Genomic DNA, 288,358 nt, shown 5'->3' with positions numbered 1-288,358 from the left:
TATTTTTTTTCTGAAGTTACCCCACTATGTTACCTTTAATATGAGGAAAATCAAACCTGTTGGAAGAAATATCTAATGAGTTTTGTTATTTTAAGAGCTCTCAAAAGATTTTTATTAAATTGTAAATAATAAAGAAAAAATTGTTCATATATGTAAAGATTTGCCTAAAATCACAATTGAAGTCAGATGGCTACAGTTAGCTGAAAGCCACAGGAGTTCAATTCCTTTTTATTTTATTCTACCCTTTAAAAGAGAACAGAATTGACAGCAGGGACAGCTTGCCAGTAGTTTCAAACATCTGATTTATTTCAATTGATCAACTATTAGAAACTGAGAAAGTCAGTGAAAATAAATTTAAATAAAAATATAGAAATTTAGAAATATAAGGTTACTTTTAATCTTCTTTAATCTAGGTTCAGCACATTTGAAAACAAAAATGATCATGCTGATATTCAAATGAAATACATTTTGGCATATTTTGAAAGGATTCACTGCTCTATAGTTAATATTAATGCCCTAAAGTTTAGTTCCATTTTGATGAAGAGTAGTCATTTCTTATCACTGAGGTATTCATAAATTGAGAACCAAGAGTTGTGTCATGAAACTTAAAATTAAATTTCGGCTTATTTTAAAATACATATTTTAAAAAGTTCTGGCTAAGGTCATCACAGACTCTTAGGGGTGAGAGAATTATTAGAGCATATTAATAATCAGTTTACCACCTTATGAAGGATAATTTGACAACATAAGAGAAGCAGAAGTTAAAGAAGCTAGAGGGAAAGTAAAATTGGAGCCTAGAACAATGCAGAAAGTCTTAGGAATATAAAATATGTCCTCAGTCAAACACTAACTTTATTAACATAGGATTCAAAAAACCCTGAAGAATATAAAAATACTAATTCAAAGGGATGCATATACCTCAATGTTCATAGCAGCATTACCTACAATAGCCAAATTATGGATACAGCCCAACTGCCCGTCGACTGATGAGTATATAAAGAAGATGTGATATATATAGATATAGATATATATATATAACAAAATATTACTCAAGTATTATAAGAATGGAATTTTGACATTTGCAATGATGTGGATGGAGTGAGAGAATATAATTATATGGAAATAAGTCAGTCAGAGAAAGACAAATGCCGTACGATTTCATTCATATGTGGAATTTAAGAAACAAAACAAATGAACAAAGGGGGGATAAAGAGAGTGAAGAAACCAAGAAAAGAAGACTGTTTCTTTTTAAAAGACATTGATTTATTTGAAAGGACTTTTTTTTTTTTTTTTTTAAGATTTTATTTGAGAGAGAGAGCACACAGAGGGAGAAGGAGAAGGAGAGGGAAAAACAGACTCTTCACTGAGCAGGGAGTCCAACTCTAGACTCAATCCCAGGACCCTGGGATAATGATCTGAGTCAAAGGCAGATGTTTAACTGACTGAGTCATCCATGGCTCCCCCCACCTCCACTGCCCCCTCTGCAAAAGACTCTTAACTACAGACAACAAACTGATGATTACCAGAGGGGAGGTGGTAAAGGAATGGGTTAAATAGGGGACAGGTATTAAGGAGGGCACTTTTTGAGATAAGCACTGGGTGGTGTATGAAACTGTACATAACTATATTGTACACCTGAAACTAATATTACGCTGCATGTTAACTAACTGGAATTTAAATAAAAACTAAAAAAATAATAATCAAATGAAACCTTTCTATTTCCATTTTTTTTTTGGAAACCTTTCTATTTCAGAGTGATTAATAGCTGGCTTAAAATGATTATTTCATCAGATCCAATGAGGACACATATTTCCTTCCCTTCCCAAGTGCAAATATTCACCAACTGGTGTGGTCTTGATGTCAATGAGAATAAGAGGAATGAGAAATCCACCTGCATCTCCAGTTTCCTTGAGAGCATTCACCACAACCAAAATAGTTCAGCAATTCACAGAGCAGAGTTGATTTCATGAAAAGGAACTCCATCTCACTATAGGATAACTGTATTTGAGAGAAATATTTTCTTACACTGAGGCAAAATTAAACTTCATGAATTCTAATTCTAACTAGTTTGTTGAGTATAAATAATTTTATTTTCATCTTGTCACTTAACTATATTTCTATGTAACTTTACTTCCCTGCTTTCTGCATCTCACTATATTAATGCACAACTGGAAAGCATATTTAATAAGTAAAGCCAAAAATCAATTATCATAGAATAAGAACTGCTTTTAATATGGTCCAGATATTAGCTACATGATAATCTTTTTAAGCTTCTAGTGAAATACTTTTGAAAGTAAACTTATAATATATAATAAATTCACAATAAAATTACTAAAACAAGTGATCCAATAAACCAATAAAAAACTAGTTTAAAAACATTATCCCAAATAGAAAAGAAAGGAGAGGAAAAGAAAGATAAGTATGACAATTGTCAAGAAGAAAATAAGGCTGTAGCTTTAAACCTAGATTTATCAAAATCATGCAAAATGTTAATAGAATAAATGCTTCTGTTGAAAAAGGAATATTGAGCTAAACTAAAAAGTAAAACCAACAAGAACCTGCCAACAGGAAGCAAAGCTAAAAACAAAGCACAATAAAACCAATTCACAATAAAAAATGAGCAAAATTAAATGACAGAAACACTACCAAAGAGGAAATTGGTATAGCTATATTAATATTAAATAGTACCTACAGGTCACTTCTTGATGATATATTGTTCAATTCACCAATATAACTTCATTATATAAACCATAAAAGTTGACAGATTATAATGCAAAAAGGCAAATCCACAATGGTGTGAATATTTTCAATACATCCTTGCCAGTGATTGATAGATCAGACAGTAAAAACAAAGCATAGAAAAGTTGGTGTAGCATAATTACAAACTTTACGTAACACACATATATAAATACTATCAGCAAGAACCACAAACACTACATTCTTTTCAAGTACATATGGGTTTGTGTCATAGCTGAGAAACTGCAAACTTAGAAATCCCCAATCCTAAATGGGACTAGTAGAACACTTACACATTTCTTTGTAAGGAGTCATTAGTTTTATTATCTAAGATAGCAAAGCATTTATCCTATGTCCAAGCAGAAGACACTTACTTTATCTATCTTACAAGTTTGATCAATATCCAGACACCCTTAAGAAGATAGTTCACAACAAAATCAATCAATGTCTCTGCTAAGAAGATATACAACTATGTGAGAAACCTAAGAGAAGTGTCTCCCAACAGCAAGGTGGCTAGGTTTAGATTCATGTATGAAAAATGATTGCATGTTTCATAAGAGAAACCAATTGTTCGAACATATTTTCATAAAAATAAAGGATCTGAAAGCAGCTAAAAACAAATATATGTGGGAATATAAACATTTGAAAATACTACTAAAGAGATGCCCTATGTTTCTGGATGAAAAGATTAAATGCCATATTTTTTTTCAACTTAGCTCTGTACATATTTAATGAAATTCAATTAAGGTTTTAATGAAACATAATAACATTCTTTCTAAAATTTATAAAAAAAGAAATGGCCCATTAATAATCAAGATACTTCTATCAAACAGAAAAAAGAGGAAAGAGCCCTAGTAGATATCAAAAGTTACCATAAAAATATAATTGAAATGGCTTGGATTTCACAGTAATAAAGAAATATATTGAGGCACCTGGGGGGCTGAGTGATTGAGTGTCTGCCTTTAGCTCAGGTTGTGATCCCAGAGTCCTGGATGGAGTCCTGCATCCAGCTCCCCGCAGGGAGCCTGCTTCTCTCTCTGCCTATGTCTCTGCCTCTCTCTGTCTGTCTCTCATGAATAAATAAAAAAAATCTTAAAAAAAGAGAAATATATCAGTAGTATAGAATATCAACCCTGCAAATCAATACATACCATTAAACTCTAACATGAAAGTAGCTTCATTAACAATAATAATAATTAATAATAATAATAAACTATGCTGAATGGATTAGACATATAAAATTAACCATCACTCTGGATGTGATGAAAACTGAGCTCCCACATAAACAGGCCTGTATGGCATAAATGCAAAATTTGTTTTATTAGAGAGAAAATCCTACACAGAGAAGTAGCTCATCACATCCATTCCCATGCTTGTATTATCCACAGATAGATGCTTAGGTGAGAAATCTCTGTTGGTGTCCAGGAAAGAGGTCTTTTTACCATGGATAGTTAGAGCTCCAAAACATGAGCCATGCCCATACAATGTGGCATAGTTTTAAGACTAAGGTAAGAGGTCACCTAAGAGCCTATGTAGTTGTAGGAACTTTCTGATTGACAAAGATTTTGTTAGTAAATGGAAGGCTGCAGAATGCCATCTGCAAAAGGAACACTAGGACCTTAGTTAAATGTCATTGTGTAACAAATTCCCCAACACTTAGCAGCTTAAGTTTCTTAGGGCAAGAACTAGAATATGCATTTAGTCAAGTTCTCTGCTTCAAGGTCTCTCATAGGATTTACAAAAGGGGTCCACTGAGCTGCTGTCACCCCAGGTTTCAAGTGGGAAAAAATCAGCTTCTAGGCTCACTCAACTGATTGTCAGCAGAGTTGCTGCTCCTAGGGTGTTTGTTTTGTTTTGTTTTGTTCATTCATGAGAGACACAGAGAGAGAGGGAGAGACACAGGCAGTAGGAGAAGCAGGCTCCCTACAGGGACCCCAAAGCAGGACTTGAGCCCAGGACCCCGGGATCACGATGTGAGCCAAAGGCAGATGCTCAACCACTGAGCCACCCAGGGGCCCCTGCTCCCAGTTTGAACTAAGTTACTTCCTTGCTTATGACCCTGGGCTTCCCTGAGATTCTTGCTACCCTAGGGATCTCCACTGTACAGGTCACAGCACATCTTCCTTAGTAGAGTGAGGAAGGAGGAATCGCACCATGGAAAGACAGGGGAGATTACCTTGCTCAGATCTTGCTTCTCATTTGTTCAGGTTCATCCCACAGGGGGACTAACTTGCTCACCCTTGTGGAAGAATCAATAGCCCATCAGTAACCTCTCAAGCAGGAGTTGCGTGTTTCATCCAAATCTGAAAGTTGGGGGCAACCCACACAACAAGCATGTCAAACAAGGAGAAAAAAGGAGAAAAGAGCAAGAAGAAGTCAAAATAAACACATAAACTTTGTGTTCCAGCATAAATGCTCAAATGTAGTATTGTACAATGTTTTATAATCTTCACACATACTTTCTCAAGTGAGTTATTACTAAGTGGAAAATAAATTATACACTTCTATTCATAACTCATGAAACAAAATCAAAGAAGTACATCATGATTACATTTGGTTTACCCTGTCACTTCAGGCTCTGACAAACATAGAAGTTCATTGCCTACAAAATCTACAAAAGAATATGGGATTGGCCTTAAAAATGGAATAATAATGGCCTCTTAAATGGCATTATGGCAATGTAAATAAACATTATGCAAAACAGCTGCTTCCCTTGCACAACAGCTGCTTTACAAAATTAAATAAGTGTGCTGCTTCAATGAACAGAATAAGGCAAAAATGCTGCCACACTGCCGAATTGCTCTATGAGTTCTAGCAATCTTGGGGTGGAGTCTTGGGTTTTCTATATACAGTATCATTTGCTTCGACGTGGATGGACCTGGAGGGTATTATGCTGAGTGAAATAAGTCAACTGGAAAAGGACAAACATTATATGGTCTCATTCATTTGGGGAATATAAAAATTAGTGAAAGGGAATAAAGGGAAAGGAGAGAAAATGAGTGAAAATACCAGTGAGGGTGACAAAACATGAGAGACACCTAACTCTGGGAAATGAACAAAGGGTGGTTAAGGGGAGGTGCGCAGGGGGTTGGGGTGACTGGGTGATGGGCACTGAGAGGGGCACTTGGGATGAGCACTGGGTGTTATGCTATATGTTGGCAAATTGAACTCCAATAAAACATTTTTTTAAAATTAAAAAAAAGAATAAGGCAAAAATGTAGCAACAACAGAAGTCAGCATTAAGGACACTATGGTGCATCTACATATTTAGTTTTGAAAATGTAAGTAGTCATTAATAACTTCCAACAATCTGTTAATACTATCATCCTGTGTGATTGTGACCTAAATTCAGACCATTGTAACTGCAAAATCAAAAAAGAAAGTACAAATGGACCGAAAAATCAGATCAAATACATTAGCACTTGATTTTTTTGGGGAATATTCGACACCCTCTTTCTGCTGGAACAAGAGACATTAAGGCATCATCTCTCAAACATATATGGACCTCAATGTGCAACTCAATGATTGTTGGAGGAAATAGGAAAAAATAGTTAAACACAGGAAGGTGCCTATTTTCTCTCATATTTTTATTTGAATGTTTATATTTTATTCACCACATTGGTCGCTCTCATCTTCACTCTGAAGAGCTTTTCAATGAACGAAAGAGATTTGCTGCTGTAGTAAATTAAAAATAAGATTGGATGTGGATTTTGCAAAAATCCAATACATAAATTCACATAGTAACCTGTGTTTCTTTCATTTTTGCACAGAATTGTTTTATAGCTAATTATTTGTTGCGGCATAAAACAGCTCACAGATGACCAGTATACAGATGAAGTCATTTAAACCTCATCCAGAAGCCATGTAAAGATTTAAAAAATTGTCAATATATACCAGAAGGACCAAGGATTATAAAGCATATTTAATATCAGGAGATTTTTCTTGTGCCATAAGTACAATTTCAATGAGCACCATGTAGTTTAAATGATATAATCAGGTGAATGAGGAAATTCATATTGTTAGCTTTTTATTGTTTAGGGTTAGGACTAAAAGAAACTACCATTCTAGATACCTAGCTAGCTACATATTTACCTAAAATGTCATTAAAAGGGAGAATTGAGTTTGGAGAGCCATAGGTTCTTGATATCATAAAAGTTACTTTTATTTAACTTCTTCATTTCCATTCTACTTCCTATTTTTTTATTCAAGTTAATCAATGGAATTGTTTTTTCAAGAAAAAAAGATTAGTTTTTTATTAAGTTATAATTGACATATAGCATTGTGTAAATTTAAGGTGTACAATTCTTTGATTTGATACATTCATATATTGCAATATCATTACCACTAAAGTATTAGCTAATGTCTCTATCACATCACATAATTACTATTTCTTTTATCTGATGAGAACACTTAAAATCTAATTTCTTAGCAACTTTGAAGTATATAATATAGTATCATTGATGTAATCACTATGCTGTATATTAGATCTCCAGACCTTATCCATTCTCTAGTTAAAGTTTATATCCTTTCACAATGTCTCCCCAAACTTCTCATCACCCAGCCCCTGGTAAACAACTTTCTCTTCTGTTTCTATGAGTTTGGCTTTTTCGGATTGCATTTATAAGTGATATAATACAGAATTTACCTTTCTCTGTCTTATTTCACTTACCATAATGCTCTCAAGATCCATCCATTTTGTTGCAAATGGCAAGATTTTCATTTTTCTCATGGCTGAATAATATTTCATTTTGTGTGAAAATAGATATAGATAAATAAATGTAGATATAGATTATATATTTATTCTTTCACTGACAGATACGTAGGCATTTCTATATCTTGGCTCTTGTGAGTAATTCTGCATAAGATCAGAATGCAGATATCTTTTCAATATCTTGTTTTCATTTGCTTTAGATATATACCCTGAAGTGGGACTGCTGGATTCAATTTTTAATTTTTGGAGGAGTCTCTATACTATTTTCCATAGCTGCTGAATTCATTTACATTCCCAGTAACAGTGCACAATTGTTTCTTTTTCTCTGGATCCTTGCCAACACTTATTATCTCCTAGCAGAAAGCACAGGGAAGGAGCTCCATGGCCTTGGTCTTGGCAATGACTTTTGGTTATGACTCCCAAAGCACAACCACCAAAGCAAAAATAAAGAAGTGGGACAATATCCAACTAAAAAGCTTCACAGCCAAAGAAATAATCAACAAAATGCAAAGACAACCTATAGAATGAGAGATAATATGTGGGAATCATATACTGGATAAGGGATTAATAGCTAAAATATGTAAAGAACTCATACAGCTCAATAACAAAAAATAAACAATCCGATTGAAATATTTGCAGAGGAACTGAATAGACATTTTCCCAAAGGCATCTAACTGACCAAAAGGTACACAAAAAGATGCTTCAACATTACTAATCATCAGGGCAATGCAAATCAAAACCACAATGAGATATCATTTCACACTTATTAGAATAACTATCATCAGGAAAAAATGATTATTCTTTTAAAAATATTTTATCTATTTATTTGAGAGAGAGAGAGCACAAACAGAGGGAAAAGAAGAGCAAATCTCAAGCAGGCTCCACTCTGAGCACAGAGCCTGACCCAGGCTCAATCTCAGAACCATTAGACCATGACCTGAGCCAAAACCAAGAGTGGGACACTTAACCAACTGCACCATCGAGCTGTCCCCCAAAATGATTATTTTTAATGTGCACATAGTAAAAGAGGAATAGCTTAACCAAGTATAAGAATTTTTAAATCTATTTTGGAAATCTCCTAACTCATTATTAACCTCTATAGACTTTCTAATTAAAATATCCCTTTTGACTTATAATTGAGAAAGCAATTTGTAGAAAATCTCTGCCTCTGAATTTCCACCTACATATGTGAAAATATGGTTTTCATCAAAGTAGAGTTTGTTTGAAATAACAAGACTGATTTACAGATTTGCATTAAATATTTTAGCACACAAAAATACCATTTTCCTTAACTGCATAAATCTTTGTGACTATAAAATAAAGAAGTGCATTTATAGTCTAAAATTTAGAATGGACTCAGGAAATTTACACAATTTCCTAAATACAGCTCCTAATAAAAAACAAAATGATCCTATTATAAAATAATAAGGTTTTCAAATACATAAAAATAAATTTTAGTTAATTTTTATGAAGTTTTATTTATTCTTCATCTAACCCCAAGAATGCATATTCCTTCAAAATGTACATAAAATATCAGGTGTTTTAAGAACCCTGGCTGCAGTAAAGGGTTTAACTTTAATAATTCAAAATTGAAGAATTTAATACTCCGAGCTCAAATAAAATAGATTTAAATAAAATAAAATGAATTCAATAAAATGTAATAAAGGAAAAGAAAACAAAACATGTCCTCTTGATTCTACCTCATTTCATTTTATCAAAATAGTATCACTATTATTTACCAATTATTAGTAAAAATGATGTGGTTGCAGGCACTGATTTATGCCTTCTACTAGGAATAGTTCTGCTAAATGGTTTAGAAGTTCATCTCAATTGATCTCCATAACATTCTCTATTAGGTAAGTAATTTTATTTTCCCCACCTTACAAATAAGAAATCTGAGGTTTATTTTTTCAGCCATTTACAGCCAGGAAGTGGTGAAGGCTGGATTTAAATCACTCACCAGATGCTAGAGCCTCTCACATAATCACCACCCTGCAGGGACCACAGGCAGTACATGTACACATGTATGTTTGTGTGTGTGTGTGCACACATGAGTATACATACACGTACATGGTGTAAAATACAGAGAAGCACTGCTGCCTTCCTTTCTCTTTTCAGAGTTACTAATTTAGGCAATTAAGCATGTTAATTATTCCTGAAGGACCTCAATTCTAAGCCCCATCTGCCTCTAAGAATCTGAGTAAAAGACAAATACTTCCTACTCTCAAAAACTTTTTTTCATTTACTTGCAACATAAAGTGTTCCATCAGTGTCCTGAGAAGAAAAATATGTGTCACTCAAATTGGGATAACGTGAGGAGAATTTAACCAAAGGATTACATGGATTATATGGATTAGTCATGGTGAGGTGTAAGAAAACCACATGGTATAGAGCAGTATCCCAAGCTTAATGTAAGGGGAAAGCAGTGGCCTTCCCCTGGCCTGAAGAGGGTAGTGCAGGGAACATTTACTTGAAGTTGAAGAAAGAAAGAGCCATGTATAGGGAATTGCCTAACAATATCTATAACCTCATAACAAGGGTTGAAATCATCCAGTGACAACTTGAGAGGAATATATACTGCAACCTCTTCTAACCCTTTCCTCTGATCTTCTGGTCAGTGATTGGATAAGGGATCTGGTTAATATGGTCCACACTGATTCATCTGTGTTAGCACCTAGTGGTAGGTGGGGGGGAGATGGGAGGAGAATCATTTGGGACAATAAAGAGCCTAGCCAGAACAAAGAGCTTTTTTTTTTTTTTTTTTTTTAGATTATTTTTTTAAATTTTTATTTATTTATGATAGTCTCACAAAGAGAGAGAGAGAGAGGCAGAGACACAGGCAGAGAGAGAGGCAGGTTCCATGCACCGGGAGCCCGACGTGGGATTCGATCCCGGGTCTCCAGGATCGCGCCCTGGGCCAAAGGCAGGCGCCAAACCGCTACGCCACCAAGGGATCCCACAAAGAGCTTTGCAATAGATGATACAACTCTTTCTCTCCGTAGTTTATGATTAAATAGAAATTTAAAAGCTACTTCAGCAGCACAACAAATATATACAATGTACGGATAAATCCAGCATTCTCTTATAATTGTAAACAGATTGAATTTTCCACTAATAGAGTTTGAGACTCTAGGTTTTATCTTTCATTGTATCATTTTGAAGAAGATAATAGCAATTAAAAACTACTTAAGTGGAACTTTAAGGCTATTATAGTATCACAGTAAATAATTTGAGAAGAAAAAAACAGTATTTTATATTGAAGAGGAATAGATTCAGGATTCCTTTATAATTCTCATCAAGTAGAAATAAATTTACCATTACCACAATAAGAGTCCAAATGTGCTGTTGTTTTCTTAGTTTTAGACATTATCTTGTATATAAATTAATCTATATTGGGTTAAAACACCATGAGACGTACTGCGCATTAATTTAATTTTATTTACTTAAAATATAATTGTAGTTTGTTAATAGTAATGGTTGATTGTTGCTGAGGGGACAGAATGGACACTACTGAGAGTGCTTTGTAAGTATTATCTCATTCAATCCTCACAAGAACCCTTTGAAATAAGTTTATTTATGATGACCACTGTTACCTCTAAACAAAGATACAGAGCCCCATCTACATGTTCATTTTTCTTTTCTCAATTGGTTGAGAACTCTAGCAAAGAAGAGATGCACTTATGAGACCCCTAACCCTTCACTAGAAATCCAAACCCTCTGCAACAGTGGCTAGCTGAGGACACAATAATAAACAAAACAAAAGTGACTGCCCTTCCTGAGCTGACATCATAAAAGAGATAAGAAGCAATGCAGGTTAAAAATTAAAGGTAAAATCTTACACTCAAAACATAATGTCAAGCACTTAGTAAATTTTTGACTTCAAAAGAGTAACAAATACAAATACCCTCTCACCTGTATGCTTCTTAAATCCTATTTCAAAACAAGCAAAATGAATTTGCCTTTCAAAACTCATCTTGCGGCACCCCTCGGATCCCTTGCTAGGACACAACACACAAGTCTGCATGTCACTCCCATCACATTTGCTATTCTTAGAGAAGTAATTTTGATATCTTTAACTTGACACTGAGATCACAGATTGCCATATTGTATGCACCCAGGCAGTGCCTGACACATAGTATGCATTCGGCTTGCCTTCTAGAAGAGCAAGAATGCTAAAAACAGCAATGACTATCATCGAGCCAAGTACTTCTGAAGCTTTTGTTTCAGGGACCCAGTAATAAGCTATATCATCTTTCTACAGCTTGGTTTAGGAAACTACAACCTCCTCAGCCAAATCAGCTACTGACTATAAATACAGTTGTACTGGAAAACAGACTTACACGTTTATTTATTTATTGTCTTCAGCTGTTTTCATATTGCAACAAAGTTGAGGACATGTAACAGACTGGACCACAAAGTCAAACACATTTCCACATTGACATTTTATAGAAAAAGTTTGCTGACTCCTGTTCTAGAGTAAAACAAAGAATGATTCATTCCTGTTTGGCATTGGTGAACCTGTTACAGACTTTTATGATCACAAGAAAATCATACAAAACTGCAATAAAAAAAAAAAAACAGCAATCCATTTGCTTGAACAATTCTGGATATAAATCCTCAGGCTTTCTGCCAATCCATCTATAATTATTTCAATGATAATAATATTCAAAAATTTAAAAATTAATTATATTGCAATGTCATTACACTTAATTCACACTCAAAGAGATTAAGTAACTCAGAAGTTATTTATTTTTTCAGTCATATGACTGACAAATTTTATGTCAATATCTTATTTTTATTATAAAATATCTGGCCCATGAGAATATTGGGGGAAAAAAAGAAATTTTCGAGAACACTTTTAAAGTGAATGTATATTTTGTATTTCACTCAATTTAAAAACAGCAACAACAAATACTTGAATTGTTTTGATATTTAGAATATAGCTAGATTAATGAGCAAATTAAAGTCTTAACTAGTGGGAATATTGACTTAGTGTTAAAATAATTCTTATAAACTGCTCATTTTTCAATACACGCTCAGATATATATTTACGATTTTTACAGAATCCATCCATATGCTTGTGATTGTAATAAACATAAAACCAAACACATAAACACCCACACACACTTTTGCAAATAAATTTACAGTGACTGAAAATTAAACTAAGTATAATTATATGAGCTGTTAACCAACCACTAGACATTGTATAATTATCTATATAATTATATGAATATGTATTATAAAATAAATTATGTTGATTTTATAGATATATGTCTATTTTACTGATTATAGATATATATGTATCTATACAAATGCAGAACTGCCTGGAAGACTCCAATATTTCACTAAATCAAAACATACTTCAGAGAAAAGAATGAAGTAAGGAGTGGTTAAACAGTGTATAAATTAATATTTTTTAAAATTAATACTTTTAAATTTATACACATCAAATTGAAAGCATATCACATAACAGCATATTAAAACTTCAGATTATGTATTTTGAATGCTATACCAAGTCTCTTGACAAATGGTACTTTTAAGAAATATTGGTTGCATGTGGAATCTAAAACCCTATCAAAAAAGCATTTTGTATTTTGTTACACTAAAATTCATTGGTTTTTCTCACTTGTGAAAAGCTTCTTTTTTTTTTTTTTTTTTTTTTTTTTTTTTACCATGTTTGATTTTCTGACATAATGTTCTGGTCATTTGGAAAATATTGGTTTGGTATATTTTTCATATCTTCCAAATGTTGACAGACTTCATTATACAATACCAAAAAAACACATTTTTAAATATCATCACTCTTCTCATCAGAAAAGTGTTAGGTACAAATAAACTAACAGTGGCAAATCCAATTTTTCCAAAATCTGATTTTCTTTAAAATCTCAAATTCTACAATTGGCAACAAATACTGTCAGTTATTATCTTGACATGACAGACTCACTTCATTCAAAAATCAAGAAAATGTCTGCTATATAACTAAATAAGAAAAATCATAGTTTGTCATTTATTTAAGTTAGATTGTGTTCTATGCAAACATCAGTTGGTTTTATAAACAAACAACTGCAGAAGTGCCTTTCCTTGAAACAAATATTGCATTTCATTATGCAGAAAAAATGTGATATGCCTACTTCCTCTTCCATCATACAGAATGTTAAAAAGGCATGTACTTGAGGTTAAATACGTTAAAGTATAATTTGAATTGCTTCAGAATCGCCATTTTTCAGTGAAACTAGCATTACCTTTACTGTGAATACATGGTGGTCAAGAATAGCATGACTAGCATAGTTTGATGCCATTACCTTGATTCATGCTGAGGAGCTATTGCTCTTGTACCATTGCACCAATGTCAATGTGCTGGAGAAATCAAACAACATCTTAGTTTTTAAGAAAATATTTTTGTGGCAAAATTATCATAGTTTACTATGAAAATAATTTTGGACCTCATGGATTTGTTTTGTCCCAAGATCTTCACTGTTCCACATATTATATACTTTGAGGACAAATGCTTAAGAAGATTTAAAGCAATGAGTATATTCTATGCATATTAATAAATATTTTGATGCATACAAATATGTATTATTTTGTTGCTTTGAAGAAAGAAAATACTAATATATTTGAAAATATGACATGATTGTAAAGCAACTACATTGTATTTTTTCATTAGGAAATATAAAAATGAAATTTTCGTCATGTAATGGACCTTGGCATTAATTTTATTTTGTTTTGTTTTATTTTATTATTTTATTTTATTTTATTGTAAATTTTATTTATTTATTCATGAGAGACACAGAGAGAGAGAGAGGCAGAGACATAGGCAGAAGGAGAAGCAGACTCCCTGCGGGATCACGAGCTGAGCCCAAGACAGATGTTCAATGACTGAGCCACCCAGGCACCACGGCATTCCTTTCAAATTTCAAATTGAATTCCTTTCAATTCCTTCTCGAAGGGGTTCCATGTACTACAATTACTAGCATCATTTACATTATAAACTAAAAATGGCAGGCCCTACTTCAGGACTACCAAAGAGATAATGAATGCATTTTACCTAGATAACTGGGTGATTCAAATGAGTATTTGTTTCAGAAGTTATGTGGTAAGCTACTCTGTGACAGAGAGAAAAAAAAAATTTAAATCCCCTCCAATTCATTCATTCTTTCACCCATCTATTCTAAGAATAACTATTCTGTGACTCTATCTTGTGATAGGCATTCTGATTGACTTTAAATATATTATAATGAGGGGATCCCTAGGTGGCTCGGCGGTTTAGCGCCTGTCTTTGGTCCAGGGAGCGATCCTGAGTCCCAGGATCGAGTCCCAGGATCGAGTCCCAGGATCCAGTCCCAGGATCGAGGCCCGCGTCGCGCTCCCTGCATGGAGCCTGCTTCTCCCTCTGCCCGTGTCTCTGCCTCTCTCTGTCTCTGGGTCTCTCATGAATAAATAAAAAAAAATTCTTAAAAAAAAGGAAATGTTTAAAAAATATTAAATAAATGTATTATAATGAACAAAATGTAGCCCTTTTCCTTAAGTGGAAATGACAAGAAAGCAAGCATTTTTAGTAAGTAGTATAGAAAAGTTCTTTTTCTTTACGGAAGAGCAAAAAATCTCCCACAACAACCTCTACATAGAAAAGGTGCACTTTGTTTATTATCAAGCTGATAATAATCCTAGCCTCATTCTTTCCAGGGTAAGACATGTAATAAATAGGTAAAAGTGTCACTGGACATAAGGGAAAGTAAAATAATACTACTCAGCCAAGTAACATCATGTAACTATGTTAGTAAAAATCTTCTCCCCCACATATTGTTCAGGAGAATTGAGTACTGTATTTACAGCTTAGTTTTACAGAATTTAAGACATAAGGCATTTATATGCAGGATTTTGTGAAAATCATGATTCTTTTCTTTATAGCTTTTACTTAGAAATATCCCCAAGTTGTAAAAGACAACCAGAGACAAAATAGAAAATTACAGGCTCAGACAATAAATACTAACTATGCAAACATTTCTTATTGTGACTATAGCTGCCATTTGATAGAAGCAACCTATTTAATGGAGAAAACTGGCAATCTTCTATGTAGTTGCTGAAATTTCCAAAGAGCCTGATGTGATAGTATCCAAAGTCATTCTTCTAAACCACAGGAATACTGAAAAAACTTGCCATTTATAACCAGAAATATCTAACACAGAGAGCTAAATAATATTATTAATTCACATCTGCTGGATACTAACAAGTCACTACATCTCAAAATTGTTTTAAAAGATTCTTTTTTATAGAATAAGTTGCCCAGGTAGATAGCATCATCTCTAACAATGAAGGAATACCCTACTTCCTTAACTTCTCTCCCTCTTTACTCTCTCAGTCTTTTTCACTCTTTCTCTCGCCTTTCATAGGCAAACCTAAACCAATAAACATTCTAAGTTCATAATCCATCCCTCACCTCACCTGACAAAGAAAGCAGTCCAAGTAATCTTTTTTAAGGTTTTTTGGTAGTAGGTTCTCTAGTGAAATTATTACCAACTCTAGCTACCTCAGACTCTTAGGCAAAGGTAACAGGACACAAGGAAGGCCTGAGCTCTGCAGTGGTCTGATAGAGATATCTTTCCATGAATTGGTTTTTATATTGACTAAAACCAAACTCATCCATCCAGGTATAAAGTCTGAGGTGCCTGTAAAATGCAGGGTAGCAATAGAGGCAGAGACAGAAGCAGATAAGGCAAATTTAGAAAGTGAAAATGAAATAATATTCTTAAATCTCTGGAGCAGGAAACAGGTGTCCCTCTGCTTGCCAGTTGCTTCATAATAGTGGGGTAGCTAAAGAAAATTGAATCCCTAAAGTTGCTGTTGGGTTATCAGAGTTGCTGGTACAATGAACATGTTTTATGCAGAAAGATGAGGAGCATTGTTCTAATTTCATGAGATGTGGCTGTATGGCTAATAATAATATAAAATATATATAAATATGTTTGTAAATTCCAATAATCTGTAGTTTTCTGTTCCTTTCAAACTGAAAGCCAAGCTAAAGTAAAAATAATCAAGAGGATCCAATTAAGTTTGTCCCTTATAAAACTGGATAGGACCCATGTTTTCCCCATGTTTTCCAAATAGAACTGCCATAGCCCTCCATGCTTCCCTTTATTCTGTAGTAAATACAATATATTAAGAGGAGGAGAAAGGCCTGGGCATTATTTCCTTCAATAGCAAAATCACAACTGCTTTAATAATAGAAAATATTTTCTTTTAATTTAAGTTAGGCCTGTAGATAGAGAATCCTATTAAGCAACAATTTAATCAAACTCTTTTCTGCAGGTGACCATCTGGCCTGTATCATGCAAATAATGGTTCTCAAATTCCCTGGGGCCTTAGAGTCAACCATTATGCTTAAGTGTAAAGAATTCTGTACTCCAATCTATTGAGTTGCACTCAATACTCAAAGAGATTTTGGTTCTCTGGGTCTGGGATGGGCCTAGGAATCTTCATTTTAATAAGCCTCCAAGGTTATGATGTTATAAGTGATTGAGGGGATACTATTGAAATATCACACTGAGTTATTTAAGGTTCATCTTTATCAAAATAAAAAGAGAAGCTAGGGTTTGAGCTATATAGTATGAGGAGAATTTGTATCCTTGAGAAGATGATTTGCAATGTGCTGGCTGGTAACAGAAAAGATAATTATAGCTTTGCACTCTTCTAAATAATTCCCTACTTTTTAACATATGGACTCAATATGTCATTAAACAACTTGCTAGCTTGGGGCAGTTCAATATGTTTTGAAGAAACAACCTCAGCAGCAGCACTCTTTAGTAGTACATCTCTGCAATATGTAGCAATGGTGTCTTCTAGTTATGCCAAGCTGCTGAGAGCCGGCTGCAAGCAAAAGTGTTACTTTTTAGTGATACATGTTTCCCTCTTTTATCCTGAGGTAGTCTAGTCTTTGAAAATATGCATAAAAATGTTAAGATCTTTTTACTTAGGGAATTCTATGTGTGTGTGTGTGTGTGCACATGCATGTGTGTGTGTGTAAAAATATGTAGCATAAATAATTTAGATGTAGTGCTGCTTGTATGAAATGCTCTTATTTTTTTTTTTTTTTTGCAAATTATTTCTCCTTAATACTATTTTTTCTCAAGGAGTTTTCTTCCCTGTTTTATTTTTTAAAAAAGAGGAAGAAGAAGATACTTGGGGACAACTGGGTGGCTCAGTCATTTAAGCATCTGCCTTTGGCTCAGGTCATGATCTTAGGGTCCTGGGATCAAGCCCTGCACTGGGCTCCCTGCTCACCAGGGAGTCTGCTTCTCCCTCTATCTCTGGCCCATCCACCCCTCACTCGCACCCTCTCTAGTGTTCTCTCTCTCTCAAATAAATAAAATCTTTTTTTTTTAAGACACTTAATTGTCACAGAAGTCTGTTTTGTTAACTTCACCCCCTTACTCCATTTTTAAAATGAGCTTTATTGCTTTTAATATTTGAGGCATAAAACATAAAAAAACGTGTGGTGACCATCCCACAGAAAAACCCATAAATTGACCAATAATACTGCGGATGACTCCAGCTATATAATGTCATTAAACATTTGAGGAGAAGGATGGTAGGTAAGAAATATTTACTAACTCTTTTACTTGTCAAAGTTATGCATAGCAAATGAAAATGGTTATTATACAACCTTCCAAACTGTCCTACAGAGCTCAAATAATTTCGATAGTGGAGAAATGGTGATGTTTTGTTATTACATTTTTCAGGTCATGATATGGTAGTCAGGTACTCTGGGAGTTACAATAGCAAGAAAAATGCCCTGACCTGACATCAAGGAACTAACAGAGAAAGAGGATAATAAGCCACATGAAGGATTCAGTATGAGCAAAACTCAGAGGTAGAGCTTCTCCAGTATTGAGATCAGTTAGGATTCCTGCATGCCAGCTAAGAAACTAGTGTCAGTTTATTTAATTACTGGAGGAATCAATTGACCAATGTTGGGTATCTTTGCTAAGGAGGATCAGAGCTCTGGATTGAACAGGTTAAGGGTACTTTTGGTTACTGAACTAGTGAAGGAATCGTAGTATCTCCAAGGTATGCCTGTATATAAGATGTGTTTTAGATTCTCTGATTGGATAGGAAGATCAGATAGGGCTGCCATAAGTCTTGTTTTTACATTGTTATAATTTATTTAGAATAGATAATAACATCATCCACTGGGTCAATTCTAACTCACTTGTGGTTTTCACTAGGGTCCATTATTATGGCTCTAGATCACAATAAATTTTATTTCTCTTATTTTCCTTCCATTTTGGTTATAAAAACCCTCATGAATTTGGAAGGGATGAGTTACCTAGAGATAAAATTAGTTTATGTCTTTTTTCACCTAATCCATATTTGTTTAATAACAGCTTATTTTATTAGTTAGAGAAATTTCCTTAAAATAATTTTCCAGAAGAAGTTTTCTCTCTGTTTTCTAAGATATGAGCATCTAAAGAACACAATTTTGATTATGCAATGGTTCAATAATTTTTGGTTATTTGTTCATTCATAGTGGGATGCTGTACTCAATGCAGTATAAAATATAATAATGATATAATAACAGGAACATATCAACGTGCTTTGATATCAAAATATCAATTAAGAAAGGAATTATATAGAAGGAATAGTGGATTATGTGTGCTTGTGTGTGTGTCATGTAGGTGTTTATATCCAGATGCCTCTCTCCTTCTACATCTTTGAATTATAAGGGTAGTATTTCTAAGTAACTACTAGGTACATTTTTTAATATCAGCTTAGAAAAGCAGATGAGAGCAAAGCTAATAAATATGACCACTTCTTCATTGTCTAGAATACTACCAACAAAATGAGGCTTAATCTGTCCCAGTATACCAGACTACTGGGGCAAGTTTCAAAGAAGGACAGAGACATGAACATTCAGACTGGACACTAATATGTTCTGACATCTTAAGTTAGGGCTACTGTTTAATTCAAGAACGTAGATTCAGTAGAGACAATCTATGAATACCCATCATCAGTTTAGTACACATATCATGATATGCTGTTAAAATGTACTGTAATAGTGTTTAGTGGATTTATTTCTCCCCAAAGAATTACTTCCAAACATTTTAAAGATATAATTTAATGGGTTATTTTTCTCTTTTAGAGAGGTTATTTTGATATCTAATAATAATGCTTATGTATCTTTGTTTTCCATGCTATATAAAACTTATCTCACAAATTAATTTTACAAAAAATGTTTACATTACACTTTCAACTGTTGGAACCCTCTGTGATAGAGAAGAATACAAAGTTCATTAATATGTATGTTAATTTTACTTTTCCCAAAAACTTAGCTCTCCATTATTTTAGTGGACAATAAAAGCATCCTACTGAAATTGGGGTAACTCTACAATTGAGATTCAGTTCTAGATGATTACATATAAAAATATAAGGCATGTAGCTTCCAATCATAGAAATATATCTTTCCTTGGGCTTCTTCATTTTAAGTATATAAATGTGCAATAGAGATTAGATTACATTAATTTATTTAACATTTGCAAGTTTTTTTTGGAGACAATGCAAAATAAGAGTAGAATAAATATACTCAGGTTACAAAACTCTTAACAGGCTGTTAGTATCTGCAGCTTCTAATATGTTCTAAATGCAGTTTCAGTTTCACCTATCAAATGTGTAAGGAATCACCAATGTATAGATTGTGAATTCACATAAAACAGATTTTCTTTGATTTGTTTCATAGATCAAGGGCATGTAGTTTCATTACTGGGAAATCTAATTTATGCCCTTCCATATTATATTCACTTCCATGTGGTGGTCAGGAATACATAAGAGTTTGAGCTGCTGTGACATTAGTACTGCCTGATTCATAAATTACTATGGTAGGTAAATTCAGGGCAGGCATTTAGGAATTTTAGTTTCACAAGAATTACCACTACTGATAACATAAAGGGACTCCAGACTCCCCTTTAGTACTTTTAATTTGGATGCCAAGTGGACTGGAGGCAAATGTGTCCAGTGATATTTTCTTATTATCCTCAAGACATCTTTTTATTACTGCTATTCCTTAACCTATATGGGTTTTAATAAAGTGAAGTGATAACAGCCACCCAGTGTACTACAATACAGCTCAGTTAGGGCTGGTTCTTTGTGGCATTTTACCAGTAGCCATACTAGGTCATTTCATACCATTAGCTTTCAAATAAAACTACTTTTTAGTTGAGAAGTAGGTCAGAGGAAGGCTATTAAAAGGGCAGAAGAAAGAATAGATAAAACTATGAAAAGGTCTGTGACTATCCTAAAAACTACTGAATTGTACACTTTACATGGGTCAATTGCATAGTACGTGAACTATATCTCAATAAAGCTGTTAAGAAAACATAAAAGGAGCAGAAGAGACTATAGTGGGCAAGAGGAACTTGTAGAGTCATGATAATTTAAGTAAATGGTCAACGTGAAAATCTCAAGCTTAGTTTCTGGTGCTTTCATACAAGTTTTTGACTACATGGACTATAATAAGTGTAACCACCTATAAAATATATATATTTAATATATCACTGCTTTAATTTTTCACTTCTCTAATATTCAGAGTCATTTATATGTAGGTGTAGAATGAAATGAACAAGTCTTAATTGCTACAAGTATATTTTATAGGATTTATGAGAAGAATGATAAAAATAAGAAAACCAGGCAGATTTTCTTTCTTTTCTCTTTTTCAGAGAGCTCCTTTGATTCACTATTATATTTTTCCATTCATGATTAATTGTGTTTTTTTCAAAATATTTACAAAGTATTTTTTAAAAAAGTATTTTCAAAGATATCTTATTTTACTGATTTATCTATTTTTAAGTGAATAGGAATGAAATAAAATATATAATTCAGTTAAAATATAGTTATAAATAAAAAATGTGAATTAAATAAAACTACTCTAAATGTTTTAATCTATGGAATGAAAAGTAATGCCAAGAATTTGTCATTTTCGTGTTATATTTTGTGTTTTACCTTGCCCGGTACTTTTGTTTTCTGTTTTGTTTTAAAGATTTTATTTATTTATTCTTGAGAGATGCAGAGAGAGAGGCCAAGACATAGGCAGAGCAAGATGGAGAAGCAGGATCCCTGCAGGGACCCTGATGTGGGACTTAATCCCAGTATTCCAGGATCATGCCCTGAGCCAAAGGCAGATGTTCACCCACTGAGCCACCGAGGTGCCCCATCCTTGCCCAGTACTTTTGACTTTTTTGTGTTTTGTGGTTTTGTTTGTTTGTTGGTTTTATGGCTTTCTGTAACAATTAACTGATGATAAATCAGTTAAATAGATTGGAATTACTGTATTTGTTTAAAGATAACCTTCAGAAATTAATATCTTCATAGTTAAGATCACTGGCAGTAGCAAATAGAAAAAGTCAGTCTGGATTGTAAACCACTTCTAATTACTAGTGACCGGAAATTCCAAACAATTCCACAGTTTAGAAAATTACTATGGAGAGTTTGCCTTGGTCCTGTATGTTTTTCACAGTGGACTAGAGTAGAGATAATCCTAGGAAATTCTAGAATAACGCTTCAGGTCAATACAATGGGCTTCAAAATTTTAAAGTTATTATTAAGTAGCCATGGTTTAGTGTGTATAATACTTTGGATTAAATTGAAAATCCAGGCTTAAACATTCATTTGAACTTTCCAGGTGTTTTGGGAATGCTGAAACATTTTATTACCTATAATCCTTTTCTAGAGTTCAGACATACTTTAACATTCATGGATCTTTTCCTGAAAAAACATTATCATGTTTTCATTCTTTAAGTAGGTTCACAAAATGGGCAAATACAAAGCCAGTGGTTATTTCATTTTTGAATGAATTAAAAGATAAAATTTTCCTGACACTGAAATATAGGCCATGGAGAACATGGAAACTCAATGAGACCCTTTGTCCTATAATCATATTTAAGCCCATCCAAGCTCTAACTCAAAATCAAGAAATTAGCCTGAATTATGTATAAGGGCTACTCTGGGCCCTGCAAGGTAGAGTATGGGTTAAGAGAGGAAAGAATCCCAACCTATGATTGGATTGGGTGGTTGCAACCATAATCAATATCTTTAAGTCATAAAATAAATAAAATCCATCTATCATCAAGCTCCTTATTAATAGGTATTTATAAATGTACGCATCTGTTTACAACGTGATTTAGTAGAAATAAGTACACATGTTTTATAAGGCATATTCTTTAAAAGTTGACTTAAAAATGGATCCAGATGAGTATTCCGCAATGGCCTAGTGAGAGTCATCTCATTATAAGTAAAAGAGAATTTTAAAGTAAGATCTTTTAAAAGAATGCTATTTTGGAAATGGTTTATAATCTTAAATATTCCTATTATTGTGTACTTGATAAAAACGTAATACAATTAATCCTGCAGATGACATAGAATATGTGTAGTTATTGGCAATATTATGCCACTTTACATATAATCAAAGTGAATAGCTGACATCATGATAAACTGTTCCAAATATCATGAAATGTAGAAAGTACCATCTTTGCAACTTAGTTACTTCCGTTTCAGGAGTCAAAAACAACTATGCTATCAAGCATTTAAAGGAAAAAATGGTACAGTGTGATTTGCTTTCAAGAGAATTAGAAGTTAGTGACAGATTAAAATAGATTAGTGGTAACACTGAGGATCAAGAGAGATGTCCTCAAAGTGACATTTGAACAAGTCCTTATGAATGTATAATAATTTGACAATGAAACGTATTTCTGGTTGAGGGAAAAGACAATGGCACCATTGTAGGGCATCAAAAAATATGATTAGAAATCAGGAAGCAAAAATGTTTTCAATTCTAATTCCAGCAATGGCAACCACCCAAAGAATAATTTTAAAATTGGACAAAATGTAATTTTAAAAATATTACTGAATAAGGCAGTGAGAAATTGTAAGACCAATGTCCTAGAAGGAAAAAAAATAGAATAATAATAATAATAATAAAGCCCAGGGAATTGTTTCTAAATGTTTGGCTAAGATGCTGGGAGGCTGAACAAATCTGTTGCCAACTTTACAGAACTGGCAAGACAAAAGTTGACATTCATATTCTGCCAAAGAGGAGAGATTCTGGCAAACTTTATAGGTTTCAGGGGTAGAACACAAAAGACTAAACCAAAAGGGTAAGTTTAAACCTGAAATAAATCAGAATCCAATGAACTGAAGCCAGCTTTAAATTACCCCAGTCACCATTTGAAATAAGAGAATTTGGATTTGCTTGTGTCTTTATCAGAGCAACCCTTAGAAATAAACTAAAATCCTCTCTAGAGGAAGATAATATCCAGTGAGTAATACTCATGTTTGAGCAATGAGCAAAATACTCTTTCCTTTCACATTTGCTGCACACTCTATATCTCATAGAAAGATAGATAGATGGGTGGAGAGATAAATGGACATCTGGATGAACATGATGGACAGACAGAAAAATAAAGGTAAAAGCTGGATAACTCTTTAAATTATTGTAAATAATAGTGTGGAGGACAAAAGATCCTTAGAGATTTTACTCATGTAATTTGTATATGTATGGTGTGAGTGCACAGTAAATGTGAAAGGAAAGAGTATTTCTCTTTGCAGCTCTGTTCATTTGTTTTCTGAGCTGCCATACTCTACTCAGAAGGTATCAAGTGAAGATAAGCAAACGTGGACTATAGGCTTCATGGCAGCAGTTGCTCATTGCTCAAACGTGTAGAATTGTGAAAGGTGGAGAGAATGGATCATTCTGACAAGTGTGCTCTAAACATGATTCCCTGATTCTCTGGTTCCCAGAGATTTTAAAATGTGTAGTCATTCCTTACTTTATCTCCATACCATAAAATGCTTCCTTCTTCATTGTAATTGTTATAATTAACCAAAAATTACTATTTCAAAAGCATAAAAAATTCACTATTATTAGAAACAGAAATTGGGACCATAAAATTTGGAATTTAATCAACTTACATGTTCCATTTTACATCCTATATTCACTTATAGCGCATAAATTTAGGCATTATTCAGTTTATTTACAGTGTTGGCTCATATATCTTATTTTAAACTTAAAATTTCTTTCCTAAGGACCATATCTTGGGATTTTTTTCATCCTGCCTATGCCATCTTCCATCATACACAGACTTCATGTTACCTTTTCACATTACCTTTTCAGCAACTTGATCTTTTATGGATATGACGAACTTAACCACATTAGTAAACCATGATAAAAAGCAATAAACAATGTCAGGCAATAAAGCAAAAATATATTAGCATAAATAACAGTACTCTATATTAAGTAAGCTAGTATAGTTAGGATGACCATATAATTTCCTTTAAAATTTTTATTTATTTTTTTGACAAAGAGAGAGAGAGAGCACACAAACAGGGGAAGTGGCAGGCAGAGGGAGAGAGAGAAGCAGACTCCCCACTGAGCAGAGAGCCTGAAGTTGGGCTTGACCCCAGGACCCTGAGATCATACCTGAGCTGAAGGCAGACACTTAACCGACTGAGTCACCCAAGTTCCCCATGGATAGCCATATAATTTTAAATTAGAATAATTTTAAAAGTGAAAGGGACTTTTAAAAATTCTTAAAAACTATGTAATTAACAAATGCTTGTTATTGATTGAAATAACAGTTTTATTATATTGTTGGACTTATAAAATAGCTTGAACTAATGACTATTTAAAAAGAAAAATTAGGGATGCCTGAGTGGCTCAGTGTTTGAGCATCTGCTTTCGGCTCAGGTTGTGATCATGAGGTCCTGGGATCAAGTCCCACATCGGGATCCCTGCAGGGAATCTGCTTCTCCCTCTGCCTATGTCTGCCTCTCTCTCTGTGTCTCTCATGAATAAATAAATAAAATCTTTTTAAAAATAAAAATTATTTCTGAAATACAAAAATTAAAAAATATAAATATCAAAACTGTATATCTAGATATATTACAACAGAATTCTAAAAATGAAACTTATTTTAAAATGGATTATAGACCTAAATGTAAAATGCAAAATTATAAAACTCCTAAAAGATAACATAGCCATCTCTGTACCCAAGGTCATGTAGGTTTTCCTTTAAGTTTTGTAATAAGCTAGACTTAAAATTGAAAATGTCTGCTTTGCAGAATACAAATATTAATGCCAAGAGAATGAGAAGACAAGCCATGGACTAAGAGAAAATATTCGCAAAGCTATATCTGATAAAAGACTGTTGTCCAGAATATTCAAAGAACTCTCAAAACTTAAGAGTAAGAAAACAAACAAACCAGGTAAAAAATAAGCCAAAGACTTTAACTTGTATCTCACTAAAGAAATAAACAGATGGAAAATAAGCATATAAAATGATACTACACATTCTATGTCATTAGGGAAATGAATATTAACAACAATGAACTATCATTACACACTCATTAGACTGGCTAAATCTGAAACACTGGCAACATCAAATGTTGGTAACAGCATGGATCAACATGAACTCTTGTTCATTGCTGGTGGGAATGCAAAATGGTACAACCCCTTTGGAAGAAATTTTGTAGTACCTTAATAAAACACTCTTTGGTATTTACCCACAGACATGGAAAATATGCCTATACAAAAACCTGTACACAGTTGTTTATAGCAGTATTATCCATAATTACCAAAAACATATAAGTGACCAATATGTCCTTTAATAGGTGAATGGATGAACACTGGTGCACCACACAATGTAATATTATTCAACATTAAAAAGAAATGAGCTATCTCAAGCCCTGAAAAGACATGGGAAACCTTAAAGCCATATTACATAAGTGAAACCAATCAATCTGAAAATGCTACATACTGTATGATTTCTACTGTTGTGGGGAACCAGCTGTAGAGCTTATCTGAGAACTGCATCTCATAGTTCTGGGTACAGTGGGGACACATGAGGTCCTGAGTCTGCACACTAACTCTTGACCACACTGTTCTCCAGATACAGCTCCTCCGCTCCCCGCCTCCTTGAGTCAATAGCCTATTCTTTTACCCTTTGAGGTAAACATGTTTTCCTCTGCTTCCCAAAGTTAATCATTCCAATAGCCAATCTGCTAGCTCTCAGTACAAACTGAAGGAGACAAAGCCTCAGGGTCCGAGTCAGAGTCTTGGCTCCCCTGTCCCCCAGATCAAAATTCAATAAGAAAAAAAAAATGAAATAAAATAAAATTCAGTAAGACTTCGAATCTTTCTTCATATCCTCACCTCTGACTATCCTGGCTCCGTGGCAAAGTGTATGATATGACATTCCATAAAAGGCAAAACTATTGTGATAGAAGAACACTATTTCCAGGGGTTCGGCATAGGGAGAGACGAACAGCACAACACAGAGGATTTTTAGGGCAGTGAAAATACTGTGTAGGATACTATAATGGGGGATACATGCCATTATAACATGCTAAACCTGTAGAATGTACAAACAAGAATGAACTGTCATGTAATCTATTGATTTTGAATGATTACGATGTATCAATGTAGGTTCATCAACTGTAACAAATGCACCACACTGTTAAGGAAATTGATAATGGGAGAGGCTAGGGAGGTGATATATGGGAAATCTCTGTCCCTTTTTCTCAGTTTTCTACCAACCTTAAATTGCTCTTCAAAAATAAAGTCTTAAAAGCAAAGAAACAAAAACCAGATTTTTTTATAATGGACATAGAGCATTTAATAATAGAAGCAAAATTATTATTTTTGATTCAGATATCCACATGCGTCTTCTGATTTTCATCCTATCAGGAATACCACTAAAGCCCTCAGGATTGATAATAAATGTCAAGGTTTAGGCTGGTTCCACATTTATTATTAACTTTCTTTGGGAACTGAAATCCAGCACATACTTTTTATCTTTTGTTGTTATTTTTGAAATATAAAATAATTTTAAAACAATAATCAGTGAGCTGTAAATTTATTTTACAGGATAAAACTTAAAATCCCTGTAGCAAAAATAGTCAAATTATTCTCTATATGCTCTATAGAAGGACTGCTTAGTGTCCATTTAATACATGTTTAATTATCTGCAGGTTGGTCACTTTCACTTTCTGTACATTTGATATTATGTAGTATCAATATAGAAGGTGAAATAAATGGGAAAGTATTGATACTATCCCTAGAAATATATTTACTCTGTCATCAGATATATTTCTCTCAATGATCTGCTAAAGTGAATCTAAAAATTCATAACTATGTCTCCATAGATGCTTCCATTTTTAGGATTGTTAATCTAAAATAAGTGGTGCCAGTGGATATAGATTCCCCATAGTATACAAATCATTCTCAACTATCAAATTTCTATAAGCTGAGAGGACACTTTAAATTTCTGTTTTCTAATCAGAATATTTTTGTTTGGGGAAGAAAACTGACTATACTATTAATCATTCAGTGTTTTTTCCTCTTTTTTCTTGACAGTAGTACTTCATGGAAACATGATATAGTTGGCAACACCAATGAAATTATCCGAGAAAACTTCTTATCCCTCATCATTTGAAAGGTTTACAAGAATGCCTTTTTAAATAAATAATTCTTGTTTAGGCTTTGTCATTTTTAATATATCATTTCTAATCAGCATTTTATTACTTTTCATATGGCAAAATTGTCAGTTTGATATTTAAAAGCAGGTTTATTTTTTAGCTGAAATGTATTCATACTTAAAATTTACAAAATAGAGTCTTCAAACTACGCCTAAATATTTTGTGTTTTATGTTATTTTAAATAGATTATAAGTTAATATTTAGTGCATAAATAATAAATGAGAACTAAAATATATTTGTATTGTACATCATATAAAAACATACTTTTTCTCTTATAGGAGCTTATCATTAATTTTATATATGAAAAATGTTTAATATCAAAGCACAACTTTGAATATACCTATGACATAAGGTAATTTTAATATACACTAATGTTGTGTATATACCAACCATCACATACATATTTGATACATACCTAAGTAACATAGCTTAAAAACTACTTCTCAGGATCCCTGGGTGGCGAAGCGATTTGGCGCCTGCCTTTGGCCCAGGGCACGATCCTGGAGACGCGGGATCGAATCCCGCATCAGGTCCCGGTGCATGGAGCCTGCTTCTCCCTCTACCTGTGTCTCTGCCTCTCTCTCTCTCTCTGTGACTATCATAAATAATAAATAAAAATTTAAAAAAACCTACTTCTAAATATGGTTTATAAATTAAATCAATTAAGTTGAATGGGCATTATATGGTTCTCATTATGAATGACAAACTATACTAAAACTACAAGGTGAGAAGTGTGAGATTCTGGGCTTCAATGGGGCTTAAAATTTAGTGAATGAAGCATTAATATATTTGTATACTAATTAATGCATAAGAAAACTCTTTGTGGTTCTATCAAAAAAGAGAAAACTACTTTTTATGCTTTTTATGATCCAAGAAGTCTTCATCTAATACAAACATCTGAACTAGTGGAAAGGTAAGAAGAAGAGTATTTCAAGTCATAAGCTAATGAATCAAAGGATTCTGGAAATTCAAAACAAGGAAACTCTAGATCTTTTAAAAGAATATTCATTATTTTTGTGTTTACTTACTTAGAAACACATAGGAGCAAAGGAGAGAATGTGCTTACAGATGGGTGAAAAGATACTAAAGTTTATTTAGCATGCATGTTTTGGATAGTACTTGCCACCACCTCCTCCCTCCTCCCTTCCTTTTTTTTTTTTTTTTTTTGAGCATGTGAGGGGCATGATCATAGCTATGTTTTTAAAGATAGTTTCAGTGTAAAAATTTCTTAGAAGCAGAGCTTGCAGATAACAATCAGGTAAAATAATAATCTGTAAGTAAAACCATAAAAGCCCATGAAAAATAATATAGAATTTGCATTTTAGCAAACCCATTACATAGAAGTGAAGAAGATCAAGCAAAAGTGCAAAAATACTTTTATACTGCTAAAGGCACAAAAATGCTGAGAACAGCACAGTGAAGTTCTTATTGATTTTGCATGTAATGAACCTTATAAATTGTGTACACAGATTGTAAGCAAAAGCAGGAAAGGAACCAATGGTTTTATCATGGCAATGTACAATGTGGTTACCAACAATGAGAGAAGAATTACAGAAAATCTATAAGCAAATTATATTTTTAAAAAGACTTAAGAACAGGTCTAATGGAAGTATGAAAATAAACTGTCAAATGAGGGACTGAGATAATCTATGAGGAATTAAAATCTTATGCCAAGTTTTTCCTGCTTTTAATCTGCCTAAAAAGATTGCCCTTGAATTCTTTTCAACATATTTATTTTATTTTTAATTTTACGCTCGCACTTGTCTCCATATAATTAGACATTTATTGTTATTTTATTTGGAAAGTAAAACTGAGTGCATGCCTAAAAAGTAACTACCTCTAAAAACTGACAGGCTAAGATCTCCTTAATCACGAAAAGGTTTACAGCCAGTGATTTCCTTTATATTCTTAGGTAAAACAGGAGTTTTACCCTTTTAAACTCGAAGGTAGTTAGCAGTAAAGCCTTTGAAAGCTTGTAAAAGTGTTAATTAAACTAATTATAATTTGATTCACTTGTCTTGGTACACAAGTACTTCAAAGAATTGATTATGTGACTATCTGAATCTCCATACAATCACTGATATATTTTGTCAGTCTATTTCATAAGCCACTGCCACCTAGATGACTTGTGAAGTGAAGCATGGTTTCCAATGCCATACTGATTCATATTATAATAAACCAGGGGGGGCCTTAAAAATACAAATATCAGACCTTTCCTAAATTAATTAATTCAGAGATCACGGAGTGATGGGGCAACTGGGTGGTGCAACAGGCTAAGTGTCTGACTCTTGGTTTTGGCTCAGGTCATGATTTTAGGGTTGTATGATCAAGCCTTGTGTGTCAGGCTTTGTTCTCAGCATAGTCTGCCAGAAATTCTCTATTCCTCTCTCTCTGCCCCTCCCACTCATGCACTCTCTCTCTCAAATAAATAAATCTTAACAAGAGAGAGAGAGAGAGAAAAGAAATCAAGGGGATGAGATCTGAGAACTGATATGTTTTAAAAGTTTCCCCAGATAGTAATATTGTATTGTTAAGGTTCAAAACAGCTGAGATAGCGGCAGTATACAGAGCATTTAAGAGCATGGGCAGGCTGTGGAATTAGACTATATGAATTCAAATCCAAATATTGGCATCTATAACTCTATAATCTTGAGCACGTCAAACTTTCTATGCTTCAGGTTTATTCACTTGTTTTGTCTTTAAGTAGGATAAAGATAGTTATGAAGACTAGACAAAATAATACATAAAAGATATTGGAGTGTGTAGGTGGCTCCATCAGTTAAGCATCTACCTTTGGCTCAGGTTGTGATTCAGGGGTCCTGGCATCAAGTCCTGTGTTAGTAGGGTGTCTGCTCTTCCCTCTCCTTTTGCCCCTTCCCCTGCTCATACTTTCGCTCTCTCTCTCTCAAATAAAATCTTTAAAAAATACATATAAAACATTTTAAAATGTTTTCAGTATGTGGTAAGTTCTTAGTAAACTGAGCAGCTATGGTCACCTATGAACAGCTGACGTGACAAAAAGATACTGCAGAAATAAAATTGAGAAGCATTTCTTCCCATAACCACTATTGCTCTAAAACCAAAATTATTTTGTAGGGAAAAAGGCTCTAATTCAATTGCAACAAAAGGAATAGATTGGTAAAATGATAGGCTACCAGCCAATTTTTAGTTTCTGTATTTTTATATACTTTACACAGAGGGAAGAGGGAGAGTGAGGGAGAGAGAGTGATCAAAAATGTTAAACAGGAATCTAAAGTTTTCAAGTAGAAGAAAAGGTACTGAATTTACCATCGTACTTGAAATAACTAAAAAATTAGATAAAATATGTATAACAACAACCCTGAAGACATTGGACATGAGGTAATAAAAACCAGTAATCACTGAGAGATAGGAAACAAATGAAGTGAATCCCATTATTGCTTCAGTTTACTACCCAGACAACTTTTCAGAATACAGTACAGGGAGACAGTACCTAGTTATAAACTGGTATGATCATATATTTATAGAATATTCAGGGAGAATATAGTTGGCTAGAATTTACAGGGAAGAGTACCAAAGAGGATAACTGTACATAGAAACCCAAGGATATTCAGAAGGTACACTTCAAATATAGAAGCAAGTACTCAAAAAATGTATAAAGAAATTTCCCTATGATGAAAAAAAAAAAAAGATTGAAAAGAATGACTGCCTTCCAATCAAAAATTACCAAGCTTGGGTACCTGGATGGCTCAGTGGTTGAGCATCTGCCTTTGGCTCAGGTCATGATCCCAAGGTCCTGGGATGGAGTCCCCCATCAGCCTACCCACAGGGAGCCTGCTTCTCCCTCTGCCTATGTCTGCCTCTCTCTCTGACTCTCAGGAATAAATAAATAATTTTTTTTTTAATTATCAGGCTTAAAACTCAGAATAATTAAATAAGAACAAAAAACAGAAATTATAACTAAATTCCATATGAAGAAGTTAGAAGAAAATTTTATGATGCGAAGTAGAGGTATGAAAAATTTATTATAAAAGGTACAATTTAAAATATTGCAGGAAGGTATTTATCTATGATACAAACATACAGGCAATATTAATAACAATACATTGAAGAAAAAATGTTTAGTGAACTTGAAGACATAGAAACTCTACAAAATGTAACATACATTTTGAAAAAAATGAGCTGTAGAGTAGTGGAACAATTGTGATAGAATTTGAACCAGCCTAATAAAAATATGATTACAGTCCTTGAAGAAGAGAGCTAGGAAGGAACAGAGAAAATATCATAAGAACAGTTTACAAATCTGATGAAACTTATAAATTTGCAAGTTTATGAATGTGAATAATCCTAAATAGAATAAACATAAAGCTAAATCACTGTCCATCACAAATATTGCTGAAACTAGAGACAAAAAATAATCTTAAAAATACCAGAGTTAAAAAAAATGAAAAAGTACCAGAGCTTAAAATAAAATTACTAGAGAAGGAAAAAAGGTAAGGATTGTAACAGATTATTCTTAAAAGTAATGCAAAATAAAAAAGTAATCTTCTTAAATCCTAGGGAAAATCAAGAGAAAATAGTATATGGAATTAGAGGGCCCCTTTTTAATTTCCTTTTTCCATTACAACTTGTTTTTATATCAGACTAAAAATTTCCAATAGTTTTTCTCTTTCCCATCTTAACTACAATATTTTACCACCTCTTCAGTTTTAAGTTTTTTTCCTTTTTGACTTTCAGATTTCTACAATTACACATCTAGGATATATTTTCACTGCTAGATCCCCTTCAAAATACTCAATTTATTTTTGGTAGATATATGAGATATGGGTTTCTGTTTTGTGTTTTTTTGTTTTTTCTGTCTTATTATGTTTTACAAAGGGGGAAGTTAATACCTTCTAAAACATGACCAACATACATCCAGAACCAAGTGGAATACCATGTTGATTCATTCTATGAGATTATATTTTCTCTTCCTTCCCATTCTGCTCCCCCCCTTTTATGTTGTTTATGTTTTGGTGGTTAATGTTGGGGCTTTATATAAGTATTCCTGGGTTATATAAATTTGGGATTGAGCATCTTCTAACATATAGAGCAAAATATGCTCAGAACCAAGAGGATCACCCTTGAGGATCTCTCAGGTGTATTTTACCAAGGTCATGGTTGAAAATGTGGCCCAGCCTGCTCATACAGCCACTTTGAACTGGAAAAAAAATGACTAAAAGGAAGAATTCACCACAAAAGAAAGAACCCGAAACAGTACTATCTGCCACAGAGTTACAGAATTTGGATTTCAATACGATGTCAGAAAGTCAATTCTGAAGCACAATTATAAAGCTATGGTGGCTCTGAAAAAAAATAAAATAAAAGACTCTAGAGACATCAATACTGCAGAATTGAGATCTAATCAGGCCAAAATTAAAAATAGGTTAAGTGAAATGCAATTGAAACTGGATGTCTTAACTGCTAGGGTTAATGAGGTGGAAGAGAGAGTGAGTGACATAGAAGACAAGTTGACAGTAAGTAAGGCAGCTGAGGAAAAAAGAGAAAAAACAATTAAGAGACCATGGGGAAAAGCACATGGAAATAAATGATAGCCTCAGAAGAAAGAATTTATGTATAACTGGATTTCCAGAAGAGGGTAGGAGAGAGGACCACAGAGTATATTTGAACAAACTATAGCTGAGAACTTCCCTAATCTGAGGAAGGAAAGAGGCATTCAGATCCAGGAGATAGAGAGGACACTCCAAAAATCATTAAAACCTTTCAGCACCTTGACAGTTAATAGTGAAACTTGCAAATTCCAAAGATAAAGAGAAAATTCTTAAAGGAGCACAAGACAAGAGATTCTTAATTTATATAGAGAGAAATATTGGATTAACAGCAGACCTCTCCACAGAGACCTGGCATGCCAGAAAGGGTTGGCATGATATATACAAGGTACTAAATGAGAAAAAAGTGCAGCCAATAATACTTTATCCAGCAAGACTGTCATTCAGAATAGAAGGAGAAATAAAGAACTTCCAGGATAGGCAGAAACTGAAAGAATATGTGACCACCAAACTGGCTCTGCAAGAAATATTAAGGGGGACCCTGTAAAAGAAAGAGGGTGCCCAAAGAAACAATCCACAAACACAGGGACTGAATAGGTAATACCATGACACTAAATTCATACCTTTCAATAGTTACTCTGAATGTGAATGGACTAAATGATCCCATTAAAAGGCGTAGGGTATCGGACTGGATAAAAAAGCAAGACCCATCTATATGCTGTCTGCAAGGAACTCATTTTAGACCTAAGGACACCTCCAGCATGAAAATGAAGGGGTAAAGAACCATTTACCATGCAAATGGTCCTCAAAAGAAGCTGGAATAACAATCCTCATATCAAATAAATTAGAGTTTATCACAAAGACTGTAGTAATAGATGAAGAGGGACACTATCATACTTAAAGGGTCTATACCACAAGAATACCTATCATGAATATTTATACCCCTAATATGGGAGCTCCCAAGTATATCAATCAATTAATAACCAAAGTAAAGAGATACTTAGATCATAATACACTAATAGTAGGAGACTTCAACACGGCACTTTCTGCAAATGACAGATTTTCTAAGCACCACAGCACCAAAGAAACAAGGGCCTTAAATGATACGCTGGACCAAATTCATTTCACAGATATATACAGAACTTTCCATCCTAATGCAATTGAATACACATTCTTCTTAGGTGCACATGGAACTTTCCCCAGAATAATCACATACTGGGTCAGAAATCAGGTCTCAACTAATACCAAAGATTGAGATTGACCCCTTCATATTTTCACAATGCTTTGAAACTAGAACTCAATCACAAAAAGAAATTTGGAAGAAACAAACACCTGGAGGTAAAAGGGCATCTTACTAAAAGATGAATTGATCAACCAGGAAATTTGAGAACAATGAAAAAAATTCATGGAAACTAATGAAAATGAACATACAACCATTCAAAATCTTTGGGATACAGTAAAAAAAAAAAAAAAAGTGATCCTAAATGGGAAATACATCATAATATGAGCCTCCTTCAAAAAAATGGAGAAAACTTGGGGTGCCTGGGTGGCTCAGTGTTTGAGCCTCTGCCTCCAGCTCAGAGTGTGATCCCAGAGTCCCTGTATTGAGACCCGCATTGGGTTCCTGCATGGAGCCTGCTTCTCCCTCTACCTGTGTCTCTGCCTCTCTCCCTCTGTGTCTCTCATGAATAAATAAATAAAATCTTTAAAAAAATTGGAAAAAACTCAAATATACCAGCTAACCTTGAACCTAAAGAATTGGAGAAAGAACAGCAAGTAAAACCTACACCAAGGAGAAGAAGAGAGATAATAAAGATCCAAGCAGAAATCAATGCAATAGAGACCAGAAGAACTGTAGAACAGATCAACAAAACCAGGAGTTGGTTCTTTGACAGAATTATTAATGTAGATAACCCTCTAGCCACCCTTATTAAAAAGATAAAAAATCAATTGAATAAAACTATAAATGAAAGAGGAGACATCACAATCAATACAAAGGAAATACAAAAGATTTTAAAAATGTATTATGAACAACTATATGCCAACAAATTGGGCAATCTAGAAGAAATAGACACATTTATGGAAAACCACAAATTACCAAAACTAAAACAGGAAGAAATAGAGAACCTGAACAGGCCAAAACCAGGGAGGAAATTGAAGCAGTCATCAAAATCCTCCCAAGACACAAAAGTCCAGGGCCAGATGGCTTCCCAGGGGAATTTTATCAAACATTTAAAGAAGAAATAATACCTATTCTACTAAAGCTGTTCTGAAAGATAGAAAGGGATGGAATACTTCCAAACTCGTTCTATGAGGCCACATTGCCTTGATTCCAAAACCAGACAAAGACCCATCAAAAAGAATTATTGACCAATATCCCTGATGAACATGGATGCAAAATTTTCAACAAGATACTAGCCAATAGGATCCAAAAGTACAATAAGAAGATTATTCACCATGACCAAGGGGGATTTATCCCCAGGATGCAAGAGTGGTTCAACACTCCTAAAACAATCAACGTGATAGATCACATCAACAAAAGGAAAAACAGGAATCATATGATCCTCTCAATAGATGCAGAGAAAGCATTTGACAAAATACAGCATCCATTCCTGATCAAAACTCTTCAGAGTGCAGGGATAGAGGGAACTTTCCTCAGTATCATAAAAACCATCTACGAAAAGCCCACAGCAAATATCATTCTCAATGGGGAAATACAGGGAGCCTTTACCTCAAGATCAGGAACAAGACAAGGATGTCCACTCTCACCACTGCTATTCAACATAGTACCAGAAGTCCTAGCATCAGCAATCAGATGACAAAAAGAAATAAGAGACATTCAAATTGGCAAAGAAGAAGTCAAACTCTCCCTCTTTGCAGATATCATGATATTGTACATACAAACCAAAAGACTCTACTTCAACATTGCTAAAACTCATACAACGATTCAGCAATGTGGCAGGATATAAAAATCAATGCACAGAAATCAGTGGCATTTCTATATACGAACAATGAGATTGAAGAAAGAGAAATTACAATCCCATTTATAATTGCACCCAGAAGCATAATAAACCTAGGGATAAACCTAACCAAAGAGGTAAAGGATCTATACCCTAAAAACTACAGAACACTTCTGAAAGAAATTGAGGAAGACACAAAAAGATGGAAAAACATTCCATGCCTATGAATTGGAAGAATAAATATTGTGAAAATGTCTATGCTACCCAGGGCAATTTACTCATTCAATGCAATCCCTATCAAAATACCAATGACTTTCTTCACAGAGTTAGAACAAATAATCTTAAGATTTGTATGGAATCAGAAAAGACCTTGAATATTGAGGGGGAATACTGAAAAAGAAAACCATTGCCCAGGGCATCACAATGCTGGATTTCAAGCTGTATTACAAAACTGTGATCATTAAGACAGTGTGATACTGGCACAAAAACAGACACATAGATCAATTGAACAGAGTAGAGAACCCAGAAATGGAGCCCCGACTCTATGGTCACCTAACCTTCTACAAAGCAGGAGAGAATATCCACTGGAAAAAGGACAGTCTATCCAATAAGTGGTGCTGGGAAAATTGGACAGCCACATGCAGAAGAATGAAACTGGACAATTCTCCTACAGCATGCACAAAGATAAACTCAAAATGGTTGAAAGATCTAAATGTGAGACAAGATTCCATCAAAATCCTAGAGAACACAGGCAACAACCTTTTTGAGCTTGGCCAAAGTAACTTCTTGCAATATACATCTATGAAGGCAAGGGAAACAAAAGCAAAAATGAACTATTGGTACTTCATCAAGATAAAAAGCTTCTCCCCAGCAAATGAAACAGTCAACAAAACTAAAAGACAACCTACAGAATGGGAAAAGATATTTGCAAATGACATATCAGATAAAAGGCTAGTTTCCAAGATCTATAAAGAACTTATTAAACTCAACACTCAAGAAATAAAAAATCCAATCACTAATGGGCAGTTAACATGAACAGAAATTTCACCAAAGAAGACATACTCATGGTCAACAAGCACATGAGAAAATGCTCTGCATTACTTGCCATCAGGGAAATACAAATCAAAACCACAATGAGATACCACTTCACACCAGTGTGAATGGTGAAAATTAACAGAAACAACAAGAAAGTTAACAGGAAACATCAAATGTTGGAGAGGATGTGGAGAAGGGGGACTCTTCTTGCACTGTTGGTGGGAATGCAAATTGGTCCAGCTACTCTGGAAAACAGAAAGGAGGTTTCTCAAAAAGTTAAAAATAGAGCTACCCAATGACCCAGCAATTGCACTACTGGGTAGTTACCCCAAAGATACAGATGTAGTGAATTGCCAGGACACCTGCACCCCAATGTTTATAGCAGCAATGTCCACTGCAATGTTCAGCAATAGCCGAACTGTGGAAGGAGCCACAATGTCCTTCAAGAGATGAATGGATAAAGAAGATGTGGTCTATATATACAATGGAATATTACTCAGCCATCAGAAAGGATGAATACCCACCATTTGCTTCAATGTGGGTGGAACTGGAGGGCATTATGCTGAGTGAAGTAAGTCAATCAGAGAAGGACAATCATTATATCATTTCACACATACAGGGAATACAAGAAATAGTGAAAGGGATTATAATATAAGGGAAAGGAGGGGGAACTGAGTGGGAAAAATTAGAGAGGGAGACAAACCATGAGAGACTCCTAACTCTGGGAAATGAATAAAGGGTTGTGGAAGGGGAGGTGGGCGAGGTGTTGGGGTAACTGGGTGATGGGCACTTGATGGGATCAGCACTGGGTGTTATATGTCGGCAAATTGAACTTCAATAAAACCAAAACAAAAAAGAGAAATATATTTCTATATACTAGCAACCATTTTTCAGAATAACTTGACAATTCCTTATAAAGATGAATATACCACGAGATATGACTAAGCCATTCTAACATCTATTTACCTATGAACCATAAGAGCAAATTTCCACACAAAATGGTATATATAAATATTAAAGATTTTATTCATTTATTTACTTGAAAGAGAAAGTGCACATGAGCTAGGGGAGGAACAGAGATAGAACAAGCAGATTCTGTGCTGAGTGAAGAGCCCATCTGGGGCTGACTCTGCACATATGGAGATCATGAACTGAGCAGAAATCAAGAGTTGGACGCTTAACAGACTGACCCACCCAGGCACCCTTAAGTATAAATTTTAATATCACTTTACATGTAATAACTCCAAACATCTAAGTTAATTACAATCATCATGCAAATAGTTATGAAGTGAGTTAACATGTATAGTTTCCCTAAAATCTACATTTATTTTGTCCAGAATCCCAAGAGATCTTCTAAAACAAAACAAGAACTAAAAAGCAGACATACATAGAACCACAGAGACACACATAACTTACAAAAATAAATTTGAAATGCAACAGGGCTCATGTTCAATAATCATACACTAATCTAAACAAAAATATGATTTACTCCTAAAAATCTGTTAGACTAGATATCCAGATGCTAATTATGACTAAAATTATTTCTAATTCACAAATTTAATACAGCATTTCACAAAACCAAAGATTCTTGATTTTGCAACATGTTTTAAATTTAATTTCTTTGTGAATATGAGCCTTTCTTTCTAGATCTTTTAATTAAATTTGATTTTTATTGTATTTATATTTTTTTAGAGAGCAGGAGGGGGTGGGAGGAGGGCAGAGGGAGAGAAAGAATCTCAAGCAGACCCAGAACTTTCCTGTATGTTACACTTCATAAATAAATCAATGTATTATATCTAATATACAAATTTAACTGCTTTACATTTCCCAATTATCTTAGTAAACAGGTATCTTTCTAAAATTCTAAGTGTTAGAGACATTTTAAAATTTACTTATCATTACTGTTTACCTAATATTTATACTGTATATAGTTATAGTTCAATAATACAACTATACTGTTAAAATATGACATGATTACATAGAATCCTAACCTATATACCTCCTTAGTATTTTCTCATTTTTCCAGACAGATTTTCTAGTTTTCTCAAAAAACTTTGTTTATATTGTGCATATTAAATTTTATATCATTTAATTGTTTTTTTTAACAAGAGTAAAATAAGTCTGTTGCTGCCAAAAGGAAGTTAGAGCTTATTTTCATAAGTAAGATGTAGAGGCAAAGGAATATAAGTGTCAATTGTTAGATTCATTTTTCTATCTAAAAGGATCGATGAGCTTAAAAAAATATGTTTTGTTTGTGTAGTTTTTGTTATTTTTTACTTAGCAGCTTTCTTTTTGAATTCTTCCTAAGCCTGATAGAACATTTTAACTTAAGAAACTCAAGAAGAAACTAATGCTTTGTGGAACCACATATAAATTTTTGGTGTGAATCTATCCATAATTATCCAATAAAAGAATGATTCTTCTTCTCAGAAATAACATTTGCCTTACCTGTTACCTAGGAAAGGGGTTTCACTTTTGGAAATATATCATCTGCTTAAAATATTTTGTCCTTTCTGAAGATTATTCTTTTCTAATCTCCATGTTTATTCAAGGTATTTCTTAAACATTTATATTATGATAAAAAAAAGAAAGTTATGCTATTTTAAGTTTGGGTTTAAATTTTGGGATCATAAAATAATCCAAAATTTTGATCAATGAAATGGGCATATATCTACACTTATTGCCCATTTGGTTTGAAGGCCCCAACAAAATATAAAAGGAACTGCAAATGTTAGTTGACTGGCAGTTCATAGTCCCATGTTTATTTAGGTATTTAACTCATACTCATAAGCATTAATATTTTTAGTTCAAGTTAGTTGGATTTAGAATCATAGTAAAAAACTTACATTTAGGTTTATAATCCATTTTGAATTAATTTTTGTGTATTGTTTAAGAAAGTCCAGTTTCTTCCTTTCACATGTGGTTATCCAGTGTTCCCAACACCATTTGTTTAGACTTTTTCCCATTGGATATTTTTTCCTGCTTTATCAAAGATCAATTGACTATCATTATGGGTTTATTTCTGGATTTTCTATTCTGTTCTGTTGATCTATACGTCAATATTTATACTATTACTATACTGTTTTAATTACTACAACTTTGTGATATTACTTTACCTGGTTTTTAATTTATATTTTATATAGGTTTTAGCTTCTACCAAAAGTTTCTCCTGGGGCACCTGGGTGGTTTCTTTGGTTAAGCATCTGTCTTCACCTTTAGATCATGATCCCAGAGTCCTGAGATGGAGCCCCACATCGGGCCCCCTCCTCAACAGGGACTCTGCTTCTCTCTCTGCCTATCATGCCACTTGTGCACTCACTCTGTCCCTCAAATAAAGAAATAAAATCTTTTTAAAAAAGTTTCTACTAATTATTATGTGTATATATGAAGGCTAGTGAATTTTTTAATAAAATTCTACTTTATTGGATTCACTGTTTACAGAACTTTTTGTTTTTGTTTTTTGGGAGGGGTATTTTTCAGGCATACCACCATATCATCTTATATACAGAGAATTTTAAATGTTCTTTCTCTTCTATAGCTATTTTGGAAAATTCTCCCCAAACAATAGTGTGTTTACATTTTTGTCTTTTCCTTTCCTTAGAGAGAATGTCCCATTTTCCCCAATAAGATGTTGCTCTTTAGAACCGGCATATGTAATACACAAACACTCTCATAATATTTAGAAAGTATCTATTTAATCTTATTGAGTGTTTTTAGCATGGATATATATTATTCGAAATATTTTTAGTCTTAATGGGAATTTGCATTTTAGTGTACTAAGAGATTTTTAAATGTATTTTTATATATCAAATAAATAGAGTGGAGTTATCTGAATTTTTGTGTAATTTCCCTTGAAACTGTGTAGTACTAATCCTGTTTAAGGAGATTTTCTTGTGAAAACTTTATTTTTGGAAGTACTCAAGGATATAATATTTTCTTCATTCTTATATGGTTAATTTTTTAGTAGTCTTAGTATAGTGAACCCTGGGTAACAAGATATTCAATCCTTGGCACATATTTCCTTTCCTTGAGCAATTTTGAGGTATAGTTCCTCTGTTTTATTTTACTGAACTTTTTTAAAATGTGTATCAATGTGACTGTATTTTTGTGCTGGCTCTTTTAAAGTCTCTTTTTGTTTAGTTGTTTGCCTGGAGGCTCAGAGGATTTTGTTTTATCATTAAAGTGTTAAAGTGTAATAATTTTTCAGATTAAATTTTGGGTCTCATTCTATTGAGCGAATTTTTCCACTACAGGTTGTGTTCTTACAGGACTTATTTTATTTCAAAAAGATTTGTGTACTCTGAGGGTTGCTATCTCCTCAGCTTTACACTCCAAAAAGAAGTGTTGATAGGACGTTTGCTTATTCAGCAAGCAATGTCCCAGTGAAGTGTGCTACCTGGCTGTCTATTTTATTTCGAGACAAGTGGACTTTGGGGATATCTAATTTTGCAATGCTCCATGGCACAATAGCATCATAAATTCTAATCAGATCAAAGGAAGGAGTGTACTGCAAAAGGCAGTGGTCCTGAGTAGAGCAGACTGTGTGATGGGCCCTGATTCTAGAGACACCTGAAAAGATCCATCTGAAAGAGGACAGCCTTAAGAATAAATAGCAACTGAAATACTAAAAAACAATCCCATGTTACCTAATATACTGGAATCCACCATGACGTGGACCTGTAGACAAATTCTGGCCTGCTACAGTTCTACAGGCAGCTTAAATGTCCCTGCATATGAAGGCAATGGGAAGCTGCTTGAACAAGACAATCCTTCAATAGGAACAAGACACTTACTGGAATAAATACATGCCACTAATTGAATATTCATGGATCAACCACATATAAAAATAAAACAGAAATATTAATGACATCAGGAGAAAATAGTAACAATTGACACTTTGTTTGAATAAAAGAATCCAGAATCAGTGATGTTTCAATTAAAACAAAGGGTCAGTTTTTGTGATACACAGAATTATGGCTCCCAACTTAATTCTTGGAATCTGTGTATGTGCTATCTTATTGGCAAAGGGGAATTAAGATAGAAAATAGAAATAAACTTACTTATCAACTGGCCTTAAAATAGAGATATTATTGGATCCCTGGGTGGCTCAGCAGTTTGGCATCTGCCTTGGGCCCAGGGCGTGGTCTTGGAGTCCAAGGATCGAGTCCCACCTCCAGCTCCCTGCATGGAGCCTGCTTCTCTCTCTGCCTGTGTCTCTGTCTCTCTCTCTCTTTCGCTCTCTCTCTCTGTCTCTCATGAATAAATAAATAAAATATTTTTTAAAATAGAGAGATTATCCTGTACTATCTAGGTAAGCACAGTGTAATAACAAGTGTCCCTTAGTAGAAGAATGGGGCAGTAGGGGAATCAGGGTCAGAGAGAGTTGTGGCTATGAAAATAAAGTAGAGAAAATGCAACATTGCTAGTTTTGAAGACAGAAGAAGGGGCCATGTGCCAAGGAATATGAGCCGCCTCTATGAGCTGGAAAAAGAAAGGAAACAAATTTGCTCCAAGAGCCTGCAAAAAGAAACAAACTTTGCTAATGCCTTGATTTAGCTCCATAATATCAGTGTTAGACTTCTAACCTACAGAGTTGTAAAATAATAAATTTTTGTTCATTTAAGTACTCAATATGTGGCAATTTGTTGCAACAGCGATAAAGAATTAATGCAGTTATAAATATGGAATTAATATTAAATAAAACCGCGGGATTTGGTAAATATTATCTTCTAGATTTAAAATATTTTAATTTTACCCAGAGATGTTTCTTTATGAAAAGCCATGTTTAAAATTTTATTCTTAGATATCTTTAATCGCAACTACAATTATTTGAAGGTAAAGCCAATAAAACCACAAGTTTCTCTTTATTGTTTTGCTTATTCAAGTTAAAAAGGCTATTTTAAGTAAATTAAATTTTTACCTTCAATTTAAATTATGTAAAAACCAACCTTTATTTTCTCAACATACTTGCAAAACAGATAAAAATATAACTCCAGTTACACATGTGAGAAAAACGTAGAACATTTTAAAACCCAAAGTTGAAATTTCATTTAAGTTGGTCACTAACAAATAACAGAACTTATATAAGGAATTTAAATTATAGCACTTATATTCCATTTTCACTAGAATGCTAAAAGCGCGGAGGTGAAAATGACTTGCAAGTATAACTGTTTTTTCTCACTTACTAGAAAAAGATCAAAGGGAGAAAAGGTCTATTTTTCACTACCCAATCCCCTTACTAAGATCTTTAATTACTGCTAGGATAATGCTGAATGCAATAAATATTTCATTAATATTAGATGGAATTTAGTAAATTGGACATTTTACTTTTCATAAAGCTCTACTTTAAAAATACATACCTAAAGAATAAAGAATAACTAGAGTACAGTGACTATTTGCAATTACATGTTTTTTTTTTTTTAAACTTCCGTTAATTTAAAATTTGATCTCAACAGTGGAGAATTAAGACATATTAATTGCATGTTTTGAGGTCACAGAGCACAGTGATTAGGATTACAAGTTCTGGAGTCATTTGGCCTTGTTTTAAAGCCTGTCCTTGGGCAGCCCTGGGGGCTCAGCGGTTTAGTGCTGCCTTCAGCCCAGGGTGTGATCCTGGAGACCCAGGATCGAGTCCCACATCAGGCTCCCTGCATGGAGCCTGCGTCTCCCTCTGCCTGTGTCTCTGCTTCTCTCTCCTCTCTGTGTATTCTCATGAATAAGTAAATAAAATTAAAAAAAAAAATAAAGCCTGTCCTCTCCACTTTATGAGTGACTGTTTTCACGAAATATGCCCAATCCTTAACTTTTTTATGTGAATACTTCAGAATATTGAGGATCATGTGAGTTGTCACTTGCTAAACACTTAGAAAGGTACCAGACACAGAATAAGCCCACATGAACGAACAATTGCTACATTCTTATATTTTAACAACACCATTTCTTTGTGCTGGCATGTAAGTATATATCCATGCACATCTAGAAAATCACAAAGGTGTACCATTAATTACACAGATGGGAAATGATAAATCTGCTTGTAATAATTTATGTGAGGGTGCCTTGAAGATATCTCTGAATTGAAGCTGTAAAAAGTTTTCAGTATTTTGTAAGTATACAGTACTCTTTCACTCTGATTTTCTACTACCTGGAACTTCTGGAAGAACCAAAGTAGTATATTAACACAATACAGGTTTTTTCCCCAGTTCTTTTTGGTCTTGTCAGTTTCTTGCACTCATAATTCACTTCAGTTTCGTGTGCTATCTATATGTGTCCTCTACTTTAACTTATCCCATCTCACAGTTTATCTATTTCATCAGTCCAAATTCTTCAGGTATAAACCATATTCTTTTTTATTTTCAGTGTTAGTCAATCTCTCTTCACAGATGGCTGTTAGTATACATATAGTGTTAGTTCATATCATTCTTGCTTTTTAGTTCAAGTATTTTATTTTGATCCCATTTAAGTACTCATTCTCCACTGTAATTTCCCTCTGTGGAAACCAGGAGGTCACCTTATTTACTCCAAATGTCAATGACTGTAATTCCCTAATAACTAAATGGGAATAATAAGAATTTAACACAGAGGATCTATCATCCTTTAAAAGGATACTACCTAAGATTGCTGACACGTAAAAACTTTGGAAATTACTAAAAATCTTGTCAAAATAAATTGTATTCAGACACTTGTTATTTACCCAAGAAAAATAGTTCTCACAATTATTCTTTTATCCATCCAATGAAGAGTGAGCTGCTGTTGTCATTTCCTTCCTTGATCTCTACACCCAACAAGTAATTCCTTGCTCCAAGTTCAAGCACTTTGAAAATCCTCAATTTCATCACTCAATTGGATTCCATAGTACACTATGAAAACTTACATGCCAAAAAATTCGACAACCTGGAAGGCTAGAACCACATAGTCTTCTAATACTGAATCAGAAAGAAATAGAATATTTGAATACACTGATAACCAGCAATGAAATTGAATCAATAATAAAACAAAACAAAACAACAACAACAAAAAAACACCCAACAAAGAAAAGTCCAGGACCAGAGAACTTCAAAGGTAAATTCTACTGAACATTTAAAGAAGAGTTAATCCCTGATCTTATCAAACTAATCAAAAAAAAAAAAAAAAAAAAAAAGAAGAGGAAGAGGAAGAGAAATTCCAAATTCATTCTAGAAGACCAGCTTTACCTGAACACCAAAACCAAATTAAGACACTATACAAAAAGAAAACTACAGCCCAATATCTCTGATAAACATAAACAATGTTCAACAAAATATTAGTCAACCAAATTCAATGAAACATTGGTGGGGGAAAACAACATTTACCACAATCAGGTGGGATTTATTCCAGGGATGCAAAGATGGTTCAGAATTCACAATTCAGTCAACATAACATATCACATTAGCAAGATGAGGATAAAATCCACACAATCATTTCATTAGATGCAGAAAAAGCATTTGACAAATGACCATGTCCATTCATGATAAAAACTCTCAACAATATAGGGTTACAGCAAACATACCTCAACATAATAAAGTCCATATATAGAAAATCCAGAGCTAATAACATACTAAATGGCAAAAAACCTGAGAGCTTTTCCTCTAAGATCAGGAATGGGTATCCATTCTCACCACTTTTATTTGGCATTGTATTGGGATTTCTAGCCACAGTAATCAGACAAGAAAAAGTAATAAAAGGCATCCAAATTGGTAAGGAATAAGTAAAACTTTCACTATTTGCAGATGCCTTGATACTATATATAGAAAACACTAAAGCCGTCACCAAAAAAAAAAAAGAAAAACTAGAAATGATAAGTAAATTCAGTAAAGCTGCAGGATACAAAATTAGTATACAGAAATCTGTTGCATTTCTTACAGTAATAATTTCTTACACTAATAATAACAGAAAGAAAAATTAGGAAAACTATCCCATTTACAATTACCAAAAAGAATAAAATATCTAGGAATAAACTCAACCAAGGAGTTGAAATACATACATTATAAAAAAGTACAAAAACACTGAAAACTATTAAGCATTGATGAAAGAAATTGAAGATGACACAAATACATGAAAGTTTATTCCATACTCATGTTATTACTCAGCCATAAAAAGGAATGAAATCTTGCCATTTGCAGCGACATGAATGGAGTTAAGGTATTATGCTAAGTGAAATAAGTCAGTCACAGAAAGACAAATACTGTATGATCTCACTCACAGGTGTAATTTAAAAAACAAAACAAATGAGCAAATAGAAATAAAAGAGAGAGAGAGGCAAACCAAGAAACAGGCTCTTAACTTTAGAGAACAGGGTGATGGGCACCAGGGGGGAGGTGAGTGGGGAGGACAGAGGATATAGATGATAGGGATTAAGGAGTGCACTTGTTGTGATTAGCACCAGGTGTTGTATGGAAGTGTTGAATCACAATATTGTACACCTGAAACTAATATTACACTATATGTTAACTAACTGGAATTTAAATAAAAATTTAAATAAAACAAAAAGTTTATTCTAAAACAAGAAAAAAAAATGAAAATTTATTCCATGCTAATGGATTGGAAAAATCAATATTGTTAAAATCTCCATACTACCCAAAGCAATCTACAGATTTAATGTAATTCCTATCAAATTGTCAACAACATTTTTCACAGAACTAGAATTATCTTAAAATTTGTATGGAACCACAAAAGATCTTGAATAACCAAAGAAATCTTGAAAAAGAACAAAGCTGAAGGTATCACAATTCCACATTTCAAAATACACTACAATGCTGCAGTAATCAGAAAAGTATGGTATTGGCACAAAAAATATGTACATGGATCAACAGATCAAAATAGCACAGAAATCAACCCATGGCTTTATGGTCAATTAATCAAAGGAGGCAAGAACACACAATAGGAAAAACACAGTCTTGTCAACAAATGAGGAAAGCGATATGCAAAAGAATAAAACTGGATCACTTTCTTATGCCATACATACACAAAAAAACTTCAAAATGGATTAAAGATTGAAATGTGAGACCTAAAACCATAAAATTACTGGAAGAAAATGCAAATAGTGACTTCTTTGACATCAGCCATAGAAGTATTTTTCTATGTATGTCTCCTCCACTAAGGGAAACAAAAGCAATATTAAACTATTGGGAATACACACACACAAAAAAGCTTTTACACAGTGAAGGACATAAGCAGCAAAACAAAAAGGCAACCTGCTGAATTAGAGAACATATCTGCAAAGGATAGATCCAATAAGAAGCTAATATTCAATATATGTAATGAACTCCTACAAGTCAACACATACACACACACACACACACACACACACATGCATAACCCAAATAATCTAAAAAATGGGCACAGGACATAGACATTATTCCAAAAAGTACATACAGCTGACCAACAGATACATGATAAGATGCTCAATATCACTAACAATCAGAGAAATGAAAATCAAAAATACATTGAAATATCCCCCTCACATCTGTCAGAATGGCTAAAATCAAAAACATAAGAAATAGCTGTTGGCAAGAATGTGGAGTAAAAGGAACTTACACACTGTTGGTGGGAATGCAAATTGTTGCAGCCACAGTGAAAAGGAGTATGGAGGTTCATGAACAAATTAAAAATAGAATCATCATATGATCTAGTAATTCCACTACTATTTGCCAAAAGAAAATGAAAATGCTAATTCAAAAAGATATATGCACCCTATGTTTAATTCAGCATTATTTATAATAGCAAAGATACAGAAGCAACCCAAGTGTCCATCCTTAGATGAATGAATAAAGAAGGTACATTTTATATATACAATGGAATATTATTTAGCGATAAAATGAACAAAATCTTGCCATTTGTAATACCATGGATGGACCTCCAGATCCTCCTCTAAGGTATAATGCTAAATGAAATAAGTCAGTTAGAAAAAGACAAATACCATATGATTTCATTCACATGTGGAATTTAACAAACAAAACAAATGAGCAAACAAAGGGAAAAAAAAGAGACAAAAACATACTGTTAAATACAGAGAAGAAATTTGTGGATGCTGGGGTTGGAGGAATGGGTAAAACAGGTGAAGTGTTAAGATTACACTTATGATGAGTGCTGAGAAATGTATAGATTTATTGAATTACTATATTGTACACCTGAAACATATGATACTGTATGTTAATTATACTTGAATTTTAAAAAAAGGAAGTTTTGTTGAGCCTTTGGAGACAGAAAAATAGCAAACTATCATGAACTGCATCGGCTTTGGGTACAGCATACTTAAATCCTTTTAATAATGCCCTTAGCCCTTATCTCCGATCACTGGAAGCTTTTAAAAGGTAATGACTGGGGCACCTGGATGGCTCAGTGGTTGGGTGTCTGCTTTGGCTCAGGTCATAATCCTGGGGTTCTGGGATTGAGTCCCACATTGCGCTCCCTGTGGGAAGCCTGGTTCTCTCTCTGTCTATGCCTATGTCTCTGCCTTTCTCTCTGTGTTTCTCATGAATAAATATATAAAATCTTACAAAAAAAAAAAAACCTTAAAAAAATTTTTAAAAGGGTAATGATTATTGGGGACTATCCCAATAATAAGTTTTATCTTTGGTGCACAAGGGAAAAAACATCTTTTCAAGTATTCTAATGTGTAGCCAGGGTTTAGAGACACTGTTCTGGAATTTTCGTTCTCCAAATATCAGTTTCATAGATATTCAGAATTTCAGACCCTTCCTCAGACTGAGTCAATCTCAAGCTGCATCTTAAGAGAGTCTCAAATAATTTATAAGCCAAATAACATTGAAAAGCCTATATCCACAGCAAATGTTTGCCAATTCTTTATTTAAAGGGACAGAGAATGAATATTTTAGGCTTTATGGGTTATGCAATCTCTGTGGGAACCTCTCAACTCTGTCTTTACAGAAAAAGCTGCCACAGAAAACAGTAAATGACCAAGGGGTGCTGTGTTCCCACAAAAATTTATTCATGGAAACTTACATTTAAATTTCATACAAATTACATGTATCTGGAACTATTATTCTTTTATTTACTTTTTTTCAATCTTAAAAATGTAAAACCATTCTTACTTAGGCTGTATATGAGTAAGCAACAGGCCAGATTTGCCTGTAGGCCCCTGCCACAACCTACTCTAGAAGCTATATTAGGCTTGTATTAGTATTTATCGTCTTGAAGATTGCCAAACTGAATCTAAATCCCCTTATTTTTCTTCTTAAAGGAGTCTTTCAGTGAAATTGATTCCCCATCAATCTGCCCATTGAAGATGAACATGTTGAGTAGCCAAAACAAATTGGATTGGTTATGGTAGTTTCTTGGAAGGAAACTATCGTTCTGAATATTATATCATATTTGTGGGATTTTGGCAATTGTGAGTCAGTGGATAAGGGCCGAATCACCCTGGGGAGACTGACAAATCAAATATCCAGGTCCACAAACATGATGACTTAATTCTGTAATGTTAGATCTACCCTAGTATACTGGCCCCCTATAAGACCTCATGTCAGACAGTGGACATCCATGCATGTACTATTTTCTAAACATAATATATATGTGCCAAATGACTAGAGTCAGCCAAGAACTGTAACTGCTATTGCTAAAAAGGTATTCTTGTCTGTGACAACAGTAATACTATTTGAAATGTGCCACATTTTTAATGTACTTGTATTCACACAAAGTATCGATACGTATGAATTACTATTCCTTCTTTTTGATAGTCAGTATAGAAAATAACAATTGATTTTTCAAAATTTAACCTCACATGTAAGTGAAAAATGGTTTTGCATTACTTTTATAAAAAATATAGTAACCGAAGAGTTTGTCTATTCCAAACAACAGAATCAAAAATATTAATTAAGGCATTAAGCAGACAAGATTTAAAATTTCTAATAAATAGATAAATGAAATTCTGGAAAGAAAAACAGAAAAAAATACATTTAACTTGAAATAATATCCTGATTGAAAGGAATTAACTATATTTATATTGTATGAATTAAGTATCCATGAAAAGCCAAGTATCCTAAAAAGATAAAGATAACTTGCTTAAACAGAGTATACTTTTACAAGAAATTAGAAAAATAGCTATATAGTAAATTTATTCCTTTACTCTAGAAGTAGTTATTTAATTCTTAGTAAGTGCTAAGGATTATGCCAAATTTAGAGCATACAATTCCCCTCTTGCTTTCAAATTTGTAATTAATAAGAAATATAGATTAGAAAAACAGTGAGGAGGAGACATTGTAATTCACATTATGATGGATGTTCTATAAATGGAAGGACACATAGGAATGATAAATAGCACACACAAGGTAATTTAATATTTTTACTGAATATATCCTATGTTATTAGTTGTTCCTTCTTAATATTAGAGATTTACTAATCAAAGTAATTATCCTGAAATATATAAATTTTATTTTTAAAGAACCAAAAAATATCAGAAACTAGTATGATGTCACAACTTCTTCCTCTCTCCCCTATAACCTAAATGGTTAAATGCTTTAACATTTCCATACACTAGATGCTCTCTGTGTAAAAATTCGAGTTGGTTAAATTCAAAGATAATTTTGTGCAGAACACTTGTTAATAAAATAGACGTGGTTTATTTTTTTAAAGGTTGTATTTATTTATATTAGAGATAGAGAGTTGAGGGAGGACAGAGGGTTAAGTGTCCAACTCATGATTTTGGCTCAGGTCATGATCTCAGGGTCGAGATCGAGCCCCTCAGTGAGCCAGCCCCACATGGGGCTACACACTCTGTGGGGATTCTGCTTGAGATTCTCTCTCTACCTGTTCCTTTGTCCCTCCTCCACCTCTCAAAATAAATAAATAAAATATTTTTTAAAAAATTATAGAGGCATTAAAAATATAAGTAGCTTAAGATGTAATATGTTGGGAAACTTACCTACTCTGTTGTAAAGTATTCATCAAATATTTAATAAAAATGCTAAAATTTACCACCTTCTAGCATAAAATGAATCCCATTAAAGTATAATTTTATTCATGTGCTTATTATTTTGATATGTATTAGATTCCTTAGTTACCTTAAACTGATTTCTCATGGAGTGCCTAGTTTCAAACTATTCTTTTCACTGAGAACATCACAAATAACACCTCCTAGGGAAACTTATGGATTCCATTTACTCGATAACAAGGTAAAGGATCCTTTGATTTTGTCTTCTTGCCCGCAACTACAACTCCAGCACGGTAACTTTCCTGAACTTTGTGATGAGATTTTGGTTATTTGTTTAGATTTGTAAAGGGAAATCCAGATTGAATACTAATGGTAATTGGTGTCTCTGTGTGTGTGTGTGTGTGTGTGTGTGTGTGTGTGTGTGTATGTTTTCTCAATACAAATTGGGATTCCTGTTCACTTAACAGTGAATATAAATTTTGACTATAAGAGCCTAAAGGTTGTATGGTTAGTATGAAGAAGACAATATGGGGATTAGGCAACCTATTGGGTTTTCCTCAGAATGTAGTTTATCTGTCCTGCCTGAGGTCCACTGGTAATTGTTGTACTATCCTGTTTCTCATAGTCCAGCTCCAACTGAGAATATCTGCTATGACATAACGTCCATGTCTGAGAACTGCATGCCTAGCTTTCACCTTAAAGAAAAATTCTGGTGGCGCCCATGTGATGGAAGACGTATGGTCTATAGATGGGTGATGTTGGAACAGCAACAGCAGGTGGAGGAAATATGGAGACAAGTGGACTACAGTGCATGACTTCTGCTGCCTCAAAGAGGAGTTTAGGGTGTTTGCTCAGAGAGTCTTGAGCTGCAAGCAGGTTAGTTTAATTTTTAAAATGACAGAAGACATTAAATCTTTAGAACCACCAAAAAAAAAAAAAAAAAAAAAGATAGGAAAATAATGCTCCTTTGGTAATTTACTAAATACATTCTAATGAATTCAACTTGTGTTCTAATACCTCTTAAAGAGAGACTTTTGATTTGTTATTAAACAAGCACACATTTTTACAGAAATACAACATTAGGATTAACAACAATCAAATGTCAAAAGGATGAAAAATAAACCATGTAATTTCCATATGAATCCACTGGTCTAGCGATGGATTATTTACAGACCAGTATGAGCATTGCAAATTAAGAAGAAAGGTTAAAACTCTCACTTTTTTGTAACTATAAATATTTTAATAACAAAATATGGGATATTACAATTCTCATTCAAAAACAGTTTTACATTTGTCTTATTTTAAGCTATTCTGTGGAAATGGCAGGGAGGATGCAGCCAACCCAATTTAAATATTGCTTAATTTGGTCCAATATTGCAATTTAAAATGATTACAGGTTTGAAGTACAGTAGAAACATGGATTAATTCTCTCTGCTTTACTATTGGCCAAATTATATTAAAATATTACTTGGTTAAATTATATTACACCATTATTTCCAATATTTCCTATGTGTTCAATCTTTGTGTACTCTTTTGAAATTGAATGGGGAGTAACTCAGCTAATTATACATTTTTATAAAAACAGGGAAGTGTATTTTATATACAAATAGTCAAAGTTTCTATTAAAGAGACATATATCCTGTAGCCAAGGAATTTATATCAATAACCAAGGGAGTAAAAGCCATTACTGTCTTCTTACTAGAACAATTTGACTAAAACTTAACCTAGACCTTAGATTTCCATAGCAAATTGTTCCCTGATGCAGTCTGCTTAGGAGTGCAGTAAAGTAAAAATTCTCTTACAGATCCCAGTTAGATTGGAACTATTAAAGCCTCATAAAACTGCAAATTTTTTCGAAAGTTAGGGAAGTGAAGCCCAAAACAGCACCCATTTCTAGATGACACATGGATTTTATTTAACCAACCTGTGCAGGGTTCAAATGGTTAGTAAGAGACATGGCTGGCTGTAAGGTGACAATGGGAATAGTGCAAACTTTGCAAACTAGAAACTAAGTCCTCATAGCACCCATTCCATATGGTCACAAATGAGAATGGGAAAGAATGTAATATTACCTTGAAATTATAGTACTTTATATTTTCAGAGTGCAACCTTACTGAAATCATACAACACCCCTGTGAGATGGGGAAGTGGTATTGTCTCTTTGTAAAGAAAAAAAGATGCTTCACAGATGTTAAGTGACTTGCTAGAAGCCATAGTGCATTAGAGCTTCCAAGATGGGATTAGCCCATGGAAGTTTTGATTTGCAGAAAGTGCTCAGAATCTACTGGCAGCAGAATCAAGACAGCAGTTGTGCGACTATAACATTCTACTTTTTTTGTGTTTACATTTAAAGACAGTTTTTTAGGTGATTTCTATTAGGCAATAATACTAAGAAATAAAGAAATGTAGAGTTGGAGATTTCTCAAAGAATAAAAATCCTTGCAACATACATAGAAAGTATCTAAGGCACACTTGGAGAGCACAGCTTGGTACTAAACATTACACAATGATTCTTTGCTAGTCATCTAATGCTGCATAACAGAGCATAACAGAGCCAAAATTTACTGGCTTAAAACAACTGTTTTGTTATTTTACAGTTTCTGTGTGTTAGCAATTGAGGATGGACTGGGCTGAAGAGTGTTGGTTCAGGATCTCACACGCAGCTTCTTTCTCACTGTCATTAGAGCTAGAGTAGTTAAGAACTGGCCATGCATTTATATCCTTTCATGTGGTCACAGGGTTTCTCCATGGAGAAATCCACATGAATTCTTTGGCATGGTGGCCTCAGAGAAGTCAGCATCCTTACATGGTGGCCCCAGGCTGCAAAGAGTGCTTCAGCAAGCAAGGCATAAAATGCATTATTTTTTTCTAACCTATCCTTAGAAGTCACATAGTGTTCCTTCTGCTGCTTTATGGTAGTTACAAGTGAGTCACAATTCATGTCCTAGCCCTTACTCCCATTCAAGTGGAGGCACAAATATAAGGGTTGATGGGAACAGTGCCAAAGTCATACTATAAAGAGCCTATAGGATGAATTAGATATGTTGCAACCATATGCAACCATAAAATACAATTCACCACATTTTACAGAAAAGCAAGGGTCTTTTGTAAATGACAGAAAAGACTGAGGAAGAAGTTTTATAGGTACATTATATTCATTTCCACTGATAAGGCTGATATAAGGATCTCACTCTTAAGAAACTCTATGAGGATTCCTATTTCTAAACTATTCCTATTCCTAAACTTCCTAGTTTATATCACTATACCAAGATGAATGGGATGCTATGTTCCTCTGTGAAGATGATGGTTCAGAGGGGATTGTAGTGTGGGTAGGGGGCAAGAATTAAAAGCTGTAGGCAATGGTGTATCAGCTTAGGTTTGACATTGATGATATTTACTTCACAGTAAAGGGTACATTTAAAACGCAGAGAGGAAAAAGATAAACCAAAATAAGCCTCCTCTCCTCTGCCAATGCAAAGTGTTCCTATATGTATTATAGGGTATTCCATTAGGTGTGAATTTCAGATTATAATCTGCTATACACCAAATTTTCCTTGGTCTCTATAACTTTGTCATATATGGGAAAATTCAATTGACTGATCTTCCTATTCCTTAAAGTTACCAGTTATTTAAAAGGCATGTAAAATTTTAAAATAATACCTATGAATGAGTAAACACAAAGAAAGTGTTAATTTCTATTTTTATACCATCATGACCATCACCCTCACTTCTTGGAAACTTCATCAATCCCTCAGTGCAATACAGGTGTTCCCATTGTATGCAACAGTTATCCTTCACGTATTGCCACTTATTAAAATTGCTTGCTTTTTTCTTCTGCTACACTATAACCGTTGTTATAATAAGGCCAGTATCTGCCTTATCTTCATTTTATTCCCAATGAATATATGGTACTTTTCAAACAGTTTAGGACAAATATGCATCTTTTTCTATTCCTCAAAGTATTAATAATTATGCTTTAAAATAATATTAAGAATCACAGTTTACTAATGTAGTCCTCCTTATTAATAAGACAAAAAGCATTATGTATATATGTTTAAGTTGTGCATAAATGGCAAAGGCTGACTCTGGAGAAATGATCTATATTAAATATGATTTATGAAGCATCTCATCTGAGGTTGGGAAAATAGGAATGTCCAGTGTTTTAGTTACCTGTGTTCTCTCTGTAGAGGACTTTATGGCTACTAAAATGGCTTAAATAACCTTTTAGTTTCTCAAGTCATAAAAAAACATTCTGTCCCTGAAAATATAAATTATACAAATTTACTGTGATTCTGTGGGACAACAATCTTTTCAGGTCACTCCACTCATAATTACAACTAATTAAAATGTGCCAAAGAAAGGATAGAAATTTATCACTGCTCATTAAACCTGTAAAGACTGTGTTAATTAGATGTCAGGCTCAGTAACTCACATAAATGTTTGCTGCCAATCTAATTTTAGAGAAAAAGGAAAGTGCAGAATATTCTAGATGGGAGTCTGAAGTTTTTAAAAATCAGTAGCTTTAGAGAGACAAGTTTATAGCTTTTATATGGATATTATCATCATCAGTCATTAGCCTAAACAAATGGAATAAGTTAGAATGATATTTGTGGACTTTAAGCTGACTTAAGTTTGCAGTAACCCATAGGCAGGACAATGAACAACCATGGCTCATTTGCAAGAATTTTAAGACTTTATGTATATCAAACGTATTATCCTTCTTTAAATGAAACTAAATAGTTTTAGGGTGACTGTATTTAGAAAAACAGATGTTTTAATCTAAAAATGTTTTTATGTAACATACAGTTTCCATTTTATACAGGATTCAATGCCAAATTTTTTATAAAGAGTATGCTTTGGGGATCCCTGGGTGGCTCAGCAGTTTAGTGCCTGCCTTCAGCTCAGGGCATGATCCTGAAGTCCTGGGATCGAGTCCCACATCGGGCTCCGTGCATGGAGCCTGCTTCTCCCTCTGCCTGTGTTTTGCCTCTCTCTCTCTCTCTCTCTCTTTATCTCTCATGAATAAATAAATAAAATCTTAAAAAAAAGAGTATGCTTTGTATGAATATGAAAACGTTACATGAGAAAAGTAGAGCAAACTTGCTGGAGAACCAGGACTTGGTTGTAGACAATGAGGCTGTAATATGATAATGTATAAAGTATAAAAGTATCCTTCCTGTTACCTAAAAGAGCAGGTATGAGGAGTATACTATTATTATGCGTACGTCATGGAAGAACTCTAGAACTGTAGATGTTTCAGAATTAAGACAGAAAAAATAGTCAATTTTTAGAATGCTAGTTAGGCACAGCAATGTCTCTGACTTCTTAGACCCAAATACCTCACATACTCTATCAGAATTCCCGGGCCTTCTGTCTTTTGTCTTATCATATTATTTCTTAAACAATTTAAAGACTCTTGTACAGCTACTTCAATAGAAACCTTAATGACAAGTTGTTTATATAATCATTTAATTGACTTTACATTTTTTTTTAAGTAGGCTCCACACCCACCATGGAGCCCAATGCAGGGCCTGAACTCACAACCCTGAGATCAAGACTTGAGCTGAGATCAAGAGTCAGTTGCCTAACCAACTGAGCCACTCAGGGAATCCCTGACTTGATGTTTTAAAAGAGACTTTTGCTGCTGCTGGCAGGAGAAGCAATGGCATCACACCACATCAACAAAAAATTAGTCTACATTCCCTTTGAAAATATTTTGTCATCAGGAAGCCTGGTTTCAGAAATTCCAGGATTTTCATACCCTTGAACTTGGTAGAACTTAATGAACATTAGACTTTTCATATTCTACTTTTTATTTTTTAGAGAGAGAATGAGTGTGTGCATATGCAGGTGTATGCGTGCGTGTGCAAGCAAGGAGGGAGAGGCAAAGGGAAAGGGAGAAGGAGAGAGAGAATCCTAAACAGGCTCCACACTCAGCAGAGAGCACTACACCAGGCTGGATCTCACAACCCCCAGATCATGACCTGAGCTGAAATCAAGAGTCGGACGCTTAACAAACTGAGCACCCGGGTGTTCCAGACTTTTCACATTTTAAACAAGTATAAGACCTGTGGATTCAGTTTTGTGCTGAAAAGTAGCAGTATATGCCACCCTTTAAGTATGTTGGCTTGGGATATTAACAGGAATATAGTTTGCAGGATACTTATTTCGGTATGGATCTTATAGCTGAATTTCATAACCTATATTTAGCATATTTTTCATCAATTTGGGTGATACAAATATAGATAAATAGATAAAGATTTTTATCTTGATTTTTATGTTTTCGTTTAATTTAAATATGCCTAAGTTTCAAAATGATCACTTTAGTTCACTTGATTTTCTCACATAATAATTACCTTTTAACGTCTCAAGTATACATATGATCTAAGAACCAATTAGTTCTCCATTGTTTTAAAACCTATTATCCTTTGAAATGATAGTTTCTTAAAGACAAACACAATACAGAAGAAGTATTAAACTGACAACCATGGGACTCTTTTTTTTTAATTTAATAACTTCCAGCAGCAGTAAAAATTCATCTAAAGTTTCCTTTATTCCAGAAGCATAGCCATGTTTGATCTGACAATGTCCTTGTAGACATTCCTGATGATATATATATTCAATGGACCCTTGAATACTCACAACCTTTATGTCACTTTACCTGTCAGCATTATTTAATGCTGGCAAGAGTAATTTCTTCATAAAATACTCTTAGCTAAATGACATTATCCTCTCTGAATGCTCTTCCATGACCATCTATCCAAGTCTCAATCACAGATTTCACATATTCCCCTCAATGTTTGGATGTCTCAAGACAGTATGGGGTATTTCTCCTAATGGTATCCACCCAGATAGTCCCATTATTCCCCATGGTTTTAATGGTATATTTTCCCAGTGAATTCCAAATGTAGATCTCATTATCAACCCAGATTAACTTGAATATCTCAAAACAACATACTGCAAGGGAAACCCATGTTCTTATCCTTCCCTGCCTTTCCCTAAGTTTGTAGGTGGTAAAATTCACCCAGTTGCCTAAGCCCAAAACTTAAGTAATACCTTAGATTATTACTTCCCTTGTGATCTGTATAAGAACCTTACCCTCAGAATACATACTAAATATTCCATACACTCTTCTCCATATGGAATTCTACCTTTCTAACCTGAAACATCATTATTTCCCTAGATTACTTGAATACTTACTACTTCAATTATTTCTGCACATAGTAAAAAAATAATACAGAATATTCCAAAAACATAAGTATTCTGGAAACCTCAAAACTAAGGAGGCAGTAAAATGATTAGGGGTTTGCCAGGAGTCAGTAAGGCAGGAGAGATGAATAAGCAAAGCATAGAGGAAATGCAGGGCAATAAAACTCCATTATGATGCAAAAATTATGCATATATGTAATTTTGTTCTATTTGTCCAAACCTATAGAACATATACCAAAAATGAGCCTTAATTTAAACTATGGACTTCGGGTATATCGATGTAGGTTCATCAATTGAAACAGTATAGAACTTTAGCAGGGATGTTTATGGCTGAGGAGACTACCTGTGTGGGGACAGAGCATATATGAAAACTTCTCACTTTCTGCTCACTTTCCTGTGATTCTGAAACTGTTCTAAAAAATAAAATCAATTAAAAAATCAAAGTAAAATTCTTATTATGGTCTTAAAATGGTGAAAGTTTTTTTTTTTTTTAAGATTTTATTTATTTATTCATGAGAGACAGAGAGAGAGAGAGGCAGAGATATAAGCAGTGGGAGATCAGGCTCCATGTGGGGAGCCTGACATGGGACTCGATTCTGGGACTCCAGGATCACTTGCTGAGCCAAAGGTAGATGCTTAACCACTAAGCCACCCAAGCTCCCAGAAGATGGTGAAATGTTATGAGGATTTAAATTATATACTTAATTTCTTGCCACATTGCCTGTAGAGCAAAATAACATGTAAGTTATTTACTCAGTCCATATGTACTATCTACGAGAGCCAGTTAACTGTTAACAGGATACATGGGTCATATAAAATTAGGTGGCAAATTGAGAGAAATAAAAAATTAACCAAAAGAAAGAGAGATAATCAGGACAATGATATCATAAGTTGATATACTAATAAGAAAAAGAGAGTGAAATAGATACTTCCAGACCAAGTCTATCTTTTGCCAAATGAATCTTATAATTCTCTTGGACATGCATACCTACTCTGCAGTACATGTGTGTTACGTGATTTGGTGCTTGTGTGATAGGATGCACTTCTTAATAAGTACTAATAAACCACTCCAAAACTTGGTGTCTTGGAACATCTACAGATTATTATTCATCACAGTATTATTAGTTCTTCAGCCATTACTATGCTGATTTCACCAGGTTCACTTTTGTGGGTACAATTAACTAGATTCAGGTAGACTGGAAGTCCAAGATGCCTTAATTTGCATGTCTGGCTCCAGATGTTGGCTGTGGGCTAGAATGATTCATTTGTTCTCCACATGGCTTCTCATTCTCAAGTAGGATTGCCTGCTTCTCTAAATAGTTGTGTCAGGGCAGCAAAAATGAATGATGCAAGGGCCTTTAAGCTTAGAAACTAGAAGTTGTAAATGTCATGTCTGCCACATATCGTCAGTCCAATAAGTTAAAAGACAACCTAGAATGAAACAGGAGGTAGAGTTAAAGATAGGAGTCGCTGAAAATAAAATAATTTATGGCTTCCACCACAAGCCTTCCTTTATCCATAACTGCATCCAATGCTCCCAATGGAAAATATACCCACTCTACCAAACCCTACTCGATCTCTTTTGACATTAAGACCAAATTACAGTATCTTATTATCTGCATATGTACCAAATATAGAAGAGGCTCTTGGGTACGGGTACACAGATCCAGAGAGCTTTGAACATAAAAGAACACCCCACTCCAAACATAGAGACAGATGGCATATAATTGTGAGGCTGGAGCAGGATAACAGCAAAAAACAATCCCATTTAAAAAGGAGAAGAAGGAAAAGTATAAAGCAGTCATTAGTTTATAATAGCTCATGTTCTTGAAGTGTATTCAAGAATATGTTGGCATTTCCTCTTCCAGGGGCAGGAAATGTTTCTTGAGGATGGCTCATTTATGTTCCTAGGTATGGTTTCTTAGTGAATACTTAATTTATCCTCAGCTCTGGCCTCCATGTTCGGAGCTTTTGACTCTGCCCTCTGAAGTCATGTTTCCTTTGCAAGAAGTATAACAGACCCAGTGTAAATGGCCAAGGTTTAGAGATGTATAGAATTTTCATCTTGCTTTCTGCTTTTAAAAAGCTGAGAGCCCCTTTAATTTTCAGCTTTTAATCCAATTTGCTGGTGTTGTGTACAAATTTGTAAAAATATATATTTTTTTTCTCTGACCACAGTCATGGTCTCTCACCAAAAAGCAAGATCTCTAATGTTTTTGAGATAATAATAAAGGTTTTGGAATATATGTGAGCCCCCAGGCATTAATTTCCTAAATCTTTCAGAGATTTTAACAAAGAATATTAAAGTCATATTTTTGATCTAATCTTTAGTCTCAGGTCTGATTTCACACTGAGAATTTTCTTTTTTCCCAATCAGAGACTAATAATGAGTAATATTTTTATTTTTGATCCTTCAAATTCTCTCAATTTTTCTCTGAATTTTACTTTCAACTGAACAGATCCTGTGGTTCATTTCTCTTTTGTTGTAACATATGTTGCTATAAAAATGTGATGTGACATTTTTATTAATCTGGATGAAAATCTCCTATGCTAGATCTACAAGGGCATTAACTGCACTGTCTTCCTAGTTACTTATAATAAAGGTTTTATTAATTGTTCTTCAATTTTATAACATAAGTCACCCCTTTTCCAACTTCTAAAAGCAGTTACCACTCTGTTCTTTGAGATTTTGTTTATAGACTCCTCATCACCCTTCCAGCTCTGCTTGTCACAGTACTTAACAGCCAAGGAGGTATGTTTAGGTTTTTGTTTTGAAATACTGTACTTCAAGATGCCAATTCTTTTATTAGTTATTTATTGCTAAACTACTTCAAAACTCAGGCTTTAAAGTAATGGAAAATTATTATTTCCCATAATTCTCAGGATTAGTTAGATAGTTCCTATGCTGGTTTCATCTGGGCATACTCATAAAGCTGCATATAATCAGCTGAACTGGATTCCCCTAGATGGCCAGGAGCCAGCCCAGATTTCAGTATTTTAGAATTTCATATCTACTAAAAACTCAGAAGCAGAGGGCACCAGGGTGGCTCAGTGATTGAGTGTCTTCCTTTGGCTCAGGTCGTGATCCCTGGGTCCTAGGATCCAGTTCCATATTGGGCTCCCTGTGGGGAGCCTGCTTCTCCCTCTGCCTATGTCTCTGCCTCTCTCTCTGTATCTCTCATGAATAAATAAATAAAATTAAAAAAAAAACCTCAGAAGCAAAATCACAAACATAAAATGTTATGGACAAAAGGAACCATAAATTTAACATTTAAATATTTATCCTGCAAATGAGGAAAAAGAGGTATAGAGGGCAAGTTTTCCATATATTTTATTAAATGAGATCTTAAAAGCATAAAGTCTCTGAAGTGAGAAAAACTGACTGAGGAAAAAAGAACTATAGCGTGAAGTTGTGTGCATTAAAAACAAAAAGCAAAGAATAATAAAGTTTATAGAAGTATACATTAGGAAAGTATCCAGAAATAATTTATTGGTAACCTAATATATACTAAAATTTATAACAACTGGAAAGAAGAAAGTTTCAGAGAATAAATGTATGAAGAGAAATTCTAATAGTAGTCATTTATATTTCAAGTCAAGTCTAATAAAAATGCCAAATTGAGAGGTTGCTAATGTGTGATTCCTGAGATACAAGTGATATTATTTCATTGAAACCTAACATTTGGCTTCATAGCTTTCAGCTACAGAAAGAACTAATTATTGATGACCTATATATAATAGTTTTTGTAGGAACATAGACCTGATAGTTTCTTTACCCAAAATGGTGATATGGGTTGAGTGATATTTTCCTATATAACACATTACTGCCAAAGAATTAGAGTTTATGTTTTCAGCCACTTAATGAAGTATTTTAAACATATTTTCTCATTTCTGTTTACTTTTAGCATTCTCTGAGAAAGCAAATGGCCAAGTAAAGATTTCCTTGCAAATATGCTCAGACAGCTTTGCAAGGATATGCTTCTTGCTCTTTTCTCATCCTGCAAATCCATCAAATAGAAAGAAAAAAACAAAACATAGCATAATGAACTTTTCTTGAGTGATTATATCAGTCCCCGCATGGGACTCAGGAAGTGATGATGTTCCTCTCTTTCAAAAACAGTAAATTATTTGTTTTGTTTTCCTTTAAAGGACAATTTCCAAAGGGAAGAAGCCTGATGCAGACTTAAAGACTGACCAATGGCCATGTTCTCCAGGCATATATTATGGAGTGTTTCTATTAGGAGATAAAATTACAAAAGGCTGGCAATGACAAAGGCATTTCAGGGTCTGATTTCTTACCCCTTCAGTTAATTTAGCAGTTTTTTTCTCATTAGCTGTGTAAATTTAGGCAGTTTCTGAGACTATGACTTTTTTCAGGACTATGTAACAGAGGTCAAGATTATTGTAATAGAAGAGATAAATTTTACTAAGAACTGAAACAAAAGGCAAGAGTTTTTAATCACGGAGATAGTGAAAGAGAGCTAGAAAACACTGGGGGAAGGGGAGTCGGGGCGGTGCAGGAGGGAAGGCACTCGTCAACATCATCCGACTATCTGCTGATTGGCTCCTGCTGTCCCACAGAGACTGGGAGATGGGGCCTCTATCTTTCTTAATTATAGTTCAAAGGGATGGCTCCCAGGTTCTTGAAAAAGGCATTTTGGGTTATAAAACTGGCAAGAAGCTGGGAGAAGATTTACATCTCAAAGGGACAGATCTGAAAGAATTTACAATTTCAAGTTTTTTTTTTTTTTTTTTTTTTTTTTTAATAAATGCTCTCAGAAAATAGTAAGCCAGGGACTTACAGTAGGAAAGAAACCTACCTAAAGTTTAGTCAACGTGAGAGAAATGGTAAGACCATCTTGGTCAATAATTATATTAGACATAGTCTTTATACCTGCTTTTCTGAAAAGAAAGTATGTTTAGACATTTCATTAGATTACTGAGAGTTTCAAATGATGCACACATCTTGATCTTTAACCTAAATACCTTTTCACTACAAAAAGCCTCCTTAAAGGAGCACCTCAGTGGCTCCGTTGGTTAAGTGCCTGCCTTCAGCTCCGGTCATGATCCCAGGGTCCTGGGATCGAGACCCTGCATAAGGTTCCTCACTCAGTGGGGTGTCTGCATCTCCCTCTGCCCTTGCCCCCTACTTGTGATATCTCTCTCTCTCAAATAAATAAAATATTTTTAAAGCCCCCTTATGAATATTTACCAATATTACAAATTAATGATAAGAACTTAACTTTTTACCTCACCTCTAATGTCTTCTTCAGATTTCTTTAGGTAAATGTCAATAGTATTTCCTTAATTTTTTTGAGGCAAAAGCCCAAACTCAGTTTTGACTTCTTTTCTCAAACCTATCTCAATTTCAACTTTTTTCCTTTTAGTTATTTTCCAATTTCTATAATTGTAAAGATCAGACTACCTCACACATAAATCTCCTTTTTTTTATCCATGTTTATGTCATTAAGTTAATTCAGATTCTATTCTCCCCTAAGGGCTCTAGAAAACAAGCTTCCTTCATTCTTGATGTCACAATCTATTTTACCAACATTATATGTTAAACTTGTTAAAGGTTATATCTGATATTATCACTTCCTTATTCAAAGTAAGTGATACAAAGTAAGTAACGGATAGATAGATAGATAGATAGATAGATAGATAGATAGATAGATATATCCTGTTTCTTTCCAAGGAGGAGAGTCTTCAGAATTTTTATTTTCTATTCTTTTGTCATTCTGTCCTCCCTCCCTCACTCCCTTCATTACTGCCTTTTGTACCTGTCTCACATAGTGTATTCTGGGAAATAAATCTGATAAAAGGAGACAAGGTCTGGTCCTGTCACCTTATGATTTAGCAGAGAAGGCAATTAAACTGAAGCTTAAAACAATGTGTAAGTGCTGAGATAGTGAAAGCACAGGTGTCAAAGTAGTATTTTGCCTAATTAAATATGGAGTTTAAGGCAGACCTCCCTGAGAAACTGATTCAGAAATAGAGCTGAAGGATGATTAATGTTTAGTACCATAATGAGGAAAAGGAATGGGGAAGAGGATTCTAGTGGAAAAGTCCATGGATCATAAGTGACAGGTTATAGGGAAAAGAAAGAATAAAATATTAACCCAGAAATATTTGTGTAACTATGTATCACCAGATAGGAGAGAATATAGAGAGATGAGGCTTAACTGGTATGCAGGGACCAGATAACAGATGACTTATTAAGCCATATCTAGCTTTTTGGGATTTACTTTTAAGTGAAATGAGGAATAAATAAAGTATTTTAAATAAATGAGTCACATGATCACATCTGTATTTTGGAAAGAATGCAATGATGAATGGAATTTGTAGCAATCATACAAAAAGGTAGAAAATTCAGCTTAGCAGTCAGTCCATCACTTCCCCATAAAAGATGCTGGTGACCTAGATTTGGGTGGAAGCATTAAGGATCCAGTGAAGCTGACATATGTGGAAAATATATTAAAGGTTGAATGGGTAGAACTTGTTAATACTTTGATTGCCTGGAAAGAGGTGAAAGAGAGTATTAGCGTTGCTCTGTGGAATCATTTACTTAGAAGGCAATAATCAGAGAAGAACTAGGCAATGACAATGATGACAATTCATTTTTAGGCATGTGGATTTTGAGCTACTTATTAGACATTCTAATATTTGCTTACAAATGTGTTTCAGGAGAAAATTCTTGACTAAAAATAGGGGGAAATGTACAGAAATAATCATTTTGGAATATATAAAGAGGGAATTAGTGGGCCCATTATAGACTCCAAAGCATATCAGTATTTAAAAATTAAAGAAACTAACCTTACAGAGAAATATGCAGAATGACCAGATACGTATATAGAAAAATAAGAAAGATGTGTCCACAAAGGCAAAGAAAGAGGTGATCGATGATATCAAAGTTGATATCAGAGTTGATGAAGGAACACTGAGAGCAAGTTATAGCAAGGGCCAACTGAATATAGGAGGCACAAAAGAACTTACTGTTGCAATAGAAATGTCTTATATCTTACTTGCAGTGATGGTACATAAAGTTATAAATTTATCAAACTTCATCAGCTTTTATACTTAACATCTATACATTTTATATAAATATTATCTCATTTAAAAAAATTCATGAATGAGGGGTGCATGGGTGGCTTAGTTGGTTAACTGTCTGCCTTTGGCTCAGTTCATGATCCCAGGGTCCTGGGATCAAGTTCTGCTTCAGACTCCCTGCTCAGCAGGGAGCCTGCTTCTCGCTCTACTCTTCCCCCTGCACGTGCTTTCTCTCTCTCTCAAATAAAATCTTTTTAAAGTAAGTAAATAAATAAAATTTCATGAAAGAATTTTCTTATCAATTTTCTATAACTTGCAGTTCTGTTATGTTTAAGGAATAACATTTTTTAATAACTTTTTTTAAATTTGCAGTTACACTATGCAGCCTTCTTTCTTGCTTTTCCCTGGTGCTTTCATGTTTCTTAACCTCTTTATTTTTGCAAAGTCAATCTAGGGAGAGATCTTTGTATTAGTCAATTAGAAAACAAACAAACAAGCAAACAAACAAACAAAAAAACTGGGCCTTCATGCCAAATAACTGGAAAAAAATTCTTAAAAGAAAGAAAAAAAAATCCCAATCTAAGAATTTTCCTGATTTCTTTACTTTGAGTGTTTCCTAAACATATCAGAAGAATATACACTTCAAAGTATCCTATTAGTTTTCACTTTTAATTGTCTAAATCCCAGCTGGTGTAGTTAGAGCATAGTTGAACAAATATTCAAACAATTGCTCTTGTTAAAAACTTAGTTGATTTTAATTTATCAATTTTAACAAAGGAAAACTTAAATGGAATCTGTTTTCTGAAATCATTGCTTTTTCATCATTGGTTGCTTTATCTTTACTTATATATATCACTGTGATTCCTTTAACAATAGACATTATCTAATTACCCAGAATGATCAAGACCTGCAACCTTCTGGGACGCCTGGGTGGCTCAGCCATTGAGCGCCTGCCTTTGGCCCAGGGTGTCATCCTGGAGTCCTAGGATCAAGTCCCACAGCAGGCTCCCTGCATGGAGCTTACTTCTCTCTCTGCCTATGTCTCTGCCTCTCTCTGTGTCTTTCATGAATAAATAATTAAAATCTTTTTTAAAAAAGTGTATCCTTTCAAAAAAGTGAATATAACAATTATTTCTGTATGATTTTCTGTTCACTTTAGAATGCATATGCCCTATTTTGCATAATGATAAGTATTCTTTTCTTAAGAATAATTTCAATATCTGCATGTTTTTGTAACTGTTTCTTCTCCAAGTATGCATTTTCCATTAAACATATCTACCTAAAATTAGTCAAGTTCTATATGAAAAAAAGGTAGGTAAATTTGTGGAATAATGTCAAGTAGTTTAAATTATTCTGTCCTCATAGTCTGTCTATAAGCACGGAGTTGCATTAACAGAGATCTATAAATACTAGGAAATCCTATTGAACAGCTAGGACTTTACAAGTTGGTGTCTTTTTCATAGGGATGAAAATGCTTCTCTAAATCATTAAATTGGCTTTAATTGTGGTTTTTATTCTTAACTCTTTTTAAAAAAGATTTTATTTATTTATTCATGAGAGACACATAGAGAGAGAAGCAGAGACATAGGCAGAGGGAGAAGCAGGCTCCATGCAGGGAACCCAATGTGGGACTCGATCCCAGGACTCTGGGATCACACCCGGAGCCAAAGGCGTCCCTATTCTAAACTCTGCAAAAATGAATCCCTCCTAACCAACTCAATTCAACACCTTCTTGGACTCATACTAAGTTAAGTTTGTATGATCAAAGAAATAGCATAAAGGAATTTTCCAGTGTGAGGAGAATATGGCAGACATGAGAGATGTGAGAAATGAGTATTTCAAAGACTACCTTTTAAAAGTGTGTCACAGAAGATGCCGAAAAATAGTAGATACAAATTTAAATCCATACAGACTAAGCCCACAAATTTAAGTCCACACTTTCAAAGTATATTTACATCAACTAAATTTTAGTTCTGATAACTGTTCATATTAAACTCAGTTATTCCTGAGATTTCCAAGTCTCTAATGGTTGTGCCGATTGTCCTGGGTCTCACTTAGCAGCAAACTGATGATTAAGTCACTTTTACTTCATTTATCTATTGTTTAACATAACTGTACAGGTACCTTTAGATGCAGGAGAATTTCTGAAATCCCTGGTTTACTCAAGCTAAAGATTCCAATTCCTTAGATCTGGCCTCTCTCTCTGCTTCTTCCCCTTTGAAGTCTTGCCATTTCCAGGATTTTCTCTGGATACTAGAACTTGGGTCCTTTAGGTAGCATAATTTGAAGATCTTATCTTTTATCATATCTCTGCTCTCATCCTTCTCCTCTTTCTTCAGATAATTATGAAAAACACACCAATGGGCCCATGTTTTAAAAACATGAAGTAAAAGATATCACTCATAATTTAATGGGACATAATGCCTAAGTCACCTAAAACTGCAGTAGTAAATACTATCACAAAGTGTATACTATTAAAAATTATACTCTCTGAAATGAGAATTTTTAATTTTCTCTTTGCATTTTGTGAGTTGAAATCATAGCTCATATTCCTTATTTCTTTCAAAGGTAAAATAATGACTTTATGGAATGATATTCTATGAGCTGATAACAACCCCTAGACTAATGCCAGCAAGAAAATGGTGCACAGTACTGTGTTTGCAAGGATTCAAATTCTGATCTTGTCAGGTTAGACAACCACCCCAACTAATACATGAATTTCAACATGGAGGATCCTGACCAGAGGATCTAGTTAACACTTGCCTGGGATCTTGACTCTTAAAAACTCTGAGACAACAAATTTTTGTTGTGTTAAGATCCTAAATTGGGGGTAATTTGTCACAATGCAACAGAAAAGTAACACAGATACTAAGAAAAAGTTGTTCCCACTTAAGTAATAGTGATTGGTAAATGTCAAAGTTTAGTGTTCTGTGTAATTTCTTTGGAGAATTTGAATGGATTAATTAAAAAAAAGATGATAGCATTGTCAAATAAATGAACACATCAGCACCAATTAAGCTTAACTTTGTTTAAAAATCTTTTTTTTCCTGGAACAAATCCTGCTGACTGGCATCCTTGTATGATGGTTAGTAGTCAGCATGGCCCACCCTATGGAGAGATAGCTAACTATAATGAAATTGCAGCATCAGGGCTTTCTGATAGGTGCATGCTCATGGCACAGGTGGGCAAGCTCTCCATTCTAAATGTATTTTGTGCCCTCTATAAAAAAAAAATGGAGATTTTTTTTCAACACTTTTAACATTATTCTAAGGATTCAGGGCTCATCATACCAAGCAGATGACTAAGCAGCGCCATTTATCTTAATTAAAGCTCATCTTAATCAAGATACTGTCAGAGAGAATATTTCTTGAAAGACAGTTCTCAGTCTCTTCATCATAACAGTAGTCACAAGGGAAGCACCATCCAGGCTACATATTTGATTATACAGCTTAAAACTCCAAAAAGAATAGTCAGTTCTAAAATCTTAAATAATGAACCCTCACTTCCTGAACAAAACATGATAGGCACTTAATTAAAATATTTGTAGCAGGATGTCTTAGCTCTTTTTTTCCTTTCAGAATCTGCACAACTGACTATATTTGAAAAGATCATATTGACTTAACATGTCGGGAAACCTTAGTTATAGTTAGGACAGTATTCTCCCACTTATTAAAATAAAACATGGTTGTGCAAAACAGCATATAAGTAATGTGTTTGTGACTACATAAACTAGTAATAAATGCCAATTTACATCTGGAGCTGTAAATTGCATCATTATCCAACTCTTTTTTTTTTTTTTTAAGATTTACTTATTTATTCGAGAGAGAGAGAGAGAGGCAGAGACATAGGCAGAGAAGCAGGCTCCCTGAAGGGAGCCCGATGCAGGACTTGATCCTGAATCCTAGGATCACGACCTGAGTGGAAGGCAGCCGCCCAACCGCTGAGCCACCAAGGTGTCCCATTATCCAATTCTTCACTCATTCCCTAATATTAGGAGTACACATCAAATTCTTTGCCATGTAACTTTTTTCAGTATTCTCCCACTTGGATTTCTATCTTTGAAAAATGGAATATCCACATTAGTGATATAAGTAGAGGCTTGGAAAAGTCTTTTACATTTGGGCTTGTTCTTCTATGTCTCTGCAGTGATGATGAAATATACATGCTCAGCAAATCCACTGGTCTTGAGAGGAGAATGAGAGACAAACAGAATAGAGCTCAGCCTTGATTATTAATCCCCAGTTTACTCAGAGTTATGATCACCAGAAACATTCATATAAACTCAGACTAAATTAGCAATCTGCAAGCCAACTTGCAGATCTGTGAGCCATTAAGTGCTTAGTTTTATATACCACTGAGGTTTTATGGCAGTTTATTATATAGAAATTTTAGCATAGTAGCTAATGGATATGTCTCCCAAATTCCATCAAATATATAAAACAAGAGAAGAAGAAAAGATTAAGAACCATTACTGAGTGTAAGTAACTGAAATTTCTAAATTTCAGTGTTTAAGGATTTCCAATATATTAATAATAATGAATATAGTAGGATTTTAGGGTCAACAATCCTGGTCAACGCCCAGTTTTCTGGGCATATATATAATGTGATTCAAAATAACATAAATTCAATTGCACCTGCCTTTAAACAAATAGAAATGTATGTTGGTATAATGTAAATTGCCATGTTGACCTTTGAAAATTATTATTATTTACTTATTGAGTATATGCATATTATAGGTCTCATTGAATCCTTTTATTAGTATATATCCAAAGAAATATGTACATATTTGAACAAAATGCATATTAAATTATGTTCAGGGGATCCCTGGGTGGCGCAGCGGTTTGGCCCTGCCTTTGGCCCAGGGCGCGATCCTGGAGACCCGGGATCGAATCCCACGTCGGGCTCCCGGTGCATGGAGCCTGCTTCTCCCTCTGCCTATGTCTCTGCCTCTCTCTGCCTCTGTGTGTGTGTGTGTGACTGTCATAAATAAATAAAAATTTAAAAAAAAATAAAAAATAAATTATGTTCATAACACATTAATTGTAAAAATAACTCACTGTACTTCAATAAGAGCATAAAAATATCAGTCGACATTACAAAGATAAAACTATAGCTAATAAAACAGGTATATCTCACAGGCACAGGGTTGAGGAAAAAAATGAAGACAAAAGAATATGATTCCATTTATATTAAGTTCATAATAGGGCTTGAAGTCAGAAAAATACTTATATTTAGGGGTAATACGACAGGCCTTAAAGGCTGAGTTGCTGGTTTTTGTGCCAGTACCTTACTGTTTTGATTACTACAGTTTTGAAATATAAATTGAAGTCTTATATTTTTCTTTGGGTGGTGGTTACATATTTAAATTTATTTCATAAAAAATAACAAATGGCACACTCATGATTGAGTTTGTAAAACAAACAAAAAATATGCAAAATAAACAATTTTAAAAAGGTCAATGTAAAAGTAAAAGTGGAGTTGTGGAAAATACCTTAATGTTGAGATATAGAAAAAAAATTTACAAATACCAAAGAAATTACTATAATCTGGGCTCTTCTTTTTTTTTAATTTTTTTATTTTATTTTATTTATGATAGTCATACAGAGAGAGAGAGAGAGAGAGAGCGAGAGAGAGAGGCAGAGACACAGGCAGAGGGAGAAGCAGGCTCCATGCACCGGGAGAATCTGGGCTCTTCTACTAGCTGTTTCTGCCTTTCACAGATACCTACTCGGACGAGTATCAAAAACTGTTTTCCTTCAAATGCCAATCTGTCCCAACTTTAACTATCCCTAAAAGAGTATTACAAGACTTATTCCTTTTTGTGGATGGAATTCAAATTTAAACTTAGGGTTGTAACTCACGCACTGCTTTCTTCTGGAATTCCCACCCATCCCAGGCAATGTTATGTTGTTCTCAGTGAAAGAACAAAGTGTGGATATGTTGCAGCCAGGTGGAAGTTGGAGTTCAACATTAGAGTTGTAATTTGGGGATCATCATTCTACATAAGTAATTAAAGATATATACCTAGATGAGATTACCTAAAAGAGTAATATAAATAGAGAAGAAAGCCCATTACCATGGTTGTCTGTCTAATGTTCCCGCACTATACTGCTTCTTTATTCAGAACAAGATATTCTGACATGTTTTTATACAACATTAGCCTTCAGAAATTATATTTGGTTTTCAGATCATTAACAATTATTTTTTATTTTCTCTAAGAATGTGTTGTGACCTTGGCTTCAGATTCCAATTTAAATTTTTATTACATGTATTTTCTATTCAAATTCAAAAAACAAAGTCTAAGCTTAATGTATAAATATTCTTATGCTACTATATGTCTCATTCAAATTCTGTTCAGAAGAGAAATGCAAAACTAAAATAGTTGAGTTTTTAGATACCACAATAAAAGCATAACAAGTTGTAACTTGTTAGAATTAAAAATTTCTAAAATAAATTAAAAATTTCTGCCTTGAGAAAGACACTGTGAAGACAGAAACAAAACAAATCATGAACTAGAAGAAAGTATTTGCAAAAATATATATCTAATAAAGGACTTGAATCTAAAATATAAAAGACTTAAAATTTAACAATAAAACAAACAATTCAATTAATAGAAGGGCAAACATCTGAATAGACAGTTCACCAAAGAAGATATAGAAGTCTCAAATAAGCATAGGAAAAGATATTCAACATCATTTATCATTGGGAAATTGTATTTTGTTTTTTGTTTTGTTTTAATTTTTATTTATTTATGATAGTCACACAGAAAGAGAGAGAGAGGCAGAGACACAGGCAGAGGGAGAAGCAGGCTCCATGCACCGGGAGCCCGACGTGGGATTCGATCTCAGGTCTCCAGGATCGCACCCTAGGCCAAAGGCAGGCGACAAACCGCTGCGCCACCCAGGGATCCCTATCATTGGGAAATTGTAAGCAAAAACAGTGAGATCCACTGCACATCTATTAGATGAATAAAATTTTATAAATAAAATTAAAAAATTAATAAAAAATAATAAAAATTTTATTTTTTTAAATTGACAATACCAAATATTGGAGAGGACATGGAGCAACAAAGTTTGCATTCCTGCTGGTGGGAAAGAAATACTATAGCCACTCTGGAAGACAGTTAAGCAACTTTTTTCAAAGCTAAAGATAGCCTTACCATAGGATGCAGCAGTCATCTATATATTTACCTAACCGATTTAAAAACTTATATCCATACAAAATCCTGCATGAGAATATTTCTGGAATTTTATTCATTACTAAAACCGGAACAACCAAGATGACCTTCAATACATGAATGGATAAATAAACTGGTATATCCATACAATGAGACACAACTTGGCAATAAAAAGAAATGAGCTCTTGAGCCACAGAAAGAGATGCAAGTGAATCTTAAATGCATATTGCCTAAAGAAAGTAGTCAGAAAAAGCAGCATACAGGACAATTCTATGACATTCTAGAAAAGTTAAAGCTATAGACATAGTGAAAATATCAGTGGTTGCCAAGGGTTCCAGGGAAAGGGTGGTAGGATTGGAAAGGTGAAGCATAAGAGATATTTAGGCAATAAAACTATTCTATGCAATGCTGTTAACAGTGGATATATGACATTATGTATGTGTGAAAACTAACTGAACTTTGCAGCACAAAGAATGAACCTGAATGTACGTAACTTTTAAACACCTATTTGTGAGGTTGAAGTATTTCAAAAAGGAATGGAAACTAGTAAAAGAATCTAAATATATCGCAGATCTAGGCACATGTGGTGCTCAGGTTTTGGTTTCCAATTCCATTCTTTAATAAAATTAACCAGGGCTCCTTGAAGAAATGCCTGATTCCAGGACTATGTCAGGAAATATACAAGATGAATTTGGAACATACCCTAGTTCCAGGAAATAAGAAGTGCTGGGGAAAAAAAAAAAAGTCAATGAGGATATGTCAAAGGAATGCAAGAACTAACTGAAATGCCAAATTTGGAAAAATGTGACCAAAAAATATAATGATACTAGATTATAAATCAAGTATAAAATAAGTATTCATGTAACCTTACTGATGTAATAATTGAATAAATAAATGGTGAGAAGCAACAAATCTCTCATGAAGAAGAATTTAAAGTAATATATGTATATACTGCACTCTCAAGGGTGGGCCATAAATCCCACCCCCTAAACATAGGCTGCACATTGTAATAATCTCCCAAAGAGTGCTTTGAAAGTGGGGAGGGGTGATTTTATAGAGTGGAATGCTGACAAACTCTCCCTCAGCTAGGTGGTGGAGATCAACAACAGCAGTCATAAACTATGTTAACAATACATACTCTTGATATGATAGAATGGAAATGACATTTTACTTGTGTTATCTTCCTGCTAAAAACTCATAGCAGCAGCATAATCATGTGAAGAATATCAAACAAATTCCACTAGAGGAGCATGCTATGAAATATCAGACCAGTACTTCCTAAAATTGTCAGTATCATCAAAACAAGCAGTGAAAGAAACTGTCACTAATACTAATGTATTAGTTCATTAATTACAACGAACATAATACTACAATATTAATTTAAGATGTTAATGATAGTGGAAATCAGGTATGGAGTATTTAGGAGCTGTAATATCTTCTCATTTTTTTCTGTAAATACCAAACTTTTCTAAAAATAAATTTAATTAAAAAAACCTTCCTCTGAAGTAAAGGATAGGAATTTGCAGGGATAATATATTAAGAACAGCAGGACATAGAAAATCCTCTTGAAATGAGTTAACTTCATAAAACAAACTTATGTAAACCAAACTGTTTTCCTCTGTGTACTGTATATTCTAGTATATTGCAAGGCTATAATATATCAGGATAAATCCTTAGGAATGTAAATATATATCAATTACCATAGCAACAACTTTAGCTCTCTTCTGCTACCATAAACAAAGCTCTACTAAGTACCAAAGCACACTGCGACTCCACATAAATTCCAACATTTATTATCCATTCTGCTCCCTATTTGTAAAATGGTTGGTGTTATTTATAATTGATATATCCAATACAAAATATTTGATCTACTTATTTTGAATAAAAACTCTAAGTGATCCACAGTGTTCAATGATCAAAATACATTGCTGAATAAAACTGATAGCATGTCTCTTTTCATGGACCTACACAGTTTTGGTTCTGATAGTGTAAATTATCTTTTCAGGTTATATTTTTTAAAATAATAAAATAATTATTTTTAATATTTATAATTATAGATTCATGTATTACACAATATTTTGGAAGCATAATAGTAGTTTAATTTTTTTCTTTAAAATATATGTTTCAGAGGGGCACCTGGGTGACTCAGTAGGTTAAGTGGTTGCCTTTGGCTCAGGTCATGATCCTGGGGTCCTGGGATTGAGACCTATATTGAGATTCCTACTCAGTGGAGAGTCTTTTCTCCCTCTCCCTCTGCCCTTCCCCCTGCTCATGTAAATGCACATACTCTAACTAAACAAACAAACAAATAAACAAATAAATAAATATGCGTTTGTGTGTTTGTTGTGTGTTTCAGAGTCAAAAATAAAGTATTATAGCAGAACCATGAAAATATTTCTTCAGAGAAATTCATTCAGATCCCTCAGCATAGCAACCAGATTTAATTAGTTCATAAAAATCAGCTTAAACTTTCTAACTCATTTAAATATTATTTCTAAAATGTCCTGCTAAGTTATAAACCAGTCATTCAGTTGGTATTTCATTCATGTATTAATTCATTAAACAACAGTGTTTGCCAAAAGCCTAGAATTCAAAGACTTGTAAGCAGGGAAAAGGACATGACAATGAAAGAACTTTGGACTTTTCCAAAGCTTTCTGGGTTAGGGTGTGGATATTAAAAGGAGTCACTTGAGCAAAGCAGGTGTCAAGGTAGTCAATTAGACCATGAGTCTAAATGAAACTAATAATCAAGTCTTTATTACATACTGCAGGAGTACAAGCAAGACAGACACCTGGGTGGCCCAGCTGGTTAAGCCTCTGACTCTTGATTTAGGCTCAGGTCATGATCTCAGGGTCCTGGGATCAAGCTCCACATCTGGCTCCCAGCTCAGCAGGGAGTCTGCTTGAGATTCTCTCTCTCCCTCTCCCTCTGCAACTCCTACTAACCATTTGCTCAGGCATGCTCATGCATGCTCTCTCTCTTAAAAAAAAAAAAAAAAAGAATGCAAGCAAGAGGTAAAAAGGCGTACTAGCTCCCCAGGGTTCCATTTTTCCCCACAGAATGGCACCAGGCAAAGATTAGATGGCTATTGCACTGAGAGGAAAATGATTGTTAAAGAATCCCTGCCCCCGCCAAAGTTCCTATCTCTTTATGGACCTGCAAAGAACGAAGGAAGAAGGGAATGATAGAAGAGCTAGGAGTGGAAAAATCTGCATCAAAGCAGAGGAAAAAGCTGCAGCTCAAGCCCCTGATAAGGAGATCTCAGGAAGAAGTGTCTAGAAATAACATGTTATTAGTAGAACCCTGGCTAATAATCCAAATAAGAAATAATTGGTGCACTCACAATTTGAACAGGTAACTCTGACCTACAAACATAATATCAGTTCTCCTCTGTCAAATCCACTTTGATTTTCTTATTTGTTGAAACTCCTGGCTGAAAATGAAGAGCTAAAAATAAGGATTCACCAGCACCAACAAAGTAAAAAAGTATGGGCTTAGCCAGTTATACACATCAGAATCTCAGGAAAAAATACTAGAATCAACCCTACAGTCTGTTTTTTGTTTTTTGTTTTTTGTTTTTTGTTTTTCACTGACCCTCAATCAGAAGATATGCAATTATTTGAATGATCTACAAAAAAACCCTGAAGGTCAGGGTTAAGAAAATCCTACAAACTGCCAAAGAGCAACAATATCCCTTTAAGAATTTAATGATCAGCAAGTTATAGTGAGAACCTAATTACAGGTCTAGAAAGTCTCAAAATTTAATCTCATGTAAAAGGCCAGCCACATAGATCATCTAATAGAATATGTCTTAGACAGGAGTATACCCATAGCTGATGACACACTTGAACAAATCAAGATACTAAATTACATCACTCTTACTTTTTATTGAGGCCTTCTATCCACGTATTTAGCATCAATGACCCCTTCCCCTGTGTCAATTAACAGGAAATAGCTGAAACCAGTTATAGAGGAATTTGTACTTTTTCATTAATCCACAGCCTTTCAATGCTTCTCATTTTCAAAGGGCTACCATACACACAGTTACACCTTAGTCTCCAAAATACAACAATATTGACTGTTTAGCAATAATGCCCTTTCTTCTGTAGGTTCCTGGACCCAAATCTCCCTTTTTAAGCCCAAAATTTCAGAAACTGTGTGCCACTGTTACATGTCCTAAAGGTTTCCAAGCTGGTCACACAATGTTCCCCAAACAGCCTTACGTGCATTAACACAAAATCCTTTGCTTGAGCAAAAAGGAAAACAAAAAATAAAAAAGATATCATTTCAGAATCTCCCTTTCCACAAAGTCGCATTCTATCAAAGACCTTGTTCTTTCCTTCCACTGAATCCTCTTTTGACCAGCCCTCTGGTCCACTATGACCAATCTTCCTCACTTTAAGTCTTAAGGACTCATCTTCACTCTTCATAGGTCAGATAGTTTTGTTTCCTTATGTAAACTGGCCTCTTTTGCCCTCAGCATATAGCTTTACCAATCAGGCATCTCATCGAATGCTAACTTAATAAGATGTTTCAAGTTGAATTTTAACAAGACTGTAATTAGAATCAAAAGTAAACTCATCTTACACATGTGCATGTACATACACACTATCTTCTTTAGTAGTCATCATACTCAGAACTGAGTCCATTAATTTATGTTTTTTATGCCTGTTTTTGCACTGTGAGGGCAGAGTTGAATAAGTTACTACAGTGACCACGTAGCTCACAAAACCTAAATGGCTCTTCATTGAAAAAAAAATTGCTGGCCACTGTTCTCATTTTTTACTCATTTTCTGTCTATTCATTCAAAGAAGTTGGCCATTATTTACTTATTTTTTTTCCATCCCCTTCATTGCCTCTCCTCCCTGGACCTACAAACAAACATACTTAGCTGCTTGCTAAGACTTTAAGTTCTGTTCTTTTTTCCTCCATTCTTCCTTTTTTTTTTTCCTTCTGTTTTCCTTCTTTCCTTCTGGTTTTACCTTGGTCTACTGATTCTATTAATTATCTGTGTCATTTCTGGCACTTTACCTATTAATGGGGTTTTTCCCATCAAGGATCCAGAGTAAATCTGAAACTAGAGCAGCATTCAGTCTGTGATTATTATGACCCATTACCAAAGTATATCCTTCAAAGTTCTCTACTTCATATCTGATATATGACATAATTTGGGTTTTTCATTTTTTTGTTCTGTTTTGTTTCCCATTTTGGCTGGTGGGAAACTAATTATTCCCATTCTCATATAGGATCCAGAGGTTGTTCTTCTTTTTCCTTTATAGTGGTTCTTTGCCTCCGATACATATACTGATTACTGTTCAGCTTTAAAATATTGGGGAAAGCTCTTATACTTTCTCTCTGTTCATCTCTTTTCTGCTCATTTTGTTCTTTTCTTCTCTTCAGTTCTATGGCTTGTATATTCCAGCTGCTTTGTCCACCCTGAATTCTCAACTTTGCTTCCTCAACTAAAGAGCCTTCAGGGTTCTGTTTGGGTTCATTCTTTCAATGCTGTGTCCTATAAATTCCCTTTTGACAGTAAAATGGATAATTGTTATACTTTATTTCTCTTGTTTAAGGAATCACTACTGTGTTGTGCTGTTTATTGCTCAATGTCCAAAAATATGTGTTTCATATATTTTATTCCATGTTTCAATTGTTTAAAGCAGAAAGATACAGCAGGATACAACACTTCATCATGGCAATAAGAAATCTCTCTCCAACCCAGTAAGGTTGTTTTTTTTTTTTTAATGTGTTATTTTTATTACACAATTATTTCTGATCTGACTTAGAACAACAGCACATTTCATTTAATCTAAAATGCCACTGACTTTAAATGCACTATTGTTTTATGTACTGGTAAGAATGAATAACACTTCAAATTTTATTTTCACATGCCATCACTATATCCAGATTTTAGAGATACTAAATGCAAAAAACTGAGCTCCATGAGGTTAATGAAATGTGATCGTATTGACATTATATAGTATATAGTAAATAAACATATTGCAGTAAGATTGAAATTCATAGGTAATCATTTCTAACTAGCTTCACCTTTTCTAGCTCCTGTAAATATGACATAAATCGGCATTTAATCTCTGTTTATAATTATTCTAGTAATCACATTCTTTTCCATAGGTGGGATATGGCCTTGAAGAAACAGGACCTTTCAAAAGTTTCTGCCATTCACTGGTCTCTTAAACGCTTTAAATATATCTTTCTGCAACTATGATAAATTGACTAAGAAGCTCTATAAACTTCTTATACAATTAGAGTCTTCAAATAGCACTATGGAGTTTCTTTAATCAAATTTTATTGAAAGAAAATATGAAGGGGAATAAAGATTATAGTGAGACATCATTTTTAAAATCTTTAAAGTAAACACTTATCACATCACTACTCTGGAACTGAATGTTCACATTATTATATTTCCATCTCAGCAATCCCTTAGGTAAGCAACACCATTCCAAACTGCTATTCAAATTTGGAATATAGGGGCAATCCACAGAATTTTTAATAGATTAAAGCAACTCTCAGAATTCTTTGAAGCCTAGCTGACTAAGAACTTGTAGCAATCCTGGAACAAACAATTATCTAGTACTATATAAACATAACAACAACAACAAAAAAATGGATGTCAAAAGCCAGATATAGACTTTTCTAAAGTTGACAAGACATCATAAAATGTCATCTGCCTAGCCCATGACCATTATTAATAATAACTCCTTAAGTACTAATGAAAGATTTGAGTAACCACCTCACATTTCCACTATGTACAAATTCATAAAGGGCAGGGAATATATTCTTCTTCTTGTGGTTTTAACTTATAGTATGGTATTTAGAACATTAGGTACTCAAATATTTGTAGAACTGAATTTTAAATGTGTTATGGGTAAGAAACCCTTCTGGTTAGTTCATAACGACAGTCATTCAATGTTCGCTAATAAGTGGAGATGAAAGGATCTTGACTCAAATTATTCAGGATCCTAGACCCTGATAAATGTTGAAGTGAACAAATGGATCATCATTATAGAGATAATTTTTAAAACGATTTATATAATTTTGAGACTTCATTACTAAGCATTCTTGTTAATGAGGTAGCTTAGGCAGTTTTAACTATAGAGAAAGGTCACCATGCACACATTTGTATGTATCATAAAATAAGGATTACAAAGTAATTAATTTTATGGCCCATAACTATATAATTAAAGATGTGAAGTCATCAAATTATTTGAAACTTCAAAGCATGCAACCCTGGTGACCATTTAAATTAGCTACAGTAATGTACATATCTTCAGTAAGGCTGGGTGACAGTTTGCAATTGTATTTTATATACATTGCCAAGTCTATATAGTTTTATTTATTTTTTTAAGTCTATATAGTTTTAGGTCTTGACTCTATACATCAAAGTCTCCTTTTTATGAAGGGCAGAAACCTAATAGGTTCAGAAAGCAGATTATCCAATATCAGTATTAGGTTTCTGAGAGGTAGAAATAGAGAATCCATTCATTTATTTCACGTGGGCCAAATTATTTGATCCATGACACATGGTTAAGAGGCAAATAAATATTCTTACTACTTCTGTAATTAGCCAAAATATTTGAAAAACTATCACCCATTCATATAACAACTCTGAACAAGTATCTACTAAGAACCCACCATTGTTTTTGTCATTAGTTGTACAAAAAGTTATAAAATATAGTCCTTTGAGAAAGAGGAAGGGAGTACAGGTTTGGGAAAAAATAGGTGAAAGTGAGAAGAAGACACAGACTCCAGTTATGGAAGAGTAAATAAAGGGAATAAAGCATAGTACAAGGAACACAGTCTGTGATACTATAATAGTGATATGATGGGACAGACGGTAGCTATACTTGCAGTGAACACCGCATAATGTATAAACTTGCCAAATCACAATTGTACACCTGAAACTAATGTAACATTATGTGTCAACTATATTCAAATTTTTTTAAAAAAAGAAACAATATATGGTCCTTTGCTTTCAGATTTTACCATAACTGTGACAATGACTATAGCCTACACCATTACTTTCATCTATTACTATAGGAAATAAAATTCTATTTGATACTCTAGTAGGTTTCAATGACAGTGAAGCAAATATCTGAAGTAAACAACCAACCATCATAATATACATTTATTGAGAGAAGTTATACCAGAAGAACAAAATCAATGAGGATTCTCTAGCAAAATGGCCCCAATGTTAACAAAAAGTGATCAAGTATGGACAGAAATGGTCCTTTGAAAGTTGAGGATAATGGCCAAAGTATATGACTCACTTCAGAAAAGTGAAATTGATTTTAATTCACTAATAGTTATTTTATTCTAGGTATCTCTACATTTAGTAATAGCTACTGAATTCTCAGTACTATCAAGTATTGTATTATTCTTAAACTTTTTGAGAAAGTAAGGTATATAAATGTCTATTGAATAACTTACCTTTGGATTTGTAAAAATAATTACAGATACTCTGACTTTTACAAATTAATTAATGTGTTTGAAGATTAATAATGACACATTGAAATTTAATAAGCCAACTTTGAAGTATGTTTGTCAATAAGTATTTTCAATTTTCTTTCAGTCCAAATTCATGGAAAATATTAAATATAATTTAAAAAGTAAGCTGTTACATGGGATCAAAGGCAATTGTAGAAAACTAGATTGTAAAATAAGACAAATCTGGAAATTGAAAAATTAGCAAGTACCTCATGTAAGAAATAGAAAATGCTTTTAGTTCAGCTGAATTTTCTTTATTTTGAGGGGAAAGCTTTATTAAAGGCACAATGATTATAGAGGGGAAAATGAAAACATTCTAATCAGTGGAGCACTACAAATAAACTCTCTTTTTACTCATCTGAACAATAAAAATATTTCTGAAACTTAAAGCTTTTTTTATTCATTAAATATAGCATTGCCACTATATATATATATGTATATATGTATATATATATATATATATATATACACACACACACATACATAAAATCAGTGTTTAATGACAAAAACAGCAGCTTCCCTAAATGTTTTGAAGAGGGAGCAGCTAAAAATAGGAAAGTTGAGGCTTAAACAACTGCGATAAGATGCAGGAATACAGGTCATAGAAACACAAAGGATGGTCTCAGTGGCCTCTAGCACCCAAATGAGTATTTCCTAGAATAGTGTTCAGAAGTCACCATGGATGACATGAGCTATCAATATTACCTATGTGAATAATTCTCAGAAGACAATCTAAAAACTGCAGTAAATCACAAAATCTTCTGTCTGATGATTTCCACATGATTTACCAAAGCTGCCGCAGAAGAATAATGAGTTCTCTTTCTTTTCCATCTTCCCAGAGGCATCTGCCCATTCACTGGTAGAATGTGACAGAGTCTTCTGAGGGGAGTTGGGGAAATGGTTCAGGCCTTACATATCCACAGGGGTAAGTTTGAAAACAGAGATGGTACTGAGTATGAAAACACAGCTGGCCTATTCTTTCACCTTGCTTTTACATGTGCTTTAGTTAAAGGGAATTTTATATTTTTGAACTAATAAATGTTTATTATAAACCAAGTAATTATATATTGGTTTGGTTCCTTATACCATTTTAAACATTTATGGAGTATACATATTTGGGAAAATAGTTGTTTAGGCTTAATCTATTTACTATTCACCCATTCAAACAGTTCAATACAACCATTCACTGAAATTCTTCCAATTAATGTCAGCAAAGACTAGCTGCCAATGCCAACAGTCCTTTTAAAATTCTTGTAACATTTTACTTCTCTTTATATCACCAGTAGGACTTCGTATTCTTGAAGTCTTTGCTCATCTGACCTTTCTTATATACCTGTTCTTATTCAGCATCTATTTCTTTTATAATTGCATTTTGTTTTTTTCTCTTCCTTCTTTCTTTATTAACATTATTTTTTCCCCAAGTCTTCTGTTTTTCTCTCACCTCCATAAATTCTGTGTTTGTATTAATAATCTATCCATGACTTCAGCTATAGGCCAGTAATTCGTAAAGGTTTACATATAATTCTCTGGCCTGAATTCCAGACTCATAAACACTAAATAACTCTATTTAAATATCTCACAAAAATTATAACTTCTCCTTATACAACAATAAGAAACATAGAATAACATCAAATTAAAAAAAAACTGAAGATCTTATACCCTCACAAACATGAATCATAGAACTAATTGTAAATTTTTTAAAAACTATAAAACTTCTAGAAAATAACAAAGAAAAAAAATCTAGCTGAACTTGGGTTTGGCTATGATTTTTTAGATATAACACCAAAAGCACAATCCATGAGAGAAAGAACTGATAAACTGAACTTATCAGTTTCATTAAAATAAAAATTTCTGCTCTAAGAAAGACTAGCTACAGACTGGGAGAAAATATTTGCAAAAGATATATCCAATACAGAACAGTAATCAGAAATGTACAAAGAACTTCTTAAAATTCAACAAAAGAAAAGAAACAACTCATTTAAAAATGGGCAGAAGTCCTGAACTAATACCTCACCAGTAAGATACACAGATGACAAATAAACATATGAAAAGATGCTCCAATCATGTCATTAGGGAAATTAAAATTAAAACAACAAGAATACACTACACACCTATTAGAATGGCCTAAATTCATAAAAGTAAGACCACCAAAAGCCGATGAAACTGTGGAACAACAGGAATTCTCATTCACTGCTGGTGGGAATACAAAATGGTACAGCCACTTTGGAAGATAGTTTGACAGTTTCTTACAAAATTAAACATATTTGTGTATGATTCTTGATTTTGGCTCAAGTCATGATCTTAGGGTCATGAAATTGACCCTTGTGTCTGTCTAGGATTCTCTCTCTCCTTCTGCCCCTTCTCCCTACTCTCTCTCTCTAAAATAAAATAAATTACTTAAAAAACCCCAAAATAAACATACTCTATCATAATTATATTCCTTAGTATTTAACCATAGTAGAAAATTTATGTTCATACAAAAATCTACACACACGTATCTATAGCAGCTTTATTCCTAACTGGTAAAATTTGGAAGTAACCAAGATATCCTTCAGTAGGTAAATGGATAAACAATGATACATGTAGACACTAGAACACTAGAACATTATTTAGTGCTAAAAGAAGTGAGCTGTCAGGGATCCCTGGGTGGCTCGGCAGTTTTGCACCTCCTTTGGCCCAGGGCGTGATCCTGGAGTCCTGGGATTGAGTCCCGCGTCGGGCTCCCGGCATGGAGCCTGCTTCTCCCTCTGCCTGTCTCTCTCTGTCTCTCTGTCTCTCTCTCTGTCTGTCATAAATAAATACAAATAAATCTTAAAAAAAAAAGGAATGAATTGTCAAGCCATGAAAAGACATGAAAGAAACTTAAAAGTGTACTATTACTAAGGGAAAGAAGCCAATCCAAGAAGGCTATATACTGTATGATTCCAAATATATGATATCCTGGAAACAGCAAAACCCATAGAGGAGACAACACCAAATGTGAACCCCTATATAAACTATGGACTTTGTGTGATAAAGATGTGTCAATGTACGTTAATGAATTGTTAACCTGGTCTGGTGGGGAGGTTGATAATTGGGGAGACTATTCATATGTAGGGATAGGCGGTAATGGGAGATCCTTGTAATTTTGCCTCAGTTTTGCTATGAACCTAAAACTGCTCTGAAAAATAAACTATACTTCTTTTAAAATAAAAAACTTGGCTTACTATACCCACTGTTTTGGTTAGCATCATTATTTAGTGAACTAAATTAACAAACTCAATAACCTGCAGTCAAAAGTCCCATCCCCCAAACTCTCAAATTACAAAACCCACAAATTTTGGGACTATTTCACCTCTTCCTTTCTTAATAATTCACTTCTAAATTTTCATTCGTATGGACTGAATTGAGGCACAAAGTTAAGCTATTGGAAAATAATATTGTTTACCTTTCAATCATAAGTGCTTCTTTATTGAATCCATTAACTACATTAATGCTAGAAACATGTTTTAAAATGTAGTTTATGCTTTTCTTATATTTAAAATTGGGCATTATATCTGTAAGATGAAAGATAAAGACTAACTTCCTTAAAATGGAATAAAGATCTGTCATATTTTGATATATAGCCTCCCTACCATTCTCATTCCCTGCCACCTTCTGGAATGCAATATAAGTGCCCCTTTCACTGTCTCCTGAATGTATAGTTTCCTCCTTCTCTCTCTTTCTTTCTTTCTTTCTTTCTTTCTTTCTTTCTTTCTTTCTTTCTTTCTTTCTTTCTTTCTTCTCTCTCTCTCTCCTCTCTCTCTCTCTCTCTCTCTCTTCTCTCACACTTTTCTACAGCTTCTGTCTAGAATTCAGGCCTTCCTTTGTTCAATTTAAATCATCTATAAACTTTTTAATGTATGAGTCTAAGTAATTTTCTTTGGTGTCCTTCAAGTCCTTAGAGTTGGACTCTAAGTGTGTGTGTACCACTCCAATCTGTGCACACATAGCAAAATGTTCAAAATATCATTGGACAGCACTAATTTTCCAAACCAAATAACTCAATTTGATAGAACTATATGACATGATGAGAAATCTCTAGGTGATCAATACAGAAATAAAGAGCTCAAATAAACGAATACAAATTTTTGTATATTGATGAGCAACATGTATTATTGAAGGAGATGTATTAGACTCTAGAGTGTTTTAATTAATGAAAGATATTGACAGGTTATCAAAAGCTAACAGCAATGACATAGAAAAGACAAATGACATAGTTCACAAAGCATCTGTCCAAGGAACAGTCTCCTCTCCAGATTAGGAAGCAAACAAGCAACTTGTCTTTTCAGTTTGCAGGAGCCACACAGAAGTATAGTCAGTTTAGACACAGGGATTACATACAGTGATACATCTATTCTTGACCTGAAGCGCATCTTCTTTATGATACAGTTCAGGGCTCACCTTTGTTGACATAGCAAAAGAAGACTGAATGCCTCATCCCACCTTTTTTTCTTAGATCCCTGCAGGATCTTTTCATATCTTTTACAGCAATGGTATCACTGTGTACTGCAATTACCTGGTTACCTGGAGTCCTTTATCTGAGTGCCCAATTTGGGGGGAATGACTATTTGTTTCTTGTCTTTACCTCACAACACATGGCTATTTATAGTTGTTCAATACTTGCTGAATATTGATGAAAGCATTATGTATGAGAATTCACTGATAATGACTCCAATAAACTCAAGTCACCCTCTGTAATAGCGCAGACTATATTGCTTGAAAAATGCCATTCAATAAATCAACTTGATGAAGGAGATATAGAACTCTGGAAACAGTGAAGGAAGTAAAATTCAGATTTGGGATGGTGATGGGGATATGCTGAGCAACTTATCAGTATAATTTATATAGAGCAAGAGTCACTTTTTTAATGTTTAGTTCTATGCATACAGACATATGCAGCCAGTGGTGTAATCACTACCATAATAAAAATATACTTTCTAACAGCCCTCAGAAATTCCACATGCTCTAGTGTAGACACCTCCTCCCATTACTGGAGGCTTTAAAGTCTCGACCATGGCTTTAAAAGAAATGACAAAATTCTTTAAGAATTATATCCTGATTTACAGCAGTAAATCAATTTTTAATTCAAATTTTCATTTATAAACTTGAATTTTATAACTGCCACCAAATATTGCCAGTTGTTTTTCTTGAAGTAACTGGCTTTCTTCACTGACTTCTGAGAAAACATCTGACCAAGTACCAAAATATGGATGACCAAATTTTGTTAATTTGTTAAATAAGTAATAATGTTTCACAAAATAAGTGACTAATTTAGCTCATAACACAAAAAAAAAATTCTTGGAGACAATACTTCCATTCTTTCATAGAGAATGTTAAACTCAATGTGCACTCAATGGCTAAGATTTAATAAAATGAATAACTTTCACTGCTTCATCAATGTGTTGGTTACATCATCAGAGAAGTAGACATTAAGATAAAATTGTATTTGAAAGAAATTTACTGGGAAAATAGCTGTGGAAAAAAATATAGTGATCCACATGGGTCAGACCACAGTGCAGGTCTGACCCCAAGTCATGGAGAAATGAAAGAGGATTTAGCAGGAAACACATGAGACTGAAATTCAGTTGGGGAACCTGGGTGGCTCAATTAAGTGGCTGACTTCAGCTCAGGTCATGATCTTGGGGTCCTGGGATTAAGCCCCACACTGAGCTCTGCACTCAGCCAGGAGTCCACTGGAGATTCTCCCTCTCCCTCTGCCTCCCCGCCCCCCCACTTTCTGTCAAGTAAATAAATAAAATCTTTAAAAACAAACAAACAAACAAACAAACTGCAGTTCAGTTGTATAGAATGTTTGGCAAGGGCACTGGTGAGTCTTCCAGCCATAGTTTCCCACTAGAGGGGACACAATCCCCAGGAACAAGCTTGCTTTAGTGTCCCTGCTACCTTCAGCCATTACGGCTAGAAGCAACCAAAGGATTTCTGAGTTCAGCCACTGGGGCATTGTAGTTAGAGATCTGAGAGGCACCTTCTTACAGCTGCTACAATCAGGGACATTTATAAGGAAAACCAGAGTGTTTTTTTTTCTTTTTAATATAATGCGTAGTGGTCACGAATATAATATCTGTCAAGTACAGACCGTTACTAACACCTTGATTTGTGCCAACACATCATTGTTTTTGCAACATCCAGGAAAATGTCAACAGAGTGAAAATAGCAAATAAAGTCTTGACAGTATTTATAAAAAGATTTTGATTCCTGGAAAATGTCTTGAAGTCTTCCAGAGACATGTTAGAAACCGCTATGCTAGATCAAATTAGGAAATACTGATTTTAAACATTCCTTTTCTTTTTAAAATCATGATTTTAAACATTCCTTTTCATTTCTGAGTTGTATTCCATTCTATGGATATACCAGTTTGTTTCTCATCTCTTCTGTTGAATAATTCACATTCATGTTTTGTTTTGTTTTTCCAGTTTGGGGCAATTATTTATACTGTTGCTATAATCATTCTGTGGGAATATGAGTTTCTGTTTCTCTGGAGTAAATACCTAGGAGTCAGATTGTTGGAGATCTCAAACGCATGCTCCTCATTATAAAGAACTACCAAACTGTTTTACATGTTGAATTTCCAGGAGCAAGGACTGAAAACTATGGTGAGAGAGAAGAAATTAGCTGTTGTTGGAGGTTGGAGTAGTAAATACAAAAGAGTAGCAGGTGAGAGGTTTTTGGATGATGAACTGATCTATATTCTATCAGGGAGGGTGGTACACAAATCTATAAATGTCTTAAAATTCATCAATAAAGGAGTCAATTTTACTGTATATTGATTTATACAATAAAACTAAAGCAAAAATAAATGAATATGGTTTAGAAAAAAATTATAAATCAAAACTGAATCTCTTGGGATCCCTGGGTGGCACAGCGGTTTAGCGCCTGCCTTTGGCCCAGGGCGCGATCCTGGAGACCCGGGATCGAATCCCACGTCGGGCTCCCAGTGCATGGAGCCTGCTTCTCCCTCTGCCTGTGTCTCTGCCTCTCTCTCTCTCTCTCTCTGTGTGACTATCATAAATAAATTTAAAAAAAAATTAAAAACTGAATCTCTCTTTGACACCTTTTAGTATCTATTGCCTTGTTATTTCATTGTGTAGAAGCCTTACAAAAATGAAAATATCACTAATTTCATGGTTTATCTATAGCCAATGCCAAAGTTTCAAAACAGTACCTCAAATGGGAATGTGAAGGAAATCAATGAAAATATCACACTTGTCTTATATGTTTCTTTGAACTTAAACACCAACAACTGGAAATAGGCACAATGCCATCCAAACAGATAGGCTTGAACCTCTACCAGGCAGTTAGATATGTATGTATGTATATCAAACAGACAACGTCCCTGCTCATGAAATCAGAATTTATGTCACTCAAAACTTGTCCACATATTTTCAGTGCAAGGTTGTTGATGTAGTCAAGGAAAGTAAAGAAAATAATACTGTGAACGTAGCTGATGGCTAGCATCTCTGACAAAAAAAAAGAAAAAAAAATCACAATCTCTTCTTTTTCTGCTTTCCTGATTTTAGTCTTTGTTTGCATCAACACTTTCTGTCTTAAAGCAATCTACAGCAGTACTGCATTTCATGTTTTGTGACATAAGAATCATTTATTCATAATACATGAAAATATTTTTTAAAGATTTTTATTTATTTATTTATTCATAGAGAGAGAATGAGAGGCAGAGACACGGGCAGAGGTAGAAGCAGGCTCCATGCAGAGAGCCGGACGTGGGACTCGATCCAGGGGCCTGACGTGGGACTCGATCCAGGGTCTCCAGGATCACGCCCTGGGCTGCAGGCGGCACTAAACCGCTGCACCACTGGGGCTGCCCTACATGAAAATATTTTATATAATAAAGTGAAATGAAATAGGAGCAACAGAATGATACCTTTAGTAAAGTATGATACCTTTACTGATTGCATAAAGCTTCTCCAAAATTATCACATTTGAGCCTAATGACAAACCATGGAAATAAGTATGGAAGGTGTTCTTTTCCCATTACAGAAGATGATGTAGTAGACAGAAAAATACCCCTTCCCCAACAAAGATAGCCAAGTCCTAATTCGTAGAATTTGTGACTGTCATCTTGTATTATGAATAGGACTTTTCAGATGTCTCTAAGTTACAGATACTGATTGGGTTCAATATAATCACAATGACATTATGAGAGGGTGGCAGGAGGATCAGAATCCTAGAAGGAGATGTGATGATGCAAGCATGAGTTGGAGTGAGACAAAAGAGACACAAGCCAGGGAATGTAGGGCAGGCTTCAAAAGCCAAAAAAAAAAAAAAAAAAAAGAGCAAAGAAATGGATTCTCCCCTGGAACTTCTAGAAGGAATGTAATCTTGTTGACACTTCGATTTTAAAACTTAACTCCAGAACTAGTAAGTGTAACTTTAAGCCACTTGTTCATCATTAATTTGTTAAAGTAGAAATAGAAAGCTAACACAGATGAGACTAAGATTCAGAAATTATAAATAATTTTACTCAAAACCTCAAAGCAAATACATTTTTGTGCCTAGTTCTAACCAAGAATAATTGACTTGTTTTTAGGGGTAATCCCATCATCCACACATAACTGTTAAAATACAATCTAATGTAAAGAAAGCCTCAAGAGACATAAAAAGATCTATATTAAAAACCTGGGTTGGGAGCACCTGGGTGGCTTAGTGGTTGAGCATCTGCCTTTGGCTCAGGTATGTTCCCGGGGTCCAGAGATCAAGTCCCACATCAGGTTTTCCACAGGGAGGCTGCTTTTCCCTTTGCCTATGTCTCTGCCTCTCTCTGTGTGTCTCTCATGAATAAATAAATAAAAATCTTAAAAAAAAACAAAAAACTTGGGTTAGGAAAAATCAAAAGCAAAACAAGACATTAGAAGAGCCCCCCACCCCCCCGAATCAGTCAGGATATAATGATTCACATGAACATTGATAAGAGTTAAAGGCATTTTAGGAAACTGATAAAAGTCAAAATTACTCTTGGTTTCCTTAAATCACCAATAAGATGAACCTAAAGTAAATATGCAAACTGTTTCTGATTTTTTTTATGCAATGACCAGTCAGGTGACATCACAAGAGGAGACAGAGGAGAGGCTCAGGAAAACACAGTTTGATATGCTCACAGGTCCTAGAGACAGGAGACATGCCATGCCATGGAGGGCCACATTAGAAAGTCACTAAGGGGATCAGGAGGCAGGAGATAGAAGGGAGGAGAAAAACCAGAGCCTTTACTGGAGTTTCTTCAGGAATGGAAAAGCAGGACAGGGTGAATTGTTTAGGACTGGTTACTTTGGATAATTTCAATTTGGTTGTCCCTACTTAACCTGGCACTACACCCAGGGATGTCTGAGGCAAATGAAAATTGCTTCCTTGGGTATAAGGGCCAGAGAGAGGAAGTATGGCTCTGGATTACTTAGTTCACATGTCAGAGGCATATTACCAGCTGGGCCCTTTATTAGCCCTAAGAATTAGCTAGTCCAAAAGGAATAGTCTCCCTTCTGTCAGAAAGGTTTTTCAGGATGCCAAAATATCATAATAGAAAAGTATAGAAAAGTAAAAATATATAAAATACACATACATTTAATTTTAAAGTTTTTGTTTTGTTTTGCAATTAGAAACTAATCTTTATATTATACAAGAGATTTGAGAATTGGGAATTGATTAACATCTTCTAACTCACACTCAATCCAGAACAAACGCTGGAGGAGTTACCTGGAAGGGAGATTGACCTGCAAATTTAAAATCAATCTCTTGTTCTCATTCTCTGCATATAAAAGTGGATTAAGATAGGGTGGCTCTATCCTTGATGGACTCCTCTCTACCGCTAAATGGAACTGAATAGGAAATTCAGGAAGATGTCTTTCCAGGCTTTGTTGAATGAAGGACATCTTAATCGATGCCTTAAGGCTTTATGTAGAACTGAAAATATAAATATAATAGATTCTGTATATACAATCTTAAAAAAAACTCACTTATGCTCATAAGTTTTCACTAAAAGATATATAACATATATACACATTTAACATATATACACACTTTTTAAAAGATTTTATTTATTTATTCATGAGAGACACAGAAAGAGAGAGAGAGACAGAGACAGAGACACAGGCAGAGGGAGAAGCAGGCTCCATGCAGGGACCCTGATGTGGGACTCAATCCCAGGTCTCCAGGATCAGGCCCTTGGGCCAAAGGCAGGTGCTACACTGCTGAGCCACCCAGGGATCCCCATATATACACATTTTTTAAACTTGAGTGTCCAAAGAAGTCATTCTGATTAGCCATGCTTTATTTTATCTCATAAAATGTTGAATTTCTAGATTGTTTTTAAAGCCAACATTAGAATTCTCTGAGGTGGTTCAATCTTGACCAACATAATCTACACTTGATTTTAGCCCAAAGGCCAAAAAGCAACTAACTAATCTAATGTTCACTGTTCATAACCAGTTATATCTCACTGAGAGAAATATTCTTCCTGTTTCTTTCCCTCTCCACCTCCACTCTGCTACCATCCATGCCCAATCTGCCTCCCCGAAGGACAATTTAAATAGTAAGATTTCTTACACTGTTCATAAAACCTCTAAATGTTTACCTAACGTAACCAAACTGCACCCCAGCATGCTGTCTTAAAAAACTCTATTCCTTCCTCCTTCATATAATATTCACTTGCACAGTTTGTACTGGGGACATTAGACTATGTTTTAAAACTAGTACATGACCTTCTCTCACATCTGATTGGTGAACCACCATTCATCCTTTAAACCTAAACTCGAGATTTTTTTAACCACCTTTGTCTGAACTCCCAAAGTCAATGTTAGAGTTTCTTGCTTTGTGTCACCCAATGTGGTTTATAAATGTTCCTATTATACTAATAATCACAATTAACTTTCCCCCTATGACATTATGAGTTATTTAAGTGCAGAGATCAATTATTGATCAAATTTCAATCCCCTATGCCTAGTATAGCCTAGAGATTGACTGTCACATAACACGGATTAGTTAATTTTTTGTATTTTTCAATAAACTGAACAACTTTTACCTTATACTTAGAGAAGTATTATCAAATATACATTGGCTGGAGTAATCTCATCCTGTTAATTTATTTAAAAATTTCAAAGTTCAAATGTTCAAATAGTCTAATTTCAGTATTATCCTACATCCTTTATAATGTACACATATTTTAGAAGCAAATCACCTTGCTCATTAACTCATGTATTTTCCTGGAAGAAATTGGTTTGTTTGCCCAGCAACATCTACTTTCACTTTAGTTGAAATTGGTAAAACTGCCACAGGGAAGAATTGACATTTTCCATCAATTTCTAGAAAGTGCAGTAGTACCAAATGTCATCAGACTTGAGTTATATTGGGAATTATTTTGAATTGCTCATGTACATGCTTGCAAAGTTTAATGTCAATCTTAGTGGCATAACAAGTAGTGCAATCTAGTGTCTAGAGCAGCAGACTGGCTCTAAGGTTAGTGAGTATTGCCTTCGGTTCAATCAATCAAATACTTTTGGACACTTTTTATGATATTAATGTTAGGCTAAAACTGTGTGGCTCAAAAAGATGCGGAAGATAGTCTACTCAAAATAATCATTCAATCTAGATGAAGGAGAAAAATAAACATATAAAAATACTGAATAAGAAGTCAGATGGGTAATTGTATTGTACAGCTTAAGGAAATATGTTTTTTAGTTCAAAGCCATATATCCTGAATAGTAAAATCATAAAGTGAGTGACAAATTTTTAAGGATAGATGGATTTTACAAATTGTTAGCTGAGAAGAGAAGTTCAGATAATAAGAGCAAAGGATCTGGGCAGGTTTGAGATCCAAGTCGTTTGGAATGATCTGAGAGGTTTTTTTCTCAGTAAGATGCTTTAGAACAGATGAAGGATGCACATTGCCTGAAAAGGCTGAAATGGGGAATGAGAAAGGGCTATAACATAAACAAAGGGACAAAATCAGAATTCAATACGGAGTATAAACAGCATACATTTAGACAAGAGGATACTCAGATGGCCTTTTCCCATTAATTATCATCAGGTTGAAGGTAAATAGAAAATGTCCATGTACCAGCATTTCTTCAGGTGTTATGAAGGGAGAGATTACCAGCAAATAGACGGCTAAAGTCATGGACTTGCTTCTACCAGTTACTTAATCTTTCTATTCCCATTGTTTTAATCTGTAAAATGGAAATAATATGTGCTAGGAACTAATAGTGTTCCAGGAATTTACTGGATTATCTGGAGAATAAAATAAAATAATACATGTAAAAAGTCCTCAGCACAGTTCCTGACACATATTATATAACCATTAGCTCCTCTCCTGTCTTGCAAGGAAAAACAAACAAAACAAAACAAACATCTAAAAAGAGAATGCCACCAATGAACTGATTGGTAATTTCTACAAAAAGAGAAACATATTTCCTAAAGTTTTTCATAAGTACATTAAACAAAATAAGAGTATCTGGACAAAAAGGATGGCAAATAAATAAATAAATAAATAAATAAATACCCACATGTAAAGCATAGGCTTCAACTAAATTACAAATGTCTTGCACAGAACTGGTATTTCAATTTCTTATATGCAATGACACTTGGAAAAATTGGGTACTCACAGAAAATTGTTTTTTCAGTTTTGAAAAGATATCAAATATATGTAATCAGTCATAAGTGTCTTTCATAGGAACAACTATTTTCCAGTTGAAATCTACAACTCCTGCATCTCAGGGCAAGTACTACATGTTAAGTGCCCTCCTTACCTGTAATTGGGGCACTACACAGGAATCACAGCACCTAATTTGCTTTGGCAGCACCATGACAGCAGGTTAGCACTTAGTATTCTCTGGACAAAAGAAAGAATGATGAAGCACAGCTGTTTTTAAAAGCAGCTCAAACTGGAAGCTGAATAGGATGAAGCTACAACATGTCAAAGCACAATTTAGCAAATACATTGTGAAACTGTGTCAAGCATAAAGGGTTAGCAGAAACTCACAAAAAAGCAAAAGGAAGTCACAGAAAATCTTTTGAAAATTTTGATTTAAGAGGTTATGTGAGAAAGGCTTTAGGTTGCCTAGAACCCGCTTCTCATTTAGGAACACATTTGGTTTGCTTTTACAAAGGAACCACAGGGCACGTGTTTTTGTAAAGCTCCCTAATACACTGGCAGAGTAAAACTTTGCTTTAAGCTATGCAAATGCATTAAATAAAGTTTTCGATTTTTAAAAAATACTGCATACTCATTAGATCATATCAGCTCTACTAATAATCACAAATGATTTTTATTTTAATTTATAATAATGATTAATTGGCACCAACTGGCTAGAATACTGTGTTGAAGATTATTTTTTAAAGATTCTATTTATTTATTCATGAGAGACACAGAGAGAGAGGCAGAGACATAGACAGAGGGAGAGGCAGGCTCTCTGCAGAGAGCCCCATGTGGGATGAGCCAAAGGCAGTCGCTCAACCACTGAGTCACCCAGGCTTCCCAAGTGCTGAAGATTTTAAACGTACACCAAGTTCAGTGAGAGAGGTATGATTTACTATGTTTGATGTGACAATAGAGAGGTTTCACACATACTGTACACTTGACAGGTATCAATTTAACTTGAATATATGATAATCACCTCATTTCAATAATTAAAAAAGCAAAGTAGATTTCATTTATTTAATACAGTTTTAATGCTATAAACAAGTAGCAGGAATAACCAAGCAATGTATGTATCATTATATATTAGAACAAAACAATCACGGCAATAAATGATTCATCAAAAATGTATTATGTCTCAGAAGACCCACAATATTTGTTTATGTCTTTGTATTAGAATTTATCATACTATGTTTTCTCCTCACACAGACTGAATTTTTTGAGGATCATATTAATTTTATACCTAAGCTAACACACTGTGTATAATATAATAGGTCCTAACTGAACTTTGTTGAATGAACCAGCAAAGGCAGGAAGGATGAAAAATTTAGTGGAAAAGAAAATAAAGAGGTTTCAGAGAATGAACAAAGTACTGAAGGTTTTTGAAATTAGAGTCAATATTTATTGAAAAGCAGAAAAACATTTAAGGTAGGTGAAGGGACAACTAAATTATTTTGATTGTATGCCTATTTTTCTACTATCCTTATTGTTGGAAAGTACAAGCTATCAACTTCTCTAATATCTATGATCCTATTCTGACAGAAGTTGGAAATCAGTGTAGATCTTGGAAGAACAATTAAAGTCCAGAATACCACTACAATACATCCATTATATGGCCTTTGCTGTGATTTGCATTAACATACTTCAGAATAAACCATAATGTGTGTGTGTGTGTGTGTGTGTGTGTGTATCATGAGGCAAACATATATTTGTAGATGGCTGCTGTAATCTAGAACCTAAGGATAGTTAGCATGTGAGGTAACAAAATCAAGAACCAAAGCTCCTTAGTGGCTCAGTTGATTAGGCATCTGACTCTTGTTTTCAGCTCAGGTCTTGATCTCAGGGTTTTGAGTTCAAGCTCTCACCAGCACCAAGCTGGGCATGGTGCCTACTTAGGAAAAAAAAAGAATCAAAGCTCTTGATAATGTCATATGTACTTCAATCAAGAATCAATACACTGAGAGGTAATCATATATGGTTTCAACTCTGTTAATAGCATTAGTATCAAAGTTTGTTCATAGTAGAAATATCATATAGGTATCTCAAACTATGCATTAAAAAGATACAGAATACGGGGCCCTTGGGTAGCTGAGTCAGTTAAGCATCCAACTCTTGGTTTCAGCTCAAGTCATGATCTCAGGGTCATAATACTGCATCCCCAGTGGGGTTGATATGGAGTCTGCTTCTTTCCCTCTCCTTCTGCCCCTCCCCTGGTTTGTGCATTCATGTGCATACTCATACCTTCTCTCTCTCAAATAAATAAATAAATAAATCCTTTTTAAAAAAGATATAATCTAGCCAGACAAATGTTACCATAATACTTCTCAATCATGAGTTCTGTTGGCCTTTCATTGCTCTTTTCACAATGGATCTATGCCACTTCACTCATTTACAAGGCCTGCTGGTCCTTCAGCCTACATACCCTTTCAATTATGTCCAAGTCAAGCCTTATGCAAAGTGCTGATGATAAGTGCCTTTGTTAGCAAATGTAAATTCCCAGAGGTGTAGAACAGGTGTATGACTGTTTTTCTTGAATCCTAATAATATCTGTATGCATGGGGATTTGTGGCCTAAGACTTACTTTAACTATGATATTTCCACCTAATTATTTGGCCTCTAAAATTATCTACCCAGTATCAGCTAACAATATTTACCACAGGCCACAAAATTGCCTTGATACTTTCTGAGCCACCAAATTGGCCTTGGCCAATTTGCAATAGTAATGCTTCCATTGCCAATATGCTACCATTGTGGCTATTAATGTTATCCAAACAGTGAGTAGTCCCATTTTGATAATTATATATTTCAGGCAATGGCCTTTTCTAGTTTATGCGCCTATATCAGACTCCTTTCTTATACTGTAAGCATATTAGAGGTTAAGGGAGAAGTCTGGGCTTCCTTCTCATCTTTAATATTAGCAATATAAAGGGAGATGATACAGTTATCTATGATTCCCCTCTAATCATAAAGAATAGGTTAGTAAGGGAATTATATGAGAATTAGACCAGGCCCATTATATAGAAAAAAAATGTAACTTCAAAGCGTCTGCCAAGTGTTTGTGATTTTTTAACATCTGCTGTATTCTAATCAGGAGTATACACTCCAAGGGTGATTATCTGAGATATTAAAGAACAAAAAAAAAAAAAAGAGAGAGAGAGAGAGAGAGAGAGAAATTGATAGAAATACAATACTAGGAGACTTCAATAGCCCACATTAAATAATAATAGAATATCCAGAAAGAAAATCAATAAAGAAACAGTTGATGTGACCAACACTGTAGACCAAATACATAGACATTGACAGAATTTTCCACTTACCAGCAGAAAACCAAAAATTTTTAAGTACACACAGAACATTCTCCAGTATAGATCACATGTTAGTCACAAAATAAATTTTCATAAACTTAAGAAGAAAATCATTCTAAGTATCTTTTCTGACTATAATGGAATGAAACTAGAAATTGCTAAAAGTAAATAAACCAAGAAATTAAAAAACATGTAGAAACTTAACAACACACACTTCAATAACTATTAGGACAAAGAGGAAATCAAAATGGAACTTTAAAATGTTCTTGAGATAAACAAAAATAAAAACACAAAATGCCAACATTTGTGGAATGCAGCAAAGGCAGTACATAGTGATAAATGCCTACATTTAAAAAGAAGAGAAACTGCTTAGCAATATATAGTCATGAAATCCTTAAGTTGTATGCCTAAAACTAATTAAAAAATTGTATGTCTTTTATATCTCTTTTAAAAAAGATTTAGGGGATCCTGGATTACTCAGTCTGTCAAGCGGCTAACTCCTGATTTTAGTTCATCACAATCTTAGGGCTCAATAGCCCTAAATCAGGCTCCACATTAGCATGCAGCCTGTTTGGGATTCTCTCTCCCTCTCCCTCTACTCCTCCCCCTGCTCGTGTTTTCTCTCTCTCTCTCTCTCCAATAAATAAATAAATATTTTTTAAAAAGATCTCAAATTAAGCCTAACATCTAAAGTGAAGAAACTAGAAAAAAATCTAAACTCAAATTAGCAGAAGAAGTAAATAATAAAGATTAAAAAAGAAAAAATAGAAAAACAACAGAGAAAATTGACAAAACTAAGAGTTGGTATTTTAAAAAGATAATCAGCAAACTCTTAGCCAGACTAACTAGCAAAAAGGGAGAGAAGATTCAAATAAATAAAATAAAAAATGGATTACAGACATAAAATGAAGACTCAGGAATAAAAAGGATCATAAAGAATTAATATGAAAAATTATTCACAAAAATTAACTCAAAATCTATTAAAGACTTAAACATTAAATCTGAACCCATACAATTCCTAGAATTCCTAGAAGAAAACATAGAATAAAAGCTCTATAACATCGATCTGAGCAATATTTTTTTTTGAAATGACACCAGAAGTATAGGCAACAAAAGCAAAAGTAGAAAAGTGAGATCACATCAGTTGAAAAAGTTTCTGCAAGATAAAGGAAAGAGAGTGAAAATGTAACCAATGGAAAAGGCAAAAATATTTGCAAACTATGTATTTATGTGGGGTTACTATTGAAATTATATAAGAAATTCATACAACTCAATAGCAAGAAAAAAGTCAATCAATTAAAAAATGGGTGAAGAATCTGAATAGACGTTTCTTATAAGTAGACATACAAATAGCCAACAGATATATGAAACAATGCTCAGTGTTACTAATCATCAGTGCAATGTAAATCGAAACCGCAAGAGATGTCACCTCATACCAGTTAGAATGAAAGACAAATGATAAATGCTGATAAGGATGTGGAGAAAAATGGTACAGTTGTGTACTGTTGGGCATGCAAACTACTACAGTCACTTTGGCAAACTGTATGGAGATTCCTCAGAAATATTTTAAAAAGAACTCCTTATGATCCAGCAATCCCTCTTCTGCATATATATCCAAAATAAATGAAGTCAGTAAGTGTAAGAAATATCTGCACTCCTAAGTTCACTGTAGTATTATTAACATTAGCTAGGAAAGATAGGAAAATAATCTAATATCCATTGATAGGTGAATGAATAAAGGAAGGAGACATGGTATACACTCACAATGGAATAGTCAGCCTTTTAAAGAAGGAAATCCTGCCATGTGTGATAACATGGATATGTCTAGAAGGCATTATGCTGAGTGAAATAAACCAGGCCCAGAAAGACAAATATTATATGACCTCATTTATATGTGGAATCTAAAGAGGTGAACTATAGAAGCTGAGAGTAGAATGATAGGCGCACAATGAATACATCCTAGAGATCTAATGGACAGCATGTTTACTATAGTTAATAATACTGTTTTAGATAGTTGAAATCCTCCCACCACACACACACAAAATAATTATGTGAATTGATGACTATATTAATTAGCTTCACTGTGGTAATAAATTTGCAATGTATACATATACCAAACAATATTTTGTGCATCTTAAATATATACAATTTTTATTTGGCAAAAAAAATTAAAACCAGAAGACCCCAAAAAGCATTTTCATTCAAAGGAAACTACTTAAAGCTACATTACCTCCATATGTACAAAGTGGTATTAATTAGCAAAATATGTCAGAAATTATCTTTGGTTGTGGAAATGTTCACTGGCATATCAAATGCTTAAAAATATACCCAGTTATTGTGACATAGAATAATATATGTGAGACAGAAGACACTTTAGAAATCATGTGGTCCCAATATCTATATTATAGAAGAGAATTCTGAAGCAGAGAAAGTGTAGATCGCTATTATGACAATTAGAAGTAGAAACAAGACTATCATGGAGTACTTAGCTGAGAATATGTGTTGTGGATATAGACTTGTGTTTACATCATATTTTGGCTGCTTAAGACTTGTGATGCTGGGCCAAGTTACTTAATTTACTGTTCTTCAGATTATTCTCATGTAAAAGGAAAATAATATTACTTACTGGCTTATTTGGGATGTTGTAAGGAGGTAATATAATGTAAAAGCATTTAATGGTATGCTATTATTTTTTAAATTTTCTGACAAGCAAAGAGATTAAATTAATTAAATAAAAATTTAATATTTTATTTTAACCAAACATCAAATAAAATAAATAAATCTAGGTTCAGCAAATTTTGATTGAGAGATGTCTGAAATAAATAGAGCTTTAAAATATGTGTCTAAGGGCACCTAGGTGGCTCAGTGGGTTAAGCCTTTGCCTTCAGCACAGGTCATGATCTTAGGGTCCTGGTATTGAGCCCCAGGTCTGGCTCCCTGCTCAGAGGAGAGTCTGCTTCTCCTTCTCCCTCCACCCCACACTTGTCCCCACTCATGTTCTCTCTTTCAAATAAATAAAATCTTTTTAAAAATGAAATAAAATATGTATCTACTTTCTATATTTTTTATTTTACATTTCTATTTTAATAAAATAACTCAGGTAAATTTATTATGAAGAAACAGAATTTTATAGTTAATAAATTATTTCTCCCAGTCTTACAGCTAATACTTGGAAAAATAGGTTATGATCCTGTCTTACCAGACTCTCAAGTGTGACATAATATATTACATAGCCACTGTATTGAAATGAAGACAGGCAAAAGGTATCATGGTGACTATAGATACCTAGCTATAATTTAAGCAAAGAGAAGGCCACCAAAAGCCATGATGTTTAGATCTAACACATTTCACCTGCTGCTTTGGATGGACTATAGACATCTATACTGTGCTACCCAAAATAACAGTGACCAAAGATGAAAAGAAAATTCAATTCTTCTTTACTACATAATTCTTATTATGCCGTGCCTAAGGAGATTTTTTCTATATAAATAATAAAACTGTCACAGAATTTAAAAAATCATAAAGGCCACTGATTTTGAAGTATAAGTACTGGCTTTTATACTGAACATAAAAGCAAATACCATTGAATCATTAATCTGAAATGTATTTCAAAGGAACATTTAATCTATCTCTTGCCTCAAAAAAGATCTTCGCCAAAATACTATGAGATACTACATGCCTCCAGATAAATATTTAATAAACTTTCCAAATATTTCAAAATTGTATTCAACCTGAGAGAAGGCTACATAACATATTGTGTATAGATCCTGGTCCACCCACTAAGTGTACAAGTATGATGTTGTTGTTGTTGGTTTTTTTTTTTTCTATAACTTAATTTTTATGTCCAGCCCAAACCTACTACTATCAGTATGTTTTCCAGGAGTTGTGAACTTATTAGTGCAAAGGCATTTAGGGTTTGGGTTGGAATCTGATCCTGGTCTACCAGTCTGAACAGGAATTTTGTGACATGCTTTTTACTGATTAGCATGACATTTGGTTCCATGGATTGCTGTTCTTTCACTTAGCTACTTCACTTTCTGACCCTGTCAGAATACAGACGGCACAGTTGTCTTCTGTCTAGGTCCTGCCTCTTCTCTGATGCCTTTAGAAAGTGAATATCTCTTTCATGGGCATGAATGAATCAGACAATATTAACAGGATTGAACTCTTTCCTTTGACATCTCAAATCTGTTTTTCTCTAATTTGCATTCATCCACAGGCAAATTCTTTCCTTATCATCTTCCCTGAAATTACTGTGATAAGAGAAATCCTCTTTCACAACTGTTTTTTTTTTTCTTCCAGCTTTACTGAGGTATAATTGACAAACAAAAATTATAGGTATACATCCTAAAGTCATTACCACTATCAGGCTAATTAACATATCCATCAGTTCACATGGAGGTTTTTTTGTTTCATTTTGTTTTGGTGACAGCATTTAAGATCTACTCTTTTAGTAAATTTCAAGAAAATATTATTAACTATAGTAAACATTCTATAAGTTAGATCTCCAGAACTGAAAACTTGTACCCTTGCCCAACATCTCTTCATTTTCCTCACTCCTCATCCCATGGCAACCATCATTCTGTTCTTTGTGTCTATAAATTAAACTCTCTCAGATTCCACTTAAAAGTGAAGTTATGCAGTATCTGCCTTTATGCATCTGGCTGATTTCACTTAGCATATGTCCTCCAGCTTCATCCATGTTATTACAAATGGTGTAATTTAATTCTTTTTAGGGCTGAATAATATCCCATTGTGTGTGTGTGTGTGTGTTCCCTCTGTGTATGTATTCAAAAAGAAAAGAGTAAAACTACCATATGATTTAGTAATCCAATTTCTGGTTATATATCCAAAGAAAATGTAAGCAGGATCTCAAGAAATATCTGTGCTCCCACATTCTTTGCAAAATTATTCACAATAGCCAAGATATGGAATCAGCCTAAGTTTCCATCAATGGATGGATAAAGGAAACTTGAAATGGATAAAACATGTAAAGAAAATGAATAAAGAATATAGAGACATGGGGGCACTTTGGTAGCTCAGTCGATTAAGTGTCTGACTCTTGATTTCAGCTCAGGTCATGATCTCAGCATCATGAGATCCAGCCTCATGTGTAGCTCTGTGCTAAGCAAGGAGCCTGATTAATATACTCTTTCTCCCTCTCCCTCTGCCCCTCTCCTTATACTCACGTTCTCTCTCTCCCTCTCTAAAAAAAAAAAAAAAAAAAAAAAAAAGAAAAGAAAAGAATACCAATATATGTTGATGTGAATATGAATATTATTCAGCCATAAAAAGAAGGAAATTTTGCCATATGCAGCAACAATCAAATAAAAACAAAACTCACCACATCAATTGAGATGTGTGCACTGCTTGTCTCTGGCTTTTAACTTCTAAAAGCCATTTGTCTGTTGGAATATTACTAATGATTATTTAAATAAAATCTAATCCAATGTTATTTATTAAATATATAAGCCATTTTTAGTTAAATTTGTTGGAGACACTTCCTCCAAGCTTATCATTTTTCCTTGATATTTTATTTATTTTAGCATCAAATATATGTGCTTTCATTTTATTGTTTTAAGATTGGATATTATAAATGTAACTATAATAAATATATAAAAATATTTTTAAACTTTATATCTGAACTGGGTAATTTAAACATGTATAGGAATGCCTGGATGGTTCAGTGGGTTAAGCGTCTGCCTTAGGCTCAGATCATGATCCCAGAACCCATGGATCAAACCCCGCATCAGGCTGGCTGTTCAGTGGGGAGTCTGCTACTCCCTTTGCCCCTTCCTACGCTTGTGTACACTCTCTCTCTCTCAAATAAATAAATGGTATTTTACAAAATAAGTAGATAAACATTTATAAGGGGAAAGAAAACCTGAAAGTGACAAGTAAAGTTAGTATCTACCTTCTGAGTTCAAATTTTTGACTCTGAGGAATTTTTTCCCATGGTTCCAAGGAAAATTGAAATTAACACAATTATTCAAATACCAGTAATTTCAATGAATCTTAGGGAATAAGAGATAAATCGGGATACTAAATGTAGAAAACTAAATGAGAAAATCTGGTAAAAGAGCTGTATTCTATAGCAAGAAGAATAAAGAACATTAAATCTGCCTTAGGCCACAGAACATTTCTATGTGAAGATGCTAGCACAAAAGAGTTGCTAAGTTAACCAAAGTGTTATTTTATTGCTAAGTGTCGGTTTTGCTTGATTCCTCATTGCAGAAAACTCTCGTACACTGGGTTGGGACAAGAAGGGCACCATTTGCCATATTTACTTAAGCTTCTCACAATATAGTAAGCACAGAACCTTCTCTTTTTCCTCATCCCTCTTTCCCTATACTGAAATCTGAGGCCAGAATTATTTTGTGATTAAGCTTCTTAAATGAGATACAACAGGTAAGACCAAGACAACAGACAAGCAAAATGGAAGGTAGTAGCCCAGCTGAGAAGACATTCTATCACTTCCTGTCATAGAAGAAGGGAATAGAGAGAAAAAATAGTTGTGTTTGTACCCTGTAGGGAGGATTTAAAGAATCTCTGGGGGAAAACATAGCAGTAGTGGTGATTTGTATATGTACTGTAGCTTAGATTTATGAAAACATTATAATATTTCAAGAAAAAGAGAAATAAAAAGAAATTGCATTGTGTAAGACTACAAGAGTTTGAATCTTGATAAAATTTTTTTTAATCTAAAAATATTGAGAACTTACTCTGTATAGGGCTTGTCCTAATTTAGCACTTTATAGGTTGTATCTCATTTAATCCTCAAAGCAACCTGAGGGCGCTGATACTTATTATATGTTTTTAAGATTTTATTTATTTATTCATGAGAGACACACAGAGAGAGGCAGAGACAAAGACAGAGGGAGAAGCAGGCTCCTCTGCAATTGCAGGGAGCCCGATGTGGGACTCGATCCTGGAATTGGTATCACACCCTGAGCCAAAGGCAGATGCTCAGCCACTGAGCCACCCAGGCATCCCTTATTATATGCTTTTATAGTTGGAAAACCTGAGATAACAGAGTAATTGTAACTAGTAATAGTTACCAAATTAAAGATCAGAGAACTCAATTCAATAAATCTGACTCCTTCTGGTAACTACTAAATTATATTGACTCCAGATTAAAATAATTTCCTGATGTAAATAAAAGAACCATGGCTCATAATAAAGTAGAGGATGTTCAAGACGGTCACATTTTGTTTAGCACTGTGGTCTCAGGGATAAAGGGATCAAAAGAGGCAGAAATTAATACATATAAAGAAGAGGAAAAGGCAGTGTTGGTGGATTAAACAATCCTCTTAGTTCCACAAGTGGACTGAATAAATCCATCCAGAATGTATCTATCCATTGTTAGTCTAGCATCTAAATTAGATCTGGACTTTGTGGTATGATCTGGACTAGCTCGCCTTCTGTGTATCTTGTCTTCTTATACCATTTCAGTCTTAACCTACACATTCCTCATTCCCTGAGCATCTTCTTTTCTTCATGGGACATGCCTTTCCTCTTTTCCTCCGTATGATCTCTCTATTGTATGCAGATCTCCTAAGCTTCACTTTCAGATCTGCCTTTCTGCTGCCTTCTTGCTTAGTTTCACTTATTTTTTACTTTCTCAGGAGTTGCTTACCAAGTCACTTTGTCAAGAGTAAAATTTACCCATTTCATAAACATAAACTCTCTTCTGGAGATTATTTACAATCTGAATTTGGGTGAAGATAATATCTTACTATGAAATTTAAAAATATTCAAATCTTTTTACTGAGCTGTTATATTAAAACTTTGGGACCATTGTTTATTCTCCTTAACACAACATGTGAAATTTTCCTCACTAAATCCTTACCTTGGGTTTGGCCTGGAAGATTTTGATATTTTTCCTGTGGTAGAAACTTTAACTAGATTCCTTAATTTCTATAATTTTTAGAGGTACATTCAACTCTAGGAGAATAGCTCCATGTTCATTGCACATATCCTATGGTGCGAAGTCCTCCTACTACTCAGTGCCAATATCTTTCTCAAAACTAAGACACTCCAGGCACAGAATCCTGATAGTGATTTGCACTTTGGGATATTTTAGTTTATGTTTGCCTACATATTCATCTCAGAAGAATCTACAGTTTCTATGCAATAAACGTGCCACTCACGTTTGTTCAATGAATATACACTCTAAAATATAAATGATTCGTTCCTGGTTATGTTGACTTTTGGGTGTTTTTTGCTTTGTTTTCCTCAGCATTACTACAGTTTCTTTGGGGAACATTCCTTAAATTTCACTTCAGAGAAATGTATCTTCTCCCACAGTCAGCCCAAAACTACTGGTCTAACATGGGAATTAGACCAAGGTGGTAGGTACCTTAGGGTTTGCTGGTTTATACTTATTGATGCTGGAATGGAAGAATGATTCATCTTTGCTCTTCCCATCATTTTGGGAATTTGTATAATTTATTAAGGAATTATCCAAATTTTCTTCTGGAATGAGAGATGAGAGTTGAGTGTCAATGTAATCCTAAGTGATTTCATGATGGAGATGGAGAATGCAGACATAATTTAAGCCATAAATAGATGCACCTGGAATCTGACTTAACCTTGGACTACAGAGATATTTGAGTCTAAAAATTCATTTTATTTACTTTCTTTTTATTAGGAAATTGAATTTTCATTAGCTTCTCTATTACTGTCCTAATAGTTACACTTACTAGCCTAAAAACAATCTTTGTAACTTTTGCTTTTCATTTTCTCCTAAATTTCTATTCCTCTAAATACTATATGTGTATATATGTATCCATCTTTTGAAAAATAAATTTACAGGTTATTTCTTTTTTTTTTTCTAGTCATATTTTTGGTAAGGAAGACCCCTGTTTTCCTATCTTAAAATAAACTATTTCTTTTACCACAAGACACAATCCAACACCTTTTAAAATTTTTTAAATAGAAATGCTTTCACTTCATAAATGGTGTTACAATGTTTTTTCTATGTCTATATTTGCTTTTTTTTCTCATTTAATTAATCAATCTTTCTCTCTCTCTCTCACTCCAGCACATTCACATACACATTCACAATCAAAGAGAAATGCTCAATTATTTAAAATGAAATAACTGCCTTCTAATTATGAATTATTTTTTAGTCTAAATAATGTGTTTGTTCAAAGCTGTTCAACCTGTATGTTAGTTTAGATGAGCAAAAATACTGGGGAATTAAAATTAAAACTCCTTCTTGCACATTTGAATGCAGGGAAATGCTATGTTTTAGAAATAACTACTTTGTAATTGATGTGCAATATAAGAATGGATCCTCAAAAGGCAAATAAAATAAAATCAAGCAATTCTTTTCAATGTGCTTTATTCTTGTTCCTGTTGCTGAAAGAAAGGAGAGCACGTGCTATGTAACCAATAGGTCAGTAAGTATAGTGGAATGTATTTCTAATAAGTACATCTCACTCATGGCTAGGACCTAGAAAAATAGGTCAAATGTTAAATCTTTTATTAAAATTCATTGATTGCTTTGTTAACCTTATTTCTAAAGCAACCATATGCTAAATGGCCAAAACTTAAAGATGAAAATGAATCATTCCTTTGAAAAATTCACTTAATAATAATGTGCAATTATCTTCAAATAGTCTCAAAAACTTGTCTACAAAGAGATTTAAGTATTTATTTGCAATTGTATTTCTAACTTTTGGATTTTTTTCTAAAAGATATATCTGAAAATAGTAGACCAAAAATATGCTGTAAAGATATTCTTAGAAGCACTGTATAAAATAACAATCTTCCAATCAAATAATATATTCAGTTCTAGGAGCTATGTCATAAAGTAAATGAAGGCTCATCCAAATAATAAAATATACAAATTCAATGAAAAATATGGCCTACAAATATTTATTGGCCTACAAGATGTCTATATTATCTCTTTAAATGTACAATGTTTAAATGTACTAGTGACAAACTTAAAGCCAATTTTGCCTCACTTATTACAATACAATTATTTATTACAATAAGTAATGTGTGTCTGAATGTGTGTTTCCATGTGTAGGTAAAAATGCTTACACACCAAATTATCAACAACAATTTTCCCTAGATGAAAGTTCTAAAGATTATTTTTATTTTCTTTATTTTGTTGACAGGTATTCTTTATTTCTTTCCTCAGTCCACTTGTTTGAAGGTAATAAAGGTCACAGACTAGGTTTGGCCTTACAATTGAACACCATAAGCAGGACCTCACAATCTTATTTTGAAGATACAAGAACCCTACTCAAAAGTAAAATGTCTTTTACCTAGATTGATTGTTGGTGCTTAAAATTATATCATTGATTTTTCATTCTTTTGAGCATGTGAAATCCCACATTAAATCTCAAAAGAGCAATGCTATTAATGAAGTAGAATATAGCATGGGGATATAGGAATTAGGGTCTCAGGAAATAGGCATGAAGTATGGAAATGAGATAGAAGAATAAAAAGATAAACTTCATTTTCTTCCAATTTCACTTAGGCCTTGCAATGACAAAATCACGGCTAAAATTTACCTAGGGTCTATTTGTCAGAAAGCTTCGTAAAAGAGTCATGATATCCATACAGATAACTTTTCAACTCAATTTAAGAATGAATAATTTATATTTCTAAGCAAAGTTTAGAAGTATTTTTCAATAGGAAGCTTCAATTTAAAGTTATGATTCTCAAAGATTTAAAAAGTGAATAAGACACTTCACTGGGCAAATATCAAAACAATCAACTTTTCTTCTTCTTTGCTGAAGACACAATGAGATTAAAAGAGAAGACATTTTCTTTGTAAGGTAAGTGCATATCCCCATCAAGAAAAGACTGTAAGACAAATTGATTTTCAAAACATCAATCCTCATAACTATCAAATACTTGTGTGTATACATACAATTATAAATTCCATTAACGTGAGCTTATATTATCTAGAAGCACATTCACTATTATAGACATTGTGAAGTATTTCTTATGCTGAGATACCACATTCATATATTGCATTCAAGCATTTTAAATAAAGTGAACTGTTTACTTTTATTTATGTTTCCCAACCATTCAGTTAACTAGGTTTTACCACTCAGTTCCAAAAGTTTATTCAAAATGATTGCTTCTACACTATCTATATTTGCTATATCTGTATGCCATATCTAGATATGGGCAGAGATGAGGAGTTTTTGTCAGGAAACTGCATATTAATTGAATTCAAGTCTGAAATAGAAGAAAGCAATGGGGTACTTAAGTTTCCCAGAGTGTCTCATTCACAGGGAGAAATATAATTAGTAGACAGGAATGCCTGAGCTAAAGTGATATATAAGACTATATATTTGATAACTTATGCTATAATAGAGTCAACAACAAAATAAATTCTCCATTTATATGGCAATAACTGTATGTCCAAAATAAATGTAGCATATTAAATAACTAAATGTTCGGGGATCCTGGGTGGCTCAGCAGTTTAGCGCCTGCCTTTGGCCCAGGGTGGATCCTGGAGTCCTGGGATCAAGTCCTGCATCGGGCTCCCGGCATGGAGCCTGCTTCTCCCTCCTCCTGTGTCTCTACCTCCCTCTCTCTCTCTCTCTGTCTATCATAAATGAATAAATAAATTGAAATAAATAAATAAATAAATAAATAAATAAATAAATAAATATTCATATGAGCTCTATTTTTTTTTAAGAAAGTAATTCCTTTTGGAATAGAATTTCACATTTTCCAGCATTGTATGCCAATGGGCATACAATGAATAAATTAATAAATGTACTATTAGAGTTGCTTGTTTACTATTCTAAGTAGCTCAGGGAGGAAGGAAGGAAGGAAGGAAGGAAGGAAGGAAGGAAGGAAGGAAGGAAGGAAAAAAAAGAAAAGAGGAAAAAATGGAAGGAACGGAGTAAAGGAGGGAGGGCCCCCAAAATCACACTATTTGAGGAAATGCTTAATTTAAATGATTGAAATGTCCTTATGGATAAAGACATAGACTTAAAATGGGAAAAATGAAGACTACATCAAAATTAAAAGCTTTTTGCATAGCAAAGGAAACCATCAACAAAACAAAAAGGCAATCTTCTGAATGAGAAAACATATTTGCAAATGATAACTCCAATAAAGGGTTAATATCCAAAATACATAAAGAACCTATACAACTTAACACCAAAAATCCCCCCAAATGATCCAATTAAAAATAGGCAAAAGACTTGAATAAACATTTTTTCCAAAGAAGACATGCAATGCAGATGGCAAATCAACACATGAAAAGATGCTCAACATCACTAATCATCAGGGAAATGCAAATTAAAACCACAATGAGATATCACCTGACACATGGCAGAAGCACTAGAATCAAAAGGACAAGAAATAACAAGTGTTGGTGAGGATGTAGAGATAAAGGAACACTTGTGCAGTACTGGAGGGAATGCAAACTACTAGTGCAGCCACTGTGGAAACTCGTATGGAGATTCCCAAAACATTAAAAATGGAATTACCATATGATCCAGTAATTCCACTACTGGGGATTTATCCAATATGAAAACACTAATTCAAAAAGATATAGGCACTCCTGTATGTACTATAGTGCTATTTACAATAGCCAAGATATGGAAGCAATTCAAGCGTCCATCATCAATACATGAATGGATAAAGAACATGTATGTGTACACACATACACACACGCACACGCACACGCACAATGGGATATCTATCACTCAGCTATAAGAAACAATGAGATCTTGCCATTTGTGACAATATGGAAGGCCTAGAGGGTATTATGCTAAGTGAAGTGAGACAGAGAAAGACAAACACCGCATGATTTCACATAAACGGGGAATCTAAAAAACAAAGTAAGTGAATAAATAAACCAAAGAGCAGTAACATACCCATAAATACAGAGAATAAACTGAGGGTTGCCAGAGGGAAAGGGTGGAGCATGAGCAAAATGGATGAAGGAGAGAGGGAGATATAGGCTTTTAGTTATGGAATGAATAAGTCAAGGGATAAACGGTACAAAAATGAGAATATAGTCAATGGTATATAATCAATGGTAACAGACAGTAGCTATACTTGTGGTGAGCATAGCATAACTAATAGACTTGTCAAATCATTATCTTGTACACGTTGAAACTAAAGTAACATTTGTAGGGGGTATGCCTGGGTGGCTCAGTCAGTTAAGTTTCTGCCTTTGGCTCAGGTCATGATCCCATGGTCCTGGGATAGAGCCCCACATCAGGCTCTCTCTGCCCTCTGCCTTCTGCCACCAACTCATGCTTGCTCTGTGTCTCTAGTTTTCTCTCTCAAATAAATAAATAAAATCTTTAAAAAATAATAAAATAACATTGTCAACTATATTTCCACCAAAAAATCAGGAAACATGAATAAGGATCCTAAGGTTTTAAAAAACTTTACTCATTGGTTTCATTTAATTTAATTGTAAATAAACTAAATCCATTTAAGTATGTTTTCAAAAATTAAATATAAAATGTAAATATATTCATGCTACTTATTAGTTAAAAAAATTCTCTCCTTGACCAAACTTTAGTTACATTTTCCTGACCTCCTTTTCAACTAGAGCTTAACTTTGGGCTTCTGTGTTTGTGTCTTCACTGTCTAATTTTTTAAAGAATCCTGCTAAGCTGTTATGGCCGAATCCCTCATCCTTGATATTTGATCAGGTTTCTTAGCCTCCAGCATCCCCTGGGTGCTGATTACCTTGGCCTGACTATAGCAGAATCCTGTTAGGCATGTTTAGCTAGAGTTCTCACTTACTCCTGATGTTTCTTCTTAGAAATTTTCCATCCACCGACTCCCACTCTGTTCATTGGCTATAAATTCCTACTTGTCCTGGTTGTATTTGGAGTTAAGCTCTATCTTTGTATCCCACTACAAAACTCCACTGTAGTAGTCCCTACATCTATTGCAATGGTCCTGAATAGGGTCTGCTTTAACCACTCTTCAACAAGTATCAGAATGAATATTTCCTTCTTTAACAGTTAAGATGCCACCGTTCAAACAGAATCATATTCATCATTGAACCTCTAGACCTCTTATCCAAGATCCTCAGTGCCTGCCTTTGAAGCCTTTGTCTTCATTCCTAACTCCTTGATCAGTAATCCATTAGCGAATCTGACTCCAGAGCCATTGTTATGTACAAACATCTGTTGAAGCTGGTAAGGATGAATTTTAATTTTTAAGATCTAAGTATACTCTCGAAGCCGAGTTAGAGTTCCAGACAAAAAGAAGCTGGTTAGAATCCTAGGTTTTTCTGTTTGTAAGAATCTTGGTTAAAGTCCCTAACCTCAGAGCTGAGGTAGAGGCCCAGGCCTCTCTTTTTGAAAGGCACCCGCTGGACTAGAAGTTCCATCTGGCTCTTTGCTTCCAGTGGGGATTATTACCTGACTCTTGGACTAGAAGTTCTTCTCCTTGACTCCCTGTTCCGAATGGAGATCCACTCCTAGACTCCTGGGCTGGAAAATGTTTCCTGTTTATAAGGCCTCTTTATTCTGCATTTGATCCTATTCCTTTCATGAGAACTTGTCAATCACTGACACCCCCTTCCTAAAACCCTGCTGACTATATGTTCCAACAACTTTGTCCTCCTCTTTCTTGTTGACATGATTTACTAAGGATAATTTGATCTTCAGTAGCCTCTCTGGGAAACTTAAAATCTCTCCAAACAAGTTCCTCTATGACCTCTCCCTTCCCTTCACCTTCACTCTTCCTTCCTCTTTTTACCACCTTCAGTTTTTCTTTTAGTTCACTTAAATCCTTTAATTATGTCCCCTTCTGAACTCTACCTCTTCTACCAACTCTCTTCACCCCCACCAGGCCTTTTCTTTCCCACTCCAGCAACCCAACTCCCTAATGTTACTGGAACTTTAGACCTCCTGCTGCCATCAGGGCTCTCAAAGGACTCTCTTAGGGCTCTCAAAGGACTCTCAAAGGGTTCTTTTAAAGCAACTACTTGAGGCTGAAAAGGAAAAAAAGGGTAATTAGAAATAGAATGAGTATTTCACTGGGTCAGATGGCTTTGGAGACATTCAGATCGTCACTTCATGTTTTGTCATGCATTTAAAATGTAGTCAACAGCCTCCATGATAATTCATACCAGGACAAAAGAAAATTTGTTAAAAGTCTTCACAAATACTAGTTAAAACTAATAATATTTTAAAAACCCCACAAAGCTTAGTACATATTAACTAGGTAATTTCAATTTGTTCTGCTTTTGTCAGAGACAAAACAGATAAAAAGGTAAAGATAAGCTTGAGTTTTGTATTCTTGTATTGACTAATTCATGACTGAAATTTTAGAATGGAAAGCTAGAAGATGTATGTTTGCATCTATATGTATATTTATGCATGTATATGTATGTCATATATATATATATACATATATATATATATGATGTTTTTCTATCTTTGGATGGTATTATCAATTTAATTTATATAATCCCTTAAAAGAGTTCCATTCAAATTGGCTTAGAGATAAGTGAGTGAATATATAAATGAAATATTCCTAAAACTCTCAGAAAAATAGGAACCAATTCAAATGTTTCTCAAATTCAGAGGTTTGGATAAATCTTTGAAAAATATACTTATTTAAAGATTTCTAGTTTGCTAAAAACAGCTGTGTCTTCTACATACCAGCATTAAGTATGATAAGAACATACATTATTATTTTACTGGGGTTTACTAATCAACTAGGGTTAAAAATAATGTCACTAATCAAATAATGTTAAAAATAAGGTTAATGGGGAAATGACCTGAGATAATGGCTAGCTTGGTTTGGTGTTTTAGTAGGTCTACTTAAAAGATATTTCCAAAATCTTTTTGGTATCTTGCAACCTAAGTTAAGCAACCTAAGTAATAAACATTCATTACACATCTAAATAATTTCTAATTAGAGAAAATGTACTAGAATAAGAGATGAGGGATGCCTGGGTGGCTCACAGGTTAAGCGTCTACCTTTGGCTCAGGATGTGATCCTGGAGCCCCAAGATCGAGTCCCACATTGGGCTCCTTGCATGGAGCCTGCTACTCCCTCTGCCTGTGTCTCTGCTCTCACTCTGTGTCTCTCATGAATAAATAAATAAAATATTTAAAAAACAAAGAGATGAAATACTGAAACATTCATTTATGGGTATAAATTTAAGTTTATATATTTATGCATCTCGTTTCCAAATGGCACAGAGGAGCTAAATATATGTGGGTCTGTTAATAAATATTAGAAATTGTACTATGAAGAATCCATACTATGAACATATATACCTGTAAGGGTGAGATGATATATTCATAAAATTTGCTACTCTGCTCATATAGAATCCTGGTATATGACAAAGAAGTCATCATCGTCTACTTTTAGTTTTCTTTGTAAAAGAAAGTTTACTAATGGTTAAAAATGATAACATATGTAAATGAAACTACTGGAAATCATAAAAGTGAAGAGAACATGGCATGAAAAGTATATGTGTAGGATGAGGTTTTGATAGCAAAAAAAGAAATTAATTTTATTCTAAAGCAGAATGGCTGGTTGTTACTGAATTAGAAAGGAGAAAATGTAGGAAAAAGCCTGAATGTATGTAAAAAACTTAGAAAAGCTTTGCAAAAAAAGAAATCTCTCGTGTAGTTAAGCTGCTTAAGATTCAAATGATTTATTTTATTAAAAATGCACCTTCATATAAAAAAATGTACTGCTACAAAACTATAACAAAGTTTTGTTGGATTATTGATCTGGTCTTAGTTCATCAAAGGTTTTTACAAGGTAGATTATGGAGGTAACCAAGATTCTGTGTCTTATCAGAATAGTTTCCTGAGCTTTATGTTTTATCATATTCTTAATTATTTAAGAGAACCTAAGTATTGTTTCATAATAATTGGTTAGCCTATTTAATCAAATGCTAAAATCTTCTTATATTTTTGACAATTTTACTTCCCAAAATCTATTCCTAAATATCTTCTTATTCTCACACTGACTTTGAAATTTCCCAGAGGGATCCTGGAAAATCTTACAGGATTTATTCTTTTGCTTTGTAAAAAGGTATATGGGTCATGAAATTGAGCCCCATGTTAGGCACCCTGCTCAATGTGGAGTCTGCTTGAGATTCTCTCCTTCTGCCCCTCTCCCTGCTCGCTCACTCTCTCAAATAAATAAAAAAAATCTTTTAAAAATAAGTAGTAGTGAATTTAAGCTTAAAGAAAGATATAAGGTAAGAGTTATACAAAAGAATAACCCCTACTTGATAAAACAGTTGGAATTTTTTACTTTGTAATTACTTAGACATAGGCAAAATTCTCTGTAATACTCTAGCCATCTCTAATGTAAGAGAGAGACAGGTGGACAGCAAATTAGCTGTTCTACAGCAATATGGTCTGAGCAACCATGTAAACAAAGAAACCTGCTAATCAAAAGCAATTTCTCATGAAACAAAGACAGCAGCTAATTGAGAGCATCTGAGGCTAAAATAAGATTAACTTAAAAATGAAAACCCTTGCAGCTTCTTGTAGTAAAGCTATTGGGATAACATGAAAGCTTTTGGCAGTTTCCAAGTGGAAATGTTAGTAGAAATGTCATTTCTCACTTTGGCAAAATATTTTTACTAAACCTATAATTAACTTTCTCTCTAGTAAAAGTGCTTAATGTTTGATAACACATAATAAGATTATAAAAACGGATCCCTCATAGTCCATAATAGAAAAGTAGTTTATAGACCAATGAACCATAAAGTGAGGCTACGATGGTCTGCTTAGTGTGCCTTGCTCAGCTATTTGTGCCTCCAGAGCAGAGGTGGAGCATGTTTAAGCCATCTAAACCTCTTTTCCTTTAGTTTAGGGTAGAAATAGTACCAGCAGCAGATTGTCAGATGAGAAAATATACGGGACAGAAGACAGGCCTGGGTGTGAAAGACTGTTAATGAGAATGGCTAAAGAAGGGGTGAGTGGCAGAAAACCATGGGCATAAATTGTGCTGAGTAAAGATTACATGTTATGGTGTTTCTCAGAGACGCATTTCACTAGGTAAAAGTAGTAAAAATGGTTCCAGATGTAGTTTCATTAAAAAGAAGCATATAAGTCAGTGCTACTTTCACCATGTAACACAGAGAGTAGAAAAAGGATTCTAATGTGATAGAAATAGACACCTACTGAAATAGGACAAAGTACAATCACACAAATAGTCTCAGAGCATTTTGATTATTTGGTGTAAAAAAATGATACATTGCATCAACTGTTTTTAAAGGTATTTGTGTGTGTGTCTGTATGTGTATATATAAAGCATATAGGAGCATTTATAATAAAATATTTAGGAATGTTTATTAATGAATATGTAATATATATATATACACATATAATAAAATGCATAAGGACATATGATATATAATGTATATATATCCCTATTAGATAGTGACTATTTATTATTTATTAATGACAAAATCAAATATTATATCCATAAATCATGCACACAATTATATGTAGAAGACAATAATGAGCTAAATTATATACATATATATGTATACATATATATGAATGTATGCAGTAAATACAAAGTGAAAGGTAAAAAAAGAGAGGAAGAAAGCAAGCAAGAAAGCAAGCAAGCAAGCAAGCCAGCCAGCCACCCAGCCATTTTTCATATCAGGGAAATTTTTAATATATAGAACAAAAGATGAATAAAGATGAAAGTTACTTTATTTTTCCATTTCTAGAAATGACAACCCAAAATACATTCTTACTATTCAAAGCACTTTAGTTTTCAACTCATTCTCTTTTGTTTAACCCCTAATTAAATACCCTTTCACCTCCACAAAACATTCCAGTGCCTACCATTCCTTTCTTTGATTATCAGAGATGATATTCTTGAAAGACCTCATATATCATTCTAGTATTATGGGAGAGGTATCAGTTCTAAACCTCCCTCCCAACCCCCCCAGCTCTTGGTTGGTGGTGGTGTTTTTATCATCTGTTCCCTTAGTACAAACAATGCAGAGTTGGTGCTTCAGGGGAGGCTGGTGGTCTCCTCTTGCTGACTCAGCCCTGCCAAAGATTTCTTTGTACCATTGATCTTCAAATACTTCCTCCAACTTTCCCTAACCTGGTGTGTCCATAATCTCAGCCTCTGGCTGAGATTTCTTGCTTGTACCATAGTAACCATGGAAGAGACACACAGGTTCTTAATTCTTGACTATCTTTGGAATCTATAGAAAATGTCTATTGGTGAATCTTCTCTTTTCCTCATTTATTTGTCTGAGGACAATCATGATGAAGACCAATAAACTTTCTATCTAGGTAGACCTGCTATGTAATTACTCCTATTCTAATGCAGATATCTATCCCATGTCGGAGAAGAGCACTTATCTAGGTTGCCTGTTCCATTAGTTTCCAATAAGTAGGGCAAAAATCTCCTCTTTATTGAGATTCCCAATCTTAACTAGCTAGAGTTTTAATCACCTCCAATACACATTTCATCCCTAAAAGCAGCCATCAGACCCCTCACTTCTGCCACAATTCTCAATTCTTTTTTTACAAATATCCCAGTTCATTGCCCCTGCCCAATAAAGGTCATTAGCTTTTCTTTTTTTTTCTATGTTAGGAACACTACTGTGTTATCACTAAGCTGTTTTTCCTGTTACTATGATAAACTGCATGCCCAAAGACCAATGAGAAGTAATTCTTGATTTGCAAAGCTTTTTTTTTTTTTTTTTTTTTTTTTTTCAGAACAAAAATGAACTAAAACAAAAACAAGTAAGCTTGGAGAAAACATTTTAGGAAGATGGTGGTAGGGAAAATACTAGGGATCTGTCTCCCCACTAGGCAACAGCTGACTAGCAAAATCTCTGATTTAATTATTTTGGAACTCTTGTGTCTACTGAGGGTTTGCAACTTCCAAAAGAAAGCTTGGATGATAAAGGCAATTAATTTTGGTTAATTTCAGGTTCTGGCTCAGCAGAGGCTACCCAGCTCCCAACACCCAGCCCCATAGCAGGAAGACTGCAAGTATTCATGAAACAACTTTTATGCAATTTGTGGGATGGAGTGGACAATAAGGACATTGCTCTCCAAATCTGGAGGATCTGTGTTCTGATCACTGACTGCTGATATTGATGGAGATACAGAGTAGTGAGCAACCACAGTTGCACCCATTCATTGTAGCAGGACTCTCTGGCAACATCTATGGGATTTAAAATGCTGGTATTCCTCCTAATCTTCATTTTCATTTTCCTCCTTCCAGGAGTCAGATACTAAATTTGTGTATACTCAAAAGCATCTGCAGATACAGTAGAAGCTTCGTATGCTCAGAGAAAGGGACAGGCCTGCAAAAATATGAGAAGTTTAGGTTTACATCTTATGCAGATCTTTATCAAGTAGACAGCCTAAAACAATCACAAGGAAAAAAAAATGATTTCTAGTTACCATAATATTAGATTCAAATATCCAGTTTTTAATTAAAAGTCATAAGGCAGGGCAGCCCAGGTGGCTCAGCGGTTTAGCACTGCCTTCAGCCCAGGGTGTGATCCTGGAGACCCAGGATCGAGTCCCATGTCAGGCTCCCTGCATGGAGCCTGCTTCTCCCTCTGCCTGTGTCTCTGCCTCTCTCTCTCTCTCTGTCTCTCATAAATAAATAAACTCTTAAAAAAAGTCATAAGGCATACAAAGACACAACAGACTATGGTTCATTCAAAGGAAAAAAATAAAAACAAAACAGAAACAAGAACTTTCCCTGAAAAGACAACAGACCTACTAGACATGAACTGTAAAACAATTATCTTGAAGATACTCAAAGAAACTAAAGAAAGATGCAGAGAAAGTCAAGATAGCTATGTATGAACAAAATAAAAATACCAATAAAGAGATAGATAATCCGAAAAAGAAATATAAAAGAAATGCTAGAGTTGAAAATTACAATAACTGAAATGAAAAATTTACTAGAAAGACTCAAAGGCAGACTTGAGCAGGTAGAAGAAAGAATCTGTGAACTTAAAGACAGGACAAGTGATTTTGAGGAACAGAAAAAAAGAAATTAAAGAAAAATGAACAGAATGACCTGTTAGATATCATCAGGCAGATGAACATACACATTTTAAAAATCCCCAAAATAGAAGAGAATAACAGGTGCAGTACTTTTTGAAAAAAAAAAAAAAAATGAAAATGGTGCCATTCTGATGAAAGATATGAATATAAACATCAAAATGCTCAACAAACTCCAAGCACGATGAATCAGAGACCCATACAGCCACAGTATAATTAAATCAAAAAAGCCAAAGATAAAGAGGCTTTTGAAAGCAACAAGAGAGAAGTAACTTGTCACATACGATGATACAATAAGATTAACAGCAGATTTCTCATCAGTCACTTTGAAGGCCAGACAGCAGTGGACTGATACAGTCCACATGATTAAAAAAAAAAAAAAAACAAAAAAAACACACATGCACAAGCTGCCAACCAACAATTAGAAGCTATATGAAGAAATAAAAGATCTCAAAAAAATAAAAAATAAAAAATAAAATAAAAAAAAATAAAAAAATTAAAAAAAAAAAAGAAATAAAAGATCTCAGTAAAGATATATACAGGGGCAATTATAAAAGCCAGGATTATTGTAACTTTGGCTTACAACTCTACGTTTTGGTTTCTACATATTTTAAGATACAAATATATTAAAAACAATTATTAATTTAACTTTTTGGACATGTATTGCACAGTGATGTAATTTTATGACATCAATAACTGAAAAGGATGAAGATAGAATTGTAAATGAGTGGATGTTTTACATATTATCAAAGTTAAGCTGATGTAAAGTAAAATTGGAGTGATATAATTTTAGGATGGAAAAATATAATCTCCATGATAACCACAAAGAAAATAGTTTTTTTCACAAAACAAAATTAGAAGGTAACTAAATAGTTTTTTTCACAAAAACAAATTAGAAGGTAACTAAAATATTTCATTACAAAAAAAAAATCAGTTATAAATACAAAAGAGACAATAATGCAGGAAATGAGTGACAGAAAAGCTAAAAGGCATTATCTTAGTTGGCCTGCTAAACCAAAGTACTATAGACTGGGTGGTTTAAAAACTGAAATTTCTTTTTCATAGTTCTAGAGAATGGAAGTTTGAGGTCAGGGTGTCATCATGGTCAGATTTTCTGGAGAGCCTTCTCTTAAGTGTCAGACTGCCAATTCCGTCTTGCACCCTCACATACCAGAGAGAGGGAGAGGAGGCAAGCTCTCCTATGACATAAAAGAGCATGAATCCCATTCATGAGGGTTCACTCTCTGACCTCACCTAATCCTAAATACTTTCCAAAGACTCCACCTCTAAATACTATGACACTGGAGAAAAGGATTCCAATGTATAATTTTGTAAGTACACATTCATATCACAAGAGGCATACAGAAAAAAATAGCCAAATGAAAGAGATCAGTCCCTCCTTATCAGTAATTTACTTTAAATGTAATAGATTAAATTCTCCATCCAAAAGGCAAAGATTGGCAGAATATATTTAAATACATGGTCCAACTGTATGTTGTCCACAAGAGACTTACTTTAGATACAAAGACACAAAGAGTTTGAAAGTGAAAGGATGGAAAAAAAGTAGCAACAAAAAGAGAGTAGGTGTGGCTTTACATTACTAACCATTAAGGAAATACAAATCAAAACCACAATAAGATACTGCCTCACATCCATTAGAATTTCTACCGTCAGAAAAGGAAGGAAGGAAGGAAGGAAGGAAGGAAGGAAGGAAGGAAGGAAGGAAGGAAGGAAGGAAGGAAGGAAAAAAAGAAAGGAATGGAAAAGAAAAGAATGGAAAAGAAAAGAAAAAAACAGAAAAGAAAAGACACACACACACACACACAAACTAAACAGACAATAAGTGTTGGTGAGGATGTGGAGAAACTGGAATCCCTATACATGGTTGATGAGAATGCAAAATACTATACCCAAAACAGTGGAAAAGAGTATGGCAGCTTCCAAAAAATAAAAATAGAATTACCATATATTCCAGCAATTCTACATCTAGGTATGTACATAAAAGGATTCAAAGCAGGTTCTCAACAAGATATCCATGTTCACAGCACCATTCTTCACAACAGCGAAATGTGGAAGTGATTCAACCACCCATTGAAGGATGAATAGATAATTTAAATATAGTATATATATATATATAATATATATATTCCATGGGAGATATATATATATATATATCCCATGGAATATTATTCAGCCTTAAAAGGGAAGGAAATTCTGACATATGCTACAACATATGAGGATATGTTGCTAAGTGAAATGAACCAATCACCAAAAGGCAACTACTATATTCCACTTATAAAAAGTATCTTGAGTAGCCAAAACCATAGAGACTGAAACTAGAATGGTAGTTTCCAGGAGCAAAACAAACAGGAGAGGTACTTGGGTATTACCTTTTAATAAGTATAAAGATTCAATTTTGCACGATTAAAAGAGTTCAGAGATGGATGGTGGTGATGGTTGTACAACAATATGAATGTAGTTAATATCACCAAAAGTTGAGATGGTATATTTTTGTTCTGTTTATTTTACCATAATTAAAAAAATAAAAAAAAATGAAAATCGGTACACTTTCTTCTATTTCAACTCTCGACTCTATTCATGTAACAGAATTTTACACTCATACTTTTTAACATGTGAGAGTGCAGTGTCCTTCTACTTTGATTCTGAGCTCAGCATCATGACTGTCTCTATCCATTGGGACACTCACAAATATAATGCAAGCAAAGTTTCAAAAAGTGCTTGGGCAATTGAGCTTGCTACTATGATACTGTCATCACCATAAGAACATGGATGAATAAGCCTGGTGGTCCTAGGGGATGGATATAAGAGAGAAACATGGACCAAAGGTTCACCACCTAAGTTCCCCCAACTATGTCCAGCCAGGTCTGTTAGCCCCCATTTAACAATGAGAGTACTTAGAAGCATGAACTAAATAAATGCTTTTTGTTACATATCACTGAAATTGTGTGTGTGTGTGCGTGCTTACTGTGGACAGTTTAGAACAGTTGATCCTCATCTAATTTGAAGATGCATGGAGGAGTTTAGCTGAGTGGGCAGCTAAACTGGGCAGCTGGTTCTGGGCAGCAGAGCCACCAAGCGCAAAACAATTTTCAGTTTGCCAATTTCCAGCAAATCTGTTGATGTCTGAGCAAACTTATGCTTATTGTTTTATGTCACTGATTAGTAGCCATTAATAGCATAGGGAAGTATTGTGGCCAAAGAGATTCACAAATATAAAAGAAAAATAAATATCTTCTCTCTTTAAAGTGTCCAGCTCTTAAAAATAAAAGTAATGTGAACTTTAGATTACATTCTCATTAATATAGTTTAAAATATTAATTAAAAACAACTTTATTGTGAAACCTAAAGTACGCCATGTCTTCTCTCCTCTTGGTCACACATGCTTTCTCTCAATGGACACCACAGTTGAATGGTGGAATGCAACAGGGCACAGAGAAAAAAATGTAAGGCCTAACAGTCCTGCTTTAATTAAGCTATTTTCAATTTACTTCTAAACATAATGACAGATTGGTATAATAATTTCAGAAGACTCACATTAAACAAATGTGAGAAGAAAATAAGAGAGCACATAGAATAAATGAAAGAATGAATGAATGAAGATAGACTTAAGAATTCTTTTAAGAGTTACACAGACCATCAAGAAGCCTTAAGAACCAATGCAATTTGGTGGTCTGCAAGGTTACATTTCCTTCTTTCTGCAAACTGCTTCAGGCCACGGGCAGTAAAGCCTATATGTGTGCTTTATGCTTCAGCTGCCTTTACGTAGGAAAATCCTACTTCATCTTCAGTACAGATATAACCTAAAGAATCCTTTTTAGGTAATACTGATAAATACTATTATTATAGCACTATGTATTTTACCTTTACAGTATTACTCTCAAATACATTAATTCTATGGTCTTTGCTTAATGGCTACTCTCTTGTTAGAAAATAAGCTTTATGAATGTAGGAACGTTTCTTTGGGTACCAAAATCAGTGCCTTGCGGAGTAATCTTTTGCTGTTGTTGTTGTTCTTATTTATATGAATGTATGAATGAATTAATGTTTAAATATGTCAAGACTCAAGAAAAGTTATGGCACTCTGTTATGCCCAAATGGTCACTGATTTCTATCTTTCAATTATTCTCAGAGACATATACTAACCGCAGAAGATGACCTGACTCTCCATTTTTACTAATAGTATTCTATGAAAAGAGGCTGCTAGACTATTAAACTGACAATATTACTCTGTACCAGATTTTATTCAAACTTGAAAAAAAACCCTTATAAGTCAGAAAAATAAATAAAAGCCATGCACAGTACCAAGTGCCCATATCTTCCCTTAATTGAAAGTCCTAGTTTTAGGGATTTCATTTATGTCATGTTTTGCTATTTTTGGTATAAATAACAGCTCAACTGCTCACTAGAACTTAGAATAACTTGTTGACAGTAATCTTTGATCTCTATGTGATGTTAGTTAAAATATAAATATTCTTCAATTGTAGATACTTAATTTTTTAATTTAAATTCAATAATTTAGCATATGGTGCATTATTAGTGTATTCTTAGTTAAAGAGGCAGAGTTCAGTGATTGATATTTTAAATTACTACTTGTCTCATTTATACCGAATCTGTTACTTAGCTTAATCCATTATTCATGAAGAAAAACTGGAAGAAAAGTGTTACTTATTTCATATGTCAATGTTATCATGAGCTGATGGATACTGCCAACTGCTGTTTGAATTTTGAATAGTTCCCTAAGAACACATTTTCAAATGGAGGTGAAGAGAGATATCATGAGTGCACAAGCAACGAGGATGAAGGGAATTCCTCCAAGGTGGGAGGGGAGTAAGTATGCAGAAAGGAAAGAGCTGAAATCACGAAACTCTTGTTGTAATTTTATACTACAGATCTACTCATAAGTATCCCCTCAATTCCCAGTCAGAAAGCACGTAGAATTAGAAGGGTTCATGTGCTCAATCCAAGGGTTCTATTCAAACATAACACCACATATAGCGGTAATATGAGATGTGAGATCAAGAGAGGCCCAGTTTCCCGTGGAAAGAATAATAGTGGGAATTCTTTGGCAAGGAATTGCCTACAAAACCCACAGATATGCTCTGTGACCCAGAAGAGCAAACCAATACACTCAGATGACTTTTTAAAGTAGAAAAAATGAATTCTAAGTGCTTAAAACCATCTAGAAACAAGTGAGGAAAAAAATGGGAACAACTAATATTAATCCATCCTCTTACCAGAAATGGATTAACAACCATATTACTGGAAAAGAGAATCTTTCAGTATCTTACATAATTTTAATAACATATCCTTATTTTTTACAGTGAGAAATTGTTTCCTTAAATGACTATTTCTTAGTACTATACTTCATTATATGTTGAAGCTTCTTAGGTACAAAGAAAATGCCCTCACCTCAATCCATTATTATAATCAATAAGAAACTTATCACTTTTAAAATAACTGTAATTATTTTAATACTTCATAATGCTGGTATTTCTGTGGTTTCTGCAAACCACGAAAGTAATATTTTTCAACTTCAGTAGGTATGAAATAAGTTACCTTTGTTCTGAATACAATTTCATAAATTCTCCATATAGGTAAGATAAACTATTCAAATAAAACATAAGAATTTTGAAAAATCATAATGAATTTTCTTTCAGCTTCCCAGTGGCTAAAAGACATATAGAGGGGACAATCTAGGGGACAATCTAAGAGGAGTGGCAGGACAATAATGAGAACTTTAAGAAGATTACAACTTAAATCAAACAAAGATGCTTATTTGAACTATATAAGGCTGAAATAAAAGAATAACTTTTATCATTAATTCCACTGGCTAACATATAAGCAGGATATACAACTTTTCCATAAGAATTAATATGCCAAAGACATATTTATATAGTAAAGCTTTACCTGAACAATAAGAATATAGTTGTTTCACTGAATCCAAGAGTATATTAAAAGAATTATGGGCACCTGGGTGGCTCAGTGGTTGAACATCTGCTTTCAGCTCAGATCATGATCCTGGGGTTCACGATAGAGTCCTGCATTGGGCTCCCTACAGGGAGTCTGCTTCTCCCTCTGCCTATGTCTCTGCCTCTCTCTGTCTCTCATGAATAAATAAATAAAATCTTAAAAAAAATGATTCACCATGGCCAAGTGGGATTTATTCCTGAGCTGGTTCAATATTCACAAATCAATCAATATGATACACTACATTAATAAAGAAAGGATAAGAACCATATGATACTCTAAACAGATATAGAAAAAATTTGACAAAAAAGAGCATCCATTCTTGATAAAAACCCTCAACAAAGGAGGGATAAAAGGAACATATTCGATGCTATAAAGGCCATATTTGAAAGGTCCACTGCTAATATCATCAGTGGGGGGGAAAAACAGAGCTTTTCCTCTAAGGTCAGGAACAAGACGGGGATGTCCATTCTCACCAATACTATTTAACATGATAGTTTAAGTATTAGTTTCAGCAATCAGACAACAAAGAGAAATAAAAGCCTTCTAAATCAGCAAGGAAGAAGTCAAACTTTCACTATTTGCAAATGATGTGATACTCTACGTAGAAAGCCTGAATAATTCCACCAAAAATTTGCTAGAATTGATACACAAATTTAGTAAAATCCCAGGATACAAAATCAATATACAGAAACTTGTTGCATTTCTTCACACAAATAATGAAGCAGCAGGAAAAGAAATCAAGGAATCAATCCCATTTACAATTGCACCAAAAACATTATGATACCTAGGAATAAACTTAACCAAAGAGAAAAAAGATCTGTACTCTGAAAACTATAAAACACCAATGAAAAAAAGTGAAGTTGACATAAAGAAATAGAAAAGCATGGAATGTTTTTGAATAGAAAAGTATGGATTGGAAAAACAAATATTGTTAAAAATTTTATATTACTCAAAGCAATCTACAAATTTAATGCAATCACAATCAAAATACTACCAACTCAAAGCAATCTACAAATTTAATGCAATCACAATCAAAATACTACCAACATTTTTCATAGAGCTAGAACAAAAAATCCTAAAATTTGTATGGAACCACAAAAGACCCCAAATAGCCAAAGCAATCTTGAAAAACAAAAGCAAAGCTGGAGGCATCACAATTCTGGACTTCAAGCTGTATTACAAAGCTGTGATCATCAAGACAGTATGCTACTGGCACAAAAACTGACATATAGATCAATGGAACAGAATAGAGAACCCAGAAAGGGATCCACAGCTGTATGGGCAATTAATCTATGACAAAGCAGGAAAGAATATCTAATGGAAAAAGTCTCTTCAATAAATGATGTTGGGAAAACTGGACAGTGACATGCAAAAGAATGAGATTTGTCCACTTATACCATGCACAAAAATAAATTTAAAATGGATGAAAAACCTAAATGTGAGACCAGAAACCAGAAACCATCAAAATCCTAGAGGAGAACACAGGCAGTTACCTCTCTGACCTCAGCCATAACACCTTCTTATAAGTCATGTCTCCTGAGACAAGGGAAACAAAAGCAAAAATGAACTACTGGTACTTCATCAAGATAAAAGGCTTCTGCACAACAAAGAAAACAACAAAACTAAAAGGCACCCTACAGAGTGGGATAAGATATTTGCAAATGACATATCTGACAAAGGGTTAGTATCCAAAATCTATAAAGAACTTAATCAAATGTAACACCTGAAAAAATAAAGTTAAAAAATGGGGAGAAGATACAAACAGACATTTTTCCAAAAAAAGACATCCAAATGGCTAATAGACAGATGAAAAGATGTTCAACATCATTCATCATCAGGGAGATGCAAATCAAAACTACATTGAGATACCACCTCACATCCTCAAAATAGATGAAATTAACAACACAGGAAGCATGTTGGCAACTATGTGGAGAAAGGGGAACCCTCTTAAACTGTTGGTGGGAAGGCAAATGGTGCAGTCACTCTGGAAAACAGTATGGAGGTTAAAAATAGAACTATCCTAAGACCCAGCAATTATACTACTAGATATTTACTAAAGGATACAAAATTAGTGATTCGAGGGAACACATGCACCCTGATTTTTATAGCAGCCATATCAACAATGGCCAAATATAAAAAGATCAGAAATGTCCATTGACTGATAAATGAATAAAGAAGACATTATATATATATATATATATATATATATATATATATATATATAATCATTTCATTGATTTCATTCATATGTGGAATTTAGGAACTAAAATAGATGAACAAAGGGGAAAGGGAAAAGAGAAAACAAATCGTAAGAGACTTTCGACTATAGAGAACAAACTGGAGGTTGATGGAGAGAAGTGGGCAGGGGATGGGCTAAATGGGTGATGAGTACTAAGGAAGGCTCATGACAAGCAAAGGGTTTTGTATGTAAGTGAGGAATCACTAAATCCTACTCTTGACACTAATAATACACTGTACATTAACTAGCTAGAAATTAAACAAAAACTTAAACATCAAAAAAATTGAAGTAACTGCTCAGGGGCAGTATACATGAAGGCTTGATTGGCCTATTCAATCTTCAACTAAATTGAGAACTTTCAAAATTTATAAGTTCCGGCACACTCCTGCCTTGTGTCTGTCATAGTGTCCTGCTCATGGTGAGACAATGATTATTTCATTTATAGTCAGCTTTCATACCCACAGAAATACAATATTGACAATCAGATTTGCCCAACTCTCATTTAATCTCACTTCAGTAGACAGAAGAAAAAGTTCAATTTAGAGATTAAAAATAAAAGAATAATTAGAAGAGAAATCAATACGTCAGGGAAGCCATTACAAAAATATGTATATTAAAATTTCTGGTTCAATCTAGTGATTATCTTTCTCTTTCTTTTAATTCTTCCTTAGCCTACCACAAAAATTTAACAGATGTTATATGTAATTAAGCATGTGCAAGGATTCTGAAACGTCATTGGCCTTTCATGATTGCAGTTGGAATAGAAATCAAAAACTCTGAAGCTCATGCTCTAAAAAATGTCTTTGAGAATTCTTCTTCCTGGGAAGCACTCACAGGCAGCCATCCTCTTTTCAACACCCTTATTCTCTTGTTCTCTTGCCAATAATGTTTCCTTTCCTCCTCTAAAAGCCTCAAGGAAGCCAAATTTACAAATTATCTCTTTTTTGCATACTATTCTTGGCTCTCTAAAACTATAGTTTCCTAAATTTAGACTTTACTGTGCATGCCTTTTTATACTGTTTAAATCCTACACTCTCTCTCTCTCTCCACTCACACACATGCACACACCATATTCTTGGCTTTGACCAAAGAATCATCTGTCCTTGAATTTGCTCATTTATCACTGACCCAAAGCATCCCCTATTGTCATTGTTTTCTTTTGTTTCTTCTGGTGCTATTATTAGATGGCTTTTACTTGAAATTACAGCTATTTCCCTAGTATGGCATACATTATGGCACACAATATTCAAATGATCCTTATTGTTTTGGGAAGTAGAATGGGTTTTGGGGGTTGGATTTTTTTTTTTTTTTTGCTTTTTTTTTTTTTTTTTGAGGGGGGGAGAAAGGAAGCTTAATAATCAGGTTGTATTCTATTCTGTTCAAGTTAATTGCCTCCTCTGACCTAAGGGATGGGGATGGGGTAGTGCAGAGACAGCTAACCATATGACTATGAAATTGATAGTCATTATTGCCTAAACATAATATTGTAAGGCTTTGCCATCTTGCTGAAAACTGAAGCAGCTTCTTTAGTGTGAGCTGAAGTGGGTCAACCAGGAGTAGTATGCCTGAGAAAAAAAGGAACACCCCAAAGCACAGCTTCCAATAATGTATCCCTGCTGGGAAATCAGAACATTAACTATAGAGCCCTGGCTATTACAATCAGAGATAAAATGGGTATTTTTGATCTATAGCTATAGGCTGATTGTGAGGGAAAAAAGCAGGATTTCAAAGACTCAGGTTCTACCAACACTGGCTGCAATTTCAAATCTAAGAAAAATCTTTAGAGCTAATACTATAATTGTGTTAGAAATTTCTGTACACAAAGGCCACTATAATATTCCAAGTGGAATCTTAAAAAGAATAATATATGTTCCTCAGTTATATTCACTTTTTGATTATTCAAATTAAAGAAAATAAATCTATTTCTGCTACAATTTCTGCTACAATAAGTTATAATTCTATTAATATGGCTGTATATCATAGGCACAGATTTGTATATATACAAAGCAGGATGAAATTTTTAAAAGTTTAATAGGAATTTTAAAAACTCTTTTGGTACTTAATATTTGATGTATCTGGTAATGATTGACAGATGAAGAGTTTAAAATGACCTGTATCTCTTCATTGTTTTAATTTTATCTAGTTTTATTGATTTGTCCATTAAAGTTTTCTTCTTCAATGCAACCATTTCTGAAAAATAAATCCATAATATGCCATAAAACCACAGGTTCAAAGCATGAAGTATAATATAGAGGGCTTAAATACGAAAATTCTCATCTATAAAAAACCTTGTTGAAATTCTCTCCCATTTAAGATTTTCCCAAATGACACACCAATTTCCAAAGAGACACAAAGATCAGAACCCCATCTCAAGTCCCACCACAAGATGTCTTTAGGACCATTAAGCACAACTGCTTTGCCTGGATGGACTAGAATGCTATTTTGTTTCCTCCGAATTTTGAGCATTACCGGTTGCTTGAATCTCACATAACTAAGGATATGTATATTATAAAGGAAAAGGAATCAAATATAAAATTCCTATTCCTTTTACTGATTCTCAGATATGTTAACATGCCAATGTGACAAGTAGTTAATATACTTCTCTTTCAAAGTTAATTACAAATAACCAGCCCAGTTAATTACAAATAACCAGCCCAGCCCATATTTTAGTGGAAGATACAGATAATGTAACCTGAATCAGGCTCTCACTAATTAGATTTTCTACTGAGAGATAGAAAATAAAAAAAAAATCATTGATATCAGAGTTTGGGACCTCATAACTGACATTATCCAAAGAAAATTTTAAGGCACCTAGATTCCAATAAATGACATAAAAACATCAGCATCAACTAAATCTTTGGTAAAAACTTTTTTAAATGAAATATAACATATCTACATAAAAATGCTCAATGAATTATCATGAAGTAAGGGTATTCATATAATCAGAAACTACATCAAGAAAAATTATATTTACATATTTATAGCCAGAGACCTCTTCCAGTAATCATCAACTCTTTTTTTCCAAGATAATTAACTACTCTCCAGACTTATAACCCATTTATTAGTAGGACCTAATTTTTCAATTTATGTATGTGGAATTATATGGTCAGAATTTGCTGCATAATTTGAGATACTCAGTCCAAAATGAAAAGCTGGGGTGCTTGCTCAAAATACATTAAGAACTTCAAGATGGTGATAGTAAAACATTAAGCCAAGTGGCGGCCCTGTGCAACTACAGTAGTTGCATACTCACAAAGCCAACTCTGTATACATCACATATTTTTATATTTGTGTAGTTTTTCCCTCTCATTTAATTGTGAAATTCATCAACACTGTTCTAAATTGTGTGCTTTTATTTCTTCATTGGTATTATAGCATAGTTTGCCATTATGTGAAAATAATTTATCTATCATCTCTATGAAAATTTGTGTTGTTTCCAATTATGAGCACACTGATATTGTCAATAATTAAAATTTTAGAGTTCCCTGGGTGGTGCAGTCGATTAAGCACCCAACTCTTGGTTTAAGTTCAGGTCATGATCTCAGGGCCATGAGGTCACGACCCACATTGTGTTCCAAGTTCAGCAAGGAGGCTGCTATAATTTCTCTTTCCCTCTTCCTCCACCCCTCCCTGAGCTTGCTCTGTGTCAAATAAATAAATCCTTAAAAATAAATAAATTAACATTTCCTTTAAAAAATAATTAAACATTTAAACAATTTAAAAACTGTTAAGATAATTAAACAAAGAAGCCATTAGATTAAGGTCCCTCTAATTTCCTAGCAACCTAAGTAAGGAAACCCAAATCTAAGCATGTAAATATGTCAAAGTTAAGAAATCAAACTTAAGGACAACCAATCACAAACAGCCCCACTAGGTTTTCCCAAAAAAGGAAACTCCTTAAGCTATAGTCAATGAAATACATCCCTTGCTTTGCTTCCACATCTTGTCTGTAAACATTATTCCCCTATTGCCTAAGGGTGGAGTGCTCCTAACCACTTCCAGTTTGGTGCTTCCCAATTCAAATCTATGTTTGGCCAAGTAAACTAAAAAAATTCTAATATTCCTCAAATTATCTTTATCAATAGTCTTGTGCATATATTTTGGTGGATATTTGCACCTATTTCCACTGGGCTTTTACTGAAGAGTAGAATTTCTGTATATAGTGAATCTGTAAATCACATCTACTAAAATTGTATTTAGTAGATATTGCCAAACAAATTTCCATGGTTTTGGAATGAGTTCAAACTCTCATTATTCCTAACTTGGCGGTTGATTTGATAATGAATTACTTAACTTCATCTTGCCTTCCCTGCAAATGTTAAATTAATCATATGATTTTTTAAATTTATTTTATTAATGTTAAAATATCATCCTATATATAAATCTTACACGAAACTTGCACTCCTGCAATTAACCCTGATTGGTTATGATGTATTACCCTTTTTACATAGCACTGTACTTATTTAGCTAAAATATTGCCTAGGATTTTTGAATCTATGTTTATGGATAAAACTGACGAATAAGCCAACTTTCTTGTAACTTCCTTTCCAGGTTTTATAGTAATGTTATTATGTACTCATAAAAAACATTGTATGATTCTCTTCAAGAGTATCAAGTAAAATGTCAAGTAAAGAATATTGTAATGCTTGGTATTTATTTTGCGTTGTTAAATTAACAATTGAAACCTTCTGGATCTAGATTTTTATTTTTGAGAAAACTTTTGATACAAATTCAATTTCTCTACCAGATATTAGATTACATGTATTTTTTAAAAATATTTTATTTATTCATGAGAGACACACAGAGAGAGAGAGAGAGAGAGAGGTGAGATACAGGCAGAGAGAGAAGGAGGCTCCATGCAGGGAGCCGACATGGGACTCGATCCTGGGTCTCTAGGATCACACCCTAGGCTGATCACATGCTGGCTGATCACACCCTGCAGGCACTAAACCATTGAGCCATGCAGGCTGCCCAATTGCATGGATTTTTAATTTCTCTTTTAGTTAGTCACAATAGATGTGTTTTTCTAAATTTGACACATATGCTCCAAATTTTGGTCTTTCTTTTCCAGACACTTTCCAGGAGTTTATCACTTTTTTAAGCTATTTCAAATAACTATGTTTCTGCTTTGTTGAGCCCATCTCAAGTAAATTTAATTTCAGTTTTATTAATTGATGCTCTTATTGCTACTATGTTTTCCCTTTTACTTTATGAAATTAATTAGTTCTATTTTCTCATTATGTTTTCCAGATATAGGATGAGGTCATTAAATGTTATGTATTTTCAACATATGCATATAAAACACAGCTCTACTTATAGCCCACAAGATTTGATTACCACTTATAATCATTCAATTACAAATATTTTGTAATTTCTATGAGTGTTCTTTGATCTATGAATTTCTAAACAACTGAGGATTTCAAGTTGACTTTATTCCCATTTAAGAAATACTCTGCTATTCCTTGAAATTGTCGAGTCTTTATTTATGGTGCAGTGTTTAGTCAATTTTGATTAATTATTCACACACATTTGAACACCTTGTGTACTCCTTTTTTTTTTTGTTGTTTTTTTTTTCCTTGTGTACTCTTTAAATGTTGGTTGAATGCTATTTCTCTGTCAGTCTTGCTAATTTCGTCCTTCATATTTTCTATATTCTTATTGATTTTCTATATTTATTTGCTCCATGAACTTTGAAGAAAGCTATGTTAAAAAAAAAAAAAAGAGGATGATCCAGTTCTAGTTATCTCCTAAAGGATATAACATTTAATTATTAATTATAGGTTAAAATATGTTAAGAGAAATATTTAAAACAATTGGGAGAGACCTAAAAATAAGGGAAAAACTAGGGAGGATTTAATTTTTGAGTGATGGTAATTCACTGATTAATCCAGCTTTTTATCACCTTTTCCCTTGTAGTCTATAAAGTACACGGCACCTCAAAATACAGAAGATTAGCTTATTGATATGATATATCAAATAACAAAATTCAGAGGTCCCAAAGCAGATATAAACTAAGAAAGTCCTGGAATACAAAGAGCTACAGAGGATTGTGCCTTACATCTGGATATAAACACCCCTCAAAACTATGAATGCCCCATGAATAGTGCTTGGTTTGGAAAGATTCACAGTATTCCAAAGGAAAGCAAGCGGTAGAAGGTTTAAAAAGCTGATATTTCTGCTGGCCACCAGGGCAGAAGAGAAAGAGTTTGGAGTTTGAATAGCACAAGTTAGGGAAGCAAAGTGCACACTCTGAGGTTTCATTTAAAAGCATTCCAAAAGGTCCATGCTTAGAAGAGACTGTGTCCCAGAATTAAGGGACTCATTGAGAACAAAGAGCAAAACTGAAACAGACTTATCTGATGTATCTCCAGACAAAAAGGATCAGTTTTTAATTTATCTGACTTCTGGAACAAAACTCAACACTGTTAAAAGACAGATAACAAAATTCAGAGTCTTTATAATGTATATTCACTGATAAGCAAAATAAATATAAAGTTTTTTAACACATAAAGACACAGGAAAATGACAGCCATTGTTCAAGATTAAAAAAAAAAAAAAAAAAAAAAAAAAAAAAAACCTAACCACACAAAACAAACAAAAAAACAAGCCCAGAGATGACTCAGATGTTTCCAATATTGAAATTAACAGATAAAAATTTTATATTCCCTGTTGTAAATACAATCAATAACATAAGTGAAACCAAGATTAAAATAATTGAATAGATTTAGAATCCTAGCATTGATATGGTTAATGTAAAAATAATTATGTTGAAATTCTAGAAGGGACTATTACAATGCTTGAAATGAAAAATTCATTAAATAGGCTTAATAGAAGATGAGAGAGGATGACAAAATGATCAGTGAAACTGTAGACAGATTAATATCCAATTTGAATAATAGGGGAAATATTTTTTTTTAAGTAGTTTTGTTTTTGTGCTTACTTCAGCAACACATATACTAAAACTAAAACAATGCAGAGATTAGCATGGCCCCTGCACAGGATGACACATAAATTTGTTCAGTGTTCTATATTTTGAAAGAAACAAAAAAACAAAGTTAGTTCTGTTTTGACATGTGAGGTAACATTAAGTGGTCCAATATGCATGTAATAGAAACCAAGAAGTAACTCTTTGTAAACAGACTGACGATTTTTACTACAGAAATATAATGGACATTCTTTGCTTTAAAATTGCTTTTTAGGAAAACAAATCTGGTCTGTCTTCATTTCTTTTTTTTTTTTTGTCTTCATTTCTTATTGAAAAAAATAAAAGCCAAAATAGTAAAATAAGAACAACAAAAACAAAAACACTTGGCTTATGGAGTAAGTGAATTTGGAAGAAGGGGAAGTAGTCATATAGATCTCTTTTTCGTGGGTTGCTTTTAACAAAGTATTGAACTGAAGAGAATCAAAATGTAAATGCCTTCCTTTGAGAATAGTATTTCTCTATACATCATGGTAATGATGTATATATACATATATGTGTATGTATGTATGTTTATACATATATTTCTCCTTCGTAATCTCCATAGTAATACTCCTTGGGATTTTTAAAAGACCATTTTACTTCCAGTCATATAATATTACATGTAAATTGAAAGACTGGGCACAGTAAATATGAGTAGGAAATTTAATGTTTACATTTGGAGAGTTGTTAAAGTTTTGCTGGTATTTTTTTTCTTATTTGATTTAAGTTATGAAGGTTGGCATTTCCCATTTTATAAGCTAACATGGAGATTAAGAAATGTAATAACTAAGGTAAGCACATACTTTAGTATCTAAGCCAAGATAGTTTTTAGAGTAAAAGTAGGTGCTATTAACATATTCCTCAGAGTAACATACAAAAACTAAGACTATCCAAGAAAATTGGGATATATGGTCATCGTATTATAGTATTCATTCTATAACTAACATATTTTTGTCATCAATATGAAGTTCCTAAGTATGTTACACATCTATTACCATAATTCTAAAGATTTTAAACATTAAAATTTTCTTCATTAGATTCATAATGAGTCTTTATATTCAGCTAGTATTTGCTTATAAATTTTCCGTTGGGGGCACCTGGGTGGCTCAGTGGTTGAGCGTCTGCCTTTGGCTGAAGTCGTGATCCCGGGGTCCTGAGATCGAGTCCTACATCGGGCTCCCTGCATGGAGCCTGCTTCTCCCTCTGCTTATGTGTCTGCCTCTTTCTCTGTGTCTCTCATGAATAAATGAATAAAATCTTAAAAAAATAAAAGAAAGTTCTCTTCTTTAAAAAAATAATAAAATAAAATAAAATAAATTTTCCTTTGTTAGCCAATTAGATGTGTTATATCATATACACTGCCAATTAATATATACAGGTAGCACTGACTCTATACCAAGTGCTGTTTTAAGTGCTTTAGTTATATTAGTTAATTTAACCTTGTCAGCAATCCAATGCTTAGTTATTATTACTAAGTCATTCTCCTGATGAGAAAACTAAGGTATTGGCTAACTGTTGCTCATGGTTCCACTGGACTATTCCATAACCTGAACCCAGGCTTTCCATTTGCCTAAAGATTGTGCCTCTTCTCTACCAGAACAATACCATCTATCTATCCATCAATGATACAGCAAGATCTCTGACATTTTATTCCTGAGAGTCAATTTCATTTTTATTTGTTTTTAAATATTTTATTTATTTATTTGAGAGAGCAAGAGTGCACACCAACAAGGGGAAGGGCAGAGGGAGAGGGAGAAGCAGACTCTGGTGAGCAGGGAGTGCAACATAGGGCTCCATTCCAGGACCCTGGGATCATGACCTGAAGGTAGATGCTTAACTGAGTCACCCAGGAGCCCCTTTATTTATTTTCGAATATTTTATTTTTAAGAAATCTCTACTCCCAACTGGGGGCTCAAATCCACAACCCTGATATCAAGAGTCTCATGTTCCACCAACTGAGTCAGCCAGGCACCTTTCAATTTTGTTTTTAGAAATAATAGACTAGGAGTTGGAGCCGCTGCTGCCACTCACCACCCAACGTGCACTCCCGATTCCTTTTGGTTCTAAGTCCAAAATGGCAACGATCAAGGATCAGCTGATTCAGAATCTTCTTAAGGAAGATCATATCCCCCAGAATAAGATTACAGTTGTTGGGGTTCGTGCTGTCAGCATGGCTTGTGCCACCAGTATTAATGAAGGACTTGGCAGGTGAACTCACTCTTGTTGAAGTCATGAAAGACAAATTGAAGGGAGAGATGATGGATCTCCAGCACAGCAGCCTTTTCCTTAGAACACCAAAAATTGTCCCTGGCAAAGATAATAATGTGACTGCAAACTCCAAACTGGTTATTATCATGGCTGGGGCATGTCAGCAAGAAGGAGAAAGTTGTCTTAGTTTGGTCCAGCTTAAGGTGAACATCTTTACATTCATCATTCCTAATATTGTCAAATACAGCCCAAACTGCAAGTTGCTTATTGTTTCCAATCCAGTGGATAACTTGACCTATGTGGCTTGGAAGATAAATGGCTGTTCCAAAAACCACGTTATTGGAAGTAGTTGCAATCCGGATTCAGCCCGGTTCCATTACCTAATGTGGGAAAGGCTGGGAGTTCACCCATTAAGCTGTCATGGGTGGGTCCTTGGAGAGCATGGAGACTCCAGTATGCCTGTATGGAGTGGAGTAAATGTTGCTGGTGTCTCTCCGAAGAATGCACCCTTAGGCACTGATGCAGATGAGGAACAGTGGAAAGAGTTTCACAAACAGGTGGTTGACAGTGCCTATGAGGTGATCAAACTGAAAGGCTACACTTCCTGGGCCATTGGACAGATGTGGCAGATTTGGCAGAAAGTAGAAAGTATAATGAAGAATCTTGGCGGGTGCATCCAATTTCTACCATGATTAAGGGTCTCTACAGAATAAAAGATGTCCTCCTTAGTGTTCCTTGCATCTTGAGACAGAATGGAATCTTCGATGCTGTGAAGGTGACTCTAACTCCTGAGGAAGAGGTCCGTTTGAATGAGAGTGCAGATACACTGTGGGGAATCCAAAAGGAGCTGCAGTTTTAAAATTTTCTAATGTTCCATGTCACTGTCTAGACTACAAGATTTTAGTTGGAGGTTGTGTATATTGTCCTTATTATCTGACCTGTCACTCAAGTAGTAATATTAAAATGGCCTAAGAAAAACATCAGTTTCCTAAAGTTACAAATGGGAATGGTTCACAAAACCCTGCAGTTATATCCTGATGCTGGATGATACCTGTCTTGTGTAGTCCTAAATTGGTTAATGTAATATAGTTTTACTATCTCAGAGGCACCACTGCCAATGTCACATATGCTGCAGTTACTCCTCAAACCAGTGTATTTACTGTGTTTTGTAACTTCTGATTCCTTCACCTCAATACCCAACGTGCCTAGTCCATTTTTTTTTCTTCAGTCACATCCTGGAATCCAATGTATAAATTCAATATTGCATGTATTGTGCATAATTCTTCTAAAGGATCTTATTTTGTGTACTATATATGTCAGAATATAGTGTACATTGCCATATAATGTAAAGAGACAATGCAACCAACTATCTGTCATACCAACTAAAATACCAAATAAATTTTGAACAGTGAAAAAAAAAAGAAATAACAGACCATAATACAAGTTTGCAATGCATGATCTAAGCAGAAACTTAGTATTTCATTAGTCAAGAGGTATGTAATATATTTTAGTATACTGAAAGGCAATTTAAGAAATGTATCAAAAGTATGCTTGCTTTGATTCTTGCCTTTGCCACTTATCAACTGTGTATTTTGAAAAAAAAAATTTCTATGTATTGATTTGTTTTTCTGTAAAATAGGAATATTCTATGTACATATTTCATTGTGTTGTCACATGGCTTTAATTACATAGTAAATGAGAATAATGCTTGATAAACACCATTATCAAATAATGGTTTATAAATCTTCAATAAATGTTCACTATTAATACAGAGAATATTTTTAAAGTTTGATTAAACTTTACAAATATTTGATTTTACAAACATTCAAACTGTGGTTATTAGATGTTAGATATTATGCTAGACCCCAGCTATTGACAGTGATTTATAAGATGTCATCCTTGTTTTAAAGGAAGTCATAGATTTAAATAATCTTAAGATGACACCAGGAATATACTGCCAAACCAGCTTTTCCATATTGTCATTCCAATTTGTGTTTCTTTTCCTTAAGTGAACAAGATTTTTTCGAATTTGAGACACTTAAAATTTTGGCACATACTATCTATCCATAAATGATATAGAGAAATTATAAGGCAAATGTGACAAAAAGTATTGGAACTGAGAAAGTTTTAATAGACTTTTTCATACATTCCTTGCAACTTTACTGATAAAAGTCAACAAATGTACAAGAAAAACAATAGCATAAATATATATGTTGGGGTTAAAAAGATATGTATAAATAATATATATGACAAAAATAGCACAAAGTATGAAAGACACAAAAAGAATTTAATGCTTCAATCTCTTCAGCAACCATTAAAAATAATATAAAGATACATAGCAAAAAAGCCAATAAAGAATTGATTGATTTTAAGACAGTACACAATAATAATACTAAATTAGGCAAAATACGCATTTGTAAAGAAATAAAAAGTGGAATAGGTTAACAGAAATAGAGAATAAAGTGCAAGAGCTAAACCCAACTGTTTAAAAAAATAGATTAACTGTAAATGGACCTAAAACTTCCGATTTAAGGCAAGACTGGGAGACTGGATACAAATACAGATGTAGGAACCAATGGTATGCTTTTATTATTTATTTATTTATTTGTTTATTTATTTTTTAACAATGGTATGCTTTTTAAAACAAATGCACATTAAATATTAAGGGAAAAAAAAGAGGAGAGGATGAAAGAATTTTACAGTGCAAAACATAATCATGTGAAAGCCGGTGTGGCTGTTACCATTAAGGAAATTTAATAAGATATATTTCATTATCTTGAAAGGTTTAATTCATCATGAAAATTGCGTGTGTGTGTATGTGTGTGTGTATGGATGACTTTCAAATATATGAAACAAAAACTAAGCAGAAAATTAAGATAAATCTGCAGTCACAGAGGGTAAATTCACCAACTCTCTCAGTAACTGATAGGACAACTAAAAAGTTATTATTATATTTCTATTCTATTTCTATTCTATTTCTATTATATATTTATGTATATATTTATATCTATTCTCTTATTTTGACATACAGAAGACTTAAACAACACTATGAACAAAACTCACTTAAAGATCTCAACATCTAACAGCCCTAGAATACATATTTAAAAAAATTATACACTGACTACTCATCAAGACAGAGCATATGGTGGGAAATGAAAACATATTACACTGCAAAAGATCAAACTTTAAGTCTACGATCAAAGAATTAAATTAGAAATCAATAAATACAATGAGGGAAAGCCTCAATATTTGCAATCTCAATAAAATATTTCTTCCTAATCATTCATAAAACATATATCAAATAACACTAGAAAAATTGCCAACTAAAGGAATATGAAAATACTGTATGAACATATGTGCAATTTAGCAAAAGCAATGTTTAGAAAGAAAAGCTTTAACATCTTGAAAGAAGAAGAAGGTTTAAATATTGATGGTCTGGAGGACTTATTGTTTCAGTCCCAATATGTGAAGAGCTTGAAAGTTGTCATTTCCAATGTATCAACAAGAAAAAAGCCATCTAAACATAGCTTACTTTATTTTTCGAGCCATGAGAACTAAAGTTGCAGAACAAACCACAACTTTAAAATCTGAAGACACAAGTAGGCACATTAAGAGAGTCACAGACAAGATCTGTTTACTTTGAGTAGAAGTTGCTTAAGTCATAAACTAGTAGATAAATTTAAATGGTAATCCCAACAAACTGCTGGAGATTGAATGTGTATTAGTTTAAAAGTGAGAGCTTCCTGGGAGCAGAGGTGTCAGTGGTGTCCCCTACACTTTCACAGACTTTACCTCCAGAAATTCCATCAGGTATGATGGTAGAAGTCTGAGAAAGATACCCACCAGACACCAACAGGGGAAGAAGAAAAAGTGATTATTGTGGATTTCTTCTAAACTTCTCCATAAAAAGGCATAACCTTCAGGTTCTATTTTATTAGAGTCTGCCAATCTATCAATCTATTTCCTAGCATTTCTGTCCCATCAAAGGGCTGGGTGGATGGAAAGGAATCTATATCAGTGGAAAAATAGTTTGAATGTCATAGTCTCGATGCACAGGACAACTAAAAGAATGAGTTTAATCATAAAACAATAGAAAACTTTTCCTCACCCACACCTGACCACCACATAAAAAAAGACCTTTGTATAAAAACAATGGTACATAGCTAAAAGAGCTGTAACATGTAGTCTCTCTTTGAAGGAGTACCTACAAAAGCTCAAAATCAAAGGAGAAGATGAAAACAAGGACAATACAGCAGGACTCAATTTCTATCTAGGTTAACATAAATCGTCACACTAAAGGTCTCATACCTCAGTTTCTGTTACCTGATACATCATATTCAGATTTCACTGAAATAACAAGATATTTCAAACAAGTAAGAAAAATACACTCTGAAGAGACAAAGCAAGAATCAGTTTCAGAAATGACAGAATTTTGAAATAGTTAGACATGGAATTTTAAAGACCTATGATCAGTATGTTTATTTGTTTTATCATTTCATTGATTCTATTATTCTAATGATTTTCCTGAACTGCTAATATTTTAATTTTATGTTATGTATATTGATTTATTCTTCTTAATGCTTCTATTAACTAAAGATATATTTAAACTCTCAGCCAATTAGAAGTGACAAGCAAAAGATATTCTCCTGTAAAACAAATTTACTTTTCCCATTCCTCCCCAAAATTATTCTATAAGGGCTTGCTTCCTTTAAACAAAAGGAAAAAGAAGAAAAATGAATCCCCAAACTCTACTGAGCACTAAATATCACTGCTCTGGTAGCATCTTTACTGTATGACAGACTCTTATTATCCTGTCATTTTACCACTCTGATTAATTTTAGATTCACAGGATTTCCTTTGTAGATATTCCAAATATGAACAGATTTTCTTGTTTATCAAATTTTATTCTTTAAATAATCCTTTTATAATTTTAATTCAGAATGTTCATCTTTCTCTGAGAACTTTTTTGCATTCTAAAAAGGAACTTATCAGTGGGAAATAATAAAAGATAATTCTGAAAATATAAGATGTACTTCGTAAATATGGGACTACTGATTAAGCTACCTTTCATATTATGCAAATACAGAAAAAAGATGCTTTCTGAAATGAAATTTAAGAAAATAAAGACATGACTAGAGATGTTTGTTTACTGGATGGCACAACTAAAAATCATTAATAATGTGTAAATATACTACTCATGTTACCATAATATCATCTGTAAAACATTCAAGATCTCCAAAGTTTAAAGAAGAAACTGATGCTTGTTCTCAGAAGAACCGGTTTTGAATATGACTTTTTAAAAATTTGTTTTAAGATTTTTTATTTATTTGAGAGGGAGAGAGAGAGTGTGTGCTCAGGTGCACAGGAACAGGGGGAGGAGCAAAGGGAGAGGGAGTAGCAGACTCCCCACTGAGCCAGGAGCCTGATGTGGGGCTCCATCCCAGGACCCTGAGCCTGAGGCAGGTGTTTAACCAACAGAGCCACCCGGCTGCCCCTGAATACAACTATTAAAACAAATCTGCATTCTCTTCAGATGCATTGCATTATGACTGTAGCTGTATGAAGAATCCATGTAGCTTCAGAAAGGCAGGGATGCTGGCAGAACTTAGAGGTAGAATAAATTGTAATTTTTTTTCACTTTATAGCATTCCTTAAGCAAAAATAAAACATTTGATTCCCCCAAAACAACATTTTTTTTTTTCTTTCAGTCAAACCAGGTAAATAAACATCTCAATTTAAATAGCTCTTGGGCAGCCCGGGTGGCTTAGCGGTTTAGCGCTGCCTTCAGCCCAGGGCCTGATCCTGGGGACCAGGGATCAAATCTCACGTCGGGCTCACTGCATGGAGCTTGCTTCTCCCTCTGCCTGTGTCTCTGCCTCTCTTTCTATCTTTCTTTGGTCTTAAATAAATAAATAAATAAATAAATAAATAAATAAATAAATAAATAAATAAATGCAAGGTCTTGATATATTAACATTTTCCCCTTGCACCACATCTACAAATGTTACATTTCAAATGAGTTGGGACCTTGAGAACAAACTATAACTAAATTCAAAACAATAACTGGCAGTGGTGGCTAAAATTAAGGCTAAAATTGAGTATTAATAAAATTATCTTAGTCTTTACCACAGTACTAAATGGCAGTCTTTTTTTTTTTTTAAGATTTTTTAATTATTTTTTAATTTATTCACGAGACACACTGAGAGAGAGAGGCAGAGACACAGGCAGAAGGAGAAGCAGGGAGTCCGATGTGGGACTTGATCCAGGGTCTCCAGGATCACGCCCCGGGGCCAAAGGCAGGCGCCAAACCGCTGAGCCACCCACAGATCTCGCAGTCTTTTTTTTTTTTTTTTTTAATTTTCCACATCAAGAAATTATATAACAGCGATTTTATATAACCTGTCTTCCCAAGATTATAAGGAATTAATAAGGCTTTGAATCCAGTTTTATCTTACTCTAAAACATGCACTCTTTACCACTAAATTCATTTTGCTTCTCTACTTCTATATGAAGTCTATGTCTTCTTCTCTTTCATATATGTGGAATCCTTTATTTTTTTTTTAAGATTTTTAAAGTAGGTGCACTGTATGGTAAAATGACAGTCAATAAAGATTAGGTTGAACCACTATAGATTTCTAGAACTGCATAAATAAAAACAACAGCAATAGCAAGTAGACAATAGATTCACAGTATGAAATGTCCTAAGATGACTTCAAGTTTTCCTCATCACTCAGAATGGAGTTGAACTTTGATTCTTAGTAACAGAAAAGGAGGTTTCCTATCCTCAACAGGAGGTTAGTATTTATTGAGGTATTTATTGTGGTCAGAGTACTGGTAGCTGGAAAAAAAGAACTCATGATTCTATCTACAGAGATTACTAAAATTAACCACACAATTAGCAAGTACTTCAATTATTTAAGTGATAAAACGAAATGAAATATTTTATTTGTTCCTTCTGTCCCTTCAAAAGAATTCCCCTCTCTCCTTTCCTTGTGGCAAATTCCTTCATTCACTGATAAGCTTATCTCTTCTTTTTGGATGGTGTGGAGAAAAAGAAGACCAAGTGAAAGTCAAACAGAAGTTGAATGCCATATTTATATAACGAAAATTACCATAATAGACTCTGCATTGTACATTTTCCTAAACTCCATGTGCTTTACCGCTTTCCACTCTATTTCCACTCTATTGCCCTATGACTTTCCAAGACATGAGCTTCCTCTCCCTTTCCTTAAACCTTGATCTCCAAAAATGAGATATTAGAAGAAGAGACTGCAACTAACTACAGACCTTAGTTATTTCTACACAGAATATCAATTCTGATAATAGAAGGAAATAGAATTGATTTGGAAAATATACACTTGCTATTTCATTTAACGTGTCTGAATTATTAAAAAACTGTCTATAAATGATCTAAATACTCCAGAAAATCCCCAAATGATTATTATCAGCACAACTTTAATTTGAAAATGTATGGAAATAATACATAGGAAATATTAGGACTAAATTCTGATATCTGCCCCTGAACAAAGTCTGTTTATTGCACTCACCTGGTTAACAGACAATAGCAATAAAAATAAATTAAAAAAAAAAAAACAGAGAAAAAGAGAGAAGGCAGATTGGCTTCAAGAAAGGTGCAGGCTATTGAATCAGATGGATGTTAATAAGAGACTCAGGGAGCAGTTAACCTACAGATAATGAAAATGAAATCTGCACTTAGTAAAGTTGGCAGCCATCCCCTCACTTTGAGCTTTAACAGTTGGCTGATATACATGTGACCCACACTATGAAGATAGAGTCTGACTTCACTGAGAGATAGCCTGTCTAGGAAACTGCTAGAGAACAGACAGCAGTCAAGCAGCCAACATACTTCACTATTTAAAGGGAATTTAGACAAAGTCTACTGAAGCCATGAACGTGTATTACAGCAGCTCATTATTCACATTCAAATTATCTATGAGGGAGTGTCATCACCACTCCAATGAAACTTTCAGCTAGTTTTTATTTCTGACTTAAATTAAGGGTGAAGTAGGAACTACTTTTAAAAGGAAAAAAAATGGGATCCCTGGGTGGCTCAGTGGTTTAGCACCTACCTTCATGCCCAGGGTGTGATCCTGGAGTCCTAGGATCGAGTCCCACATCAGGCTCCCTTCATAGAGCCTGCTTCTCCTCCCTCTGCCTGTGTCTCTGCCTCTCTCTCTGTGTCTCTCATAAATAAATAAATAAATCTTGAATATATATGGAAAACAATTAAAAGCCTGGGTACAAGGGAAATAATTCATATGAAACCACTTCTAAATGACTACATTTTTATAAGGTATTTCTGGAACAATTAAGAAAGGATTACAGGCTTGAATATGAACTCAATCTGATCCCAGCACAGAAAAATTGCTTCCTTCATTTCTTTTCTAACCTGAAATATCCTTGGTTCCAAAGGAAATCAGAATATGCCAGATTTTCTTTTTTTATAGTTCTTTACTATCACCTTAGTTATCATGAAAAATGCTTCTACAGCAATGTTTTTGAAATAATCTAAAGGTAGTTTTAAACAAAATGCCATAATAAGTCGTTCTGAAGCAAAGAAACTTAAAACACATACACACACACACACAGTTTATTGTTAAATCTTTCTTAAGTTGTGAAATAAACAGAAAGTTTTGCAGCTCAGTTCCTTGGACCAAAGCCACACTACCACAGACTTTAAGTCCCAGAATGTAACAACAACAACAAAATCAGTTTCTGAAAATATGTCCTCTTTAATTTTTTTAATATAGGATATAGACGTAATTTAGATTTTCCTTAATTGAATAAATTAAGATCTTTTTAAAAGTTTTGTGTAACAACTTTACCAAAATTTAACTGACAAGCACACTGATATTTTTCAATACTATACTTTGGTAAGTTTTGACATATATGGAACTTTCACCACAACTATGATAATTAATCACCACCGAGTTTCTTTGCACCCTTTATAATCTCTTACTCTGTTCTTCTCTACTCATTTCAATTAAAAGCACCTTCCACACTTACACATCCAAACCTCAGGTGATCATGATCTGCCTTTAATTTAGTTTGTATTTTCTAGAACTTTATTTAAATAGAATCATACAGCGTGCATTATTTTCTGAGGGGGATAGAGCATGGCTTCTTTCATTCAATATAAGTATCCTGGCATAGATCCATATTGCATGAATTAATAGCGCAGTATTTTTTTAACTCTGAGTCATACTCAATTGTACAGCTAACCATAGTCTGTATACCCATTCACCTGGTAAGGGATATTTGGGGTGTTTCCTATTTTTGACTCTTAAAAATAAGTCTACATTAATGTACAAGTCTTTGTATACTTGTATATGCTTTTGATTCTTTGGGATAAACACCTAGGAGTTAAATGGCTGAGTGAAACAGAAGGTATGTGTTTAACTATTTAAGAAATTGATAAACTGTTTTCCAAAGTATTTGTACTCTTTTGCGTTCTCATCAGCAGTGTATGATCCAATTGCTCAGCACCTTTACTTAACTCAGTAGGGTTAATCATTTTTCATTTTAGCTATTCTTATAGGTGAAGTGGTATCTCATTATGGTTTTATTTGCATTCCCTATTGTCTAATCATGTTAAGCATATTTTCATGGGCTTATATGACATTCATATATCTTATCTGACATTCATATAAACAGTGCCTGTTTATATTTTTTGCCTATTTTCAATTTTTAGTTTTTTTTCCCGATTTATTGAAATATAATCAGCATAGTATTGTGTAAGTTTGTATTCAATGTGATGATTCGATACACAGATACATTGCAGAATGTTTACCATATAATGTTAGTTAACCTAGTCTTCACCTTACATAATTGCAATTTTGTTTTTGTTTTTCTGGTGAGAGCATTTAAAAAGCTCTACTCTTATAGCAACTTTAAAGTGTACAATACAATATTATCTATAGCTACCATGTGCACCTTAGTCCATGGAGCTTACTCATTATATAATTTTGGATAATGATATATATACAAACTTTGTAAGTTTGTATCCTTTGACCAACATCTCCCCATTTCTCCCAACCCTCCCCTCTTGGCAACTACTCTAAAAGTTCTATATTTTTTGCTTCCACATATTAGTGAGATCATACAGGTTTTGTCTTTCTCTGACTTATTTCACTAGCATATAATGCCCTCTGGGTCCATTTATGTTGTTGCAAATAGCAGGATTTCCTTTTTATGGCAGAATAATATCCACTGTGTATGTGTCTGTGTATCACATTTTATTTATCCATTCATCTGTCCATGCATATCTAGGATATTTCCCTATCTTGTTTGCCCACTTTTTAAAATTGCATAGTTTACAAATTACTGAGTTTTGAGAGTACTTTAGATATAACTCCTAAATAGAAGTCTTTTATCAGGTATGTGACTTGTCATTATTTTCATCCAGTCAGTGGCTATTTATTCTTTTAAGATGTCTTTCAAAGAGTAGCATTTTCTTGATTTTGATAAAGCCTAATTTATGGTTTATTTTAATGGATTGTGCTATTGGTATTATACGCAAAGAAACATCACTTAGCCCAAGGTCACAAAGATTGTCCCTTAGGTTTTCTTCTGAAGTTTTATAGTTTTTACAGGTTTTATAGGTTTTACATTTGGATCTATGATCCATTTTTTTAGTTGAATAGTGTAAGGTATGAAACAGTTTATTTTTTGCATGCAGGTATCTAACTTTTCTAAAGCCATTGACTATAGTCTATCCTTTGTCGACTGATTTACTTTTGCAGTTTGGCTGAAAATCAATTGACCACATAAAAAAGGGTCTATTTCTGGACTCTGTATTTTGTTTACTCTTTGTATATTATTTGTCTTGATTTCTGTGGTCTTATAACTTTGAAATTAGATACTTTAAATCCTCCAAAATAGTTATTTTTCAAAATTGTTTTGGCTATTCTGGTTTATTTGCATTTCTATGTGAATTGTAAAATCAGTTTGTCAATTATATAAAAAGAGGCTGCTAGAATTCAACTAGAATTGCACTGAATCTATAAATACATTTGGGGAGCAATATCATTATAATATCAACTTCTCCAACCCTCCATTTATTTAGGTCTTATTTAATTTCTCTTGGCAATATTTGTAGTGTGCAGTGTACAGAAGTTGCACATTTTTTGTTAGACTTATCTCTATTTCACATTTTTAAAGTTGTAAATATTATTTTTAACTTTTAATTATTTGTTGCTAGCATATAAAGCTATAATTTATTTTTATACTGATCTTGTATCCTGTTATTTCTAATAGCTTTTTTGTAGATTACATAAGATTCTCTGTGCAAAGAACCATGTCGGTTGTAACTTGTAATAAAGACAGGTTTACTTCTTCCTTTTCACTGTTCTTAAACTTAAAAAAAAAGGAAAGCTGAAAAGATACATTCTCCCCTCCATCCAGTGAAGGAACTACCTAAAAAACATGATTATGTATGTTCATACTCACACATGTAAATACCCATGTATATTACTATAGACTAAAATATGTCCCCCTAAAATTTGTATGTTGAAGCCTAAAAACCCAGGGTGATGTTTTCGGAGATGAAGCTTTTGGGAAATAATTATGTTTAGATGAAGTCCTAAGAGGTAGAGCTTTAATGATGGGATTAGTATACCTGAGCAGACCAGAGAGCTTGTTTTCTCTGCTATATGAAAACACAGTGAGTAAGCAGTTGTCTACAATCCAGAAGGACAGCTCTTACCAGAACTAACTATTATGGCATCCTGATCTTGGACTTCCCAACCTCCAGAACTGAGAGAAATTAATTTCTGTGGTTTATGCAATTGAGTCAACAGCATTTGGTTATGCCAGCCTGAGTAGATTAATACACATACATGTAGGTGTGTGTGTGTGTAAAACTATCCCTTTTGTAATGGACTAAATGTTTATGTTTCGAAAATTCCTATGTTGAAATTTCTTTTGGCATTCTTTCACTAACTCCAACAATGTGTGTGTGTGTGTATGCGTGTGTGTGTGTGTGTGTGTGTGATAGGGGGGTGTTCCCCATACACAACACAATGCAATTCTCAGGCACGAACAGGATGTCTGGGAATTTAACTCAATTTTGACATTATGTATCTGGAGATAGCATCAAATTCCACATAAGAGCTCAGTCCTACAAAACTATCCACCAACCCCCATTTCAGATGCCAGTCTCAAGCCTCAGGCTGTTATCTGTGCTTTGACCAATCTGCTACAGACAGAGGTTCTAATGGCCTCCGCTTTAGGGTCTTTTAATTTGCTAGAGAGGCTCATAGAATGCAGGGCAACATGTTTATCAGTTTATTACAGGATATCATGAAGGATATGAATCAACAACCAGATGAAGAAATACATAATTTGAAGCCCTAACTGTGAATGAAGAACAGATATATCTGAGGAATATATATTTGAATGATCAAATTATAATTTATATAAATATAATAATCCGAACAACCAAATATATATTTCTTATAAATCATTATGTCATAGAATATAATCTCCAATGTGATGGTCTTGGGAGGTGGAGCCTTTGGGAGATGATTAAGTCACGAAGAGAAAGCCCTCTTGAACTAGATTAGTGCCCTTATAAAAAGGCCCAGAGTGCTCCCTTGTGCTTCTGAGACATGAGAACACTGGGAAGACGCGGATTGGTTCAAGAAGCAGGAAATAGGCTCTCATCAGACACTGCATTTACTGGGGCTAAGATCTTGGACTTCCCACCCTCCAGAACTCTGTAGAATGAATTTCTGTTGTGTATAAGCCACCCAGTCTATGGTGCTTTGTTATGGCAACCTAACTGGATTAAGACACATGTCTACTTATATCTCAAAATAGCATGCTGAAATTTGAGACGTTAAGATCTAGTGTAATAAATGAAGAACATTTCCAGACTAAATAGAGCTGTTTCAGAATACTAAGAAGGCTAATATGATAGTTAACAACTGGAGCTTTACAAAATCACCAGCTTTTGTTTGGTGACTGTCACAATCAAGTACACAATCCTTAGTGCATAATTTCCAAAATCTTGGTAATTTCAACCTTATAAGTTACCTTTTGGCAAAGGAATTCTGACAGGGTCCTATAACTGATCTCTAAAAACACTTTCATGTTCTATTCAAAGTATAAAAATCTAAACATATCCACAGAATTATTAGTTCTAAACTTCAAATATATCATCAAATACAGCTTTAAAAATCCTAAATAAAAAGTATTCGGAGTTTATAGTATACATTTGTCATTTGAAAACTGTATTTCGAAACTCACTAGACTCAGAAAACAGAACTATTCAGTAATACAATTCCCTCTTGCGTTTTTGATAAATTATGTCCATAACAGATATGATGGGACAAAGAATATGTTTTGTAAGTAAGCCTCAGCTATATTGTAAAAGGAGATTGAAGCCAGAAAATATTTCTTCTCTCAGAACTTCCATTTTATTTCCATATTTATTTAGCTAAAGAAACACATACCAACACACACACAAAGTGGAAATGGTGATTTTAAGTATTTAAGTATTAAATCTTATTGATAACTATAGGAAATAAATATCGTGATTTATCATATTAACAATCAACTATGTTTCTTGTGACTTAAAATTTTACTTTCAATTTAATTATTACCACCATTTCAAATTCTCAGTTCTTTAATAAATATGTTTTTATTAAAGCATTGTTCTAACTTTAAAGTTTATCAATTTATGGTTTGAAATATTAATATAAATTTCTAAACTGAATTAACCAGGAAATGGAAAAGCAAGAGAATATATTTTAAGCACTTTGTTTATCAATACCAATACCTTTAGACTTCTAAGAAAGGCAGATTCCTAACTGAGGAACTCAAAGATACTGTCCTAAGAGAATTCTACTTTAAATACCAAAAAAATACACAATTATGAAATTATCATTCATTTAAATAGTCTCTAAACAAAAATCCTTTATTCTATAGAATAAAAATGGATTAAATGGAGTTTTAAAATGTATTAATTAAATTACAATAGTTAATCCTCTAAGATTAATTGTAATGAATAATTTAAAAATAACAATCACTTTTTGTGAAATTAATTTTCCAGATCATACTTTGACTTATATAGGCTTTACTCTGCCTATAGGGGACATGTCATGACTAGTAGTATAAAGTGTTAAGATTTCAAATTTTGCTCAAAATTTAATTGAATTCTTTTATACAAATGTGTAGTAAAATGAGATGTACTTTTTTTTTTTTTAAACTCATTCTAACTATAGAATAGAAAATCCCAGATTGGCATGGGAAATAAATACAGAGACCGGAGTTAAGAGGCTGATAGAGTAAACTCAGTAATGAGATTTAAGACACAGGAAGTAGATTCCTAACAATGACAGTTGGAGGAAACCAACTGGATTTGAAAGATTAATTTAAAGGATAAAAATAAAAGCATGTTCCGTTAAAAAAAAGAGAGAAAGGACGAGAAAAAGAATAAGCCTATATAAAAGGAAAAACATATGACTTTTAGTTATCTGTAAGTAGCTCTATATGACTGGTGATTTATTTACTTTGGTTAAAACATAATAGCATCAGGTATGTGACTGACTTTCTGACCTGAGCAATGCTTAAGAACGTAGTGATAATGATGGATTGTGAAACCAGACTGTCTGGGTGTGTGAGTCAAGGCCTCGCTACTTATCAGATATGTGACTTGGATCAAGTGTTGCCTGTACATCAATTATATTACCCAACAAAGGAGGATAATAACTGAGCCTCTCTCAAAAATTAAATGATTAAATATGCTAACGTGTTTAAAGCACTTTATAGTACTTAACGCAGTGCCTGGTAGGTGATGTTCACTTAATGGCTATTGTGGTATACTCTTCATGGTGATAGAAAGAGCAGATTTGAATAGCACTTGTCTATGATTTTGCTTTTAAATATGCATTGGGGATGCCTCTAGGATCTAGTGGATATGTTCTAAAGGCAGTCACATATGCTACTTTATTTCTCTGAAGTGGAATCTTAATTAGAGATTGAGGTAGGAAATCAATGGTGAGGAGATAGCAACTACAGTCATAGAAGTTTAAGAACATCTTTATAATTATGTGAACAGTAAGCGGGGAAAGTGAGATGCCTGAGTCAGAACATCAAGAGAAACAAAAATATAAGTGAAAAAAATGAGGACAGTAGTCATTTAGCTAGAATGTAGCAAACCAAAGAGTGGGTACCAAAGGATGAGAAACTTCTGAAACATGGTAAAATCATAAATTAAAATGTTGGAAAAAGTCAATAAAAGGTGAGGAGTGAGAAATAGGTATCAAACGTATCTGAAAATTAAATAAAAATAAATCTTGGTGACTTTGGAAAGAGCAGTTTCCAACAGGTTTGGGTGAGAGATAGAAGGCAGACAGACATAGGTTGAGAAATGTATGGAAAATACAGAAATCAAACCTCTAATTCTAGGTAATTCCTTTTGATAAATTTTGTTAAGCAAAATTAGTGTAGTACCAGGAGTGGGAGGAAATAATTTTTCTATTTTTAATATATTTTACAGATTTAAGAGGTTTGTATACCTTTTTTTTTTTTAAAATTGGGGCTATAAATGGCCTATAAAGAGGTGGATGATGAATACATGGGGGAAAAAAGGAAAGGTGGAGAACAATCTTTAAGGATAGAAGAGTATTCTGCACAAAGCACAAATAAAAAGATCAGTCTTAGAAAACAGACTCTATATCCATTGAAACTGAAGAAGAGAAAAGGATCACTGCATAAGTGTCAAATGAGTGCAAATCTGGTGTCTTCTGTCTAAGAAGTAGAAACGAAGGTTTGAGGTTTCAGGTCAATGTAACATGAGAAAGACGTGACATGTATACACCAAGAAAAACAATAATCTGTTCCAGTAATGAAAAGCAACATGCCTGTGTTGCTTATAAATGATCTGGGACACTTGGTCACAAATATGAAAATCTTCTAAGCAAACCAATTAATAATGGCCATATCTCTGAATAAAAAGGTCACTAAGGAACCCTTCTAAATATTTTTTAAATTTTTTTATTTATTTATGATAGTCACAGAGAGAGAGAGAGAGAGGCAGAGACACAGGCAGAGGAAGAAGCAGGCTCCATGCACCGGGAGCCCGACGTGGGATTTGATCCCGGGTCTCCAGGATCGCGCCCTGGGCCAAAGGCAGGCGCTAAACTGCTGTGTCACCCAGGGATCCCTAAGGAACCTTTCTGAACAAACATGATACCAGAAGCATCTACTCTCTCTACTGACAGATGGATGAACCCAGGTGTCTGGACTGGTTCTTTGTGCCTAGGATGAGTATCAAGGATTTCAGCACTTCAGACTCCTTCCTATCCCTCTAGCAGGCTGTATTTGTGTGCTGATCAAACTGTACAATGAAAATCCTCATACTCCACTTCCTTTCCTGGCTAAATATTTTCAGTTACTACAACCAGGCTTCAACCTAGGTGAAAATTCACCTGCTTGTTTGACTCATTTTTTATCCAGGTGGTTTTCTGTCAAAATCAATCTATTTTACTGGTCATCTGGTCACCAACTTCAATCTATTTTATGTGATAAATAATTCTTGGAATGGAGAGGTAGATTTCATGTTAAAATAAGATTTTTCACTACTGACAGGAAACCAGTGTTAAAGATTTTCAATATGTCATCTCCCTTGTAATATAGCTAATAAAACAGTGCTTGACCTAATATATTTAATCATAGTTTAGTGGCTGACAGTTTTTGGTATCAACTTTAGATTCTTATTTCTCAAGGATACTCTCTCAATATTTCTTAATATTAGCCTTCATTTTTTTTAAAGGAATGATGAAAGGTTGGGTCCTACAGCATAATGCGGATAAACTGTCATCTTACAACTTTACTTTCACATACTCCTCAATAAATATCCCATAATGTATAGAAAATAATGAATTTGTATTCCAATTTCCTTTGCTTGTCTTCACTAAATGTGAATGTATTCTTTTCTGATTTTCTTCCTTTAGTAATTTTTATATTTAAGTGATCTGATTTTGATTTTGGCAGTAAGGTGTGAAGGTAGGAGAAGAAAACAAATTGTCTTTAAATATAATACATCTACTAAAAATACTGAAAAGGAATTTCAAATCATGTACTTGTAGATGTTAGAGGAATTTTTTTGGCCAATACTGGAAAATTCCATAAAGGAGAACATTAAATAAATAAGTAAACTTTTTTTTTTAAATAAGTAAACTTATAAGTAAATACAAAATCAAGGGTTTTCAGAGTACACTGAGGTGCTGATGGATTTTGGGGATCCTTTTAAGATATTCAAGGTGAGAGATACTAGAAGCTGGGGGAAACAGAAGATTCAGAGCTATTTGAGATTTTGAGAAAGATGGAATGTTTGGCTAATGATAGGATAATCAAGGAATTCACTGGGATACTGAACAATGCAGAGCAAAGTGGGCCATGAGAGGCTAGGATAATGCATTTTCCTGAATAGAATTCTCTTATAGCTTAAATGTGGCCTACTTGATTTTATAAAAGTCCAAGGGACATTTTTTACCTTACTAAAGAAGGAATGAAAATTGGCTTTAAGATTACTCCTAATGGGTTCTGTGTCCAGAATAGTCAAATTGAGTCCAAAGGTTCAGCAGATTTAGGAAGGCCTAAGTAAGTGGCAGAGATGTGAGCTAGCAAATTAAGAGAAAATAATCAAATTTCTAAGTACTGTTTTCTTTAATGGTTTTAATTTTTTTTTAATTTTTTTTAAATTTATCTACGATAGTCACACACACACACACACACACACACACACACACACACACAGAGGCAGAGGGAGGCAGAGGGAGAAGCAGGCTTCATGCACCAGGAGCTCGACGTGGGATTTGATCCCAGGTCTCCAGGATTAGCTCCCTGGGCCAAAGGCAGGCTCCAAACCGCTGCGCCACCCAGGGATCCCTCTTTAATGGTTTTATTTGGGATTTTCGTTCTTACAGTGGGGGAACATGAAATCTAAGGTTTTAATGCGGCTGAATACTTTAGCACAGTATTCTGTTATTAGCCAAGATGAGGCAGGGCTAAATGGTTAGTTTTTTTCAAAGACTGAAGACATAGACAACTAAAGACATTTTGGGAGTTTTCATTACAAATAAATCCAGTCCAGCTTGCCCAACTATGTAGGCAATCTATGTCATTAACCTCAATTGATAGATTTTTAAGTGATGTGTTTTCTATAGCACTTTATGTAGTATATTCAATCAAATATGCTATTTTGAATGTTTTACCATTATTGATTTTCAAGACTTTATTGATCTGTAAATTTATTTGAGAGAGAGAGAGAGAGAGCGAGCACATGTGCATGCTTGAATGCTAGTGGGTGGGGAAGAGCAGAGGGAGAAGAGAATTTCCAGAAGGCCACAAACAGCGCTTGATCTTAGGACCCTGAGATCATGACCTGAAGTGAAACCAAGAGTGGGATGATGTTTAACTGACTGAGCCACCCCAGTTCTCCATCATTACTTATTTTCTACAATAAAGTGTTGAACTGTGTGCCTAGAAATAAACCTATACATTTTTGGTCAACTGATTTTTGACAGGGGTGTCAGGAAAATTTAATGAGAAAGGATAGTCTTTTCAAGAAATGTTGCTGGGACAACTGTATGCCAAAATGTCAAATAAAGGAGTCCCCCTTCCTTACACCCATACACAAAAACTTATTCAAAATAGTATAGACTATATGTAAGAAACAGAAAACTTTTAGAAGAAAATATAGGAACAAATCTTTGTGATCTTGTATTAGGCAAAGCCTTTTTTAAATACAATGAGGAAAGCAGAAATGACACATATATAGATAAAATGGACTACATCAAAATTTTTTAAATTTTGTGCTGTAAACAATACTGTCAAGAAAGTCAAAATACAAGTCATAGAACAGAAGAAAATATTTGTAAACTATGTGACTTTTACCTATAATATAAAAAACAATACTCCTACAACTTAAAAATAAAAAGACAACCTAATTTAAAATAGACAAAAAATTTGAATAGACACCTCTCCAAAGATGATATACGAAGAGATAATAACATATTTCATAATGTGAAATATGCTCAACATCTGTCATCAGGGAAATCCAAGTAAAAACAAGAAGAATAGGCCACTTCCCACCTAGTAGGATGACAATAATCAAAATACAATAACAAGTGTTGATGATGATGTGTGGAAATTGAGACCCTCATACAATGTTGATGGGATATATAATTGTGCAGCTACTTTAAAAATAATCTGACAATTTCTCAAGATGTTAAACAGAATTACCATGTTAGCCTACAAACTCACTCCTTGAAACAAGTTAAAACATAGAACCACATAAAAATCGGTACAAAAATGTTTTCTGCAGTGCTGTTCACAATAGCTAAAAGATGGAAACAACCCAAATGCTCATCAACTGATAAATGAATAAATAAAATGTGGTAGATCTTCATTACATGTAGAAGTTGCAATCACATAAACTACTGATATTGATATTCCCATACAATGGTTTCCTATGTAACCAACTGAATAATATTTCAGGATAAAAAATGTCCCAAGAAGCTAAGTTACTCTGCTACCTTGTTTGGACATTTCTAATGTTTCAAATTATATAAATCGATGAGATCAAACTTTGTGGCTTCTAGCTTTTCTGCTCACATACACATATGTGTTCCATAAATTACTGCTAAATTGCCTCCCTTATATTTAGACATTTTAAAGTGCAGCTGAACAAGGTAAAGATTTAAAACCATCTTCAGTGAAGATGAAATTGCTTTGAGTAGCATGACACTTTAGTGCAAGAGGACATAAAATACTTGAGCTAATGGAAATGATAAAACAGTGTTCTTTGATAAAAATTTAGTTAAAAATAAAAAATTACTTAATATATCTGTGTCTTCCTCTATGCCTGTTAAATATTGAGGTAAGATGAAAATCAATATGATGGCTGAATTTAACTAATTTATTTAGAAATAAATTCTATCCTTTAAAATGCTTTGCTCATTTGACAAGCAATTATTCTATATTTTGCAAAAATGAAGTATTTGCATGTTCCTCTCTCAAACAGCAAACACTAAGCCAACATGACATTAAGATTTTGTTAACTCATACAACCAAAAGAAAGAAAGCATAAATGTCTTTAATAGTCTATAAATTAAATAAGATTGATGCCATTTTGATATTTAAATAAAAAATATAAACCTGACTCTCTCATCTCATCTACTTTAATTATAAAATATGTAAATAATAATGTTATATGACAAGTGATATGTCTGTTGCTTACCTTTATCATACTAATTAAAATCAGAATGATAGTTGTTTAGAAAACAGTTGTAAGGGACACCTGGGTGGCTCAGCAGTTGAGCATCTGCCTTTGGCTGAGAGCGTGATTCCAGGATCTCAGATCAAGTCCTGCATTGGGCTCCCTGCAGGGAGGCTGCTTCTCCCTTTGCCTACGTTTTGGCCTCTCTCTCTCTCTGTCTCTCATGAATAAATAAATAAAATCTTTAATGAAAAAAAAGGAAACAGTTGTAATTATGATAAATTTTTCTTTTCTGGTATTCATCAGTATTAAGGCAAGTTAAATACTGAAAATATTAATATATTTATATTGTTTAAAACTCTTAGAGTTTAAATATTATTTAACCAATATGATTGAACAAATATATTTACTGAGCAATTGTGAAACATAAGATATAGGGATCCCTGGATGGCTCAGCGGTTTAGCTACTGCCTTTGGCCCAGGGCGTGGTCCTGGAGTCCCAGGATCGAGTCCCATGTCAGGCTCCCTGCCTGGAGTCTGCTTCTCCCTCTGCCTATTGCTCTGCCTCTCTCTCTCTCTCTGTGTGTCTCTCATGAATAAATAAATAAAATCTTAAAAAAAAAATAAACCTAGGATATAAAAGGAAGGGAGACTTAAAACTAAGTCTTAAAACTAAGACCTTAAGGAACTTGTTTTCTAATTGTGAAATGAGAGAATTACATAAATAAATAAATGCAAAAGAAAGATATTTGCCAAAGAAGTAGACTAAGTACTAACCTGGTACAAAGATGGAAAATCTACTTTAGGAGTGATAAAATAATTAATAAATAATACATACAAGATAGTATTTGAAGGGACTCTATCCATTTATTTCCTTATTTAAAATTTAGAGGCAGAAAATTAAAGAGAGCATACTTTTATGGATTATGGCATATTCTTTGTCATTTGCTTCATAATGCTAAGTAATGCTCTATCTGAAGTCAAAGAGTGCCATAGTATGTGTTTCTCTAATGTCATAAGATTGAAAGGCTTCCACCAGAAGTTGAGAGATCCTGGGTTTAGAGGTAAGAAAACATGCTAAGTGAGAAAAGACATTAACAGTTCCCATTTCACAGTCTTCTTATGTTTGGCTGTTACTCATTTCCTCAAAGAGTTTGATCCCTGAATGAGGTTTTATGCCTTGATTGCTTTGTCCTCTTTTGACCTCTCTTCATATCCAAATTTCAAACTGTCTCTCTCTTTTTGGTGTTTTAAGCATCTTACTTCAAAAGCACTCATTACTGTGCAAGTAATGAATGGCATATGACTTGTTAATAACAAATAATTGATTTGGAGATTAAATAGCTTTAACATTTTGTAGAATTCCAACTTCATACAAACTATTTTGCTTATAAAACCATCCCTACAGAAATCTGATTTTAACAACTACATTAAAATGTAAGGGATTCTGCTTCTTTCCTATTACAGTCTTTAATTCTTCATTTTTTACCTTGTTTTTTCTTCATATTGGAAAGATTTCCAGTCATGGTAGGATTTATGTTGAATCAACAACATTCCATCCCTATGCAATGAAGTTATACATTTGGGGGCAGGACGCTATGGTTAACATGGCAATCTTGGGATCCCTGGGTGGCGCAGCGGTTTGGCGCCTGCCTTTGGCCCAGGGCGCGATCCTGGAGACCCGGGATCGAATCCCACGTCGGGCTCCCGGTGCATGGAGCCTGCTTCTCCCTCTGCTTGTGTCTCTGCCTCTCTCTCTCTCTCACTGTGTGCCTATCATAAATAAAAAAAAAAAAAAAAAAAAAAGTTTAACATGGCAATCTTTGCTAAGAAACGGAACACAAAAGTCTTAATATGGTTGATGATATGTAAAAGACATATACCAATACCTTATCAAAGTATCTTATATATATGTGTGTTTATATAGGTAACCATATATATCTTATATAAACTCTAAAACAAATATTAATTTAGCTTTATCTTCAAGCTATTCTTCCCAAAAATTAATTCATATTATGAATTTTTAGATAATGTCATGTATAACCTAATCTATGTCAAACTCTGCAACATGGACAAAAAATATTTACCATCTCTAACGAAAGCAGGGGCTGGGCAAGTGTTATCTCTGTTACTACTGAGACAAAATTCAGTTTCCCACTGTCTATGGTCATATCTAATATTGGAGACAGAATTTTGTCTGAATTAGAAAAAAACATCTAGTAAATATTATAACTATATCAATTTATGAATTTTAATTAAAATTTAACTTTCATATATGAATTATGAATTGGAATTATATGGATATAGATCTGTATTTGAATTTTATGTCAGCTTAATTAACTCATGAATCTTGTAAGACAATTGTACCTTTTGTATCTCAAAAAAATAGTTTCATTTCTCAGGGGTGTAAACAAATGAAAGCAATGATACACTAGCGATATTTTGATCATCTTTATTAAACTAGAATAACAGGTTTTAAATTAATTAATTTAAAAAATTTATTTTGTCCTTCAATGTACTATCATTTTGAGTACTAGGAATACAAAGAAATTTAGAATTTCTTAATGAATAGTTTTCCAGATGAGGAGACATAATAGAAGTGTTTTATTTTGTCTGAAAAAAATACTTTAATGATGACAAGAGCTATATGAAAATGTATTCATAAATTCCATCTACAAATGTTTGTACATACCTATTATGTACTAGGGATACAGTGGTATGTAATACACATAAGTTTCCTTTCTCAAGGTGCTTCCTTAATTAATAGATAAAATAGGTCATATTAGGCTGTAAAAATTGGGATGCGGCAACTTAATAAAGACTAATATATCATAAAGTATTTTTCCTAGCTTTATTGAGATATAATTGAAATATAACATTCTGTTAGCCTAAGATGTATATGTTGATTAGATACTCTTACAGATTGCAAATGACCATAACATTAGCTAACACCTCCATCATGTCATAATATCATTTTTTTTATGGTGAGATAATTTAAAATCCACTCTCTTTAACAACTTTCAAGTATAGAATACAGTATTATTAGATATACTCACCCTATTGTACATAAGATCCCAGAACTAATTCATCTTAAACTGGAAGTTTGTGCTCTTTGGCCAACATTGCCCCATGTCCCCCATTCCCCAACCCCTGGTAACTACCATTCTAGTCTCTGTTTCTATGAGTTCAGCGTTTTTAGATTCCACTTATAAGTGATATCGTACAGTATTTGTTTTTCTATGTTTTACATATTTTTCTTAGCATAATACCCTCAAAGTTCATCCATGTCACAAATGACTGGATTTCCTTCGTTCTCATGGCAGATTAATATTTCATTATGAATATATATACATATATATATTTGTATATGTATTCCATGTCTTCTTTCTACATTCCATTTCCATCCACTGATGGAAACTTAGGTTGTTTCTGTATTTTGGTATTGTGAACAATGCTGGAATGAACATGGGAGTTCAAATATCTCTCTGAGATCCTGTTTCCATTTCCTCTGGATTGCTACCCAGAAATGGCAGTGCTAGATTATATGGTAATTTTACTTTGTTTTTTGAGGATTCTCTGTACTGTCTCATAGTAACTGCCCCAATTTACATTCCAATCAACAGCTCATAAGGCTGCCCTTTTTTTCAACATCCTCACCCACACTTGCTATCTCTTGCCTTTTTTGATAGCCATTCCAGCAGAAGTGAGATATTTTACTCTGGTTCTGGCTTGCATTTACCTGATGATTGCTGGTATTGAGAACCTTTCCATGTACCTGGTGACCATTTGTAAATCTTTTTAAAAAAGAGTTAATTCCTCCTCTACATTTTTTCAATCACATTGATTTTTTTGCTATTGAGTTGTATGAGTTCTTTATGTATTTTGGATATTGACCCCTTATCAGGCATATGGTTTGCAAGTATTTTCTCTCATTTTGTAGATTGCTTTTTCATTTTGTTGATAGCTTTCTTTGCTGTGCAGAAACTTTTCAGTTTGATAGAGCCGTTCTTATTGCTTTTGTTGCCTTTGCTTTTGGTGTCAAATCCAAAAAATCATTTTCAAGACTGATGTCAAATAGTTTACCCATGTTTTCTTCTACAAGTTTTATGATTTCATGTCTTATGTTCAGGTCTTTAGTCCACTTTTGATTTATTTTTGTCTGTGGTATATGATGGGGTCCAATTTCATTCTTTTTAATGTGGCTGTCCAGTTTTCTCAACACCATTTATTGAAGAAAATGTCCATTCTCCATTGTATATTCTTGGCTCTTTTGTCATAAATTAAATAACCATATCTGTGGGTTTATTTCTGGGTTCTTTATTCTGTTCCATTGATCTCTGTGTCTGGTTTTTTTTTGTTTGTTTGTTTGTTTTTTACATTTTTTTAAATTTATTTATTCATGATCGTCACACAGAGAGAGACAGAGAGGCAGAGACACAGGCAGAGGGAGAAGCAGGCTCCATGCACCGGGAGCCCGACGTGGGATTCGATCCCGGGTCTCCAGGATCACGCCCTGGGCCAAAGGCAGGCGCCAAACCGCTGCGCCACCCAGAGATCCCCTCTGTGTCTGTTTTTATACCAATACCAGACTGTTTTGATTACTACACCTTTGCAATACACTTGGGTATAAGGGAGTGTGATGCTCCCAGCTTAGTTCTTTATCAGGACTGCTTTAGCTATTGCATACGTTTAAGGTCCCATTCAAATTTTAAGATTGTCTGCTCTATTTCTGAGAAAAATGCTATTTGGAATTTTGGCAGGGATTTCACTGGTCTGTAGATTGCTTTGAATAGTATGGACATTTTAAAAATATTAATTCTTTTATCCATGAGCATGAAATATCTTTCCATTTATTTTTGTCTTCTTCAATATCTTCCATTAACGTCATCGTATTCAGTGTACAGGACTTTCACCTCAGTTAAATTTTAGATTATTGGTTATTTAAATTTTTGATGCTATCATAAATGAGATTGCCTACTTAATTTCTCTTTCTGATAGATCATTGTTATTATATAGAAAAACAACAGATTTTTTTATATTGGTTTTGTATCCTGCAACTTTACTGAATTTATTAGTTCCAACAGTGTTTTCGGTGGACACTTTAGGGTTTTCTATATAGAATACCATGTCAGCTGTAAACAGAGACAATTGTATTTCTTCCTTTCTGATTTGGATGCCTGTATTTCTTTTCCTTGTCTAATTGCTCGGGCTAGCACTTCCAGTACTATGTTGGAATGAAAGCAGTAAGAATGAATGTCCTTGTCTTACTCTTGGTCTTAGAGGAAAAAGTGAAAGCTTTTCCCCATGGAGTATGATATCAGTTATGGACATATCATATATGGACTTTATTATGTTGAGATACCTTCCTCCCATACCCATTTGTTAAGAGTTTTTATCATGAAGGTTTGAAAATGGAATGAATATAAGCTAATAAAATAATTTAATCAAAGATAACCCATCTGTTTTTGATTTAGGAGACTGGCCAGTGGCACTATTTACTAACATGTGGTGACTGTGGGACTGGTAGATTACGGAATAATAAAGTTCTGTATTGGCCAGGTTAATTTCAATATGTCTATAAAATAACAATAGAAATGGCAAATATACAGATAGATAAATTCATCAGAGTTCTTAATAAGAATGAGGATAGCATTTTGTAAATAATCTCTTCTCTAATGTTGGTATGAAATTCCCCACGGTGGTATTTGTTTTGAATATATTTCAATATAAATATCAGACTAACTGTATTTTTGAACAGCTTAGCTGGAAAACCATTTTTTTTTTATTTTAAACCATACTTTTGCCATTTTAGTGGCATTCAGTATGACACAAGTCAACATAGAAAAACATACTCAATTCACCCCCCAAATATACTTGATGACACAACAGCTAGGCAAACATTAATATTTTCATATCAATCAAATCCGTATAGATTTTAGTGCTTTTATAGATTTTGCATCTATTAGAATTGATAGAATTTTGACTCTACAATTGGCACAGATTTTATTACCATAAATTCTACTGGAAGTAGTAATTCTTGTTATAAAATATAGTCATGTTCCCTTAAATAGGACCAGAAATCTAATGACTAAAATGTATAAAGGTCTTTTACTGCTTCCAAATATTATATCTCATTTCTGCTCTGCATTTTAAATGTAGCTTCCAAAGCATGATGGAATATGCACAGTATGAAAATAAGTGGATGTGATGATTGCCTTGCCTGCTAAATATGGTCCATTTATAGTCTCACAATTCAATGCATTTTCCATGGAATTTACTGTGTTATAACTCAGCATTAAGCCCTCAAATCTTATCAAGTATCACCATAAAAATCATCCATATGAAAATCATTTTCATGGTCTATAATACCATTATTTTCTTCAATAACAGAAAATGTGTGAAAATATCAATTTTCCTTTCTTCTTCTAATCTCTGAAATTCTCAGAGATAAAAGGCAAATACAACCAAATGATTTAAAATTTGCTGAGTAGCTTTACTATTTGCACTCTCAATTTCACCATACTATGTTTTATTTGTTTACTTTTAATGTTATAGGCTTATTAAGGAGGCTAAATATGTAGGGATATATATCTCAATACTTTTTTGATACTCATATTTCTGACAAAGTTCCAAAGGAATTTCCATATCTGGGAAATTCTCTATAAAGTTGTTGTCATGTAATTCAGGGTGGGAAAAGACCTACTGTTAATGTCACCTTTTTGACAACAAAACTGCTTTTCCCAGTTCAACCAGTCTGATAAAAATCTTGACATTTATGTGATCCAAAGTCATAAGAAGATGATTTGCAAATGGAAGTCAATTAAATAGTTGTGTAAAATCTTTCTTTTTAGCAAGGATAACTTTTGATGATATTTAATTAGGAATAGAATTAAACTGGAAGTATAAACATTCTAAATTGGAATGTGTCTAGATATAATTTCATCTGAATAATCTGCTCTGGGTTGCAAAACACTCACTGTTAGCTCACATTGTTCATAAAATTCCCTCTTTTCAACATTGTCTATAGCCTTTGTAGGATTTTAGAGTTCAATATAAATATGGCTTTTTATATTTGAGTTTTTTAGGGACTCATATGAAACCAGAGCCTGAGAACAAATGAAGGAAAAAAAAGATAAATAATGAAAAGCAACTATACGAGTGATAACTGAAGTCAACACTGAAGACAACTGTTGCTTAATTCCTCTTTGAGAGCTTCAGAAAGTAAGATGCATCTCTCTCAGAATTATCAACCTAAAGATTGACCTTGACAAATATTTATCCACCAGAGCTTCTTCCCTCTAGTTGAGATTTTCCTCCAGAGGTGTTAACTCAAACACACATGTACAGAACAAAAGTACAGGAGAGATATGAGATTCTTTAAAAGATTTAGTAATGAAAAGTTTATGAAATAATCTGGCTGTAACTGGTCCTAAGGCTTTGATATTCATCATTTCTATCTTCTACCACTTATTCTGGATTTTCCTCACCTTTGGTCATGCATGTCTGATGAGAGAACTCCTTCAGGTTTCTGTACCATACCATATGAGAAATCTCAGGAGAAAGGTGAAGTCACAAGTAACATATGCTTGAAGCGAGATGCTTAAAAACTATCCCCTGGAGCCAGATCTGAAATTAGAGGTTAAGGTCAAATGGTGTATGTGTGAGAGAGCACCAGAGGCATTCAATTAATTAGGAATGGACTTTTATGGTTGCATTTATAATTTATCAAGACTTTCTAGGTTGCTTGGTTAATAGAGTAGTACAGTTTCTTATTCAGCATTTTATCCTTAGTGTCTTCTAGTTTTTGGGACTTGGAAGACAATTAAATCTTGAAAGAACACACAAGTGAAGCCACTGATCTTCATCCTAGATATCTAAAATATTCCTCTCTTATATTCTTCAGTTTCTAGTCATTATGCTTAAGAAATACCTGCCCAGTCAATCCTCTTCCTTTTATCACCTTGAAGTACACTCCCTCCCATGCTGTTTGGGTTTGAGAACAAATCTAAATATTAGGTTCACAAACAAAAACAAAAGCAAAACAAAAAAGGGAAAAAATCATATACACAGAATTGGATCGTGTCACACTTCTGTAAAACAGTCTGTATGGTCCTTCCTATTTATAGTACTTGGTATGATAAATGAGCCCATTCACAACCTGGAGATAACCTATCACATCCTCTAAATCATATTGAAACACCCTATGTTCTAACACCACAAAATGAGTAAATCCTTTTTGAAAACATCATACAGTTCTAAAATTCTCTTCCTTGTCATTCACTGCCCAGGATGTTTTTCTCTCTCTTTGGAGGGTGAAAAGCACAGCTAAAGAATTCAGGTTAAAAGTTACTTTGTGAAGTATTTTCTTATTTCTTTAGGAACCATCATAGGAATAGACTTATGCCACTGGTAGATCTCACATTATGTAAGTCTCTTCTGTGGGGCTCACATGCCATTTTGCCGCAAGTCTGAGAACTTCCTGAGGCCATAACACATTTATCCTTATATCATCAATATTATGCTAACTTATAGGAAAAATGCATTTCTTGATAAAAAAGAAGGAATGGAGGAAGGAAGTGAGCTAAGAAGGCAGGAAGGCAGAAAGGAAGGAGAGAAAGTAAAAAACTAAACTCTATAATCTTCCCGATAAATGCTCCATGGTCACTGATATAATCTCTATGTGTGGCTACCTCATTCACACACATTTTTAAATCTTTTGATATTTTCATGGAATAAGGTCACATAAAACATTCTTCTGCCCTCAAAGGTAAAGAAAGTCACCCTCTGCATTTTTCAAATTCTCCTCACAATCGAAACACAAACAGATGGCTAGCACCAGAAATTCTAGCCTCCATCCCACAACAGGCATTAATGGAACAGCTGACAGCTGAGAGCTAAGGCTCACTGTGCACACTGAAGGAATGCCCTGGCCAGAATTTTTTCTTTTAATCTTCTGAGCATTACTTTGAGCACTGCACCACTGTGGACATCTGGCACAAGAATGACAAGAACACTTTAGATGGTTTAGCATTTTGTCTGTGCTGTAATCATCACACACACACACACACACACACACACGCACGCATGCACACACACACAAACATGCTAAACCCCTAGACATGTCAGCTCCCATCCAGTTAAGAAAGGATGCTTAAAGAGAAAGCTAGGTAGGTTCTAGCATGTGGTGGTCCTGTAGCACCGGAATTCTAACATGCTCTTGCCTAACTTCCTCTCTGCTCTGATCTCTAAATGGCCCCTTATCCTAGACACAGTGTTGAAGTACTTCTTTTATCAGATAGCAGGACTTCAGTTCTATTTATTATACTCAGCTCACTCAGGCTCTATTAGGGCTGATCTCAGACTGAAAACTTGTACCATATGTTATTCTGATTGCATTTCCTAGTTGTATTCTTCACCTCTCTATCTTGGCTTGCCTACTCAGACTGTACCAGTTTCCTCTTTCTCTCAATTAACTTAAGATTTCAGGTGACAACTTCTAGATCTCACCATGACCACTATCAGCATCCTAACTGGCCAGCCTCAGACCTCTGAAAATTTGATCTTCCTTCTACAAAAATGATGACAGAGTCTTATTAATTCGACCTTCTAAATATTCAGCAACTCTGTGATCTACAGTAACTGCCTTTATTAAAGTCTTTTGTAAAAAGAAATTCAGCTTACCCGGTGCCTGGCACAATGTAAGCAATCAATAACTATTTGACAAAAGAAATGATTGATAACACTAAAGCAGAGCAGTTTATCTTCATGACTCTAGTCTTAACACCTTCAGATCCATACGCCACTTTTTTGCCAGTGTTAGTTGTAAAAGGAAAAAGAACATAGTGATTTCTTCCCTGATCCTATTTTCAATAAATTCAAGTTTAGATTCCTTTATGGCATCTAGGGTTGTCAGCTGAACACTGCTTATATTTCTTGCTTTGCCTTTTGATACCCCTATATAGTTTTAAGTGCTCTTTCTTCAACTTCCAGCAATTCTTGTTACCCAGTGAAATATTATTTCTTTAAGACTTGTGATTTCCTCAAATGGAACTTTTTAAAAACAGATTTCTCTATAGAAGTATTCATTGTAATGCATTGTCTCCTAATTAAATGTAAGCTTACTGAATCAAGGATTGCCCTTTTGTCTAATAATCAGCATAGCACCTGGCACATTGCCAAGTATTCAAGGTGCTTAAAATAAATTACATCAATATTCCTCATCCTTATGTTATGCTTTTCATTTGCCCTCTCAGACAACCTTATCCTAACCTTACAAATATGCCATATTCTCCCCATGTCTCTTGGCCTTTGGTTGCTTCTAGTTTAGCACATCAGACATAAATATCACAACAATCCAGCTTTCAAAGGCTAAGATTTGAGATTTCTCAAGTTTGTACAAACTTTCTCCTTCATTCTTACTGTCTAGTTCTTCAGCATTAGCTTGAGTTTGGACACCAGAAGGGAGATTGGTTTCCTTTCACAGAGCTTCAAAAGCATGACTTTGAATCTCCTTTCAGTGTAATATTGTCTTACATATATATAATCTAAAAAGTCAAAGGAAAAGAATGTATCTCTGGTTATTTATTCATAATTGAGACAGTCTCCAGTTTACAAACAGAATTGCATGTGTTTTAAACAATAAATGAAAATCCTTATTTTTACTCCTTTGTATAAAGAATATAATCTCAAAAGTTTGTCAGGCTAGGCCACAAAGGGATAACAGAGTTTTTCAAAGGAGTAAAACAGAGTAAATTAGCCATTAGTCTTTTTATAGATAATTCTAGAAGGAAAAGAAAACATAGTTCTCATGGAACCTCCAACTTGTGCTAGATACCAGCTTCATGTATTACAGTCATGATCATTCAGTTAGGGGGAAAAGCCATTTGTTGAGTTACCTAGTAGTTGTGAGGTCTCATGTTAGGTGTAGAAACAAAAATAATAAAAATAAAAATAAAAGAGGCTTGTACCAGCCCTCAAGAAGAACACAGTCTTCACAATACTCCTTTGAGACAAGTAATATTATGTCTTCACAGAAAATAAGTGACATTCCTGTGGCCACATTTAATAAATGGGAGGGCCATATTGGGAACCCACATCTATTGGTGTTAGCAAACCTGCGTCTTGCAAGTTATCTTCCTGCACCCTAGAGAAACATGCGAACAGATGAATCTGCTCTGGTTTATCTTCTGAGAGAAAAGAGGACAACTTCTAACTTAATACTTAGGTAACAGGAAGTAATGAAAGTTTTGTTCTAATATGCAGTGTGGGCTTGTGAAAAATAGATAAGATTAATTAGCAGTGGAGATTCTGAAGAAAACATGTGAGATTTGTTTTGACTTAAAAGTATATACAGTTTGTTTTGAGGATGATGTTGGAACAATTTTACTTTGAAAGAAGGAAATCACAAGACATGCCAAACTATAGACTCTTTCAGTATTTCTGGAGAAAAACAGAGGGTAAAAGATGGTTTCCTCAAGGGAAGTGATAAAAGAAAGGATATGCAAAACCTCCGATCTTACTGAGTATCACAAAATGAAGAGCTTCTGAAAGAAAACTGAAAAGCTGAATCTCAAGAGAACCCCCTTTCTTGTAACTGAAATGTGAAGCCTTTACATGGACACTAAAATTCCTGGGAAAAAATACAGCATAAACTTCCTTTGGAAAAGTAACCTCTTCTTCTACAATCTATTACATTTGTCCTTTAATATGCAGGCAGTATCTGTCCTCCTTAGTTTCTCCCAAGTCTTTCCTCAATGATTTTAGTGGGGGGGGGGCTTCTCTCCAGGAGTCAGAAACATCCTTTTGAACTACTTTCTCTTTCATATTCACCCTACACACTGCCTTTAGATTTGTCTTTTAAATCTTTTACACACATCAAATGATACTTGGGGGTCTTATAATTATTCTCACTTTAACCAGTAACTTTTCTTTTGCTAGATATAGACCATTTATGAAGTAAGTCAGTCGGAGAAGGACAAACATTATATGTTCTCATTCATTTGGGGAATATAAATAATAGTGAAAGGGAAAATAAGGGAAGGGAGAAGAAATGTGTGGGAAATATCAGAAAGGGAGACAGAACGTAAAGACTGCTAACTCTGGGAAACGAACTAGGGGTGGTAGAAGGGGAGGAGGGCGGGGGGTGGGAGTGAATGGGTGACGGGCACTGGGTGTTATTCTGTATGTTAGTAAATTGAACACCAATAAAATATAAAAAAAAAAAAATAAACCCAATGGCATGTTTAAGCTTATTATTTACAAACAAAGTGAAATGGAAAAATAAAGAGGAGGGTGGCAGATTTTTCCTTATTGCTATTAAACAATAGTAGAAGCAAACAAAGAGAACTAATTAAGAGGATGTGTATGCATATTATAGTCTTAAATGCTTTCCAGGGGATGTGGTTCAATTAGCGGGATCTCTTTTCTGTCTTAATATTTCCAACACCATTGTTTCCTTTCCCTCTGCCTCTCCACATATGCTCAGATATTCAAATCCTGAAAAAATTTTAAAATAACTTGTAATCATTTCAAGCTATTTTTTTCCATTTCTGATCCTTTACTGCTTTCAAAATGATAGATCCTTTACTGTCTTTCAAAATGATAGTTATCAAGTAAGCCTGTAAGTCCTTTATTTTTTCTTTAGAAGTCCTTTGTCTTTTAAAATCTGTTTATTTTTCATTTTAGCTTTGAAATACATGGTTCAAAAAGTCGAATAGTTCCACACATCTAAAATTTAATAATTATCAATACCTTACCCCAACCCCCAATTTCAACATGCAAATTGACTATCCATAGTCAACCGCTCTGCATTCTCTGGTGTTTATCCTGTTATTTACTTCTTGATGCTAAGTAGTAAATGGTATTTGATATTCTAATATTATATACTATCTAATATCTTCAAAATATAAAGGACGCAAATTGTATTCTTTCATATCATTGTCCCCTTTTCTCCAAAACACATCACCCTTCTGTTCCTCTACTCATGTTAGTTTAAAATTTATGGTTATATCAAATTTCAATATTTGCATTATTTTACTAGTAAATTTTATTCAATGACAACTTATTTTTTACAATATGATTACATTTTACTTCTTGTCCATCATTTTTTTTTCCGTGAAGTTAGTAACTACTTCAACTTTTAATTTAGTTTTTTGTTTGTTTTGTTTTGTTTTACATAAGTATCAATCAATAATTACAGGACTCACCTAACATGGTCAGCACAAAAGGTAATTGATCCATTGCTTTCTTTTTCTCAGAACAATCTTGAGGAGCCCTTTACCTTCTTACCCTAGTTATGAGTTGTATGAGTTGTCCTCCTCTCATCTTGGACATTCTCTTCATTGTTAACAGTAGAAATTTCTTTATTTCTCTCTTTATAATATCTCCTTTTCCTAGATCCTCTGCTTATCTTATTTCTTCCTTCTTCCACTCTTCTCTCATCCCCCTCCCTCTCTTCCTTCCTCATCTTCCATTTTTGGATCACATTCTATGATAGCTTTCCCATATATGAAAGGTAATTTTTGAGGTATTCCACTTTTGAAAAACCATGTTCCTATCCAAAACCTAATTGCAATTTTAGCTTGGTATATAATAGTGGGTTAACAATAATTTTCCTAGAAATTTAACAGATTTCCCCTCTTTTCTTCTATATGTTAGTATTTTTGTTGTGGACCTAATTCCATTTTGGATTTCTGTATACTTTCTTCATGAACCTAAATTATCAAAACATACTTTACCTTTCTCTCACTTATTTTGAGTTCTTCAATCAGTGATCCTGCTGAACTACAAATTTAACCATGTCATCCTTCAGTTGTCAGAGTCACCCGTTCTTAGAAGAAAGTGTAGCCTCACTGGCATTTTTGACACCATTATTTTATTTTGCCTCACTGGCCTTATCTTCTCCCACTCAAATCTTAATACTTCATGCACTGAAATAATATGTATCTCATTTCACCTAGGTGCATATATGTTTTCTTTCACATTTTGTCTTTTGCAAATGTAATCCCTCATTCTGGTATATTCTCTGACCCATTCTTACCTTTAATTCCCATTTATCCTTCAGGTTCTAATCAACGCCTGGTACCTCAACCTTGTGAGAGCTTACCACATACATCTCTAAACTAGAAACTAACACAAGGCACTGCATTTTTCTGTTTATGTCTGTATGTCTGTTTCTTCCCAATAGTTGACAGTTTCTTTAGGTAAAGACTGTGACTCATTTAGCATTTTGTTCCAAGTTCCAAGAAATGCCTGGATGTGGACAGTATTTTCTTTTCTTCCCTTTTTTTGGAAAATATTTTTCTTTTAATTAAATGGATTGGTACAAATCACACTTTTTTCCCAAGTCCCATCTGGCATGCTATCACTTCCTTAATTTTTACCAATTTCTTATTAAACATACATTCACAACTTATAATGCTAAATACACATTATGAATCACAGTTTGCCTTGTACTAAACTTATTTTTGAGTGCATAATTAACTAATTATCAAACATGAATTTTTTTGTTGTTGTTGTTTAGCATAAAATCTTGCACCTACTGGTCACACAATGATTTGACCTTTAAGAAGTAATGGGAAGGGCAGCCGGGGTGGCTCAGCAGTTTAGTGCATACTTCAGTTCAGGGTGTGATCCTGGAGACACCGGATCAAGTCCCATGTCCGGTTGCCTGCATGGAGCCTGCTTCTCCCTCTGCCTCTGTCTCTGCCTCTCTCTCTCTCTCTGTGTCTCTCATGAATAAATAAATAATTTTTTTTTTAAAGAAGCAATGGGAAGTGATAAATAAGATACTTCCCCTTTTTTGGCCACCAAATGTCACCATTCATTTGGGGAATTTGGTGGAGATCAATGACAAAAGCTTTAGAGTAATGAGCACACTGTGCAGTTGTCTACACATATACAGGACATTAATAAGTTAGATGTGTGAAACTCAAAGAAAGCCAGTATTACCAAATATGTCTGTCAAATATATTTCACTTAAAATTTTATTTTTCCAAATAATTTCTTATCAAACTATAAAGGCTATCAAACAAGCTTATTATCCATCTTGGAAAAACAGATGCCATACAAAGCAAGAACAGAGAAATAGAATATTTTTGTTAAATAAGACATCTAGCAAAGAACATTCCATCTGTGATCTAATTGTCAGAAGATTATAAGACTTATAGAGCATTCTGCCAAAGAATTTCTTAATCACTGAGAACAACAAAAAAAGAACAAATTCTCCCAGTTTTAAAAAGTATTAGTTATTTCTTAACAATTAATTAAGGAAAGAAAGAAAAGTAGATTAAAATTTGATTCGGATTTTACATATTAAGACTGAAATTCTCTAGTTGAAAAAAATGTTAGGATTCTCTTTAAAATTTAGAATATTTACAAAAAACAAAACAAAACAAAATGCTCTTTCTCAACATGCAGATAATATATCTCTGTGAATTATCTAAGGCACGTCATACCTAAAACAATCAGTGGAAACTTCTAAAACTTGAATATAAGTTAAGTATCCTTGAAAATAGAATGTGAGCTGAAAATAATAAACTTCTTGTAAAAATATTTGCTTTTACTGATAAAGGGTTGAAAACATAAGAAGACCCTTGCTTGATCTACACCAAATAGAAAAGTAACAGCCATTTCTCTTTAAGGATGATGCCACTATTTAAGGTTAACTGATAGATGCACTGTTGCTTCAACCCTCGTTTTCATTGTGATAACACACCACGTTACATGTTATAAAGGCATATTCTTTCTTTTTCATTTTTTAAATTTAAATTCAATTAGCCAACATACAGTAAGTACATAATTAGTTTCAGAAGATGTCTAATAGACACCACTCTTTTTGGCAGAAACAAGAAATCTGTTGGCAAACATGCCAAGAGTTTTAATTTTGAAGACACTCCCTTAGTTAAAAGTGATGGAGAACCAAGCAGTGGGGAAAGAAGCCTTATTCCTTCTTCTCCTAAAATAAAGGCAACATTGTTACGCATAAGACAAAAGCCTCCTGGACTTTGGAGTTCATGCAGTATTTTAGTCACTATTCTAGCTATAAGTTTAAGAAAAAGATCCAATTGTCATTCAAATGTCATTCAAAAAAGCTACTAGAACTAATATGTAATCATACTATGGAATCATACCATGGGTAATGAAATTAAGACCAATACATTAATCAACTTGATTCTTATATACTAGCAGCAAATAATCTTAAATTTAAAAATGCAATTTATAACAACCTCAAAACCATAATAAGCTTTGTGATAAATTAACACAATACTTTCAAGTCCTGCACAATGAAAACAGCAAATCATTGTGAAGAATTAAAAACCTAAAAAAAGAGAAAAATGAGAGCTATCTTTCATGTATTAAAAGATGGTAATTTAAATATTTTTACTCTCTAAATTGTTCTTATAGATTCAGTGCAATCCCAATTATTTCTATCTGAATATTCTGTGGAGACTGACAAGCTGATTCTACAATTTACATGGAATTCCAAAGGACTGGGACTGGCTAATAAAATCTTCAAAATAAAGAGCAGATATGAAGTACTTAAATTGACTGATTTTAAGACTTACTTTAAAAAGTCATGATAATTAAGTGATGTCTAGGTGATTCAGCGGGTTGAGCGTCTGCCTTTGGCTCAGGGCATGATCCCAGAGTTCGGGGATTGAGTCCCAGGATCGAATCCCGCATCGGGTTCTCTGCATGGAGCCTGCTTCTCCTTCTTCCTATGTCTCTGCCTCTCTCTGTGTCTCTCATGAATAAATAAACAAATTATTTTTTTAAAAAGTCATGATAATTAAAACCATGTGGTATGGAAATGGATAGACATTTAACATCAAAGGAATAGAAGAGGGTCCAGATATACATCCACACACATACATGATCAACTGATTTTCAAATTGAGGTAATTTAATACAGAAAAAATATTCCTTTCAATAAATAATTGTGGAATATCTGGATGTTTGGTTTAAGATGGTCAACGGCTTTTCTCACAGTTCAAATGGGGTTATGCATTTTGGCAATAATGTCACAGAAGTGGGGTTGTGCCCTTCTCAGGCCATTCTATTGGGGAGCATATCATGTCCATACATCTTACCACCTTAATCAGTTGATGTAAGCAGTGTCTGCCTGAGTTTCTTCACTGGAAGGTTGTATATGTTTGCCTTTAATAAGTAACTTTTGGGGAAATACTTTAAGGCTATGAAAATATTCCATTTCTCATAGCACTTCTCCCAATTAATTTTAACATCCATCAGTCAAGCTTGCCTACAGCATATATTACTGAAGTGTTCTCCTTAGTGATTTTCTTATTAACCTCATTACTTCTACATTTAATAGTTAGAATTTTCCTTTAGGGAAGAGAGAGTCTTTCTTCCTCATTTTTAAAATTTATATCAGCATAACTAAATGATATTTATATTATTTTATGTGATAATCTAATATTATAATTGTTAATTTTTTGCTCACATTATTCCAGCTTTGGCAATTGGAAACCCTATCAGGTTGGTTCCTGTGTCCTTTTAACATGTACCCGTCATTTCTGAGCACTTTCTTACTTGCTGACTCCGTAAGATGTTCCAGGTTCATCTGGGACTTTCTCTTGCCCCAGAATTGAAATGAAGCATATCTTCAAAGAATCATGGCACTTAACTGGATAAAAATATTTACAGATCCAACCTGGGCCCTAGATTTATTTATTGCTTCCGAGATGTCACTGTTAGTCTCAACAAGTCAAGCTGGGAAATATATCTATGTATGCTAACACACATTTATACATCTATTTTATCTTTGTAACTATCTAGTATTTATATATTGAAAAACAAACAGACTTGCATTCATACTAGTACTTCCAATACCAATCTAACTCCACAGGGTTTATTCTAATCTTCCATCCTCCCACTTATTTCCTGGCAGTGAGAAAACTGGCTCTCATTATCCACAATACATTTTCTTAATAATTTAATCCTACTGTACACATAAATTGGTTTCAGATATGTTCACATCTCTGTAAGAATCAATTTACTAACTACAGTACATACTTTTTTGGGCTCATTTCTCTTTAAGTTTACAATACACAGTAAAAATATTTTCCAATATCACTTAAGTTAGTTCCTTCCTGCCCCAACCCCATGAGTATAATTTAGAAGACAGATTTATGTGTTAATCTTCATTATTTATACTGGGATATATGACACAATGCCATGGTTGTAACAACCAGAGGTCTAAAAAAGAAAGTCCAAGAAGTGTTTCCCCCGTCTCATGCCTGTTATCTCATTCTTATTTCTCCTCTATTTCCATCCCATTCCCACCATCTCTCTTTAGGTAATGAATTTTTAAATTTCTGGTCCTTTTTTTTCTTATATTCTTCTGTACAATATAACTCAATATTGACTTGTAGTTTTTAGTATGCAGATCCTGTGTTTCTTGTGTCAAATTTTTATTTCTAAATATCTTATGCTATTGTAAATAGAACATTTAAAAACATATCCTTGGGGTTTTTTTTGTTTGTTTGTTTATAATAGAGAAATACAATTGATATTCCATATATCAACCTGTATCTTTTTTTTTTTTTTAATTTTTATTTATTTATGATAGTCACAGAGAGAGAGAGAGAGAGAGAGGCAGAGACACAGGCAGAGGGAGAAGCAGGCTTCATGCACCGGGAGCCCGACGTGGGATTCGATCCCGGGTCTCCAGGATCGCGCCCTGGGCCAAAGGCAGGCGCTAAACCACTGCGCCACCCAGGGATCCCTCAACCTGTATCTTTTATAAATATATATGACCTTGCTAAAATCACCCAAAATTCTAGTAACTGTTTTATAAATGCCTTAGGATTGTTTACTTTAACAATTATATCATCTGCAAATAAAGTTTTATTTCTCCTTTCCAATCTGTCTTTTCCTTTTTTGCCTTACTGCACTACCTAATATTTCCAGTAAATCATTACATAGAATTGGTCCAGATGTACACCCATGTTTTATAAAATCTCTGGGTTATGTTTTGTTCTTTTAAATATTATTGGTTTTAAGAAACAATTATCTTGCCTAGATTTCAAATGTGAGATTTTATTCCCCATAATGCACAACTACATATCTCTACTTTGTTTTTTGCTTATTTGTTTAAGCCTGGCACTCCTAGGTATTTCCCCTTTGTCTGTTTAGCAGCCAGTGATTTGGGCAGTGTTTATACCAAAACATTTATGCCAACAAGGTTTCCACCATCTGCCCTCTGAGTTGATTGTGAGTTGAGGGTCATATTCAATGGTTCAACAAGTTTGCAAATTTCCTGAGGCTTCCAATTTTCTTTATGTTATCTGGTATCTCCACTATATATCCAGTTTTTAGTCAGCCAGAGATGTACAGAGAATATTAACTCATTTTCTATGGCCCTCTCACTTCCAAAGTAATGTTTGAGCTGCTTTATCAGACACAGTGAAGTTAGTCTACCCTCTCTAGCCAGAAAGAGGGCAGGTTTCTGTAACCTGAGCTGGGAATAAAGGTGAGGTAGCAAGATAGGAAAGCATCAAGATAAGAAAGCCACAAGCTTCCCACTAGCAGTTTTCAGGTGTAAGTGCTTCTCAGCTTCTTGACACTTTTGGTTGATTTCTAGTGCACTAATTTTATTAAATAATTTTGTCCAGTTTTATACTTGTTTTGAGGGATTTGCTCCACTTTACCCACATTTCAACTATTTTAAATAAAATATTTTTGTTCATTAATAGATACCATTAAGAGAATAAAGAGAAGATATGTACAACATATCCAACCAAGGATTCACTCAAATGTAGTGCTGCCTAATATGCTGAGATTACAAAAATGAGAACCATTGTAACTTTACAGCCCCACCCAGGGTGTCCCTGGGGATAATGGAGAAGAGAAATCCTTTCTTTGTGCAGAAATTTGACAAATAAATTTGCTGTTAAAGCTTGCATTTATGATAAAGTGACTAGAAGTACAGATTTATACTGATTCACTTTCTAGTAATTCACTAATATAGTTGGTAACTATATTAGTCAGGTTCTTTAGAAAAACAGAACCAATAGGATGGATCTCTCTGTGTGTGTGTACACACATATATGAAGAGAGAGAAAGATTTATTTTAGGGAGTTGGCTCACTTATGTGGGTTGAGAAGTCAAACATATGCAGGGAGAGTAGACAGGCTGGAGACCCAAGAAGAGTCGATTTTGCAGGATTCCTTCTCTCTTGGGAGAAGGTCAGTCTTCATATTATTAAGACCTTCAACTCATTGGATGAAGCCCACCCACATTATAAAGGGTAATCTACTTTCCTCAGAATCCTATTGAACCTATTTAAAAGTTAATCTTATTGAAAAAAAAAAAAAAGAAAAGAAAAACCTTATAGAAACATCCAAAATAATGTTTTTCCAATTATCTGGGCACTAGGGCCTAGTCAAACTGACAGGCAAAAGTAACCATCACAGTAAGAGACATGTAAGTGACTTAATTGAAAATTTTGTAACAAGCAGGTCTGAGGAAGAGATATTTTGATAGATTTTTTAAAATAAATATCAAGGTATTTACATCTATATGAAGAATATCAAACTGGCAACCTTGAAGAGGTAGCTCTTGATAATCTTGTAGACAACATGAACCCTTAAGATGGCAGGATAGGCAGACAGCAGTCAACAGTGGCAGGTTTATTAAATTGAAGCTCTTAACAACAGAAGAAACAAAAATTTATCCTCAGTGGAATAAACATTTTCTGTAGTTTTAGGGGGTTTCCAGATTGCTGTTGAGAACAACCTGCTTAATGCTCCTGGGTGATACCACTAGTGGCTGATTCATCAGCATTGGCAAAGTTTGTGTAAACCTCTCCTTCCCTATATTAAAGTTCTTATACCTATAATAAATAGCTCTACCTTTTATTTTTTTCTTTTATGTGTCTTTTTCCTGTACTTTTCTTAAACTTATTGCATTAGAGGCACCTTTGCCAAATAAGAAGAATGTGAAAGGTGGGTGACATATCTGGTCCTCTCTGTAAGCCCATCAGTACTTACAGTCCTCTAAAGACATCTGGTAAAGGTCTTGAATGCTTTCTAAATAGTACTGTCTAATAATTTGCTTGAAAATTTTAGGCTTTTCTCTTGGTTATAGAGGATTTAGAAAAAAATAACTTAATTTTTTTAAAAGCTTCAGTAGAACTATCTTTAACTATTTGTCTTCTTTTGCAATTTTTGTCTTTTTCAGCAGACACAAATATTTGTTTCTGCCATACAGTGTTTTGCAACTTGGGATAATTTTGCCTTCTATAGAAACATTTAGCCATGTCTGGAGATAGTTCTGATTGTCAAATTAAGGGTAAGAGGTTTATGCTACTGGAATATAGTCAGTGGAAGATAGAGATGCTACTAAGCAGCATATTGTACAAAGGACAGCCCCCACAACAAAGAATTATCCTTCCAAACTGTCAATAGTACTCAGGTTGAGAAGTCATAACCTACATTCTTACAAGGGTGATATAATTTTTCTAATTTAGGGATAAACTAAGCCTCTGTGAAGTTAATGATCTACAATTATACAACTACTAAGTAAAATTATCAGATTTTTGTTCTTTTCACTACATGGATTACTTCTAAACTTACAATTAAGGAAGGTTGTTTTTACCAGATGCTAAGTGAGAAAATTTTAGAAATGCCAGACTTCACACTGTATTTAAAGTGCAAAGGATAAGAGACAACTTGTGTGGCAACCTTTGAAAAGTACTTGTAGTCTTACCCATAGAAAATGCTTTCTTGTCAGTGATACAGACTAATTTTTGTTTTCAGACCTATTTTTCTGAACAAGATTATCTGGTATTCAGTGCATAAATGTTCTGCATAAATAAATAAATGTGTTTTACAACACAACTTTATCTTTGGAAACTATATGTTTATTTTACCTATTGTCCTACAAATTAATGATAGTCACTTTGTGATAATCAGTCTAAAATAGTAACAGATCAATACATGTTTACTAGCTACTCCATATATCTTCTTTTAATGGATGGAATTGTATCTCCCCAAATTTCGTATGTTGAAGTCCTTAACCCTTAGTACCCAGATTGTCAATGTATTTGAAGGCCATTAAAGAGATAATTAAATTATAATGAGTTCATGAGGGTGGGCCCTAAAATCCAATATACCTGGTGTCATCTTAAGAGATTAGGACACAGAGACACAGAGGAAAGACCCTGTAAGGACACAGAAAGAAGATGGCCATCTATAAGAGGAGAGAGGAAGAAGAAATCAACCCTGCTGTTGCCTTGATGTAGGACTTCTAGCCTCAAGAACTGAAAGAAATAAATTTCTTTGCTTAAATCATGTATTCTGCAATGTTTATTATGGCAAACCTAATCCACTCCCCAACAGCATATTACAGATCCATGTATACAATCCAGATGCAATACATAAACATTGGCATATTCTTATGTATTCATATGTACTTTCTTCACTGTCATAATCATTGCCAACTAACATCTGTAAGAAGTGTGTGGAAAATGACAGTCAGTAACCATCACTTACTTGGCTTGATACAGCAGATTTTTCAGACATGTTTTTGCACTGGTTGATCCACAGGTTGAAGACAAACAGATGTTTAAATGAAGGTGGAGAGCATAATCTTTCCTAATGACGAACAATAATCCATATAAAATCTCAAAGAAAAATGACTCTGTGGCTCAAGATAGGCTCTGGAATTAATACTCCACCACTAAGTGGCAAATGATTGCTAATACTTTTTCTACCAAAATTATCTTTTCTTCAGCAGTATCTTTGTCTTTTAAGACTTATTAAAAGAATGAAATGGACTTCTGACCTATTACAAAGGTTATCTTCTGGGACTCCTGGGGGCTCAGCGGTTGAGCGTCTGACTTCTGCTCAGGGTGTGATCCCGGGATCTGGGATCAAGTCCCACATCCAGTTCCTTGCAGGGAGCCTGGTTCTCCCTCTGCCTGTGTCTTTGCCTCTCTCTCTCTCTCTCTCTCTCTCTGTCACTCATGAATAAATGAATAAAATCTTAAAAAAAATACAACAACAACAAAGGTTACCTTCTGAGCTGTTAGAAAGAGTATCTTCTTGGTATACAAAAGTGTTGTTTTGAAAATATTCATTCCAATATGATTTTCTTTTTTTTTCCTAAAATTGAATGTGTAAGATAGCATTTTATGCCTAATGTATTTACTGTATCTACCATTTTTCTAAAACAAATTAAAAAGTTCAGACAAAGTAACTTCTAGTCACATGGGTATTTATTGTTTTTTGTTTCGTTTTGTTTTGCTTTTTTTTTTTTTTTTTGAGAGGGAGAGAGAGAGAGAGAGAGAAAACACCCAAGCCAGGGAAGGGGCTTGGGAGAGGAAGAGGGAGAATCTTAAGCAGGTTCCATGCTCAGTGTGAAGACCAACATAGGGTTCAATCTCATGACCCTGAGATCGTGTCCTGAGCCAAAATCAAGAGGGGCCTGGGTGGCTCAGTCAGTAAAGTGTCAACTTCAGTTCAGGTCATGACGAGGTCCTCAGACTGAGCCCCAGAATGGGATCCTTGCTCAGCAGGGAGACCGTTTCTCGCTCTTCCTTTGCCCCTCCCTCTACTCAAGTACCCTCTCTATCTCTCCTCAAAGAAATAAGTAAAATCTTAGGGGAAAAAAAGTAGCACTTAACTGTTAACTCCAACTGCATCACCCAGGCATCCCTAATATGTTATTTTAACTCAGAATATATCCATTGATAAATTAGGATGACTATTAAATATTAGTCATATGAATTTTCTTGATATATTTTAGGTTACAGTATATACTTTCTATACAAATTAAATAACTTCCTGAGTTTGAGTAATACACCAGTAAAATGAGGCAAACTGTTACTAAACCAAAATTAGAAAGCTGTTAAAATGTACTTTAGAATAATATGACAAACTATTACTTAATCTGGGATGCACTAAAACCTGGGATAAGAAAAAAAATTAATAGCAGACAAAATTTACAGTATATCTAAAAACTGTTTAATTTTATTCAGAGGCTTATTTATGTCCAAAAGTCTTTGTGCAATCCCCCAAAACTAAGTTTTCCACAAACTGTTCTTACTTTAACAAGTGTATTTTAAATTCTTATCCAATATATATTCAGCATCTGCCAACAATTTCTCCTTCCTGTAAAAAGGTAATTCCATGGGATTTAGATGATATTAACATTCAACACTCCTGCATTCTTTTCAGTTATTTCCTTCTCTTAAGATACAATATTCAGGCCTCTCTAGTGCAAACACTTGACCCCATCCAAGTTAGATTTAAAACGCATCCCTTCCATATAACAATCATACCCACCTCAATTTTCACAATTTCAGTCACCATTTTCCTGTTATATTTTCTAGTTCTGTAACTTCTCTATCATCTCTTAAATTTCTTCTCATTTTTCAACTGATGCCACAAGATATGTAAAGCCAAGTTTTCTCTCATAGGTCAAAACAATCTAACACTAAATTTGGTACATTCATAATATCAGATATAATTTTGAACTCAAATAATTCATGGCATTAAGAGAATAAAAATGGCATCAATCCTCTATTACAATATTAACTGAAAACTATAAAAATATGACCAGGCCAACTGCCATAATTGTAACATCTATAGTATAAATATTTCAGAATTTCACTAAGAATCTGATTGCATGATACTTGGTACCTAAAAATCATTTAAGCCTTATTAAAAATAAAAAAATAAGGCTAACTGTTTCAGCTTAGAGTACTAAGCAAAAATGAATACTGTTTCCACCTTGACAAGAAGGAAAAAGCTAGAGATACACAAATTAATAATTTTTATTTGACCAATCAGGGAACTGAGGTCACAGGGAAAATAATAAGGAATCCCAATATACAGCCATGGCTAGTGGTCTCCAAGTATTAAGTCTATTTGCTTAAGTAATCAACCTGAGAGTGAGTCCTTCTTTGAAGCCACTCTAGAGAAGACACCTAACCTCACCCAAAACTCCATGACTGGCAAGTACAATAATGTGGCCTCCTGTGAGTATATCAACAGCCACATAAACCCTCCACCAGGGGCCACAAGCCAACCTTCCACTCCTACCTGCCTCACTCCCTGCCATCTATCACCAAGACAGTCACCAAGACTGTCACCAAGCACATCTGCAAGACCTACATGATCCAGAAAACCTGCAACTGCCTTGGCATGAAGCTAGCCCTTCCCAAGGGACCAGACAGCTATCCAAACAGACCTCTTTCCTATTTTAGGAGGAACAGATCTCTCACTTCAACCCCTACATGGGCAAAGAGATGGTCCATAAGCTCATGGTACTGACGTTTGCCATCAGGACCTTTGGCCCCATTTAGAACCAGGATACTGTCACTCTTTCCAGCCTAGAACAGGGTGATGGAAGCCACAGGGAGGGAGTAGGTGACCTCAGGGGGGCAGTGGCCAGTTCACATGTTTGTCATCTGCAAGTTCCCCAGAAGTTATAGGGAGAAGTGGGAGCATCCAAATACAGGTGCTAATCAAATGCCCGAAAGGGCGCCCACAGCCATGCAGCTGCTGTGACATTCCACACTCCCGGTCAGTTGCTGGAAGCAATCTTTGTGCTGCCCAGCAGTCCCCGTGTCTTGGGCCACCTGGAGATCTTTCTGTACCACTAGCTACCTCTCACCACTCTAGCTCTTCACTCTGTGGTCACCCCCCTACCCCATATACAGGTGGTCCCCTTGCCAGTGGAAAAGCAGAGCAGTAGCTGGGATGCCCCACCTCAATCCACTGCCATTAAATCTACAAACGAGAGGGGGAACATTTTTTTTTTTTCTTAAAAGAAACATACTTTCAAACAAGACTTATTGTGATGGTAATACATAACTTTCAGATAGGAATCTGTGTAGGTTTGCAAACAGAGCTTCCCAAGTGTAATCTGAAATGGGCCTTTGTACTCATGGGGCAGGAAGAGATCTAAGAAACAGGCAGGCCATTACTGGTTGGTAGATGGCAGTTTTAATAAGCAAAGTGAAGTTGCATAAGACACTTGCCTTGGGTGAAGCAAGTGGATCTGTGCACCCATCACCCAAATCTTTAGTTTATATGGAAGCCTTAACGATTCAGTCATGTATATCATGCAGGTGCTCTCCACACTACATCACTGTCTCAAGGCTATGTCCTTGGAGCAGCCTAATGGAGTGGGAAAAGCAAGCAGAACTCACGTTCCAAGGACAGGGGAAGAAGTGGCTTGGAGTGACTGAATCTAGCTCATGGGTCCACTGGAGATCAGTTCTTTTCAATCACCTCTCCAAACAATCTGCAGGGGAAAAAAAAAGGACCTGAGCATTTGTTTACCGGGGGTATATGATATAGATATCACATTCAACCATAAGAAGTTTTGGATAGAAAATGTCTAACAAATTGCTAACGATGAATGTGGAGTAGCATACGGGTGTAAAATCCCTAAAGGCATGTAGATACAGGGGAGTAAGCACCTTCTTGCTTCTTCTCCAGGACCCCACTGCTCATTCATGGGGAAGATGGGAAGAACTCAGAAAACTCTCTGTGGTGCTGGTTAGGAGTGTAGACAGAAGGACCCTTTATAGAACACAAACTAATCCGCAGGGAGTAAGACAAACTACATAAAAACTGTAGACACACAGGACTCAGGGAAAACCCACTGCAGCTGGGAGGGGAGACAAAGGGGGAAAAAAAAAATCTGTTCCTGGGGAAGAGCAGGAATATTAAGCCCAGCCTTGTGTTATTTTGGAGCAGGGGCAAGGATACCTTTGGGGGAGGAGGGCTTCTAGACTTTTACCCATTTTCATGGTACCTACACATGACTGAGGTTTTGCATGTGAGAGGGTTTTAGAAAACAACACACTTACATGTCCTCACTAATGCCACACTAATAAAAATCAAGTGAAAATAATAGTGAAAACAGCTGAAATTGCTGCAAAAGATAATTCCTTTTGCAGAGAAATACAAGGGGAGACCTAAAGTCTAGGGGAGAGACCCAAAGTGATGCAGAGAGCACTTACTGAGATGAATCCTCTGATATATTATTCCACATTATGAACACAGCTTATCACTAGAGAAATGCAAGGTATCACTATAGGGCATTGAGGATGACCACAGGAACAAATATTTAAAACCCAGTCAATTCCTAACTATATTAACACAAATCCCCACATTAAAGAGATAACTGGAAAAAAAAAAGGATGAGCTCATCTCTAAGTAGAAAAATGCTTATCTCAGTATTTACTACTTTACAAAACATTCAATTTTAACAAGAACAACATTACCAGGCATACAAAAGGCAAAAACAAAATGTAAACAGCAATCAATTATGACACAGATGTTTAAACACTTAGGGAATTTAAAATAACTATGATTAATGTGTTAAAGGCTCCAATTTCAAAGGTAAGCACATGCATGAGGGGATAGTTAATTTCATCAGATGGAAGGAAACTATATGAAAGAAGCATATGAAAATGCTAGACATAAAAAAACAGTGATGCAGAGATAAATAATATTATTGATGTGTGCATCAGAAGACTTAACATGGGTGAGAAAACAAACAGTACAACTAAAGATATACCATTGGACATTATCCAAAATGAAATGCGAAGAAAAATAAGTCAATAAAACAGAAAAATTATCTAGAGTTCCAGGACAGTTATCAAACTGATATGAGTGTAATCCGAAATTCAGAAAGAGAAGTGAGAAAAGATGGGAAAGAAGACATTTTGAGGAAATAATGGTCAAATTTTTCCAAAATTAAGACCACAAACTACTGATTTAAGAAGACTGAAGACACAGAAATTGTGGGGTGGGGGGAAGGGGAAGCACCACTGAGGCATAACATATTCACCCCAGGATTCTGTACCCAGCAAAATCTCCTTCAAAATGAAGGGGGAGAAAATAATAGGCATTCGCTATCAGCAGACTAGCTCTAAAATAAAAGCTTTTATAAAAAAGACTCTTCAGTCAGAGTAAAATATGATAAAGATATGTATTCAAAACATTTAAAGAACTCTTAAAATCTTAAAAAGAAAACAATCCCCAAAATTAGTGGTCAAAGATCAGAACATAATCTTTAATAAATAAAATATAAATGACAAGCATATGAAAAGATGTCCAACATCAATCATTAAGGAAATGGGAGTTAATAGCTCAAAATACTACTACACATCTATTAGAATCTATTAGAATAGCTAAAATGAAAACAATGCAAACAGAAAAAAAAAAAAAAAAAAAAAAAAAAAAAAAAAAACCTGAGATTACCAAATATCAAGGGGCATGCAGGGCAACTGGGACTCTCGATCACTGTTGCTTAGAATGCAAAATATTATGATCACTTTGAAGAACATTTGAGCAGTTTTTTAAAAAAGTTGAAAAGTCATTTACCATTTGAACCAATTATATCACTTCTATATATTTACCCAAGAAAATTGAATACTTATGTTCAAACCAAAGCCTGTATATTGAAGTTTATAGAAGATTTATTCAAAATTGCCAGAAACTGGAAACAATTCATCTGCCCTTCAGCAGAGGAATGGTCTTTGTCTATTCATACAGTATAATACTGCACAGGAATAGAAAGAACTGTTGTTTCATGCATCAACATGGATGAACTTTAAAAGCATTTTCAAAAATCCAAAAGCCTGAATATTGTATGATTCCATCTACAAATGATTATGGAAAACAAAATACTTAACATGAGTTAGGCAAGGAGAAATATATGACAAAAAGGAGTTGCCCATTGGAATATTTAGGACAATGGAACTGTGCAGTGGTACAAATACAATATGTATTTGCTAAAAGCCATAGAATTGTACACCTCGAAGAATGAACTTTAAAAATAAGCACATAGCAATAATAAAAGTAAAGACATCAACTAAGATCAAGATATTAGGAAAACCCAGGATAAAATGCAGTCCCCTGGGATGCCCAGGTGGCTTAGCAGTTGAGCGACTGCCTTTGGCTGGGGGCATGATCCTGGAGTCCCAGCATGGAGCCAGCTTCTCCCTCTGCCTATGTGTCTTCTCTCTCTCTGTGACTCTCATGAATAAATAAATAAAATCTTAAAAAAAAAAAAAAGAAATGCACACCCCTACAAACTAATTTAATGATATTATAATTAATTGTTATATACCTCACTTAAATACATGAAGAAAAAAGCATGACTAGGTAAATTGGAAAACAGTTTTGGATTATTATATAATACTATAATGATACATGTTGTTATGTATTTGTCTAGATCCATAGAATTTACAACAACAAGAGTGAACCCTAAGGCAAAGTATAGACTTTGTATGGTTATGATGTGTCAATGTAAGTTCACCAATTGTGATAAATGTATCACTCTGGTGGGGAATGATAATGAGGAAAATTAATGCATGTGTGGGGCAGGGGTTATATGAAAAATCTCTATATCTTCTCAATTTTGCTAAAATTGCTCTAAAAACACAAAGTCTTTAAAAACAAAAAAGATAAATGTAAAAGTTTAGTGAATACTTTAAACATTTCTAAGTAATATACAGATTATCCTTAAAAACCTTAAGTGACTATTTTACAAGCTTTTCTTATAAACAAGGGGTTATATTTGTATTTCCTGAGAAAAATTACAAGAGATTCAATTAGTAACAGGATCATTCTTATATGTGATCTTTCCATTTTTAGTACTATGAGGTCCTCAATTTTTTATAACCAATCACTGATATTCTCTCCCCAGTTACTTTTAGACTCCTTGGGATGAGAAACATATGTGCTCCATGCTCCCCTAACGTGACTCCATGCTATCACTGACATTTATCTTTTATCTTCCTAGGAGATACTCCTCATGCCTATGTGACCCAGAGCACACAAAATGCTCAGCAATTAGAGCCATATTAAGATTTATGCTTAAATATATAGCATTGAAGGTTTATATCTTAATATTTATTTAGATATTAAAATATTCATCTACATTTTACTCATTTAATCATTAGATGAGATTAGATAGATTGATTTTTGCTGCTGTTTCTCAAACTTTAACATTAAACAAAATAACACAGAACGTTTACTAAAACAATTTTCTAGGCACTGTTCCCAGAGATTCTAATTCAGTCTTTTGGGATGTGGCCCATGAATTTGCATTTCTAATAAGCTCATGGGTTATGCCAATACTGCAGGTCCAAATACTAAAGTTTGAGAAATACTAATCCAAAACATCTCATATACTGTCCTTCAGTTAAACTCTTTTATATAATCTGGCATAAGAAATTTCTTTAAATCTTATTTCATAATCTTAGAAGTGATCTGTATACAGGAATAGGCTATATAGGTCTGTTTGTATGCCAGTTGTGGCTAAAACTTGTTTATGTTAGAAGTAAAAAGATGATCATCATAATCCTAAAATTAATGTCAAACATTTAAAAATGTGTCTATGTAAGCAGTGTAAGTAAGATACCTACATGGTGTGTAATTATACATACAGAGTCTCATTTTCACTAATATGTCATTGCCATTTTGAAGCAAAGCTTCCATGAACAGTATTTACTACTTCAGAAGGAAAAAGGTAAATTCAAAAACAATATAGTTGAGAAGCAGAAGTAAAGGTGGGTGTTCAAATTGAAAATCCAGTGACATACAAAAGTGAAATGCCAAACATTTATGTCAACTTCCATTTATGGATAGCCAATGCATGTAAAATACAAATTACTGTATATTACTACCAATAATATTATTATGTTTTCTGCACATACTTGAAAAATTGCGTGGAAACAGATATACTGCTGTTACCTACAGTGCTGATTAGAACAATTTATAATCTAGGTTTTGGAAAAAAAACTTTGAGATATATGTAAACAAATGAGGATTTTCCTTCTTGATCATGAAGACTCTAGAGTCATTTGAGAAAATATTTGAAGCAGTCTGGCTATCCATATGGACCATTAGTGTAGTCCATTGTTATTTTGAAATATATTTTTAAAGATTTTATTTATTTATTTATTTGAGAGAGAAATAGCAAGAAAGAGGATGAAGGGTGAGGGGAGAGGGAGAAGCAAGCTCACTGCTGATCAGGGACCTCAAAGTGGGGCTGATCACAGGACCCTGGGTTCATGACCTGAGCTGAAGGCAGTTGTTTAATCAACTGAGCCCCTTAGGTATCTCTGTTTTGGAATATTTTTTACTATCTGCAAGCCGATACTCTCTTCCTGAATCTGACAAACAAAGGGCAAGTTAATGTTCTGGAGTGTGTTCATAAGCAAAGGGCAAGTTAATTGTTCTGGAGTGAACACAGATTTAATGCATCAAGATGTCATTTTTGTGTGCATTAATCGCTCAACTTCACATGAGAATTTATCACACACCATAGACTATTTTATATTCAACAGTGCACAAAAACTAATTCGCCATGGGCTTGATTTCTCTCTTTAAAGTAGTAGTCCAAGAAGAGGAACTATGGACCTCAGATACAGAATATGTGTGTCAAAATGCTAAAAAGAAAATTAGCAGGACATTCATGCTTTGTAGCTAACCATAATCTAAACTATATCAGTAATATTTAGTTTGAAGCAAACATGTTTTTCTGCTAATATGAATTCTTACAGAATAACCATTTTGTTTGCACAACAAAGTTTAAAGACTGTGTCCTTCCAGAAATTAAACCCATTCATTTTTCTTTTTTTTACTCTACTATACAATAAATAACCATCTGCTCTTTCTAAAACACTGTCATTGGCATAGCCTAGACAAGGTTAAGTTGAACTGGAAATTACCTCGAAAATGATAAGGATCATATCGTAGATATGCAAAAGATAAAAAAGATAATTTATAAAAACTCAATAATAAATATATTAAAAGATTCAACTTTATTTGAGTATTTTATACTTGAATATACAGAAAGTACAACTTACCAGTCTAGAAGTAGGTAAGTGGTCAACACTCATTTTCAAAATGAAGTGGTGATTCCTGTCCAGGTCTTCAAGAACAAGAATGAATTGACAGAAATTACGGAGGTAGGGGTACACAGTGTGAAGGTTCTAAACAGTGGGAACAGCTATTTATAAAAGAAATTATATAATGTATGCCATTTGCTATGTTTTAGGTATGTAATAAAATGATGGAATAGAATTTCTGATGAAAATTGGATTGGGTTTCAGAACATGAAAAACAAAGGTTAGGAATATCAAATAAGTATAACAGCTCGGGTTTAATTCCATGTCCCATCACAAGATCAGTGAGCTTAGAAAAAAATCACTTAACCTCAACACTTCAGATTTCCCATATGTTAGATGTAGTGATAAAAATACCTACTTAATAAGGTTAGTGTGAAAGTTCTGTTACCATTGCTGGCATACAGTGCTATAGGCATATATCATTACTATAATGATACTGAAAGTAAATTTTAAACTAAAAGAAAAAGTGATTTAAAGAAGGGATATGTAGGAAATCATATTATTTCAAATGGCTTCTAGCTCATAAGAGTTTCCAAATTACTAACAACCAATTTTCTAAAATATGTACATATAACAGAAGGAATTACAATGGATGGATGTTAATTTAATAATATTCATTAGTTATCAATGGAATAGTACATCTTAATCTCAGTATATTATCTACTGAATTTTTCAGTTTGGCATGAGAGTCTAAATATTTAGAGAGAGTCTACATTTAAAGACTAATATAAAATGCTGTGCAAATGATAATGGCTGAGTATGTGTTTATTGAACAGATAAATGGACTCCTGGGAAAATGGAAGACAATACCAACTTTTTTAGAAATAGTAGTACAAAGAATGATGAGTTGAAGATTCAAAACAAATCTTCCTCTTCACCTTTCTCTTATTTGCTTTCTTACCTTCCTTTTCCAAGAAATTCAGGCATAAAACTATTTGGTGCAGCAAAGCAAGAAAGGTAGCCACTGTGGGGTGCAGTTTGGAAAGTGAGGTGGACAGGAGCTCAAAGTGCAATGTGAGAGCCTAGATAAGCCAAGGCAAGTTTCCAAGAGAGCTGCAGAGGCCAAGCTTAGGAAGTTAACAGCAAAAACAAGGGAGATACAGCAAAAACAAGGGAGATACAGGAGTAGGCTGTCATGGAATGTCAGAATCTGATCAATGGAGGTTATGACATTTACAGTCAGAGCCAAAAAAGGGTAAGCAGGACAACCATGAATCAGGTCAGTCAGGGATACTCAATAAGAGAGTGAGTGAGGAGGGTATTCATGTAGGAGGCAAACAGAGCCAATTGCAGTGAGGAAAGTAACTGAACGTGAGCTACCAGGGCATAACCATGGTGAGAGGGTCATGCATGCATCTTTGTATGGGGTCAGAGACCAAGCAAATCTCAGAGGGAGGCACCCTGTGGTGGGATGACAGAGCTCAAGTGAGGTGAGAAGGACATCCGGACATGGAGAGCTGAAACCCCACATGCAATGAGGAAGACTGCATTTGGGAGAAGAAGCTCAGAAAGAGGAAAGACTAGAATGAACCTTGTAGTTTGAATCTAACTGGAGTATTTCAGTATAAAGTCATGGCTTTTAATATATAAAGATAGATGTAGAAATAAACATGGATGTTAACATGGATGTGCATATGTGTGCATGAATGCATATATGTACAGCCTAATTATGTCCCCTGAGATGGCTTGGGGTATGCAATAAAAGTGAGCACATCTCATACCAGTACCTTGGTTTCTTTTTTTTTTTTTTTCTTTTTTTTTCTTTTTTAGTACCTTGGTTTCTACTTAACATTTTTCTTCAAAACAAAAAACAGAGCTACCTGGAGAAACTGCTGATTTGTGGACTCAGCCAAAGAAAATATAAAAGGACATAGAATATCTTCTTCCAGGAAGAACTGTAATTATTTTTAAAGATTTTATTTATTTATTTATGAGAGACACACAGAGAGAGGCAGAGACACAGGCAGAGGGAGAAGCAGCTCCATGCAGGAAGCCCAACATGGGACTTGATCTCGGGACTCCAGGATCATGCCCTGGGTAGAAGGCAGGCACTAAACCGCTGAGCCACCAGGGATCCCCAAGAATTGTAATCTTAATTAAAAAAGGAGAATATTCCAAAAGGACACAAAATAATAGAATTTCCTCACCCAAATCTAAAACAGTTTGAGCACCAAGATAAATTTAGTAATAAAAAATAATGCATTAAAAATAATGCATTAAATAAATTAAGAAATCATAACCACATATGGATATAAATAAATTAAAATTTTAATGAAGTGTGGAGAATCACATAATTACAATGCATCTCCCAAAAGAAAATGCTTATTATTTGTGATTGGGAGGCATACTGTATAGTGGAGAAGTCTGGCAAACAGTAAGTACCTTCATAATATTAGCAACATGAAGTTCATCAGTAATAAGGCAAATTGACATACTGTGCCAATCCACAGGTTGCAATGAGGATACAGCAACAGCAATACTGTTCCTCTGATATTCCTGTATAAAATACATAACTTGAATCTAGTCCTGATGAAACATTAGTCAAGTGTGATTTGAGGGACGTTTTACAAAATAGCCTATAATATTCAAAATATCAGTCATAAAAATCAAGAAAATCCTGAGGAACTCACCCACACTGAATCAAACTAAAGACACAGGCCAACAATATGCACTATAATCCTCAGCTGGAACCTTTTGCTCTAAAAGGCATTACTGAAACATGAGTTCATTCTAGGGTCAGATAGTATTTATGTTAATTAGCTGATTTTGACACTATATTTTAGTTATATAGGAAAATGTCCCTGGATGTAAGAAATACAAACTGAAGTAAGGAGAAAGATGAGACATCAGATCAGCAAATACTTTCAAGTGGTTCAAAAGCTCATTTTTACTATAGTTTCAATGGTTCTGTAAGTTTGAGATCATTTAAAAGAAGATGAACGGCAAAGAAGTTTACTTCTTAAGTAAAACTATTATTTTTACAACTGAGTTTGTGGAACTTCAAATGGGAACATAAATACAAAAGTACAAGTTCATTTATACGTATTTTTTCAATCTCTTTCCATCTTGATAAGGTTCAGACCAACGAATGTGAAATAATTGAGTAGTTAATAAATTGACGTTGCCTTTTCTTTGCTCTGATTTTCCTAAATGGACTCCATATTCAAGTCTACTTTTTAAAATTTAAAGTATTTCATTATAACTGGAAATTTTTTTTTTGGAAAAATAACTTACAAACATATTTTCTCATTCAATTTCCCAGAGGCAACAGCTTTCTAAGGAACACCTATGTAAATAATAAACACACACACACACAAATATATGTGTGCATGTATAGGCATGTGTATCTCAAAAATACATCCAAACACCTAAATATATGTAAAATATGTAAGAAGAATAAATATATACATATATGTCTGTGTGAATGATTTTTTAATTTATGCACACACATATTTTCCCAATAAGAGTTATATAACATATATTTTTCTGAAACTTGCTATTTTTACTTGTCAGGTAACCACACATGTATCTCCCACACTATCTTCTCCCAGGTGTTTAATACTTTGTTATACATATGTAAGCAGTACAGATGAAATTATTATTGGATTTGTTATAAATTTTAATGTAACAGATATGCGGCAATCAGTATCTAAGTATATGTACATGTGTGTGTATATAAATATATATGTTATTGTAAAACTGATATTGAAGAAATTTATACTCATAAAACTCATCCTAACAATCTAAGAGAAAACCAGTTTTCTCACATCCTCACTCTTACTGGCTATGATTCATATTTTAAGTATTTGCCCAACTAATATTTAAGAAATATTATCCATCATAGTAGTTTTTATTTCTTATGATAACTGTGGACCTCAGAAGCTTTCATTTTTTGATAGTTTTGGCATTATTTTAACTATTTTAGGGATCATTTTAACTATTAATTCTGAGAGATTGAAAAAATGCTTATTTAGCTATTTAGCATAAGCCTGGCATATTTTTTAACGGCACATTCCTATGTCCCCTTTCTCAGATGTCAAGGCCATCAAGAAATGTTACTCTCAACCAAGCTGAAATATTAATGAAAGCACATCAGTGTATCATCTCCTTGTAAAAAAAAATCAACCACCCCTGACATGACCATGGAACTCTTTCTTTTAGTTAGTCAACACCTATCCACTGAGAGCATATGGAGGTCAGACCCTAGTCTGGACACCATGGATTTGGCAGTTAACAAAACAGACAAAAATCTTGCTCTTACAGAGATTATATTCAACTGAAGAGACTGTAAATCGGTTGTCTCAGAATTTAGTAACAACACGTTATAAAGCTTATAATTTTCATAAAAGGGAAGTATGTGTCCAAAATTTTGAATCTGTAAGTCCATAAGCATGGAAATTCCCTCTGTTGGAGAGTGCTTAGGTGAACATTACTCAATGAAGACACTGTTGATTTGATTCTGGTATTTTCATGGACACATAGTTTCTTAAAACTTAATACCATCATTGAATTTACAGCCTAGTATTGCCTAGGTGGATGCCACTGCTTCATTCTTTGTCATTTTATAAACTTCTAACCAGATCTATTATGTACTGACTCTAATTTTGCAATTTCCAGACAGAAAGCCAAAAAGAAAGTTCACTTCCAGGTGTTAGGAAGATGTCCCTGTTTCCTCCATGTATCAGGTTTGGAAATGCATTAATTAATATAGTATATTAAATAGTAATATGTATTAATTTAATACCAAATGTAATTTTTCAGAATTTTTGGAATATTTTTTCTGATGCTGATTATGCAATTTTTCTGAAATATTTCCATTTTAGTATATTTTCATTTTACAATGTATAATCTTTCTCTACAAATTGATTTGTAAGGTGGCATGAAGTCAATAAATAAGATGCCACTGAGATTAATCATTTTCCATTTCTTGCTAGCTAGAAAAATTTTCAGTTAAACAATATGTTTCCACAATTATAGCTGTGTATAACTATAGTTTATTGTCCAACTGTAATTGTTTCGTAAATTCCACTTAATAGCATTTGAGCACACCAATATTTTTCCATCCAACAATAGACTACAAAGGATTAAATATTTTTTACTTAGAAAAATTAAAGTTTAGAGATATTTTCATACTTTTAGAACAAAGAAATTTAAATATTTTTTGAGAAGTATAATAATCACAATAAATCACATTTGGCGATTTGAAGTTAGATTACTTAATTACACAGTGAAGTTTACTCATATATAAAATTAATAGGATACATAAAATCAAATAATTTTGATATTACATATTTTTAAATCCATGGTTAATTTTATGATTTCCAAAAATGTGCACTGAAATTATTTATTTATTTATTTATTTATTTATTTATTTATTTATTTATTTATAAATCATTTTTTCTTAAGATTTTATTTATTTATTCATGAGAGACACACACAGAAAGAGGCAGAGACATAGGCAGAGAGAGAAGCAGACTCCCTCAGGGAGCCTGACTCAATCCCAGGACCCCAGGATCACGACCTGAGCCAAAAGCAGAAGCTCAACCACTGAACAACCAAGGCCTCCCAAATGGACTGAAATTAAATGCATTAAACTCTAAGGAAAAAATATCAAAGGATAACAGGGATGCAGATAATTTTAACATTCCTCTAAAGATGTTTTTGTACTTTACAAATTCTTTTGTGTCACTAAAATGAACAATAACTATTTCTTGAATATTTATCCTGGGCCAGACCCTTTTCATGAATTTTAGAGATATTGTATAATTTAAATTTAATTACATAACTACTTAAAATGTTAAATTACATAACATCTTATGAATAATCTATTGCTTAAAAATAATGCTATGAAATATCATTTTTTCTATAAATAGGAAATTGTAGAGTGAGGATTTTTACTCATAAAATCTTTCTCCTAAGTCCATCCTAATATTTAATGTGTACTGACCCTGTTGCCTATTAGTTTTACAAATGGAAAAATTTCATATTAAAATGATGTTTAGGGCTCCTGGGTGGCCCAGTTTGTTAAGCGGCTGCCATTGGTTCAGATCATGATCCTAGTGCCCTGGGATCAAGTCCCGCATTGGGCTTCCTGATCAGTGGGGAGTCTGCTTCTCCCTTTGTCCTTCCCCACTGCTCATGATCTCTCACTTTCTCAAATAAATAAATAAAATCTTTTAAAAATAAAATTATGCTTATAGTGATAAAACAGAAGTAACACATTTTAGCTTGAATAACTGACACAGTTATGCAGCAAAAAACATGGAGTCAATTCATGACATTATATCAATAGAAAGAATAGAATATTTGGACAAGTTTTAGTCAAAAGTTAATTCAGTAAGAAAAAAGCAAATAGTCAATGGTGCCTGATAAACTGAACATTTCTAAGAATTCAGTTACTCAATAAATGTTAAATAATTTTTTAAATAGTTTTTTTTTATAAAATAGGTTTTATTCAGTTTCTAATATGTGATCTATACACATGCACTCGTGGATAAAACAACTCATTGCAAAAAGATCTCCAAATAATTATAAGTAAGGTACTGAATGTTACCATCATAAAAGAGTTATAGGTAGAAATCCGCAATGAATTAAAGATTATTGAATCTGAGCAAAGATGAATGAAGGGTGCTTAGAGATTGATAAAGTCAGTCATTGATGTTTGGATACCTCTGAAGAGACAGAATAGCACTTAATGAGTACTGAGGTAACAGGGCACATTTAGAGGAAACATACAAATATATACATGTGTACATATATGCAAAAAACTTACGCGTGTATACATATATACAAAAAATCAAACCAGTATAATCTCAAAAGAGAGTACTGAAAGTTTGAAATATAGATATAGACCATATTGGTCGATATAGACCATAGATAGACCACCACAGACTAAGCATTTATATTTACTTATTGGACAATATGCAGCTTATGAAGGTACCTGAGAACTATAGTACTATTAGGATTGGATTCAGTTGTGAGTAGCAGACAGTTCTAAAATAAGAGTTTTGATAGCAAATTCTCTCTCAGTAAAGAATTCTTGAGGTGGTCAATTCAGGGAAGTTTGGTATTATACGACATAAAGGACCCAGATCTTTTCTAACTTCTTGCACTGTCATTCTTGGATTTTATTCCCAAGGTGACCTTATGATCTTGTAAGTCTTCTGCTAGTCTGTAGTTCAGTCAGAAGGCGAGTAGGAAGCAGGTTATGTCATGTCACTAGATTTATACATACCATTTCCACTTCCATTCCATTTGCCAGAATGTAGGTAGTGAGACACATGTGCATGCAAAGGAGGCTTAGAAATGTATTAATTTTTCTAGGTGACCATGTGCCAAGCTAAATATCAAGCAACGGTTTTATTACTAAGTAGAAAAGGAAGAACACATATTGAGAGCAATTAATGTACTTTCCAACAGTAGATCTATGATCTGAATTTAAAATTAGTGGGATTATATTTTTTGCTGTATAGGAAACAACCACATTTGGGAGAATTGTTTGAGAGACATCACATATTCAAAATGAGAGAAAATATAAAGCTGGACTGTAAACGTGATAACATAGAATATTTTAAAAGAGTTAAGGAGGGGGGAAAATATGTAACACAGTCAACATAGCAGAAATCAGCCTTTAAAAAAGAAGTTGAAAGGGAATCAGGATATTGATGTGCTTCAAAAGCCAAGAAAGAATTTTATAAAAAGAATGGTCAATTCTATCCAGTAAGGCTGGAATTTCCAAATGTATATTTTTAAAATTAATTTAGTTATTTTAAAGAGAGAAAGCACAAGCAGGAGGGACAGGGAGAGGGAGAGAGAATCTGAAGCAGACTGTGCTGAGCCCAGAGCCCAGTGTGGGGCTTAGTCTCATGACCCTGAGATCGCAACCTGAGCAGAAACCAAGAGTCAGACGCTTCATCTATGGAGCTACCCCGGTGCCCCCAAATGCATGTGGTTTTAGACAAAAAATACTGAAATGGACAGTTAACAATACTGGTAACATTCAACAGTCATTGTAGCAAATGGCAAGGACATATTTCATTAATTGTATACTTTAAATATTTTAGAAAAAAAGGTAGAATAATTTTTTTCATTATTCTTATAAAGGGAAGAAATACAATAGGGCTTTAGCCTCTGAGAATAACATTATCATGATCCTTCTCTTTTTTTTAAGATTTTATTTATTTATTCATGAGAGACACAGAGAGAGAGGCAGAGACATAGGCAGAGGGAGAAGCAGGCTCCCTGAAGAGAGCCTGATGGGAGACTTGATCCCAGGACCCCAGGATCACAACCTGAGCCAACAGCACATGCTCAACCACTGAGCCCCACCCAGGTGCCCCCAGCCTTTTCTAGATAGATTTGTCTCATGGCAACGTTTGCAGTTCATTCATTTGTGAATAAACTACATTAATTTTTATTGTTCAGTAGTATTCCATTTTATAAAATTTTTCACACATTCACTTGACATTTGGTTTGTTTTCATTCTGGGGCTATTTTAATAAAGCTGATACAAACTCTAACTTTCAAATGCTTTTCTGGATATATCCTTTCAATTCTTTTTGATAAATATCCAAGAGAGAAATGTGTGAGAGTCCTTATCCCCATCAGGAATTGATAGTCTTATTTTTAGCCATTATATTGGGTGTATAATGTTGTTTTATTATAGTATTAATATGCATTTATCTAATATGTAAAGATATTTTGCATCTTTTCTGAGGTTTTTTTTTTTTTTTTTTTTGGTATTGGGATATCTTCCTTGATAAAATTCATGTATTTTTAGCATTTTTAATAGAGTGGCTTGTTTGCAATTGAATTGTAATCGTTCAATATATTTTTGGATACAAACTCAGATATATTTTTCACAAATATTTAATTCAGAATGTGTCTTGATCTTCAATGTTTTTAATTTTCATAACAATATCTTTTAAAGAACTGAAGTTGTGACTTTAATAAACTCACTTATTAGTTCTAGTAGAGTCTTTTATGATTTAATACATAGAAGATTGTCATCTCCAAAAAAACAAAAATCTTCAGTTTATATGCTTTATCTTAATTGCCTTAAAAACTCAAGTATTTTTTTATTCTGATTTGGGACTTAACAGAGGAAAACTTATTCTTTCACCATGAAGTATAGTGTAAGCTATTAGTTTATCATGGTTATCATTTTTCAAGTAGATTTCTTGGCCACCTGGTTCATTGAGAAGTTTTACTGTAATTGAATATTAAATTTTGTAAAATTTATTTGTGCCTTTTTATAAAATCAAGATTCTTGTACTTTAATCTACTAACATAATAGATTACATTGATTTTCAGATATTAAACCAATCTTGTATTCATGTAATAAATCTCACTAAGTTTTGATGCATTTTTCTTTTTATATGTAGCTGGATTTTGTTTGTCAACATTTTATTAAGGTCTGTGTTTCCATGTTCATAGGAGTTCTTGAGAAGTATTTTTATTTTCATGTAAGTTTTTGTCAGGTTTGGTATCTAAGTAATGAGTTTGATCAGTTGGAATCTATTTTTTTCACCTTTAATTTGTTGAATAACTGTATTTGTCAGTTATATTTTTTCTTCTATAAATATTTGGTGGAATTCATCAGTAAAATAACTAATCATGAAGTTTTCTTTGTGAGAAAGTTTTAATTAAAATTGTGTGTGTCAATCAATCAATCAATCAATTTATTTGTCAGTACATATTGGCCTCTTCAAGTCATCTCTTTCTTCTTGAATGAGCTGTGGTAATTTGTGTAGTTCAAGAAATTTGACCACTTCATCTAAGTCATTCATAATAATGCTTTTGAATAGAATTGCTCATAATAATTCCTTATTTGGGGGGCTCAGTCAGTTTAGCATCTGCCTTCAGCTCAGATCATTATCCCAGGTCCTGAAATTGAGGACTGGGTCAGGCTCCCTGCTCAGTGGGGAATCTGCTTCTCCCTTTCACTCCCTCCACTCATGCTATCTCTTTCTCTTTCTCTCTCTCTCTCTCTCGCTCACTATCTCTCTCAAATAAATAAATAAAATTTTAAAAAATAATAATTCCTTATCTTTCTAATGCATATAGTATCTGCCATGATGTTGTCTCTTTTATTCTTGATATCAATAATTTCTGTTTTCTCATTTTATCCTGATAACTATGGCTAGTGATTTTTTAAATTTATTTTTATTTTTTTAATTTTTTAAAAGATTTTATTTATTTATTCATGAGAGACAGAGAGAGAGAGAGAGAGACAGGGACATGGAGGGAGAAGCAGGCTCACCTCGAGAAGCCAAATGTGGGACCCAATCCGCAGACTTCAGGATCACACCCTGGGCTGAAGGCAGGTGCTAAAGCGCTGAGCCACCCAGGCATCCCAAGAGATTTTTAAAATTTAATCATCTTTTCAGAAAAACAGCTTTAATCTTCATTGAAAGATTTTAAAAATAGAACATTGGAACATTTAAAAAATATTTTTAAAATATTTTTAAATTTTTTTTTAAATGTTTTGTTTCATTATTTTTCTGCCTTCATCATTTTCTGTTTTAAAACAGAAAAGTTTTTAAACATTTTTAAAAATGTTTAAAAATGTTTCTTAAAATGTTTTCTGTTTCATTATTTTTCTGCCTTCATTATTTTCTTTCTTTGTTTTTTATGTTTTCTTTCCTCTTTTATTAGTTTTTTTTTTTCAGATAAAAGTAAGTATCATTCATTTTAGATGTTTTTCCCTTTTAATATGAGTGTTCGTTTCACTATTGTTTCCAAGCGCTGTCTTAGCTGTAAGCCACAAATTTGTATGTTTGGTGTTTTCATTTTTCTTCAGTTTAAAATATTTTTCAATTTTCCCTTTTGATGGGTGTTTCACATTATGGATTTTACATTGCTGAATGCTGCATTTTGTTTTGTTTTGTTTTGTTTTGTTTTAAAGATATTTCTTTATTTGAGAGAGAGGGAGAGAGAGGCAGAGGAGAGAGAGATAGCAAGAGCAGGAGGAGAGGAAGAGGGAGAAGCAGACTCCCTGCTAGGTAGGGAGTCTGACCTCCAATCCCAAGACCCTGGAATCATGACCTGAGCCAAAGGCAGAAGTTAATGGACTGAGACACCCAGGTGCCCCTGCATTTTGCTGCATTGTATAAAATACTTTCGAATTTTGATTGGCATACTCTTATGCAGTTTGAGGATCATTTTATCCCCTTAGAGGCTTTTGAAAGACTTTTTCTATGACTGATCCAGAATAGTGTTTAGTCTAGGGCCACTTTGGTCTCACTGCAAAGGTCTGACCTTTATGAGGACTCTACTCAATCCCTGTGTGACACAGGTCTCCAATTATAGGAAACTAACTACCAGCCTCATTTGGCCTACAACTTTTCAGTAATTCTATCCTGTCATTTCACATATGCACCTATCAGCATCCAAAGAGTCAGGCAAGGCCTTCACAAATCTCTAGTACTCTCTGTCTCTCTCTCTCTCTATTTAACAGCTCCCTTCTCTCCATTCCTCATGTTGGGAATTCTAATAGGTCCAGCCTCTCCACACTGACTTCCATCTGTTTAATTCAGTAAGCCCCCCAGGGTATTGTAATTTCCTACCCCTGAGTTCTAACTTGGAGACTGATACTGAAGAAATAATAGGGCTCACTTCATTGTTTCCTCTTTATCAGGGATGACAACACTTCACTGTCAGTTGTCCAATGTCTGATAACCCTTGCTTATGTTTTTTGGTTTTGTTTTGTTTTCTCAGTTTCCTTGTGGCCAATGGCAGGCTTTAAAGCAGTTAATCCTAAAAAAAAAATAAATAAAAAAATAAAATAAATAAATAAAGCAGTTAATCCTTAGTGGACAAAAGTAACAATTATTCTTTCCCCCTCTCTCTGTCATTCTGCCTCTTTTCCTCTCTTGCTTTCTTCACATTGTCATTCAAGAAGTAAATGGTCGTTTATGGGGAGAAGAAAAGGAAATAGTCGATCATAGCACTAAGATGAAAATGATAATGTCATTGGTATAGAGACACCATAGGAGAATTGGGACAAGATGAGAGAGTAACCATAATTTTTGCAATTGTAATTTCTTTAGGACTCAATATGTGAGAAGTCTGCTAATATAATACACATCAACTAGTTTTCAAACAAGCATCAAGGGAAACAGACTTATATACAAATCACTAGAAAATTCTTAGGTATATAACAACATAATTTTAACTATGCTGTAAATATATATGGATTTGAATTATGGAAAAAAAGACAGTCTGGCTAAAGCAAGGGTATCAGCAAGTGATTATGATGAATCTTTTCCATTTCCTTCCAGTAATTAGTGTTTAATCCTTCTAATTTCAGTGAGTTCCTCAAGCCAATTCCACTGGCATCAGCAGTCTCTGTCTCAATCTAAAATGCGAAAGGCTATGTTGCAATAAATAGATTTGTGCATTACCACATAATGCCAACTTTATTAGCAGTTTGGCTTTCATGGAGTGTGCTATATTAATCACATTCCACAAGTGTACAAGCCTGTCAGTTGTTTCCCTGTGCTGATTGGTAAGCCTTTAGTGCCAAAGTCAAGGCTGAGTAGGCTGAAGGATAAATCCATGAGGGGTTTATTATTATTAAAGGCTCAAAGCAGAGGAGCAACATAAAGACTGTCAGTATCAGAGACTGGTAGATATTCACAAATGTACATACAAGATAATGTTATATAAAACATTGAAATTTCATTTGTTAAATGTTATATATTATTGTTGACTCGTATAAAGAATGGATTTTCTTTGGAAATAGTTTTATAATTCAAAACAGTTTTAAATGTGTGTTGGGGCAGTTAAAGCAAATTCATGATTAAAAATCACTTAAGATGTGAAATCAAACAAGGGTAAGTCAGAGTGAGTCTGACAACTAGAGAATCGACTAGATTAGCTCACTGAATCTTTTAAAAATGTGACAAGCAGACTTAGCATAGAAGATGAAATCTTAAAATCTTTTAATTCACACATTTAACTGAACCTCTGAAAGATCTGGAGCTGTATATTGGTAACTATTTTGCACTAATAAAAAGATAAAAATGTAGAGGCTGCTTTTAGACAACAAGCTTGAGCAATGTAAACTTGATCAAGACAAAAAGGCAGCCCAGGTGGCTCAGCGGTTTAGCGCCTGCTTTCGGCCCAGGGCGTAATCCTGGAGTCCCGGTATCGAGTCCCCTGTCGGGCTCCCTGCTTGGAGCCTGCTTCTCCCTCTGCCTGTGTCTCTGCCTCTCTCTCTCTCTCTCTTTCTCTCTCTCTCTCTCTCTCTCTGTCTCATGAATAAATAAATAAAATCTTAAAAAAAAAAAAAAAAGACAAAGGGCCCTTAGGAACCACCTGGCTGACTACAGACAGGCCTATCAGATAACTTACCTCAAAATATCTAAAAGCCCTAACTGACCAATGCACAACCAGGCACAGTTACCTGGGGGTAAATTCCATACATAGCCATTTAAAACAGCCCCTACCAACTGCCCCTCCCCCTTTAAAACAGCCCCTACCTCCCACCTCCTTGCAGACAGTCTCTCCTTTGCTGTCTGGCCTTCTACTCCAATGCTTTTTCAATAACCACTGCCTATGGCAGATGATCTGTCCTCTGCTGTCCTTTCAGATGTGTTCAATAAACTTCTGTCTCCTCTGTTCTGCCTTGGGTAAATCCTTTCATCACCTATACCACCAGATTCTACCAATCATTGCCCCACATTTGGGGGTCCCATTTGCAAAGGGAAGGGATACCACAAAACAGTGAGGTAAGGGGACTGTGGTAAGCAGAAATGATCCATCAAATATGTCTACATTCTAATCACTGGAACCCGTGATTATGTTACCTTACATGCAAAAGGGAATTTGTGGGTATTATTAAGTTAATGACATTTAGAGAGAGAGATTGTCCTGAGTTAACCTTAGAAGGTATAATTTAATCACAATAGCCCTTAAAAGTAAAAGAGAGAGGTAGAAAATCAGAAAAATGGCAGCATGAGAAGTATTCAACTTAATATTGCTGACTTTGAATATGAGGAAATGAAACCATGAGCCAAGGAAAATAGGCAGCCTATAGAAGTTGGAAAATGCAAGGAAATCAATTTTTTCCTCAAATTTCCAGGAAGGGATACAATCTACTAATATCTGGATCTTAGCCCAGGGAAATCTCTTTTGAACTTTTGATGTACAGAATTGTAAGATAATAAATATGTGCTTTTTAAAGTCACCAAGTTTATGGTTATGTGTCATAGCAGCAAAAGAAAATTTAGCATCACCATAACCAAGGAAAGTAAAACAAATGGTCTATCAATGTCTTTGATACATTAGTATAATTCAAGAAGACTTTTGGTTCCCAGGAAATTTAAGCTTTTGTTATTTATATCCTTTGAAATTTTCTTAGAAATGGTATGTTAGTCAGTACTACTATAGTAACAAATTGTCCCAATATCTCAATAGTTTTCAACAAGAAGTTGAATGTGTTGTTCACTTTAAATGTAGGCTATAGGTAAGCTATGGATCCACAACCAATGGCATCTCTGGGTCTTCTTATCTATGGAGGCAGGGAAAGTGCAGCTTTATATATGGGAATGCCCACCTCCATGGCAGATTGAAGAGCAAGAGGGATGGCAGAAAATTAAGATACCACTTTTAGCACTTCTGCTCATATGTGGTATTCATAGAATCAACTCAGATTCAATTTACCAATGCATATCATGTGTTCTTGCCCCAAATCAGTATGACAAGGACTTATTTTCTTCCCATTGGAAATGGCAAAGACATGACCATAGGCAGGAAAATGTAATCATAATAGAGGAAGAGTATGTGAAGTTGCTAACATAAATAATAAAATCTATCTTGCACTGTTTTATTGTAGCTTTGTATATTCTTCTTATAATAAAGATGCCAAATGGAGGCTAAAGAATTTGATTTTTCAATTAAAAGAAAATGGTTAGGAGGCAGCTCAGGTGGCGCAGCGGTTTAGCGCCGCCTTCAGTCCAGGACATGATCCTGGGAACCCGGGATGGAGTCCCACGTCAGGCTCCCTGCATGGAGCCTGCTTCTCGTTCTGCCTGTGTCTCTGCCTCCCTCTCTCTCTCTGTGTCTCTCATGAATAAATAAATAAAATCTTAAAAAAGAATGGTTAGGGATGTCTGAGTGGCTCCACGGTTGAGCATCTGCCTTTGCCTTAGGACTTGATGCCAGGGTCTCGGGAGTCCTGTATCAGGCTCCCCACGGGGAGTCTGCTTCTCCCTATGTCTCTGCCTCTCCCTGTGTGTCTATAAGGAATAAATAAATAAAATCTTTAAAAAAATTGGTTATATCCCATGACTATATACATATACTGAAGCGTGCACATAAGCACACATAAATATTTATGCATATACATATTTGTGTATGTATATATGCATATGTTTCTAAATTCATATTTTCTTGTCAAATGCTGGGTTGAATCTACTCTTTTGTACCCTTTATTTTTTGTATTTTCTGATTTTTAGATCTAGACAGTTAATCTGGCATTGGATCAATCATCGGTCAAGAATATTTATAGAGGGTTCTGTGTGTGCTCAGGGGGTGCATTACATCTTGTAATATCAATAACTGTTAAAATTATTACTTATATTTATTATTTCATTAGGAGTTTGCACAGTCCAATTACTACTTTATAGATATTTAGTAGATAATATAATTTCATAAGGAGAAAATTCTTCTCCTCAACTAGTTCACTCTGAAATAACAAGAATAGGTTAAATGCTTTATTTTTTTCTCTGTTTACAAGATTTCAGAGTAATGAATGTGTTTCCCTAACATCTTCAAAAAGTGATTACTTAATCATATCTTTCTGATCTCATGGCTTTTAATCTGTTTCATACGTTTTAACCTTTGAAAATTGGTTATCTGTGCCAAAATTGTGACCTTCAAATTCAATGAGAGCCTTTTCTAATGGACTTCTGAATCTGTTTAATATAACTTTAATAGATTTGATAGCGTATATGCATAAAATATATGCATATTTTCAAAATAACAATAGCAGTAATATTGGGAAAAATGGTAACTTATAGTTTTTTTCAGATTTTTTAGGTCTTTACAAGAGCATTTCCATTTATTAAACCTAAATTATTGTGTACTGATTTACATAGTACTCTATGTATGAGCAATTACTGTTTTGACGTCACTTGAAATAGTTTCTCTTAGTGTAGTGATGTTCACCCATTATATCAATTCATTTGTTTCCTTTGCTGTATAGATTGTTTTTATTCTTATTTTTTAAAATTATGTTAAGCATTTACACATTTTCAAAATAAAATCTATGAAATAAATTACTATAGGAATATAGTATCACTTCAACGATTTTAGATAATTTCAACGTGTGTAGTTTTTTTTTTTTTTTTTAAGATTTTACTTTATTTGAGGAGAAAGAATGCAAGCAGGGAAAGGGGCAGAGGGAGAGAATCTCAGTCAGGCTCCATGCTGAGTGCAGAGCTCATCTCAGGACTCAATCCCATGACCCTGAGATTATGACCTGAGCCAAAATCAACAGGCAGAAGCTTAACCGACTGAGCCACTCAGATGCCCCATCAATGTGTTTTAGTATAAAATTTTAATTCATCTATTCATTTTTAATTTACCATTCTGTAATTATCTTATAAATCTGAAATAATGTCATGTCATTGAAATATACTTGTATATTAATCTCTTTGATGTCCACAGATATATCTTTCTTCACTTATAGTACTTTTTAAAAAGATTTTTAAATTTATTTATTCATGAGAGACACACAGAGAGAGACAGAGACATAAGCAGAGGAAGAAGCAGGCTCCCTACAGGGAGCTTGATGTAGGACTCGATTCCAGGACCCCGGGATCACAGCCTGAGATGAAGGCAGATGCTCAACCACTACCCAGGTGCACCCACTTATAATACTTTTAAATGCATTCTTCCCATTTTACTTCCATCTTCAAAAATTTAATAAACTTTCTTTACCCATTCTATCATCCTTTGAACTATTGTCATCATATCTTTTACTGACACATACTTTATAAAAGTTGCATTAGAATAGCATTATTTTTGCTTTAGTCAGTTACCTTCTAAGAAAGTATGGTAAAACAGCCTATGTATGGTTTATATTTCCTGATCATTCCTCATTATCTTCACTCCTTTTGTAAAAGCTAATTTCCATTTTGTATCTTTCCACTTTATTCTACACAACCTTTAGCATTTGCTCTTATAGGCATGCCAGCAACAAATTCTCTCTTTTTACTTGTCTTAGAATATCTTTATATCAGCCTAATATTTAAGGATATTCTTAGTAGATAATCTGGATTGTTTTGTTTCTGGTTTTGTTTTGCATTTTTGAGATGTCATTTAGTAATGTTTTAGTCTCCAAGGTCTCTAATGAGGCATCAACTGTCATTTATATCATTACTTCTATGTAGGTAATGTGTTTTCTCCCCTTTGGCACATTTCAAGGTTTCTTCCCTGTCCTTGATTTTCAGAAGTATGATTAGAATGTGCTTAAATGTATTTAATTTTTAGTGTGCTTTGACGTTGTTGATCTTCTTGAATTGTACTTTATCTCTTCCTATTTTGTTTCTTATATCCTCTTCTGGTATGTCAGTCATATGCTGCTTGGTCACAGCAGTTATTTATTATTGCTAGAATGTAATTTTCTGATAATTTTAGCCAAAATACAGACATGTTAATACGCCCTAAGAAAAACATATATAGACTTGATGATTCCAAATAACTGTAAATCTGTCTCAAGAAAGGACTCATTTCAAGATTTTCTTTGCATGATTGTGTACTTAACATCCAGTATATCTGTGTAACAAATACATGCCCATAAACACTTCATTCCACGGGAGGCCATAAATTCAGAAATCTCCCGTACTCGCTCCCAAAGTTCTTTGAGGAATTAAACTATTACTTTATATTAAGCATCTCTCCATTCAAATTTAAGGTACTTTCAGTAAGCCAATATTTACTTATCATAATTAGCAAAGTTTAACTTTGTTAGTTTCATTTTGGGGATCCTCAACAGTATAAGAAACTGTCTTCCTGTTAAACATTTTAATGAATCAAAATATAGGAGATTATTTATCATAATTTCTTAAAGGCTATAATTTCCTTGAATATACATTTGTTTTGAAATTCTATGTCAAGCATTTTACATAAGTTAAATGAATGAGCTTTATGTTATTATTGTTCATTGTTCATGTTTTATATATCAGAAACTGAATCCAAAAAATAAATAATTTCCAAAGTTATATAGCTAATAAATAAAGGAACTGGGATATGATTTCAAATCTTACTGTAGGGTTTCTACAGTGCACTTGCAGAGCCAGGAATTAAAGCAGCTGGCCTAGAATCCATTTCTTCCAAATTATGGGAGGGACAGTGCTTCTGGAGAAACAAAGAAGGGTTCCAGTCTAATAACCTTGTAAACATTCTAATAAGTCACCTCCTGCTAGATCAATGGTGTTTGTTAGAAGGAGAATTCTTATCTTTTGAAATTACTTAACAGAATATTCCTGGCTTATAATTGCTTATGATAAATAATCCTGGAATTTATGGATTTATGAGTTATGATTCTCCAGAAAATTTTAAGGCAGATATATAAAAACCTGGGTGTAAAAATGAGGTATTTCATTACTTAAGTGCTCGTATATGGTGTGCTAGAGATCTTGTCTACTACTCGGCTGCAGAGCAAGTCTGACAGAGGAAGAAAACATAAAGTCATGTTGCACAACTTATACCTCTCTTTACTTTTCTACTTCCTCTTGGTTCTTTATGTCATTGAAATTGTTAGGGAAGATATGTATACCAAATAAGAGTTTCTGATTCATATGTGTCTTACTTGGCAGTTTAATTAATATCTCACCTTATATGGCAAAAGGGACTTTGCAGATGCAGTTAAGGATGTTAGGATGGGGAGATTATTTTGCATTGTCAGGGGTAGTGGTGAGATAGGGAAACCAAAGGGACTCATGAGAAAAAAAAAAAAAACAACTGTTTTTGCTTCTTTTCCACCTTCTATTATTGGTTAGGACCTGCATCCCCACTCCATTCTACAAATGCCTTGTAATGCAAATAGCATATGTCTTCCTTGTAAGAGACAAGAGATACTGATATATTTGAAGTCTTCCAACACAATGGATGGTATCTAAGGAAAGACTGAGCAGAGCCATTATATGCCTATTCTAGAATACTGTGGCTAGATATCTCCATGCCAGACCCCCGGCTTCATGGAATGAGTGGCTTACGAAGGATATTGGAATCCTGTCCTTCTTCTGACCAGTTTCTGGATTCCTGAAATGACACATGCACCAGACCACAATCACCAATAAAAACGCCAGACCCCAAGCAAAGACTAGACTCATGCTCTTTTCCTTCTAAGTCTCTGGGATGCTCAGTCTGTATCCCTATCTCTCTCTTTATATATATCTATATATCTATATCTATATATCTATCTTCAGTAAACTCTGCTGGTGTATGTTTGATTTCCATCCTCTATGAAGCCAAGGACCATCTTGACTCATCCTGCGGGACCCCCCCCCCCCACCGTGGGTCCTCAGACTGGCCCTCTCTCAAGAGCAGTAGGGATGAGGGGGGCAACATAATCACAACGGTCTTTAAAAGAGGGAGGCAGGCATATTACAAAGAAGGAGGTATCACAAGGGAAGCAGAGTCTTTGTGATGCAATGACAAGCTGAGAAGATGGAAAGTGCCAGAAGCCAAGGAATGAGGCTGATTCTAGAAGCTGAAAAGTAAAAAACACAAAATTTTCCCTAGAGCCTCAGAAAGAACAGAGCCTTGACAAGGCTTTCGACCTCCAGAACTGTAAGCTAAGAAATTTGTGCTGTTTTGAGCCATTATATATATTTTTTTTTTTTTTTATTTATGATAGTCACAGAGAGAGAGAGGCAGAGGCACAGGCAGAGGGAGAAGCAGGCTCCATGCACCGGGAGCCCGATGTGGGATTCGATCCCGGGTCTCCAGGATCGCGCCCTGGGCCAAAGACAGGCGCCAAACCGCTGCGCCACCCAGGGATCCTATTGAGCCATTATATTTGTGATCATTTTTTAATATCAGCAATAGGAAACTAATGCAGGTACTAATGCAGATACATGTTGCCTTTGATAATTACATAAATATTAACTAATTCCATTTTTCTTCCAGTTTTCATTGGCCATGCTAAGTGAAAATTTGGAATTCCTGAGCCCTCCTCAGTAGTAAACATTAGGCACTACAGAGTTTGAGGAGGATAAAAAGAGAAGGCTGAGCTAGTAGGAGTTTGATTTTCACTAAGTCCTTTTCTAACTTTCTTTCCTGTAAATACATAAAGGAGATGATCTGGTGGTGGTGGGGATTAATAGTACACTATCAAAGATTAAACAATATATAGGAAGAACACTAGGTCAAGGAGAAGTGATATGCCATCAAGTACCCTCTTTTTCATTCTAATTTAGGGATATAGCCAAGTACAATTTGCATTTTCATGTGATGGAAATCAGTTGATGATGTGGCATTCTCAGCTCAAAAAGAGTTCAAAACCTTAATTGCTCATATGTCAAAGGTAAGCTGGTTGATGAATCCAGCTAAAATCAAATGCCCAACCCAATCTGTGAACTATTCAGGAATTTTATAGACTAGATCAACTGGACATATTTTCAAATTCTAAGAAATATATTGTTCTCTTTCATAGATCCTGCAAAAACCCAGGAAGCTCAGATACTACTCAGGTTATTCAGGTTCTGGAGATATCATATTCTTCAAAAAAGAATCCTCTTCAACTTCTGTTCACAAAGTCAAAAGAAAAAAAAAGCTGACAAAAAAATTTTAAAGATAAAAGCCTTTTCAGGGGTCCTAAAGAGAAATAGCATTAAAAGATTTATGGAGAGTAGGCCCAGAAAGTCTAAGTAAGCTTTTATAATTTATCTGGTTATTTAATATAGAACTATCTTCAACTGCAACACTGCAGGGCAGAGTCTTTGGCAAAAATCGAAATAGGGTACTTAATGAATGCCTCTTGGTAGTTTTCAAGGTTGCCTGAAAAAGCTGTTGTTAATAGCCCAAATGAAAGACAATTGTTAGATTTTTATTAAGTGTCAGTCAAAACAGAATTTATTAGTGGGTTACAGAAGACTTTTACCAGTAGACCCAGAGAATGTTAACTGGAACCAGAACCTGTTCTCCTCTTGAGTTCACTAATCTTGTCTAGAGCAACTCCATGAGTACAAGTAAAGATTCAGAATACAAATTATCTGTCAATTCAACAATCTACTTGGAATTTCTCTCCTGATCAAGGTATATATTTCACTGCTAAGAAAATAGAGACATGAACAGGAAAATAAACCTACCATATGCCTTATCAACTTCAGAGCAGTGAAACTACAATGGATGTTTGAAACACTTATTGTCCAATGGAAAAGGTTCTAGGATTAGGAGGTAGCAAGTGGAGGTGGCCAAAAATTATATAATTCCACAGCCATACATCTTTCCAACCTAGTAAAATGTTTATTTTGTCTGGACTGATCCAGTGGCTCCAGGATCAAGTTTGAACTTACAAATACAAATTTATAAATCAAGAAAGCTGAAATCAATGCTCAGTGCACAATATTGATTACATTGAACTCACCAGTTTAAATTCCTAAAGATACTTTGGGGTGAGTGATACTGTCACTTCCTGAAGCCCCATGAAAGCAGGTCCATTACCGAATGTCTGTTTGTTGTTGTTCTATCTATCTACCTATTGATCTACCAACTATTTTCATCAGATCTGTGGATAAATAGTACATGTGCTGAAACAGAAACACCAGTTGTGGAATAAATTGCCTCAACTTGGGGCACCTGGGTGGCTCAGCGGTTGAGCGTCTGCCTTTGGCTCAGGTCATGATCCTGGGGTCCTGGAATCAAGTCCCACATCAGGCTCCCTGGATGGAGCCTGCTTCTCCTTCTGCCTATGTCTCTGCCTCTCTCTCTCTGTGTCTCTCACAAATAAATAAAATCTTAAATAAATAAATAAGTTGCCTCAGCTAAAATAGGTAATAAATGTGACAATAGTAATAGAACAGATAAATAGGAAAGATTGTCACAAGTGGATTTAAATCCAAAAAAGAATGCAGTCACACTATTTCCAAGTTAGCCTTCTAGGGTGAGAGAGTAAACCCATTTCTTTCTCTTAGATAAAGTGTTGATAACCAATGTTGGGAGAAACCCTGGATGCATTTATCTGGTAGAAGACTGGATTTTCACTGATATTCAAGTACTCACCTGATGAATCTGAGGAAAGATTTGACATAGCACACCTGCTAGTCAAGTTAATGGGATAAGTGGAGGATGCTAGAGAGTAGAGCCTCTTCATCGTTAAGGCCAGAAACAAAGAAAAGATGCTGCTAAACAGTTGTGTGGGTGTGATAGAAGGCATATTTAAACTGCCTGCCCATTATGTCACAGTTTACTATGATCCTTTGATTAAGCCAAATATGAATTTGCATAGAATTTATTTAAAGAAAATGGAAATGGAACTTGGACATCCTCAAAGACGTTACATGTGGATGTGATTATAGAGTCTGACAGTATAGCTCTCTCCTCTTCGAAATACACAAAAGAGTTTTATGGGAAAACTATTTTTAAATATTTTACTTTTTTCTAAGTAACCTCTATACCCAACATGGAGCTGGAACTTATAATAAGATCGAGTCACATGTTCTCCTGACTGAGTCAGCCAGGCACCTCAGGAAGACTTTAGTGTACCCAGATGAACCTGTATTCATAGGTACAATATGCCAAATAGACAGTTTTGGGGGTACACAATATTGGTTGTTCAGATGATTTTCCCAAATTTTACAAATTAATAAATGTACAATGGAACAAAATATGTGATAGCTTGATCACCATTTGCTTTAAATGGGACCAAATGTTTAGTAGAGATATCAGGAGCTTGTCATAGTATATTAAATGAGGCTGAGAAAATATTACTAGAGGCTTTTTATCACAAAGATTTTTTAATACAAACACGGTTGTTAGAAGGAATTCTCTTTCAGAATGGAGAGACAGCACAGTTCTAATTGAATGGAATGATCAATAAAGACTGTATTCATATTTGTCAAGAATTCTGGGAGTAGCTCCTAACCCCTCAGGAAAAACTATTAGATACTGGGGTTACAATGAAATCTGATGTTTGCAAAGTTATGTGGTCAGGATTTTAGAGAGCCAAGTCAAAGGCATTTAGTTAGCTATGGGATAACTTTGGTAAGATTAAATTTGATAGGTCATCATTGGATAGTGTGGCTTTCATTGTTTTCTAATGACCCAAGTGCCACAAATAAGAATGATTTCCATTTTCCCTTTCTTGTTCATTTGAGCCTGCCCATTACGTATATCCTAGACCCCGTGCTACAACAGGTTAGGAATGAAACGAAACAGAACAACACAGTGTTATCCTTATGAGGGATAGATGGGCAACACTATATAGTAACACATAGGATCTGGTATCTGTTAAAGCCCATACAATATTATTTGCAAGATAGTTATGTCCATATAAAATACAGAATTGACTAAAAAAAAAATGCCTCTAGCTACCATCTCTGTCATTTTTAATATGGAAAAAGTTACTTTGGTTGGGAAATGATGGAATATGTTATTATAATCTTAGTTTGCACACCAAATGAAATACATGATTTTAATTTCTTTGCCATAGCAACCTAATAACATAAAAGTTCTTTACTTAACAACGTGATTTATGCATACCATGATTCCAGAATGAGAAAATAATTTGGATAGCTGAGATGAAGCCTTGAATTGATATAATATTTTTGGAAACTAATTGAAGTTACTTTGGCTAAATTTAGGAAGTTTTACATGATCAGATGCCTCCAGTATATATAAATGTTCAATAATTAGTATAAAAAAGAATAAACAGTAAGTCAGCTGATTAAAGAATATCAGTGCACCTATGAAGAGATATAAGTAACAATTCACATATTTTATACAGGAAATTCCTATACTCCATTGGAAACATACTGGTGATCACCCACAGGGTGTTAATGGGCTTATGCTATTATTTACTGCCATTATAAGAAGGTACTCCCAGAGGAGCAAAAGAAGAAAAATGATCCAGTCTAATCTTACTGACATCATAAATGAACCTAAAGGATTTTATGATACCTTTATTTATGGAAAGCTCTTAGCAGAGTATTTCTGATAAAATATTGTGGAAAGTAAATAAACTCAGAATCTATAGTATTATTAATCTTAACTTGAAAAGTGTCACATACACAGCTGTTAAAAGGGAGATATCTATAAGATGATCATTCTCCACTAGGTGAAGTGAAGTATATGCCATGTATCATATTAGAAACATTGGATTTTTGGGGTAAGAAAGACCTTTCTGCTGTGGGAATGAAGAATCTGAAACTTATGTGTAATGCCTCAGATCACTTTCTGCTTTATGTGAGCTGTTCTATTGCCTGTATCATGGAAACGAGATGTAAAATTTGAATACTGGTGAAGATCTCAGGTCATGTGAATCTAACTTGACAATCATATTGCTGTGGATTAAATTCTATCTCTCCTTCAAATTCATATATTGAAGCCCTAACCCCCCTATGTAGTAGTATTTGGAGATGGAGCTTTTGGGAAGTAATAAGGGTTAGATGAAGTCATGAGGGTGGTGTAGCCTTGATGAGATTAGTGCTTTTATATGAAGATATACCAGAGAGTTTGCCTCTTTTCTTGTCATTTGAAGATGTAGCATCAGGAAAGTGGCTTTTTACAAGCCAGGAAGAGAGCTCTCAAAAGCAACCAAATCTGCTGGCACCTTGATATTGGACTTCATGTTCTCCAGGACTGTGAGAAAATAAATGTCTGTGTTTAATCCACTCTAGCCATAGAATTTTGTTATGGCAGCTGGAGCCAACTAAGATACATGTCTTTTGTTAGCTCAGTAGCATCAAATCTGTGCACCCCTTATGTATTCTTAACTTTTATGTATCTTTTACACTCTTTTCAGTTTTTCTTTTTGTTTGTTTGCATAATTTTAATCTCTCCATACTACAGTATGGAGACAGTATCAGACCTATCTTTAGGTTCACTCTTAATTTTTTTTTCAGCTATGTCTAATCTGCTGTTAACTGCATTGACTCATTACTAACTTTAGTTATTTCAGTTGTCACTTCAGAATTTGTATTTGTTCTTTTTTTATTGTATCTAGTTTTCTATTAGAATTTTGAATCTTGTTACTTAATTCTTTCAACATACTAATATTATATAAAATTTCATGTGTGATAAAATCAATATCCACATATTCTGTATTTATTTTAATTTTTCTATTTTTCTGTTGGTTTTCACTAAGTTATTATCTTCTTATGTGTGTGGTTACATTTAACTGAGTGCTGACATTACATTTAAAGAAATGAGCATTATTTGAGGTCCTGGATGTGGTTTTCTTTTTGCATATAGCAGGAACAAATCTGGGAAGATCAATTTAATTGATCAGGAAATGAAATTATTGAATTTGTATTATTTGAGGTCCTATTACTCCTAGAAAGACTTATCCTGCATAGGCTGCTATACCAAAGTACCATAGACTGGGTGGTTTAAACAACCAGCTTTATTATTTATTTATTTATTCAGTTTTATTTTTATTTCTCACAGTTCTGGAGGCTGAGAAGTCCATGATAAAGTTCCAGCAAATTTGGTTCCTGGTAAGGCCATCTTCCTGGCTTGAGGATGGCGGCCATTTCACTGTGTACTCACATGACTCCTTCTTCATGCACATGCAAACAGAGAGCTCTCATGTCTCTTTTTTAAAAATTATTATAATGCGCTAATAACATCATGTGAGCCCTATCCTCATTACTTCATTTAAACAAAATTTGTTCCCAAAAGGCCCATTTCCAAATACCATCACATTTGGGTTGAGAGTTTTAACATGAATTTTTGGGACTACAATTCACTCTGTGGTATAGGGTGTTGCTCCTTAGTGTTCCATTCAAAATCCTGGGTTGTTTACAAAGCTTTCTAACTTTTTACAGTTCTCATAGTTAATTTTTGTCCCTTATCTTACTCTCTCATTCTCCCAATTGTGTCTTTTGCTTTAAATAATATTGACTCAGGGCACCTGGGTGGCTCATTCAGTTGAGAGTTAAGTACCAGACTCCTGATTCGGCTCAGTTCATAATTTCAGGATTGTGAAATCAAGCCCTGTGTGGGGCTCCACACTGGACATGGAGCCTGCTTAAGATTCTATCTCTCCCTCTGCCTCTCCCCTCACCACTTACTCTCTCTTATGTTCCTTAAAATAATAATAAAAAAAATATTGACACAAGAGAAAATTTTAACACATGTCAGGTTCATATATTTTAGCTTCTTTTATCTTCATCTCTTTCCTAAAAACCTCTAAGCATTGGATTCCTTTTCAGTTAGAAGTGTGGTAAGGAGCATAGTGGGAGTGAGATGCAGTTTTATACAGAGTAAACAGGTTAGACCACCACACAACACAACATCTTCCAGGTACTACTTTGTTTTGTTTTGCTTCCAATGTATTATGTCATTATTTCACTTTTAATAATATTTACTACAACTCTATTTGGAGGGATAATTATTATTTCCAAATTGCAGTTGAAGAGATTGTGACTAAGAAATTTTATTATTTTTTAAAGATTTTATTTATTTATTTGAGAGAGAGCAAGATAGCATGAAAGAGAACATGGGGGGAGGAGCTGAGGGAGAGGGGCTGAGGTTCCATCCCAGGACCTGAGATCATGACCTGAACTGAAGGCAGACTGAGCCAACTGAGCCACCCAGGAACCCCTAGTGACTAAGAAGTTTTAAATAATTTTCCCAAAGTTGAATGCCATTAAACAAAAAAATTTAGCACAGACATTCCTACTACAAAAATTCAGTCTAGTAGGGACTAAACTAAACTGACGAGACTGAACTAAAACTTAAAGATCCAATGAATTATGGCATAAAATCAGTATAGTATGCTGAGCATTAACTTAATATATTTTACAGAGATTTTTTCCTATTTTCAATGATAGCTTTGAAAGCCCAGAAATAAGAAAAAAGTATTCAAATGCACCTTATAAATACGCCTTTCCAATTACAAGCTTAAAATTTTTTCTTTATCTTAGCAAGAAAATTACCTTCTAATTTTTAATCATATACTGCTTTCAGTATCAATGATGAAAAATAAAGAATTTAACTCAGAAAAAAGTAAAAACTACTGAAATATTAGCCTTATTAATGCCTAATTCTGTTTTATCTCATCTCCCTTTCTTTTAAGTTTTTTTTTGAAATTAAAAAAAAAATTCTTGTTCCCACTTTCCTTCTTTTTAACTTAAGCTTCAAAAAATTCTCCAGTAATCAGCTAAAATCCTCTTTAATCTCATACTGACTGTGACAGGACAGAAAAGTGTTTTATAAACTAATTAAATGATTAATAAGTCATGTCTGAAAAAAAGTTTGTTGCTCAAAAGCATAATATAGCTAGAAGCAAACCTTAGAGGTGAATTAACAATGATATATATGATTAGGATAAATAGCTATTTATTTTCTTTGAAAAAAATTTTTACTCCACTTAGAATGTCTAAAATGGTATATTTCACTCTGAAAATTCTCCATTTGTTATCAATGTACTAAAACATTAAAACTTCTAGTGTTGGTAAATAGAATTTTGTAAATTCAAATAGAAACAGAAACTTTGGGCTGTAGTTTTCAGTTCTCATAGAAGTTAACTTTTCCCTAAGAAAATACAAATCTACTTATTACCCAACTGAAAGAAATAATTCATTTCATAGTAGGTGTAGAGTGCATTAATTATATATCCATTTGGCCCAGGTGGAAGCGATTTTTCTCCTTTGACACAAGAAACTTACTGTTCATTATATCTATTCTTAAGTGCCAAAGACCCTGAATTGACAGTTTGTATGTACCATGCAGAGCACAGGCAAAAAGTATTTCAGGAGTGACAGATGATGACAATATGATGATAGCATGATGGGGAATTTACCGAAAGAGAAAATTTTATGGCCCCCTGGGTGTCTCAGTTGTTTAAGTGTCTGCCTTCAGTTCAGGTCATGATCTCCGGATGCTGGGGATTGAATCCCCTACCCCGCCCCGTGTAGGGCTCCCTGCTTGGTGGGGTGCCTATTTCTCCTTCTTCCTCTGGTCCTCCCCTCTTCTCTCTCTCTCTCTCTCAAATAAATGAATAAAATCTTTAAAAAGAAAGAGAAAAAATTTAAATGTAAACAGATAAATTTTAGTCCCTAGGAATGATGAAATCATGTCTAATTGCTATTGTTCTAATGTAGGTGTCCAGCCCTTGATACCATCATTTTCAGTGTCTTTCTATGACAAAGATCCCCTCTTCTCCCAAAAGTCATTTATTTTCATAATCCTGCACTTTACAGACATAATGAAACATATTTTTTATATTTCCTCTAGTAAAAGTATATATTATTTGAGTGTACCACAATGGTTTGTTTTTATTTTTAATAAACAAATTCTTCATATTCTGATGCTATAATTGCTGTTACATGTCTAATCTTGTTGAGGAAACAAAGACTGCTGCTTGCTTCTTCTAATGAACATATTTTTTATGACTGAACACAGAAACAAATTTCTGAACTATTGATTTTCTAAGCATGATTAAAATGAAAACTATATTATATGATAAAATTAAAATTTTATTATATGACAGGGGTGGCTGGATGGCTCTGTCAGCTATGTGTCCCGCTTTTAATTTGGGCTTAGGTCATGATCTCAGAATCCTGAGATCAAGCCCCACATCCAGCTCCACACTCAGCCGAGAGTCTGGTTTTCCCTCTCCTCTGTCCCTCCCTCTACTCCCTCCCTCTTTCTCTCCCAAATAAATAGAACTTTAAAAAAAAAAAACTATTATATGATAGATATTAAGTAAAATAAATACATTCCATCAATAATTAAGCTCCCACTTATCATTAATCAATTAATGCTCTTGAATATAGCTGATTTTGACTATATTTTTGATATTTTATTAATATATTGATGTTATATGAGGTAGGAAAGGAAAGTAGAAGTATTTATCTCATTTCCAGTTTTAGTGATTATTAATAATTCCATACCTTGATTCATGTTTATCATGAATCAAAATACAGATTTTAAAACTAAAGATTTTCAAACTTACAATTATAACTTATTTTTCTTCATTCAAATTCAAGATAAAAATGGAAATAGCCTCAGGAGCAACTAATTAAGATATAAGCACTTTGGGAAAATGAGGCTAACTACAACTTTTTTCAAACATTCATAATAATTTAGTTTGGGGATCTTAGATAAATACAAAAAAATTAAGAGTGATATTAATGAAAAATGAAGTTCTCTAACTGCATGATAAACATATGATTTTATAGTAATAGCATGAATTTTGTTTCTTTTTGGTATTGTATCCCAGCATGAGCTGGAAGATCACTTAAAGAATAACGAGTCAGGTATATCACTGAAAGAATTTCACTTGCAATAAGTTCTTGTAACTCATGGATTCAATGGAATCTAATATGAATCATGAAAGTAATATTTTGTACATTTATATAATCTGTGAGGTACATAATAATGTTTTAATGATTTTTTATAAATATGAACCATTAGTATATACAAGCCAGGGAATTTCAAAGAACAACCTAAGGTGATATTAAATTTATAGGCAATATATAGAGAGATATTAGAGATAATGTGCAATATAGCTATTTCTTAAAATACGAGAGACAGTTTGTGAATGTAGGTTAATATACCCTCTGTTTAAATTTTAGAAAGTAAAAATAAATTACATGTGAAAAGTGGTGGAATGAAATGTAATGGCCTCTGGCCTGGGTTGAATAGTTTCCCTCAAAAATTCATGTCTACCAGGAACCTATAAATATGAACTTATTTGGAAATAGACTTTACAGATGTCATTAGTTAAAATGAGATTATACTGGATTAAAATGGGCCCTAATTTCAATATGACTGATGTTTTTATAAGAGAAAGACACAGAGACACACACAGGGAAAATGCCATGGACAGATGGAAGCATAGATTGATGTGATGTTGTGTAAGACAAAGAATGCCAAGGATTGCCAGCCATACAGAAGCTAGGAGAGAGGTCTGGAATAAATTCTCCCTTAAAGAACCTGGATGGAACCAACCCTTCTGACACATTGATTTCAGACTTCTAGCCTCCATACTGTGAAACAATAAATATCTCTTTTAAGCCACCCAGTTTATGCCAATTTGTTATGGCAGCACTAAGAAACTAATACAGCCCATATACAAAGAGAACCAGATTTTTGATGAATCAGACTCCAGGGGAACCAGCAGCATAGAAGTAGTTTTTTTTTTTTATTATTCTTATTGGTGTTCAATTTACCAACATACAGAATAACCCCCACCCGTCACCCATTCACTCCCACCCCCCGCCCTCCTCCCCTTCTACCACCCCTAGTTCATTTCCCAGAGTTAGCAGTCTTTACGTTCTGTCTCCCTTTCTGATATTTCCCACACATTTCTTCTCCCTTCCCTTATATTCCCTTTCACTACTATTTATATTCCCCAAATGAATGAGAACATATAATGTTTGTCCTTCTCCGACTGACTTACTTCACTCAGCATAATACCCTCCAGTTCCATCCACGTTGAAGCAAATGGTGGGTATTTGTCATTTCTAATAGCTGAGTAATATTCCATTGTATACATAAACCACATCTTCTTTATCCATTCATCTTTCGTTGGACACCGAGGCTCCTTCCACAGTTTGGCTATCATGGCCATTGCTGCTATAAACATCGGGGTGCAGGTGTCCCGGCGTTTCATTGCATTTGTATCTTTGGGTAAATCCCCAACAGTGCAATTGCTGGGTCGAAGGGCAGGTATATTTTTAACTGTTTGAGGAACCTCCACACAGTTTTCCAGAGTGGCTGCACCAGTTCACATTCCCACCAACAGTGTAAGAGAGTTCCCTTTTCTCCGCATCTTCTCCAACATTTGTGGATCCCTGCCTTGTTAATTTTCCCCATTCTCACTGGTGGGAGGTGGTATCTCATTGTGGTTTTGATTTGTATTTCCCTGATGGCAAGTGATGCAGAGCATTTTCTCATATGCATGCTGGCCATGTCTATGTCTTCCTCTGTGAGATTTCTGTTCATGTCTTTTGCCCATTTCATGATTGGATTGTTTGTTTCTTTGGTGTTGAGTTTAATAAGTTCTCTATAGAACTTGGAAACTAGCCCTTTATCTGATAGGTCATTTGCAAATATCTTCTCCCATTCTGTAGGTTGTCTTTTAGTTCTGTTGACTGTATCCTTTGCTGTGCAAAAGCTTCTTATCTTGATGAAGTCCCAATAGTTCATTTTTGCTTTTGTTTCTTTTGCCTTCGTGGATGTATCTTGCAAGAAGTTACTATGGCCGAGTTCAAAAAGGGTTGCCTGTGTTCTTCTCTAGGATTTTGATGGAATCTTGTCTCACATTTAGATCTTTCATCCATTTTGAGTTTATCTTTGTGTGGGTGAAAGAGAGTGGTCTAGTTTCATTCTTCTGCATGTGGATGTCCAATTTTCCCAGCACCATTTATTGAAGAGACTGTCTTCCAATGGATAGTCTTTCCTCCTTTATCGAATATTAGTTGACCATAAAGTTGAGGGTCCACTTCTGGATTCTCTATTCTGTTCCACTGATCTATGTGTCTGTTTTTGTGCCAGTACCACACTGTCTTGATGACCACAGCTTTGTAGTACAACCTGAAATCTGGCATTGTGATGCCCCCAGATATGCTTTTCTTTTTTAAAATTCCCCTGGCTATTCGGGGTCTTTTCTGATTCCACACAAATCTTAAAATAATTTGTTCTAACTCTCTGAAGAAAGTCCATGGTATTTTGATAGGGATTGCATTAAACGTGTATATTGCCCTGGGTAACATTGACATTTTCACAATATTAATTCTGCCAATCCATGAGCATGGAATATTTTTCCATCTCTTTGTGTATTCCTCAATTTCTTTCAGAAGTGTTCTATAGTTTTGAGGGTATAGATCCTTTACATCTTTCGTTAGGTTTATTCCTAGGTATCTTATGCCTTTGGGTGCAATTGTAAAAGGGATTGACTCCTTAATTTCTCTTTCTTCAGTCTCATTGTTAGTGTATAGAAATGCCACTGACTTCTGGGCATTGATTTTGTATCCTGCCATGCTACCAAATTGCTGTATGAGTTCTAGCAATCTTGGGCTGTAAGCTTTTGGGTTTTCTATGTAGAGTATCATGTCATCGGCGAAGAGGGAGAGTTTGACTTCTTCTTTGCCGAATTGAATGCCTTTTATTTCTTTTTGTTGTCTGATTGCTGAGGCTAGGACTTCCAGTACTATGTTGAACAGCAGTGGTGAGAGTGGACATCCCTTTCTTGTTCCTGATCTTAGGGGAAAGGCTCCCAGTGCTTCCCCATTGAGAATGATATTTGCTGTGGGCTTTTCATAGATGGCTTTTAAGATGTCGAGGAAAGTTCCCTCTATCCCTACACTCTGAAGAGTTTTGATCAGGAATGGGTGCTGTATTTTGTCAAATGCTTTCTCTGCATCTAATGAGAGGATCATATGGTTCTTGGTTTTTCTCTTGCTGATATGATGAATCACATTGATTGTTTTACGGGTGTTGAACCAGCCTTGTGTCCCAGGGATAAATCCTACTTGGTCATGGTGAATAATTTTCTTAATGTACTGTTGGATCCTATTGGCCAGTATCTTGTTGAGAATTTTTGCATCCATGTTCATCAGGGATATTGGTCTGTAATTCTCCTTTTTGGTGGGGTCTTTGTCTGGTTTTGGAATTAAGGTGATGCTGGCCTCATAGAACGAATTTGGAAGTACTCCATCTCTTTCTATCTTTCCAAACAGCTTTAGGAGAATAGGTATGGTTTCTTCTTTAAACGTTTGATAAAATTCCCCTGGGAAGCCATCTGGCCCTGGACTCTTGTGTCTTGGGAGGTTTTTGATGACTGCTTCAATTTCCTCCCTGGTTATTGGCCTGTTAAGGTTTTCTATTTCTTCCTGTTCCAGTTTTGGTAGTTTGTGGCTTTCCAGGAATGCGTCCATTTCTCCTAGATTGCCTAATTTATTGGCGTATAGCTGTTCATAATATGTTTTTAAAATCGTTTGTGTTTCCTTGGTGTTGGTAGTGATCTCCCCTTTCTCACTCATGATTTTATTAATTTGAGTCTTCCTTCTCTTCTTTTTAATAAGGCTGGCTAATGGTTTATCTATCTTATTAATTCTTTCAAAGAACCAACTCCTGGTTCTGTTGATCTGTTCCACTGTTCTTCTGGTCTCGATTTCGTTGAGTTCTGCTCGAATCTTTATTAACTCCCTTCTTCTCTTGGGTGTAGGATCTATTTGCTGGTTTTTCTCTAGCTCCTTTATGTGTAAGGTTAGCTTTTGTATTTGAGTTCTTTCCAGTTTTTGAATGGATGCTTGTATTGCGATGTAGTTCCCCCTCAGGACTGCTTTTGCTGTATCCCAAAGATTTTGGATAGTTGTATCTTCATTCTCATTAGTTTCCATGAATCTTTTTAATTCTTCCTTAATTTCCTGGTTGACCCTTTCATCTTTTAGCAGGATGGTCCTTAACCTCCACGTGTTTGAGGTCCTTCCAAACTTCTTGTTGTGATTTAGTTCTAATTTCAAGGCATTATGGTCTGAGAATATGCACGGGACGATCCCAATCTTTTGGTATCGGTTCAGACCCAATTTGTGACCCAATATGTGATCTATTCTGGAGATAGTTCCATGTGCACTTGAGAAGAATGTGTATTCAGTTGAGTTTGGATGTAAAGTTCTGTAGATATCTGTGAAATCCATCTGGTCCAGTGCATCATTTAAAGCTCTCGTTTCTTTGGAGATGTTGTGCTTAGAAGACCTATCGAGGGTAGAAAGAGCTAGATTGAAGTCACCAAGTATAAGTGTATTATCATCTAAGTATTTCTTCACTTTGGTTATTAATTGATTTATATATTTGGCAGCTCCCACATTCGGGGCATATATATTGAGGATTGTTAAGTCCTCTTGTTGGATAGATCCTTTAAGTATGATATAGTGTCCCTCTTCATCTCTCACTATGGTCTTCGGGGTAAATTTTAGTTTATCTGATTAAGGATGGCTACCCCTGCTTTCTTTTGAGGACCATTTGAATGGTACATGGTTCTCCAACCTTTTATTTTCAGGCTGTAGGTGTCCTTCTGTCTAAAATGAGTCTCTTGTAGACAGCAAATAGATGGGTCCTGCTTTTTTATCCAGTCTGAAACCCTGTGCCTTTTGATGGGGTCATTAAGCCCGTTCATGTTCAGAGTTACTATTGAGAGATATGAGTTTAGTGTCACCATGATATCTATTCAGTCCTTGTTTTTGTGGATTGTTCCACTGAACTTCTTCTTAAAGGGGAATTTTAAGAGTCCCCCTTAAAATTTCTTGCAGAGCTGGTTTGGAGGTCACATATTCTTTCAGTTCCTGCCTGTCTTGGAAGCTCTTTATCTCTCCTTCCATTTTGAATGAGAGCCTTGCTGGGTAAAGTATTCTTGGTTGCATGTTCTTCTCATTTAGGACCCTGAATATATCCTGCCAGCCCTTTCTGGCCTGCCAGGTCTCTGTGGAGAGGTCTGCTGTTACCCTAATACTCCTCCCCATAAAAGTCAGGGATTTCTTGTCTTTTGCTGCTTTAAGGATATTCTCTTTGTCTTTGGAATTTGCAGGCTTCACTATTAAATGTCGAGTTGTTGAACGGTTTTATTGATTTTAGGGGGGGAACTCTCTACTTCCTGGATCTGAATGCCTGTTTCCCTTCCCAGATTAGGAAACTTTTCAGCCTTGATTTGTTCAAATACATATTCTGGCCCTCTGTCCCTTTCGGCGCCTTCGGGAATCCCAGTAAACGTAGGTTTTTCTTCCTCAGGCTGTCGTTTATCTCCCTTAATCTAACCTCATGGTCTTTTAATTGTCTGTCTCTTTTTTCCTCAGTTTCCCTCTTTGCCATCAACTTGTCTTCTATGTCACTCACTCGTTCTTCCATCTTGTTAACCCTCGTCATTAGGACTTCTAGTTTGCATAGCATCTCATTCAATTGATTTTTAATTTCTGCCTGATTAGCTCTAAATTCTGCAGTCATGTAGTCTCTTGAGTCCTTTATGCTTTTTTCTAGAGCCACCAGTAGCTGTATAATAGTGCTTCTGAATTGGCTTCCTGACATTGAATTGTAATCCAGATTTTGTAACTCTGTGGGAGAGAGGACTGTTTCTGATTCTTTTTTTTGAGGTGAGGTTTTTCTTCTAGTCATTTTGCTCAGTGCAGAGTGGCCAAAAGCAAGTTGTATTGGGAAAAGGAAAAAAAGAGAGGAGAGAAAGAAGGAAAGAAAAGAGAAAAAGAAAAAAGGAAGGAAAAAAGAAAAAAAAGAGAAGAAAAAGAGAAAGAAAAAGAAAGAAAGGGGGGATCCCTGGGTGGTGCAGTGGTTTAGCGCCTGCCTTTGGCCCAGGGCGCGATCCTGGAGACCTGGGATCAAGTCCCACATCGGGCTCCCGGTGCATGGAGCCTGCTTCTCCCTCTGCCTGTGTCTCTGCCTCTCTCTCTCTCTCTCTCTCTGTGTGTGTGCCTATCATAAATAAAAAAAATAAAAATAAAAATAAAAAAAAGAAAAAGAAAGAAAGGAAAAAAAAAGGGTGGGGGAAGGAAACAGAAATCAAAAAGAAAAAAAAAAAAAAAACCACGGGGGAGTATCTTCTGATTCTGTGTACTTTAAGTCCCTTGACTTCCCCTGGCACTCGTCCGTCTAGCTGGTCTTCTGGGGGAGGGGCCTGTTGTGCTGATTTTCAGGTGTTAGCAGTTGGGGGAGCTGCTGTGCCCCTGCCTGGTGCAGGGCTCAGTGGGGGTTGTTTACCCCGTGAGGCCGCAGGAGGAACAACCCCAATGGTGGGGCCAGCTCTGGAGCCCTGGATTCAGCTCCGGCAGGAACTCCCGAGCTCTCCGTCTGCAGGGCCTGGAGGCTCCGGGGCGGGGCCGCTGATCTGCTCAGCTGGGGCAGGAGCGTCCTTGCTGTCCTGGGCCCTCCCGGCCTCTGCCTGTCCCAGGGGAGGCCGGATCCTGGGCTGTGTCCCCGGTGCCCTGTGCTCCAGAACCTGTGCTGTTGGATTCGCGCTTTGGGGGCTGCCTAGCCCCCTCCGCGGAGCCGCCCCCGAGCCCCTCCGAGCTGCTCCCGCCCCGCAGCCCCCTCCGCGGAGCCGCCCCCGAGCCCCTCCGAGCTGCTCCCGCCCCGCAGCCCCCTCCGTGGAGCCGCCCCCGAGCCCCCCGAGCTGCTCCGGGTCCCGCCGTGCGCGCTGCAGCCCTTAGGGAGCTCGGCGCACACTCCCGGGGCGCAGGTGTCTGTTAGTGTCCCCGGGAGCCCGAGGGCATCCCCGCCCTCCTGGGTCCTGCTCCACCTCCCTGGAGCCCCTTTCCGCCCGGGAAGGTTGGTGCAGCTCCTGCTCCTCCGGGACGGGGCTCTCCTGTCCTGGGGACACTCGCCCCGGCCTCAGCCCGGCTCCTCGCGGGGCCACTCCCCCTTGGAGGCCTTTGTTCCTTTATTTCTTTTTCCCCGTCTTCCTACCTTGATAGAAGCGCGAACTCTTCTCACTGTAGCATTCCAGGTGTTCTCTCTTTAAATCTCAGGCCGAATTCATAGATTTTCGGGATAATTTGAAGGTTTTCTAGGTAATTTGGTGGGGACAGGTGATTTGGAGGCCCTACTCTTCCACATCTTGCCCCTCCTCCGAAGTAGGTTTTTATTTTCAAGAAAATGGTAACCAGAATCTCTCAGCTAGTATCATCATTATAGCTAACAATCTAACAAAAGAGCGAAAGCACCACTCCTGGCACCACTAGATAAAAAGGATTAGGATAAAGAACATTTGCCTAACTCAGTTCAGATGCACTTAAAATGGTCAATATGGTCAAAAGATTAAGAATTTTAATTGGAAAAGCCTGAGGCATATATTAAATTCTACAGATTGAGGCCACATTAGAGGAAAAGAGGTTATTCCCCTTAACGAAGTTATGCATAATAAAATCCCCTTCTAAAAAATTAGCAGGTATTCTCACTCTAAAACTACTAGACATTCTGATATTGTATTGGAAATTTTATAATGAAAGAGAATTACTGAACTACAAATTATTTATACTCACTTGAACGGTTGAATATAGCTGTGGAAATTATTAATTTCCTATTAAGTAAACTCAAACATGCCCTCATAATAAGAGAATTAATTTCAGTTCCTGTAGAAAACTAGGGAAACTTATAGGTAAAATAAATCATGGGAAGAGTGCTGAAAATCCATTCACTTTTTCTTATCTGATATTTATGTATTGAGACATCTTCAATATATTCTATAGAATACTTTTCCTAACAAATCTATGCAGAAACATTTCCACTATTGTTTAAATCAAGGCTGACAAACTTAAATGATCTCCGAAAAATGTAACTGAAATGAATGTAATATATTTAAAATATCCTTTGAATATTAGAGACAAAACCACATATATACACATACATACATAAAAACATGATCAGCACTTTTGAATTTAAAGGAAACAGATACACAAAAATTTTACTGGAAATTTCCCACTTGTAAATATTTAGAAGTAATTCTAATAGATAGTCCTTACAGATATTTCAGTTTTCCCTTTCTCCACCATCTTAAAAGTTCTGCTCTATGTTTATAAGTTGTTCGTATTTATATAACTTATACCTCTTTATACATTTAAAGTACAATTTAGTGAAGCATAAATAAATTTTATCTGTATATACAAGTAAGTTACAAGCATATATTAATTTAGTGAAAGATTAATTTTGTATAGATTTATATGATTATTAGGATAAATGAGTAATCAATAGCCTCATTTATTTTTTCACCAAATAAAGTACCGTATCACCTTTGCTTAGTGGAAGAAAAATTTTGGGGCTTAACTCAAAAGGTAGATCAGTAATAAGTGTAACATGACATTAATAAGAACACCTCAGAGCCTAAGGTGGGAGTAGGGACAGAATAAGGATGTAAGGAATAAATTTACCTGAGAAAAATGGGACTAGTGGGCTTGAAAACACAAAATAAAATAAAACTGAGAATACATAGCCAGGTGTGGGGTCTTAGAAGAGGGGTATCGATTTGGTTCTGTCCCAAAGAACATTTGGAACTCAGCTATGTGCATTAAGAGAAGAGTGTGAATGTTATGCTAAAATTATGTATGAAGACTAGAACATAAGGAAGCAGTGCAATTTCTAGAAACAGAACTGTTTCAAAATGATAGAGAATCTTTTCTATGATCAACATTCCTCAGTCCTACAGATGGGAGTGCTCAGAGTGGCTGCTGTTTACACTGCACTGAAACCTTTTTATATGCATCAGTTTCATATCTTGGACTTATAATTTCCTTGATAAGGACAATTTAATTTATGTTAAATGAACTCAAATCACTTCAGTCACAGTGGTATGTTAATACCACTTTAAGCCTTGCCGGGTTTTTAAACAGAACCAATTTGTCAAAAGCATAAAATCTTTGCAACTGACCATGAAGTTTACTTAATAAAAAGAAACTTTGGAAATAACTATTGAAATTATCAGTATCAGTATCACTGTAACAATTCTACAATTCTCTTATAACCTTTTATTAAAAATTATTTTGATATAATATTTAAAACTCATTCTTGAAAGACCGTTAAACTTAAAATGGGAAATAAATCCAACTGTTCCCTATCTCATTTTGCTTCCCTAAGATACTTATCCTTTTGCTTACTATCTCTTCCAAATTTTTCCATTAAAACACAACAAATTTATCCACTGTATAAACTTTTCCTCACTAGGTAGGATACTCCATTAAAATGGAAAAGCACATTCATATACATTAATAACTAAATCAAGTGTGTTTCTGTATGAAAGGAGAAAAACTATGCCTATGATCATACCTGAGCAATTTCTCATGTAGCAAAACAGAGAAAAGACTTAGAGTTCTATTATATGCCAAACAATAGGATTCTGGGGTGTAAAATGATTTAGGGCCCAGCACTCCATAAGCTACTGTAAAGAATAGCTTAAAGTTACTACATATAACACTTCTCCTACACATTTCAAAATAGAAAAATTATTAGCAAAGTATCTGTTTTCTTCCACATTTACCACAGTACTGCTATGGGGAGATTTGAAAAACACGATAGGTATTACTATTTTTCTAAGACTCTAAGGCCTACTGGGGAGGACCTCTTCACCTAAAAAAAAGAAAATCAAATGAATATATTTGCTTTTTAGGAGTCTTTTTCAAAAAAATTTTCCTTTTCCAGAACTATAGCTGTTTATAATTTTAAAATTGCTCATTTCTTGAACTAAATAAAGCCTGAATTAGCCATGTTCTTCATAGCTAAAAAGAATGGTATTGGCATTAAATAGGATAACAATGAATTAAATACTGTAATAAATAATGTTAAGAGGGTGTAATAACTATAGAAAACGATCAAGATTTGAAGGGAACACCTAAAATTTCAGCCAAACAGCACTATCACAATTCTTATATTACCTATTTCATTCTTTGACAATTGTTTGATATTTACAATAATAGCAGATAGCATAACAAGCTACTAGTTATACCCAGAAAACAGGACATCCTGTTTATTTACATTTTGAGAATTTTTTGGAACAAAAAAATATAACTTTTTAGACTTAGTTGTATTTCAAATCTACAATTACATGCTTAGTGAATTCTGAACTAGAATTGTCTATATAGTTGAAATAGTCTCTTGATAATGTAAATAGATTAGATTAAGTATATTTTACATGTATTCAAATATTTTTCAAGATTTTAAATGAATCATAGGACAAAGAAAAATTGTAAGTGATACTATAGCAGTATTAATGACATTTAAACATTAACAATATGCAAGATTAGGATGTGTCTTCTGAGGATCCCAGAGATCAAAGATATGTTCCTTTATTTTAATATAGTTCCTTCTCTTTTTAAAAAGTAAAATTTTATGACAAGTTGAAGTCTGCCTTGCTTAACTTGAAGTGTTCACAACTCAGCATGAAATCAATAGCCTAAAAATATTACTTTTGTTGATTTGGATGCTTGAGGATTTATCTGAAATAATCAGAATAAGCAATATTCTTCTTATTATTAATTATTAATATTAATCATTATTAATTATTAATTATTCTGAAATAGTCAGAATAAGTAACTGTACTCCCATTAATTCCTTAACACATATAAGTAAGTACATATTTAAACAAGTATTTAAGTTCTAGTAATAAATTAAGAATCCTAATATAACAGTTATAATGCCATAATTATGTGTCCTTGAGCTGAAATAAGAACAGAGTTGTCTAAATTGAAGAATCTATTTTATTAAGGGAAATTAATTTGATTTAATATTGTAAATACATGAAATTACTTCCCAGTCTTTATGGAGAAATGTTGTTAGTACGATTTAACATAAGCCAGTAATGTTGGCTTATTTCTTGGTATTCAACTTGAAATTGTTAGGATAAAAATATACTGAATTAGTCACTTTGATGTGAGCTCAGTTAACTATAGCAAAATATTTTTACTGATGTCAATAAATGCTCTACAATGCTTAATAAATAAGTCCTTAAAATACTAATGGTTTATATTTTATTTTTTGTCATTCTGCTCATCCCACAGATGTACAGTTTATATGTTGAAGGCAGTAATTGTCAACCTGGGAGAATAAATTGTCCTTAGAGTCTTCTCTGAAGACTTCAAAATTTGTACTATTTTTAAAAACCAAAGATGCTTTGGAGGAATATTTAAAAATCAAATAAAGCAACATAGGAACAATTTTATGAAATGGCAATTATGTCAAAGATTCAATTATTGGTTCTCAAAGATTTGAAATTGAATGACTAAACATTTATTGAGTAGTACTGTGTATCAGAGACTATTCTTACTCCTAGAGATATAGATTAAAACTGCCATGCAAAGTCTTAATATTTATTATTTTTTTACCTACAATAGCAGAATAGTCCACAGTAAACAATTAGATAAATAATTAAAAACATGTAAAATAGAGTGAAGTGCTATTGTTAAAGGAAAAATTATATTGATGCAGTTAGTAATGTAAAATAGGCAGTGATTAAAGAATAGCTTTATTTTGGTGGTTAATAAAGACCTTTTACTAAATTTAACCAAAGACTAGGAGTCAGCCTCAAAAATAGACAAACAAAAACAAAAAACAGAGAACAGTCTGTGGAGAAAATAAAGAGATATTTAATAGTCTCTAACCTGGATATGCCTTGGTAATTTCAAGAAACACAGAGACATGTGTAGCTGGATCAACAGGAACAAGTAAATACATAAGGTAGAGCCCTGGGTGTTCCCCAGATCATAGGTGGTGTGAAACCTGGCTACTGAATTTGGATTTTTTTTTGCAATTTTTGGATGGGAGCAAAGGGAGGATTTTAAACAAGAGAGCATTATGCTTCCACTAATATATTTCATGAATCATTCTCGCAGATATTTGGAAAATGGATGAATGAGACACAAATAGAAATAAGGAGATAAGTTTTATTATTTTTTCTATCCAGGTGAAAGTGATAGTGAAAACAGAAATGAATTGCAATTTGGCTCAAGTTGATATGTACAAGATACTCTGATGGATGAAATAAGAATGATATAATGGTAAGAGTTAGGGATGAATCCTGTAGCTTTTACTTTTATGGCTAGATAGAAAGTGGTACTATTTACTGATGTAAAAGAATTTGAGGAAATAGCAGGTTAAGGAGCTATTTAAGTAAAATAAAATCTACTTTTGATTTGATAATATTGAGGTCTCTCTGATTAAGTGGGGGTTCTGAATAAGCAATTAGATATTTAAGGCTTGAGTACACAAGCAAAGCCAGGTCTAGAGATGAGAATTCGGAAATCATAACCATATAGATGAGATTAAAAGTCCCATGACTGTATAAGATTACCCAACCAGATAATGCAGAAGTAGCTTCCAAACATGACTGAGAAGGAGAAAATAGCAAATTCCTCATATGCATTGCTCTAGATTCAACTCGTCTAAGACTTAAAGTTTGGTTATGATAAACATGATGCAAAAGACTTTCACTCTCATATTCTCAACAGAATAAAACCTGACAAAATAAGTTTAAGTTTTCTAGGGTGTTATCAAGGAGCTATGGATAAAGGAAGCTTTAATGTACAAAATTCTGAGGAAGGCTAGCGTGATCAGGGTATTAGAATGTTTAAAAGGACAAATGGAGGAAGGGCCAGTGGTAGAGGATAAAACTTTGTAGACACAAATCCCCCCAATTAACATGTTCACATCTTTCATCAGATTCTTTTATATATTATGTATAATTATTTCAGTAATTTGGTTTGTTAATTTCAACAACCAGACCATGTTTGTATCTACTTCTATTGACTTCTTCATCCTTTATTTTTTTTTATTTTTATTTTTTTAAAGATTTTATTTATTTATTCATGATAGTCACAGAGAGAGAGAGAGAGAGAGATTGAGGCAGAGCGAGAAGCAGGCTCCATGCACCGGGAGCCCGACGTGGGATTCGATCCCGGGTCTCCAGGATCGCGCCCTGGGCCAAAGGCAGGCGCCAAACCGCTGCGCCACCCAGGGATCCCATGCGCCACCCAGGGATCCCATGACTTCTTCATCCTTTAACAATGAACTTTTTCCCCCCTTGCTTTTTATGTGTCTTATAGTTATTGTTTGAATTCTGGAGGTTGTATGTAAAAAAAAATGCTATTGAGGCAAATCTTTTTTCTTCTTCTTCTTTTTTTTTCTTTTTTCTTCTTTTTCTTTTTTTTCTTTTCTTTTTTTTTTTTTTAACTGGATGCAGGTATGCTTCTTTTTCTGTCAGAATCTCAGTATTGAAAAATAAAAAAAAAAAAGAATCTCAGTATTGGGGAATTATGTTGAGCTGGATTTGGGTATTTGTTGTCATGGTTTCCTTCAGTATTAAAATATTCAAATCACTCCAGGTTAGAGATGTCACCAACATGGTGGGAGAGGAGACCCCAGCTTTTGTCCTGCAATAAAAACAAAAACAAAAACAAAAACAAAAACAAAAACAACAACAACAACACTTAGCCATCCATAAACAAAATTAGCTCCAGGAGAGCTCAGGATTCTATTTAAGAAGCTTCAGCAACTCAGTAGAATAAAAATAACTGAGGATAACCTCGTAAAAAAAAAAAAAAAAAAGGGATCCCTGGGTGGCGCAGCGGTTTAGCACCTGCCTTTGGCCCAGGGCGCGATCCTGGAGACCCGGGATCGAATCCCACGTCGGGCTCCCGGTGCATGGAGCCTGCTTCTCCCTCTGCCTGTGTCTCTGCCTCTCTCTCTCTCTGTGACTATTATAAATAAATAAAAAAATTAAAAAAAAAAAAAAAGAAAGGAAAGCAGTTTTATTTAGCCTGAATCATCCTGTCCCCAGGCCAGCACTGCCAAAAAGCAAATCCCAGCTTGACAGAATTCCTTTTCTCAGGAAAGGGAGAATGGGGTTAATGACCAGCTTCCCCAGCCTTTTGGGGCACTGAATAAAGGACCCACTTTGGCTTCACTGCACTCAAAGAGGCCAAACTGAGATGTCTAGAGAAGACTAGGAACCAGAAAAATGGGACAGAAGACATCAATATTAATTAATATCAATATTAAGGAGTGACTGTCGGTTCCACTTACAGTGGAACCCACAGAGGACCCCAACAGCTTCTACCACTGGAAGTCCAGCACAGTTGTCATGGACCCCATTCACATTTCATCAGTGAAATTTTTGGCCCACAGAGTTTTGTTTTTGCAGACATCAGCTGCCTGAGTTACATCCTGCTCTGTTCCCCTCTCTAGTCTAGGATCCATCCTGGCAGGCAGCCCCTGTCTCTGCAACTATATATGTGCAAGATGTTAGCCTAGACCCCAGTGGCTGACTCCCACCACTGTGCTAGCTTTCAGGATTAGCCCCTCCAGCTGTGTACCTTTGTCTCAATGGCCTGACTCCCATGCGCACCTGTGATGAGACACTGCAGTCACAGAAATGCACACTGACAGTCAAGATCCCTACAGCTGCTTGTGAACCTGGGTCTGGCCCTCTCTCCTGTCATCAGGCTCCACTGCTGTATGTATAACCATGGCAAGACCCTGAGGGCAGAAGAATGAATCCCTACAGCCAAGGCCCTCTCAACTGCTGAAGTTGACCTTGGTCTTTGCTGCTGGACATGACCCTTGCCACTATGTGTGTATACAACCAGTCTCTGCCAGTACAGAGGCACATGCAGATGGCTCCAGCAGTTGTGTGACTCTGGCCACCAACACTGCCTGCCTTGATCCCTAGCTGCTGGACTTGGAATCACCACTTAGAATTCCAAAAGGACATGCAGCCACTGTGCACTCATGAGGAATCACTCAGTTGTAGATGTTGTGGACTCCAGTGGCCTGATCCAATGAGACATAATGCCTACCTGGATCAGCTACACACCTCCACACTTGTCACCCAGCATCAATCACTACACCTGGGGGGACAACACTCTCCAGTGTACCTCCACCTATAAATGAAGGACTTCACCTACCAAAGTCAGTCTATAAACTCTGGAAAAGGTGGCTGCTTCTTCAAATGTGAAGACACTTTCAAAATACTATAGGGATCATGGAGAATCAAGGAAGCATGACATCACCAAAGGAACACAGTAAATTTCCAGTAACTGACCTCAAGAAATAGAGATACATGAATTACCTGACAAAGAAAAATATAAAGAGAAACCAAACAAATCTTGTAGCTGAAAAATACAATGACTGAACTGAAGAATTCAATAGAGAACTTCAACAGAAGATTGAACCAAGCAAAAGAAACCATCAATGACTCAAAGACATATTATTTGAAATTATCTAGTCAGAGAAGCAAAAATAATTAAAAGGAATGAAGAAAATCAATGGGGCTTATGGGCATCATGAAGAAAAATAATTAATGCATTAGTAAGAAGAGAAGGAGAAAGGACTATACAGTTTATTTAGTGAAGTAAGGGCTGAGAATTTGCTAAAACTGGGTAGAGATTTGGACATCTAAGTTTGTGAATCTCATAGGTTCCCAAAGTCAACTCAAGGATTCAAAAGCTGTCAAATATCAAAGACAAAGAGGAAATCGTGGTCAGAAAGAGAAAAGAAGCTTTTCATTTATAAGGGGATTCCCACAAGGCTATTAACAGATTTTTCAGCATAAATTTATAGGCTAATATAAAGGAGGAAGTATATTCAAAGTTTTGAAAGAGGAAAAAAATATGCCAACCAAGAATACTTTACCCAGCAAAGCTGTCCTTCAGAAATGAAGGAGAAATACATACTTTCTCTGACAAACAAAGACTGAGAGAGTTCATCACCTGCTATATAAGAAATGATGAAAGGAGTTCTTCAAGCTAAAATGAATAGTATTTAGCCACCATTTAGTGACATGAAAACATGTGAAAATATACAACACACTGGTAAAGGCAAGTGTATATAGAAAATCCAGAAGTGTATCCAGAATACTCTGATACTACAATATGGTGATCATAATTATTAACTAATATAAAGGCTAAGGGACTGAAGCATAAAAATAGCAATAGCTACAGTAATTTGTAAGAAATACACAATATAAGATGATGTTAACTGTGACATCAAAAACGAAAGGTAGTGGGAGTAAAATAATAGAATATATGTATGCAAGCAAATTAAGTTGTTATCAGTTTAAAATAGACTGTTAAAAAAATAAAATACAATAGACTGTTATGCCTATAATATTTTATGTAAGCCTCATGGTAACCGCAAAGCAAAAACCTATAGTAGACACACACAAGGAAAGAGGGAATCAAAGTAACCACTACAAAAAAATAATTAATTCACAAGCAAAGACAGCAAGAGGAAGAAAGTAGGAAAGGAATTACAAACTTCCAGAAAACAATTAACAGGATGACATTAGTCAGTCCTTGCCTATCAGGAATCACTTTAAATTTAAATGGATTAAGTGTCCAATTAAAAGACATAGAATGGGAAATGGATAAGAAAAAAAGCTCAACTATATAGATCCCATAGACTCACTCTAGGTTTAAGGACACACATAAGTTCACAGTGAGGGAATGGAAAAAGACATTCCATTCAACTGAAAACCAAAAGAGAGCAGGGGTAACTATACTTATATCACACAAAATACTTACAGTGAAAAAATGTAATGAGACAAAGAAGAGAACTATGTAGTGATAAATGTATTGATTCATCAAGATTATATAAGAATCGTAAATGTATATTCACCTAAATCAGAGAACCTAAATATATTAAGCCAATTCTAACAGATCTTAAGAGAGAACTATACAATAGTGCAATAATAGAAAGGACTTCAGTACTCCACTTACAACAGTGAATAGATCATTCAGACAGAAAATCAGTAGAGAAACATTGAACGTGATCTATACCTTAGACCAAATGTATCAAACAGACATATGCAGAACATTCCATTCAACAACAGCAGAATACACATTTCTAAAGCACATAACATTCTCCAGACTGAGATCATATGTTACGTCACAAAACAAGTTTTAGCAAATGTAAAGTGTTAAAATCATGCCAAATATCTATCCTGACCACTATGATAAAAACTAGAAACCAGTAACATTCCTAGAAACTGTAAAATTCATAAATGTGTGAAAATTAAACAACATACTAGATAAGTATTAAACAGCATACTACATAAGATATAAATATCTCACAAATAAAAATAAAAGCACAACAAACAAAAACATACAATATGCATACAATATGCAGCAAAAGCAGTTCTAAGAGGGAGATTTGTGTGATAAATTTCTACATTAAAAAAAAAAAGATCTCAAATAAGCAGTCTAAATTTAAACCCCAAGAAACTAGAAGAAGAATATAAAATTTAACCCAAAATTAACAGAAGGAAGGGAATAAAAAAGATCAGAGCTGAAATAAACAAAATAGTGACTAGAAAAACAAGAGAAAAGATCAATGAAACTAAGAGTTGGTCTTTTAGAGAGCTAAAATTGATAAACCTTCAAGTAGAGTTTTCAAGAGAGAAGACTCAAAATTAAAAATGGAAGAGGAGACATTACAATAATTGCCACAGAAATATATAATAATAGATCATTAAAAACCACTATGAGCTATAATACTCCAAAAATTGGGCAATCAGGAAGGAATGGATAAATTCCTAGAAACATACAACCTACCAGGACTAAATTATGAAGAAACAGAAAATATAAACAAACTAACAATAAATACTAAGACTGAACTAGTAATCAAAAACTTTCCAGTGGAAAAAAAATTCAGGGCCAGAAGGTTTCACTGTTGAATTTTAACAAATCTTGGAAAAAAAAAAAATTAATGCTAATCTTTCTCAAACTCTGTAAAAAAAATTGAAAAGAGAAAATTCTCTCAAACTCATATTATGAAGCTATCATTCCTTTTGTACCACAGCTAGACAAGGATACTATAAAAAAAAAAAGTAAAGCATACTCAACATATTTTACAACCTGATTGTATCATTTCTAATGTTCCCTCTATTAGGTGCTGATTTATGTCCTACCAATATTCGTATGTTGAATTCCTAATCCCTGGTACCTCAGAATGTAACTGTATTTGAAGATAAGGCCTTTAGAAAGGTAATTTAAATAAAATGATGTCAAATGTGTGGGCTCTAGAGAGCCTGAGTAGCTCAGTTGGTTCAGCTCAGATTGAGATCTCAGGGTCCTGAGATCAAGCCCCATGTCTGCTTCTGCACTCAGTAGAGAGTCAGTTTGAGATTCCTGCCCTGCCCCCTTCTCTCTCTCTCAAAAAAAAAAAAAAAAATAAATCTTAAAAAAAAAAGTGTAGACCCTAATTCAATTCTAGAACCCTTATAAGGGGAGATCAGGACACAGACACAAACAGATCAAGGGATAATCATGTGAGGAAATACTGAGAAGGCAGTTATCTACATGCCATGGAGAGAATACCTCAGAAGACACCAAACCTTCTAACGCCTTGATCTTGGACTCCCAGGTTCTAGAACTGTGAGAAAATTAATTTTTATAGTTTAAAGTAAAAAAAACAAAAAAACAAAAAAAAAACAAACAAAAAAAAAAAAAAGAAAGAAAAAATATACCTCTGGTTGTTGGCTGTTGCTGTCTTGTTTTCAATGTTCTTGAAATGTTGGTGACTTTTTTATTGAATTTTCCTGCTCCACCCTTAGCTTTCAACAAACCCTGTATTCCTGTGACATATAGTTTCTCCATATTCTTGTGTCTCTCTCAACATAAGTCAGCTGGTGTTTTTCCACTCACAGCTCATGGGAAAGGAGGGTTCTTATTATTATCCTCCTTAGCCGGTTCCAGACTTGATTTTAAGCAGTCCCTGAATGGCTGATGCCTGGATGGGAGAATTTCTGTTTTTCTGCCCCCTTTCCTAAGCAGAAAACCTCTCATTCCTACTCAATACAGAGTCTAGAGCACAGGCAGTTCTCCTGTCTCTCTCACCATGGTAGCATATCTCTCCTCTGTATTAGTGAAAGATCCTAATCATGAGGAGGTTTCCTGCCCATCTTCCAATGACATACTTTTTTAAAAATAAATTTTGCCCATGCCAGTGTAACTAGCAGTCAAATCTAAAACCAGAAAAGGGAAAATTTCCTACACTTTTTCTTGGGGGTAGAGAGCCTGCCTATCAAAGCAGGTTCATTTCTCAGAAGTAAGCAACTTTCCTTTCCCTTCCTGCAGTGACAGATGCTTTCTTCTATATATCAGACAAAGTCTGAGGCAGAAGTAGGTTTCAAGTCTGCCTTCTGGTAGCTATCAGTTGATGTCTTTTATTCATCCAGAGCTCAGAATACAAATAAAATTCTGTACCCTTAAATCTTGCCAAGCCCTATGTGCCTCCATTACTAGGGTAGACTAATAAATTAAGGACACATATTTAAATCCCTAGATCAACTACTACTAGGAGAAAACAAATAATAGTGATAAGTAGAAATCCAATACATTACAGTAGAACAGTAAAAAATATATCTGTTTTTTCATCCATATTGCCTTGGCCTATCTCCTTGGCCTTGGCTTCTCACCATATTCCTGGTGCTAAGAATCTAAACCTTATCTACTGCCACTATAACATTAACTCATAGTCCTCCATCCTTTCTTAGAAACAAATGCTGGCTTCAGCATGACTTCCATTGTATTTGATAAGTTTGGGAACTCAGCAACTGCAGAGTCCATGTAAGGCTTGACTATACCCACAGAACCTCTGTCTTTTCCTAGAATTTCCCAGAGAATAAAACATACCATAAGAGCCAGGGGGCGGTGATTTCCCTTAGGACAAACTTCAAACAATCAAAGACAGGATAAATTTATCAATTTAAATTGCTCATTTTCCTTGGTGGTACACTGAACTCCAGATAAAATTCTACTATAATGTTCTTGACGAACTGTGTTCAGCTTAGTAATTCATCTTGTATTTGCTTTTTTCTTTTTCTTTGTCTCATTTTCAATTTTCTTTATTCTTGCTTTCTTGGAATGCATCCTCTAATAAAACATTAGTCCAGAATCTTTGCTTCAGATTCTGTTTTCTAGGAAACTTGGGCCAAGACATAGAATCTAATGAAGTAATATGGAAAGGATAAGAGTGTGAGGTCAAAAAGTCCAAGGAAAGGAAAGTGATTTTAGGAAGAAATGTTCAAATAAATCAAATTTGCCTATTAATAATTTGGATGAGGGATGCCTGGGTGGTTCAGTGGTTGAGTGCCTGCCTTCGACCCAGGGTGTGATCCTGGAGTTCTGGGATCAAGTCCCACATTAGGCTCCCTGAATGGAGCCTGCTTCTCTCTTTCTGCCTATGTCTCTCCATCTCTCTCTCTCTCTCTCTCTCTCTCTCTGTCTCTCATGAATAAATAAATAAAAATCTTTTTTAAAAAGTCTTTAAAAAATAATTTGGATGATAAGATATAACATTAGGTTTGTCAATGTGAAAGTCATTTATGATCCTTAATCAATTCAATTCAGGAAGATTAAAATTATTTGTGGCTGTAAAATAAAAGCAACCATTCCTATAGCCTTCTATGCATAGTACATTGGTTTTCACTTAGCTCCATTCATATACACAAGATTAAACTGCCAGCATGCCTTCTTATTAAATGGTCACTTTAGGGCAGCCCACATGGCTCAGCGGTTTAGTGCTGCCTTCAGCCCAGGGTATGTTCCTGGAAACCAGGGATCCAGTCCCACATCAGGTTCCCTACATGGAACCTGCTTCTCCCTCTGCTTGTGTCTCTGCCTCCCTCTATGTGTGTCTCTCATGAATAAATAAATAAAATCTTTTAAAAAAATTAAATGAAAAAAATTAAATGATCACTTTAGTTTAAGTGTCTTTACCTTTTAAGTGAATAACAATGCTTCATTGAATTTTATTGTTTTGACAAAAGCCAAGTAGTGGTATTAAGTATACCTAATTCAGGTATACCTAAGAAATGTTTCCTTAAATTGCTTTAAAGTTACTTCTATAACAGGACTTTGCATGACATAGTCCATATCTTTTTAGTTTAAATAGAAATAATCCCCTCAAAAAAAAAAATCAGCAGTTGACTATATCAATTACTAACCCAAATTAAAAATTTAGCATATTGCATTCTCAAATTAGTATGGAGAAACCAATTATTGCTTAGATTTTTAAAAATAAGAGCTTTTTAATTGGCTACCAAAAATTTTCACATTCCAGCCAACAGAAACTTTTGGTTAGCTATCTCTGTGTAATCAGAAAGACAGAAAGCAGTAGTGGCTTTATTCCACAGAGCAAACAATTCAGCTCTGCACTGGAATTGAGAAAAAAAATTAAAATGTAAGTACGGTTACAGTATGAGAGTTATTCAAAAGCTGTATATTTATCTATAGGCCCCTCAAATATCAAAGCTCTGTTTAATGGAGTGAAGTAATTACCAGATTAGAGTCCCAGTCAAGTACTTGTGAGGAGGACTTTATTTTTCAAACCACTATTGCTTCTTAAAGTCTACACCCTCTCTTTCTGTTTTGGAGGTTAGGAAGATTTTGAATTCCTAAGCCAGTGAAAGATGGAATCTAGGCTACTTATGATAGGAATCAGAAAATTTGAAAGCACAAGTAACAATTAATTCTTTTGAATGACTGAGGATCATATGCTATGTAGAGGCTACTAAAACCATCTTCTTTCACCAGAGACAAGAAATATAAATCTCATGTGCAGTTTAGGTGATACCTAAAATTCACTAGACTGACAAAAACTATAGACAGTCTATATACATTGGTTTGTATTTTGTACCTATCGTTTGCCCTTCACCCTTTTTTTCCCATTGGTCCACCTCATATTTAGTCACCTTTAATAGAAGAATATCCCATAGAGCTCACTTCTCTTTTTCAGACCAGTGACACTCATTTGTTGTCCCCAGAAATGGACTAGATAGAGAGTTCCTCTATCCTCTTTCTAATTTTATTATTATGGCAGGAACTAAATGGCCTACTTCTTTTTCTCTCAATAGAGCTCCTTCTGTAAATAAAATATGTAAATTGATGAGGAGTTCATGAAACTTCTTTTAAAAATAAAGGGGGAGTTTCTTACAAAGTTAAAATACATCTATACTATGATCTAGCAATACCTTTCCTAAGTATTTTTTGCATAAATGAAATCCACAAAACATCTTGTATAAGAACTGTCATTTCAGCTAATTTATGATATTCCCAAATCAGAAACAGCCCAAATGTTCAATATGGGAAAATGAATAAACGATTTGTGGTATAATGCTAACAATATATTATTACTAAGTAGTAAAACACTAAATTAATAATACACTGAGTAACATGAATAAATGTCATTGACTAAAGAAACCAAACACAAATAATATATATTAGATAGATAGATAAAGATAAAGATACATAGACATATAAATGGTACCAGGAACATATAAAACTAACCACTGGTAATAAGAATCAGTAAGTTGTTCCTTTGGATTGGAAGGGGAGTGTTTACTGGAAAGATCTGTGAGGGAACCCTTTTGGAGTGATGGAAATATTCTACATCTTACTTTGGATAATGGTTTATAAGGGCATATACAATCCTTAAAACTCACTGAACTCATCACTGGAGAGCTGTACTTTCTTTGTATGTTAACTGGATTGCAGTTAAAGGGAACTTTTTTTTTTGTCTTTGAATTTCTGACATATCATTATTTCTTTTTTTGGAAGATATGAAATACTCTTACTGTCTCTGTCTCTTCTTTCAACAATATTTGTGATCTTTTTTGTTATGTACTACTTCATTAACTCTTAAAGCATTATTATTCTCACTAAACTTTCTACTATACTTCCTGTTTCCTCCCCACCATGCTGAAGATAAAGGGGCTCTTACCTAGACACTTTTTTTCTTTTTGGAGCAATAACTTCCACATACTATGCAGCATGTGACTGTGTCAATAACATACAAGCTCCTCAAATGTAGCAGAAGTGAACCTACACAATGTTTATTTTTTGACTCCTCCCCTGATTTCTAAGATCTTAATTCTTCTGGAACCTATAAGAAGAATTGAGTGTGTATCTTGCCTCAAAGACCGCTGGCTTATCATTGGGTGTGTATCTTGCCTCAAAATATTGATCTAGAGTGCTGGAGATCTCACACTGAGCCTGAAATGAGCTTTCTCTCCAATTTAGCAAAACATCACCTCCATTTTTTACCAGAGTAACACATTATTCAATCCTTCCCTCATTCCTGATGCATTAGGAGATAAAATATATACTCTCTCTTGGAGGAACTCTTCTCCTAGATACATCGTCTCTGCACAGGATGAAATAAAGGAGTATGGAGAGAGCATTACCCTTTGAATATACCTGTGAGAAATAGATTTTTCTGTAGATAACAGAAAACAAAATAGCTTGTCTCAGTATCTATCATTTTGTTTACAAGTAATATGATAAAAAGAGTAAATTTTCAGATTTTTTCTTTCTTTTATCTGAAAGTCTATAGTATTGCAATCCAAAGTACTTCCTTTCTATGGTAGTCATAAGGGGTGTTTAAAATATTCCACTCTTCTTCCAGTGCACTTACATGATGTGTTGAAGTCACAGGTGTGTGACTTTCTCTGGCCAATGGAATGTGAGCTGAAGTGATATGAAGTGCTTCTAGCTATGGTGTTCTTTTCCATTCCTTCATAGTAATGGGCAGTATTCCCCATAGTATCCCCCATTTCATCAGTCTGTGTAACAGGAGGAGAATGAAGAAAAGTGAACAGATGGCACAATATGCATGTAGAGTCAGAAGTAAAATATTATTGCTTTAAGTTGTTAAGGTTTTGAATTTATTGTTTACCACAAAATAATTTAGAAACCATTATAACCAAAGTTCTTTCAGTGCTTTTTATATCAGTCTGACATCATTCCATTGTTCTTTTTTTTTTTTTTTCATTCAAATTGCTCTGGATAATGTCAGTAGTTGACGAGATTTATTCATGCAACTTTCCCCTCTGATTTGCTACATACTGAGTAGAGTTTCTCAGTGCCTTCTCTCAATCAGCTCAAAGCAATGATCAATATATGGCTTAGTTTCCTGCCTAAACATTAAGAAGCAAGAAGAAAAAATCAATAACTTCATTCATGTCACTACAGGTATGCAGTAGGAATTCTGCATGTTGATTCCATTGTCCCTCCTCATCTGGTAAAACATTTCTCTAACATATTAAGCAGTATTCACTTAAATTCCCATGTCCTTTTGAATGTCTCCTTTGGAGGTGGGCAATATATTATTGAATTTTCTTACTGAAACTCATACTTCAGAATTCACTGAAGTCCAGATATAGTAAAATGATCACTTCCAAAATATCTGAGAAATGCTTTGTGATCCCATATCATCTAAACCTGGTCTTTGCCAGTGAAGTTATTAGACATGACTAATATTTTTTCTAGATTTGGCCATCAATTTATTAGAGCAGGAAGCTAACACACAATATTCCATAAAGCTTATGGCTCTGAATAATCTTGCAGGAATCTGCCATATTATGGTCAATGCAGGGGGCACAGGTTTTACTTTGGGTCATCTTTAGGATCATCGTTTTTAAGTTATTTCACTTCTGCTATGACTAAAAGTCATATTTCTCTCTTAAAACTGCTCTTCAATGGAAGCAGTGGAATGATCAGCCCACAGTGTTTAATGAGTCCTAGTGAGTTTCTTAGAGAAGAACTGGCCCCTGGATATTTATTACCTCTCTTTATCAGCTTCCCATAGCCTGTCATAGATGGTTATTTGCTTAATGTAGGACACATAACGAGTACTAGAAGTGATGCTTTGCAGTCAGCTCAAAACTCAATTAAAATATCCTCTTACAAGTTTTTACCTACATTTGGAGTCCCAAATTCCCTTGATTGCTCCCATCAGAGTTGTATTTTCCTGTATGCGGGAAGGGTGAGAAAAGTCATTTTCATCTTTGTTCTTGATCTATAATTAACTCTCTATATTATATATATAATGGATAGTACTCTGTTGATACATAGTATCTAGAGACTATTGAACTGGATTATTGTAATTATCAATTTTAAAATGTAGTTAGTATATTTTTTCCTTTGTCAAAAAGGCTGATTTTGGATCCACAAATTATTTCTCTTTATAGTGAAATGAATTCCTTTTATATTATAATTTTATAAGTAATACCTATTTTTATAGATTATTTTTATATTTTATTTATATTTAGACAAATATAATGAAAAAGATGAAATTCTACCACTTAGAAATAAAATCCATTAGCATTTTTTTAAAGATTTTATTTATTGATTCATGAGACACACAGAGAGAGAGAGAGAGAGAGAGAGAGAGGCAGAGACACAGGCAGAGAGAGAAGCAGGCTCCATACAGGGAGCCTGACGTGGGTTCAATCCTGGCTCTCCAGGATCAGGAGCTGGGCTGAAGGCAGCGCTAAACCGCTCAGCCACTCAGGCTGTCTGAGCCACCCAGGCTGCCCCCATTAGCATTTTGATACATCTTCTATTGCATATTTGTTTTCAAATACATACAGTCTTCTACACATATGTATGCATACATAAATACAATTAGAGGGAGAGACAGAAACAAGTATTTTTGCTTATCTGTTTTATGAGAAGATAAGTCTTTTTGGTAATGACTGTGAGGTAGTCTATGGTCATGGTTTTGAATGCTTCTGCCAAGGATTGACAACATGTGCCAAGAACGGCATCCTCAGCAAATTCTTTTTACCATTTGGCTTTGATTGTCCATTGGCAAGCTTCTCTTGGTTCTGGCCTTTTCTCAGACACTAATTTTTTAAGCTCCCAAGGGATTCTATGAGCCTTAAATCTCTTTCCAATACAATAATGATGCATTTTTCTTCTTAAATTAATCAGATTGACTTTTTCTTGTTACCAATAAACTTATTTATAATTATTTACTTTATTCTGCTTGTACTTTTTAAATTGGCTTCTGTTCTATTCTGGCTTCTCAGTTTGGAGAACTTCCATCCCTCTAGAATGTAAATACATAAAATTTCTTTTTTCTCATACACACTTCATTTCTCTCTAATTACTATTATTTGCTATCACTAACAGAGCACATAGGTAGCAGCATCCCAAAAATCTATTTCATGTTCAACCCCTCATAAAGAAGTCATGTAGTTTTTATTACCCAAAACAGCCAAACCACAAAATATTTTCTATTATAAAAAAGCCCCAAAAATGAGATATGAAAAGTTATATAGCTACTACATAAGACTCACCATTCAAGATACTTTATATAAATGCCTCCTAATAAGTTTATGTGATAGAAATTATGTTATCTACTTTACAAATAGAACAGGAATGATTTGCTGAGATTCACAGATATATAACAATGCCAGAATATAAACTAGATTTTTTTTACCCTAATTCAATGAAATTTAAATTATATAACATTTTCCCTTAATTTTTTCAATCATATTTAAGTTTGTTTCATCTTACAAGGCACAAGTCAAAATTAAAATAGTATTTGTATAAAGATATAACAAATGGAAATCCTATAGCTCCCTTTCCAATTCACTATTATTATTAGCAGTAAAATCATCAGTGTATATATTACAGGACTAAATATTACATTGGGACCACTTTATTGGCCAAGAAATTTCAGTTCAGAGTTAATGGGGATCAAGACTGGCTGGAGAACTAGTTCTTTGCAACTGTTATGAATTTTAAGACAGTGATATCAAAGCATCAAATCAAGCATGGATCCCTTCAGAGCATAAGAACTTGTATGACTGCACAGGCTGCATATCCATGAAGCCAGCCCTGATTGATAAATTTGTTTCCAGATAAATGTAATTTGGGTTAGTAATTGTACAGATGGAAAATATAGGTCACGAGTTGATAATCAATAAATTTCAATAATAGAATAGGAATCATTATACAGTCCTTTCTACTTTGTATATGGTTGGAATTTTCCATAGAAAAAGAAAGGTTTTGAAAATATTGAACCAAAGGACATTCAGATATATGGAAGATTAACAATGTAGGCATGGATTAAACAGAAAATTTTAAAAACAGTAATTAGAATATGATAAATATGAAAGATAGATGAAAAAGACCTGACATAAAATGTTCACAGGAATAGAACAAAACAAAATATATTTAACAATACAAGAATTATTATTCTTCCATAGGAATATAAAAGAAAGCTTGCCTCAATTATCCTGAAACAGAAATATTTGAAAATGTGGATCAAAAGAATATGTCCTCTGTATGAGGACAGAAAAATTTGCATTTAGGTACATACAGGTGAATCTGCTGAAATATACTAATGAAGAAACCCTAAAGAAATCCACATAGAAAAATTATCAAAGTAATCTAAATAAGAAAAACTGAGGCTGGTCTCACATTTCTTAATAAGGTTTTATGAAGGAAGATTAAATAGACACATCTTCAGCATTCTGGATCAAAGAGAATATTATCCAAGAATTTCTTTCAAGTAAAAGATGACAAGCAGCATTTAGACTTTAAAAATCAAAGGAATACAATACATTTTAGCCCTGCTTGAAAACAAACCTATCTTGATAATAAAAATCTAGCCAATCAAGAAATAAAGTAAAAAAAAAAAAAAACTAGGGAATAGAAGAACTATGGTAAAAAAAAAAAAAAAGATTATGAGCATTGAATTTTTTTAAAGATTTTATTTATTTATTCATGACAGACACAGGGAATGAGAGAGGCAGAGACACAGGCAGAGGGAGAACCAGGCTCTATGCAGGGAGCCTGACATAGGTCTTGATCCTGGGACTCCAGGATCATACCTCATGCTGAAGGTGGCGCCAAACCGCTGGGCCATTGGGGCTGCCCATGAGCAGTGAATTTTAAAATATAGAATAAAGGTTTTAAAAAACCTATACATTATACTTACAAATATAGTCAAAATCTTGGTAACACTGAAAATATTTTTATTTTTTTAATGTTCTTTATTGGAGTATAATTTGCCAACATATGGCATCACACCCAGTGCTCATCCCATCAAATGCCCCCTTCAGTGCCTGTTACCCAGTCACCCCCACCACCCGCCCACCTCCCTTTCCACCACCCCTTGTTCTTTCCCAGAGATAGGAGTCTCTCATGTTCTGTCTCCCTCTCTGATATTCCCCACTCATTTTCTCTCCTTTTCCCTTTATCCCCTTTCACTATTTTTTATATTCCCCAAATGAATGAGACCATATAATGTTTGCCCTTCTTCGATTGACTTATCTCCCTCAGCATAATACCCTCTGGTTCCATCCACATCGCAGCAAATGGTGGGTATTTGTCGTTTCTAATGGCTGAGTAATATTCCATTGTATACATAGACCACAGCTTCTTTATCCCTTCATCTTTCAACGGACACCGAGGCTCCTTCCACAGTTTGGCTATTGTGGACATTGCTGCTATAAACATCGGGGTGCAGGTGTCCCGGCGTTTCATTGCATCTGTATCTTTGGGGTAAATCCTCAACAGTGCAATTGCTGGGTTATAGGGCAGTTCTATTTTTAACTCTTTGAAGAACCTCCACACAGTTTTCCAGAGTGTCTGCACCCGTTCACATTCCAACCAATAGTACAAGAAGGTTCCCCTTTCTCCACATCCTCTCCAACATTTGTTGTTTCCTGTCTTGTTAATTTTCCCCATTTTCACTGGTGTAAGGTAGTATCTCGCTGGGGTTTGGATTTGTATTTGCCTGACGGCAAGTGATGCAGAGCATTTTCTCATGTGCTTGTTGGCCATGTCTATGTCTTCCTCTGTGAGATTTCTATTCATGTCTTCTGCCCATTTCATGATTAGATTGTTTGTTTCTTTGCTGTTGAGTGTAATAAGTTCTTTATAGATCTTGGATACTAGCCCTTTATCTGATAGGTCATTTGCAAATATCTTCTCCCATTCTGTAGGTTGTCCTTTAGTTTTGTTGACTGTTTCTTTTGCTGTGCAAAGCTTCTTATCTTGATGATGTCCCAATTATTCATTTTTGCTTTTTTTTCTCTTGCCTTCATGGATGTATCTTGCAAGACGTTGCTGTGGCCAAGTTCAAAAAGGGTGTTGACTGAGTTCTCTTCTAGGATTTTGATGGAATATTGTCTCACATTAGGTCTTTCATCCATTTTGAGTTTATCTTTGTGTAAGGTGTAAGAAAATGATTGTTTCATTCTTCTGCATGTGGATGTTCAATTTTCCCAGCACCATTTATTGAAGAGACTGTCTTTTTTCCAGTGGATAGTCTTTCCTCCTTTGTTAAATATTAGTTGGCCATAAAGTTGAGGGTCCACTTCTGGATTCTCTATTCTGTTCCATTGATCTATGTGTCTGCTTTTGTGCCAGTACCACACTGTCTTGATGACCACAGCTTTGTAGTACAACATGAAATCCGGCATTGTGATGCCCCCAGCTATGGTTTTCATTTTAATATTCCCCTGGCTATTCGGGTTCTTTTCTCTTTCCACACAAATCTTAAGATGATTTGTTCCAACTCTCTGAAGAAAGTCCATGGTATTTTGATAGGGATTGCATTAAATGTATAAATTGCCCTGGGTAGCATTGACATTTTCACGATATTAATTCTTCCAATCCATGAGCATTGAATGTTTTTCCATATCTTTGTGTCTTCTTCAATTTCTTTCAGAAGTGTTCTGTATTTTTTAGGGTATAGATCCTTTACCTCTTTGGTTAGGTTTATTCCTAGGTATCTTATGCTTTTGGGTGCAATTGTCAATGGGATTGACTCCTTAATTTCTCTTTCTTCAGTCTCATTGTTAGTGTATACAAATGCCACTGACTTCTGGGCATTGATTTTGTATCCTGCCACACTGCCACATGGCTGTATGAGTTCTAGCAATCTTGGGGTGGAGTCTTTTGGGTTTTCTATGTACAGTATCATGTCATAGGCGAAGAGGGAGAGTTTGACTTCTTCTTTGGCAATTTGAATGCCTTTTATTTCTTTTTGTTGCCTGATTGCTGAGGCTAGGACTTCTGGTACTATGTTGAATAGCAGAGGTGAGAGTGGACATCCTTGTCTTGTTCCTTATCTTAAGGGAAAGCCTCCCAGTATTTCCCCATTGAGAATGATATTTTCTGTGGGCTTTTCATAGATGGCTTTTCAGATGTTGAGGAATGTTCCCTCTATACCTACACTCTAAAGAGTTTTGATCAGGAATGGATGCTGTATTTTGTAAAATGCTTTCTCTGCATTATTGAGAGGATCATATGGTGCTTGTTTTTTATCTTGCTGATATGATCAATCACACTGATTGCTTTACGAGTATTGAACCAGCCTTGCATCCCAGGGATAAATCCCACTTGGTCATGGTGAATAATCTTCCTAATGTATTATTGTATCCTATTGGCTAGCATCTTGTTGAGAATTTTTGCATCCATGTTCATCAGGGGTATTGGTCTATAATTCTCCTTTTTGGTGGGGTCTTTGTCTGGTTTTGGAATTAAGGTGATGCTGGCCTCATAGAACGAGTTTGGAAGTATTCCATCTCTCTCTATCTTTCCAAACAGCTTTAGTAGAATAGGTATGGTTTCTTCTTTAAACGTTTGATAGAGTTCCCCAGGGAAGCCATCTGGTCCTGGACTCTTGTGTTTTGGGAGATTTTTGATGACTGCTTCAATTTCCTCCCTGGTTATTGGCCTGTTCAGGTTTTCTATTTCTTCCTGTTCCAGTTTTGGTAGTTTGTGTCTTTCCAGAAATGTGTCCATTTCTTCTAGACTGCCTAATTTGTTGGCATATAGCTGCTCATAATAAGTTTTTAAGATTATTTTTATTTCCTTGGTATTGGTGGTGATCTCTCCTTTCTCATTTATGATTTTATTAATTTGAGTCTTCTCTCTCTTCTTTTTAATAAGGCTGGCTAATGGCTTATCTATCTTATTAATTCTTTCAAAGAACCAGCTCCGGGTTTTGTCAATCTGTTCCACAGTTTTTCTGGTCTGTATTTCATTGAGTTCTTCTCGAATCTTTATGAAGCCTCTTTTTCTGCTGGGTGTAGGATCTATTTGCTGTTTTTTTTCCAGCTCCTTTAGGTGCAAAGTTAGCTTTTGCATTTGAGTTCTTTACAAGTTTTGGATGGCTGCTTGTTTTGTGATGTATTTCCCCCTCAGGACTCCTTTTGCTGCATCCCAAATATTTTGAATGGTTGTATCTTCATTCTCATTAGTTTCCATGAATTTTTTTAATCTTCCCTAATTTCCTGGTTGACCCTTTAATCTTTTAGCAGGATGGTCGTTAACCTCCACGTGTTTGAAATCCTTCCAAACTACTTCTTGTGACTTAGTTCTTATTTCAAAGCATTATGGTCTGAAAATATGCAGGGTACGATCCCAATCTTTTGGTATCAGTTAAGACCTGATTTGTGACCCAGTATGTGGTCTATTCTGAAGAAAGTTCCATGAGCACTTGAGAAGAATGTGTATTCATTTGCATTCGGATGTAAAGTTCTGTAGATATCTGTGAAATCCATCTGGTTCAGTGTATCATTTAAAGCTCTTGTTTCTTTGGAGATGTTGTGCTTAGAATATCTGTCGATTATAGAAAGCGCTACATTCAAGTCACCTAGTATGAGTGTATTATTATCTAAGTATGTCTTAACTTTGGTTATTAATTGATTGATATACTTGTCGGCTCCCACATTCGGGGCATAAATATTGATGATTGTTTTTTTCTGTCTTCCTACCTTGATAGAAGCGTGAACTCTTCTTCTCAACAGCATTACAGCTGTTGTCTCTTTAAATCTCAGATGAATTCGTAGGTTTTTTCAGGATGATTTGAAAGTTATCTAGGTAATTTGGTGGGGACAGGTGACTTGGGGACCCTACTTTTCCACCATCTTGCCCCCTCCTCCTGAAAATATTTTTAAATAAACAATCAGTACTTATAGTTTATGTGAGTTGGGCAAAATGCATATAAGACCATATTTCATTGCAGGAAGTGAATACCCTAAATGTATAAAACTAAAATTTGTCACAGAAAAAAACTCATATGATAACACATTTTTTTCATGATTTCATGTTAAAGATATCTTTTTTAAGGTAATATATTTGTTTTTGAAGGAACATTTATCTAAAACTCAGTAATTCCTCCAGATTTACTTTTATTTCTGCTGTTTCTGAGAAATTCAAATAGAAATGTATTTCATAGTTTAGTTGCAATAGGCATATTGAGAAATATTCCATTTGAGAACAACGATTCCTGCCAAACTTACTCTCTCTCCACTTTTCTATCAGTCTAACAACCATCTCTGCATACCTATAAAGAGTTGATTGGGATGATATTCACTAAATATTGTCAAAGGTTAGTTCTAGAAGGTGGAATATTCAATGTCAATGCTAGTTCATTTTCTGTATCTTTGGCTCTTTTAAAAGATTTATCTATCATTTACATTTTTTCTTAAAATTAAGATCCAGACATTTAAAATACTGTTACTGAAAATATATGTTTTGATTTGGCTGTTATTAATTTCAGATGCTGTTTTTATATATAAAAATTAGTATTATAATATTTAATATGTTTGATGTGTTGACTGAGCTGTTTTTCTTTCTTTTGTCTTTTTAATTTCACCTGTCTTTTAATGGTATATATCTGACATTCTTCATTGGTGCTTGTTACAAAGACATTTTATCATTTCTACCTTCTTCTTTCTAAACCTGGCCTTCTCATTCCTCATAGCCACTCACTGCTATTAATCAGTTGCATTTTATTATAAAGTTTGGAGTTTTCTGATTTCCATATTTTTAGTTTTTATTTAAATTGCCATCACCTATTTAACCCATTCCCCCAGCCCACCTCCTCTCAGGAAGTCATCAGTTTGTTCTCTACAGTTAAGAGTATGTTTCTTGGTTTGCCTCTTTCTTTTGTTTTCCCCTCAATGATCATTTGCTTTGTCACCTAAGTTCCACATATGAGTGAAATCATTGGTATTTTTTTTCTGACTTATTTTTCTTAGTATAATGCTCTCTAGAAAAAATAAATTCAAAATGTATTAAAGACCTACATGTTAGACAGATTACCATTAAAATCATAGAGGAGAACACAGGTAATAATCTCTTTAACATTGGCCATAGAAACTTTTTACTAGTTATGTCTCCTGAAGCAAGGAAGAAAAGTAAAACTGAACTATTTGGACTTCATCAAACTAAAAAGCTTCTGCCTAGCAAAGGAAGCAATCAACAAAACTTCAGGGAAGCTTTTGGAATGGGAGAAAATATTTGCAAATGATATATTTGATAAAGGGTTAGTATCCAAAATATATAAAGAAGTTAGTACCCAAAAAACTAATAATCCAGTTTTTAAAAATGGGTGAAAGACACAAATAAACATTTTTTTGTTTAAGAAGACATCCAGATGGCTAATAGTCACATGAAAAGATGCTCAACATTATTCATCATCAGGAAAAAAAAATCAAAACCAGGATGAGGTAGGTAGCACCTCACACTTATCAGAATGACTAAAATTAACAACACAGGAAACAACAGATTTTGGTGAGGATGTGGAGAAGGGGGATATCTCTTGCCCTGTTGGTGGGAAATGGTATGGAGGCTTTTCAGAAAGTAAAAAATAGAACCTCCCTATGATCCACCAATTGCACTACTAGATGTTTACCCAAAGGATTAAAAATACAGATTCAAAGAGGTACAGGCACCCCAATGTTCATAGCATCATTATCAACAATAGCCAAATTATGGGTAGAACCCAAAGGTCCATTGACTGTTGAGTGGATAAAGAAGGTGTGATACATATGTACAATGGAATATTACTCAGCTATAAAAAAATAAAATCTTTTGCCATTTGATTTATCTGAGCGTTGGTTTTCTCTCCTTTGTTGATAGATGTAGGTTGTCAGTCATGACTTGAATTCTGCCCCCTCTTCTAACTCTGGCATACATCTTTAACTCTAAAAGGAATGGAACAAACAATCCCTCAATTGCAATAAAAATTTAAATTTAAATTTAAATTGTGGATTTGTAGTGATACTATATATCACTACATATGATCATCACATATGATTCTGTTTTTAGAGACAGACAATAATATCAAATTTTCACAATCATTTTTATTCTTATAGATATATTCTCAGGACACATTATCATTAGATATGTTATAAAAAGACTGTAAAAATCTGCCATTATTTCCCATCCCAAACTCACATTTTATCACTTATCTTGTATTTGCAAGACCTACTAAATACGTGCTCTCTGGTAAGTCTCCATCCCAGGAACAAAATATATTTAAAAATATTATCAGAGTGTGACAAGTGTAGCACAGCAAAAACATCAAAACTAAAAACTGAGAGAGGAGACATTAAGTGCAGACTTTACTATTTCTAGTTTTGTGGAATTATCCAGTTATTTACCTGGCATTTATATTAATCCTAACTAAATTCTGTTAATGGTAAGACAATCTGTTGGGGAAAGAGGGGTTGGTGTATTTAAATTAGCCTTAAAGCCCATCTCCTGCTTCTGGTCTCCTGTTCTTCTGGTCTTCTTCTCATCATGTATGTGGCAATTGATACTCAGGTCCCTGAACATATTCTTTAGCTGTGCTATTCTGGATACATCATTCCCATATGCTCTTTGTTCTTTTTTCTATTCTAATTTAAAATACTTGAATGTGACTTTAATCCTATTCTTAATTCATAGGCACTTGTTCCTGATTCACGTGCTGAATTTAGTGTAATCCTTGGTCACTTCCTAATTCTACTTTTGGCCATGATTTATGTTCTTAGTTTCACAATTATCTGTATCAATTATGGTCAATTGAAAGTTTGTCAGGAGAAAACTGACTTGCAAATTTCAATTATTATATTCTTGTATTGAAAAAAATTTTTCTCCCCTGTATATCCTGTTAGACCTCTTGATTGATGTTGATATTTAATATGAATTTGATATATTTGACATATTAAAAATGAATTAAACATACAGTTAATCAAAAGAGGCCAATAGACCAAAGGCAGGGAGAACTGCAAATACTTCTGTGTCCATTAATATTCAGGAAAGTGAAATGAGAACAGAGTCAACTTGAGGCCATATGCTGCTGCTGAGACACCACTTTGAATCCCTTGCAGAGACAAAACTGTATTGATGTCAGGCAAAATCTCTTTGCATTTATTTTCTCAGAGCACCGAGCCAAGAGAAATGAAAGTATTCTAATCCAAGGGCTCTATCAGGAATGAATTATTCATTGTACATACTGATTAATTTATGGTTATTATAAATCATAGGTACATGTTCTCATAGTAACATTTGATTGGTGTGATGATCTGCAAGATGGAGCTCCTCTAATTCATGTGTTTAATAACTGTCCTTGATTAAATGAAGATTAATTTTTATGAGGTAAAGGAAGTAAATATGATCAGAAGCAAACTCCCAAAACACTAAGGAAGCTTTATTTTTAAAAAGAAACATGAAGGTATTTGGAGAACTGAGACTCAACCCTATAAATTCATTCAGACATTATTACTGAATATATATGAGATTGTCTGAAGTCACAATAGCATATAGCACAAATTTTACAGGTAATTGTAATGTGCAGTTTGTTTTAGAAACCATAATATATTTGTTCAATCATTCTAATTAAAATTAATGAATTGATATGTTTCCACGCAATATTGGGTGGGATAATTCATGTGCAAAATCTATATGGTATAGATGGCTAAAGCAAAACTGATAAAAGGAAGTACATACCTTTAAGGTTACAGATAATTTTCCACTGCAAAATATTGACAAAATGAACAAAATCCATCATTTGGTCAGTGACCTATGGTAGTACTTTCATGCCTTAGCTTACTAGGCCTGTCTTAACAAAGTACCACACACTTAAAAACAGAAATTTATTTGTGTACAATTCTGGAGGCTCAAAATTTGAAATCAAGTTAGCAGTAGAATCTGAAGACTTTCTCCTTGTTTGTCAGTGAATATCTATTCCCCAAGTCTTCACATGGTCTTTCCTCAGTATGTGTATCTAAATGTTCTCTTCTTTTAAGGACAGAAGTCATATTAGATTGGGATCCACTCCAAGACCTCATTTTAACTTAATTACCTTTAAAAAAATTACGTTTTTAAAGACCCTATATTTATGTACAGTCCCATTCTGAGGTACTGGGGTTTAGAACTTCAACATATGAATTTTGAAGGAACACAATTCAGTCCCTCACACTCTTTTTACCAAAAGCCTTTATTTTCTTTTAATAATATCTTATTTATTTAGAAAGGACCTGGGTTTGCTTATATGAAAATAACTAAACTCTAGTTTGGAAAAAATGAAAAATCAATTGGATTCTGACTTTTTTTAAATAGTAGGATTACTTTGGAGTAAGAAAAATAGATGCGTGAATTACTAAGTCACGCTAATTTTAAAATATAAGATCATAAGAGGTAGAGACATTTTGCTAAGATTTTATTATTTTAAGAATAGACTTTTATAGGAGTGCATCATGTGTAAGTGATATTTACCAGATTTCTAAGAATTTTAGTATTTTTCTGGGTAGCTAAAGAAGAAGAACTTTGAAGACCAGGTAAACAAGCTGTGCAAATGAAGAAATAGTAGAGAAAGAGTTTTGACAAATTGCAATATACATTATGCAATTGGAGAAGTATCAACAAATGAGGCCAAGATAGCTTTACATGTAAAACATTTCAAAATAATTATGCTGAGTAAAAAATAAAAGCCAAACAACAAGAAAAATATCTATTCTATTATTTGATTTTATAAAATTCTAGAAAATGCAAACTTATTTATAAGTAATGAGGAAATTGGTGGAGGTTCACACACATAGTTTCTTGGTTATGATGAGGTTTCACAAATATTTACATATGTTAAAACTCATTAAACTGTTCACTTTAAGTAAGGGCAGTTTTGCACATGTTCAATATATACCAACAAAGCTGTTAAAAAATAATTATAATGACACGCAAATTCGTGAAGCGTTCCATATTTTTGAAAAAAAAATAATAATAATTATAGAGGGAAGGTGGTTAGGGAGCTACCATTAAAAATGATATCATATGTATGATATTTACAGATGTGCCATTAAGTTGGGAAAGTTCTCTACTATTTTAGTTTGCTGAACTTTTTGCAAGAATTGATGTTAGATTTTGTTAAATTATTTTTCTGCACAAATTGAATGTTTTTATTAATTAGTATATTAATATGGGAATACACATTGATTAATCATTTACCTTTAGAGCAGTTTTAGCTTCATAGTAAAATTAAGGGGGAAGGTATTGCCAAATAACCTCTACCTCCACACAGACATAGCCTCCCTCATGCTCAATATCTTCATCAGAGTGCAACTGCTGAGTGTACATTGACATCATAATCGCCCAAAGTCCATAGCTTACATTATGGTTCACTCTTGGCATTTTATATTATATGGGTTTGGACAAATGCATGATAAAATGCACTTATCACTATACTATTATACAGAGTATTTTCACTTTCCTAAAATTTTTCTATGCTCCACCTACTAATTTCTCTATCCCAATTCCCAGTGCTGACAACCACTGGCCCTTTTTATTATCTCCATAGTTTGGCCTTTTCTAGAATGTCATATAGTTGGAATAATACAGTGTGTAGCCTTTTCAGAATGGCTTCTTTCAGTTAGTAATATATATTTAAGATTTTTCCATCTCTTTTCATAATTTGATAACTCACTTCTTTTTAGTGCTGAATAATATTCCATTGTCTAAATATACTACATTTATATAGCCATTCGCCTACTGAAGGACATTTTGGTTGCTACCAAGTTTGGCAATTATGAAGAAGGCTGCTATGAATATCTATGTAAAAGTTTTCTCTAAGCATCAATTCCTTTGGGTAAATTCCAAAAAGTGTGATTGCCAAAACATATGGTAGAAGTATGTTTAGTTTTGTAAGAAACTACAAAACTGCCTTTCAAACTTGGTTTCCCACTTTGGATTCCTGTCATAAATAACTGAGTGTTCCTGTTGCACATCCTTGCCAGCATTTGGTGTTGTCAGTGTTTCATATTTTGGCTACTCTAATAGGTGTGTAGATGTATCTTTGTTTTAATTTACATTTCCTGATCTGATGTATATGAATCATGCTCTTGATATTTTATCTGAAAAGTCATTACCATACCCATGATCATCTGAGTTTTTTTTTTTCTTATGTTATTTTCTAGAATTTTTATGTTTTTACATTTTTATTTAAATCTAGGATGAGGACAGCCCCAGTGGCACAGCGGTTTGGTGCTTCCTGTAGCCTGGGGTGTGATCCTGGAGACCTGGGATCCAGTCCCACATTGGGCTCCCTGCATGGAGCCTGCTTCTCCCTCTGTGTCTCTGCTTCTCTCTCTCTGTGTGTCTATGAATAAATAAATAAAATCTTAAAAGAATAAATCTAGGACGATTAGAAGTTACTTTTGGGGGGTATCTGGATGGTTCAGTGGTTGAGCATCTGCCTTTGGCTCAAGTGATGAACCCAGGGTCCTGGGATCGAGTCTTGCATTGAGCTCCCCAAGGGGAGCCTGCATCTCTCTCTGCCTCTCTCTCTGTGTCTCTAATGAAAAAATAAATAAAATCTTAAAAAAGAAATAAAGTTAAATTTTGAGGGTGCCTGGATGGCTCAGTTGGTTAAGGGTCTGACACTTGGTTTGGGTTCAGGTTATGATCTCAGGGTTGTGAAATCAAGCCCCACATTGGGATCCACACTTAAAGCAGAGTCTGGTTGAGATTATTCCTCCCTCTTGGCTCCTCCCCCTCACTCATGTGCACTCTCTCGAAAAAAAAATAAAATCTTTTAAAATAAATAAATAGTGTTAATTTTTTAAAAGTTATAAGCTTTATATCTGGATTATTATTATTTTTTTTACATGTGGACATCCAGTTGTTCCAGCACCATTTGTTGAAAAGACTATCAACATTGGGGAATCTTCTTTAAATATAGTAATTTTAGTATTTTAATTAATCATTTGTTATCTTTGTCAGGTTTTTAGTTTGTAGGTCATTGAAAGATTGCATATTACAAATAAGTTGCATTTGTATATATAAACCAAACCCTTGATAAAATGATATAATTGTTCAACTATAAATGAAAGTAACCTAAAGAATCATTTAAAAAAATGTAGAGGATGATGATTACAAATGATCACTAAACAGAGGGTGGTCTATGTGACAGTGAGGGGGTGGTGATCAAAGGGAGCTTAATATTAATATTATATTCACTTTCCAAGGCAATTGAAAGGTAACTGGAGGTAATCTAGAGAGTTTAATTTGCAGAAATTGGTACATACTGAGAAATTCAGAAATTGTTTATCATGACATTTCTGTATATTCATCCCACTAATTATTTCTTCATTCAAAAGTGTCTCTCTATCCAAATACTCTTGAGTTTCACTCCATGTTCTGCTTTATCTAAATAAAGCATTAATCTAAAAGAGTTGGAAAGTAATCTTTTACCCTTTTACTAGAATTATTTATTATGAAAACACACAACTATTAGAACAATTTTTTGTCAAATAAATGAAAAAGTTGAAATTTCAGAACTATTGAATGTGTGAGAAGAGAGACTTAGAGAACAGAAAAATGACAAGACAGAAGGCAAGACGCATGAATTAATAATAAAGATCTAGTCAATGCCTGGGCAAAAACAATAAAGCCACATCCTAAAAAGTCAATGATTTTTACCACTTATGTTTGGTCATACATATGAAACTGGGTAAGATAGCTTTAATTATAGACAATAGAATTTTGGGCATCATAATTCCTTTATAATTTTATTATATGTGTCTTTTCTTCCTTTTGCCTTTCTAAGCCATTATCTATGTTACATAATTCATATGAAGCATTCTGTAATTCCTTCAAAGAATTTCTAGGATAATGGCTTTGTTTTCAGAATGAGATTAATAAATTATTCATATTAGGTAATGCCTTTAAAATTAGAATTCAAGTTTTGTGGCTATTTTTAAAATAATATATTTACAAATTTTATTACATTTGTATAAAAATAAATAATAATAAATTATGGGTAATAAGTAATTAATAAGAATGAGTAAGAAAACTCATAATGAATGAAAATCTCATAGGAATGAAACCTTATTAGATATGTTTTAGAATTCAGAAACATGGTGCATATACAGTATACTTCTAAGTATACTGACCAAGAAGGTTAGAGACAATAGCCCATAAGCCAATATCTTTATATTTCCATACGAAAATATGTGAATATTCTTTTTGTAAAATTTAATTAATTTATTTATTTGAGAGAGAGAAAGAGAGAGCTTGAGCCAGGGGAAGGGGCAAAGGGAGAGGGAGAAGCAGAATCCCAGGACCCTGGGATCATCACCTAAGCCAAAGGCACATGCTTAACCAACTAAGGCACCCAGGTACCAAAATATGAGAATATTCTAACCAACTAGCATAGATACAAACTATAAATAATTTCATATATCTTCTGGTCAGGATTTGTAACTAAATGAGACCAGACCAGGTCACATTTTGCTGTCAAATGTTACCAAAGAATTATATTTAAGGCAGTTTGGACTCCATAAATTAAATGTTTTGTGCCAAAACTAAACTAAACCTTGTTATTTTCATGTAAATCTGAGTCCAATTATTTTTATTTATTTCTGAATATGAATTTTTCCACTTACTATGTTCACTCAACTTCTTTGCACTTGTTTCCTTGTCTATTTTAGTTAAATAGTTTAATCCTCATCCCACCAATACTATTCATGCAATAAAATCAATCTAGAAAATAACAATATATGCACCATACTATCCTGACATTTTTATTAATAAGAACAATGGGCTTAAATTTCATTAATAAGATATTATTCAATGATATTCAAGTGCTTTTGAGTCAGGGCTTATTGGATTCTCTAGAGGAAAAGAATCTGTAAACAAAAATTTTCTGTTTGTTTCATGACAATTCAGCATAGTAAATTTGAAGTATGTTGTGTGTGCATGCACATGCATACATGTGTATTCATATGTGTGCTTGGGATTGTGTGGAAAATCTTTGATCATTTGAAACATGGCTTATGTAAAATGCATGTCGTTGAGTTAGAAAATTTTACCTTGCCCATTGTTACAGTTTGGGTTCCCCAAGAAGCAGCTCTGATAAGTTTGCACACAGGATTATGACTGAGAAGCACACAGATTAAATGAGGAAGCTATTTTGGGCCAAAGGTAAGTATTGGGAGGGTAACTCATGTAAGAGCTTTTGGAATAAATGCTTTAATTCTGAAGGTCTGGAATATATGTAGCTTCCAGTCAATGTTAACCCCACTTCTTCAAGGATTAAAGGAGTGTAAAATAGTTTTCTACCAAGTAGTTGGTGGGTCTTTGAACTGGACCTTTTATTAGAGGATTAACATTGGTCTCTGTTCTGGCAGATTCGGCTCTCAGCAATGGCAATAACAAAGGTCAGCCTTAGTGAATGGGAGCCTAGGGCATTAAACCCCTGCTTAGCTTCAATTTCTCTCATCATGGCTGAATCATTCTATCTATTTAGGTATTTAGTGTCTTTTCTGTAGTAAGTGCTTTCTGGGGAGCTTTGGTCTGATACACAAAAATTATCACATTTCAAATCCATTCCTATAGATCCATCCACATGCCATTTTCCCTAATCTCCTTGCTCCAGGATTCCAATCTTTCCCTTTCCAAGATACTAGAAGATTACTAGTCAGCCAATCAAGTTACTTGCTACTCCCCCTTTATATTCTAGACTATGACTAAGTTTTTCTATTTTAAATTTCTTTTTTTATTTTTTAGATTTTTTTCCAGACTCAGGGGTACCCCTGAGTGCCCATTGGGAGAATTTCCCCCTGAACTACTTTTCAGGGCCACTTCTGGGTGGAGCTAATATCTGCAGCCATATACAGAGCTTAGTTGTGTGAGAATGCCAGTAGAACAGTGGTTGATAACATAGGACTCTGGACCACCTGCTTATGTAGTTTCTATGCTTTGGCTTTGTTCACATCTGATGCAAAATATAGGAATTCCATCTTATAATGGATTGCTATTGGTCCAATCTGACCTTATGATTTGGTTGATATGATAGAACTTAGTTTATGAAGGATAATTCTTACCACAATTCCATTTAAAGGTTCCTGAGCCCAGCAACATAACAGAATCTGTTTCTCAAAAACTATGTAAATATTAGTGCATATAACAAGATCCTGACCCATCATCTTAGAGGCCTATCTTGTTATTCTTCTATTTGGGCTTGCCATAAACTCCATGGCATCTTTTCACTTCACAGATATCTATAATACCATTTAATCTACTAGGTCATATGGTCCATGCGACAGAGCCACTTTTACCTTAGCTTGGACCTTCTCTAGAGACCTTTCATACTCTATGTTCCACGTAAAGCTAGTAGTATTTTGTGTCATTTGTCATATGGGTCAAAATAGTACTCTTAAGTGTGGAGTATGTAGTTTCCAAAATCTGGAGAGGCCTACTGGATATTGTTCTTCCTTTTTAATGTTGAGAAGTAAGAGACCCAATAATATGCTTCTTATTTTTAGATAATGTTCTGGATGCCTCAGACCTTGGAAACTGAAATCTTCACTAATGTGGCAGTATCCTGATCTTGATCTATCTTGCACTCTCTGGAGTATATGCATCTTACCAAGGACTCCAGTAGATTTGTCACTCTTGCTTATCAATCCTCTTAACTTGATATTATTTTTAGAGTATACCACTATGTTCTTGCATATGTCCAACTGTTCCAGGTCCCTTTGGATTGCATTATGACAAAGGACAGAAGATATAATACAACCTTGGGGCAAGAGCATGAAACCGTATATGAACAGATTGTTGTGTGTCTCAAAAAAATGCAAATTATTCATGATCCTCCTTTCAAGTAGGAATGAAAATAAACACATCAGTGGCCACATATCATGTGCTAATGTGTTAATCTGTTCAAACAAAGATATACCTTTGGCATACCACCTGTGATAGGGACCACTGATGTTTTGTATTTGTATTTATATTTGTATTCTGCAGTAATCAATTCCTTCTGAATTTGTCTGTCTTTTGATGGCCCACACTGGTGGATTTAATGCTATTTATAGGTATTTAAAGCTGACACAAATCTCTGTTATTGCTTCAGAATATGGTATGGTTTGGATTTATTTTCTTTGTGCCTGAGAGGGAGGTAGCTTCACAGAGCTATGATAGCTCCTACCCCAGAGACCAAAAAAGCAGTTTAAGATTTTGTCCTTTAATTATATATATATATCCATTTCAATTATACATTTGGCAATCAGAAAATATCATCGGGGACTTTCTAGAATTATTGAATATACTGTGATCACAGATTTGATCACAGATTCAATTTATTACCTAGTCCCCATGTACACCCACTCAACAGAAATTCATAAAATGCTATGGATCCTTTAGCATCAATGTTAATGTGGTTTCTGTTTGGGTGTTCCTCTTTCCTAGGATATGAATACTAAATTAAAAGGCAATATATCTCTTTGAAAAGGATTCATCAAATATTCTTTCTATGGTATTACATGAGCATACCATTACCTGGTATTACATGCATCTTGGGACCAGGATTTTCCTATGCTCAATAGGTTACAGCTCTGAAAACTGGCTCAGATCCACAAATTGGCAAGAAATATGTTTTTGTTTATGATGGCTGTCCATGGTATCCCGATTATAGACTTTCACTATTTCTTTTGAACTATATTCTAGCCAGCTATTCCTCTATTTTGCTGTTAGGATTGCTGTTCTTTTAACTATATCTTTTGCTCTTTACAGGTAAAGATACTGTGATTCAAACTAAACCCTCCTTGCTCATTATAAAACCCTGTCCATCTTTTATTTCTGATGCTGAAGCACTTCCACTTTATTTTTCAAGATTCTGTCAATCCGGTTGTTACCAGAGAGCTCTGTTCTATGATAACATATTGTGCTGTCAGCTGTGGTCTATGGATAGCACCCACTTCTGATATTTTCAGTGTTCATATCACTGTACACATCCAGTACATTCTTTGCTTCCATAAAGAGAGATGTCTTCTGGGACCACTCATCATCATATTCATCTGGTGGATTTTCTGACCTACTTCATCATTCTTATTTCTTTGAATCTTTCTATTCCTTTTCTTCAACATCTCACCTAGTAGATTAGGCATTACTACTTGATACTATGGGCTGCAGCTTTCTCCAAGCTGCTAAGAACCATCCTAACAGTTTGTTATTACAGTTTTCTTGAGTTTCTTACAGGACGTTACTTTCTGTGTCAAGGGAGATGGTTTTCATATTGATAAAATTCCCTTGGTCAGTCTTTATGTTACACTTCTCCAGTCCCATATGTTTTCCCTTGGTTCCTACTGGGACATTTTGACAAGATCCCACAAATCTGTCATAGTATAGCCCTTTTTTTCTTAGCAAACCCAGAGTTTATCTGGCTATTTTATGTTGTGAATTAGTCCTTGTCATTGGTCTGAAAAACAAGAGGAAGGCTATAAGAATATTGGAGGGAAACATTTTTGCCTGGAGTGGCAGAGGCATCTGTAGCATCTTCTTGGAAGCTGGAACCATGTCTTTAACAAGGAGGAAACCTTAATTTTTTTTAATGCAATGACACAGATTTCCTGATCCCATGCCTAATAATTTCCACACCCTTTCCCATTTACAAAAATGGGAAATCCTGAGTTTTATATCACATAATCTTCAGTATGGAGAGTTCAACTTTCTCTGGAGCAACACAATCCTTAGAATCAAGTGCTGGCCCTGATCTGAAGCTTTTTTCCGACCTCTGATAGCAGGAGATGTGATTCTCTTCTTTATACCAAGGAGACCTTCTGTTTTTATTATTTCTCTTCCTTTCATAGTATTTTTTCCCTTCTAATTCATCATTAATACCCAGTGAGGTTCACTGGGCTCTATAGTCTTTATAATGATTGTTTCTTTAGTATTTCTCAAATGCCTGTATCAGGGGCATTCTCTTCTACTAATGGTTCATTTCCAGAAAAATTTTAAGATTGCACCTAGTGCACATGGTAAAGATTGTGTGTTCTCTAACAACCAAGATTAGGGTTTTTGTTACCAGGTAGCTGGTGGATAATCCAATTCCAAAATCCTATTCTTTGGTCTGCTTTCTTGAAACACTTCTGGTACCAAATATTGCAGTTTAGATCTCCTTTTCAGGAGAAGCACTGTGAGAGGTAGATACATATATAACATTTATTGGAGAATGATCTCAGGTTCAATACCAGTGGGGGAAGAAATGGGTAGGATTCTGCAGAGGGAAAAATTGATCTATGATCTTGAATTGAGGTGACTCTACACTTGTCTGTACTTGGGGCTAGTCTCATATTCAACAGTCATGGGAATGGGAGATATCCTTGGATGAGAAAACTTTCTTCACCATATGGGAAGTCTCAGAGAGGAATTTTGGGTGAGAATAGTTAACCACCAGCACTCCTGGAGATCAGGAAATGAGTACCTAAATCCTGAGTAAAGGAAAACTTGGTGAAGTGTTGTAAATTTAAAATCTAGAAACAACATGAATGCACATCAGTCAAGGAATATATAGATAATATAGAGCAATAGACAATAATAGACAACAGTTAAAATCAACTAAGTCTTCAGATAGTAATGTGGGTGTTTCTCAAAAAAGTTAAAATTGGATACCAAAAATCACATACAGAATGACACATACATGTATTATTTACCTAAATAAAAAAATCTAGGCTTTTCATATATATAACCAAGTGTTATGAAAATTTAAAATCCACTAAAATGATCAAAATAAAATTTTTGACAGCCTTAACATTGGGAGGCAAAGAGGGACATTAAACTGGAGAGGAACTCACAGACAGCAGCAAGTTTCTCTGAACATTTTCATTCCATTTGTATGAAAATATGAAGCTAGATATTGATAGTACAAACATGTGAACTCTGGTCTCTCTAATTGCAAGGTGAATGTCCTTACTACAACAGGTTTTTTTTTTTTTTAAGATTTATTTATTTATTCATGAGAAACATGGAGAGACAGACAGAGACATATGCAGAGGGAGAAGCAGGCTCCCTGCAGGGAGCCCAATGCAGGACTCCATCCCGGACCCAGGATCATGCCCTGAGATGAAGGCAGATGCTCAACCGCTGAGCCACCAGGTGTCCCTACAACGGTGTGTAGTAGCCTTTTTTCTAAGCATTATCTACTTATCCCAAAAGATTCCTATCCTAATTTTCTCTTCATCCCCATGACTACCAGCTGAATTCACATCTTACGATGTTTGCCAAAATGATAGAATGGTATCCATGTCTACTGGCTACCTCCTTCAATCTATCTTACACCATTAATATGAAAGTAATAATATTCCCTAAATACACCCAGTAATAATATCACTACCCTGTTAAAACTTACTGATTGCTCCTGTTGCCTAATAAATTGTGTACAAAAACCCAGAGAAATAGAAAATATAAGAAAATAGATGGTAAGAAAGGATCTGGGATATCAAGCACCCCACAAAAGGACCCCAGAAGTGGAAAAGAGAGGATTTTTTTCCACATAAATAGCATCTTTAATTGTGTTATGCCTATTTATTTCTAAGAGAGATAGAAATCAGCTGTCACCTAGAAGACAGAACTGGAGAGCAAGCTTCACATTTTGAAACATAGGAGACAAAACTTTGAAGACTTTGAGGTTACATAGAAGATTCAGTAGAATAAATAGTAAGATTGATGGTATACAAACCATAGGATTATGTTTTATCTTAGTCAATAAGAGATGGCATAGAAGCAGAAACTTATATTGATATATGTAGTTTTATTTTTTATTTTTTATTTTTTTTAAATTTATTTTTTATTGGTGTTCAATTTACCAACATACAGAATAACCCCCAGTGCCCGTCACCCATTCACTCCCACCCCCCGCCCTCCTCCCCTTCTACCACCCCTAGGTTGTTTCCCAGAGTTAGGAGTCTTTATGTTCTGTCTCCCTTTCTGATATTTCCCACACATTTCTTCTCCCTTCCCTTATATTCCCTTTCACTATTATTTATATTCTCCAAATGAATGAGAACATATGTTTGTCCTTCTCCGACTGACTTACTTCACTCAGCATAATACCCTCCAGTTCCATCCACGTTGAAGCAAATGGTGGGTATTTGTCATTTCTAATAGCTGAGTAATATTCCATTGTATACAGAAACCACATCTTCTTTATCCATTCATCTTTCGATGGACACCGAGGCTCCTTCCACAGTTTGGCTATTGTGGACATTGCTGCTAGAAACATCAGGGTGCAGGTGTCCCGGCGTTTCATTACATCTGTATCTTTGGGGTAAATCCCCAACAGTGCAATTGCTGGGTCGTAGGGCAGGTCTATTTTTCACTCTTTGAGGAACCTCCACACAGTTTTCCAGAGTGGCTACACCCGTTCACATTCCCACCAACAGTGTAAGAGGGTTCCCTTTTCTCCGCATCCTCTCCAACATTTGTGGATCCCTGCCTTGTTAATTTTCCCCATTCTCACTGGTGTGAGGTAGTATCTCATCGTGGTTTTGATTTGTATTTCCCTGATGGCAAGTGATGCAGAGCATTTTCTCATGTGCATGTTGGCTATGTCTATGTCTTCCTCTGTGAGATTTCTGTTCATGTCTTTTGCCCATTTCATGATTGGATTGTTTGTTTCTTTGGTGTTGAGTTTAATAAGTTCTTTATAGATCTTGGAAAGTAACCCTTTATGTGATAGGTCATTTGCAAATCTCTTCTCCCATTCTGTAGGTTGTCTTTTAGTTTTGTTGACTGTATCCTTTGCTGTGCAAAAGCTTCTTATCTTGATGAAGTCCCAATAGTTCATTTTTGCTTTTGTTTCTTTTGCCTTCGTGGATGTATCTTGCAAGAAGTTACTGTGGCCGAGTTCAAAAAGGGTGTTGCCTGTGTTCTCCTCTAGGATTTTGATGGAATCTTGTCTCACATTTAGATCTTTCATCCATTTTGAGTTTATCTTTGTGTATGGTGCAAGAGAGTGGTCTAGTTTCATTCTTCTGTATGTGGATGTCCAATTTTCCCAGCACCATTTATTGAAGAGAGTGTCTTTCTTCCAATGGATAGTCTTTCCTCCTTTATCAAATATTAGTTGACCATAAAGTTGAGGGTCCACTTCTGGGTTCTCTATTCTGTTCCATTGATCTATGTGTCTGTTTTTGTGCCAGTACCACACTGTCTTGATGACCACAGCTTTGTAGTACAACCTGAAATCTGGCATTGTGATGCCCCCAGATATGGTTTTCTTTTTTAAAATTCCCCTGGCTATTCGGGGTCTTTTCTGATTCCACACATATCTTAAAATAGTTTGTTCTAACTCTCTGAAGAAAGTCCATGGTATTTTGATAGGGATTGCATTAAACGTGTAAATTGCCCTGGGTAACTTTGACGTTTTCACTATATTAATTCTGCCAATCCATGAACATGGAATGTTTTTCCATCTCTTTGTGTCTTCCTCAATTTCTTTCAGAAGTGTTCTATAGTTTTTAGGGTATAGATCCCTTACCTCTTTGGTTAGGTTTATTCCTAGGTATCTTACTTTTGGGTGCAATTTAAATGGGATTGACTCCTTAATTTCTCTTTCTTCAGTCTCATTGTTAGTGTATAGAAATGCCACTGATTTCTGGGCATTGATTTTGTATCCTGCCATGCTACCAAATTGCTGTATGAGTTCTAGCAATCTTGGGGTGTAGGCTTTTGGGTTTTCTATGTAGAGTATCGTGTCATCGGCGAAGAGGGAGAGTTTGACTTCTTCTTTGTCAATTTTAATGCCTTTAATGTCTTTTTGCTGTCTGATTGCTGAGGCTAGGACTTCCAGTACTATGTTGAAAAGCAGTGGTGAGAGTGGACATCCCTGTCTTGTTCCTGATCTTAGGGGAAAGGCTCCCACTGCTTCCCCATTGAGAATGACATTTGCTGTGGGCTTTCCGTAGATGGCTTTTCAGATGTTGAGGAATGTTCCCTCTATCCCTACACTCTGAAGAGTTTTGATCAGAAATGGATGCTGTATTTTGCCAAATGCTTTCTCTGCATCTAATGAGAGATCATATGGTTCTTGGTTTTTCTCTTGCTGATATATATGTAGTTATAAATATGTATATTTATATATGTAGTTTGAAATTTAAGTGGTGGCCAATGAAAAAGCTGAGAATAGTATAACTATTTTGGGAAAAAGGAGGAGGAGAGACACAGAGTTAAATCTCACCTATGATAGACTAGATCAAAAGTATAAAAATCAGCATATAGAAGTACAAGTATATTATTCACAGGTATAGGAATAAAAATTAGAATAATTAAGCCAAGTAAATGATCATGTATTTGGCCTAGAAAAGGACATTTAGCAGTGGAAAGATTTGGGGAAAGAAATGTTTCTCAATCTAGAATTTTCTAAATTATGTATATACATTTCCTTGATAATGAAAATACCTGTCACCCAGTTACCAGTTTCCCCTCCTTTTTTTACAGCCCCTTTCAATGTCTCTTATATTCCACACATGAGTGAAACCACATATGGTAACTGTCTTTCTCCAATTGACTTACTTAACTCAGCGTAATACCCTACATTTCCTTCCACATTGATATAAATGATGGGTATTCATCCTTTCTGATGGCTGAGTAATATTCCATTGTGTATATACACCACACCTGCTTTATTCATTCATCTGTTGAAGGACATCTCAGCTCCTTCCACAGTTTGAGTATTGTGGACGTTGTTGTTATGAACATTGCAGTGCAGGTGTTCTGTCATTTCACTACATCAGTAATTTTGGGGTAAATATCTAATAGTGAAATTGTGGGGTTGTAGAGTAGCTCTATTTTTAACTTTACGAGGACTCTCCACACTGTATTCCGGAGTGGCTGCACCAGCTTGCATTCCCACCAAGAGTGCAGGAGGGTTTCCTTTTCTTTGCATCCTCACCAACATTTGTTATATCCTGTCTTATGGATTTTACCCATTCTCACTGGTATAAAGTGACATCTTATTGTGGTCTTGATTTGTATTTCCCTGATGGCAAGTGATTTGCTTGTTGGCCATGTGCTTTTCATATGCTTCTTGGCCATATAATAGGTCTTCTTTGGAGAAATGTTTGTTTGTGTCTTTTGTCTGTTTCTTGACTGGATTTTTTTTTGGGGGGGGGGGCAGGAGGGCAGGAGTGTTGAGCTTGATAAGTTTTATATAGATCTTGGAAACTAGCCCTTTACCTGATATGTCATTTGCAAACATCTTCTCCCATTCTGTAGGTTGCCTTTTAGTTTCATTAACAGTTTGCTGTGCATAAATGTTATATCTAGAAGAAGTCCCAATAGTTCATTTTTGCTTTTGTTTCCCTTTCCTTTACAGACATGTCTTCTAAGAAGCTACTGCAGCTGCAGCTGAGTTCAAAAAAGTTGCTGCCTGTGCTCTCCTCTAGGATTTTGATGGATTCTTATCTCACATTTAGACCCATTTGGAGTTTATCTTTCTGCATGGTGTAAGAGAATGGTCTTGTTTCATTCTTCTGCATGTGGCTGTCCAATTTTCCCAACACTGTTATTGAAGAGACTTTTTTTTCCATTGGGTATTTTTTCCTGCTTTGTTGATGATTACTATATGTTGGCAAATTGAATTTAAATTAAAATAAATATTTATTTATTTTAGTGAGAGAGAGAGAGAGTGGGGAAGAGGCAGAGTGAGAAAGAGAGAGAGACTCTCTCAAAGATTGCCCACTGAGCACAGAGCCCCACACACAGGGCTCAGTCTCATGATTCTGAGACCATGACCTGAGCCACACAAAGAGTTGGACTCTTAATTGACTGAACCATGTGTCATTAGAATTAAAAAATTAGATATTAATTTCCCTGAATATGCTATAATAATGATAACCCACCATACAGATGTACACATACATTTTACTCTATTAAATCCAAGTCAGTAAGTAAAGCCAATTTTTTTCCCTCTTATTGTAAGATAAACAAGTATACTGTTTAATCCACTTAAAATGCAGATTATGGACTGTCTAAATATTCAGAAACAAAAATTGATTGAATATATTTTGGTTTTATAACATGATATTTTAAAGAAAAGTTATTTACACTAGAAAGAAATTGAAGAAATCAAATTTATTTAAAGAGTCATTGGTAGCAGAGGAAAAAAAAGGTATGCATAGTAAAAGTACAGAATGAATTTGAATCAGAAAATAACAGAACCCTTGAGACGGAATGTAAAAGCAAAACAAAATTGCTGCAGTTTGGTGACAAAGGAATTATTCAGTTGCTGGACCTATACTGGCTATTAATTGATATTCTAGATCGAGTATGCAGTGCTGTTTGTATGTTCATTCATGTATGTATACAAAGAGGTCTGGAAAGAAGAGGGAGTCAGCTAGTCATGGGGTAAAAATCATCAGAGACGGGCATTGGCAGTGAAAGAAGTTTCTGCAAGAACAATAGGTAAAATGGCTTGAGAGTTGGTAGGAGACGGTAAAATATAAATGGAATTGTTAGAGACTTTGGCAATCCAAATTTGAGTAACATCCAGTGATAGCTCCTCTCTTGTTAAGAGAATAAACAAAATTACTAACCATGGAAGTTAAAAGCACAGAAATATTTAAGAATTATATTGAAGGACAAAAGAACAAGTCTGGTGACTGAGTAAAGCTGACTGTGGATGAAAGAAGCTGGGGGAATTAGGGTGATTTAGTTTTCCATCTGGGTGGCATTACAATGATGTTACCTCCAACAGCAGTAGGGAGGAAAGACAGAAACTTAGTTAAAAACATTGATTGTTGGGGCAGCCCGGGTGGCTCAGCCGTTTAGCGACACATTCAGCCCAGGGCCTGATCCTGGGACACAGGATCGAGTCCCACATTGGGCTTCCTGCATGGAGCCTGCTTCTCCCTCTGCCTGTGTCTCTGCCATTCTCTCTCTCTCTCTCTCTCTCTCTCTCTCGTGAATAAATAAATAAAATCTTAAAAAAAAAAAAAGCACTGAGTGTTATACACAACTAATAAATTACTGAACCCTGCATCTGAATCTAGGTATGTACTATATGTTGCCTAAATGAATTTAAGTAAATAATAATAATTAAAAAAAGAACATTATGGAGGGGTGTCTCAATCAGTTAAAGGCTCAGGTCATGATCTCAGGGTCCTTGGATTAAGCCACCTGTCAGGCTCCCTGCTCAGCAGGAAGTCTGCTTTTTTTCTCTCCCTCTGCACTCCCTCTCTCAACTTGTGCTCTCTCTTTTTCTCAAATAAATAAATAAAATCTTTTTAAAAAATGGAAGCAAACAAAGGAAAAATAGAAAGAAGGAAATTGAAAACAAACCAACACATCATTATTAAATTACTTTAAGCTAAGAAATTTATCAATTAATAGAAGTGCTCCAAATATAAGAAAACTTTATCAGAACTGGATTGACTTTATTTTTTCTTAAAGACAGAATTGAGTTTTAAGGATTCTATAAACATTAGACATTATATAAGAATATATTCATATATGATAATATATGTTGTAATTTTCTGCTATCAGTCCTAACATTTTTACAAGATTAATTTTAAGTACTTTCTTAATAAAATTTTGGTACTTTTTCTGTACTATTACATTTTCAACTGCTGAAACTTGCTTTACATTGATGTTTTTCCAGGAAAAGTTTTCCTTTTTCTCTGGTGGCATCTGAATTATTGAAAGATTGCATCTTAACTATAAAATTAACAGAATGTTGAAATGTATCTAAATCTTTTTGATTTAGCTCAAAATGTGATTTTCAAAATTAATTAATGAAAATGTTCCATAAATATTTATTGAACATTAAGGGCCTATTGCTAGGCTTCCATTTGTGTCCAAAAAAAATAAAATCAAAACAAAATAATTTTTAATTTCCTGGAATTTTGCTGTGTTAAGGTAATGAGGAAAATCTATTAAATATTATGTAAAATGGAAAGATATATTTTATAACATGTAGAGGCAACTAATTTGCTGAATGTAATAACATTTTTGAGGGAAGAGATATCATCATCGGCTGGAAATAACTTTTCCCAAAGTAGGTGGTAGCTTCATTGGCTTTGATGGCAAAAACTTTCACAGACTAATAATGGAGGTAAGTAAACTTAAGATCTGTTTAGGGAAGAATAAAAGAACAAAGCTAATAAAAATGAAGCATTTATATGAAGGAGTAATTTAAAATGAGAAAATGGTACATTTGTATTATAAAACTTCTTTAATTAAAATATCTCAATTATGTTATAATGCTGGGAACAATCCACTCTAGGTATTTTAAGCAGAAAAAGATTTGATGTGAGGCATTGATAATTATGAAATGTTTAGAACTGGAGAAGAATGATAGAGCATCCGCTAGCATTACTGAGCTAAAGAGCAAAATCTTTAGCTAGGATGCCAAACCAGAAAAATGAGAGTAACTCTACCAAGAATAAATGTTTGCTTTAGTATTTAAAAGAATTCATTTAGTCAACATGCCAACTAGATATGCCAGGTTGGTACATTCCAGAGCATGGTGCCATACCAGGGATTTCAGCATTTGTCTCCTCTGTTGGAAAATCAAGCAGAAAGCAACAGTAGGTTTGGTAAAGAGGAATCCATGATGCTGAGTTCATATGTAACCTGTGTTACTGCCACCATGGCCCATTCTATTCATATGCTCTTTGAGCTGACACTGATATGCTTTCAAAAATTGGCTAATGTAAATCCATGGCATAAGTTGCCCAATCTATTTTATTTTGGGGAGTTTTCTTTAAAAGGGGAGAGCTTTTGAGGACCCACATAGCTTAGAAATATTGTCAAAGTCTGGGTGCGTTCTGAGAGGACTTTTTTCTGAATTCCATGTAAGGGCTTCTGTGACCAACCTTCCGATCTCCTTTCTTTTAAGCTCCTCACCATCTTGCAACCAGACTTGTAACTGATCATGAAAAGTCTATAAATATACCTCTGTCTGTACACATTTCCAGGCAAAGTAAATAACTTGGTGGGTTATTTGAAATTCTACCTGCCAGGATGATTTTCCTTCCCTACTGGTCTTCAGAGCTTCTCTTAGATGGAAATGTTATGTTACAATACTTCACTTTTGACAAATAGCAAGATATATTGTATAACTACCTATAAACCAGATGTGAATACTTTCCTTTTGGACAACAATCCTATGAAACACCGTTTGATACTATAAGCAGAAATAGATATATTGTCAATATGAGCAGCTAATGCATCTTTCTTGTATTACTACACTGCTGTCAGGACATGCTGTGTAGCCTGCATTTAAATATACCATTTTCACTTAATGATATAATTCTGCTCCATGCACACAGCTGTATGACTTGAAAGATGAGATAATATTCACATGATTTTGGGATGGTCAGCTCAGTCATTACCTGGTGTCCCATCATCAGGTCTTGCTTGCTTGCTTATGGGATTCAAGAAGCTGCTGTTTCTCAAGGCTTGAATAATTATTTGCCAAAGGGAACATTGCTTTTCAACAAAACACTGCATGATGTTTCTTCCACAGGGACATATCACAGGCACTATTATATTTACAAACGTTCCACTGATAGTCTGAACTCCATTGTATCTGCTGAGACACGAAACTGAAGTTCAAGCGGTAGTTCAGCTTCCCTGGCTGTATGAGAAAGCCAGAATTCTTTTGTTCTGAGAAGCACTCGAAGCAGTCAGCCTGATATGTTCTTCAGTAGATAAAGGGAGCAACACAACCAAAATGGTAAATGTGGTATGAAAATCTAAAAAGCCCAGCAAGGGCAACTCGGGTGACTCGGGTGGCTCAGCGGTTTAGCGCCGCCTTCAGCCCAGGGTGTGATCCTGGAGACACAGGATGGAGTCCCACATCGGGATCCCTGCATGGAGCCTGCTTCTCCCTCTGCCTGTGTCTCTGCCTCTCTCTTTCTCTCTGTGTCTCTCATGAATAAATAAACACAATCTTTAAAATAAATAAAAATAAAAAGCCCAGCAATTTATGTGATGATTTCTTAGTGGTAGTTGGCGCAAAAAAAAGAACCTCACCTTTCATTTCTCGTAATAGCCTGACACTGGGTCTCCAGAAAATTTACTAAGATGGCAAACTCCTCAGTATTTCTGACCTTAATTTCCCACTTTTTGGTATTCATATTTCTTACTAGGTATGTAGGATACCTGCTATTTCCTGGATTGCTAAAGCTTCTGAGCAAACTGAATTCTCATGATGATTGTGGGATGGCCAAAGTTCTTCAGAACTAAGTTCTCAAAGAATTGTGAATTTTGACTTACCCTGAGAAACCACAGTGAAAGTTTTTTATATCTATAGATTTTTAAAGTAATCATAATGGTCTTGCCTCTTTTAGTGCTTGCCACTGGCCTCTGCTATGTTTGAATTCTCTTTGTGGTGCATTATTATGGTAATAGCTACCAGTAAATAACAGCTCCTGTATCCAAACCCTTGTGTTATTCCTTTCCATATTGACTTTGGATTTGATCATTTGTGGCCATTGGGTTATTAATCTATATGACAAGCAGATACCTGAAAATCCTTTGTTTGTTAGATCTTGCTCTCTTATTTCTGGAAGCTTTTCTGACTTGTGAGAAAAAAGTGAGGTTAGACTCTGGGTAATGAAAACATATGGAAAAAGTACTAGTACTTCCAGCCAAATTGCCATGCCAGTGGAAGCCCAAATGCATGAAGAGCCCAGCTAACACCATGTGGAAGAGAGGAAGCATCTCAGTCGAACATGGTCCAAAGTGTAAACCCTCAGAATTATAAAGTAAAAGATTGTTTAAAGTCCTTGAGCTTAAGGATAGTTTATTAAAGATAAAAGGTAATTAATAAAAAATTGGTGGTTGGAATAGGGAATGGAATAAACATCTAAAACATATAGCAAAGTCTATGAACTGGGTGGAAGGTAGAAGCTGAAGAGGTACAAGGGAGTAGTTGACAAAGGCAGGAAAATGGCAAATAAATAGTCTATGTTGAAAAATACAGGAAGGGAACAATTATCGCAGGCTGGAAAATGATGACTTTTAGTTTGAAAACAATTGTCAATCCACATAAATACAGTCAACTGATCTTTGACAGAGATGGAAAGGCAACACGATGGAACCAATAAAGACAATTTTTTTCAGTAAATATGCCAAATAGCTAGACATTCATGCACAAATATAACTGTAGATCCAATTTTATACTCTTTGTGAAAGTTAACAAAAACTAGATCATAAACCTAAATAAAAATGCAAAACTATAAAACTCCTAGAAAAGAACCATAGGGGAATACATTGATGATGTTATATATAACAATGATCTTTCAGTTACAACACCAAACAAAATATATTAAAGAATTAATGGATAAACTAGACTTCATTAAAATTAAAAATTTCTGCTCTGCAAATGATAATATGAAGAGAACTTTAAGACAAGTCTTAGACTGGGGAAAATACTTGCAAAAGACACATTAAAGACCCTTCATGAAAATATATAAAGAACTCTTAAAACTCAACAGTAGGAAAAACAACCCAATTAAAATATGGTCTAGAGACCTTAACAGATACGACATCAAAAAGATGCAAAACACGAGTGAGCATATGAAAAAATTCACATCATATGTCCTAAAGGTCAGGGAAATGTAAAATAAAACAATAATGGCATACCAGTACATATTTATTAGAATGACCAAAATCTGAACACTGATAACATCCAATGTTGGCAAGGATGTTGAAAAACAGGAACTCTCATACATGAAGGTGGGTAAGCAAATGGTATAGTCAGTTTCATGGTTTCTTAAAAAACTTAACATACGGGGCACCTGGGTAGCTCAGCGGTTGAGTGCCTTCGGTTCAGGTTGTGATCCCAGGATCCTAGGATCAAGTCCCACATCAGGTTTCCCGCAGGGAGTCTACTTCTCCCTCTTCCTATGTCTCTGCCTCTCTCTCCGTATCTCTTATGAATGAATAGATAAAATCCTAAAACAAAACACACACCTAAACATACTTTTATCATACAATCCAGCAAGTGATATTTAGGGTATTTATCCAAAGGACTTCAAAATTTATGTCCACACAAAAATCTACACATAGATGTTTATAGCAACTTTATCCACAGTTGCCAAAACTTGGAACTAATCAAGATGTCCTTGAGTAGGTGAATGGATACAAGAACTATGGTATACCTCAACAATGGAATATTATTCAGCACTAAAAAAAAATTGAGCTATCAAGTCATGAAAAGACATGGAGGGATTTTAAATACATATTGACAAGTGAAAGAAATATGATAAGGCTACATATTATGTGATTACAACTGTATAATATTCTGGAAAAGGCAAAACTATGGAGACAAAGAAAAGATTAGTGATTGCCAAGGGTTGAGAGGAGAGGGAAGATGAAGAGGCAGAGCACAGAGGATTTTTAGGGTAGTGAAAATATACTGTATGATACTATAATGGTAGACACATGTCATTATGTATTTGTTCAAATCCTTAGAATGTATGATACCAAGAATGAACTCTAAGGTAAACTATGGACTCTGGATGATGATGATTTGTCAATGCAGGTCATTCAGTCATTAACTAGTGTGCCACTCTGATAGGGAATGTTGACAATGGGAGGGTTTATGAATGGGGAGAAGCAGGGAGTTTATGGGAAATCTCTTTTTCTTCTCCTCAGTTTTGCTGCAAACCTAAAACTGCCCCAAAATTAAAGTCTTAAAGAGTATTCTTACAAGTTGCCTGCAATAACTGGGATAGTATAGAACATACCTAATGAACACACAGACCTTGGTTTCCAGGGAGAAATTCTCCAAATTGCTTCGAGCCATACAATAATGTTCAGGGAATCCATTTCTTTAACCCCCTCCTAAGACACATATTGCCATTAGTTACTAATTCTGGCAAAGTTGAACTATTCTGAGTTATATTTCTGAGGTTCAGGAATGATTCTTCCATTATATGGAGAAATTCTCTCAAGGAGTTATTTTGCAAGTTGAAAAATATTTTTGTTTTTTTATTTGTGCAGCTCATGGGTTTCAGTGGTTTTTCTCATTACTGCTGCTATTTTGGTAATCTGGTCAATACGTGCATGTACTTCATTCAACTTCCCCAACTGCCTCTTTTTCAGGTCATGTGGAGCTATTTATTTATTTATTTATTTTTTTTTTTTTTTTCATGTGGAGCTATTTAAATAACTTCAGATATGCAGAAAATCTATCAGATTTTTTTCCTGATAAAATTTCAACCTTGGAATACTGCTTCTTAACCTCCATTATTAGTCTTAGTGTTTTGCTAAGCAGTAACAATCTAAAATTCAATCTCCTTGTTTGCCCATTTTAAGTTTTAAAGAATATATGTGTGTGCATTGTCAAAGCTCAGCAAATAAACAATATTTTTCATTTAATTGTATGTAAATTTTAGATAAAAACTATAAACAGGGATCCCTGGGTGGCGCAGCAGTTTGGCGCCTGCCTTTGGCCCAGGGCGCGATCCTGGAGACCCAGGATCGAGTCCCACATCAGGCTCCCGGTGCATGGAGCCTGCTTCTCCCTCTGCCTGTGTCTCTCTCTGCCATTCTCTCTCTCTCCGTGTGACTATCATGAATAAATAAATTTTAAAAAAAAGAAAAAAAATTAAAAAAAAAACTATAAACAAATATTAAACTATGTAATGACATGCATGCCAAAACATTCAGGGGAAATATACTGATATCTGAGATTTGAAATGCAACAGAAAATAAGATGGAATAATGCATAGATAGAGAGATGGGTAGTAAGTAGGTATGTATCCGATAAGCAGGCATAGTAAAACATGGTAGAACCTGGTTGGTGGATACAAAAAGTCTTCACTGCAAAAATTTTCCAAATTTTTCTCTATGTTTGAAAGTTTTCAGAGTAAAATTTTGAGGGAGAAGTTCCAGGGCATATTTTTTTAACCCTTTGAATGTATGGAAATTATTATTCTCTTACAGAAATTCTCTGACATGTCTCTTTTCTTGTTTAAACCTGTTACTAGGGTACCTGGGTAGCTCAGTGATTGAGAGTCTGCCTTTGGCTCAGGTCGTGATCCCGGGGTCCTGGAATCAAGTCCCACATTGGGCTTCCCACAGGGAGCCTGCTTCTCCCTCTGCCTGTGTCTCTGCCTCTCTTTCTCTGTCTCTCATGAATAAACAAATAAAATCTTTTAAAAAAATAAAGCTGTTACTAATGCAAACATTGACTAGTGTTTTGAGACTTATAAATTACTTTAAATTACTTCCTAAAAATACTTCCTTGTTTTCAATGTTTGTTTTATTTGGGTTGATGTCTGAACTCTGATTTGCTCAATAAAAGATTCTGATTCATTTTCATGTTCTCTAAATAATCAATTAGAACTTTATCATCAAAAAAAAGTTTTTTTAAAAAAAGAACTTTATCATCAGCAGTAGGATTACAAATATGAGTCATTTTTGTTCTTCTGTAGTAATTGGGAATTAGTGATCTTTATTTATTTTGAGGGATTGGCAGATTCAGTAAATAGGAAGCAATGTGACAAGTCATCTAGTTCAGACTGTCAGGTAACTAGATCGAGACAGATGGTTGCTATGCCAAACCCCAGAACCTACTGTCTTCAGATGGAACAGCCTTAACAATCTTCCTTCCTGAGCAAACAAACCTTTATTTTGGCCAATGAGAATACTGAGACTTTATTATGAGGCTCAGAGTTCATACGGTTAATTATAACAAAACAGAACTAGAATACAATTCTCCAGCTTTCTTTACAATGTAAATTACACTGAACACATGGAATATTTAAGGTCTAAATTCATTTGGCCAGTACCCCCATTCATTTGCTTACCTTTAAAGTCATTAAAATTAATTTCAATAAAGTGGGAAAATATAAATGTATTTTGTTATAAAAATTAAAAGTATAATTAAAAATACATAAAGGAAAAACTAACAAATGAGGTCATCCAACAAAGAAAATAGGAAATGTACTTCTAACGACATCTATTTTTATAACTATAAGACAAACATATTTAAGACAAAGCAGATTTTTTGGCAACTTGTATCAAAATGCAATGGACATTTTACATTTTTAAATTGATATCAATGAATTCATTCACAAAATTTGTAACAATATCTACAATTAGTGCTACTGGATTCTGATTAATCTCTGTTAATCATATTTTGGTATCAATCTTGGTACAGAGATTGTTTTAAAAGCATAGTTCAATAGTTTATGATTAAGTAAGGGACCTGGGATTATCTGAACCTGAACTACAGAGGCTATTAGCAGTATTCTATTCTACATTAAAGTTAAAAGTCAGCTGATGCTCTCTCCATATCGCTTTTTTATAAATTCTGTGAGCTTTCAGTATTCCCTCAGATACCGACTCTAAGAATGGAAATTGTGGCATATAATTTTCTTTTTTTTTTTAATAAAATAACTTTTATTGGTGTTCAATTTATCAACATACAGAATAACACCCAGTGCTCATCCCGTCAAGTGTCCCCGTCAGTGCCCGTCACCCACTCACCCCCACCCTCTGCCGACCTCCCCTTCCACCACCCCTAGTTCGTTTCCCAGAGTTAGGAGTCTTTATGTTCTGTCTCCCTTTCTGATATTTCCTACCCATTTCTTCTCCCTTCCCTTCTATTCCCTTTCACTATTATTTATATTCCCCAAATGAATGAGAACATATAATGTTTGTCCTTCTCTGATTGACTTACTTCACTCAGCATAATACCCTCCAGTTCCATCCACGTTGAAGCAAATGGTGGGTATTTGTCGTTTCTAATGGCTGAGTAATATTCCATTGTATACATAAACCACATCTTCTTTATCCATTCATCTTTCGATGGACACCGAGGCTCCTTCCACAGTTTGGCTATTCTGGACATTGCTGCTAGAAACATCGGGCTGCAGGTGTCCTGGCGTTTCATTGCATCTGAATCATTGGGGTAAATCCCCAGTAGTGCAATTGCTGGGTCGTAGGGCAGGTCTATTTTTCACTCTTTGAGGAACCTCCACACAGTTTTCCAGAGTGGCTGCACCAGTTCACATTCCCACCAACAGTGTAAGAGGGTTCCCTTTTCTCCGCATCCTCTCCAACATTTGTGGTTTCCTGCCTTGTTAATTTTCCCCATTCTCACTGGTGTGAGGTAGTATCTCATCGTGGTTTTGATTTGTATTTCCCTGATGGCAAGTGATGCAGAGCATTTTCTCATGTGCATGTTGGCCATGTCTATGTCTTCCTCTGTGAGATTTCTCTGCATGTCGTTTGCCCATTTCATGATTGGATTGTTTGTTTCTTTGGTGTTGAGTTTAATAAGTTCTCTATAGATCTTGGAAACTAGCCCTTTATCTGATAGGTCATTTGCAAATCTCTTCTCCCATTCTGTAGGTTGTCTTTTAGTTTTGTTGACTGTATCCTTTGCTGTGCAAAAGCTTCTTATCTTGATGAAGTCCCAATAGTTCATTTTTGCTTTTGTTTCTTTTGTCTTCGTGGATGTATCTTGCAAGAAGTTACTGTGGCCGAGTTCAAAAAGGGTGTTGCCTGTGTTCTCCTCTAGGATTTTGATGGAATCTTGTCTCACATTTAGATCTTTCATCCATTTTGAGTTTATCTTTGTGTATGGTGCAAGAGAGTGGTCTAGTTTCATTCTTCTGCATGTGGATGTCCAATTTTCCCAGCACCATTTATTGAAGAGACTGTCTTTCTTCCAATGGATAGTCTTTCCTCCTTTATCGAATATTAGTTGGCCGTAAAGTTCAGGGTCCACTTCTGGATTCTCTATTCTGTTCCATTCTCTATGTGTCTGTTTTTGTGCCAGTACCACACTGTCTTGATGGCCACAGCTTTGTAGTACAACCTGAAATCTGGCATTGTGATGCCCCCAGATATGGTTTTCTTTTTTAAAATTCCCCTGGCTATTCGGGGTCTTTTCTGATTCCACACAAATCTTAAAATAATTTGTTCTAACTCTCTGAAAAAAGTCCATGGTATTTTGATAGGGATTGCATTAAACGTGTAAATTGCCCTGGGTAACATTGACATTTTCACAATATTAATTCTGCCAATCCATGAGCATGGAATGTTTTTCCATCTCTTTGTATCTTCCTCAATTTCTCTCAGAAGTGTTCTATAGTTTTTAGGGTATAGATCCCTTACCTCTTTGGTGAGGTTTATTCCTAGGTATCTTATGCTTTTGGGTGCAATTGTCAATGGGATTGACTCCTTAATTTCTCTTTCTTCAGTCTCATTGTTAGTGTATAGAAATGCCACTGACTTCTGGGCATTGATTTTGTATCCTGCCACGCTACCAAATTGCTGTATGAGTTCTAAATCTTGGAGTGGAGGCTTTTGGGTTTTCTATGTACAGTATCATGTCATCAGCGAAGAGGGAGAGTTTGACTTCTTCTTTGCCAATTTAAATGCTTTTAATGTCTTTTTTTGTCTGATTGCTGAGGCTAGGACTTCTAGTACTATGTTGAATAGCAGTGGTGAGAGTGGACATCCCTGTCTTGTTCCTGATCTTAGGGGAAAGGCTCCTAGTGCTTCCCCATTGAGAATGATATTTGCTGTGGGCTTTTCATAGATGGCTTTTAAGATGTCGAGGAAGGTTCCCTCTATCCCTACACTCTGAAGAGTTTTGATCAGGAATGGGTGCTGTATTTTGTCAAATGCTTTCTCTGCATCTAATGAGAGGATGATATGGTTCTTGGTTTTTCTCTTGCTGATATGATCAATCACATTGATTGTTTTACGAGTGTTGAACCAGCCTTGTGTCCCGGGGATAAATCCTACTTGGTCGTGGTGAATAATATTTTTAATGTGCTGTTGTATCCTATTGGCTAGTATCTTGTTGAGAATTTTTGCATCCATGTTCATCAGGGATATTGGTCTGTAATTCTCCTTTTTGGTGGGGTCTTTGTCTGGTTTTGGAATTAAGGTGATGCTGGCCTCATAGAACGAATTTGGAAGTACTCCATCTCTTTCTATCTTTCCAAACAGCTTTAGTAGAATAGGTATGATTTCTTCTTTAAACGTTTGATAGGATTCCCCTGGGAAGCCATCTGGCCCTGGACTCTTGTGTCTTGGGAGGTTTTTGATGACTGCTTCAATTTCCTCCCTGGTTATTGGCCTGTTCAGGTTTTCTATTTCTTCCTGTTCCAGTTTTGGTAGTTTGTGGCTTTCCAGGAATGCGTCCATTTCTTCTAGATTGCCTAATTTATTGGTGTATAGCTGTTCATAATATGTTTTTAAAATCGTTTGTATTTCCTTGGTGTTGGTAGTTGATCTCTCCTTTCTCATTCATGATTTTATTAATTTGAGTCTTTTCTCTCTTCTTTTTAATAAGGTTGGCTAATGGTTTATCTATCTTATTAATTCTTTCAAAGAACCAACTCCTGGTTCTGTTGATCTGTTCCACAGTTCTTCTGGTCTCGATTTCGTTGAGTTCTGCTCGAATCTTTATTAGCTCCCTTCTTCTCTTGGGTGTAGGATCTATTTGCTGTTTTTTCTCTAGCTCCTTTATGTGTAAGGTTAGCTTTTGTATTTGAGTTCTTTCCAGTTTTTGAATGGATGCTTGTATTGCGATGTATTTCCCCCTTAGGACTGCTTTTGCTGCATCCCAAAGATTTTGAACGGTTGTATCTTCATTCTCATTAGTTTCCATGAATCTTTTTAATTCTTCCTTAATTTCCTGGTTGACCCTTTCATCTTTTAGCAGGATGGTCCTTAACCTCCACGTGTTTGAGGTCCTTCCAAGCTTCTTGTTGTGATTTAGTTATAATTTCAAGGCATTATGGTCTGAGAATATGCAGGGGATGATCCCAATCTTTTGGTATCTGTTCAGACCCGATTTGTGACCCAGTATGTGGTCTATTCTGGAGAAAGTTCCATGTGCACTTGAGAAGAATGTGTATTCAGTTGAGTTTGGATGTAAAGTTCTGTAGATATCTGTGAAATCCATCTGGTCCAGTGTATCTTTTAAAGCTCTCGTTTCTTTGGAGATGTTGTGCTTAGAAGACCTATCGAGGGTAGAAAGAGGTAGATTGAAGTCACCAAGTATAAGTGTATTATCATCTAAGTATTTCTTCACTTTGGTTAATAATTGATTTATATATTTGGCAGCTCCCACATTCGGGGCATATATATTGAGGATTGTTAAGTCCTCTTGTTGGATAGATCCTTTAAGTATGATATAGTGTCCCTCTTCATCTCTCACTATGGTCTTCGGGGTAAATTTTAGTTTATCTGATTAAGGATGGCTACCCCTGCTTTCTTTTGAGGACCATTCAAATGGTACATGGTTCTCCAACCTTTTATTTTCAGGCTGTAGGTGTCCTTCTGTCTAAAATGAGTCTCTTGTAGACAGCAAATAGATGGGTCCTGCTTTTTTATCCAGTCTGAAACCCTGCACCTTTTGATGGGGTCATTAAGCCCGTTCATGTTCAGAGTTACTATTGAGAGATATGAGTTTAGTGTCACCATGATATCTATTCAGTCCTTGTTTTTGTGGATTGTTCCACTGAACTTCTTCTTAAAGGGGAATTTTAAGAGTCCCCCTTAAAATTTCTTGCAGAGCTGGTTTGGAGGTCACATATTCTTTCAGTTCCTGCCTGTCTTGGAAGCTCTTTATCTCTCCTTCCATTTTGAATGAGAGCCTTGCTGGATAAAGTATTCTTGGTTGCATGTTCTTCTCATTTAGGACCCTGAATATATCCTGCCAGCCCTTTCTGGCCTGCCAGGTCTCTGTGGAGAGGTCTGCTGTTACCCTAATACTCCTCCCCATAAAAGTCAGGGATTTCTTGTCTCTTGCTGCTTTAAGGATCTTCTCTTTATCTTTGGAATTTGCAAGCTTCACTATTAAATGTTGAGGTGTTGAACGGTTTTTACTGATTTTGGGGGGGGATCTCTCTATTTCCTGGATCTGAATGCCTGTTTCCCTTCCCAGATTAGGAAAGTTTTCAGCTTTGATTTGTTCAAATACATATTCTGGCCCTCTGGCCCTTTCGGTGCCCTCGGGAACCCCAATTAAATGTAGGTTTTTCTTCCTCAGGCTGTCGTTTATTTCCCTTAATCTAAACTCATGGTCTTTTAATTGTTTGTCTCTTTTTTCCTCAGTTTCCCTCTTTGCCATCAACTTGTCTTCTATGTCACTCACTCGTTCTTCCACCTCGTTAATCCTCGTCGTTAGGACTTCTAGTTTGGATTGCATCTCATTCAATTGATTTTTAATTTCTGCCTGATTAGATCTAAATTTTGCAGTCATGAAGTCTCTTGAGTCCTTTATGTTTTTTTCTAGAGCCATCAGTAGCTGTATAATAGTGCTTCTGAATTGACTTTCTGACATTGAATTGTAATCAGATTTTGTAACTGTATGGGAGAGAGGACTGTTTCTGATTCTTTCTTTTGAGGTGAGGTTTTCCTTCTAGTCATTTTGCTCAGTGCAGAGTAGCCAAAAACAAGTTGTATTGGGAAAAGGAGAAAAAGAGAAAGAAGGAAAGAAAAGAGAAAAAGAAAAAAGGAAGAAAAAAGAAAAAAAGAAGAGAAAGAGAAAGAAAAAGAATGAAAGGGAAAAAAAGGGTGGGGGAAGGAAACAGAAATCAAAAAAAAAAAAAAAAAAAAACACGGGGGAGTATCTTCTGATTCTGTGTACCTAAAGTCCCTTGACTTCCCCTGGAACTTGTCCGTCTAGCTGTTCTTCTGGGGGAGGGGCCTGTTGTGCTGATTTTCAGGTGTTAGCACTTGGGGGAGCTGCTCTGCCTCCGGCCTGGTGCAGGGCTCAGTGGGTGTTGTTTACCCCGTGAGGCCCCAGGAGGAACAACCACGGTGGCGGTGGCGGCGGTGGTTCTCTCTTTAAATCTCAGGCCGAATTCGTAGATTTTCAGGATGATTTGAAGGTTATCTAGGTAATTTGGTGGGGACCCTACTCTTCAGCCATCTTGCCCCTCCTCCCTCGGCATATAATTTTCAAAGGTGATGATTCACTGTCAGTACTAGAGATAATCACAAACATTTGTTTAGCACTAAGTGCAAGGAACTATGTAAATGCTTTGTATACCTTAAGTGAACTATTATCATTTTCATTTTGCAGATAAGAAATATGAGGCTCATAACATTAAAAATTGTCAAACGCTTTTTCCGCATCAATTGAAATGATGATGAAATTTTTATACTTTGTTTTGTTGATAGCCTATGATATTGATTGATTTATAATTATTGAAGCAACCTTGCATCCCAGGGATAAATTCCACCTGATTGTGGTGAAGGATCTTTTTAATGTATTGCTGTATGCTGTATGTTAATATTTTGTTGAGGATTTTTGCATCTATGTTCATTAGGGATATTGGTCTGTAGTTTTCCTTTTTTGTGGAATCTTTGTCTGGTTTTGCTATCAGGTTAATGCTGGCCTGGTAGATTATATTTGGGATGTTTCTTTCATTTTCTGTTTTTGAGAACAGTTTGAGGAAAATAAGTATTAACTCTTCTTTGAATTCACAAGTGAATTCATCTGGTATTTTTGGTAGTTTTTAAAAATTATTATTACCAATCCAATTTTGTTACTTGGAGTCAGTTTATTCAGATTAATTCTTCCTTGTTCAGTTTTGGGAGATTAATCTTTCTAGGAATTCCTCCATTTCTTCTAGGTTGTCCAGTTTGTTGGCATATAATTTCAATAATATTTTCTTAAAATCTTTTGTGTTTCTTTCATATCAGTTGTTGCTTCTCTTCCTTCTTTTCTCCTTTTACTTATTTAGATACTTTCTCCTTTTTTCTTTATGAGTGTGGCTAAGGGTTTGTCAATATTTTTTTTATATTTTCAAAGAATCATCTCTTGGTTTCATTAACTTTTTTATATTGTTATTTTAGTATCAATGTCATTTATTTCTGCTCTGATCTAAGTACTTCCTTTCTTCTACTTACCTTGGGCTTTTTTCTTTTTCTAGTTGCTTTAGGCATGAGCTTAGATTGTTTGAGTTTTTTCTTGTTTCCTGAGGTAGGCCTGTTTTGCCATATACTTCTGTGTTAGAGCTGCTTTTGCTATGTTCCCAAGATTTTGGACTATTGTATTTTCATTTTCTTCTGTCTCCATGTATTATTTTTTAAATTTTTTTCTTTGATTGCTTCATTCTTGGTTGTTTAGTATCATGTTGTTTAGTCTCCACAAGTTTGAGTTTTTTCCAGTTTCTTTTTTCTTGTGATTTGTTTCTACTTTCATACCATTGTGGTCAGAAAAGATGCATGGTGTGAGTTCAATCTTCTTAAATTTACTGAGGCTTGTTTAATGGCCTACTATGTGACTTATTCTGGAGAATGTTCCATGTCCGCTAAAAAGAATATGCATTCTGTTGTTTTTGGATGGAATGTTCTGTATGTATCTGTTATGTCCATCTGGTCCAATGTGTCCCTCTGGTGCAATTCAAAGACATTATTTCCTTATTGATTTTCTGTCTGGATGATCTATCCATTGATGTAAGTGGAGTATTAAAGTCCCCTACTCTTATTGTATTGCCATCAATCTTTCTCTTTATGTCTGTTAATATTTGCTTTATGTATTTAGATGCTTCAGTGTTGAATGCATAGATATTTACTATTATTGTATCCTCTTGTTTTATGATCCTTTTATCCTTTTGTCTCTTGTTACAGTCTTTGTTTTAAAGTCTATTTTTTCTGAAATAAGTATTACTAGCTTGGCGTTTTTTTCACTCCCATATGCATGGTGAATATTTTTGCATCACTTCAATTTCAGTCCGTATGCATCTTTAGGTGTGAAGTCCTTTGTAAGTAGCATATATTTGGGTCTTTTTTTAAAAATCCATTCTACTTAACACTTTGTCTTTTGATTGGAGAACTTAAGCCACTTATATTTAAATTAATTATTTATAGGTATGTACTTACTGTCATTATAAAAATTTGTTTTCTGGTTATTTTTTTACTTCTTTGTTCTCTTCTTTTGCTCTCTTCCTTTGTGATTGATGAGTATAATATTTTGTTTGATTTTTGTTCTCCTTATTTTTTGTGTATTTGTCATAAATTTTGAGTTTGATGTTACATATGTAACATATGTATTCTATGGTCATTGGTATTCAAATACATTCTTAAAGAAAAAAAAATCTTTTGTCTTTTTCTCATTTCCCCTTCACCTCCTTTTTTATTCCCTTCACCACATTTTATGTAAATGGGTCTAATTTTTTTATCTTTTTAATTCCTATTTTTCTTATGTCTAATTTTGATTGTTTCTTTTCCACTTAAAGAAATCCCTTTAATATTTCTCTTAAGGCTGGTTTAGTGGTGATAACTTCTTCTTTTTTTTTTTTTTTTTTTTTCTGGGAAATTCCTATCTCTCATTCAAATTTGAATGATAACCTTGACAGTAGATTATTCTTGGTTGTAGGTATTTTCTTTTCAGCACTTTGAATATATCATGACACACCTTCCTGGCTTGTAAAGTTTCTGCTGACAAATCAGCTGCTGGCCTTATAGGTTTTCCCATGGAGATAACTTTTGTTTCTCCCCTGTTGCTTTTAGGATTCTCTATCTTTAACTTTTGACATTTTAATTATTATATACCATGGTGTGGATCTCTTTGGGTTCATCTTGTTTGGAACTCTGTGTTTCTTGAACTTAAATGTCTATTTCCTTCCTTAGGTTAGAGAAGTCTTTAGTTATTATTTCTTCAAATAAGTTTTCTACACTTTCTTCTCTCTCTTCTTCTGGGACCTCTATAATGCAAATGTTTCTTCACTAGATGTTGTCCAAGAGATCTATTAATCTATCTTCATTTTTTTAAATTATTTTCTCTTTTTGCTATTCAGTTTGTGTGCTTTCCATTACCCTGTCTTCCAGATTGCTGATTCATTTTTCTGCATCCTCAATCTGTTGATCCCCTCTAGTGTGTCTTTTTTATTTCAGTTATTGTATTCTTCAGCTTTAATTGGTTCTCTTTAATAGCTTCTTTCTCTCTATTGAAGGTCTCCCTAAATTCTTTCATTATCTCTCCAACTGAGTATGTTTACAATCATTACTTTAAATCATTAGGTATTTAGCTTATCTCTGTTTCATTTAATTCTTTTGCTGAGGGCCTTTTGTTGTTGTTCTTTCTTTTGGACCATATTCCTCTATCTCCCCATTTTGCTTGAATTTTTGTGTTTGTTTCTAGGAATTAGGTGAAACAGCTACTTCTAAAGTTGAAGGGGTAGTCTTGTGTATAGTGACTCCTATCAGACTATGTGTGCTTGGTGACTTTCACATTTTGTTGCTTCCTTGTGTTATCTGCTTGAAACTGAATTATGTAGATTGACTTGTGTTGTCTGCTTATTCTCTAAATCTCAGGTGACTCTCTTCTGAATCATTATAGTCCTAGGGATTATTCTTTTGCACATTGTGTTAACAAAATAGAAAATAGGGGTTTGTTTTTTCAAATAAAGAGATTTGATATACACGTCAAGATATGAAAAGCAATAGAAGCATGAATCAGGTTTCTTGGTTTCTCAACTTTATTTTCCACTCACATAATAATATTTTCACCAAGTCTTAATTTTGAAGAGGTAATAAACAACAACAAAAAAACCTTTCCTCTAAACTCATTTTTAATAACTGGGACCTGCAAATCAAATTGGTCAAAACTGATTAATGAAAGAAAATTTTATTTTACATGCATACAAGGAACCTCACAGAAAACAAGTGAAAAAACCTCCAAAAATGGCTAAACCTGGGGCTTATATATCATTTTAACAAAAGGTAATAAATTGTGGAGAAGTTAGTAGATAAAGGAAATTAGGGTGTTCTAGGAGCAGTAAATTGGGAAAAGTAAATATACGAAGGGAAACTAAAGATAAGGGTTATTTAGGAAAGTTTGTTATGCAGACTCAACTTGATGTCTTCCCCATTGGTGAGCATTGTCTGTAGTGTTTTAAGGTTCATTCTCCTCTTTCTGATAGTAGAGAAGGAGACAACTTTAAAAATTGAATTTTATGTTACATTTACAAGGGAAATTTATGCTCTGTTTTTAGAAGGAAAGGGGGAAGGCAGAGAGCTAATTACTTTCAGTTCAAAACAATCCTTATGCCAAAATGAGATACTTTGGGGTGGCATATTTTGATCCCCTTTAACATTTAATAAGTATTATGAAGTTTTTTAGATGTGGCTATCCAAATTTAAGGCAGATGAAATTAATATGCTAATGTAACTATTTGAATTGCTAAGACAAAGTTTAAAAACATCTAATACTAACATATATTTATTTCTTTATTATAATCTCATGGTAATCCATTCAGAGAATTACCAGAAAAGGACAAGATGTACTTTGAAGAAAATGACATTATATGATTTATATAATTATATTGTCACTTAAAAGTAATTCAAATATTTTAAAGATTTTTAATTTAAATTAATTTCCAATATAAATGTTAAAACCATGCATTTGAGAGACTGTAGTACACAGTCTTGGTGACATTCTTAGAGTGTGTTTTCTAATTACAGATGACATTCTTAGAGTGTATTTTCTTTTTATAAATGGTACTATCCATATTTAATATATTATGTAGTAACATATTTGAAAACTCATTAATAAATCACAGATAAAAGTAATATATTATTATGTAGTTAAAATCCCAAGCCTAGTTATACATCCATTGGGTAAAGAAAATTATTAAATTTTAAAAGAAACATTATTTAGCATATTATATTATAAAAAGTAGTTTCTAACAGATTTTCTTTATAATATTACAAAACAATAATATTATATATCTTTAATAAAGGATTGTAAACTTTTAAATTTAAAACTAAAGACAGATTTTGACTACTTTTTGTCCTAGAACTTCTCTTTTACAGTCTTATCATGCTTGTTAAAGTGAAATTTCTCAACAACCATCTGCTGTAAAGATGTTCTCTTGGGTTATAGTTCTTTTCTTATTGTATTATAACTAGGGACTTTCAAGCATTAAGAAAAATGCTTGCAATAAATACAAAATAAAATAAAACTTTCCAGTGCTCTTGGGAATTCCCATAACATCTGTTCTATAATAGTTATTCCACTCCTTTGATGCTTCACACTTCCTCC

General features: G+C 34.5%; 1 non-coding gene and 1 pseudogene across 1 annotated transcript; both read left to right on the top strand.

Moving 5' to 3' along the window:
- Positions 1-133,474: 133,474 nt before the first annotated feature.
- LOC140616682 (U6 spliceosomal RNA) lies at positions 133,475-133,577 on the top strand. Its single transcript, XR_012017085.1, has one exon. It is a non-coding gene; the product is annotated as a U6 spliceosomal RNA (small nuclear RNA).
- Positions 133,578-135,545: 1,968 nt separating this feature from the next.
- Positions 135,546-136,573, top strand: LOC140616450 (L-lactate dehydrogenase A chain pseudogene; annotated as a pseudogene).
- Positions 136,574-288,358: the final 151,785 nt, after the last annotated feature.

This window comes from Canis lupus, chromosome 24 (genome assembly GCF_048164855.1).
Source record: "Canis lupus baileyi chromosome 24, mCanLup2.hap1, whole genome shotgun sequence".
Classification (NCBI taxonomy): Eukaryota; Metazoa; Chordata; class Mammalia; order Carnivora; family Canidae; genus Canis; species Canis lupus.
The sequence above is the reverse complement of the archived record's forward strand: the minus strand, read 5'-3'. Positions and strand labels throughout refer to the sequence as shown.